Source organism: Hippopotamus amphibius, chromosome X, assembly GCF_030028045.1.
Source record: "Hippopotamus amphibius kiboko isolate mHipAmp2 chromosome X, mHipAmp2.hap2, whole genome shotgun sequence".
NCBI classification, from domain to species: domain Eukaryota; kingdom Metazoa; phylum Chordata; class Mammalia; order Artiodactyla; family Hippopotamidae; genus Hippopotamus; species Hippopotamus amphibius.
Window position 1 is genome coordinate 65,524,248 of NC_080203.1, and position 288,358 is coordinate 65,812,605.

General features: G+C 35.8%; 2 protein-coding genes across 4 annotated transcripts; one reads left to right on the forward strand and one right to left on the reverse strand.

Moving 5' to 3' along the window:
• Positions 1 to 48,616: 48,616 nt before the first annotated feature.
• RPS6KA6 (ribosomal protein S6 kinase A6) lies at positions 48,617 to 210,915 on the forward strand. 3 transcript variants are annotated; one of them, XM_057718746.1, is made up of 26 exons: positions 48,617 to 48,827; positions 49,016 to 49,286; positions 76,346 to 76,405; positions 93,291 to 93,407; positions 102,360 to 102,441; positions 103,089 to 103,169; positions 106,798 to 106,877; positions 116,975 to 117,081; positions 117,375 to 117,412; positions 118,677 to 118,703; positions 125,606 to 125,748; positions 128,298 to 128,368; positions 128,606 to 128,694; positions 129,489 to 129,547; positions 132,524 to 132,626; positions 133,248 to 133,378; positions 133,824 to 133,946; positions 134,477 to 134,566; positions 140,390 to 140,548; positions 142,371 to 142,496; positions 143,123 to 143,284; positions 148,840 to 148,916; positions 151,036 to 151,153; positions 169,511 to 169,651; positions 170,898 to 171,019; positions 210,659 to 210,915. In XM_057718746.1, exons 2-26 carry the CDS (start codon positions 49,209 to 49,211, stop codon positions 210,708 to 210,710), a joined length of 2,436 nt encoding a protein of 811 aa, XP_057574729.1. In that variant the 5' UTR covers positions 48,617 to 48,827; positions 49,016 to 49,208; the 3' UTR covers positions 210,711 to 210,915. The 3 variants fall into 3 exon arrangements, with proteins under 3 accessions (XP_057574729.1, XP_057574730.1, XP_057574731.1); XM_057718747.1 differs by lacking the exon at positions 118,677 to 118,703 and having other exon boundaries at positions 48,617 to 49,286; XM_057718748.1 differs by lacking the exons at positions 118,677 to 118,703; positions 142,371 to 142,496 and having other exon boundaries at positions 48,617 to 49,286.
• LOC130842188 (actin-associated protein FAM107A-like) lies at positions 100,009 to 100,566 on the reverse strand. The gene has a single exon (XM_057718843.1). It carries the CDS (start codon positions 100,564 to 100,566, stop codon positions 100,009 to 100,011), a length of 558 nt encoding a protein of 185 aa, XP_057574826.1.
• Positions 210,916 to 288,358: the final 77,443 nt, after the last annotated feature.

Consider the following 288,358-nt stretch of genomic DNA (forward strand, 5'->3'; position numbering starts at 1 on the left):
TTGCAGCACTATTTACAATAGCCAGGACATGGAAGCAACTGAAATGCCCATCAACAAATGAATGGATAAAGAAGATGCGCCGTATATATACAATGGAATATTCCTCAGCTATAAAAAGGGATGAGATGGAGCTACATGTCATGAGGTGGATAGACCTAGAGTCTGTCATACAGAGTGAAGTAAGTCAGAAAGAGAAAGACAAATGTTGTATGCTAACTCACATATACGGAATCTAAAAATGGTACTGATGAACTCAGTGACAAGAACAAGGACGCAGGTGCAGAGAATGGACTGGAGATCGCGAGGTTTGGGAGGGGGCGGGGGGTGAAGGGGAAACTGAGAAGAAGCGAGAGAGTAGCACAGACATATATATACTACCAACTGTAAAATAGTCAGTGGGAAGTTGTTGTATAACAAAGAGAGTCCAACTCGAGGATGGACGATGCCTTAGAGGACTGGGGCAGGGAGGGTGGGGGGGACTCGAGGGGGGGCGTCAAGGAAGGGAAGGAATACGGGGATATGTGTATAAAAACGTTGATTGAACCTGGTGTACCCCCCCAAAAAAATTAGAAAATAAATAAATAAATAAATATATGCAGTTTAAAGAAGAAAAAAAAAACAGATGATTGAACTTGGTGTACCCCCCAAAAAATAATAAATAAATAAATAAATAAATAAAATTTAAAAAAAGTGCATCATTCCCTTTCTATAATTCAGATGAAACAAATGGGTAACATTAATTCAGGCCTGAGTAGATGGATAGCCATATCAGAGTAAGACAATTAGGACTGAAAAGTATCATTATTTGAAGAGTTAACATAGATGCAAGGACTGAATAAATTCTAAAGACTGCACTCTTCTGTCTAGTCATTTATTTAGAGTTTACCAAAGTAGCAACTGCCTGAAATCTCTGTAGTAGGAGAGAGATTCAGTATGCTAGGAAGAAAAGCATACTATGGGTGGGTTAATGGACTGAGAATGCCTTTTGCCAGTAGCAGATGGTAGCTATGGGTGGGCCATTATGAAGGCCTAATAGTCTGATGTCCCCTGCTTATTTGCTGATGTCAGGCTGAAGATTCTTCTGACTACCTGTACTATACTGACTCTTTCAGGTAACTGGAGCTCAGTATTGCAAGACAAGTAATTTAATAGAGATGATTTTATGATAGTCACTACACTTTTAGGAATTTGAAGAGAGTATGGCCCCAAGTTGGATTTTCTTTAATTAAGACAATTTTTAAAGAGCAGTTTTAGGTTAAGAACAATATTGAAAGGGAGGTACGAATTCCCACATATCCCCTGCTCCTACACATGTGTAGGCTTCTCCATTATCAACATCACTCACCAGAATGCTGCTTTCTTTTTTTCTTTCTTTTTTTTTTTTTTTTTACCATGGATAAACCTACAGTGACACATCATAATCACCCAAAGCCCATAGTTTACCATAGAGTTCACTTTTAGTGCTGTATATTCTATAGGTCCGTAAAAATGTATAATAACATGTATCCAGCATTATAATACCATACAGAGTATTTTCTCTGCCTGAAAAATTCTCTACACCCAAAGTTCTTTCTCCTTTTACATAAATTATTTGAATATCTCTGTCTTTTTCATAGCTTAGCTACTACCAATTCTCCACCCCAATGACTAAAGGAGAAATGTATTTAGACTTCACAATGCTATCTTATCCAGGCAATATAAATCATTATCATGGAACATGAGTAGAATTGGAAGATTTCCATACGCAACTTGATATTACACGTATCGCTTCTGCATTGAAATTGAGTCTTTTTGGGAGATGTGATACATTTTTTTTTTCAAATTCCTTATATTAAAAGCCTGGCACTCCCCAGCCAGAGAAGCTAATTTGCTCACCCGTGGTGGTGGTGGGGGCTGGGTGCCAAGGCTTGGGCTTCGGAGAACAAACCCCAGGGAGACAGCGGGGGCTGGCTGCATGAGAAAAGCCTGGGGGCAGGTGTGTCAGCAAGATAGGAAGTTTGGGGAAAATCCTGGGTCAGATGGAGAGGCAGGGGACTTTTGTTTCAGAGTGCTCAGGAAGAAATACCCTCTCCGTGAGCTCACAGGCTGCGAAGCGGCTCATGGCTGCTGGATTGAAAAGCCCACCATCCCATACCCCCACCTGCCTCATGCACCGCTGGGTCCCACTGAATGTCTGCCTACCTGCCCACCTACCCCACTCCCCCACCCCTGCCACTGCGCCACTGGCCCAGGGGCTACTGGATTGAAAAGCCAGCTGCCCCATGCCTCCACCCACCCTGCGCACCTCTGGGCCCTGCTGAATGCCCGCTCACCTGCCTGCCACCCTGAGCCCCCACCCCCACAACCACACCACTGGCCCACAGCCCACCCACCCACAGCTACCAAGGGTCCTGTGTGTAAGGCAAGTGTTTGGCCACAGCCTCCTGGTAGCAGGGGAAGCCCACCAACACCAAGGTTCCCACGATCAGGACCAACTTCCCTGGGAGAACTCAGAGCACACCTCAGGCTCACACTGACCTCTGCTGCTGCAGGCAATCCCAAAGATTTCAGTTAGACTGCCATATCCCTCCCTACCCCCAAACTGAAATTTCAAGTGAGCCCCAATCACTCTCTTTCACCCCTTCTTGCCTGGGCAGGGAACCAACTCCTGAGAGCAACCCACATGCAAAGTAGGGACCAAGACCAAAACTGACCCCTAAGGAGTGCAGAACCAAAGAAGAGAAAGAGAAACAGCTGCAGGAGGAACAGACTTAATGCTCACAATAGGCTTAAAAGAACCTGCATCTGTGGACTACCTGAATAGACGAGAGTTTCTACAAGAGACACTGTAGACATAGGGGACAACTGGGGACTGTGGGGACAAACACACACAGGACTAATACCAGATCACAGTCTGAGCTCTCCACAGTCCTCTCCACAGCAGGGACAGAGCCATACTTAGAAATATTGGAGGAGATTTTGGTATGTTTATCTTGTTTCTGGTTTTAGGTATTTTTTAGTTAAATTTTTACTATATATATGTGTATGTGTATTTGCTTGTAACTGGTATGAGTACTCTCTTCTTTCTTTCATTTCCTCTCTCATTTTCTCTTCTCATTGGTTTCTTTTCCTCTCCTCTTTCTGCAAGTGCAAGTGTGCACATCTCCTTGTGTCATTTTGACTGATTAGGGTTGCTTTTACCACCAGTCTTGGGGATCTTTCTGTCCTTTCCCTTTCTTCCCTTTATTCTTCCTTTCTTTGCTCTCCTTCTACCTCTTTGTTTCCATGCCATGCAGCTGCCAGGGTCTTGGTGCCCCAGCTGAGGGTCAAACCTGGGCTTCTGAGACAGCAGAGTGCATTCCAGGACATTGGACTACGAGAGAACTCCTGATCCCATGTAATATTAATCAGCAAGTGCTCCCCCAGAGTTCTCATTCTCAACACCAAGCCCCAAATCCAATTAAAGGCCAGCAAGCTCCAGAGCTTCACACCTCAAGCCAAACAGAATAGAGATAAGAGGAATTTCAACTAGGCAGCATAGGGAAAGGAGAAAGCAAATAAGATAAATTAGACAAAGTGAGAAAACAAAGAAACACCTTGCAGGCAAAGGAGCAAGATAAAAATCCACAAGACCAAATAAATGAAGAAGAAATTGGAACACTGCCTGAAAAAGAATTCAGAGTAATGATAGTAAAGATGATCCAAAATCTTGAAAACAACGTAGAGAAAATACAAGAAGCATTTAATAAGGACTTAGAAGAACTAAAGAGCAAAAGAACAGTAATGAACAACACAGTAACTGAAATTAAAAATATTCTAGATGGTATAAACAGCAGAATAACTGAGGCAGAAGAACAAATAAGTGAATTGGAAGACAGAATGGGGGAAATAACTGCCACAGAGCAGGAAAGAGAATAAAAGAATGAAAAGAATGGAAGACAGCCTCAGAGACCTTGGGGATAATATTAAGCAAGCCAACATTTAAATCATAGGCATCCCAGGAGAAGATTTAAAAAACAAAGGGTCTGAGAAAATATTTGAGGAGATTATGGCAGGAAACTTCCCCCACATGGGAAAGGAAATAATAAACCAAGTCTAAGAAGTGCAGAGAGTCCCATACAGAAGAAACCCAATGAGAAACACAGTGAGGCACATATTAATCAAACTAACAAAAATTAAACACAAAGAATAAATATTAATTGGGGGGAATGAACTGGGAGATTGGGTACCAAATTGTATGCTCTAAATATATGCAGTTTATTGTATGTTAACTGTATCTGAATAAAAGTCTTAAAAAAAATTATTAAAAGCAGCAAGAGAAAAGCAGCAAATAACTTGTAAGGGAAAACCCATAAAGATAATAGCTGATTTCTCTGCAGAAACTCTGCAGGCCAGAAGGGAGTGGCAGCAAAATTAAAGTCTACAAAGAGAAAAACTTACTGCCAAGAATATTCTACCCAGCAAGAATCTCATTCAGGTTTGATGGAGAAATCAAAAGCATACAGAGAAGCAAAAGATAAGAGAATTCAGCAGCACCAAACCAGCATTACAACAACTGCTAAAGGAACTTCTCTAGGCAGGAAATACAAGAGAAGGAAAAGACCTACAAAAACACAGCCAAAACAATTAAGAAAATGGTAATAGGAACACACATGTCAATAATCACCTTAAATGTAAATGGATTAAATGCTCCAAGGAAAAGACACAGACTGCCTGAATGGATACAAAAACAAACCCTTATATATACTGTCTGCAAGAAACCCACTTCAGAACTAGGGACACATACAGACTGAAAGTAAGGGGATGGAAAAAGATAATCCATGCAAGTGGAAGTCAAAAAAAAAGCTGGACTAGCAATACTCATATCAGACAAGTTAGACCTTAAAATAACGACTATTACAAGAGACAAGGAAAGGCACTACATAATGATCAAGGGATCAATCCAAGGAGAAGTTATAACAATTGTAAATATCTATGCACCCAACATAGGAGCACTTCAATACATAAGGCAAATGCTAACAGCCATAAACGGGGAAATCGACAGTAACACAATAATAGTAGGAGACTTTAATACTCAAATTTCACCAATGGACAGACCAACCAAACAGAAAATAAATAGGGAAACACAAGCTCTAAATGAGACATTAGACCATCTTGACTTAATTGATATTTTTTGGACATCCCATCCAAAAATGACAGAATACACTTTCTTCTCAAGTGCACACAGAACATTCTCCAGGATAAATCATTTCTTGGGGCATAAATCAAACCTCAGTAAATTCAAGAAAATTGAAAATGTGTCAAGCATCTTCTCTGACAACAACACCATGACACTAGATAACAATTACAGGAAAATAACAGTAAAAAATACAAACACATGCAGGCTAAACAATACACTATTAAACAACCAAGAAGTCACTGTAGAAATGAAAGAGGAAATAAAAAAAATACCTACAAACAAATGACAAAGAAAACACAACAGCCCAAAACCTATGGGATGCATCAAAAGCAGTTCTAAGAGGGAAGTTTATAGCAATACAAACCTACCTCAGGAAACAAGAAAAATTCCGAATAAACAACCTAACCTTGCACCTAAAACAATTAGAGAAAGAAGAACAAAAAAAACACAAAGTGAGTGCAAAGAACCATAAAGATCAGATCAGAAATAAATGAAAAAGAAATGAGAGAAACAATAGCAAAGGTCAATAAAACTAAAAGCTGGTTCTTTGAGAAGATTAACAAAATTGATAAACCATTAGCCAGACTCATCAGGAGAAAAAGGGAGAAGATGCAAATCAACAGAATTAGAAATGAAAAAGGAGAAATAACAATGGACACCTCAGAAATACAAAAGTTCATGACAGACTACTACAAGCAACTATATGCCAATAAATTGGATAACCTGGAAGAAATGGATACATTCTTAGAAAAATACAATCTTCCAAGACTGAACCAGGAAGAAATAGAAACTATGAACAGACCAATCACAAGCACTCAAACTGAGACTGTGATTAAAAATCTAACAACACACAAAAGCCCAGGGCCAGATGGTTTCACAGGCGAATTCCATGAAACATTTAGAGAAGAGCTAACACCTATCCTTCTCAAACTCTTCCAAAATATTGCAGAAGGTGGAACACTCCCAAACTCATTCTAGGAGGCCAACATCACCCTGAAAACAAACAAGAAAAAGATGTCACAAAAAAAAGAAAATTACAAGCCAATATCACTGATGAATATAGATGCAAAAATCCTCAACAAAATACTAGCTAACAGAATCCAACAGCACATTAAAAAAATCATACACCATGATCAAGTGGGGTTTATCCCTGGGATGCAAGGATTCTTCAATATACGCAAATCAATCAACGTGATACATCATATTAACAAATTGAAGAATGAAAACCATATGATAATCTCAATAGATGCAGAAAAAGCTTTTGACAAAGTTCAACATCCATTTATGATAAAAACTCTCCAGAAAGTGGGTGCAGAAGGAAGTTACCTCAACAAGATAAAATCCATATATGAGAAACCAAAAGCCAACATCATTCTAAATGGGGAAAAACTGAATGCATTCCCTCTAAGAACAGGAATGAGACAAGGGTGTCCACTCTCACCACTATTATTCAACATAGTTTTGGAAGTTTTAGCCACAGCAATCAGAGAAGAAAAAGAAATAAAAGGAATTCGAATTGGAAAAGAAGTAAAATTGTCACTCTTTGCAGATAACATGATACTATATATAGAAAACCTGAAAGACTCTACCAGAAAACAGCTAGCATTAATTGATGAGTTTAGTAAAGTAGCAGGATACAAAATTAATGCACACAAATCTCTTGCATTCCTATACACTAACAATGGAAGAGCAGAAAGAGAAATTAAGGAAACACTCCCATTCACCATTGCAACAAAAAGAATAGAATACCTAGGAATAAACCTGCTTAAGGAGGCAAATGACCTTATACAGAAAACTATAAGACACTGATGAAATAAATCAAAGGCGATACAAACAGATGGAGGGACATACCATGTTCTTCGATTGGAAGAATCAATACTGTGAAAATGACTATCCTACCCAAAGCAATTTACAGATTCAATGCAATCCCGATCAAATTACCAATGGCATTTTTCACAGAACTAGAGCAAGAAATCTTACAATTTGCATGGAAACACAAAAGACCCCAAATAGCCAAAGCAATCTTGAAAAGGAAAGACAGAGCTTGAGGAATCAGGCTTCCTGACTTCAAACTATACTACAAGGCCATAATGATCAAGACAGTATGATACTGGCACAAAAACAGAAATATAGATCAATGGAACACAATAGAGAACCCAGAGATAAATCCACACATATATGGGTACCTTATCTTTGATAAAGGAGGCAAGAATATATAATAGAAAAAAGATGGCCTCTTTAGTAAATGGTGGTGGGGAAATTGGACAGCTACATGACAAAGAATGAAATTAGAACACTTCCTAAAACCACACACAAAAATAAACTCAAAATGGATTAAAGACCTAAATGCAAGGCCAGACAGTATAAAACTTTTAGAGGAAAACACAGGCAGAACACTCTATGACATACATCAAAGCAAGATTGTTTTTGACCCACCTCCTGGAATCATGGAAATAAAATCAAGAATAAACAAATGGGGAGAGAAAAAAATGATGGTGAAGTAGAGGGATGTGGAAAGCATCCCTCTCCACAGATGCATTGGGAATGCACTGAAGGATGCAATAATTCCCACAGAGAACCAGCTGAACACCAGGAGGTGGCCTCGGACACCAGAAAGGACCGCAAGGATCCCGACATAACAGGTAGGGAGGCATCTACCACGGCTCAAAGAGGGTGAAGCGGCAGAGCTGTGGCAGACAGGAGGGAGTGAGAAACATACGGAGGGTCCACACCAAAGCTCAGCATTCCCGGACCAAGACGTCGATCCACAGCTGAACAGAGGGTCCGGGAGTGGGAGCGTGGGAACTGGAGAGCTGGTTCAGGGTGAGAAAAATTGTTGCCAGTAAGGTGACGGACCGAGAGGACAGGAGGGAAGAGGTCCACGGCGAGGAGTGCCTGTCCCTGAGAGCTGCCCAGCCATGATGGCAGCTGGATGCTGCAGGCTCACGGGTGGGGGGGAGGAGCCGCGTGCATAGCCTCTCTCTCTCTTTTGGCATCTCTTCAACAGGCAGTGTAGAGAGGCCCTGTGGGCCACCTAAGGCACTCAGGGATAACAAGCACCCTCAGGCACTCGGGCAGAGCTAGATTAAAACCCCTTGGAATGCCGGCAGCAGGGAGGCTGCTGAGAAAAAAAAAAAAAAACCAAGAGAGGCCCAACTCTGAGACTTTCTGTTTACACCTGAGCCACCAGCGTCCCTCTGCAACAGGCACCTCCAAGCCCGACTGAAACAACAGTGTGCCACTGCTCACTCACTCCCAGGAAAAGGAGACACTATTGTACCCTCTCCCTCCCCAAACACTGTCGCTTACAGACAAACAATAAAGGAACCTCTGCTGGTCACAGAATAATGCAAAAAAACCCAAGGCGAGTAAAAGGACACTTATAGCTGAGACTCTAAGGAAACAGAAATATTACTATCAATCCTATTGAACTCATCCATTCTGGGATCAGTTCTGGATTTCTTTTTCCTTTATTAATTACGATCTTAGTCCTAAGGGATCTACAAGTTTTATAACATAATTTTTTTAATGATATTTTTTATTCTATTTTTTTTTTTTGCCTTTTTATATACTTCTATATCTAGCTAAGTTTTTGGTAGTACAGACAATATATCTCTCATACGTTCCTTTCATCCCTATCTTTTATACATTTCTATTCCTTTCTTTTTATTTGCATATTTCCAATCACACTATGCTCTTCTGTTCCCCTTTCTTCCAGCCATTTTTAATTTATTTTATCTTAACATACTTATAAGCAACACTATCGATCTGCTCAGACTCCTTGCTCTATTCTTCAGATGATGCACCAACTTGGTATTTAATATTAGGTTTTTGTCTTTATCTTAGTTCTTACTACAATTGTCTAACTTCATTCTGAGAATCTCCATTCTGTCTGGTGGTACTCCAGCTCTTTTCTATATTTGATCCTAGCTTACAGCATCTCCCTGGATTAGTGTTTGTATGTGTAAGTTGTTATTTGTTTGTTTGTTTGCTTTTGCTTTTGTCTCTGATTTGTTCTGTTTCAGTTGTCAATTTCTGTTGGGTTTCTCTTTGAATATCTGATAGCACACTGGGGTTCTGTCAGGTCTTTCTAGAGCCTTATGTCCTAACGGATTCAGTAATTGTGTGTCTTATACATGTATGTGTTTCCTAGACTTAGTATTTGTTTAATACAATACTTGGACATTAGTCTGAGGCTTGGACAGTCTTCTATAAACACCTCTGTCGCCAGGACAAGCAACCCCAAAAGTTTGGACAACCATGAGGAAACAAAGAAATACCATTCAGGCAAAGGAGCAGGAAAAAACCCCACAAGACCAAATAAATGAGGAGGAAATAGGAAAAATGCCTGAAAAAGAATTCAGAGTAATGATAGTAAAAAAGATACAAAATCTCGATAACAAAAGAGAGAAAGTACAAGAAACAGTTCATAAGGACTCAGAAAAACAAACAGCAATCGATAACAAAATAACTGAAATTACTCTAGATGCTATAACCAGCAGAATGACTGAGGCAGAAGAATGAATAAGTGAGTTGGAAGATAGAATGGGGGAAATAAATGCCACAGAGCAGGAAAAAGAATAAAAAGAATAGAAGACAGTCTCAGAGACCTCAGTGATAACATTAAGCATACCAACATTCAAATTATAGGCATCCCAGAAGAAGAAGAAAACAAGAAAGGGTCTGAGAAAATATTTGAAGAGGTTATAGTGGAAAAGTTCCCCAACATGGGAAAGGAAATAATTAACCAAGTCCAAGAAGCACAGAGAGTCTCATGCAGAATAAACCCAAGGAGAAATACACCAAGACACATATTAATCAAACTAATGACAATTAAACACAAAGAAAAAATATTAAAACAGCAAGAGAAAAGCAACAAACAACATATAAGGGAAAACCCATAAGGATAACAGCTGACCTTTCTACAGAAACTCTGCAGGCCAGAAGGGAATGGCAGGATATACTGAAAGTCCTGAAAGAGAGAAACCTACAGCCAAGAATCCTCTACCCAGCAAGAATCTCATTCAGATTTGAGAGAGAAATCAAAAGCTTTCCAGGCAAGCAAAAGTTAAGAGAATTCAGCACCACCAAACCAGCCTTACAACAAGTGCTAAAGGAACTTCTCTAAGTAGGAAACACAAGAAAAGGAAAACACCTACAAACAGAAACCCCAAACAATTAAGAAAATGGTAATCAGAACACACATGTCAATAATCACCTTAAATGTAAATGGATTAAATGCTCCAACCAAAAGACACAGACTGGCTGAACGGATAAAAAACAAGACCCTTCTATATGCTGCTACAAGAAACCCACTTCAGACCAAGGGATACATATAGACTGAAAGGAAAGGGATGGAAAAAGATATTCCATGCAAATGGAAGCCAAAAGAAAGCTGGAGTAGCAATATTCATATCAGACAAATTAGACTTGAAAGTAAAGACTATTAAAAGAGACAAGGAAGGACCCTCCATAATGATCAAGGGATCCATCCAAGAACAACATATCACAATGGTAAATATCTATGCCCCCAACATAGGAGCACCTCAATACATAAGGCAAATGCTAACAGCTATAAAAGGGGACATCGACAGGAACACAATAATAGTGGGAGACTTGAACATCCCACTTACATCAATGGACAGATCATCCAAACAGAAAATAAATAAAGACACACAAGCTTTAAATGACACATTAGACCATCTCAACCTAACTGATTTCTATAGGACATTCCATCCAAAAACGACAGAATACACTTTCTTCTCAAGTGCACACGGAACATTTTCCAGGATAGATCACATCTTGGGTCAAAAATCAAACCTCGGCAAATTCAAGAAAATTGAAATCATATCAAGCATCTTCTCAGACCACAACGCCATGAGACTAGATATCAATTACAGGAAAAAAACTGCAAAAAATACAAACACATGGAGGCTAAACAATTCACTCTTAAACAACCAAGAAATCACTAAAGAAATCAAAGAGGAAATCAAAAAAATATCTAGAAATAAACAACAATGAAAACACAACAACCCAAAACTTATGGGATGCAGCAAAAGCAGTTCTAAGAGGGAAGTTTATAGCAATATAGTCCTACCTTAGGAAACAAGAAAATTATTGAATAAACAACCTAATCTTACACCTAAAACAATTACAGAAAGAAGAACAAAGAAACCCCAAAGTGAGCAGAAGGAAAGAAATCATAAAGATCAGAGCAGAAATAAATGAAAAAGAAAGGAAGGAAGCAATAGTAAAAATTAATGAAACTAAAAGCTGGTCCTTTGAGAAGATTAACAAAATTGATAAACCATTAGCCAGACTCATCAGGAGAAAAAGGGAGAAGATGCAAATCAACAGAATTAGAAATGAAAAAGGAGAAGTAACAATGGACACCTCAGAAATACAAAAGTTCATGACAGACTACTACAAGCAACTATATGCCAATAAATTGGATAACCTGGAAGAAATGGTTAAATTCTTAGAAAAACACAGTCTTCCAAGACTGAACCAGGAGGAAATAGAAACTATGAACAGACCAATCACAAGTACAGAAGTTGAGTCAGTGATTAAAAATCTCCCAACACACAAAAGCCCAGGACCAGATGGATTCACAGGTGAATTCTATCAAACATTTAGAGAAGAGCTAACACCTATCCTTCTCAAACTCTTCCAAAATATTGCAGAAGGTGGAACACTCCCAAACTCATTCTAGGAGGCCAACATCACCCTGAAAACAAACAAGAAAAAGATGTCACAAAAAAAAGAAAATTACAAGCCAATATCACTGATGAATATAGATGCAAAAATCCTCAACAAAATACTAGCTAACAGAATCCAACAGCACATTAAAAAAATCATACACCATGATCAAGTGGGGTTTATCCCTGGGATGCAAGGATTCTTCAATATATGCAAATCAATCAACGTGATACATCATATTAACAAATTGAAGAATGAAAACCATATGATAATCTCAATAGATGCAGAAAAAGCTTTTGACAAAGTTCAACATCCATTTATGATAAAAACTCTCCAGAAAGTGGGTGCAGAAGGAAGTTACCTCAACAAGATAAAATCCATATATGAGAAACCAAAAGCCAACATCATTCTAAATGGGGAAAAACTGAATGCATTCCCTCTAAGAAAAGCAACAAGACAATGGTGTCCATTCTCACCACTATTATTCAACATAGTTTTGGAAGTGTTAGCCACAGCAATCAGAGAAGAAAAAGAAATAAAAGGAATTCGAATTGGAAAAGAAGTAAAATTGTCACTCTTTGCAGATGACATGATAGTATATATAGAAAACCCTAAAGACTCTACCAGAAAACTGCTAGCACTAATTGATGAGTTTAGTAAAGTAGCAGGATACAAAATTAATGCACACAAATCTCTTGCATTCCTATACACTAACAACGGAAGAGCAGAAAGAGAAATTAAGGAAACACTCCCATTCACCATTGCAACAAAAAGAATAGAATACCTAGGAATAAACCTGCCTAAGGAGGCAAAGGGTCTGTATGCAGAAAACTTTAAGACACTGATGAAAGAAATCAAAGATGACACAAACAGGTGGAGAGACATACCATGTTCCTGGACTGGACGAATCAACATTGTGAACATGACTGTACTACCCAAAGCAATTTACAGATTCAATGCAATCCCGATCAAATTACCAATGGCATTTTTCACAGAACTAGAGCAAGAAATCTTACAATTTGTATGGAAACGCAAAAGACCCCGAATAGCCACAGCAATCTTGAGAAGGAAAAATGGAGTTGGTGGAATCAGGCTTCCTGACTTCAAACTATACTACAAGGCCATAGTGATCAAGACATTATGGTACTGGCACAAAACTAGAAAGGAAGATCAATGGAATAGAATAGAGAACTCAGAGGTAAGCGCAAGCACATATGGGCACCTTATCTTTGACAAAGGAAGCACGAATATACAATGGAAAAAAGACAGCCTCTTCAATAAGTGGTGCTGGGAAAATTGGACAGCCACATGGAAAAGAATGAAATTAGAACACTTCCTAACACCACACACAAAAATAAAACTCAAAATGGATTAAAGACCTAAATGCAAGGCCAGACACTATAAAACTCCTAGAGGAAAACACAGACAGAAAACTCTATGACATACATCAAAGCAACATCCTTTTGACCCACCTCCTAGAATCATGAAAATAAAATCCAGAATAAACAAATGGGACCTCGTGAAACTTAAAAGCTTTTGCACAGCAAAAGGAATCATAAACAAGACAAGACAGCAACCCTCAGACTGGGAAAAAATAGTTGCCTATGTAACAATGGACAAAGGATTAACCTCAAAAATATACAAGCAGCTCCTGCAGCTTAATACCAAAAAAGCAAATAACCCAATCCACAAATGGGGGGGAAACATAAATAGACATTTCTCTAAAGAAGACATACAGATGGCCAACAAACACATGAAAAGATACTCAACATCACTAATCATCAGAGAAATGCAAGTCAAAGCCACAATGAGGTATCACCTCACACCGATCAGAATGGCCATCATCACACAATCTGGAAACAACAAATGTTGGAGCGGTTGCGGAGAAAAGGGTATTCTCCTGCATTGTTGGTGGGAATGTAAGTTGGTACAGCCACTATGGAAAACAGTTTGGAGGTTCCTTAAAAAACTAAAACTAGAACTACCATATGATCCTGTAATCCCACTTCTGGGCATATACCCAAAGAAAACCATAATCCCAAAAGAAACATGTACCATAATGTTTATTGCAGCACTATTTACAATAGGCAGGACATGGAAGCAACTGAAATGCCCATCAACAAATGAATGGATAAAGAAGATGTGCCGTATATATACAATGGAATATTCCTCAGCTATAAAAAGGGATGAGATGGAGCTATATGTCATGAGGTGGATAGACCTAGTGTCTGTCATACAGAGTGAAGTAAGTCAGAAGGTGAAAGACAAATATTGTATGCTAATTCACATATACGGAATCTAAAAATGGTACTGATGAACTCAGTGACAAGAACAAGGACGCAGATGCAGAGAATGGACTGGAGAACTCGAGGTTTGGGGCAGCGGGGGGTGAAGGGGAAGCTGAGATGAAGCGAGAGAGTAGCGCAGACATATATATAGTACCAACTGTTAAATAGATAGCCAGTGGGAAGTTGTTGTATAACAAAGGGAGTCCAACTCGAGGATGGAAGATGCCTTAGGGGAATGGGACGGGGAGGGTGGGGGGGACTCGAGGGAGGGTGGGGGGAGTTGAGGGAGGGAGGGGATATGGGGATATGTGTATAAAAACAGATGATTGAACTTGGTGTACCCCCGAAAAATAATAAATAAATAAATAAATTTTTTAAAAAAAAGATTAAACAAATGGGACCTAATGAAACTTAAAAGCTTTTGCACAGTGAAAGAAACCATAAACAAGGCAAGAAGGCAACCCTCAGAATGGGAGAAAATATTTGCCAATGAAGCAACTAACAAAGGAATAGTCTTTAAAATATATAAGCAGCTAATGCAGCTTAATACCAAAAAAGCAAATAACCCAATCCACAAATGGGGGGAAGACCTAAATAGACATTTCTCCAAAGAAGACATGCAGATGGCTAACAAACACACGAAAACATGCTCAACATCACTAATCATTTGAGAAATGCAAGTCAAAGCCACAATGAGGTATCACCTCACACCGGTCAGAATGGCCATCATCAAAAAATCTAGAAACAATAAATGTTGGAGAGGGTGTGGAGAAAAGGGAACTCTCCTGCAATGTTGGTGGCGATATAAGCTGGTACAGCCACTATGGAAAACAGTTTGGAGGTTCCCTAAAAAACTAAAAATGGAACTACCATGTGACCTAGTAATCCCACTTCTGGGAATATACCCTGAGAAAACCGTAATCCAAAAAAGAAACATGTACCATAATGTTCATTGCAGCACTATTTGCAATAGCCAGGACATGGAAGCAACCTAAATGCCCATCAACAGATGAATGGATAAAGAAAATGTGGCACATATATACAATGGAATATTACTCAGCCATAGAAAATAATGTAATTGAGTTATTTGTAATGAGGTGGGTAGACCTAGAGTCTGTCATACAGAGTGAGGTAAGCCAGAAAGAGAAAGACAAATATTGTATGCTAACTCATCTATATGGAATCTAAAAGAAAAATGGTATTGATGAACCCAGTGACAGGTCAAGAATAAAGATGCAGTTGTAGAGAATGGACTTGAGGACTCAGGGTGGGAGGGGGGCCAAAGGGGAAGCTGGAACAAAGTGAGAGAGTTGCACTGACATATATACACTACCAAATGTAAAATAGATAGCTCGTGGGAAGTTCCTGCATAACATAGGGAGATAAACTCAATGATGGGTGATGACTTAGAGGGGCAGGATAGGGAGGATGCGAGGGAGTTGTGGGAGGGAGGGGGTATGGGGATATATATATAAATACAGCTGACTCACTTTGGTATACCTCAAAAACTGGCACAACAGTATATAGCAATTATATTCCAATAAAGAGCTTTAAAAAAAATTTATGAATAGAACGAAAAAGCCTGCTTTTTGGTCAGCAAGGGAATATTTTTTATATCACCTTAAAAGAATTAGAAATTGGATTATTTAACATACAATATCTTCTAAATAATTCTTTACCCATTTTACTAAACATACTCAGATGTTGTAGCTTCCATGTTTATATTATACTCTGTTGTAAGGAGAATAGCAATCAAAACATATGATTATCTCTGTTTATGTCAGAATGGGAACTCAGATGAAAGCATTATAGATCATATGCCATGAGAGGTGAGTAAGTGGAGTCTAACATGCCCAGTGGGATGGCCACTTTGGAATAAGTTTAGTTGCAAATAATAAAAAGACACACTGAAAGGCAGGTGGGAGTGTTTAGAAGGCATAGTGGCAGCTAAGAGTTGGTAATCAAAGTAGTAATAGGGAGGTGGTGAATGAGTGTTCCCCAAATCAGATGAGGGCCTAAGAGGAGAAGGGCTGGAGGGTGGAAGATAAGGGAAGACATAAGGAATGAGTGAGAAGGTGGCAAAAGGCTAGGGGACTGGGCCTGGTGAGAAGGGAATGAGGTAGTAAGGAGAAAATGCAAAGAAAGTGTGGGTTCTTGAGGGCAGAAAAATGGAATAAGGGCATGGAGAGAGTACAAAGGGCCTCAGGAAGCCAGAACATCGAATAGGGAGAGAAGAAAGTGAGAAGGCAGAAGCGGGAGGGTGTTGGTAAAAGATGTTGAAAGAGATGGGGTATTGTGAAGGCAACCAGCTGGTTATTACAGATTTTACATTTTCCAAGCAAAGGGGATAGATGGCATCTGTGGATAATTTAGTTTCTATTAATTTGAGTCATTTATTTAATTCCTATTTCTTTGCTCCAGTGAGTATAAACAATGTGGCTCCTCAAATTGTTTTGGGGCACAGACAGGGTAAAAAATTATGTATGTAAACAAAGTATTAATAAATAATTACAACTCTTTCACTACTAATCTACCTTCCAAAAAAGAGGTATAATTAAGATTAATCAATGGGAAAATTAGCAATGGCATGTAGCAACCTGGTTGGGAGGGATGTTAGTTACCAAGCAGACTGGTATTATGGCTATCTTTTCTCTTCAAAGAAGTTTAAAGTGTTACTTCTTTTGTGAAATACTTCCACCTTGAATTTGTGATAATGTGAAAATGTGCACAGGCTTAAATGGTCATAAGAAACTATGAAAGGCAGTATGTAAGAAATAGCATTAGCTTTCACTTTAAGAAAATATTTCCAATATCAATATTTATTAAATCTGTAGATACAGCATATTTATTTCTGTGATATTGAATATGAACATTGCATTTGAAAGACATTATCTTCCCCAAACACATTCTTAACTATATATATTTCAAACATTTTCCAAAGGCAATTAATCTAAGAGCATTCAAATAATGATTTTTATTCTTCCTGTAAAATATGTTAACTGAATGTGAGTAAAACACATTTTTAAAATGTTATCCATTTCTATGCCATTTAATAATGCAATTTAAGCTCTACTGTAGCATCATGTAATAAACACATATAAAATTTAGAATATATAAATTTGCATGTGCTCCTTTCTGAGGATATCCGTCAAAATTTATTTAGGTGGAACAGTTGATGCTAGGGTGTAGCATCTCAGAGCTATCCCTCTGGGCCTCCCATTTTAGGATGCTGTGCAGTATTGTAGGGAATGTGGTGCTTGCACTGCACAAATACTCTGAAAGGACAGTGACTCAGTATGTTAGTGGGAGGGAAAAATAAGATGAAAGAACAGGCTATTGCTAAAAAGGATTTGAGGTATTCTTATATAATTAGCACATAAACACCCACACCCATAACCAAGGTAACAAGGCTAGTTTGGTCATAAGGTTTCCTGCCCTTTAAAGACTTTCCTTGGGCCTCAAAATGGCCTTTTGCAAAATCCACTCTTTGTACTTCCTTACACACTCCGTAACTCTCTTTACATTACCCTCTACTATTGTTCATATTTTGTGTGTGTATGTGTATGTATTTCCTTTTTTTTAGCCTGTTTGATGCTCTTTTTTTTTTAAGATTGTTAATGAATTTTATTTTATTTTATTTTTTTTACTGGAATATAATTGCTTTACACTCTTGTACCAGTTTTTGAGGTACAGCAAGGTCAATCAGCTGCATTTATACACATATCCCCGTATTCCCTCCCACCCTCGACTCCCGCCCACCCTCCCTGTCCCGGCCCTCTAAGGCACATTCCATTATCAAGTTGATCTCCCTTTGTTATACAGCAACTTCCCACTAGCTCTCTATTTTGCGGTTCATAGTATATACATGTATTTGCTACTCTCTCACTTAGTCCCAGCTTCCCCTTCACCCCCCACCCCTCCAAACCTCACGTCCTCCAGTCCATTCTCTGCATCTGCATCCTTATTCTTGTCTTCTCACTGAGTTCATCAGTACCATTTTTTTTTAAGATTCCATATATATGAGTTAGCATACAATATTTGTCTTTCTCTTTCTGGCTTACCTCACTCTGTATGACAGACTCTAGGTCTACCCACCTCATTACAAATAACTCAATTTCATTCCTTTTTATAGCTGAGGAATATTCCATTGTATATATATGCCACATCTTCTTTGTCCATTCATTTGTTGATGGACATTTAGGTTGCTTCCATGTCCTGCCTATTGTAAATAGTGCTGCAATAAACACAATGGTACATGTTTCTTTTGGGATTATGGTTTTCTCTGGGTATATGCCCAGAAGTGGGATTACTGGATCATATGATACTTCTATTTTTAGTTTTTTAAGGAACCTCCAAACTGTTTTCCATAGTGGCTGTACCAGCTTACATCGCCACCAACAGAGCAGGTGAGTTCCCTTTTCTCCACACCCTCTCCAACATTTGTTGTTTCTAGATTTTTTGATGATGGCCATTCTGACCGGTGTGAGATGATACCTCATTGTGGCTTTGACTTGCATTTCTCTGATAATTAGTGATGTTGAGCATCTTTTCATGTGTTTGCTCGCCATTTTTAGTCTTCTTTGGAGAAATGTCTATTTAGGTCTTCCCCCCATTTGTGGATTGGGTTATTTGCTTTTTTGGTATTAAGCTGCAGGAGCTGCTTGTATATTTTGGAAGTTAATCCTTTGTCCATTGTTTCGTTGGCAACTATTTTCTCCCATTCTGAGGGTTGCCTTCTTGCCTTGTTTATGGTTTCTTTCACTGTGCAAAAGCTTTTAAGTTTCATGAGGTCGCATTTGTTTATTCTGGATTTTATTTCCATTTTTCCAAGAGGGGGGTCAAAAAGGATGTTGCTTTGATGTATGTCATAGAGTTTTCTGTCTGTGTTTTCCTCTAGGAGTTTTATAGTGTCTGGCCTTGCATTTAGGTCTTTAATCCATTTTGAGTTTTATTTTTGTGTGTGGTGTTAGGAAGTGTTCTAATTTCATTCTTTTCCATGTGGCTGTCCAATTTTCCCAGCACCACTTATTGAAGAGGCTGTCTTTTTTCCATTGTATATTCGTGCTTCCTTTGTCAAAGATAAGGTGCCCATATGTGCTTGCGCTTACCTCTGAGTTCTCTATTCTATTCCATTGATCTTCCTTTCTAGTTTTGTGCCAGTACCATAATGTCTTGATCACTATGGCCTTGTAGTATAGTTTGAAGTCAGGAAGCCTGATTCCACCAACTCCATTTTTCCTTCTCAAGATTGCTGTGGCTATTCGGGGTCTTTTGCGTTTCCATACAAATTGTAAGATTTCTTGCTCTAGTTCTGTGAAAAATGCCATTGGTAATTTGATCGGGATTGCATTGAATCTGTAAATTGCTTTGGGTAGTACAGTCATGTTCACAATGTTGATTCGTCCAGTCCAGGAACATGGTATGTCTCTCCACCTGTTTGTGTCATCTTTGATTTCTTTCATCAGTGTCTTAAAGTTTTCTGCATACAGACCCTTTGCCTCCTTAGGCAGGTTTATTCCTAGGTATTCTATTCTTTTTGTTGCAATGGTGAATGGGAGTGTTTCCTTAATTTCTCTTTCTGCTCTTCCGTTGTTAGTGTATAGGAATGCAAGAGATTTGTGTGCATTAATTTTGTATCCTGCTACTTTACTAAACTCATCAATTAGTGCTAGCAGTTTTCTGGTAGAGTCTTTAGGGTTTTCTATATATACTATCATGTCATCTGCAAAGAGTGACAATTTTACTTCTTTTCCAATTCGAATTCCTTTTATTTCTTTTTCTTCTCTGATTGCTGTGGCTAACACTTCCAAAACTATGTTGAATAATAGTGGTGAGAATGGACACCATTGTCTTGTTGCTTTTCTTAGAGGGAATGCATTCAGTTTTTCCCCATTTAGAATGATGTTGGCTTTTGGTTTCTCATATATGGATTTTATCTTGTTGAGGTAACTTCCTTCTGCACCCACTTTCTGGAGAGTTTTTATCATAAATGGATGTTGAACTTTGTCAAAAGCTTTTTCTGCATCTATTGAGATTATCATATGGTTTTCATTCTTCAATTTGTTAATATGATGTATCACGTTGATTGATTTGCGTATATTGAAGAATCCTTGCATCCCAGGGATAAACCCCACTTGATCATGGTGTATGATTTTTTTAATGTGCTGTTGGATTCTGTTAGCTAGTATTTTGTTGAGGATTTTTGCATCTATATTCATCAGTGATATTGGCTTGTAATTTTCTTTTTTTTGTGACATCTTTTTCTTGTTTGTTTTCAGGGTGATGTTGGCCTCCTAGAATGAGTTTGGGAGTGTTCCACCTTCTGCAATATTTTGGAAGAGTTTGAGAAGGATAGGTGTTAGCTCTTCTCTAAATGTTTCATGGAATTCGCCTGTGAAACCATCTGGCCCTGGGCTTTTGTGTGTTGTTAGATTTTTAATCACAGTCTCAGTTTGAGTGCTTGTGATTGGTCTGTTCATAGTTTCTATTTCTTCCTGGTTCAGTCTTGGAAGATTGTATTTTTCTAAGAATGTATCCATTTCTTCCAGGTTATCCAATTTATTGGCATATAGTTGCTTGTAGTAGTCTGTCATGAACTTTTGTATTTCTGAGGTGTCCATTGTTATTTCTCCTTTTTCATTTCTAATTCTGTTGATTTGCATCTTCTCCCTTTTTCTCCTGATGAGTCTGGCTAATGGTTTATCAATTTTGTTAATCTTCTCAAAGGACCAGCTTTTAGTTTCATTAATTTTTGCTATTGTTTCCTTCCTTTCTTTTTCATTTATTTCTGCTCTGATCTTTATGATTTCTTTCCTTCTGCTCACTTTGGGGTTTCTTTGTTCTTCTTTCTGTAATTGTTTTAGGTGTAAGGTTAGGTTGTTTATTTGATCATTTTCTTGCTTCTTAAGGTAGGACTGTATTGCTATAAACTTCCTTCTTAGAACTTCTTTTGCTGTTTCCCATAGGTTTTCGGTTGTTGTGTTTTCATTGTTGTTTGTTTCTAGATATTTTTTGATTTCCTCTTTGATTTCTTTAATGATTTCTTGGTTGTTTAATAGTGTATTGTTTATCCTCCATGTGCTTGTATTTTTTACAAGTGAGGTTTATTGTAGAATACTTTTTATACAATAAAACACTATTTTCACTATTCTATGTTTTGATAAACACATGTAGGCATATAATAAAAAATACAGAACTTTCCCATCACCCACCGAAACATTTGCCTCTTTGAACAAAACCTTCCCTTTCACCTCCAGTGCCTGGCAATCACTAATCTGCTTTCTGCCCCTACATCGTGCCTTTTGCAAGTTGTCACAGAAATGGTATAATAGAGTATGAAGCTTATTGAGGCTGTTTTTTTTTCACTTGAAATAATGTATTTGCATTTCATTTGTGTGTTGCAGGTACCAGTGCTTCCTTCATTTTTATTGCTGAGCAATATTCCTTTCAATACACCACAGTCTGTTTATCCATTTTCTGTTTGAAGGGCATTTGGGTGGTTTACAGTTTTTTGGAGATTATGATTAAAGCTGCTCTAAATATTCACATGCAAGTTATTATGTGAAAATATATTTTAATTTTCTTGGATAAATCTAGGAGTAAACTGCTGGGTTATTTGATTATTATATGTTTAACTTTATAGGAAACAACCAAACTGTTTTCTTAAGTGGCTGTAAAATTTTGCATTCCAAATAGCAATCAAAGAGTGTTCCAGTAGCTTCATGTTCTCTTTAGCATTTGGTATTGTCAGGTTTTTCTTGTTTGTTTTTTCAAGTCATTCTAATAGGTATTGTCTTAGCCCATTTGGACTGCTACAATAAAATACCATAGATTGAGAAGCTTAAACAGCAAGTATTTATTTTTCACAGTACTTGAGGCTAGGAAGTCCAAAACTAAGGTGCTGGTCAATCTGGTGTCTGGTGAGGGCCCACTTCCTGGTTCTTACATGGCTGTCTTCTCATTATATCCTCACATGGCAGGAAAAAGATACAAGAGCTCTCTGGAGTCCATTTTATAAGGGCACTAATCCCATTCATGAGGGCTCCACCCTCATGACCCAATTACTTTCCAAAAGCCCCATCACATTGATGTTATGGTTTCAAAATATAAATTTTGGGAGAAAACATTCAGTCCCTAATAGGTGTTCAGTGGCATCACATCATGATTTTTATGTGGATTTCCCTAATGACTAATGATGTTTAGCATTTTCTCATATGCTTTTTCTTCATCAGTATGTCTATTTGGTGAGATAGCTGTTGAAACAATTTGCACTTCTCAAAATTATTTTTCTTTTTATTATTGGGTTTTGAGAGTTCCTTATATTTTCTGGATACAAATCCTTTGTCAGATATATGATTTGCAAATATTTTCTCCCACCCTGTGGCCTGTCTCTTCATTCTCTTAATCCTGTCTTAGAAGAGCAGAAATTTTAAATTTTGATGAAGTCCAGTTTTTTCTCTTATGGATCATTTAGTGTCAAATCTAAGAAACATTTGCCTTGAAAAAGTCACAAAATTTTTCTTCCTTTTTGCATTCTTTCTTCTAGAAATTATATAGTTTTAGTTTTTACATTCATGTTTATGATCCATATACTCTTTGTATATGCTACAAGGAGTGGATCAAAGTTCATTTTCTTCCCCATGGATACCCAGTTTTTACACTACCAGTTGTTGGAAAGTCTATTCTTTCTCCACTGAATTGCTTTTCCAACTTTGTAAAAAGTCAGTTGACTGTGTATGTATGGTTCTGTTTCTAAGTCTATATTGTGTTCCATTGATCTGTCTCTAATAATACACTCTCTTGATTACGGTATTTTTATAATGTCTTTAAGTCTGATACTGCACATCTTTTAACTCTTGTTTTTAAGAGTTGTTTTGGCTATTCCAGGCCCTTTTCCTTTCTGTATCAGTTGTAGAATCAGGTTACAAATTTCTATAAAAATTGTGCTGGGATTTTCCCTGGAATTACATTGAATTGATAGATCATATTGGAGAAAATTAACATGTTAATAATATTGTCTTTGAATCTGAGTCCGAATGTAGCCCATCTCTCCCTTTACATAGATTCTCTTTGATTTCTTTCATCAGTGCTTTGTAGTTTCATCACACAAAGTGTGAACATATTTTGTTAGGTTTGTATCTACGTGTTTCACATTCTTTTATGCTATTATAAATGGTACAGTTTAATATTAATTTCCAATTGTTTGTTGCTAGTATTTAGATATAAAAATGATTTTTCATATTGATCTTGTAGCCTGTGACCTTGCTAAACTTGCTTACTGGCTGTAGTAGATTTCTAATATATATTTTTGTTTTTTCTATGTAGATACTCATGTTTTCTATGAATAGTTTTATTTTTTCCTTTCCAATCTATATGTCTTTTAATTATTTTTCATCTCACACTGCATCGGCTGGAATTGCCAGTGAAATGTCAAATTGTAGTGGTGAGAATGGACATTCTTACCTTTCTTGTCCCTGATCTTTTTTTTTTTTTTAGTTTAAAGTAACATTGGTTGATAACATTGTATGTTTCATGCGTACAACATTATATTTCTATTTCTGTATACACTGCAGTGTGCTGACACACACAAAATTTTAGTTTCCATCCATGACCAAATGGTTGACCACCTTTACACATTTCACCCTCCTCCCCATCACTTCCTCTCTAGTAACCACTATTCTATTCTCAGTATCTATATGTTTGCTTTTGCTTGGTTTCATTTGTTCATTTTTGTTGTTGTTCTTTTTATTTTTTTATTTTTATTTTTTAATAAATTTGTTTGTTTATTTAGTTAGTTATTTATTGGCTGTGTTGGGTCTTCGTTGCTGTGCATGAGCTTTCTCTAGTTGTGGCCAGCAGGGGCTACTCTTCATTGCAGTGTGCAGGCTTCTCATTTCTGTGGCTTCTCTTGTTGCGGAGCATGGGCTCTAGGTGTGCAGGCTTCAGTAGTTGTGGCACGTGGGCTCAATAGTTGTGGCTCATGGACTCTAGAGCGCAGGCTCAGTAGTTGTGGCACATGGGCCTAGTTGCTCTGCAGCATGTGGGATCTTCCTGGACCAGGGATTGAACCCATGTCTCCTGCATTGGTAGGTGGAGTCTTAACCACTGCACTACCAAGGAAGCCCAAGTTTGTTTTTTTATATTCCACATACAAGTGAAATCATATGATATCTGTCTTTTCCCGTCTTCTTTCACTTAGCATAATATGCTCAATTTCATCCATGTTGTCACAAATGACAAGATTTCATCTTTATGGCGGAGTAGTATTCCATGTTGTTTGTGTGTGTGTGTGTGTATCTTACATCTTTTTTATCCATTCATCTGTTAATGGACACTTAGGTTGTTGATGTTAGCTGTATGTTTTTCATAGATGTCATTATTCAGGTTGAGGAAGTTTCTTTCTGTTCTTAATTTCCTAAGAGATTTTGTTAAATACTTTTTCTGCATCATTGAAACAATGATATGATTTTTTTATTCTTTAGTCTCTTAATTTGTTGAATTACACTGATTGTTTTTCCAATGTTGGACTAATCTTTCATTCTCATGGGCAATATCCTTTGGCCATAATGCCTTTTATTTTTTAATTTATTTGTGGACTCTGCTCATATTTTGGAGAAGAGATTTCTGTTATGTTCTCGAAGTATACTGTATTTTTATTTTCTTGTAATTTCTCTTTTTTTTCATTATCAGGTTAATATTGGAATTAAAAATAACTTAGAAAATGTTTCCTCCTTTTATTTTCTGGAAGAGCTTGTGTAGAATTTGAATTATTTATTAATTAAGTATGTATTAGAATTCACCAATTGGGCTATCTGGGTCATATTTTCTTTGTTGGAATGTTTTTAACTATGAATTCAATTACTATAATAAATACAGGAATATATTTATGCTGTCTATATATTTTTATTTTTTTAATTTTTTAAATAAATTTATTTATTTATTTTATTTTCTGTGTTGGGTCTTTTTTGCTGTGCACAGGCTTTCTTTTTAGTTGTGGTGAGTGGGGGCTACTCTTCATTGTGGTGCGCAGGTTCCTCATCGCCGTGGCTTCTCTTGTCATGGAGCACGGGCTCTAGGCATGTGGGCTTCAGTAGTTGCAGCACATGGGCTCAATAGTTGTGGCTAACAGGCTCTAAAGCACAGGCTCAATAGTTGTGGCACACAGGCTAGGTTGCTCCGTGGCATGTGGGATCTTCCTGGAGCAGGGATCGAACCCATGTCCCCTGCATTGGCAGGTGGATGCTCAACCACTGCGCCACCTAGGAAGCCCTATATATTTTTATTGATATATAATTCACATACTATAAAATTCACCCTTTTGAAGTGTAGAAATTAGTATACATGCAAGATTGTATTACCAACACCACTATGTAATTCCAGCACATTTTCATCTCCCCAAAAGAAACCAAGTACCCATTAGTAGTCACTTCTCATTTTCCTCTCCCCACAGGCCCTGGAAACTACTAATCTACTTTCTATCTTTATGAATTTTCCTATGTTGGACATTTGTATAAATGGAATGCTATAATATGTGTTCCTTTGTGTCTGGCTTCTTTCATCTAGCATAATGCTTTCAAGGTTCATCCATGTTGTAGTATGTTTCAATGTTTCATTCCTTTTATGGCTGAATAGTATTCCATTGAATCTTGAATGAGCTTTTGTTGTTTGTTTCTTTCAAGTAACTGTCACAACTAACAGAACATTATAAATCAACTATACTCTAATATGATTTTTTTTAATTTAAAAATTAAAAAAAAGAAAGAAACGGGTCACTTTTATCTATTGGATTTATTGGCATAAAGTTGTTTTCAGTATCCTTTATTATATTATTCATACATGTAGGATTTGTAGTGATATCTCTAATTTCATTTTTGATATCTGTAGTTTGTGCCTTCTACCTTTTTTCTTGATTGCTGAAGACAGTGACATAAATTCATCTTTTCAACAAGCATCAGATTTTGGTTCTATTGATTTTCTTTATTGTTTTTTGTCTTCAGTTTCATTGATTTTCAGTTCCACTTTTATTATTTCCTTCCTTCTGTTTGATTTGAGTCCAATTTGTTCTTTTACTACTTTATTAAGGTAGAACTTTAGATTATTGATTTGAGAAGTTTCTTCTTTTCTCATATACACATTTAATGCTCTCAATTCTAAGTACTAAATCTAATATTGGGAGGACACAAACATTTGTACTATAGCAATGTTGAATATCTTATTTTTTTAAAAATGGACACTTTAAAGAGCAGTTTTAGGTTCACAGCAAAATTGGGAGGAAAACACAGAGATTTCTCATATACCTTCTGCCTGTATATGTGAACAGCCTCTCCCACTATCAACATCTTGCACCAGATGCATTTATTACAACTGATGGACCTACATTGAAACACCATTATCACTAAAGTCCATAGTTTACATTAGGGTTCACTCTTGGTGTTGTACATTTTGTGGGTTTCAACAATATGTAATGGCCTGAATCCACTGTTACAATATCACACAGAAGAGTTTCACTGCCCTAAAAATCCTCTGTGCTCCACCTATTTAGTAGTCCCTCCTCACTAACTCCTAATAACCATTGTTCTTTTTATGGTCTCCATAGTTTTGCCTTTTCCAGAATGTCATATATCTGAAATCATATACTATATAACCTTCTCAGATTGATTTCTTTCACTTACTAATGTGAATTTAAGGTTCTTCCAAATATTTTAATGGCTTCACTGAATATTATATTATCTTTAGATACCACAGTTTATGTATCCACTCACCTACTTAAGGACATCTTGATCGCTTCCAAGTTTTGGCAACTATTATTTTTTAAAATTAATTTAATTTAATTTTTTATTGGGATATAGTTGTTTACAATATTGTATTAGTTTCCACTGTATACCAAAGTGAAGTAGAGTTCCCTGTGCTATGCAGCAGGTTCTTATTAGTTATCTATTTTATATATAGTAGTGTATATATGTCAAACACAATCTCCTTATTCATCCCATCACCCCCCCTACTTTCCCCCTCTGATGTCCATATGTTTGTCATCTACGTCTGTGTCTCTACCTTTGCTTTGCAAATAACAACATCTATACCATTTTTCTAATTCCACATATATGTGTTAATATACGATATTTGTTTTCTCTTTCTGACTTACTTCACTCTGTATGACAGTCTCTAGGTCCATCCACGTCTCTACAAATGATCCAATTTAGTTCCTTTTTATGGCCGAGTATTATTCCATTGTATATATGTACCACATTTTCTTTATCCATTAATCTCTTGATGGGCATTAGGTTGCTTCCATGTCCTGGCTATTGTAAACAGTGCTGCAGTGAACATTGGGGTGCATGTGTTTTTTTAATTATGGTTTTCTCTGGGTATATGCCCAGGAGTGAGATTGCTGGGTCATATGGTAGTTCTATTTTTAGTTTTTTAAGGAACCTCCATACTGTTCTCCATAGTGGCTGTATCAATTCACATTCCTATCAACAGTGCAAGAGAGTAGCCTTTTCTCCACACCCTCTCCAGCATTTATTGTTTCTAGATTTTCTGATGATACCCATTCTAACCAGTGTGAGGTGATACCTCATTGTAGTTTTGATTTGCATTTCTCTAATGATTAGTGATGTTGAGCATCTTTTCATGTGTTTGTTGGCCATCTGTATGGCTTCTTTGGAGAAATGTTTATTTAGGTCTTCTGCCCATTTTTGGATTGGGTTGTTTGTTTTTTGATATTGAGGTGCATAAGCTGGTTCTATATTTTGGAGATTAATCCTTTGTCTGTTGATTCATTTGCAAATAATTTCTTCCATTCTGAGTGTTGTCTTTTTATCTTGTTTATGGTTTCTTTTGCTATGCAAGAGCATTTAAGTTTCATTAGGTCTCACTTTTTTATTTTTGTTTTTATTTCCATGATTCTAGGAGGTGGGTCAAAAAAGATCTTGCTGTGATTTATATCAAAGAGTGTCCTTCCTATGTTTTCCTCTAGGAGTTTTATAGTGTCTGGTCTTTCATTTAGGTCTTTAATCCATTTCAAGTTTATTTTTGTGTATGGTGTTGGGTAGCATTATAATTTCATTCTTTTACATATGCCTGTCCAGTTTTCCCAGCACCACTTATTGAAGAGACTGTTTTTCTCCATTATATATCCTTGCCTCCTTTGTCATACATTACTTGACCATAGGTGTGGAGGTTTATCTCTGGGCTTTCTATCCTGTTCCATTGATCTATATTTCTATTTTTGTGCCAGTATCATATTGTCTTCATTACTGTAGTTTGTAGTATAGTTTGAGATCAGGGAGTTTGATTGCTCTGGCTTCATATTAATTTTTTCCTCTTTTCTCAAGATTGCTTTAACTATTTGGAGTCTTTTGTGACTCCATACAAATTTTAAGATTTTTTGTTCTAGCTTTATAAAAAATGTCATTGATAATTTGATAGGGATTGCATTGAACCTGTAGATTGCTTTGTGTAATATAGTCATTTTCACAATATTGATACTTCCAACCTAAGAACATGGTATATATCTCCATCTGTTTGTGTCATCTTTGATTTATTTCATCAGTATCTTATAGTTTTCCAAATACAGGTCTTTTGCCTCTTTAGGTAGATTTATTCCTAGATATTTTATTCTTTTTGTTGCAATGCTGGATGGGATTGTTTCCTTAATTTCTCTTTCTGATGATCCATTGTTAGTGTATTGAAATGCAAGAGATTTCTGTGCGTTAATTTTGTATCCTGCAACTTTACTAAATTCATTGATGAGCTCTAGTAGTTTTCTGGTTTCATCTTTAGGATTTTCTGTGTATAGTATTATGCCATCTTCAAAGAGTGACAGTTTTACTTCTTCTTTTCCAATTTGTATTCTTTTTTTTTTTCCTTTTTCTTTTCTAAATGCCATGGCTAGAACTTCCAAAACTATGTTGTATAATAGTGGTGACAGTGGACATCCTTGCTTTATCCCTGGTCTTAGAGGAAATGCTTCCAGTTTTTCACCATTGAGAATGATGTTTGCTGTGCATTTTTTTTGTATATGTCCTTTATTATGTTGAGGTAGGTTCACTCTATGCCCTCTTTCTGGAGAGTTTTTTTTTTTTTTCATCATAAATTGGTGTTGAATTTTGTCAAAAGCTTTTTCTGCATCTATTGAGATGATCATATGGTTTTTATTCTTCAATTTGTTAATATGGTGTAGCACATTGATTGATTTGCATATATTGAAAAATACTTGCATCCCTGGGATAAACCCCACTTGATCATGGTGTATGATCATTTTAATGTGTTGTTGGATTCTGTTTGCTAGTATTTGGTTGAGGATTTTTGCATCTAAATTCATCAGTGATATTGGTCTATAATTTTCTTTTTTTTGTAGCATCTTTGTCTGGTTTTGGTATCAGGGTGATGGTGGCCTCATAGCATGAATTTGGGAGTGTTCCTTCCTCTGCAGTTTTTTTTGAAGAGTTTGAGATGGATGGGTGTTAGCTCTTCTCTAAGTGTTTGATAGAATTCACCAGTGAATCCATCTGGTCCTGGATTTTTGTTTGTTGGAAGATTTTTAATCACAGTTTCAATTACATTTCTTGTGATTAGTCTGTTCATATTTTCTATTTCCTCCTGGTTCAGTCTTATAAGGTTATACCTCTCTAAGAATTTATCCATTTCTTCCAGGTTGTCCATTTTATGGGCATATAGTTGCTTGTAGTAGTCTCTTATGATGCTTTGTATTCCTGCAATGTCCATTGTAAGTTCTCCTTTTTTGTTTCTAATTTAACTGATTTGAGTCCTCTCCCTCTTTTTCTTGATGAGTCTGGCTAAAGGTTTATCAATTTTGCTTATCTTCTCAAAGAACCAGCTTTTAGTTTTATTGCTCTTTGCTGTTGTTTTCTTTGATTCTATTTCATTTATTTCTTCTCTGATCTTTATGATTTCTTTCTTTTTAGTAACTTTGGGTTTTCTTTGTTTTTCTTTCTCTAGTTCCTTTAGGTGTAAGGTTAGATTATTTATTTGAGATGTTTCTTGTTTCTTCAAGTAGGACTGTAGTGCTATAAACTTCCCTCTTAGAGCTGCTTTTGCTGCATCCCATAGGTTTTGCATCATCTTGTTTTCATTGTCATTTGTTTTTAGGTATTTTTTGATTTCCTCTTTGATTTCTTCAGTGATCTCGGTTGTTTAGTAGCATATTGCTTAGCATCCATGTGTTTGTGTTTTTTGTTTTTTTTTTTCCTGTAATTTATTTCTAATCTCATATCATTGTGGTTGGAAAAAGATGCTTGATATGATTCAATTTTCTTAAATTTACCAAGGCTTGATTTGTGACCCATTATTTTATCTATCCTGGAGAATGTTCCATGTGTACTTGGGAAGAAAGTATAATCTGCTGTTTTTGGATGGAATGCCCTAAATATATGAATTAAATCTGTCTGTTCTATTGTGTCATTTAAAGCTATGTTTCCTTATTAATTTTCCATCTGGATGATCTGTCCATGGGTGTAAGTGAGGTGTTAAAGTTCCCCACCATTATCATGTTTCTGTCAATTTCCTTATTTATAGCTGTTAGCACTTGCCTTATATAGTGAGGTGCTCCTGTGTTGGGTGCCTAGATATTGACAATTGTTATATCTTCTTCTTGGTTTGATCCCTTGATCATTATGTAGTGCCCATTCTTGTCTCTTGCTACAGACTGTATTTTAAAGTCTAGTTTATCTGATATGAGTATTGCTACTCCAGCTTTCTTTTGATTTCCATTTACATGGAATATCTTTTTCCATCCCCTCACTTTCAGTCTGTATGTATCCCTAGATCTGAAGTGGATCTCTTATAGACAGCATATATATGGGTCTTATTTTTTTATCCATTCAGCCAGTCTGGGTCTTTTGGTTGGAGCATTTAATCCATTCACATTTAAGGTAATTATCAATGTGTATGTTCCTATTACTATTTTCTTAATATTTTTGCATTTTTGTAGGTCCTTTTCTTCTCTACCATTTCCCTCTTAGAGAAGTTCCTTTAGCATTTTTGTAGGGCTGGTTTGGTGGTGCTGAATTCTCTTAGCTTTTGATTGTCTGTAAAGCTTTTGATTTCTCCATCGAATCTGAATGAGATCCTTGCTGGTAGAATATTCTTGGTTGTAGTTTCTTCCCTTTCATCACTTTAAATATATTGTGCCTCTCCCTTCTGGCTTGCATTGTTTCTGCTGAGAAATCAGCTGCTAACCTTATGGGAGTTCCCTTGTATGTTATTTGTAGTTTTTCCCTTGTTGCTTTCAGTAATTTTTTTTTGTCTTTAATTTTTATCTATTTGAATACTATGTATCTTGGCATGTTTTTTCCTTAGGTTTATCCTCCCTGGGCCTCTCTGTGCTTCCTGGACTTGGGTGGCTATTTCTTTTCCCATGTTAAAGAAGGTGTTGACTATAATCTTTTCAAATATTTTCTCGAGTCCTTTCTCTCTCTTCTCCTTCTCAGACCTCTATAATGTGGATGTTGGTGCATTTAACATTTCCCAGAGGTCTCTTAGCCTATTTTCATTTCTCTTCATTCTTTTTTCTTTATTCTGTTCTGCAGCAGTGATTTGAAGCACTCTGTCTTCCAGGTCACTTATACATTCTTCTGCCTCAGTTATTCTGCTCTTGATTCCTTCTAGTGTATTTTTCATTTCAGTTATTGTATTGTTCATCTCTGTTTGTTCTTTAATTCTTCAAGGTCTTTGTTAAACATTTCTTGCTCCTTGTTTATTTTTGCCTCTCTTCTTTTTCCGAGGTCCTTCATCATCTTCACTCTCTTTTTTTGAATTCTTTTTCTAGGAGGTTGCCTATCTCCACTTCATTTAATTGTTTTTCTGGGGTTTTATCTTGTTCCTTCATCTGGGACATAGTCGTCATTGTTGTTTTCATTCCGCAGGCTGCATCATTGGTAATTATTAATAAAGCTGCTATAAACAGCCATGAGCAAGTTTTTATATAATCATAAGTTCCCAGTTCCTTTGGGTAGATACCAAGGAGCACAGTATCTGGATCATATGTTAAGAGTATGTTAAGTTCTTTTAAGAACTTGGCAAACTGTCTTCCAAAGTAGGTGTACCATTTTGCATTTCCACTAGCAATGAATAAGAGTTCCTGCTGTTCTACATCCTTGCTAGAATTTGATATTGTCAGTGTTAAATATCTTTTCATGTGCTTATTTGCAGATATGTCCTGTTAGGTAGAGTGTTTGTTCTAGTGTTTCTCCTATTTTTAAATTGGGTTTTTTGGAATTTTTTTCCTGTTGAGTTTTTGGAATTCTTTATATATTTTGGATCAAGGCTTCTGTCATATATGCCATTTACAAACTTTTCCCCCAGTTTGTGCCTTATGTTTTCATACTCTTAATAGAATCTTTTGCAGAAAAAATTAATTTAGATGAAGTCTAATTTATTGATTTGTTCTTCTATGGATCATAGCTCTGATGTCATATTTTTTTTTCCCATATAGTACTTTATTTATTTTTTTATTTTTTTGCGGGTACACCAGGTTTAATCATCTGTTTTTATACACATATCCCCGTATTCCCTCCCTTCCTTGACTCCCCCCTCTCGAGTCCCCCCCACCCTCCCTGCCCCAGTCCTCTAATGCATCTTCCATCCTCGAGTTGGACTCCCTTTGTTATACAACAACTTCCCACTGACTATTTTACAGTTGGTAGTATATATATGTCTGTGCTACCCTCTCGCTTCATCTCAGTTTCCCCTTCACCCCCCGCCCCCTCCCATACCTCGAGTTCTCCAGTCCATTCTCTGTATCTGCATCCTTGTTCTTGTCACTGAGTTCATCAGTACCATTTTTAGATTCCACATATGTGAGTTAGCATACAATATTTGTCCTCTTTCTGACTTACTTCACTCTGTATGACAGATTGTAGTTCTATCCACCTCATTACATATAGCTCCATCTCATCCCTTTTTATAGCTGAGGAATATTCCATTGTATATATATGCCACATCTTCTGAATCCATTCATTTGTTGATGGGCATTTCGGTTGCTTCCATGTCCTGGCTATTGTAAATAGTGCTGCAATAAACATGATGGTACAAGTTTCTTTTGGGATTATGGTTTTCGTTGGGTATATGCCCAGGAGTGGGATTACTGGATCATATGGTAGTTCTATTTGTAGTTTTTTAAGGAACCTCCAAACTGTTTTCCATAGTGGCTGTACCAACTTACATTCCCACCAACAGTGCAGGAGAGTTCCCTTTTCTTCACACCCTCTCCAACATTTGTGGTTTCCAGACTTTGTGATGATGGCCATCCTGATTGGTGTGAGGTGATACCTCATTGTGGCTTTGACTTGCATTTCTCTGATGATTAGTGATGTTGAGCATCATTTCATGTGTTTGTTGGCCATCTGCATGTCTTCTCTGGAGAAATGTCTATTGAGGTCTTCTGCCCATTTGTGGATTGGGTTATTTGCTTTTTTGGTATTAAGCTGCATGAGATGCTTGTATATTTTTGAGGTTAATCCTTAGTCTGTTGTTTCATAGGCAATTATTTTTTCCCATTCTGAGGGTTGCCTTTTAGTTTTGTTTATGGTTTCTTTTGTTGTGCAAAAGCTTTTAAGTTTCATGAGGTCCCATTCGTTTATTCTTGATTTTATTTCCATGATTCTAGGAGGTGGGTCAAAAAGGATGTTGCTTTGATGTATGTCAAAGAGTGTTCTGCCTATGTTTTCCTCTAGGAGTTTGATAGTGTCTGGCCTTACATGTAGGTCTTTAATCCATTTGGAGTTTATTTTTGTGTATGGTGTTAGGAAGTGTTCTAATTTCATTCTTTTCCATGTGGCTGTCCAATTTTCCCAGCACCACTTATTGAAGAGGCTGTCTTTTGTCCATTGTATATTCGTGCTTCCTTTGTCAAAGATAAGGTGCCATAAGTGTTTGGGCTTACTTCTGAGTTCTCTATTCTATTCCATTGATCTTCCTTTCTAGTTTTGTGCCAGTACCATACTGTCTTGATCACTATGGCCTTGTAGCATAGTTTGAAGTCAGGAAGCCTGATTCCACCAACTCCATTTTTCCTTCTCAAGATTGTTGTGGCTATTCGGGGTCTTTTGAGTTTCCATACAAGTCGTAAGATTTCTTGCTCTAGTTCTGTGAAAAATGCCATTGGTAATTTGATGGGGATTGCATTGAATCTGTAAATTGCTTTGGGTAGTACAGACATTTTCACAATGTTAATTCTTCCAATCCAGGAACATTGTATGTCCCTCCATCTGTTTGTGTCGTCTTAGATTTCTTTCATCAATGTCTGAAAGTTTTCTGCATACAGATCTTTTGCCTCCTTAGGCAGGTTTATTCCTAGGTATTTTATTCTTTTTGTTGCAATGGTGAATGGGAGAGTTTCCTTAATTTCTCTTTCTGCTCTTCTGTTGTTAGTGTATAGGAATGCAAGAGATTTGTGTGCATTAATTTTGTATCCTGCTACTTTACTAAACTCATCAATTAGTGCTAGCAGTTTTCTGGTAGAGTCTTTAGGGTTTTCTATATATAATATCATGTCATCTGCAAAGAGTGACAATTTTACTTCTTTTCCAATTTGGATTCCTTTTATTTCTTTTTCTTCTCTGATTGCTGTGGCTAACACTTCCAAAACTATGTTGAATAATAGTGGTGAGAGGGGACACCCTTGTCTTGTTCCTGTTCTTACAGGGAATTCTTTCAATTTTTCCCCATTGAGAATGATGTTGGCTTTTGGCTTTTCATATATGGCTTTTATTATGTTGAGGTAATTTCCTTCTATGCCCATTTTCTGGAGAGCTTTTATCATAAATGGATGTTGAACTTTGTCAAAAGCTTTTTCTGCATCTATTGAAATGATCATATGGTTTTTATCCTTCAATTTGTTGATATGATGTATCACATTGATTGATTTGCGTATATTGAAGAATCCTTGCATCCCAGGGATAAACCCCACTTGATCATGGTGTATGATTTTTTTAATGTGCTGTTGCAGTCTGTTAGCTAGTATTTTGTTGAGGATTTTTGCATATATATTCATCAGTGATATTGGTCTGTAGTTTTCATTTTTTGTGACATCTTTGCCTGGTTTTGGTATCAGGGTGATGGTAGCCACGTAGAATGAGTTTGGGAGTGTTCCGCCTTCCGCAATATTTTGGAAGAGTTTGAGAAAGATAGGTGTTAACTCTTCTCGAAATGTTTGATAGAATTTGCCCGAGAACTCATCTGGTCCTGGGCTTTTGTGTGTTGGGAGATTGTTAATCACTGCCTCAATTTCCGTACTTGTGATTGGTCTGTTCATGGTTTCTATTTCTTCCTGGTTCAGTCTTGGAAGATTGTATTTTTCTAAGAATGTATCCATTTCTTCCAGGTTATCCAATTGATTGGCATATAGTTGCTTGTAGTAGTCTCTCATGATGTTTTGTATTTCTAAGGTGTCTGTTGTTTCTTCTCCTTTTTCATTTCTAATTCTGTTGATTTGCATCTTCTCCCTTTTTTTCTTGATGAGTCTGGCTAATGGTTTATCAATTTTGTTAATCTTCTCAAAGAACCAGCATTTAGTTTTATTTCTTTTTCTTATGGTTTCTTTCCTTTCTTTTTCATTTATTTCTGCTCTGATCTTTATGATTTCTTTCCTTCTGCTCACTTTGGGGTTTCTTTGTTCTTCTTTCTGTAATTGTTTTAGGTGTAAGGTTAGGTTGTTTATTTGATCATTTTCTTGCTTCTTAAGGTAGGACTGTATTGCTATAATCTTCCCTCTTAGAACTGCTTTTGCTGCATCCCATAGGAATTGAGTTGTTGTGTTTTCGTTGTCATTTGTTTCTAGATATTTTTTGATTTCCTCTTTGATTTCTTTAGTGATTTCTTGGTTGTTTAAGAGTGAATTGTTTAGCCTCCATGTGTTTGTATTTTTTGCAGTTTTTTTCCTGTAATTGATATCTAGTCTCATGGCATTGTGGTCTGAGAAGATGCTTGATATGATTTCAATTTTCTTGAATTTGCTGAGGTTTGATTTGTGACCCAAGATGTGATCTATCCTGGAAAATGTTCCGTGTGCACTTGAGAAGAAAGTGTAGTCTGTCGTTTTTGGATGGAATGTCCTATACATATCAATTAAGTTGAGATGGTCTAATGTGTCATTTAAAGCTTGTGTGTCTTTATTTATTTTCTGTTTGGATGATCTGTCCATTGATGTAAATGGGGTGTTCAAGTCTCCCACTATTATTGTGTTCCTGTCGATGTCCCCTTTTATAGCTGTTAGCATTTGCCTTATGTATTGAGGTGCTCCTATATTGGGGGCATAGATATTTACCATTGTGATATGTTCTTCTTGGATGGATCCCTTGATCATTATGGAGGGTCCTTCCTTGTCTCTTTTAATAGTCTTTACTTTCAAGTCTAATTTGTCTGATATGAATATTGCTACTCCAGCTTTCTTTTGACTTCCATTTGCATGGAATATCTTTTTCCATCCCTTTACTTTCAGTCTATATGTATTCCTTGATCTGAAGTGGGTTTCTTGTAGGCAGCATATAGAAGGGTCTTGTTTTTGTATCCATTCAGCCAGTCTGTGTCTTTTGGTTGGAGCATTTAATCCATTTACATTTAAGGTGAGTATTGACATGTGTGTTCCAATGACCATTTTCTTCATTGTTTGGGGTTTGTATTTGTAGGTGTTTTCCTTTTCTTGTGTTTCCTACTTAGAGAAGTTCCTTTAGCACTTGTTGTAAGGCTGGTTTGGTGGTGCTGAATTCTCTTAACTTTTGCTTGTCTGGAAAGCTTTTGATTTCTCCCTCAAATCTGAATGAGATTCTTGCTGGGTAGAGGATTCTTGGCTGTAGGTTTCTCTCTTTCAGGACTTTCAGTATATCCTGCCATTCCCTTCTGGCCTGCAGAGTTTCTGTAGAAAGGTCAGCTGTTATCCTGATGGGTTTTCCCTTATATGTTGTTTGTTGCTTTTCTCTTGCTGCTTTTAATATTTTTTCTTTGTGTTTAATTGTCGTTAGTTTGATTAATATGTGTCTTGGTGTATTTCTCCTTGGGTTTATTCTGTATGGGACTCTCTGTGCTTCTTGGACTTGGTTAATTATTTCTTTTCCCATGTTGGGGAACTTTTCCACTATAACCTCTTCAAATATTTTCTCAGACCCTTTCTTGTTTTCTTCTTCTTCTGGGATGCCTATAATTCGAATGTTGGTACGTTTAAGGTTATCACTGAGGTCTCTGAGACTGTCTTCTAATCTTTTTATTCTTTTTTTCTTTTTCCTCCCCTGTGTCATTTATTTCCCCCATTCTATCTTCCAACTCACTTATTCGTTCTTCTGCCTCAGTCATTCTGCTGGTTATAGCATCTAGAGTATTTTTAATTTCAGTTATTTTGTTATCTATTGCTGTTTGTTTTTCTGAGTTCTTATGAACTGTTTCTTGTACTTTCTCTATTTTGTTATTGAGATTTTGTATCATTTTTACTATCATTACTCTGAATTCTTTTTCAGGCATTTTTCCTATTTCCTCCTCATGTATTTGGTCTTGTGGGTTTTTTTCCTGCTCCTTTGCCTGCATGGTGTTTCTTTGTTTCCTCATGGTTGTCCAAACTTTTGGGGTTGCTTGTCCTGGCGATAGAGGTGTTTATAGAAGACTGTCCAAGCCTCAGACTAATGTCCAAGTATTGGATTAAACAAATATTAAGTCTAGGAAACACATACATGTATAAGACACACAATTACTGAATCCGTTAGGACATAAGGCTCTAGAAAGACCTGACAGAACCCCAGTGTGCTATCAGATATTCAAAGAGAAACCCAGCAGAAATTGACAACTGAAACAGAACAAATCAGAGACAAAAGCAAAAGCAAACAAACAACAAATAACACCCTACACATACAAACATCAATCCAGGGGGATTTTGTAAGCTAGGATCAAATATAGAAAAGAGCTGGAGTACCACCAGAGAGAATGGAGATTCTCAGAATGTAATTATACAACTGTACTAAGAACTAAGATAAAGACAAAAGCCTAATATTAAATACCAAGGCAGTGCGTCATCTGGAGAATAGAGCAAGGAGTCTGAGCAGATCAATAGTGTTGCTTATAAGTATGTTAAGATAAAATAAACTTAAAATGGCTGGAAGAAAGGGGAACAGAAGAGCGTAATGTGGTTGGAAATATGCAAATAAAAAGAAAGGAATAGAAATGTATAAAAGATAGGGATGAAAGGAAAGTATGAGAGATATTTTGTCCGTACTACCAAAAACTTTGCTAGATGTAGAAGTATATAAAAAGGCAAAAAAAGAAAAAAAGAAAGAATAAAAAATATCATTAAAAATTATGTTATAAAACTTGTAGATCCCTTAGGGCTGAGATCGTATTTAATAAATCAAAAAAAAAAAAAAAAAAAGAGAGAGAGAGAGAGAGAAAGAAAAAAAAAAGTCCAGAACTGATCCCAGAATGGACCAATTCAATAGGTATTGATACTACTATTTCTGTTTCCTTAGCGTCTCAGCTGTAAGTGTCCTTCTCCTTGCCTTGGGTTTTTTTTTGCGTTATTCTGTGACAAGCAGAGGTTCCTTTATTTTTCGTCTGTAATTGTGGGTGTGTGGGGAGGATGAGCGTACAATAGTGGCTCCTTCTCCTGGGAGTGAGTGAGCAGTGGCGCACTGTTGTTTCAGTCGGGCTTGGAGGTGCCTGTTGCAGAGGGCGCTGGTGGCTCAGGCGTAAACAGAAAGTCTTAGAGTTGGGCCTCTCTCGGGGTTTTTTTCTATTTGATGCTTTTTTTTTTTTCCTCTGGGCAGCCTCCCTGCTGCTGGCGTTGCAAGGGGTTTTAATCTAGCCCCGCCCGAGTGCCTGAGAGTGCTTGTTATCCCTGAGCGCCTTAGGTGGCCCGTAGGGCGTCTCTCCACTGCCTGTTGCAGAGGCGCCGAAAGAGAGGGAGAGGTTACGCACGCGGCTCCTCCCCCCCGCCCCTGAGCCTGCAGCCTCCAGCCGCCATCATGGCAGGGCAGCTCTCAGGGACGGGCACTCCTCTCCGCGGACCTCCTCCCTCCTGTCCTCTTGGTCCGTCACCCTACCGGCAACAATGTTTCTCACCCTGAACCAGCTCTCCAGTTCCCACGCTCCCGCTCCTGGACCCTCCGTTCAGCCGCGGATCGATGTTTCGGTCCGCGAACGCTGAGCTGCACTGCAGACCCTCCGTATGTTTCTCACTCCCTCCCGTCTGCCACAGCTCCGCCGCTTCACCCTCTTTGAGCCCTCATAGATGCCTCCCTACCGGCTATGTCGGGCTCCCCGCACCCCTTTCTGGTGTCTGAGGCCGTCTGCTGGTGTTCAGCTGGTTCTCTGTGGGAATGACTGCGTCCTTCCGTGCATTCCCAATGCATCTGTGGAGAGGGATGCACTCCACGTCTCTCTACTTCGTGGCCATCTTTTCTCTCCTGATGTCATATTTAAGAACACTTCACCTACATCCTGTCAGCCTAAGTCACAAAGATTTTTCTTATGTTTTCTTCAAAAGTTTTATAATTTTAAATTTTACTATATGGTCCATATTCAATTAATTTGCTGTTGCTTTTTATTTGGTACATGCTAGCATGGTGGTGGGACAAGGGGATTTCTCTGTTGTCCCAGTGTAACCTCAGCCTTAGACAGAGCTTGTGTCCCTTGGTTTACCAGAGTGGAGTTTTCTCAGCAATGCTGCCTCTCCTCTGCATGGCAGATAACTTTTGCCTTATATCTTTGGTGGGCCTTTGAAGGAGTTTTCTGCCCCTTCTCATTGCCAAGAAGCCTCTAATTGTCTGGGTCTAGGACAGCTTTCTGCACCTCTCCTAATGAATAGAGGGATTTTTTTTTTTTCCTTTTACCCTTTCTTGGAAGCAGTGGCTGTTCACACATTTCCTGAGGGGCAACAGAGTATGCTGCCACACCTCCCCCTACCAGCCAGTAGCATTTGTGCAGAATTTTTGTCTTTCCTGTAGCAATGGCTTCCCGCCTCTTCTAGGCCTGCAATGTTCAGGGCAGCTTTATCTGATGTTCTGCCCTGCCACCCATCTTTCTCATGATCACCAGATGTAAGTCTGTAGAGAACAGCCTGAGAGTAGATGCCAACTTCCCTGGTCTTTGCAGTTCTAAGTTTTATAATATCATGCTACTCCACATTTGGACTTTAGAAAAATCATTTAAAAATTTAACTCAATTCTCCTTACTGCTTATGGTACTGTGTATCTTTTACCCCTATGTTGTACTATAGGTGAACCAGTGCTAGCATTCCATTTCTCCTTGGAAGGCTTGTCTTTGGATTTTAGGCTACTCTGTCGCCCTGTGATCTCAGCTTTCTGATGGGTTCAAGAAAATTTATGACTTTGTTGTTTGCTTAATTATTTTGTTGTTGTTAGGATAGAAATGATGCACTTTCCATCTTTTCTACATCCTAGGCTGAAGTGGAATTCTGGGCGCTATCTTCTTAAAAATCAATTTGTTTAAATAATGTTTAGGGAGAGGTCATATAGGAGTTTCCTTTGGTGTTGTATCTCCTTGTATATATGCCTAGTCATCCATTTTAGTTTTAAGATGTATTGCAATGTTAATATTTTATCATTTTTAATAGGAGGCCAAATCTTCCCTGACTTAAGGTATAGTATTTATGTTTTTAAACGGGTTTTTTTTCTCATTTTGATGTCATTTGATAAACAACAAAGGATTTCTAGGGTATGAAATTAGATTCGTTTTGAATAGCTATTAATTTAAGTAAGGCTTTAACTTCAATTCTTTTATTGAAATGGATTAAAATCCAAAAGATAAGAAATGCCATTCCAGGACCTCTGATTAAGGGTCGATTTTACTAAGAATTGAACTACCATGTGAACCAGTAATCCCTCTTCAGGGTATATACCCAAAAGAAATGAAATTAGTACTTCAAAGAGATATCTGCACTGCCATGTTCATTGCAGCATTAGTCATAATAGTAGTCAAGATATGGAAATGACCTAAGCATCTATCGATTAATGAGTAGATTAAGAAAATGTGATATTTGGAATATTATTCAGTAATAAAAAGTAAGGATATCCCACCATTTGTAACAATATGGATGAATCTGAAGGACATTTTGCCACGTGAAATAAGCCAGACACAGAAAGAAAAGTACTGCATGATCTTGCTTATATGTAAAATCTAAAAAAGTCAAATACATAGAAGCTGAGAGGAGAATGGTAGTTACCAAGGGCAAAGAGGTGAAAGAAATGGGGAAATGTTGGTCAAAGGGTACAAAGTTGTGGTTATTTTGGATGAATAGGTCTAGAGATTATCTACAACACGAGGACTCTAGTTAATAACACTGTATTGAATACTGGAAACTTGCTAAGAGAATAGATTTCAGGTTTTCTCGTCACACATCAAAAATGGTAACTGTGAGGAGATGTGTTAATTAGCTTGACTGTAGTAAACCTTTCACTATATATTTGAAATCATCATATTGTACACCTTAAGCATATACAATTTTTGTTTTAAAATAGATTTTAATCTTGCTTTAATTAAATGTCTAATAAAATATACTGAATCATACTTAAAGACGTAGAAAGCACAGAAGTTAGGTAGAAGCTGTGTCACCTTTAAGAACTTTTCATGATTATACAGGATGTATTTTCTAAGAGTATGCTAAAGAGTTACCAGATTATTTTCTGTAACATTCATTTTGAAAATCTCTGAAACTACACTTCCGGTAAATTCAATAAATAATTTAGGTGCTAAATGAACTATGAATAACTAAAGGCAGAAAAAAATAATGAAAATAATTCTCAGTGTTAGGATGGAAAACCAATTCTTGGTTTTAAAAGTCTTATTTTGTCTAAATACGTCAGGATCCTGACATAGGCCTACTTGGGATTATAGATGTCACTGCTAGGGGTTCTGAGTGTTACTTGGGAAATTACAATAATCCTCTGCCCCTAGTATCCAGGGGCTCAACTTTATATAAATGTGTGGGCTCCTTGAACATTCATAATTCTAACAAGGAGTGGGGCTCTAAATAGAAAATAAAAAGGTGAGGCCAGAGAAACTCAAAGCAACTTCTCCTCCAGGGAGCTATCTAGGGTATTACACTACATTTACCTGAAGTTGTCCTGATCCACTGGACAAGAACCCTCTGCCCATATCAATGTCTAAATATCTTCCTAATTTCAACTTGCTTATCTCTGACTTGTTGACAACAAGTAACCTAGAAGTTTTGTCACCTGCCCCGTCTGTGCTCAGTCTGAATCTGAATATATATACCTATATATATGTATATATATGTATTCTGTAGCCATCTCCAAATTTGCCCATTTTCCCCGTTGAACTCCTAATACAGGGCATTGAGCAAAAGGCACTTTTATTACCTTCAACTATGTATTCTACTAATAAGTTGTTATTAGCATGCCAACTGTTTTTACATAACGAAGCCTTAAAGTGCGTCAGTGGGGTTTGTACCTTTTGTAAGATTTCCTTTGTAGATTTTTTTGCAGTTTAAATTTGCATTTACTTTCCAATCTCTTAATTTTTGATATGAGTTTTTAAAATGTGAAGTTTAAAATGTGAAGTTTGAATGAATCATCTAGGCTTTTTGAACAAAATTACTCTCTAAAATATCTGTCTTTTACTTTGGCTAATTATAACTTAAAACAGTGGTTCTCAAAGTTTGGTTCCAAGACCAGCAGCATCGGTATCACCTGGGAACTTGGTAGGAATGCAAACACTCAGTTCCCAGCCCAGATTTAATGAATCAGAAACACTGGGGCTCAGCAATCTCTGTTTTGACAAAGCCCTGCAGGTGAATCTGATGCACACTTACCAACGACTTAAAGTACAATGTTATTAAGACCATGACCATAAGTCTGAAATTATCTGGTTCAGTTTAACATAATTCCTACTTAGAAACTTTAAATATCAGGGGAACCTAGTGAACATGTATGGATGGGCCCAGGGAAATCTTTTATCATTACTTCAGTCATGGGAACTCTAATCACATATTTTATTGTAGGTGACGAGAGTTTTGCAAATTATATGCAAAAGAAAGTCTGAAACTAGGTAAATTGCTAGTTTTGCACAAATTTACATTTTGCTTTACAGATTTATGAGTTATGTTTGAAGTCTGAGTAGGATAACATGGTTACTTTCATATCCTTTATCTCAGAAGCAACTCTCCTTGACAAAGTTCTAAGATTTGCAAGGGACCCAAATGAAAAATTGTGTTAGGGAAGAGACATCAAATAACCAAATTAATTGGCTCTACCTTGGTGAATAATGCTGTGAAGAATGTGGGCAGCCAGATTACCTTCACATTTGGTGTTCTTGCTTGGGCTTATAAAAATGTATCTGTTTTGTCAACTATGGCTAGTTATTACACTTATGTATGTCATCCTAGGAATTCATTTCTTGTTTAGCAGATCCATCATTCTAAGATTTTGGCAAACCCACTATTACAATCAACTGTTTTTTTGTTTTTTGTTTTTTATTTTCAGAAAATAGCATTATAACCAAATATGTTGGCTGGATTTAAAGATATTTAGAAATAAAATAAAATTTTACTTTTTGATATTTTGCTTATATAACACAGAATAACTCCTTTGTAACATGTGCCGTTGTTAAAATGAAGTGAGTTGGTGTTCTAGCTAAATCATAAAATGTATGTATCTTTCATAAAAATCTTAGGAGTTAGACTACATACAATGGTTGCTACTCTTCCTCCTCTCTAGGGACTTCACTCTCTGTGTATTATAAATTTTAGTTACTGCCCAAAGAGGAATAACTACTAAACTGTGGTCATATTTATCATTTATTTACTGTTTAATCTCATTCATTTCAACAAAAAGGCAATAATGAAACAGTTCACAAGTATGTGTGACTTGCTCCCCCTTTTGAAATTGATTTGTAGGGGGACCAAAGTTACTTAGTATTTTTAGAGAACATAAGTTATCTGACACTCCTAAGGAATGATTTAAATATAATACGTATTTGCTAAAAAAAAAACTTTTTCTGTTTCTGTAAACAGATCCCATTTTTATATTTTTAAATCAGAATATCTCCAAGATAAAAGATTTGAATATTTTTCTAATAGTGCTTTTATGCTCTGTGTTGGCTCATCACTCCCAGTTATTTGGATTCTAAACTTTGGGGAACTAGGCAGAGAATACTGAGGGACCGTGTTGCTCTTTCTATAATTATACCCCAATGTGCATTACTTTGTATATGTCACAGTTTAGGAATCAGAACCACAATATAGGATCTGTGGGTGGTCTGTGATCTGCTGATCAAAGGCCCCCGGTTCATATTTCACACTCCCTTAGTGGGGCCAAGATGAATTGGTTTTTATCTCCATATGGGTCAGTTAACTTTTTTTAGCTAAATTGCATGACTACCCACTTTCACACCTGACCCTGGTCATCCAATGTGTGCCATTTGTCACGGGGCAAAGAAGTCAGTGTGGAGGTTTGTGTACCCTTTTCCTAGTCCTGTAAATATTCAGAAAGCATCCTCTAATGGTGGTAGAGTCCATCTCGTCTTTTTTTTTTTTTTCTTAGTTTTTGTGGCTGAGCATTATTTTCTTAACTTTTTAAAAACTTTTTATTTTATATTGGAGCGTAGTTATTATGAACAATATATTATTTAGAAACTAGTTATAGTACATCCCAGTTCCAGAACCACCAAAATGTTGCTTAATATTTTGTAAACTTTTAATGCTATGCTACAATAACAGGAAATCCAGAGATACATAGGCATACAGAAATTTTGAGGCAAAAGTATCCTGAAGACTGAAGGGAAAGCAACAAACTCTGCTGTGTATACTTTGTAGAAGATTTAGAAGTTTCAGTCTTCCTTAGTACATGCCTTTGTGCTTAAGTAAAGTCACCATGTTTTTTACCAACGATTCAAAGGTCTTCTTGGCTAGTAGAAATTAGATCTAAGAGTCCCTGGTTACTAATAAGTTCAAATTGGATAATATGTCTTTGATACAGGGAGTCAACACAGAACAAATAGGCATTAAACTTCACAGAGTTAAGCACTGTCATACATTTTTTATATCAGACCACAGCTTTAACACAGTGTCTGGCTAAAGTAGAGAAGTGTTGTTTGTCCATCCAGCATATTTATTGAGCATCAGCCATATAGTGTGAATGCAGAGTTTAATAAGTTAATTCACTAACATCAAAAAGCTCAAAGTTGGCTGGTAAAGAAAGATAAAGAAGTGCTGAAATTAGTATATGGAAAATATATTATGGAAGTACAGAGGAATGAGTGACTAATTTATCCCAGGGATGAGTGGAAGGAAAGAATGAAGAGGGCAAGTTAAGCTCAGAGAGGTTTCACAGAGCAACAGAGTGGGGTAGAAGGTTTGACACCAGACAGACCTGCTTTTAATTCTAGATTTTTTAATTTAATATCTGAGGTCTTGGGGAAATCACTGAACTTTAGGCTCAGGTTCCTTGTCTGTAAAATATAGATAATATAAATTTTCACAAGTTGTTATGAGGGCTAAATTCATGAAGAGCATATGCCTGGAGCATAGTCAGCTCTCAGTTATTAGTAGTTAATATTGACTGCTATTAAGAGAACGTTGTCTAAGAAAACTAGGATAGGGAAGAGACAATAACGTATGCACAAATTTGACTGGAATATGAAATGGTAGATGAAGCTAGGAGGATAGTCAGAGGCCAGATAGTGAAAACATTTAAACATTTGCATTTAGAGCTAAGGAGTTTGGATAGTCTACTGGAGATGATAGAATAATCATTGGAGAATTTTGATCAATGGGCTGCTAGTGAGGATGATGGATTGGGGATACAGTATAAATTTAGAGTTGGAGAGATCAGTTAAGAGGAATCATTGTTATCATGGGTTCCAGTAAGTATTTTACAAGGTGAACTGAGTCAATGGCAGTGGGGATAGAGCAGACATTGAAGAAATATTTGAGACAGAAGAAAAAAGCCTGGTTAACTGATGGAAAGATTTGAATAATGGGAGTCTATTAAAACCATTGAGTTGAGGAAGAGATTTTAATTATTTTTTTAATGAGAGAGACATGAGTGTGTTTATATACTAAAGGGAATGTTGAATGAATGAACATACATGAAGGTTAAATTTTATATAGAAGCAGAGTAATACACTCATAGTGAGGAAACTTTTAATACAGTTGATGTGGTGTATTTATCAAATGCATAAAACAAGAGCAAAGGACAAACTCATTCATTCAGAAAATATTTACTGAGCCTTATTATGGCATTATGCTAGGTGCTAGAGGAAATAAATAAATAAATAAATAAATAAATAAATAAATAAATAAAATACTACATGTAGATTGGTGTTATGAAGAAAAAGCAGAGTGAGGCTAGATAGTTATGGGGATGGTATTTTAGAATGGATGGTCATAGAAAGACTCTGAAGTGACGTTTGAGCAACAAACTAGTGGGTGGTAGACGTCATTAATTATTCCGAAGAAGACTAGGTGAGGAGTAGGTTGGTTAGGGTCAAATCAAGAATTCAGTTTGAATAGGTTAAGTTTGAGATCCCTACCAGGTATCGAAATAGAATAGGCAGTTGCATGTACAAGTCTTGATTTCAAGAAAGAGTTTGGAGATAAAATTTGAGAGTCCTCAGCACACAGATGGGATTTAAAGCCACGGAATGGGGTGGGATATGGGAATGCCTAGAATGTTGGGTAAGGTAGAGGTCAAGGATTGAGCCCTGAAGTTCCAACTTTTAGAGATTAGGAAGATGAAGGATGATCCAGCAAAGGACACTGAGAAGAAATGGCCAATGATGTAGGAGAAAAATGAACAATGTTTTGTTCTGGGGGTCAAGTGAAGAAAATGTTTAAAGAGTCATGAACTGCATCAAATGCTAATGAGCGGTCCAGCAAGTTGAAGTCAGTACCAGCACGTTTTTTTTTTTTTTTTTCTGATGGGAAAGGCCCAATAGAGGGAGGAAAATAGATGATGTGAAAGGGGCGGGCAGGGGTCCGGGGAATTGCAGAACAAAGCCTTTGAGTAGGCAAGAAAAGATGATATCCAAAGCTGAAAAGCTTTGGCCTAAGAACACTGTCAGTTCAGCCAAAGGGGAGTTTATGTGCTTGTGCGCACACAGTCAGGTATTTTCACTGTTTATAGCCCCATGCCCCAACTACTTTCAAAGCTTTCATTTTTACATAATCATATTCATGAAGCTAACTTTCTCCCTGGGATTTTAAGCAGAGTAGGAGACAATCTCTGTGGTCCGCTTTACTTTGCTTGCGCTGGATGCTAGATGGTGAAATAAATGGAGGGCACAGTTCAACGTTTTCCACGAGCACAGCACCATAGCCCTGGGTGTAGTGTAGTGGGAGGGGGTGCTGTTTTATGTCTACCATTAGAAACCTCTCCAAGGTACTGAGCTGGCTTAGTTGCTGTTACAGTTGCTCCTTTAGGTGTCAAACGTGGAATAACTTTTTTACTTTAGGTTCTGAAGTATTTCCATGAGAAGGATCTTGATCATCTCTCGTGTATGAGGCTGTACTTTATTTATCTAAGTTAAATCGCTAGCGCCTGGTACAGTGTGTGGTTTAAAGTAGCAAAGCAGTAAATTTGACTTGGAGAAGAGAGAAAAATGATAATTTCTGTCACAACAGGTCCAATATCCTCAAAGCGGGGTGAAGGTGAAGTTAACTTCATACCTTCTGCCTTTACTGCCACAAGTAGAGTCCAATAAGTGGTGTATGTGTGTGTATGTGAATACTGGAAACACTGTGTGTCATCAATAGTATTAAGAAAACCAGCTTAAACACCAACACCGTGAGTGGAATTGGGGGCAGGCGGGGAGTTAGGGAGCGCAGCTGTACTAATTTATTTTAAACGTATTTGTTTTCCCTTTACTTAGCTGATTTTTTTTCCCTCAGATCTTTATTGGAGTATAATTGTTTTACAATGTTGTGCAGTTTCCGCTGTACAACAAAGTGAATCGGCGGTACTTACACATATATCCCCATATCCCCTCCCTCCCTTCCTCCCTATGCCACCGCTTTAGGTCAACACCAAGCATCAGAGTTAATCTCCCTATGTTATGCAGCTGCTTCCCACTAGCTATCTTACATTTAGTAGTGTATAGGTCTATGCTACTCTCTCACTTCGTCCCAGCTTCCCTTTCCTCCTCCCCATGTCCTCAAGACCATTCTCCACGTCCACGTCTTTATTTTATTACTGCCTCCAGCTTCTAGGAGGCTAATGTATAATGGACTAAAACCCCCGCCCTAGTATTTGTCACTAAGTACCAAAATGGGCGTGGTTCGGCGGATAGGGCACCTGTTTTTGCAAGCCCGGCAAGCAGATATTCCTGGAGTCCTCCCCTGACACTGACTCCTCCAACGCTCAGGAGGGTCCCCAGTTCCCGCATCCTTTTTGGGAATCCTCCAGACCGCTAGGCTGCTCGGTAGACTTGAGAGGGCCTGCTGAGCATGTGTGAACAGTGCCGCGCATGCTCCGTGGAGCCGGCAGGTTAACCAAGGAGCTAGCAGAGGATTTTACTACTCCTCTCCCGGCTCCCCCGCCCAGCACGTCCCCCTCCCCTCTTCCCCCCTCCCCCACCACGCGGTTCCCCGCACCCATCCCCGCCCCTCTTTCCCACCCCCCCCCCCTTCACCCCAGGCTGGGGAATCTCCATTGACGTTCATGTGACGCTGTTGTGCCGCCGCGGTGGGGGTTCCAGGCGCCGCACAGGTAAAGCCGGCGCAGCCGCCATATTGACAAAGCAGGGAGCTGGGAGGGTGCCCGTGGAAGCGGGGTGGGGGGGGGGGAGTCACCGCTGAGCGACTGTCGCGGCGGCGGCAGCGGCGGCAGTGGTGAGCACGAGCCGAGCGGCAGCTCTTAGAGAGGCAGCACAGAGTTGTCTTCTCTATGGGGAGCAGCAGCCTGCGGTGGCGGCGACCCCTCGCTCCGAGTCTCTGAGGGACCCCCACGGCGAGGGCAGCTGTCGCTGAAGGCAAGGCTGGGGATCCCGGCGGCGGCGGCGGCAGCGGCAGCGGCAGGCAAGCTCCAAAGACGGGATGCGCGGCCGCGCGGGCGGTTGGCAGCTCCTGTTTGAGTGCTCCTGAAAGAGCGATGTTACCGTTCGCTCCTCAAGACGAACCCTGGGACCAAGAAATGGAGGTGTTCGGCCGCAGCGCAAGCAGCAGCGAGGTTAGTGTGGTGGCCAAGAGGGGCTGGAGCCACCCCCGTCCACATCTCAGGACCGTTGCTGGGGGCCCGAGGGAGAAGGGGCGTGGGGCTGGGAAGCGAGGTGCCGAGGCCAGCCCCCTTGAGGCTGCGGGGCGGCGGAGCACTCTGCCCAAACCTCGCTTTCGCTTGGGAGCCGGTGGGGACTGGGCGGCGGGCTCGCGAGTCAGGAGTGAATGCAGCCCGGGCCCGGGCTCGGCCTCGGGCGGAGTGACTGCCTCGCGGGCCACGCGGGAGTTGCGACTAAGTTTCTTCACTTTGCGACCTGAAGTGGAACTGGGGGATGCGCCAGGTGCCGCGCCTGGCTTCGCGTGTCCCTCTTTCTCCGCTGTGCCAAGTTTGCTAGCTGGGAACGTTTTGGGGGACAGCTGCTGACTCCAGCTCTCTGTTGAACCCTGGGTGCTTTAGGAACCCAGCGCAACAGAAACAGCAAGGTGACGAACTCTGGGGACATTTGCACATAGGGATGAGTGCTCCTTAGTTACTTTCCTAAATTCTTTGTGGCTTGTTGTGGTTCTTTGAAACAACCTAAGTGGAGATTAACTGGAGGCGAGGTTTCTTTATCTACGCTCAGGTGATGCTCTGTAGCCTTCTTTGCGGTCCCCTGAATTCTACCGCCCTCTTCCTCCCGCCCATTCTCCCTTGCCCAACTGCTGTCCCCGCCCCGTTGTTCAGTAAAAGAAAACGCAAAGCAAACCTCAGCCCTTATAAGAAGAATCTTTGGTAAGACAGCGAGGTTGTTCAACCAAAATATTTTGGTTCGCCTCTCTTCCCGCTCTTCTTACTTCTGAAACTGTTCTGGTTGGGCTTTGGTCAGCTGTGCAGTGAGAACTTAGATGTGCACAGGTACTTTGTTTTTATTATTGTTGCTTTATTGTTTTTGTTGTTGTTATTAAAGCAGGCGGCATTTAAACACACAAACAAGACTTTGGGGATAGAAAGTCGGATCTTTTTCTTATAACCTAATCGATTGACAGCCTAGTAGTACAGTAGAGGCCATCACAATCACAGACCTGCTAAAAATATTGAATGCCAAATTGATTCACAGTAGGATATTTTGAGGTAGGACTCGCAAGCCTCCACATTTCTAGGTGGAAATTTGTCTTTAAGTTCTTGCTTCATCCTTAAAAATACATGTTGGACTGCTGTCTGTTTAACTTGTTCTTTTTTCAAATTTCCAACTCAACTGGGGTTAAAATTACATGCCAGAATAACATTTAATAAGAGATGTAGTGGAAATATGGAAGGAGTCTAAAGTTGAACCCTATCTACTTATAGGAAATATTTTACTAGTACAGTAAGGAGTTCCTAAATACATTGTAATATTCTACATCTTTTAAGAACAGGATAAATGAAGAGGGGTTTATTTCTTCTTGGAATGTTTCATACTTGCAAGAATTTTCTAGAAGACTATTCAAGGGGAGAGGAATTTTGTTTTATTTATGTATGTAATCTGTTGACTTATAGTACCAGGCATCTGGTTTATAAAAACAGTTAAATGCTTGGATATAAGGTTGGGAAGTGGGGGGGGAGGGGAGGTTTCGCATGCCTACTATTTATTATTTTTGTTAACTTTGAATGTAGAAATGTTTTAAATTGTAATTACTGCTATGGTTTTTTTTTTATTGTTTGCAGTATGTTTTAGGTATTATAGAGATTTAACAATGGGTCTCTCTACCTCAGCAATTTGGAAAAATACTGGAGTGGAAATTGTTAATCCCTATGAAGTAAAACGAAAGGTGAAGGTAATGTGGTAAAGATAGTATTTCTGCCTTCTTTGTCTAAAACAGTTATGATTGGTTAGATTTAACCCTGCAAGTGACTTAATTAAAAATATTCTAGGTGAAAACTAAATGCTCATCTGAATCTGCTTAGACCTGCTTTGTACTTAGAAGAGTTTTGTTGTTATTGTTGTTATTGATGTTTGTTTATAATGGTATTCTTTTGATAAGAAGGAAACAATTTTACTTCCCAGAATTTATATTTATTTTAATTACATGTTTGTTGATGTTGGCTTTTGAAATGTTAACTGTTGAGCATGAGCTTTGCAGCCCTCAATCGTGAGAGTTTTTAGGACTAAGGGTGCTTTCATTGTAGAATATACTTTTTGAAAATGTGTTGGAATCCTTAAAGAAAATGTAAGTAAGAATCTGTTAACTTTAATGTCAAAGGAAATTTCAATGTCTATTTCTGTGTGTGTTAAATCCTGGTAAAATTAAAGGTTATATACACTATCATATATTGTGGAGTCTTTTTCAACATCTTTTACCTGTCTTGTTTCATGGGCAGTTGTTAACCTTTGAATTGTCATTCAGAAGTGTGAGAGTTGGTTATTTAGACTCTTAACATGTTTTTGCACAGGAAAAAATTATTAAGGATGGTTACATTTTTAGACCAGGGTACAATAGTGAGGTATAATGATGAAGAGTCTAATCACTGTTTGTAAAATTGTCCTATGGGAAAATGTGTCAGAAGTTTCAAACAAGAATTAGGTTGGCTCCAATGAGAGGTGGAGAATGGGCCTGAAAAAGGGAAATATGGGCTCTGTTGGCTCCTGAGAAGCGGGTTCTTGGGAGAGGGAAAATAGGATAAGCAAGAAGTTTTGGTTGTGAGAGCTCTTGCAGGGACTGTCTCAGTTAGGTCTACTGGGAATAGGGACTTCAAAGGGTATCACCCCTCAGGCAGCCATAATTTTAGCTGTTGCCTGGATTCTGTCAGGATCAGGGAAGAGGTATAATGACGAAGAGCCTAATCACTGTTTGTAAAATTGTCCTATGGGAAAATGTGTCAGAGGTTTCAAACAAGAATTAGGAGGCGTGATGGATATTGGTTATTCCTGGACAAGGGTCATTAAGAATAGTCTGTGTTAGTAAAGTGGACTTTTCATGAGGTAGTGCCATGTACACGGTTTGTGCATTTTGTGTTTTGGTGAGAGAGTGCTTGGCTCCTGATGGAGTTTACTATAGAGTTTTCAAATTGTATATTATATCATATTATATTAAATTTTAATTGGTACTTTTATATTATGTCTTTAGAAATACTGCTTTTGTTTAAGGAAGTTTTGAAAGTAATACAATTCACTGCTAAAAACAGTTTGGGGCTAAAGCCACAGACTCTAAAAACTTGACTAGGATGGCAAATGTATGGCAGATTGGGAAAAACTGCTAGTTTTCATTAATTTCATGAGACCCTGTAATAATAGGGGAAAGAACATGGACTTTGGAGGCCAGTTTAATCTGTGTTCCAACCTCACCTCCAATTTATACTAACTGTGTGACCCAGTGCAAGTTACTTAACCTCTGTGAGCCTCAATTTCTTCATCTGTAAATGGGAGAAGAACTGTCTTTAAGAGTTGTTATGTAAAAACTAAATACTGTACTGTGTTTAATTCACTTGGCAAGGTACTTTGCACACAATAGGTCTCCAGTTCCTTGTTTTTCCCCACAGTTATCATCATGCCCTTTTCTCTGCCCCTAAACTCTGAGTTATTGTCAAATATACTAAAACCTTGGGATTTAGATAGCTATGGTCATAGCTCCAGCTTTCCCTATTATGAGCAGTTTTTTTAAGACCTCCTTCCTAGATCTGATTATTTCATCTAAGTATAGTGATCATATTTGTAATCACAAGATGATTAAGGATGAAATATGAGGTCATATTTAGGAATACTTTGGTGGATAAAGAGAGACAAATAATTTAATTTGTTGTAACTGGCTAATGAGGTGTTTCGTTCATATTTATTTTTCCCTATTCTGAACTTTTGTTATGGTAGGAATTGGTTCAGTTCATGAAGTGTTTATTGGGTACAAGGCAGTGCAGTACATAGCATTGTAATGTGAAGTGTTTAAAGATATACCATCCTTAATCCCATCCCAGCCCCATGGGTTTGCATTCAGGTGGGCAAGATAGACATACACAGAAACTGCTATTATACAAATCACAAGACCATCAACAATGAGGTGGTTGTGGTGGTAGTTTAGGGATGGATCTAGTAAGGCCTTGTCAGAGAAGTGGAATTTGAGCAGGGCATTGGAGAGTGGATAATATTTTCACAGACAGATTAAAGGAGCATATTTCTGGTGGATGAAGACAGTATAAACAAAGGCGTGGAGGTGTTCTTGGAGGAAGGAGGAATCTGATATTGCTAGGATATGTCTGTGATGTGAGAGTAGGGATATAGTGTGAAATGAGGTATTCATCTAAAGATGGGCAAGGTCCAGACTGTATAGGGCTTTTAAAGCTAGTTGAAGGGTTTTCAATGTTGTTCTGTAAAGCTACTGAAGATTTTTGAGTTCATGAATGACATGACCAGATATGTGCTGGCAAAAACTGATGGCAGTGTATAGGATGGATTGGAGTTGGGGAGAGACTGAGGGTGGGGAATATTAATCAGTGGAAGTAGTAGTGAGATTTTTTAACTAGGGCAGAAGGGGTAAAAGGAGAATACTGATTGGAGAGACCTTACAGAGTTAAAATAGTATGGCAACTGATTAGATGTTGGGGAATAAGAGAAATTAGAAGTGTTGTGGTAGGACTTAATTCAATATAATAGATATTTAATGCATGCCTGCTGATGAAAGTGTCTGTGCTAGCCACTGGACTAATGTAAAGATAAATAAATATTTGCAGCATAGGGAGATAGCTAAAATGAACCTCCCCACCCCACCCCCGCCATAGTGTCTTAAACAAGAGCAAGCCACTCTAAAGATTTCTGGTTATGCTTGGCATGCTTAAAATCTTTACTACTAAAGGTGAATGCACTTATTACTAGCTAAAAAGTTATTCAGTGCTTTTAAAATGGTACTCAGGCCTGTAATTTTTGCTTTATCAATCTTCATCTTAAATAGCAGCCCCAGGGTGCAGAGGGCTGTGCTGAAAATAGTGACTGGTGCTTCATTCTAGAATGTGGAAAAGAGAACAGGGACATCTGTATTTCTTATATACTTTCACCAGGTTTATTTGGACTAAAAAGAGGGGAGTGGCTAACAGGGCCCTGACCCCTCCCCACCACTGGTGCCTTCCCAGTTTCTCCAAGACTGTTTTCCTTTAGACCAGTCTGGTCTGGAAATATTCAGGTCAGTTCCTTAAGGTCAGGGCCTCTATATTTCCCTAGCTTGATTATTTCATTGAGAGGTAATCATTACCTCACCATATCAAAATAAGGCCCGACTTGGTGCTATTGCTTTTTCAGCCCATATTGTTGTTTCAGTACCACCCCTCTCAGTGACTCTCATCTATAATTTTGAGAGGGAAATATAAGATTTTTTTCCCTTCTTGTAATTTCTCTTGGTGGTTGCTGTCATTATCTTTAGCAACAGTTCTCAAGATCTGGTAAGTACTTTGAATCTTGAGGTCTTACATTTTAGTACTTTGTCAGAATTTACTGTATAATGTTTACACATTTATGTTATTTCCAAAGATTATTTAATGTTCTTGATGATAGTATTTTTTTCTTTGTCTATATTGTTTTCTTTTGGTTTGTTTTTAGGTGGAAAGGGAGTTGAATGGGAGAGAGATTTAGAGCTAAGCTTAAACTGGCTTTTGTAGATAATAGAGCTATTTTCTGAATTGCCCTGGAGGCATTCTGTGTAACTGATTTTGCTGCTAGATTTTAACTTGTATCTGTACATTTGAAGTAGGTCCTGCGCTCTGTGTGTGTGTGTGAGAGAGAGAGAGAGAGAGAGAGATTGAGAGGGAGTGTGTTTTGCTTATTCCTTTTTTCATTTCATAAAGTATTTGAGATGGTTTATAGGAAATAAAATCCAATAAAATTATTTTGATACTCAGGATATGGGAAAACATAAAGTAGAAGGTATATGGAAAGGATGGAGGATGGAGTTGGAGGGTGAACAAGAACACAGGTAAGCAGGCTCTAAAGGTTTGCTACACATTTAAAATATAGTTGAATTGCAAATTTGGCCTTGGATTTCCTTGGGTTGGTAGTTCTCAGTTCTGACTATAGATCAGATATACCTGGGAATTAAAAAAGTTTTTTTTATGATAGTGCCTAACACAGAGATTCATATTTAACTAATCTGGTGGGTGCCTGTGCATTATTTCCCAGATGATTGTGATGTACAGCCAGGGATAAAGAAACATAGCTCTAGGCCAAAGTAAAAAGAGAAATAGTCATATAGTTCTCATTATTCAACAGGAAAAAAGCATATCAGTTCCTAATCTAGCAATTAGCTCTAAAATAAATTTTCTGTGAATTGTAATTTTTTTGTATGTTTTATTCTGTTGTTGTTCTAAGATATGGTGGGGGCAAAGGAAGTGTTTGAACTGTCTCATATGCTCTTGCTGTGTAGTTTTGAGGAATTTGCTTTTCCATAAGAGAAAAAAAAGTGTCCCAGCTGATTTTTGATATAGTTTAGCCTTATAATTTGGAAGCTAAATAATCTGCATACCTTATTACTAGCTAAGTAAGGGGATAGTGACTCCATTGTGAATAAAACATCCCATCACATCTCCAACAAAAATTTCAAAGGATACAAATAATTATTCTTACTATAGGACCTATCTGTCTCTCCTGTAAAGTGGTTGGGGACAGACTTTAAGAGGAAATAGTAATTTTAACACCAAATGTAAATTTTTTTACCCATAAAAAGACATTGGACTCCATTCCATCTTAAATGTATCTCTTAATTTAAGGGAGAAAGAAATGACATTTATTGAGCATGTGTAATCTCTTCAGTTTTATTCCCTCTTCAAAACATTTTGGTAAGAAAAGGTGTATTTTTTGACATAAGAAAAACATATAAAGCAGTGGAAGGCACAGCTGGAATTTGAACCTAGATCATTTTAAATTCATGTTTTTTCCTCTATACAATGTTGTCTCCCTTATAAGGATGATATTGAAGATAAGGAGAATATACAGACAAGTTGTTGACAACCATATCAGATCAGTAAATCAGAGCTTCTGATTCAATAGCTATGTTTACTCTAAATGAAGGTCAATAAAATCCAACAAGGTTTTATGTAGACATAGACATGTTTATTCTGAATTTCATATGTAAAAGTACAGGACCTAGAATATCTGAAACAATTTTGAAAAAAAATTACTAAAGTGCAAGAAATCATTCTATATGGGATGGTAAGGCAGTAACAAGTAATTAAGGCAGTGTGGGATTGGAAGAATAGACACACAGATCAGTGGAACAGAATAGGGAAACCAGAAGTAGATCCACACAAATAGGCTCAACTGATTTCTGAGAAAAGTGCAGAAGCAGAATAAAGGTCTTCAGTTTCCTCAAATATAAAATGGAAATTAATGTGTTTATCTCTGGTTATTTTGAGAAGTAAATAAAATAATTTTTCTTTGCATACAATATTTGACAAGAATAATAAACTTCTTGTAGTTTTCAACAAAATAACTCTAAGATTTAGGTGTCCTAGACAAAGTACTTCTTTTACCCTAATAAATAACTCCTTGGACAATTTAAACTCATTTCACGTTCCCCAAGGTTGTATTTTAATGAGATTACATGAAGCTCATATCTCTAAGAAGTTACTGCTAAAGAATGCTATGTATGTACACGTCATGTTTATATGTGCATTCAGCTGTACCACATACAATACATGTATCCTTTGAAAATAAAATTTCCAAAGCATATGTTGTAGTTCATATGAGACTGGCCAGATGGCCAGTGCCTTGGCATGGGGAACATTTTGGAGCCATTTAGAACCATTAAAGTCATTAGCTCTGATTTCAGCCAAGCAGAGTAAACATATTTCTGCCTGAACAGTAACCAGGGAAGCTGCTTTACTGTCATTGGACCAAAGTTTTAAAATGTTCCACAGATACCTTCTAATGTATATATAATATTGATATTCTTAGTTCAACTCACAGTAACCTATCATTTGCACAACTACCAGTCCTTTTAAAAGCATAATGATACTTAGATGGGTTTTAATTGGTTCTAAATATTATTTTGCATGCATTCATTCAGCAAATGATCATTAAATGCCTACATGTGTAAGTTGTGTTAGTTACTAGATAGGATTCATTTGATTATTGGTCTGGGTTTCTACTGTGATAACTGAAAACCAATTAACTGTATATCCATCCCTTCTTCATAGTCACAAGGAAGTGTCTGAAAGGACAGTATATTATGTCACAAAGACCAACAAATTTAGGCTGACAGAAAGCTTTTGAAAATTTTAATTTTTCTGGGGTATTAATGTTTTAATTCTGTACTCCTGTGAAGTTACAAGTTCACTGATAACTCTGTCCCACTCCTTTGATTTTTAAAAATATTGATAGTTTAAAAAATATTAATAATTTCCTCCTATTCAAATCACCTGTCAAGAGTGGAGCCTCAGTATGTATAGGAATTCTGTTTGTGTCCTATTTTTGCTTTATGTACCTCCCCTTACTCCTGGCAGTGGATTATAGCTGTTGAAGAGGATTATTGTCTGAGGGCTTGTGTCGCTTTTGCTTTTATTTAGTGTTCTTCTACAGTCATTTTTGCTACATGGGAAAGGAAATGTATTTGTCTTAATGAATTGCCTTTGAATTTCAGTCTCTTAGTTCTTGACATTGAAATAATGAAGAGTCTACAGGTTGGTTTTCTGGGTTAGCAAGTTACCCTTCAAGTTGCTAGGATGGTTGTGTTTGATTTTGTGTATTTCACCTCCAACTTTCTGAGGTGTATGCTAAAATATGGCAGAGAACATAAATGGTTATTGTAGCAATAGTAGTAAAATTTTGAAATTAGGTTTATCCTCATTATTTTCATAATGAAATTATTCAGAAGCTGGATAGCAAGATAAATAATAGCTTATGTAACCAATTTTAACATATACACATAAGCAGTCCCTGGGAAACATAAGCTTGGCTAGATAACATAGGGCTGACTTAAGCCCTTTTATTTAAACTTTTGAGCTCTGTGTTGCAGAGAGATTATTAAGAGGACCATGGCATGACTCTTTTTCTAGAAATAACAATGTCTATGAACATATAGTATGATCTTGAGTTAGGGTATAATTTTTTTTTGAAGACTCATCCCAATTGAATAAATTTAGTAACTTTAGAGTCATTGTCTCTTTTTAATTTGATAGAAACAGAAATGTCATCATCATTATTTGTTTTTACATTTTTAGATTCTGTGTTTTGAAAAAGCAGTGTCCTTGACTTTATTCATTTTAAATCCTTGTAACACTTAGTATGGCACAAGTGAAATATTGAAAATGATGAGTGAATTATGCCAGTTCCAAAAAGTGAGCTAAATATTCATTAGTCTCTTATTTGTGTTAATAGCTTCTAAAAATCTAGCATACTCTTCTTGCCTTCAGGGAGGTGATTATCACAAGTTTCTGCCAATCAAGTTATTGGTTTCAAAAAGCCTGGAAAATAAGAATCCATTCTGCTGACCTTTCTTTTTTTTTAATTTACAAGGGTACAAGAGACATTGGAGTAAAAGTAAATTGAAAATACAGGTTTATTGTTAGGAAATTATGAATATAATCTGAGTGAAGCAATATTTGTGTGTTCTGCAGCAATTATAATCCCATAGAGTAGATAATTTTAATTTGTTATTTCTTTGCTAGGCCAACTTGGTACTCTTTTGTGCATTTTTAAAAGTTATGCTTCTAATTACTAAAAAATTATATAGTTTAGACCAAGGAGTGGTAAACTTTTTCTGTTAAGAGCCAGATAAATATTTTAGAGTTTGTTTGCCTTTTATAACAACCTCTATTGCATATTTTTTAAACAATCCTTTAAAAATGTAAAAAAAATTTAGCTTATGGGGCCCAGTTTAGACAAATGGCTTTAGAATGTGGTTTGCAAAGTTAATTTTGTACTAATCTGCTGACAAAATTTAGGGTTAGGAATCTAACTGAAAAAAAATATGAACCTTTGAAATAACAAGAATTTATAAATACTTTTTTTGAAAAATATCTTATGAATGACCCAAGTTATGTGTTTTTAAAATGATTTTGAAAGAGTTGAATTTCTGTTGGCTGTTAGAATTTAAAATTGAGTCAGAAATGATAAGCAAAATGACTACTGGAAATACTTTATGAAATTAATTTTCAAAGTTGCTTTTAAATGTTTCAAGTAAGAAAGTTAATAAAAACTAAGGGAAAGCTATGGCAGTTACTTATTAGTGATGTTACCTTTACATTTAATTCACTCAGATTATAAATTCAGTCATTCCATTCCACAAATATTTTTCCAGGATCAATTATGTTCTAGATAATATGCTAGATGCTGGGGTTACAAAGAATCATAAGACGTGATCCTTTTCCTCAGGGAGCTTATAGTATGATAGAGGAATGGAACAGGTAAGACATTGTTTATGGATAGACGTCTGTGTGTGGTGAGGTGTGAGGAAAAAAGGGAAGATGTGACATTGAGTCTTGATAAAGATGAGTTAATGTTCAAAAGCACAGGTATTATGGAAATTAATCCTTTGTTAGTTGCTTTGTTTGCACGTATTTTCTCCCATTCCGAGGGTTGTCTTTTGTCTTGTTTATGGTTTCCTTTGCTGTGTAAAAGCTTTTAAGTTTAATTAGGTCCCATTTGTTTATATTTGTTTTTATTTTCATTACTCTAGGAGGTGGGTCAAAAAAGATATTGCTGCTATTTATGTCAAAGAGTGTTCTGCCTATGTTTTCTAAGAGTTGTATAGTTTCTGGCCTTACATTTAGGTCTTTCATCCATTTTGAGTTTATTTTTGTGTATGGTATTAAGGAGTGTTCTAATTTCATTCTTTTACATGTAGCTGTCCAGTTTTCCCAGCACCACTTATTGAAGACGCTGTCTTTTTTCCAGTGTATATACTTGCCTCCTTTGTCATAGCTTAGTTGACCATAGGTGCGTGGGTTTATCTCTGGGCTTTCTGTCCTCTTCCATTGATCTATATTTCTGTTTTTGTGCCAGTACATACTGTCTGGATTACTGTAGCTTTGTAGTATGGTCTGAAGTTAGGGAGCCTGATTCCTCCAGTTTTGTTTTCCTTTCTCAAGATTCCTTTGGCTAGTCGAGGTCTTTTGTGTTTCCATACAAATTGTAAAATTTTTTGTTCTATTTCTGTGAAAAATGCCATTGGTAATTTGATAAGGATTGCATTGAATCTCCAAAATATACAAGCAGCTCATGCAGCTCAGTATCAAAAAAAAAAAAAACACACACAACCCAATCCAAAAATGGGTGGAAGACCTAAATAGACATTTCTTCAAAGAAGACATACAGATGGGCAACAAACACATGAAAAGATGCTCAACATCACTAATCATTAGAGAAATGCAAATAAAAACCACAATGAGGTATTACCTCACACCTGTCAGAATGGCCATCATCAAAAAAATCTACAAACAATAAATGCCGGAGAGGATGTGGAGAAAAGGGAACCCTCTTGAACTGTTGGTGGGAATGTAAATTGATACAGCCACTATGGAGAACAGTATGGAGGTTCCTTAAAAAACTAAAAATAGAACTACCATATGAACCAGCAATCCCACTCCTGGGCATGTACCCGGAGAAAACCATAGTTCAAAAAGATACATATACCCCAGTGTTCATTGCGGTGGTGTTTACAATAGCCAGGATATGGAAGTAACCTAAATGTCCATCAGCAGAGGAATGGATAAAGAGGTGGTACATATATACAATGGGATACTACTCAGCTATAAAAAGGAACAAAATGGGGTCATTTGTAGAGATGTGAATGGACTTAGAGGGGGTCATACAGAGTGCAGTAAGTCAGAAAGAGAAAAATAAATGTCATATCTTAACGCATATATGTGGAATCTAGAAAAATGGTATAGATGACCTTATTTGCCAAGCAGAAATAGAGACAGACATAGAGAACAAATGTATGGATACCAAGGTGGAAAGGGGTGGGGTGGGATGAATTGGGAGATAGGAATTGACACATATACACTATTGATACCATGTTTAAAATAGACAGCTGATGGGAACATACTGTATAGCAGGGATCCCCAACCCCAGGATACAGCTCTGAGGTCTGTTCGGAATTGGGCCACACAGCAGGAGGTGAGTGTTAGGAATTGGGTCACACAGCAGGAGGTGAGTGGCAGGCAAGAGAGTGAAGCTTCATCTGCTGCTCCCTGTGTCTCCCCATCGCTCGTATTACCGCCTGAACCATCCATCTATGGAAAAATTATCTTCCACGAAACCAGCCCCTGGTGCCAAAAATGTTGGAGACCACTACTGTATAGCACAGGGAACTTACTGCACTGTGGTGTCCTAAATTGGAAGGAAATCTGAAAGGGAGGGGATATATGTATATGTATGGCTGATTCATTTTGCTGTGCAGTAGAAGCTAACACAACATTGTAAAGCAACTATACTCTAATAAAAGTTAATTAAAAAGTTAAGTTATTGTCAATAATGTGAAAAACAAACAAAAAAACAAAAGCACAGTTAACCTGAAATGGTTAAAACATCAATGATCATTCATATTTAAATTTGGACTCTGTTTTTATGCTTTGATTTGAACATGGATGTGTTTTATCAGCTAATTTACTTTATAGGAGTCTCATAATGGTTTTTAAATGCCTGACTAAGGGAGTAGCTTAGAGGTGGTACACTCTTGCCCATCCTGAGACTTTCTTTAAAAGATAACTCTTTCAGGGGAATTTCTGGGTGGTCCAGTGGTTAAGATTCTGTGCTTTTGATCCCTGGTTGGGGAACTAAGATGCCACAAGCCCTGAGGTGAAGCCAAAAAAAAACAAAACAAAACAAAACAAAAAAAAAATCTCTTTCAGATAAATTTGAAACACAATTCCCCTTTCTTAAATCTTCCCTGAAGCAGTGACAGTGGTTAGGTGGGTATGTTTCAAAGGACTAAGGTAAAAGCAACAGGAATATTGAACAATTAGAAAGCCAGAAAGATCAAAGCAAATCATTTTAAATGAATATTGAAGGTGCTATCAAATTATCTATAAGTAGTGTGTTGACTATAGAATTCAATCTAAAAGATTAAAAAGATAAGCCTACTGGGGAAATGGTCACACCTTTTGAACCTTTGAAAATATTTAGTAGTTTAAAACTCAGGATGCAAATTAAACCTCTGTGGAAAGCAAAACAAAAAGACTTATTTTTGGAAATGCCCAACTAAGACTATTTGTGAAATTGATAAAGTGTGTTATAGTAAAAATATACAAAGATACTTTTCACTTCTCTCCCATTTGTGATTCTTAAATTAAGGCATCTATGCATGAATATGTATGTACCTTTTTGGGTTGATTTGGAAGACTGTTTTCAAGTTGAGCAAAAATGATTTGATTCTATCGTTATTTAAGAGTAATGTTCCCACAATAGTATGTCAAAACTAAATCTATTAAATCAGTAGCATATGATGATGTAGCAGTAAGTTTAGAATCGCAATAGTATTATATTGTACACAGGTAGCATTATTCACCTTTGGTGAATTATTAAGTAAAATGTTTCATATACTTTTTTTCCTGTATTTTCTTTTTGGCAGGAAAACATTCACACATCAGGTATTTATTGAGCACATGTCAGACACTGTGCCAACTGCTTTAAGAACATTATATTAATCCTGAAAACAAAATGAAGGTTATCATGATAATATGTTTTGTCGTTGCGCAGTGAGGTAAATGTGGGTGTTTGGAAGCTGGATCTGATGTTTCCAGGTAACCGCAGGATTCCCTTGGAACAAATTTTCCTAAGGAACTTTTGGGCGTTTGGTGTAGTTCTGTTAACCAAACAGGAAAAGGGAGCTGTGGATTTGAGTAGATGGACATGATATGCTGGGAGAGTAGATGAATTCTGAACAAGACATGGTGGAGGGATATCAGTAATACTGGAGATAGCTAAGGAAAGGGGATTTCAGTATTCAGTGAGTAGTCTGGGACACTGATGAGATATAGATATATATATATATCTATATCTCAACAGTCTGTTAGATTTCCTACAGTGACTAGACTTTGGGAAATGTGGACTAAGGGATTATTTTTCCAGGCATAAGGGGTCTGTGTGGATATTAAGAGAGATAATAACAACATAACTTTAGTGAAAGAACTATCCCAAGAAAAATCAGCCATTTTAATATAAAGGGGAGTAAGGGTGTCTCATTGGCCTTGGTTAGTGAAAGAACCCCAAGCTGAATACATTAATCAGATGGCCAAGAATTGGGGCCAGAGGCTTATTCCCAGCAGAGTTAAAGCAAGATCTATGGTTTTCATAGAATTATCACCAACAGAGGATGCCTACTGTATGTAGTAGGGCACAGAGCATTAATAAACCTGTAGTCACGAGGAAGAGTCCCAAAAGTTCAATTCTTCAGTCCTTCATTGTCAAAATTAAGGGACCAAAGTGCCAGGGTCACTTTTTCTGAACCGTCATTCCAGGTGTAAACCCATTTATGAAAATTTTCACTCCTTGAAAATGTGTCTGTAACATAAGAAGGAGTATAAGGAGAGTGGTAAGTTGATGTATTGTCAGATATTATGTAATGAAGAAGATATCACAACTCTATGGTGATCACAGTTAGAACAAGGGTAATGAGAAATGTCATTGATGAGGATCATGGAGAGTACTGGCCTGGTCCAGAGTCTTGGAAGAGCCATCTGTATCAGAGGTCATCTGTTTCACTTCTGGGTCAATTTCAGCTTTAGGTTTCCAACTGTTTCAGGGGCCCACTCAGGTGGAGACACCTTTTTAAAATGTGAAACATGAATCCAAGAATCAGTGCTTTTAAGTTTAGCAGCACAGGGATTGATTAAAAGTATTATGATAGGGCCCCTTCCATCTGGGCTGTAAGGAGTCCTTTATTTTTTTATATATATATATATATTTTTAATAAATTTATTTTATTGGCCGTGTTGGGTCTTTTTTTGCTGTGCGCAGGCTTTCTTTAGTTGCAGTGAGCGGGGGCTCCTCTTCATTGTGGTATGCGGGCTTCTCATTGCCGTGGCTTCTCTTGTTGTGGAGCACGGGCTCTAGGTGCATGGGCTTCAGTAGTTGCAGCACATGGGCTCAATAGTTGTGGCGCACGGGCTTAGTTGCTCCGCAGCATGTGGGATCTTCCTGGAGCAGGGATCGAACCCGTGTCCCCTGCATTGGCAGACAGATTCTTAACCACTGCGCCACCCAGGAAGCCCTAAGGAGTCCTTTAGAAGGTATCTTTTCCAATAAACACATTCCCCTGGTTGTAAATTGTGGTGTTCTATACTTTTGTCCCTTGGAAGTGCAGTGTGGAAAGACTTCAACCAGGTGCTCATTTTTCTTTAGCACCTTAATGAGACTTTGACAATAATGTGAAAGATCTCCCTTGACTAGAAGTGGCTCATATAGTCCTGAGTCACGAATCGTGGGTCTTCCAGTAATTATTTCAAATGGTGACAGTTTGTGTTTTCCAAACGGTATAGATCTTCAGTTTAATAGAACTATGGATAGCAATTTAAGCCAAGGAAGGCTGAAGGCCTTAGAGAGTTTTGCCGATTGACTTGATTATGCCATTGGTCTTTCCACTAGACCAGAAGATTGAAGATGATAGACACAGTGGAAATGTAGTATAGGCCAGATCACAAACAGCATTTATAATTTGTCTGGTGAAATGAGTACCTTTATAACTGTGTAATTCCAAGGGGTTTCCCCAAGTATGAATAGTCCTTTCCAACAGTATTTTGTCCACTGTGAGGGCAGTTGCTCGTTTGTAAGGAAATGCTTCTAACCAATGGGAATATATGCAAACCATCACCAGAACATATTTGTATCCTTGAGAGTGAGGCAGCTGGATAGAATCCAGTTGCCAGATCGCAAAGGAACCAGGAGGCAAAGGAAAGTGACCTTGAGAAGTATGAGTAGGTTTTTCTGTGTTGGACTTAGGACAGATCTGACACTTCTGACATATTTCGGTTGCTACTGTGGGTAGAGATTTCCAAAAGTATTGCTTTCCCCAGGCTTTCATTTTATTAGTTCCCCAATGAGTCATTTCATATGTTAATTTTAATATGTTTCTTGAGTGACTTCAGAAAGAGCAGAGCAGCCATTTGGCCCATACCAAAGCCCAGTATGTTGATCAAATATGCATCCTTCAGAAACACACCTGTGTTCCTTAGTTGTAGCATGCAGTTGCCCATCTCTGATAATATCCTTTAAGTCGTGGTGTCCTTCCAAGTAGTAGCTAACATGGTGTGAATAGAATGACCTACAGGAGGAGGTTCTTTTATGGAGCCTGAATCTTGTAATGCTGCCACCTTAGTGGCTCTATCTGCTAATTGGTCCCCTTTCCTTCCTCAGTGTTGTCTCCGGAATGTGCCAGGACCTTTGTTATTGCCAGTTGTTGTGACAGCAAGATTGCATCCAGTAAGGCCTTAACAAAGGGGCCACTTTAAATTTCATTTCCCCCTGAGGTCAGGAGACCTTTCTGTTTCCAAAGCATTCCAAAGTCATGAGCTACTCCAAAAGCTTACCTGCTATCTGTGTAAATGATAACATGTTTGCCGGAGACCAGAGTGCAGGCATGAGTGAGTGCTTATAGTTCAGCTTGTTGGGCTGAAGAAGTAAACGGCTAAGCATTGTATTCTGTTAAAGTGAAGGGAATAGTGATAGCATATCCAGTTTTCAGATGCTCATCATCGTTTTGTAGGTAGAAGTCATCAGAAAGCTAAGAAAACTAAGAAGCATTGGAGTTGTCTAAAGGTGTTTCTTGTAAATCTGGATGTGCACTAGTCAAAAGATCAATTGTGGATATGCAGTCATGTGGGGTGTCATCTGTTGGTGATGGTAAGAGAATACCAGGATGTAGGGAGTTACAATGAGGCAAAGTAACATTTGGAGAGGAAAGCAATAAGATTTTGTAAGATGTCAGTCAGCTAGCAGATTAAGTGTTGTGTGTAGTGTAAGTTCGTGAGTGCCTCAACAGAGTGAGGGACAAACACTTGTAAAGAAGATCCTATAACTGTCTCTTCTGTAGTCTGCAGAAGGGCAGCAGTGGCTGCTATTGCTTAAAGGCAAGGTGGAAGTCCTCGAGTTACAGGTTCCAACTGTTGGCTATAATAGCTGATAGGCGTGCATTTGTCCCTGTGGGGCTGACCAGGCACTCCAAGGGTATTTCCGTTAACTTCATGTAACTTCATAGTAGAAAGGAAAGAAAATAATTAGGGTTTCCTAAAGCAGGGGCTATGGCCAACTGAGTTTTTAAAGTTTTAAAAGCTAACTCAGCCTCATGATTCTAAACAAGAGGATTAGGTGTCTTGTCCTTTAAAAGGAAACAAAAGGGTTTTGCCTACAAGGAGAGATTGGGAACACAACTCCTACAATAGCCTGCTAGAAAGCCTCTCAACTGGCACTTGGTGACAGGAAGGGGAAACTGTGGTATGCCTTGGATGCATGTAGGATCCAGCACTAGCCCTTGGAGGGTAAACAGATGACTCAATTATCCTACCTGGGTTTTGTTGACTTAAAGAAAAACACACAACCTAAGAGTTGTGAGCTGAAGTTTTATTCAGGGACCTTAATGAACACTGCTATACGCCCAGGAGACAGCCTCTCCATATCTCTGAGGGAACTGCTCCACAGAGGTAGGGGAGAAGCCAGTATGTATATGAATATGTACAGGCAAGCGTACGTCTTCCTAAAAGGTTACTGCTAGTCATGAAGAACAGATACCTCAAGTTATGATTTTAGTGCTTCTCTATGTATGGGAAGATGCAAGAATCTGGATTCATTAAAATTCTTCCTGAGATATATATCTATCTAAGGGGCCTGATTGTCCAAAGCACAGAACATCCTATTATCAATTTCTTCTCAGACTGTGCTGTTGGTCAGCAACTGCAGTGGATTGTGACTTAATCCTTGTAGAACTGGGTGGTGATCAGAAACACTCTTTGCTCCTCTATGTTTATATTTCAAACAAATTGGAACTTATCCCTTGAGACCTTATGTTCTTTATGTGCTAGCTGAGTGAGGAGGTGTAGGCTATCCTTGAGGCTTGCTTTCTCAGTGGGGGAGCATAACAAAAGGTTATCACTATATGGAGTAAAGTAGAGTCTTGGGCAAAATATAAATCGGCTAGGTCTTCTCAATATCTGTGGAAAATAAGTAGGGCTTTCTGTGTAGCTCTGAGGCATAATGGTCCAAGTAAATTGATGTCCTTCCCATAAAGGCAAATAGGTACTGACTATTTGGATGGACAGGAATGCTGAAGAAAGCACTATGTAAATCTCTGACTGTAAGGAACTGTGTGTTTAAAGGGATTAACTTGAGAATGGTATGAGGGTTGGGGATCACAGGGTGACATGGTATTGACTATATTGTTTATGGCTTGAAGATCTTGAAAAAAAAATGCCAACCTTGACCATGAGGCTTGCATACAGGAAGAATTGGTATGTTGCAAGGACTGGTGAATGGGATTATGAGACCCTTCTGGAGGTGTGCCTCAACAGTGAGATGAATTCCTTCCAGGGCCTCAAGCCTGAGAGGGTATCATCTGAGGTGAGGCAAGATTTTTTAGGGTCTACCTTGATCTTAATTGGTGCTGAATGAATGCATCCTATGTTATTTAAAGAGATGGCCATGGATAGGAGGAACAGAATTCAGCAAATTCTTGTGATTGGGAGTTAACAAGGCAGGAGCAAGGAGGGGATCTAAATATTAGGACTAGAGTTAGAAGTTGACCTTGAGGGGTCAAGGATTTGTAAGTGTATTTCCCCTTTTGGGGAAGAGTAAATATTAGGTTGTAATTTTTCCCGGAGGTCTCGGCCCAAAAGGTGTGTATGAACAGAAGGAGCAAGAAGGAACTGGTGAGTTCCCTGAAAGGGCTTATCTTGAAAGACAGGGGGCCAATTTGCTTACCTTCATAACTGTGTTCAAAACTCCCACCAGTTGTACCTTTTCTGTACTCTGAGGAAGGGGGCCCCTGAGGCTGGTGGGGTTCAAGACAAGGTTGCGCCTATGTCCATAAGAGTAGTAATAGCCTTGGCTCCTATAAAAAGGTACAGTTCTTCCAACAGGAGTACTGGGAAGACCCTGACACTTTCCTCGGAGCATCCCCATTCATGAGTGTACAAAAAGGAGGCACTTCTCAAATTTCTCAGAAAGTTCATGAAAAAAGTCAGAGCAAGAGGCCTTGGGCTGCTAATAAGACCTCCTTTTTATCTTTGGGCAGTTCTTTCAGTGGCCAGTCTACTTACAGTAGTGGGAAGCATTTGGCTTCTGGAAGGGACCCTTATGGGAACTCTGGTGTTTCCGTTGAGGTAGGCACTGAACAGCAGCAGCCAGTTGATGCAGTTACAAATTCATGATTTTAGTGGCCTTACATTTTTCTGTACATTTGATTGTTTTAGATAGCTGAGTAGCCAAATTGACTAGATCAAGAGTGGCCACTGTTTCTCAATTTGACTGTGCCCATTTCATTAGCAGTCTGAGTTCCTCATCTAGTCCTCATCAAAGATTGAGTTAAAGAGGGTTGAGTATTGTTTACCCCAGCAGGTAGTCCGGAGTTTTCCCAGAATACTATCTTTAGGTGTGAGTGATAATCATGGACAGTTTTATCAGGTCTTTGTGTAGTAGACTGAATTTTTCTCCAGTCAGTGGGGTAGGGAAAAGCCTAAGGAATTGCTTCTTGAAGGGCTTGAGCCACCTGAGAAGCTGGTGCTGTCACACTGATGTCCTTTCTGTGTATATCATCTAAAGGGTGAAGCCAGCTGGCAGTAGTTTACAGTGTCTGGCTTCATTTTCTCCAACTAAGATTTCATTTAGTTGATACAAGTCAAAGAACCCTGGATCATAGGTTTATATCACAAGGTTAAATTCTTCTGCAAAGTGGAGCGGGTCCTCAGTGACGCTGGGAAATTCCTTGGCTATGACCTGTAATTCTGCAGGGGATGAAGGCCTGTAGTCTACCAGATAGCAAATGCCATCAGTGTTCAAAGTAGTGACAAAGGGAAATGTTTTTAATGGGAGGGCTAGGAGGTGGGAGTAAAGATTTTAGAGGAGGAGTAGGGGAATCAGAAAGATAGAATGACAGCTCAGCAAGTTTAGGGTATGTAGGAGCCAAAGAGAAAGAGCAGAGAAACAGGGCTCTTGTGCCTTTTCTGAAGTGTTTAGATGAGAGCATAGATCTTTATTTGCAGCAGGGAGCTTGGAAACAGTATCCTGAAGTGAAGCACATTTAGATTTGCAAACCTTTTGGGTTTCATGAGCTCACGGGGAGGCTTCAGTGTACTAATTGAAATAGGCTTCCCATTCTATTTGTTTAGTTTTAAACCCTTGAGCTTCTAATTGTGCACATAAAAAGACCAATTTTGAAATTTCAGAAGTTCTCCATTGTGGCCAGATAAATTTTATGTCATCTCTGGTATACCATTGCCATTTACCTAGGTAAGCACAAGAGGCAGCATCATACTTTTTGTACAAGTACCCAGCAGGAGTCCCAGATGGGCAAGAATCCTCCCCCAAAGCAATCTTTGTGAACATCCCATTAAGTGACTGACTGAACAAAAGACACCCAGAATAAGGGTTTGACCCTCAACCTAGGGGGGAGGTTTGGGACCAACAGGACTTACCATCCAGACCCAATACCGCTGGGGAGGTGACAGAGCACAAGGGGCTCATGCAGGTATCTTGCTTGAATCCACAGCAGATTTGGAGATGGGAGGAAGACTGCTTTGGATCCCACTTCTGACACCAAAAAGGACAATCAAAAGGACCATGAACTGTAAAGAGGCAAAAAGACAGTTTATTTGGGGTCTTAGAATTGCATTTCAGGGATCACAGGTTCTGGAGGAACCCGGAATAGTGTCCCGCTGGAAGAAAATAACGGGTTTTTATAGGATAAAGGGAAGTTAACATAGGCTTGCATAAGTTGTTTACCAAGAATTTGGATTGGAGGGTAAACTTGTTCTTTACATACAGTTGGGTTATGGAATACATCTCATTTATTACTAGGGAAGGATATGTTTTCTTTAGTCCAGAACAAATCCAGTTCTCAGCATTATTCTTTCCTTTTAGCAACACAGGGACTATTCAGCAGTTTTAATTTAGAGCATTCAGCAAAACTTCGGCATGAACAGCAAACATGGAGGTCCTCACACCACATCTCATTCCTGACATAAGTTCTTTTCACAACTCATACCAACTTTCTCAAAGTAACCTGGATGATATTTCTAAAAGTTGATCCTTTTTTGATGCATGCCACCAGCATTATCCTGGCCTCCTGGGTGCTTCTGGTGTTTGCCAGTGCAGTCATGGCCATGGCTCACATGGCCCATAAATTTTTGGGTCTTCCTTAGTGTGGGTGTCATGTCAGCAGTGAAGACCTGTGATCAGTGATCTTTGATGTTACTTACTACTACAATTCACTGAAGGCTCAGATGATGGTTAGAAGTTTTTAGCAATAAAGTATTTTAAATTTAAGGTTTTTTAAGATATAATGCTATTGCACACTTAATAGACTACAGTATAGTGTAAACATAACTTTTATATACATTGGGAAACCAAAACATTTGTGTGACTTGCTTTTTTGCAATAATAATTCTTTATTGTGGTGGTATGGAACTGAACCTGCAATATATCTGAGGTATGCCTGTATACAGACATAGATCTTTATTGTAGGCAGATGTGGACCCAGCTCTAAATTTAGATATAATTTGCTGTAGTTATTTAAATGAAGTGAAAAAAATTGAAGGACTCTTCTTTCTAAATGTCAGCAGCTAACCTGTAAACATGACGCTTATTTGAGAGAGAAAATTTTCTTTATATGTGAACTTCTTAAACATTTTTAACATTAGGTACTACATAAATATAGTGCTTTTGTTTACTAGGTGGAATTTGGGGATCCTGAAGATTACTTGAAAGTTTATATACTATCAAATTTGTTGTGAGTACTGGTGTCCTATGTATGTTTTGTTTATGATTTATATCACTCATACTTCTCACTTACCTTGTTCTTTCTTGCTTGTTTATCTCTACTTCTTTCTTCAGTATATCTGTCAACACCAAGTCATGAGCTTCTTGAGTTTAACACTGAGAAACAGATATATGCTTAATAGTGTTAGCCAGATTACAGTCTTTTTACAAAACTGTGCAGTTATGTGTTAATTTTCCTACACCACCTCCAATTCTAAGGATCTGAAGGGAAAATATTTTTTCTCGGTTTAATTTTCCATGCTGAGCTGCTTTTGTCATTAGTAGTAGGAAAATGATAGTTTTGGGGTGACCTCTGTGATTTGCTGAGATCAGCTGAGTACTGTGACTTTAGTATTTCTATTTGTCCAAAATCTTTTTAAGTAATCTATTTTCTGAGATGAAAATAATTTAAAGGAATTCTTCACTAGGCTGTGATATGAGAGGGTGTTCAGTTGGGTTTGAGTATTTGAGTAAATTATTACTGTCTTTATAATTATTGATAAGCTTTTCAGAATCTTCTGTAGGAATTTTTTTCTTCCCTATTTGGCACTTAATTGGGGGAAACAACATGTCTGGTTGTTTTTTCAAATTATAAATTTTATTTTTGAAATAAAGGTTTATTGTCCCAGAGAATTCTGAAAATGTTTTTGGTTTCATGCAGGTAAAAATGGCTTAAATTATAGTAAATATCACTGAATATTGAGGTCTTCTACAGGAATGAATACTCTTATATTGTGGTACCTTATAGATGAGGTGGGAGTAATGGAGTGTTCTCTTCTTAAAGTACAGTTATGTAGACTGCGTTGATTTTTAGGATATAGTCATCTCTTCAACTCATTCAGATTCATTTTATTTCTCGTTACTTCAGACACACAGCTTCATGCTAAATTAATCATAAGATGGTATGAATTGGAAGTAACCAGTAACTGAAGTAACAGAGAAAAGCAGTATTACCTTTTTCTGTGGATGATCCTGAGAGTATTTTTGTAGTAAAATTTCAGTTATTGGGATTCTGTCTTAATATTGGTTTGTGGACTCTTTTGCTGAACATGCCTTTTCCTATATACTAGTGATGAATTTATTACTGTTTTTTTTTTCCAATCCCCATAGTCTGTATGTGCTTTTGAGTTAGGATGACAAATAGTGGTGCTATTTATTGAAATCTGAAACCCTGGAGGAAAGTAGATTTGTGTGTGTGTGTGTTGGGGGGGGCATGTCATTAATTCGTTTTTGTATTGGTTATTTTTGAGAGATGTGTGAGATGAGCAAGTGCAAATGTCAAGTGGGTGATTAGTTACATGGATCAGGCGCTCAGAAGAGTAGTGTCTGAGTAAATGTGAGTTATGTCAGTCAATTAGCTATCTGGGGAAAGAATGAGGAGCGAGAAGAGAAGGTGACTGAAGTCCATTTCCTGAGGATCTACAATGTTTCAAGGATACTGAAAAAAGCAAAGAAGTTGGAGTAAAAGAAAATGAAAGTATGGTATCACAAAAACTCAAATAGGAGGGAGTGGTTGGTCAACTGTGACATGCTACAGCAAGATCAAGTAAGATAAGGACATCATTGGTAACTTTATTTGGTTCTTGTTGAGTTTTTTAGAAGAAAGATGCTAGTCAAGTAAATAATGCTGGGTAAATTACTCTTTAATAAGTTACTTTTAAAATTTACATACGGTAACATTCACTCTTTTTCATGTAAGGTTCTGAGGTTAGACAAATACATAGAGTTGTATAACCACCACCACAACCAAGGTATAGATTAGTCCCATCACCCCCCCCTGCAGTTCCCATTGCTGCCTACGCCTAGGCTTAACCTCTGACAGCTGCTAATCTCTTCTTCATGCCTTATAGTTTTACCTTTTCCAGAATGTTGTATAAATGGAATTATATAGTATGTAGCCTTTTGATGCTGTTTTTTTTCCCATTTACTGTATAATGTATTTGAGATTCATTCATGTTGTTGAATATATCAATAGATCATTCCTTCTCATTGCTGGCTAGTATTCCCCTTCCTGTCTCCCCTTCCTCTGGAAACCAGTGAATTCTTTCGCTATAGGTTTGCATTTTTCAATGTCGTATACATGTAGTCATACAATATTTAGCCTTTTGGGTTTGGATTCTTTGGCAGCAAAATGCGTTTAAAATTAATCCATGTTGTTACAAGTATCAATAGTCTTTTCCTTTTTATTGATGAATAGTGTTCTATTCTTTCTCCATGTTGAAGGACATCTGGAATGTTTCCAAAAAACAGTTACAAACAAAGCTGCTATACACATTCATGTATAGATTTTTGTGTTTAACAGAAGTTTCCATTTGTCTCAGGTGAATATTCTTCTGCTGTTTTCTGACCTCCATGATTTCTCATAAGAAATCTGCAATTATTCAACTTGATGTCTGTGTAATGTGTTTTTCTCTCATTGCTTTCAAAACTTCTTCCTTTTTTCTTTTGATTTAGGGTAGTTTAACTAAGATATGTCTTGAGGTGGCTTTTTTCAATTTTATACTTTCTGGGTTTCACTGAGCTTCTTGAAACTGTAAATTTATATCTTTCACCAAATTTGGGAAATTCTCAGCCATTTAAAAAAAAATACCTTTACTGAAACATAGTTCACGTACCACATAATTCACCCATTTAAAATGGAAAACCTTGTGGTTTTTAGTATACAGTGTTCACAGATGTGTATAGCCATCACCACAGTCAATTTTAGAACTTTTTTGTCACATCAAAAAGAAAGTTTTTACCTTTTAGTTATCACCCCCATCTCCCCATCCCCCAGCCCTAAGGAACAACTGATTTACTTTCTGTCTCTACAGACTTTCCTATTAACATTTTATATAAATTGAAATTGCCATTATTTAAGTGATTTTTTCTGTATTACTGTTTTCTTTTTCTGTGATGTTAATGATGTAGATTTTAGATCTGATATTATTCCACATGTGTCTGAGGCTCTGTTCATTTGCTTTTAATCATTTTCAGTCTTTTCTTCATATTGGTTAGTTTCTATTGATCTGTCTTCATTTACTGTTTCATCTGCCATCTCCATTCTTTTATTGAGCACATCCAGTATTTTTTAAAAATTTCATACATTATAATTTTTGTTTTATTAAAGTTGTTTACATTTGATTCTTTTTATAGTTTCTTTTTCTCTGCATATAACTTTAAATCTTCCCATTCACGTGTGTTTACTTTCACCCAAAAGAACATAGCTATAATAGCTGCTTAAAGTCCTTGTCAGATATTTCAACCCTGAGTTATCCTGGAATTGATACCTGTTGATTTTGATTGTTTCAGCAGACAGTCTGTGTGGTTAGGTTCAGACTCCCAAGTTTTACCTCGCCCTCTCCGGATGATGGTTCCAATGTTAATTATGTTTTCAGAGTGTTTAGGTCAGGACCCTGCATGTGCCATTCAGTGCCTGTGCTAACTCAGTAGTTTAGTCTGAGACTTGAGCCGTGATTGATATTGCAGTTCAGTTTTCAAAGCCTTCGGTAGACTTCGTTGGTTCTATTCCACACACGTGCAGTTTGTTGTTGAGACCAGGACTTGTGTCTGTTCATACACAGAATTAGGGAATCTCCTTTTCCCATTCGATCTTCTCCATGATTTCCTCTATGGATTCTCCAGTGGACACAGGCCTTTTATTCTTGTTCCTCTGACCAGAAATTAGAATTTCTCTCAGAGTCTTAGCCTTTCATGCTGTTATATAGCTTTGCACTGTTGGGGCTGCCTGTTGGGGTGAAGTGAAGGAGAGAGTGAAAAAAACAACAGCAGGGATTACCCCCTATACTATCCTTATGTGAGCCTCTTTTTCTGGTTCCTCTGACCAGAGAGAGAGGTTTTCTCATGAATGAGGCTTGCCTTGGAGCAGGAATGGCAGTCAAAAAAGGAAAAAAGGATAAGTGGGAAAAGAAAAATCAGAGTTCTCCTTGTGCTCACCAGCTCAAAAGTGTGTCTTTTTCTGGTACTCTGTTTAGAAAGTAGGATTTCTCTTGGAAATTTTGTTCATGCAGGAGTTCTATGACTCAGTCTCTCCTTGGGTCAAAATCAAGAGATAAAGGTAAAAAATAAACCCAAGAAATTCGCCAGAGTACTAGTTATTATTCAGACTTTGATCTCCCTCCCTAATCTGCTTGCTATTATTTAGTTTTCAGAGTCCTCAGGTAGTTGCTTTTTGTGTTTTGTCCAAAGTCTTTTGTTAATAATCGGAGGAGAGATAGTCTTATTCCATCTTGGCTGTCACCAGAAGCTCTATTTCATTTACTTTCTTCTTCTCTATTTTTTAAATATTTTTAAAATTTTTTGTGGACTCATTAATAGACAGTGGTAAAATTTATTTTTTAGACCATCTTGCTGTTGCTTAATTTTCAAACATCTTAGATCAGTGATTGACAGACTTTTTCTGTAAAGTGCCAAATAGTAAATATTTTAAGCTTTGCATGCATAGGTTCTCACCTCTGCTGTTGAAGTGAGAAAGCAGCCATAGATAACATGGAAACAAATGGATGTGTCCATGTTCCAGTAACATTTTATTTACAAAGACAGTGGGCCAGATTTGGCCCATGGGCCACAGCTTGCAGACCCTTGATCTAAGTTCTCTATGCTTACTCCTTTCTAAAGTATTGCTTGAAGAGTATTATTACCCACTGCTTTGTATTTTGAAATAATTTTGTTTCCATGGTCATTTATATTTTTCTCCTATAGTTTATTATTTCTTTTGTAGAGTAACTGAAAACTTAATTGAACTGATTGAAAGGAAAGGAATTCACAACAGTGCAATTATGTGAAACTCTTCCCATCCTAATTTGCTTTGAGTATATCCTCACAATAAATTTCCTTTGTGGTATTTTTCCTGTCTTATAAATATTTGGTTCGGGACAGTCCTAATGAAAGTATACAGGTCATATGTTTAGTATGTGTTCATTCATCATAGCAAAGCTCCAAACAATATGAAATGAAATATACAGCTCTAAAATTCAAGGATTCTCAAAGACAATCTGGAAATCACATTAATAATGTTCCTTTTCTAAGTACCTTCTATGTGTCCTTTGTCCTTTTGTGTTTCAGTAAATGTGGATCTTGTTAAATTGTGAAGGGAAATGCCTAGGGTTATATTTTTGTTAGTTATTACTCTTGTGCTAGTACTTTTGAACTTCATTTCTTGAACAATATTTTTCAGGTGAATGGTCTTAAAATGGTCGATGAGCCAATGGAAGAGGGAGAAGCAGATTCTTGCCAAGTAAGTACTCATGTTAACTTATTAAGCTACATTTTTAGAATATAAGGAAAGAGAATAATATGAAAGTAGAAAATCTTCTGTTAATTAAAGAAATGTATTTTGGTAAGTTAATAAGCAAATCCAATTATTAATAAAACAGCATCAGTTCAAAATATAGGACAGATTTTCTTGCCATAAATTCTTATCCATAAAATTTTTTAACTTTATTGGGGCATAATTTGCATGCCATGAAATTTACCCATTTTAAGTATAATGAATGAAATTTTTATTGCCAGTATATGAGTCACTGGATTATTTAAATATAGAATCCTCTGAATTAAATAAGACTATCTTCTACTTTAGGGTAGAAAGGAGATCTAATGTGAAAATATTTAACTAAAAGAATAACCTGAGGTCATTTAAAATCTATTTCCTGGCTTTCAAAAAGGATTGCATGTAAATTATTTCAGAACTTTCTAACTGGTTTAAAAGACTGCTTAGCTATTAGGCCATTCTATGCAAGGCCTGTAATCCTAGTCTCTCATTTTACAATATCTAATTATACGGAAGAATATTCTAAAGATTTTAAGGAGGGTCTAACTAAAGTAGACATCTCCATTGATGATGTTATTTTGATTTGTCATTTCTATAGATATTTTCATAGAATTGTAGATTATTTTTAAACTTGGAAGGAGCCTCGAAGATAGTATTCTATAATACCTTCATTGTATAGATAAGTCTACTGAGACCTGTAGAGGTTATTATGATTTATACTAGGCCATAAAACTAATAAGTAGCAGAATCAAGGCTTAATGACCCAGTGTGTCTCATGTTAGGTCAGTTGTGTATTGTGTAGATGCAAAGAAGTGGAAAATAAGGGAAGCACTGTTCTTTTCTTATTTAGTTGTGGAGAAAATCAACCTTCATGTCTTTTTTTCCCCCTGAAACTGGTTAAAGTGATTTTTTTCTCAGATAGGAACCAGCAGAGAGATTTAAATTAGATTTGTCCAAGACTCTCCTTTGAAATCTTCTATGTAAAAATCAACTTTCTCTGCAGATACTGATGTTGTAACAATAATCTCAGTTCTGATTAACAAGATGTGAGGTAAAATGTCATTTTAGCTTTTGTAATTTACTTAATAACTTTTATGTTAATTTTGAGTATAATTAAATGTAAACTTCTATCAAAATCATCTAGAGCTTTATCTACAGATCATACGGTCTAAGGTATAGTAATATTTATATTGCTAGTTTATAAAAGATAAAGAATGTAAGGAAATACAAAGGCATTGGGGAGGGTGTATTTCAATATTAATAAATTAGCAGGGAAATACCATGCCCCACACCACAGGAAGAAGAAAAAAAATGCATGCATATATGTATGTATGTGTAATGTGTAGCTAATGTAAACACGTAGACATATACATAGGGTTATTGTCAAATATTTACCTTTCTAATTTTAATAAAAAATGATAGTGCAGATGAACTTATTTACAAAACAGTAATAGCATCACAGATGTAGAAAACAAATTTATGGTTACCAGGGGGAAAGGATGGGGAGGGATAAATTGGGAGATTGGGATTTACATATACACACTACCATATATAAAAATAAGTAACTAATAAGAACCTACTCAATAGCATAGGGAACTGTACTCCCATACTCTGTATGGGAAAAGAATCTAAAAAATAGTGGATGTATGTATATATATAACTTTTGCTCCACACCTGAAACTGACACAGCATTGTAAATCAACTATACTCCAATAAAAATTAATTTAAAAAAATTAGTCAAGAAGTACAGTTTTAATGGAAAGACACTAAAAATATAGTGCTAGATGCTAATGTGATTTACATTAGGCAGTCACCTTCAGTGGCTAGAGAGGGAAATCTAAAATTTTGGAGAATAAGGAACCTAGAATCACTTCTAAGGATTTGATTTAATTTGTGGCCTGAGTTATCAGGACTTAAAACATCTATTTTTGCTGTGTGATAGTTCAGATATTTATTTTGTGTCAGTCAAATGATATGGGTGATAAGAAACACTAACCATGTAAATTTATCATCTCATTTTTTGTTTTCATAGTAAGATGCTTTTTGTTTTTTTGGTTGTGGTTGCCTATTCAGTGTGATGCTGGCAGCTGTGTATTTTTTTGTGATGGGCTTTTTTTTTGTTTAATAATTGTGGATTGTAGAGACTGCTATATGATGCATAGATTCTTTAAAACAGTATTCTTTAAATTTGAACTTTATGTAATGCCTGTCCTGGCCTGATGCTGTTTTGTGATTGACTGATTTAGATAACCAGTCTGCTCCATCTCAATTATTGTAGCTTTAGACTTTCATGGTCATTTGATTTCTTTAAGTAAAACAAGCAAAATTAAATAAAATACTTCCCACACTCCATATATGTCTGGCATATGATTAGCAAAGCTGAATTATAGTTAACATAATTTTAATATGTCTAGATTTGTTATGAGGAATTGTTCCATTTCTCAAGACAGCCTTCACATTTGGTAAGAATTAGGTCACTGATAAGATACCTGATATCATATTTCACCACCTAGTCCCATACTTCTCCCAGTACTGTCCAGGTTAGGAAAAAATATGTTAAGATTCTTCTTTAGTAGATGACTGACATGAGTTAATTTTTTACATTGCCAAAATAAACATAGATATCTTATTTTTGGTAGCTTATGACATGTTTATATTTACTTTTAAAGTTTGTGTGGAATGGTTATTATTCCCTGAAATAAAATACCTATTTTTTAAGCTCTTTATTGGAATATAACTTCACACTCTTGTACCAGCTTTTGAGGTACACCAAAGTGAATCAGCTGTATTTATACATATATCCCCATATCCCCTCCCTCCCGCGACTCCCTCCTGCTCTCCCTGCCCTGGCCCTCTAAGGCATCACCCATCATCGAGTTGATCTCCCTTTGTTATACAGCCACTTCCCACTAGCTATCTATTTTCCAGTTGGTAGTGTATATATGTCTGTGCTACTCTCTCACTTCGTCCCAGCTTCCCCTTTGCCCCCCAACCCCGTGTCCTCCAGTCCATTCTCTGCATCCTTATTCTTGCCCTGTCACTGGGTTCATCAGTACCATTTTTTTTTTTTTTAGATTCTGAAAATACCTATTTTTAATGCTACCAGTGTTTTAGGAATTTTAAAAGAAGATGATTAGACTTTTGTTGATTTCATTAGCGCAAGGTCAGCAATATTTTTAGTCTCTAAATTGATTTATATTTTTATTACCCAGAAATTTAAATGTTATATTTAACTGAAAATGTATATTCAAAAAAAAAAAAAAACCAAAAGTGATTTCCTGACATTTTTAAGCCCTAAGTTTCTAATTTTAGAAACCATTCTTGACGTGTATCTCTCATAAGAATCCTTTAAAAAATACTCTCTCACAAGTGTGTTTTACTTCAACTTATGTGTAGCCGTAAGTAGGAGTATTTTAAGTTGGAGGGCCTGCTTCCTATATGGTGTGCTTTTTTTTCCTCTATTTCTCTTTCCATTTTGAAGGACATTTAGCCTTGTTGTGCTTCAGTATTTTTCTTCACTTTCAAAGTTGATACTTGCTTCAGCTTTTTATTCACTTACCCTTTTAAAAAAATAATTGGAACCGTTATACTACAGATTCACAAAACTTTTAAGATAAACAATTATTGTTCAACTAAATGTTGGTGGACAGCCACTATAAGGGGGAATTGTATGCTGCACCATGAGGGGTGCAAAGGTTAGTAGTACAAATAAGTTTAATAACTTCAGCTTTTTATAGATGTTTTGTGGTTTTTAAAGTTCTCAGTCAACTCTTATAACCAAGATCTGAAATAGATTGAGCAGGTTTTATTCCCATTTTATATATGAGGGAAATAAAGACCTAACTCTATAAGTATTGAATAGAATAAACCAACCCAGGTGGGAACTGGTTTGTCACCCTTCTTTGTTTTTCAGTCATCAATACAAATTGATACAGTTTTGCAAACCTAAGTATTCTGCAATTACTTTCCAATGTATACATCATTTGATGTGTTTAGTTCACTCTAGTGGCGTTTTGACTTTTACATTATTATTACTGTTAGCCTTCTTTCAAAGTATGCTGATACTTGGCTTGGTTTTCAATGATCCTGGATTATTCACTGCATGAGAACGGTACAGCAAGATACTTTTCCAGATCTCTGCATGTATGTTTTAACAAATCTGTAGTTTAAATGCTTCTTGGAATTTCAGAGTGATCACAAATAAAGCAAATGTTTGAACAGGTGGATGTTGCATTATTATGTAAAAACCAAAAATTTAGGCTTTAAAAATTCCTCTTGTTTTGATGTGTTTTCTGGAGGTATCTATCCTCAGTTCCACAGTTCTATAAAACTGTTATTATGGAGTTATATAGTATGGCTTCCTAATAGATTGTCATCAGCTCTTTCTCTTTCTGATTAACAGGTGATTTCTTCCTCCTAATCAAATCAATTGTCAAAAAATGGAGCAGTGGTGTATTTGATAGTTTGTTTCGTACTTTATCAGTATATTTTTCCAGTGTTATAGCATTGTTGACTCCCTGAATTAAAAGATGATCACAGATTTTAGAGGTCAGAGCATATTATTTTGGTTGTGGTTGAGCCTTCATAGTTTTTCTGTTAATCAACAATAACTATGAAGTTTCAAAAAAAAAGAATCTAACTCGTAATAATCCTAGCCTGAAATTTGTCATCTGATGTTGGAAAGAATAGTAGTCCCTATTTCAAAGTTATTAAATCTTAATTTTAAGTACCAACTTTTTTATACATAGATTAGGTACTGTGTATAAATTTTCTAGGGCTGTGCTAAGTACCACATACTAGATGATGTAAACAACAAATTTGTCTTCTTACAATTCTAGAGGCTAAAAGTTCAAGATCAAGGTGTTCGCAGGGTTTGTTTCTTCTGAGGCTTCTCTGCTTGGCTTATAGATGATTGTCTTCTCCCTTTGCCTTCGCATGCTTTTTCCTGTGTGTGTGTCAGTGCCCTAATCTCTTCTTCTTAAAAGAACACCAGTCATATTGGATTAGGGCCCACCCTATTGACCTAATTTTACGTTAATTACCAGTTTAAAGGCCGCATCTCCAAATACAGTCACATTCTGAGGTACTATGAGTTAGGATTTAAGCATATGCATTTGAGGGGACATGTTTCAGCCCATAATATATTGTATACCTTTTTGTTTTATTAAGGGACATGATATTTCTGACAGCATTTGCTCTCCTCAAGTCCACATTTTATCTCTGTATCCCCAGTTTGTAGCAAAGTGCCTAACACATAGCATGTGCTTCATGAATGTTGTTGATAATTTGAGTGAGTGAATAAAAAGAGTGTATTATGAGAAGATGAAGTGATATATCACACCTTTATTATACCAAGATAGGAAAATTTTTTGGAAGATGATTCACTCTTAGGAAAAACAAATGGATCACTGATCAGTACATTACTACCTTATTTTGAGCTAGGTTGCTGGCACTCTCAAGCTTTCAGAATGGTGCAGAACCAGAAGAAAGTGATGAGGAAGAAGGAAGGAGGATTGCAGATGAGAAAAAAAGAATATATTAATAGTAAGCATCAATAACTACAATCTTGGGGAAGCTGAGAAGTGTTAGGCAGTAGACAAGAATGGGTCAGGGAGCAGATGAAATAAGGGAAGCCAATGTTGGAAATGATGACACAGGAGGGTATCAGATAATTTGACACGATAAAAGAACTAGTGGCATACAAATACTAAAATACTTCTGTAATAAGTAGCCATTTGTATGTGGGTATATGTGTGTATATATTTGTGTGCACATTTATCTAACTATGTATCTTAGAAGCACCTAAATAGTGTTTCCCAATCTGGCCATTTATTAGAATTATCTGGGAACGTTTTAAAAAATACATTTGCCTGAGCCCCATACTAGTTCCCTTTTGTTGGGGAGAAGGAGTATAGTTGCTTTACACTGCCATGTCAGTTTCTGCTGTACAGCAGAGTGAATCAGCCATACGTATACATAAATATATCCCCTCTTTTTTGGATTTCCTTCATATTTAGGTCACTACAGAGCACCGAGTAGAGTTCCCTGTGCTATACAGAGGGTTCTCATTAGTTATGTATTTTATGCATAATAGTGTACCTGTCAATCCCAATCTCCCAATGCATCCTACCCCCACCCTTTCCGCCTTGGCATACGTGCGTTTGTTCTCTACATCTGTGTCTCTATTTCTGCTTTGCAAATAAGATCATCTATACCATTTTTCTAGATTCCACATATATGTGTTAATATACGATATTGTTTTTCTCTTTCTGACTTACTTCACTCTGTATGACACTCTCTAGGTCCATCCACATCTCTACAAATGACCCAATTTCATTCCTTTTTATGGCTAATACTCCATTGTATATATGTACCACATCTTCTTTATCCATTTACCTGTTGATGGGCATTTAGGTTGCTTCCATGTCCTGGCTATTGTAAATAGTGCTGCAGTGAATATTAGGGTGCATGTGTCTTTTTGAATTATGGTTTTCTTTGAGCATATGCCCAGTGATGGGACTGCTGGGTGATATGGTGGTTCTATTTTTAGTTTTTTAAGGAACCTCCATACTGTTCTCCATAGTGGCTGTACCAATTTACATTCCCACCAACAGTGTAAGAGGGTTCCCTTTTCTCCACGCCCTCTCCAGCATTTATTATTTGTTGATATTTTGTTGATAGCCATTCTGACTGGTGTGAAGTGATACCTCATTGTAGTTTTGATTTGTATTTCTCTAATAATTAGTGATGTTGAGCATCTTTTCATGTGTTTGTTGGCCATCTGTATGTCTTCTTTGGAGAAATGTCTATTTAGGTATTCTGCCTATTTTTGGATTGGATTTTTTTTTTATATTAGGCTGAATGAGCTGGATGTATATTTTGGAGATAGATCCCTTGTTGGTTGCTTCATTTGCAAATCTTTTCTCCCATTCTGAAGGTTGTCTTTTCATCTTGTTAATAATTTCCTTTGGTGTGCAAAAGCTAAGTTTAATAAGGTCCCATTTGTTTATTTTTGCTTTCCTTCTCATCATTCTAGGAGGTGGGTTAAAAAAGATCTTGCTGCAATTTATATCCAAGAGTGTTCTGCCTTTGTTTTCCTCTGAGAGTTTCATAGTGCTTGGCCTTACATTTAGGTCTTGAATCCATTTTGAGTTTATTTTTGTGTATGGTGTTAAGGAGTATTCTAATTTCGTTCTTTTACATGTAGCTGTCCAGTTTTCCTGACACCACTTATTGAAGAGGCTGTATTTTCTCCATTGTATATTTTTTGCCACCTTTGTCATAGATTGGGTGTGTGGGTTTATCTCTGGGCTTTCTATCCTGTTTCATTGATCTATATTTATGTTTTTGTGCTAGTACCATGATGTCTTGATTACTGTAGCTTTGTAGTATAGTCTGAAGTTAGGGAGTCTGATCTTCCAAAAAAAGTTTGTTTTCCTTTCTCAAGATTGCTTTGGCTATTCGGGGTCTTTTGTGTTTCCATACAAATTGTAAAATTTTTTGTTCCAGTCGTGTGAAAAATACCATTGGTAATTTGATAGGGATTGCATTGAACCTGTAGATTGCTTTGGGTAATATAGTCATTTTCACAATGTTGATTCTTCCAATCCAAGAACGTGGTATATCTCTCCATCTGTGTCGTTGGTTTCTTTCATTGGTACCATATACTTTTCTGCCTACAGGTCTTTTGTCTCTTTACATAGGTTTATTCCTAGGTATTTTATTCTTTTTGTTGCAATGGTGAATGGCATTGTATCCTTAATTTCTCTTTCTGATCTTTTGTTGATAGTGTATATGAATACAAGAGATATCTGTGTATTAATTATGTATCCTGTGACTTTACTAAATTCATTGATTAGCTCTACTAGTTTTCCGGTGGCATCTTTAGGATATTCTATGTATAGTATCATGTTGTCTGCAAACAATGACAGTTTTAATTCTTCTTTTCCAATTTGGATTCCTTTTATTTCTTTTTCTTCTATGATTGCTGTAGCTAGGACCACTAAAACTATGTTGAATAATAGTGGCGAGAGTGGACATCCTTATCTTCTTCCTGAGCTTAGAGGAAATGCTTTCAGTTTTTCACCATTGAGAATGATGTTTGCTGGGGATTTGTCATATATGGCCTTTATTATGTTGAGGTAGGTTCCCTCTATGCCCACTTTCTGGAGAGTTTTTATCATAAATGGATGTTGAAATTTGTCGAAAGATTTTTCTGCATCTCTTGAGATGATCATATGTCTTTTTAATTTGTTTACATGGTGTATCACATTGATTGATTTGCATATATTGAAGAATCCTTGCATCCCTGGGATAAATCCCACTTGATCATGGTGTATGATCTTTTTAATGTGCTGTTGGAGTCTGTTAGCTAGTATTTTGTTGAGGATTTTTGCATCTATATTCATCAGTGATATTGGTCTGTAATTTTCTTTTTTTGTAGTATCTTTGTCTGGTTTTGGTATCAGGGTGATGATGGCCTCATAGAATGAGTTTGGGAGTGTTCTTTTCTCTGCAACTTTTTGGAAGAGTTTGAGAAGGATGGGTGTTAGCTCTTCTCTAAATGTTTGATAGAATTCACCAGTGAAACCATCTGGTCCTGGGCTTTTGTTTGTTGGAAGATTTTTAATTACAGTTTCAATTTCATTACTTGTGATTGGTCTGTTCATATTTTCTATTTCTTCCTGGTCAGTCTTGGAAGGTTATATCTTTCTAAGAACTTGTCCATTTCTTCCAGGTTGTCCTGTTTTTTTTTTTGTTTTTGTTTTTGTTTTTTTGGCATATTGTTGTTTCTAGTCGTCTCTTACGATGCTTTGTATTTCTGTGGTGTCTGTTGTAACTTCTTTTTCATTTCTAATTTTATTGATTTGATTCTTCTCTCTCTTTTTCTTCATGAGTGTGGCTAAAGTTTTATCAATTTTGTTTATCTTCTCAAAGAACCAGCTTTTCGTTTTATTGATCTTTGCTATTGTTTTCTTTGTTTCTGTTTCATTTATTTCTGCTCTGATCTTTATGATTTCTTCTGTTAACTTTGGGTTTTGTTTGTTCTCCTTTCTCTGGTTCCTTTAGGTATAAGATTAGATTGTTTATTTGAGAGTTTTCTTGTTTCTTTAGATAGGATTGAATTGCTATAAACTTCCCTCTTAGAACTGCTTTTGCTGTGTCCCATAGGTTTTGGATTGTTGTGTTTTCATTGTCATTTGTCTCTAGGTATATTTTGATTTCCTCTTTGATTTCTTCAGTGTTCTCTTCATTATTTAGTAGTGTATTGTTTAGCCTCCATGTGTATGTGGTTTTTATTATTTCTTTCCTATAATTTATTTCTAATCTCATAGTGTTGTGGTCGGAAAAGATGCTTGATATGATTTCAATTTTGTTACATTTATTGAGGCTTCATTTTTGACCCAAGATGTGATCTGTCCTGGACAGTGTTTCATGTGCACTTGAGAAGAAAGTGTATTCTGTTGTTTTTGGATGGAATATCCTATAAGTACCAACTAACTCCATCTCATCTCATGTGTCATTTAAAACTTGTGTTTCCTTATTTATTTTCTGTTTGGATGATCTGTCCATTGGTGTAAGTGGGGTGTTAAAGTCCCCTACTATTATTGTGTTACTATTGATTTCTCCTTTTATGGCTGTTAGCATTTGCCTTATGTATTGGGGTGCTCATATGTTGGGTGCATAAATATTTACAATGGTTATATCTTATTGGATTGATCCCTTGATCATTATGTAGTGTCCTTCCTTGTCTCTTACTACATTCTTCTGTTTGTTTTTTAAATTTATTTATTTATTTATTTATTGGATTTATTTGTCTTTTTATTGGCTGTGTTGGGTCTTTGTTGCTGCACATGGGCTTTCTCTAGTTGCAGTGAGCGGGGCTACTCCTCATTGTGGTGGCTGCTCTTGTTGCGGAGCATGGGTTCTAGGCACATGGGCTTCAGTAGTTGTGGCTCATGGGCTGTAGAGCACAGGCTCAGTAGTTGTGGCTCACAGGCTTAGTTGCTCCGTGGCATGTGGTATCTTCCTGGGGCAGGGCTTGAACCCGTGTCGCCTGCATCGACATGCAGATTCTTAACCACTGAGCCAACTTGAAAGACCCTCTTGCTACATTCTTTAGTTTGAAGTCTATTTTATCTGATTTGAGTATTGTTACTCCACCTTTCTTTTGATTTCCATTTGCATAGAATATCTTTTTCCATCCCCTCACTTTCAGTCTGTATGTGTCCGTAGGTCTGATGTGGGTCTCTTGTAGACAACATATATATGGCTCTTGTTTTTGTATCCAGTCAGTCAGTCTGTGTCTTTTGGTTGGAGCATTTAATACATTCATATTTAAGATAATTATTGACATGTACGTTCCTATTACCATTTTTTTAATTGTTTTGGTTCTTTTTTGTAGGTCTTGTCCTTCTCTTGTGTTTTACTCTGAGATATCCCATTAGCATTTGTTGTGAAGTTGCTTTGGTGCTGCCGAATTCTCTTAGTTTTCGTTTGTTTGTAAAGCTTTTGATTTTTCCATCAAATCTGAATGAGATCCTTGCTTTGTAGAGTAATCTTGGTTGTAGGTTTTTCCCTTTTTTCACTTTAAATATATCCTGCCGCTCCCTTTTGGCCTGCAGAGTTTCTGCTGAAAAATCAGCTGATAACTGTATGGGGATTCCCTTGTATGTTATGTGTTGCTTTTCCCTTGCTGCTTTTAATATTTTTTCTTTGTATTTAAATTTTGTTATTTTGATTAATATGTGTCTCAGTGTGTTTCTCCTTTGGTTTATCCTGTATGGTACTCTGTGCTTCCTGGCCTTTGGTGACTATTTCCTTTTTTCATGTTAGGGAAGTTTTCAAATGTAATCTCTTCAAATATTTTCTCAGACCCTTTCTCTTTCTCTTCTTCTTCTTGGTCCCCTTTAATTCGAATGTTTGTGCATTTAGTGTATTTCCAGAGGTCTCCGAGGCTGTCCTCATTTCTTTTCATTCTTTTTTCTTTATTGTGCTCTGCGGCAATTATTTCCAACATTCTGTCTTCCCGCTTACTTATTTGTTCTTCTGCCTCAGTTATTCTGCTCTTTATTCCTTCTAGTGTATTTTTTCATTTCATTTATTGTGTTGTTCATCACTGATTGTTTTTTCTTCAGTTCTTCTAGGTCTTGGTTCAACATGTTTTGTATCTTTCTGATCTGTGTCTCTATTCTATTTCTGAGATCTCAGATCAACTTTACTATCATTAGTCTGAATTCTTTGTCAGGTAGATTGCATATATCCTCTTCATTTATTTGGTCTTGTGGGTTTTATCTTAACTCTTTCATCTGCAACATATGTCTCTGTTGTCTCATTTTGTCTAATTTACTGTATTTATGGTCTCCTTTTTGCAGGCTGCAGGGTTGTAGTTGCTCTTGCTTCTGTTATTTGCCCCCTGGTATGTGAGATTGGTCCAGGGTCTTGTGTAGGCTTCCTGGTGGGAGGGACTGGTGCCTGAGCTCTGGTTGGTAGAGCTGAGTGTTTTTCCTCTGTTGGTCAGGGCCACATCAGGTAGTTTATTTTGCAGTGTCTGTGAGCTTAGTATGAGCTTAGGCAGCCTGTCTGCTGATGTGTTGGGCTGTTGGTTGGAGTTGGGTCTTGGTGTCAAGATGGATACCTCCAGGAGAGTGCAGACTCATTAATATTTCCTGGGCCCGGGAATCCTCTGGCTCTCCAGAGTCCTGGATTCATCACTCCCAGCCTAGAGGCCCAGGCCTGACCCCTGGCTGGAGAGCAAAGAGCCCGCAAGCTGCACAGTGTGGCCAGAGAAAAAATGGAAAATAAAAGGAAAAGAAAACCAACAGACAAACAAAAGACAAATGGGAGAATTAAAAACAAGCTAAACAACAACAACACAAAAAAGAAGAAAGAAAACAAACATACAAACCAAAACCAAGACAACTTATGAAAATAAATTCAAACAGAAACAAAGAAACAGACAAAAAACAAAAACAAAGAAAACTGAAAACAAGAGAAGAGACAAAAGAACTGAAAAATGAAAGCTGTCAATAAAGTCTGAACTAACAAAGCAAACAATGAAGAACAGGGCAAAAACAGAAAGCAAACAACCAAAAGAAAGGAAACATAAAACCAACACATAAAAATGATCAAGACAAAAAAAACCAAGAAAAAAAGCAAAACAAAAAAGCAAAGTAAAAATAGAAAAAAATGTTAAAAAATTCAAAAAATTAAAAATAAAAAATAAACAGTAATAAGAACAAAAACAGCAAGAACTTTTGCTTCCTGCCAGGGTTGCTGGTCCCTTTTTTGATTCCTTTTTTCTTTTTTTCTTTCTTTCGTCCTATCCAGTTGTGATGGGATTTTTCTTGTCATTTTAGGTGTGCAAAGTCTTCTGCTAATGTTCATCAGGTGCTCTGTGAGAACTGCTACATTTGTAGGTGCCTCCTTCCTTCCTTCCTTTTTTTCTTTCTTCCCTTCTTTTGGCTGCTGTGGGTCTTAGTTATAGAACATGGGATCTTTGCTGCAGCATGCAGACTCGTAGTTGTGACGTGCATGTGGAATCTAGTTCCCAGACCAGGGATCAAACCCAGTCCCCCTACATTGGGAGCATGAAATCCTACTCACTGGGCCACTAAGGAAGTCCCTGTAAATGTATTTTTGATGTACTTGTGAGGAGAGACAAATTCCGCATCCTCTATTCTGCCATCTTGACTCCCCCAACCCCATCCAGTTCTGATGAACCATAATCTTTGAGGGTGGGACCCAAATATGTATATTGAATAAATATTCTGTAAGTGATTTTTTTTTTGGAACTAGAGCATTGTAAACTACTGTCTACTTAAAGGCAAACTAAACATGATTTAGTAATTTAATATATATAGTTTTTTGTCTAGGAACATGTCTGTAAAAGGCAGATGGCCAATCAGGAAGTTAATATCAGCATTTTTTAAAAAGTTCAGATTCTTGGGTCATTATGCCCTTAGTTTGTGCTGAGTACAACACAGTGTAATAAGAATACTGATCATGAGGAATTCCCTGGTGGTCCAGTGGTTAGGATTCCTCACTTCCACTGGGGAACTAAGATCCCACATGCTACATGGCACAGCCAAAAAAAAAAAAAAGGCACTGATCATGAGTAATCTAGAAAATTGTTTATTTATATTCCTCATATCTAAGGAAAAACTGCTTATATTATTAAATTTAGATATATTGTCATCACAAAGTCAGTTCTATTCAAAGTTGACGTAATTCCATTATTCGAAAAGAATCTCCTATTTCTCTATTTCCTTTATATGTTTAAAAACATAAGTTCTTCATACGTATTTTTCTGTTTTTTAAAAAGGTATTTAAAAATAATTTTGAAGTTTCTTATTGATTAAATTTATCTTTACAGATCTTTCTTTTTAAAAATAAATTCTTCTTCATTCTCTTTTTTTATGAAATACGTTAGATTTTTTTTTGGCTGTCTGCTGCCATAAAGTCAAACAAATATTGTGCTAAGCATTAGGAATGCAGAGATGAATGTGATATTACCTGGATACAGGAAGCTCACTGTCTAGTGGGAGACAAACAGAAGGTAATAAGTTGTTAGGACACAGTATAACAACATTCTATGGCAGCTGTCTACTGGGAAAGTTGTCTTTTCTAATCTAGTAGCATTTTTATGTTGGAAATTTTATAGGGTAATTGCTGCTGAAAATCTAAAGAGATACAGCATTTTTAAAGGATGCGTATATGTGGATTTTAAATAGGAGAAACATTTCCATTTGAAGACTTGCTTAGATTCGGTGAAACTAAGTAGGATAGAGTACAGTTGTACTCTGAACATTAAAAAAAATGATGTCATGACCCATGTTTATAATGATGATCTTAAATGTGGTAGAAACGGAAGTGCCTTATTAAACATAAAAATACTGTATTGTATTCAATATAATATCACAGATTTGGAGGGTACTTTAAAGAACATTCTAACATAGTGTTTGTCATGTGAGAACACTGAAGTAGAGTGGTTTGTGATTTGTCCCAGCCTGTTTAGCTTATACATGGCAGAGCTAGGAGCAAAACTTAGTCTATGACTCTTCCACCAGTGTTCTGCCCACTGGAGAATACTTCCAGTAAGTATTTTTTTGTTATATTCCATGCTTTGAAAACTATTACTGCATTCATAATATGTGGTATAAAACCAGTTAACCATAATATTAATAAGAGTATACAATTTGATGTTGTTTTTGGCATACATATATTGCAAAAGTACATAAAGATATGCCATACTTTAATGTAATTCCAAAATGTCAGGTACGAAATATATGTATTTGCATTAAAAAAAGGTCCTTGACTTTTTACCAAAAAGACCCTTGAAAAGGGGAAACTCACTCTCATAGCTACTTAAAAGAGTCCAGTTGAAATACTATTTTGATGTATTGGGTTGGCAAAAAGGTTTGTTCATTTTTTTCTGTAAGATGGTTCTAGTAGCACTTAGTTGTCTTTAACTTCATTCAAAACAATTTTGTTAGATTGTATGTGACGGCAGTCATATCAGCGTGCACTTAAAAAAAGACCTATAAATATTGGTAAGTTTTTGCATAGCCATTTTAATATTGAAGATAGAAGGACAAAAGCAACATTTTTGGCATATTATGCTTTATTATTTCAAGAATGGTAAAATGCAACCGAAATGCAAAAAAGATTTGTGCAGTGTATGGAGAAGGTACTATGACTGATTGAACGTGTCAAAAATGGTTTGTGAAGTTTCGTGCTGGAGATGTTTCGCTGGATAATTTTCCAAGGTTGAGTAGACCAGTTGAAGTTGATAGAGATCAAATTGAGACATTAATTGAGAAAAGTCAACATTATACCATGGAGATAGCCAACGTACTCAAAATATCCAAATCAAACGTTGAAAATCATTTGTACCAGCTTGTTTATGTAAATAACTTTGATGTTTGGGTTCCACATAAGTTAAGCAAAAAAAACCTTCTTTACCATATTTCTGCACACGATTCTCTACTGAAACGTAATGAAAACTTCTGTTTTTAAAACGAATTGTGACGGGAGATGAGAAATGGATGCTGTAGAATAATGTGAAATGGAAGAAATCGTGGGGCAAGAGAATTGAACCACGATCAACCACATCGAAGGCTGGTCTTCATCCAAAGAAGGTGATTTTGTGTATATGGTGGGATTAGAAAGGGAGTCCTCTATTATGAGCTCCTTCCAGAAAACCGAATGATGAATTCCAACAAGTACTGCCCCCATTTAGACTAACTGAAAGCAGCACTCAATGAAAAGCGTCCAGAATTAGTCAACAGAAAACACATAATCTTCCATCAGGATAATGCAAGATTGCATATTTCTTTGATGACTAGGCAAAAATTGTTACAGCTTGGCTGGGAAGTGCTGATTCATCCGCCATATTCACCAGTCATTGCACCTTTGGATTTCCATTTATTTTTGTCTGAACATAATTCTCTTAATGGAAAAAATTTCAATTCCCTGGAAGACTGTAAAATGCACCTGGAACAGTTCTGTGCTCAAAAAAGTTTAAAAGTTCTGGGAAGATGGAATTATGAAGTTGCCTGAAAAATGGCAGAAGGTAGTGGAACAAAAGGGTGAATACATTGTTCAGTAAAGTTCTTAGTGAAAATAAAAAAAAAATGTGTCTTTTATTTTTACTTAACAACTGAAGGCACTTTTTGGCCAACCCAATGTAAGAAACATCCATGGACATATTTTCAGAACTGATACTTCATTTCTGACTTATTAGTGGTTCCTAATACCTAAAGCTAAAATTTCTCTGCTGGATAGAGTAAATGTCTGACTACTTATGTAACATGGCAGTCATTTTAGCTGCCATGAAGCCTAGCTTACTTGGGACCATGCTCTTGCCCAGTTTGACCACAGTCATCATTGATTAATCAGTTAATTAAAGGGTGAATTGATTGAGAACATTCTTGCCATCCAAACCAGAATTGATATGACATAATGGAAAGCTACCAAGACTTCTAGACATCATGATTAACTAGTCATGTGAACTTAAACTCTGTGGGTCTCAGTTTTCTTTCCTATACAGTCAGAAGATTGGATAATATATCCCAGCACTTGTTATTTTGTGACATGTAATACATCTGAGGGTTTTTTTTTTTTTTTCATCTTAGCTACTGTGCTAGGGATTAGAATTACAGTTCATCTGAGTGTAGTCATGATATAGAGTCCTATATCAAGGAACAGAAACACTCCCAGGGTGACTTCCTTTCTGCCTGACCCAGGTGGTAGGAAATCTGGCATATAATTTATATATAGAGTTTCAATGAAAGTAGGCTCATGGCCTGGAAACATATGTTTGGACTTTTCAGATTTTGTTCGTCTATGCTAGTTTCTTTTTCAATGATATGGCTAGCTGGACATTTAAATATTTATATATCACTCACTACTTAAAGTGATATAGTGAAATCCTATTTAAAAAAGCTCTTGAGGTTCACATTTTTTGTCACGTCCCGCAATGTATAAGGTTTTATCTATCTCTTGACTTTCTCTGCATCTACCTCGTAAGTCATATTTCAGTGAGGGTCTTAAGACTCTTTTAGTTGTTGATGTTTTTCTTCTGTCTCTACCTAGTTGGAACAGAAGCTGAATCATAGGTTTTATATGCTTTTGTTTACATGAAATTGTATAATAGGGGTGGTGGTGATGATGCTGTTTCTCTGTGTGTTAGAAAACCCAGGAAATGGGGATGCTAGTAGCCCATAAAACTCTGTGCTAGATTGAAGGAGTTAGGTATTAAATTATTTCTGTTGTGATTTCTGGTTCTAAATGGAGCTAGTCATAAGATGTTGTAACTATATTTGAGTATTGCTTGGATTTCTTTTTACAGGATGAAGGAGTTGTTAAAGAAATCCCTATTACTCATCATGTTAAAGAAGGATATGAGAAGGCAGATCCTGCACAATTTGAGTTGCTCAAAGTTCTTGGTCAGGGATCCTTTGGAAAGGTAATGAATGCTGTTTTCCGCATTTGTTTTTCTTCTAAACATTTAGCAAAAAAAAAGTGTACACCTAGGTAGAAATCTGATAAACGTGCCATTTCTAAGTTGTCAAAGGCAGCTCTAATTTTACTCCTTTTTATTTCCGCTGTATTTTTGGTCCCATTTTTTTATACTTCTCTATAATGATCAAGGTTTTCTAATCCCCTGGGATCACTGATTTCTCTAGGACAAAATATAGCATGCTATTTATTAGCTGCCTAAATCAAGAAAGTTTGAGTTTTGTAAAAGAGGTCTTGTGTCTCTGTTCACATGCTGGCGTGATCTCAGCTTGGTTTCTTGGTGATTTCATCTATATTCCTTAGCTCTATCACAGAAGTCAGAATGTATGTATCAATTCATGTATGAACGCATGAATTAATCTATTGTCTTTTAAAGCAAATATGTGTTTAAAGTACAGCTATGGTAAGTACTGGGTGATATATAGAGTATGTGAAACTCCTGCCTTCATTAGGGCTTAAATTTCAAGGGAAAAAGCAAAATTGAGGAAGGTAAACTCTGACACTCATTATTAAAATTGGTTATTAAGTGCTTAATGGTATATGATTCTTGGAAAAGAAGTATTTAGGTCTGGTTCCTGACTTTTACCTAACATCTAAGACATGGAAAATATCACATATACATATTAAGTAACAGCCTTTAGGAAACAGCAACAACAGCAATTTAAGGGGAGGAAGTTAATGAGAAACTACTAATTTCAGGGTGGCTGAGGTTTGATTTCAAAGGGAAAAGTAAGGACATTGAGCATTGCTTATTTATTATGCTCTGAAACATTTTAAAAGAAAGACATTTATTGAACACCTGGTTTGTGTATAACACTTTAAAAGCAGCATTGGTGAATATAAAGTAGACATTAATTGTTTTAAAGTAATCTGATATCTGTGTGGTATAGAATACATGTAAAATATAGAGAAACATTTTCAGGACACAATAAGGACAAACTAAGGTGGATTATGGTTTGGCAGTGAATTGGTACAGGAGATATATGATGAAAAGAAGATAGGACTTGAATAGTTGTGCTAGGGAGAGTAAAACTAGAAGGAGCTTTTAGTAGATTGTGTGTATGTGTGTGTGTTGGGGGTGTATTTATAGAACTGACCTGTAGAGTAGGCATGTGCATTCTAAAAACCTTTATTTTTTAACATTACTAAAAGTACAGTATTTTTTAAAATATTTTACATTATATTTTTATGATGCTAATTTTAGAACAGAGATGAAGTTCTTTTATATCCCCAATATATAAATGCTTACATAGAGACTTAAATAAAATCTTACCAGGCAAACATTTCAAGCCATTAAAAGTATTTGTTTTGTCATTTGATATATATAAATTTATTCATATGTGTATTTATTTATATCCAGCTTTGTTCCAGAAAGGATTTAAGTCTTCCATAGATGAATACTAAGTAAAATAAAATTAAAAATAAGTGAGGAAGATGATGGAAGCAGAAAAATTAGAGCAGGAAAGATGAGATGAAGCCAGGAATAAACTCTGTTGTTCACAAATGCATGGTATAAGGGCCTAGAAATGGGGCAAAAGTGAAGACAAAATTTTTTTGACAGCCATTATAAAGAGGCTGATACATTAATTGTATGCTTATTAACAGTATCTTTAAGAAACAGATCAAACAGACCAGAGAAAATTTTCTTATGGGGCTTCATAAAGAAAATACAGTATAACATAATGAAATGTCTTCAGTAACATCTTCACATTAAATATAGCAACATGCTGACAAGTTGTCAATGCAGTCCTTAAAAAATTCAGGGAACACTCAGCTTTGTACAGGAACTTTGGTTTAACAAGGATATCATAGAAGCCTTTTAAAAATTCCTAATACTAAAATACAAAATAGAGATCCTTGTGCAGTTCATCAACCAAAGAAGTATTAAGGAGGTGGCTTTTTTTCTTCCGAGGATGTGAACATTCTTGCTTGTCAGTATTACATCATTTGTGTAGGCATTGTGTAGGTGGGACTTGTTATATGCTGAACCTATTCAGGAATTTGGCCAAGGCTGTGAATCAGATAAGTGTAGGAGCAATTCCAAGAAACTTTGGGCTGCAGTCTTATTTATAAGTTTTCCTGTGAAAGTTCCATTGTTAAAATGCAGTAGTGGAATTTTAGCCTATATAAAGGTTTGTGACATTGAACATCAACTTAATCGGGAAAAAAATCCTCTGAAAATCAGTTGTAAAATTGTACTTTAAAGAAGCATGTGTTATCGTCATAAAAGATGCATATAAAATTCTATACTAAACACATCAAGTAATGTGTGGATTGAAATGAAGTATACCAAACATCTTATGTTACTTATTTTAAAACACAATAAAATAAAACACATGGAAACATGTTTGATATTATCACAGTAGCCTTTCTTATATTTCATGTTAGATCATATTTACACAAAGCATACATACGTTTTAACATTCATGGTTCGTTTTTTTTTTTTTTAACTTTTGTGATAGTAAAGCCTTTAACTACAGGACTTAAAAAAGAATTTTTGAAAATATCAAACCCTTGCCCTCTTACGTAATTGATTAACTATCAAGAGATAGTTTTAAAAATGTATGTTTACAACTTAAAATTTCTTGCAATTGGTCCTTTCTATTCAGTCATTGTTAAAGCTGTGCAGTTTTTCAGTTCACTTCAGCAAACACTTCTTAAAATATAAAAGTCCATATGAAAAGTATATTGGAGTAATTCACTCATTCATTTCTCTTCTGAACAATTTCTGATAATTGGATTGGGGTGACTGAAAAGAAACCTCTCTGATCAGGAAAGATATGTTTTTATCAAACAGTAGTTTGAAGTCATGCAGCTTCTTCTGTAGTTGATCATGGAAAGAGAGCAGAGCGAGATGATGTTTTCTTATGCTAGGAAAGTTCACCCATTAGACCTGAAAAGAACAACTCAAGTAATGAACAAATAAACAATTACATCTCTAGACTGTGAATGATGGCTTCTATTAGATGCCATATTGAGATACTAGTGAGTATTTTAAAAGATAGGGGAAAAGTGGCTGCTTTGCATGTCTTTCTGAAAGCCTGGACTTTTCCTTTCGTACTTAATTGCTTCTTTTTACCCTCTGTACTGCATTCTTTTCAACTCCACTAAAGGCTGTATTCTAGAACAGTAGTTCTCAAAGTGTGGTCTTACTACACCTGGACATCCACAAGACACTTTCAGGGGGTCCTCAAGGTCAAGACTGTTTTATAATAATACTAAGATACTATTTGTAAAACTTTTGGCACTTGGGCACAATCAAGGAAGTGATTTTAAACTATATCAGTAATCATATTCTTCAGTGCTACACACTTACAGTTAAAAAAAATGTAAGTTTTACTTAAGAATGTCCTTGATGAGGTATTAACAATGATTAAATTTATCAAATATCAACCCTTGAGTACACTTCTTTTGAATATTGTATGATGAAATTGAGAAGTACACAAAGTACTTTAGCTGCATACCAAAAGAGTATGATTGTCTCAAGACAGCATTTGTGCATTTTTTTGAGTTGTGAGGTAAAGGAGACATTTTTTTCATGGAAAAGCATTTTTACTTGAAAGAATGATTCACAAACTATGGTTGCTTAAACTTGGGTATTTGGTAGATGTTTTCTCAAAAATGAATGGAGTGAACTTATTTCATGGAAAACAGCTGATAATATTTTTGTCAATGATAAAATTTGAGCTTTGAAGCAAAAAATTAGAATTTTGGAAAATTTTTATTTGCCACTGTGGTCTCAACATCTTCTTGATATTCAAAAGACTGTCCTGATGAGATTGCTACTGTCAACATTTGGAAGATCTGCATAACTCAGTGAACCAATGTTTTTGAGTTGACCAACACATGATATTATCAAATCAGACATCAGTACAAAATCCATTCAGAGTGTCAGGTAGACCATGGATTATTATATAAAAGAATATGGACAGTTAAGTGATGTGGTTTCAGATTTTTCATTGCAACTAATCTTTAGGAAACTGCCACTTGCCAAATTCTTGTGTCATATCAAAGAAGAATAACCACAATTATATGAAAAGTCTATTAAAATACTCCTCCCTTTTCCAAATACATATCTATGTGAGGCCTGATTTTCTTCTTATAATTTAAGCAAAATAATGTAGTTGCAATAAATTGAATGTAGAAGCAGATATGAGAATCCAACTGTCTTCTGTTAAGCCAGATACCACAGACTTGCAAAAATGTAAATCAGTGTCCATGTTTTCATTGATTTTTTTGTTTTGGAAAAAAATATAGTTATCTTTATAAAAATATTTATATTCATATGTAATAGGTATTTATTGTTTTTAATGAAGCAATACATAGTTAATTTTTTCTGTTTTAATTTCTAATATAGTAAATATCAATAGAAATAACCCACCAAAACAAAAGTACTTTGTAGTCATCAGTAATTTTTAAGATTGTAAAAGAATTCTTTTTATTATGTTTATCATCTTTAAGGTTTTTAGTTTTTTATTTTTTTTATATTTATTGGAGTATAGTTGCTTTAAAATGTTGTGTTAGTTTCTACTGTATGGCAAAGTAAAATAATTTTTGAGACCAAAAATATTGAGAATTGCTTTCTTGGAAGAGACTGAGAAAGATAGTTCTACTTGTGGTATAGTCATCACTTATGAAATGACTCCTTTGTTGTCAACATCTTGGTCACATGATTTTTTTTTGGCGGGGGGGAAGGGATGGTCTTTATTTAGGGACTGTGCATTTTTAGCATTACCCTCACCTGGCAGACATTTAAAGCAGCGTTACCACCTTCTCACTAAGACTGTGTCACATTTGAGAGCCGCCTCCCCTCTCTCCACTCGCACACCAGCATGTCCATATTCATGCCCCTCGGCTCACACCACACACAGGTCACTCTCCAGCCACCCAGTTAAGAGTAAGACCAGGATGATCCCTTTCCTCCCACCTTTGGTCCAAGTTATCAGACAGTGTCCCAGCAGCTGCTCTTTCTGGCAGTCTTGAGAGGGTGGTGGGAGGTGAAAGGAAATGCTTTTCTAGCACTGCCCTGTTACCGTGAATGATGGGTTTACAAAGCCAGGGGCAGGGGTTCTATTCTTCAGGGGAAAAAGAAACAGGCCTGGTTTACTCTAAATCTTTAAGTATGGGATAGGAGCAAAAGGTTAAAACATTTGGTCTTGCGTTGGGAAGGGAGTTTTGAGGAAGAATGGGTGATTTCACTGGAGCTGGCCCAGGCGATGGAAACCAAGTAGGGGGTGGGTCTCAGGTGCAGAGGCTGGAAATGGGGACTCAGTGGGACCAGTTTGTAAGGGGGGCTGTGGGGTCTTTAAACCATTTTATATTTTCAGAAGCCTACTGGAAATCACTGTATATGTGTATTTGCTCTTCATATGCTTTAGGAAAAGGTTTAAAAAAAAAAGTTTTGTGGGGTTTTTTTTGGCTAGAATTCCATCAATATAGTAAGAAATGCAGATTGGCAATTATATACATCTCTGGTCACATAACCAACACAGTTTGCTAGGCAAGAGTCTTCCCAGGCCTGAGGTCCCTGGGGTGGGTGGAAAATAAGGAGCCCTTTGGGGCTGTGGAGGAGGGTGGGAACCTCCAGGGCAGAGGTCCCTGGGTGCTGTGGGGCAGAGATGGCTTCAGGGATGATGTTTCCAGTATCTGCCACCCCTGGATGCTCCAGCCTTGCTGTGTACAGTGTGGGCCTCAGACCAGCAGTCTAGGAGCTTGTTAGAAATGAGAATCTCAGCCCTCACCCCAAAGCTACTGAATCAAAAGCCATCTTTCAGTAAGATGCCCAGTAATTTGTAGGCACAGTAAAGTTTGAGAAGCACTGTTCTAGACTTCTGGGAGTGGAAAGGCTGCAGCCCTGGCTAGGTGTGGTTACAAGGCCCGGATGGGGATGGGGGCAGGGGCTGTGGAGGGGAGAAAATAAAGGCATGGGGGTGGGGGAAAGGCCAGCAAACTCAAAGAAGCTGTTTTCGTTAGTACGCTTCTAACCTGGCATGGCATGAGCCACGGGGTGGCCGTGAGCTGCCCTGTCCTTCCTCACTGAGGACAGACCCGTTCTCCCCTCAGGCGGCTTTCAAGGTAGGTAGGTATCCCGCAGAGAACACCACGGGCAGGGAAGTTCTCTAAGACCTGGGAGCCGGGCTGCCCACAGAAGCAGGGCTCCATGGGGCCTGGGCAGAATGGATGGCTTGTGCAGCCGGAGAGGCACCTGTCCCTTCTCAACTCTGCCAGAAAAATCTTGGCAGGGCTCAGAAGCCCTTTCAGGGAGAGGTGCCCGGAGAAAGTTTTCTCAGGAGTGGCTTCTTCTTGGAGCAGGAGGGAGGAGTGCTCAGGAGGAAAAGCCTGGGAGTTCAGGAGCCCCCATCTTCTGGGAGTTGGGGGGGCGGCCCTCTGGGGCGATGCATTTTTACAGGTGGGAGCTTGAACACCACAGATGTGCCAAGACCAGGGGCCAGGGCTGTCAGATGCAGGAGGGCTGCGGGAGGGTGTGGGGGCCGGGGGTGGGCTGCAGGGGGCGCTGGAGCTCCAGCAGCAGCTCTATATAGCGCTCTCTATTCGCTGGTCAAAGTGGTGATTCTCCGCAGGTTTTCCCTGACTTTAATAAATTCGGGGGCATGGTCCGCTTCCTTTTCTGGTGGTTCTTCCAGTTGGTTCAGCCTCTGCTGCCACCTCAGCAGCTCCTGCTCAAAGGGGCACTGCAGCCGCTTGGCCTCCAGCTCCTCCTTCTTCTTGAGGAGCTGGTTCCGCCTTCGGTGCTCCAGCACACGCTGCAGCTCCGGCTTGCTGTCCACGCCCAGATCCCTTCTGTGGTTCATGAGCAGCTCTCGGTGCAGCTCCTGGTGGCTCCGGGAGGCCTTCATGGGGTTCAGCAACTTCTTGGGCTTGATGAGGTCTGGGTTCCACTGTCTGTATTCTGGCCGGGCCATCGGGCTTCCGATGTCTGCCCGCTCCCTCTGGATCTCCGAGTACGTGGAGGCTGAGCCATTTAATCTCTGCTTCTCATTTTCATTATGAAATATGGCTTGAGGAGAGTATTCTTTACGTCTGAAGCAAAGGTCCTGGAGCAACACACCAGCGTGCAATGCGCGCAGGCCGGCCGTGGTAGCCATCTTTTACTCGGTCACATGATATTGATTAGGAAAAAGGAAACTGTCAGGAAAATTGAATGAAAACTTTGGTGCTTAGGGTTAATGCCGTTTGCTTAGCTTTGAAGCTTTTGTGTGTGCGTGTGTGTGTGTGCGCTATGGCAATTAATTTAATCTGCTGTTTAAAAACCTGATATAGACTGAAATCAGCTATACAAATGCATACAAGTTCACTTGTTTGCCAACAACTGAAAACTTGAAAAATGCAGATAAGAAAATGTGCATCTGAGATCATATCTTCTTTAGTTTACTCAATAAGATTTATATGACATTTAGAACCCCATGGTAATCTAGTTTGTGTGTATTCTGTCTAACCAGGTTGAATGATATTCTTCTGTGATTAAAAAGCCTGATTTAACATTTTTCATTTATAAGATATTAGTTTTATGAGGGTAGTCTATAGGTGTGTTAAATTTGACACTGTTCCATTGCTTACTATTTTCATCAGTGAAAAATCGTGGATTTTTTAGGAATATCCTCTCCAAGTTTAAATGCACTAAAAATAACTCCATGAAATGAAGCTACTGAAATCATCTGTGGCGAGATGCATACTTCCTTGGGGCTCTGCATTGTTTGGGGAGATCTTGTTGGAGGTCAGAGCAGATCTTAGACAAGAAAGTAACGCAGAGTAGTAGTTCTGTTAGCTCCTCAGTACAGAAATGTTTATGGTGATAGGCAAAATTTATGATTTGGTTCGAGCTCTGAACTTTTCTTTTCTCCAAAGATAGTTTTATATTGCAGAACCCAACCATTTGTTAATATATGAATTTTCTCGATTAGTCTACTCCAAGTGTGGTATGAACTATTACTGGTTCACTATAAGATATGTTCAGAAACTGAGAGTAAGCATTTAGCAACTTTTACAGAAATTTGACAAAGTAATTTTATGTGTAGAATCTATTAGTAAAAAAAGGGATTGTATTTTATGACATGTAAATTTCATTTTTTCTAAATAATGCATTTGATTATGTTTTGTAAAGTATGGTCTGCAATGGATTTGGTGGAAAGGGGAAAAAAAGACTGGGTTGGTCTACACAGAAAGAGTGAGAAGCACTATACTAGGTGAATGTGAAAACTGTAAACCTGAAATGGTCCTTGAGTTTAGTTCTGATATAAAGAATAGGAGAACAGGGATTAAATGAAGTAAACATTCCACCCCCTCACCTGCCCAGTTGGCTGATACATAATTATCACATAAAATATTTGGAATAAAGGGTTTTAAGCTCTACCTTAGGAAATTGGCAAGACAAAAATTAATCAAAAACTCTCCCATCTGCAGTTTTGTGCGAACAAGTTAGTTGCTTGATCACATTTTAAAATTAAGCAACACTTGAATAGAACTTGTTACAGTTGAGGATGGCAGGTTGAGGCAGTGAACACATTTTGCTAAATAATTAAAAAAATTGAAACAATGGTCATCACATTTGTTTGCTCCTTATTACGGTTACAGAAAGGAGCTTGGGTCTTATAAGGAGCTCCCTTAGCTCAAATTGTTTTTTGTTATATTATTTATCTCTTACATCACAAACTTCTCAAATGTGCTTTAAAATTTTCTTTTACACAATAGGATGTATGGGAGTGTGTTTCACTAAGTGAATGAAAGTGACAAAATATTAACTAAGTATAATTTATAGAGAAAGATATATCTTTATAAAATTAGAGAAAATGCAAGGCCATATGTATGTGCTAATGTAGAAGTATAGCAGGAATGGCTTGGGATGTGAATTTCACTTTTTTAATTTTAATTCTCCTATTAGGTTTTTCTTGTTAGAAAGAAGACTGGTCCTGATGCTGGACAGCTCTATGCAATGAAGGTGTTAAAAAAAGCTTCTTTAAAAGGTAGAAAATTAGAAAGCTTATTAAAATAGAATTTGGTAAAGCTTGTTTTAAGAAATATGCTGTGTATTGCTTAGATGACTAGATTTAATTTCCTTTTAACATTAGTAATTATCACATATTTCTAGTGGTAAGTGATATTTCTACGTCTGATATTGGCATATACCCTAATTTAGTGAGAGTATGTACACTGGTAAAAATTTAATGGGATAAAAAGTGACGTATTTTATTTAACTTAAAGTGAACTTATTAAACTATATTCTTTTATTTCAAGATTCTTATTTTTTCTCTCTGTGTTGGTATTGCATGTTGAGAAAGCACAACCACCTGCATACACTGTCTTCCAGGATGTAGTGACAATAACACTGCTCAGTTTTAATCAGTAAACTCATCTGAACAGTTGGAGACTAATATAAAATAAATGCTTATTTGCGAAATAACTTTGTGTCACTTTACCCCATCTCTAGATCTAAACTGAATTTGTTAGCTTTCTGAGAATATGGTAATTACTGTCTAGGAACACAGACTGCAAATTTGGGCACTTATAAAGTTATATTTTATGTTTCCTTATTTTTTTGGTGAATTATTGATGGGATCTCTACTGAAATTATATACAAAAGCAATATATTCTACCCTTCTGTAATTTTTAGTTCGAGACAGAGTTCGGACAAAGATGGAGAGGGATATACTGGTGGAAGTAAATCATCCATTTATTGTCAAATTGCACTATGGTATGTAATCTTTTTTAAAAAAATTGTATGGAATTAGAGAACTAAGATTTCCTTTCAAAAAATAACAGGGGATAAATACTTCAACCAGGAAATGAGTATGGAATGATTTAATACATTCAACTATGTAAAATGTATCGGAAATAAAAATTAATATCCAGCTTTTAGTTGTATTTCCTGTATTTGTTGGTTAACTTGTCTAAGGTAACAAGATAGTGTCTTCTGATTTCTTGTCTAGTAGTATTTCTGTACTCTTCTAGGCTATACCTCCAGGGATCTTAGGCTATAAACTACTGTGATAATTTATTCAAAACATTCTTATGTTTGGATGGGCTCCTCTTACATATTCATAATGAGCATATTAATCTTATTTCCCCATTCTGTTGAAGAGGACCATATGGTATATTAGTCTGAGATGTTTTTTTCTTATATTTGGAGTGAGAAGCAATAAGTACAATGGAAAGAACATGAATTTGGAGTCAGACAGTTCTGAGGTTTTTTTTTTTTTTTCATTGTGATATAGTTGATTTACAGTATTATATAAATCAGGTGAACAATATAGTGATTCACAATTTTTAAGGTTATATACCATTTATACTTACAAAATATTGGCTTTATACCCTGTGTTGTACTATATATCCTTATAGCTTATTTATTTTATACATAATAGTTTGTACCTCTTAATCCCCTACTCCTGTCTTGCCCTATACCTCTCCCTCTCCCCACTGGTAATCACTAGTTTGTTCTCTATATCTATGAGTCTGTTTCTTTTTTGTTATATTCACTGGTTTGTTTTATTTTTTAGATTCCACATATAAGTGATATAATATTTGTCTTTGACTTATTTCACTAAGCATAATACCCTCTAAGTCCAACCATGTTGTTGCAGATGGCAGTATTTCATATTTTTTATGGCTGAGTAATATTCCATTGTGTGTGTGTGTGTGTGTGTACACCACATCTTTTTTATCCATTCACCTGTTTTTTTGTTTTGTTATTTATTTATTTTTTATTTTATTGGCTATGTTGGGTCTTCATTGCTGCACATGTTTCTCTAGTTGCGGTGAGCGGGGGCTACTCATCATTGTGGTGCACAGGCTCCTCATTGTGGTGGCCTCTCTTGCTGTGGAGTATGGGCTCTAAGCACGTGGGCATCATTAGTTGCAGCCCACAGGCTCAGTAGTTGCGGCTCATGGGCTCTAAAGCACAGGCTCAGCAGTTGTGGCGCATGGGCTTGTTTGCTCCACGACATGTGGTATCTTCCTGGGGCAGGGATCGAACCTGTGTCCCCTGCATTGGCAGGCGGATTCTTACCCACTGTGCCACCTAGGAATCCTTTACCCATTCACCTGTTGATGGACACTTAGGTTGCTGCCATATCTTGGGTATTGTGGAAAATGCTGCTGGGAACATTGGGGTGCATACATTTTTTGTGATAATATTTTCGTTTTCTTCAAATACATACCCAGGAGTAGTTGCCAGTGTGGAGAGGGAGAGGTATAGGGCAAGATAGGGGTAGGGGATTAAGAGGTACAAACTACTTTGTATAAAATAAATAAGCTACAAGGATATTGCTGGGTCATATAATAGTTATAGTTTTATTTTTTTGAGGAACCTCCATACTGTTTTCCACAGTGGCTGCACCAATTTACATTCCTTCTGACAGTGTATGAGAGTTCCCTTTTCTCTATATCTTCTCCAGCATTTATTATTTGTAGACTTTTTGATGATAGCCATTCTGACAGGTGTGAGATATGGGGTTTTGATACTCTAATGATTAGCAATGTTGAGCATCTTTTCATGTGCCAGTTGGCTACCTGTATATCTTCTTTGGAAACATGTCTATTCAGGTCTCCTGCCCACTTTTTAATTGGGTTCTTTGTTTTTCTGATGTTGAGATATGTGAGCTATTTATATATTTTGGATATTAACCCCTTATTGGTCATATCATTTGCAAATATTTTCTCCCATTCAGTGGGTTGACTTTTCATTTTGTTGATGGTTTCCTTTGCTGTGCAAAAGCTTTTAATTTTAATTAGTTCCCATTTGTTTATTTTTGCTTTTGTTTCCTTTGCCTTAGGAGACAGATCCCCCCAAAAAACATTGCTACGATTCATGTCAAGGAGTGTTCTGCCTATGTTTTGTTCTAGGAGTTTTATGGTTTATGGTCTTATATTTAGGTCTTTAATCCATTTTGAGTTTTTTTTTTTTGTGTATGGTGTTAGGGAACGTTCTAATATCATTCTTTTACATGCAGCTGTCCAGTTTTCCCAGCACCAGTTATTGAAGAGACTGTCTTCTCTCCACTGTATATTATTCCCTCTTTTGTCATAGATTAATTAACCATAAGTATGTGGGTTTATTTCTGGTCTATTTTATTCCATTGATTTATATGTCTCTTTTTTGTGTCAGTACCATACTGGTTTGATTTCTGTAGCTTTTAGCATGGTTAGAAGTCAGGGAGTGTGACACCTCTAGCTTTGTTCTTCTTTTTCATTGTTGTTTTGGCTATCTGGGGTCTTTTGTGTTTCCATACAGATTTTAAAATTATTTTTTCTGGTTCTGTGAAAAATGTCATTGGTATTTTGATAGGGATTGCATTGAATCTGTAGATTGCTTTGGGTCACCAATATTTATTCTTCCAGTCCATGCAGTTCTGAATTTTAATCATGGCTCCATTGCTAGTTTAATGTATGCGTGAGATTGTGGCAATTGGCTTCCCTGGGGAATTCAAAGGCATATACATTATTAAATCACTGATCCAATCTACTATGTCATTCTCAGTTTTTGAAGTTTAAAAAGATAGCAGCTATTGATTTTATTCTTATGTTATTTTGACAAATAATGCACTATAGTATGTACCCAACTCTCTCTATAAAGAACCCTCTAGAATTTTCCACCCATTATTCTTTTATTCCCCATTATCCTAATGGAATGAAAGTAGTAGTAGTATATAAAGTTCTCCTTTCCTTGAATATCTAGAGTATCATTAGATTAATCACTAAACACCAGTTGTGTTCAAAACATTCTAGTAAACTCAGTGGGCTCTAGAGTTGAAATAATCTCTGATCTCAAGAAATTTATAATCTATAGGGAACACAGACATGTAAGACCAACTAATTGTATAAATCAAAATGGATTAAGTACCATAAGAGAGACATAAATAAAGTACAGTGAGATCTGAAAAGTAGTAGCAAGTAATTCTGATGGGGTGGAGGGTAAGGATGCTGTAGGGAAACGTGAAAAGGGGGAAATACTTAATAAAAGAAAGCTTAATAGAGGGGGTAGCATTTTTGTTGAGCTTGACAGAATTAGTAGATTTTCAGTAGGTAGGGAGGTAGAGTTCAGGCAATTGCAGTAGAACATGGTGTTCCATAAATCTGGAAAATGATGGTGGTACAAGTTTCTGGGCAAAGCTCATGCAAGGTTGATTATGTTCTGGGAAAGGATTTATAGCTTTTTTAACATTAATTTGAAATTTGAGATAGTTATCCAGTAATAGACCATGTGAGTAAATGCTTAATTGCTGTATAGTGTTCAGTGATAAAATTATAAACATATATATTAGTTAAAAAGTATACTAAGCTTTGTAAGCCTTAAAAATTGTTATTACATTCTAATTTCTAATTAGCCTTTCAGACTGAAGGGAAGCTGTATTTAATACTGGATTTTCTCAGGGGAGGAGATGTCTTCACAAGATTATCTAAAGAGGTGAGTATTTGTAAATTTTTGCACTATTTTATTGAAACAAAACTAAGAATAATTGTTTTTATTCTTTTGTTAATTACTTTTTTTCCTATGGAAATTTTAAATAATTATTTTTTTTGTTACGTAGTATTTAGTGAATGTGCAAGTTAATGGCATTTTCTGTCTGCTTGTCATTTAGATCATCTAAATGTGCTACTCATTTTTCTCTTAGGCACAAGATCTGTATAAATAACTGGATGAAGTAGATAGGGGCAAGCCTAGGACTTTGGCTACTCAAGCTACCAAAATGCCTCTGGGAATAGTGTTTAATTTATTCATGTTTAAAACAGCTTTATGGAGGTACAGTTGACATACAATAAACTGCACATATTAAAGTACATGCTTTGATAAATTTTGACATTTGTACAAACTTGTGAAACCATCAACACAATCAAATTAATTAGTTTATTCATCATCCCCAAAAGTTTTTTAATGCCCTTTTGTAATGCTTCTTTCCTGCCCCACCCCTACTGAATCTGCTTCCTGTCACTGTTTGGTTTGCATGTTCTAGGACTTTATATAAATGGAATCATATAGTATGTATTCTTTTTTGTCTGGCTTATTTAACTCAGCATAATTATTTTGAGATTCATCCAAGTTTTTGAATGTATCAGTAGTTCATTTTTATTGCTGAGTGTTATTCACAGTGATTTGTTTATTCATTCACTTGGATATATATTTTTTGCAATTTTTGGACATTACTAATAAAGCTGCTACAAACATTCATGTACAAGTGATTGTATGGACATATGTTTCCATTTTTCATAGATAAATACCTAAGAATATAATGACTGGGTTATATAGTTGGTCTGTATTTTAACATTTTAAAGACACTGTCAAACTGTTTCACAAAGAGGTTATATAATTTTTACATTCCCACCAGCAGTATATGAGAGTTTTGGTTGCTCTGCATCCTTACCAACACTTGGTATGGTCAGTCTTTTTAAATTTTGAATATCTGATAAGTGTGTATGGTACCTTATCGTGAGTTTGAATTGCATTACCCTAATGACTAGTGATGTTAGGCATCTCTTCATGTGCTTGTTTGACATATATCTATCTCTTTTGATAAAATGTCTGTTTAAATCTTTGGCCCATTTTTTTGGCCCATTTTTTATTGGGTAGTTTTCTTACTGAATTTTGAGAGTCTGTACACTTTGGATGGTAAGTCCTTTATCATGTATGTTTGAAAATATTTTCTTCTGGTCTATAGTTTGTCTTTTCATTCTCTTTAACAGTGTCTTCCACAAAGCAGAATTTCTTAAGTTTGATGAAGTCGGATTTATAATTTTTTTGGCTTTTATGAATTGTGTTTTTTGGTGTCCTTTTTAAGGTATATTTGCCTAATCCCAGGTCACAAAAATTTTCTTTTTTGTTTTCTAGAAGTTTTGTAGTTTTTGGTTTTGCATTTATGTTTATAATCAGTTTTGAGTTCATTTTCATATATCGTGATAAGTATGTGTTGAAGTCCTTTTTTTGCATATGGATATCTCATTGTTTTAGCATCATCTTTGGAGAAGACTGCTTTCTCCACTGAATTACCTTGCATTTTTTGTTGAAGATCGATTGACCATATATGTGAAGATCTATTTGTAGACACTATTTTTTTTCCATTGATCTGTTTGTCTATCTTATGCCAATATAACACTTTCTTGATTACTGTACTTTTATAATATGTCTTAAAGTCAGATAGTGCAAATCCTTGAGCTTTGCTCTTCATTTTCAAAGTTGTTTTGCCTCTTCTAGGTCCTTTGCATTTCCATCTCAATTTAAAAATCAGCTTTTCACTTTCTACAAAAAAGCCTGCTGGGATTTTGATTGGGATTGCATTGAATCAGTAGTTCAATTTGCAGATAATTGACATTTTCGCAATATTGAGTCTTCCAGTCTGTGAACATGGTATCTCTTTCCATTTATTTGTCTTCTTTACTTTCTCTCAGCAATGTCTTGTCATTTTCAGTGTACACGTCTTGCACATCCTTTGTCAGATTTATCTCTAAGTATTTTCACTTTAAAAAATGCCATTGTAAGTGGAATTAGTTTCTTAACTTTATTTTCAAATTGGGTGGAAATATAATTACTGTTTTTGTATATTGAACTTTGTATCCCACAATGTAACTAAACTTATTTTATCTTGCAGCTTTTTGGTAAACTACAAATAGAACTTTCTATTTTTAACCTGCATATAAGGAGTTTTACTTCTTTTCCATTATGGACATCATTTATTTGTCTTTGTTACACTGGTTTGAGCATCCAGATCAGTGTTGAAATGTATTGGTAAGAGCAGACATTCTTGCCTTATTTCTCATTTTAGGGGGAAAGCATATTTTCACCATAAGTTACAAAGTTAAGTATAGGTCTTTTTACATGTTCTTTATTAGGTTGAGACAGTTTCCTTCTATTACTAGTTTGTTGAGTGTTTTTATCAGGAATATATGTTAGATTTTATCAAATGCTTTTTTTTTTGCAATTATTGAGATGATCATGTTTTTTTCTTCTTTAATCTTTTAATATGGTAAATTACATTGATTAATTGTCAGATGTTGAAGCAGCCTTGTATCTGGATGAACCCCATGTAGTCATGATGTATTATCCTTTTTGCATATTATTGGATGATATTTGCTAAAAGTTTATTAAGAATTTTTGCATCTATTTTCACGAGAGATATTTGACTATAGCTTTCTTTATTGTTTATATCTAATTTTGGTATCAGAGCAATTCTGGTTTCATAGAATGAGTTGAGTAGAATTTTCTCCTCTTTAATTTTCTGGAAAAGTTTAATGGTGTAAATTGTCATTAAATGATTGGTAGAATTCACTAATGAAACTATCTGGGCCTGAAGTGTTTTTTTAATGGTACGGTGTTTAACTATAAATTCAATTTATTTAATATACTTGGAGCTATACAGTTCATCTTTCTTTTAGAAAGAGCTTTAGTATCTTGTGTCTTTTAAGGAATTTGTCCATTTCATGAATGTTATCAAATTCATTGGCATAAAGTTGTTCATAATATCCACTTGTTATGACTTTTATAGGTGTAGAGTCATTAGTAATGTTGATATCATCATTCCTGATGTTGGTATTTTGTGTCTTCTTTTTTCATTTCACTTAGCCTTGCTAGAGGTTTATCAATTTTATTGTTTTTCTCAAAGAACCAACCAGCTTTCGGTTTCATTGATTTTCTCTATTGTATTTCTGTTTTCTTTTTCATCATTTTCCTCTTTAATCTTTATTACTTCATTTTTTTCTGCTTAATTTGTGTTTCACTAGCTTTTCTGGTTTTTAAGATGGAAGCAGAAGTTATTGATTTGAGACCTTTTCTTTTATAATATAAGTGTGTAGTGTTATGTTTCCCTTTAAATACTGCTCTAGCATTATCTCACAGATTTTGATATGTGATGTTTTAATTTTCTTTCAGTTCAGCATGTTTTCTAATTTCATTTCTTCTTTGACTCATGGGTTATTTAGAAGTATGCTAATTAATTTAAAAATATTTAAGCAGTTTCCAGATAAATTTCTATTATTGATTTCTAATTTAATTTTATTGTAATCATAAAGCACACTTTGTATGACTTGAATTCTCTTAAATTCACTTAAATTATTTTATGCTTCAGAATATGGTATATCTTGGTAAATGTTCCATGTGTACTTGAGAAGAATGTATATTCTGTTTTTGGGTAGTGGAAGGGTCTGTAAATGTCGATTAGATTAATTTGGTTAATAGTGATATTAAGTCTATTATAGTCTTCCTAATTTTTTGTCTACGTGTTCTGAAATTTTTTGAGACAGGGATTGGAACCTTTTACTGTAATTATGGATTAATCTATATCTTCTTGAATTTTTGTCAAATTTTGCTTCGTGTATTTCAAGTTCTGTTATTAAGTGCATAAACCTTTAGGGTTATCCTTCCCTCTTGGTGAATTGACCGTTTGTCATTATGAGATGACTTATTTTATCCCTGCTAATGTTCTTTGCTTTGAAGTCTGTGTTGATATTAATACAGTCACTTAAGGTTTTTAAAAAATTAGTGTTAGTTTGGTATATTGTTTTTCATATTTTTATTTAATTTCTTTATGTTTAATGTGCAGTACTTAAGGCAGCATATAATTGTCCTTGTTTTTATGCAATCTGAAAATCTGTGCTTTTTAATAGTGTGTTAGACTTGTTACATTTAATATGATTATTGATATGGTTGGGTTTGAATCTCCCATCTTTCTATTTGTGGGGTGTTTTTGTCCCATCTGTTCTTTGTTCTTTTATCCCTCTGTTTCTGCCTTATTTTTAAAAAATATTTATTTATTTATTTATTGGCTGCATTGGGTCTTCATTGCTGCACATGGGCTTTCTGTAGTTGCGGTGAGCGAGGGCTACTCTTTGTTGTGGTGCATGGGCTTCTCATTACAGTGGCTTCTCTTGTTGCAGAGCATGGGCTCTAGGCATGTGGTCTTCAGTAGTTGTAGCTCGTAGGCTCAATAGTTGTGGCTTGCAGGCTCTAGAGCACAGGCTCAATAGTTGTGGCACATGGGCTTAGTTGCTCCACAGCATGTGGGACCTTCCTGGCCCAGGGATTGAACCCATGTCCCCTGCTTTGGCAGGCAGATTCTTAACCACTGCACCACCAGGGAAGCCCTTTCTGCCTTATTTTTAGTTAATTATTTTTCATGATTTTATTTTTATATCTTTGGTTGGCATTTTATCAAAATAACATTTTGTTGTATTATCTTAGTAGTTGCTTTAGGGTTTGTAGTATACATTTTTAACTCAGGAGTCAGAAATCTGTAGTCTCAGGCCATATTTTGTAAATAAAGTGGTTTTTTTGTAAAATAAAGAAACTATTTTGTAAATAAAGTTTTGGAACACAACCACATCCATTTGTTTATGTGTTGTCTACAGTTACTTTTGTGCTTCAATGGCAGCAGAATTGTATGGTCATTTTTTATTGGATGGCAGGCATTATGAATTTAATTTTCTTGTACTCTAGATACTTGTGTTTTCTTATAAGTAGTATTTAGCTTTGTTCTGGGGTGCAGTTAACCTGTTGAGTCTTTCTTTTAACCTTTGTTATGTGGGACCAGAACAGAATTTAGGATTAATTTTTCCCAATACTGAACATGACCCTTCTTAGTACTCTAACAACACCCTATCAGTTATGAGATTTTTCACTCTCGCTGTTGGGTACAGGACTTATCCTGGTCCTTCGTGAGCTCTGTGGATTCTTTTTTTATAAAATCTTTTCAGGTTGTTCTTTTCCTGGGCTCAGGTAGTTTCCTTAGATCCATGATTGGCAATTCTTCATTGGATGGCAGACATCCTGGAATTTACCTTGTTAGGTGATGGATATTTTTGTATTCCTATATTATTATTGAACTTTGTTCTGAAATTTGTGTGGAATTAATTTATTTCCAGTTGTTAAACTGTACTAGAGCAGCATTTAATCAGGGTTTGATTTTATTTCACTCAGAAGCATCTGATTACTCTATCAGATGCCCTATGAATTATGAGGTTTTCTGCTCTGTTTGAAAGTAACAGAAACTATTCCTGGCCCTGTGTGAGTTCCATGGATTGGTCCCTATAATCATTCCATTGGTTATTTTCCTGGCTAAGGATAGTTTCCTCACTCACATGTGCTGAGCATTTCTCTGCTGAATACTTGAGGGACACCATCACATAAGTCTACAGTTCTCTCTCTCTATGTGTAATTCTCCCTTCTGTACTCTGTCGTGTGAATTCTGTCCTTCTTGTCTCCCCAGTCTCTCAGTTCCATCTCATCAACTCAGGAGTCTTCCAGGCTCTGCTTGACTTCGCCCTCCCAGCATTGCTGCTTAAGAACTCTTTCCAGGTAGTAAGCTAAGACAGTTGTAGGGTTATTTCTATCTCTCAGTATTCACTGTCCTTTGTTGCCTGATGTCCAGTGTCTTGAAAAGTGTCATTTCATATATTTTGTCCTGTGTTTTAGTTGTTTCAGGTGGGAAATTAAGTCCTGTCCTTGTCTACCTCATTTTGTCTTGAAGTGGTAGTCTGGGAGTAGAATTTTAATTGGGTGATAGTGGTTCAACATCTCACTTCCAGAATTAAAATATGAGAAAGCTACTGTTGATTCTCAGAGCTCTAGAACTTGCTGTGAGAAAGGAACAGTGTGCTTCTGGGATGCTAGCCAGTGCTTAAGTGGCTAAGCTCTCTGGTTTATATCTATCTACCTCCAGTGTAGAACATTCCATGCATGAACATAGACTGTGCCCTTGATATACTGTTTGCTATAGAATTCAGTATGTGATAAGGTCTGTCTAGGATCCCCTTCCCAGAGGGTCTTTAAAGAACCTTATTAAAAGCTGGTTCCAAGACATAGAAGGATAGTAGTATAACAAGTATTCATGATTTCTGTGTTAGATTGTAGAAGTGTCAAGAATATGTTTGAGAAATTCTTACTTGTAGTCATTTCTAATTTTCTTTTAAACTCTTCAGACCTCCATTCTCGATGTGGGACTATCTAAACCCATACTAGCACAGAGATGCAGTCAGTAAGTTTTGATTCCTAAGTCTGGAATATTAGGTAAGAACAAGCATTTTAAATGCATTTCCCAAAAGACAATAAATTAGTATATTCATTGAACAGGCTCCTAAAAAATGATTTAATGGTTACTTGTAAAGATAGCTTATTAATAAGTTTTTTATTGGTTATACTTTATGTGTATGTACAAAACACCTGTCGTCATCAGAGTGAGAACTTACTCTTTATGCCTTAGAAAAAGACTTTTAAAAATGCATTTTTGTATCTGTTAAAGAATTTTATAATGTACATCATATATATTTTAAAGGGAATGGCACCTCCCCAAGTTTCTCTCCTCACAAACACACCCCCCTCCTTAGGCCATATCATATTTTGCTAATGTCAAGACAATATAATGGGATGCACGGCTGGGAATTTCAAAGCTGCCAGTTCTTCCAGAATTAATATGTAGACTTAACAAAATTTCAAACAAAGTCCCAATAGGAATTCTTGTTTGAAATTGACATGATTTTATCAGCATGCTTGGAAAAATAAACAAATGAAAAGAACTAAGATATTTCAAAATTAAAGAACACCCTTTCCTTGCCCTACCTCTTGTTTAAAACTTTATAAAGCTGCTGCTGTAAGCAAGCCATCATAGTATCAACACAAGATTAGAAACATACTGTATAGTCCAAGAATATTCTGGTATGTATGACTTACCGTGTATTAGTATAATTGAGGAAGAATCACAGGTTAATGGCAAAGAACTTGATTGTTCAGTAAACAGTATATGAGAAATTGGTTAGATGTTTCAGAAAGAAAAAACATTTTAAATTGTTATTACTACCTCACACAAAGATAAATCTTACTTATGTTAGAGCTAAATCTGGAAAAAATTTCCTCCTTAAAGAAAATGCACCTGAGTATGTAATTGATTATTGAATGGAGGTCTCCTTAATCATTAAAGTAATGATGTAAAATCATGCAGAAATTATATATGTAAATTTGACTACATAAAATTAAGAAGTACTGGACATCAAAAACCAGTACAAAGTGCGGAAAATATTTACAAGTAATATGATGGAGAACTGACATTTTTAATATTTAAAGGGCTTGTACCAATTGAAAAAACAGTAAGTAAGTAATGGAAAATAGGCAAAAACATTACTGATAATTCACTAAATAAATAGAAAGCCCGCTAGACATGGAAAAATACATAGCCTAAGAATCAAAATTTAAGAAAATTGATTCCATTTTTATATTTCAAATTAGAAAAGATTTTTTTAAAAAGGTAATATTCATTACTATCATGGATGTGGTAAGATAAGTGCTTTCATAAGCTGCTGATGGGAGTGTAAATTATTATAACCCTTTGACAAATAATTTTGTTGTGTATGTCAAGAATTTTGGACTGTTTATTCTCCTTGACTGCCTAGTATTTGCTTTTTTATTTCTCAGATATCCATTTTGGGGGAATAACCATAAATATCAAAAATATATATGCATATTACAGTTATTTATAATAGTGAAAAACTGGAAATAACCTAAATGAATATTAGATAAAATATAGCAAATTAGTATGCTGATATTGTACAGCTATTGAAAACTCTTTATAAATAAGTTTTAAAAATATACAAGAATGCCTGTAATATAATATTAAGTGGGAAAAAAGGAGGCCACTAAATAGTATATGTAGTGTGACCTCAAATATGTTGAAATACACACACTCATACATACATACACGAACGACTTGAAGAGCAGACAAAAAGACTAGCAGTCCTTACCTCAGGGTGCTGGGGTTTTAAATGATTTTTATTTTCAGGGAGACTCAGGATAATTAGTGAATAGGAAAACATTAATGGTAGTGAACCTGAAACTTAAAAAGTTGTAACATAGCATATGGCAGAAGTGGCTTCTAGGGAAGAGGTAGTTCTTAGGGAAAACTAGTTCTGAGTTCAAATCCTGGGCCTGCTTCTTATTGTGTTTTCCTGGGCCAGTTATATCACTTTGAGTCTCCATATGTAAGGTGGTGATAATACCTACCTCATAGGGTTGTTTGGAAGATTGCAGTAACATAATGAATGAAAAGTGGCTGGCACATAATGGTTACTTAATAAGTTTCTTATTTGTGTCCATCATGAAGCTTTTCTCAGAGACAATTTCATGACAAGATAATATGCTTGCCATAAACTGTAAACTAGACAGTTTCTTATTTTAGAGTTTGAAAATTTTTTGTTCAGGGTTTTCTTATGTGTTAAATTTCCATGAACATTCTGATTAGCCTTCCTTAGAAATGAAATAGGTAACATCTATTTTTCTTCTTAATATCAAGTGAAAATGATGTTCTTATACTTTCACTATTATAATATTCAAATGAATTCTCCTGAAACTTAGATAATGAACAATCTTGGTTTTTCTATAGATCATTTTAAAAAGTGGGAATATCAAAATTTATCTTTAATTGCTCATTCTCAGCAATTTTACTGGTAACCTGAGTCTGCATAATGTAATTCAGTGGCCATAATTCTAAGTGGGAAAGCCAGTTATAAGATTTTATGATGTTTCATTCAAATTTTGAGCTTTCCCAATAATCTAGATGTTTCTTTAATGAAATTAACCAGTTTCTAGACAAGTTGTTTTGCCAATTGGAAACCCTTGATAAATGTTAACAATTACATCTAATGGTTGAGTAGTGCCCAATTTTTGTGTAAATTAACACTTTTGAATGAATATAGACATAAACCTATAACAATAATACCTCATGGTTGCACACATAGAATTTTACAATTTGCAAAGCTTTTTTTCTAACATAAACTAAGCTGACTTTTAAAACAACCTTGTTAAGTAGATGTAGCAGCTACTATTATCCTTATTTTACAGATTTAGAAACTGAAGCCCCGAGGGCTAAGTGACATGTCAAACGTTACACTGCTAATTCTGATTCCAAGTCCAGTGCACTTTTCACCTCATCATAGCAGCTCTATTCCCAGCCACAAAAAGGCTGAGGAATTCAGTGCCTTTAAACTCATGTATTCTACTAGCAGAAGAGGCTTGGAGCTACCCCTTAGGTCAGAGATTGGGTTTAGAACTGTGTTTAATGTAAGAGTTATTAATTTGATAACTTATGTTGCTATAAATGAAGCTTTAGGTTAGTAGAGCAGATAAAAGCAAAATTCCTGAGCAGTGATAGTAGACGATGAAAGAGAAAAAAGTAGAAGTAGTGGAATTACCCATGCTAAAACAAAATACCCAATATACTTCAAAGATCCTGAGAGCATCCCTATGTAGTAGTGTACTAAAATTAGTAGTTGAATTATGGCACTAAGTAATTTTTAAAAAGGTAAATCCTGTGTAGTACATTTAGTGTAGAAAAATATGCAAGTTTTAGGAAGATCTATATTAAAATGGCTAATATTGAAGAGAAGGTTTCTTAAATAGGTTAGTTTCATCTATATACTTCTTTTATTTTCCCGTTTGCCTAGATTGTCTATTAACTGGTTTTTAAAGAAGAAAAGTTAAATAAATTCAACATTGAAAAAAAGATAAAATAGTAAATTATTATTTTATTCTAGGTTCTGTTTACAGAGGAAGATGTGAAATTCTACCTCGCAGAACTGGCCCTTGCTTTGGATCATCTGCACCGATTAGGAATTGTATATAGAGACCTGAAGCCAGAAAAGTAAAGCTATATTCTCTTTATGTAGCCCTGTTACCAGTATTTCTATAACTACTTTTTGTCTCCATTAAGTCTTTTATTTTAAAGATTATATGAAAATATACATGAATTATACAATTATATGAAACTTACTTTAGAAAGTAATCTTCATGAGATACCCATTGATTTTAAATTAGTCATTTCAAAATTTTCCAGTATATCAAATAGATATTGACCTCTTTTATGATGATTTTTATGTAAATGTTTATGTAAAAATATTTTATCCCATGTTGTTGAATGTGAATTTTGATTTACAGCATTTTGCTTGATGAAATAGGACATATCAAGTTAACAGGTATGCAAATTTTCTCATTCTACCGTTTTATATTTTTTGTTATTTTAATATATATATTTGTCTAAGCCTGTTTTTTCCCTCTTTCTTGATTTAATTTGCACTTTATTCATTTCTTTGGTGAACTAAAATTCATTTAAAGGGTGGATAAGGTAACTCTCAATATGCTCTAATTGTAATACCAAAAATTATGCAATAGAGTTGCTGTCCTCATTAAGAAATGACATTTGGTTTTCTAGGTAAAATATATCATTTTCATTTCAGTCTAGGCTGAAAGATTATCATAAGTAGTTTTCACATTTGAAATATAGTGGATTATAAACTTTTAAACCAAGCATTTCTTAATCAGAGGTTCATTTTATTTTTTTTTTGTAAAAGCACGTTTTATTTTATTTTAAATGTTGAATGCTTACTGTAGGTAACACACTCTGCTAATTCTCACAGGACTCTTAGACATAAAGTATCCTTATTATACCATTAAAAAACCCTTTTATTTTCAAATAATTATAGATTCACAATAAGTTGTAAAAATAGTACCAAGAGGTTCTGTGTATGTAACCCAGCTTCCCCCAATGGTGACATTTTACAAAATTACAGTGCACTATCAAACCCAGGAAATTGATAGCTACAGTACAACTAACTAAACTATGTACTTTACTTGGATATCACCAGTTTTTGCACATATTCATTTTTTTTGTGCTTGTGTATAATTCCATGACATTTTATCCACATATATAGATTTGAATACCATCACCACAATCAATAAGCAAAATGGATCTACAACCACAAAAGAACTTTCCTGTGCTGCCCATTTATAGTCACACCCTTCCCACCTTCCCTAACTCCTGGCCACCTCTTATCTGTTCTACATCTCTTAAGTTTGTTATTTTAAGAATATGATATAAGTAGAACTGTAGAGTAGTCACACACCTGGACATTTATCCTAGAGAAAACTTACATACACACAAAAAACCTAAACATGAATTTTCATAGCAGCCCTGTTTGTAATAGCCCAAGGCTGGAAATGTCCCAGATGTCCTTCAAAGAGTGAATGGATAAACAAATTGTGATACATCTGTGCAATGGAATACTACCCAGCAATAAAAAGGAAATAACTCTTGATATATATAGCAACTTGAATGGACTCATGGGCATTATGCTGAATGAGTCATCTCTAAGGTTACTTATGTTTTAAATAGGTAGTAAATTCTGTATTTAATTATCAAAATGTTAAAACAGAGATAAAATGAAGATGTGGTTTTTACAGAGAATTTTGGACCAGTACACTTTAAAGGTAAGTTGCTTTAAATTCCTAAGTATACTGCTTCAATCTAAAAGTAAAGTATGAAAGCTCAAGTAAATGTGACAAAGTTCAAGTAAAGTTTAGTAAATCTTATTGATTCATAGTCTGATGTTGTTACTAATATATGAAAGAAGCAAAGCAGAGTTTGGATGGACCTAGAGTCTGTCATACAGAGCGAAATAAGCCAGAAAGAGAAAAACAAATACCGTATGTTAACTCATATATATGGAATCTAAAAAAATGTTACTGATGAACCCAGTGACAGGGCAAGAATAAAGATGCAGATGTAGAGAACGGACTTGAGGACACGGGATAGGGGTTGAAGGGGAAGCTGGGACGAAGTGAGAGAGTAGCATTGACATATATACACTACCAAATGTAAAATAGATAGCTAGTGGGAAACTGCTGCATAACACAGGGAGTTCAACTCAATGATGGGTGATGACTTAGAGGGCTGAGATACAGAGGGTTGGAAGTTGTTGTGGTAGGGAGGGGATATGGGGATACATGTATAAATACAGCTGATTCACTTTGTTGTAGAGCAAAAACTGGCACAACAGTGTAAAGCAATTATATTTCAATAAAGAGCTTAAAAAATAGAGTCAAAGAGGACAAGGAAGAAAAATATGAAGAGAGAACAGGAGAACAGTAGAGTTTTGAAATTTTATATAATACATAATTTTTATTTTATAGCAATCAATCTTTAGTTGCAAAGCTAATTAGAATTTAATTCTTTAAATTTTTCTTAATAAATTATTCCTGTTTTGTCATGGGTGAGGAAGGAAGGTGGGGAAAGAGTAGAATAAATTCTACCTATAACTCTCTTCTAACTTAAGGTTAATTGGGTGAATAATGATATGAACTTGTTTTATATTTAGTCTTATAATGTGAATTCTGCTTTTACACATTTTGGTCTTAAACTGGTTTAGGAGTAAAGAGTAGTTCGAATCAATGTTAATTTATAAGCAAGGGACACAAGGCTTGTGACAGGAAGAAACTGATTTACATATATTTTTTTTAAAATAATTTAATCTATTTTCCTTTAAAGTGATACCAATGTTTCTTTAAAGAAAATACACAGTGATAAATATTAAATAGTTTACAGTTTCATAATTATAACCTAATTCAGAGTCTTGTAATGAATAATAAATTTATGGATTTAACCTCACAACATTCCAATAAGGTTGGTTAAAGTGTGACCATTCATAGCAAGTATTTTAAGACATTTCATTTTTTTCATTCTTTCCTTTAATTTCTTTTTCTTTTTATTCTTCTTTACTCTTTCTTTCTTTCTCTTTCTTTCTTTCTTTCTTTCTTGCTTGCTTTCTTGCTTTCTTGCTTTCTTGCTTTCTTTCTTTCTTTCTCACCTGGTGTGCCTCTTTCCTCCTTCCTTCCCTTCATTTTTTCCTCCTTCTCTTCCTATTTCCTTTCTTCCATTTTGAATACTATTGTCAAAAGTACTATTTACTATTTGTCATTGATACCAGTGAGCTATAGTGATTTAGGAATGTCTTATCTAGGCAGGGTCTTCCCCAGGATTCTAAGTTTCCCCAGAATAATGCTTGCAGAGGGACAATACCTTTCTTTTTCCCCGTTCACTTTAAAAATCCTCCAGATAAAAGGAATGGACTTCATGTTTAACAGGTTACTCTGGAATAGCAATGGATTATAGAAAGGTTCTTTGATATGACTGTGCTTTGATCCTGAGTAACCTCAAACTGGGCTTATGTTTGTGTCAGTAGAACGAGAGTGGAAATCCCTGAAATATATGTGTACTTGCTAATACATTATTTATATTGTTTTTATGTCGTAGTTTTTTTTTTTCTGTAACACCCCCACTAGTCTATATAAAAACGAACTATATTATATGACTTGTCTGGTTTAGAAAAAGTTTACTCATAACATCCCATTAAAAATTATAAATTGAACACAGTTGATTTGAACTGTCTGTGGTTCCAATAATGTTTTCTTTTTTTTAAGTTTTAAATACATAAATATTTTTTCAAACACTCAGTTTTTAAATATAGTTACTTATAATACAGTTTAAAATCTGAATCTGAAAGAATAAAACATCCCTTATCTCTGCTTTTCAGTCTTCTGGTCTGTTTATTTGGTGAACTGTGTTATTCATTTCTATCAGCAGCCTGTAGAATTTGTAGAGGAAGCACATGTTACCTTGGCATCTTCTTAGAAGCAGACAAGAAACGTTCCACAGTTGTCTCTTCATGAGTTCAGTTTTCCTTGTTCAGGTTTGCATGCTTTGGCCGGTCTAGTGAATGTGCTGGATCACATGTAGTACTTTCAGTGAGCCCTTTGAGTTCTCATTTTAGGCAAAGGAACTAATTTCTCTGAGACATTAACTCCATTAACAACACTTGTCCTGTAAATAAAAAGGCTGGAGGGGCCAGAACTGGGAATCTAGTGTAAGGAGAGGGTGCCATGGATGTTGGGGGTCAGGACATTTGGACAAGGATGGGTGTAAAAGTATCACAAACCTGGGTGGGAAAGGGAATCTGGAGTCGCCAGAATTACTTCTGAAACATAATTCAGAAGTAATTTCTTTAAAGAGAGGGAATAAAAAATATAGTGTCAGAAATTAAATCACACATTACTTGAGCTAAATATTTAAGAAAAAAATGTATACATAAGAAAATAGTTTTTAGTAATTTTTATGGCTATCTGAAAATGTCACTGAAATTACTGTTACAAATGGTAGATACTCATAAAAGTATTGTGTTTGGGGCATGATTTTAACATTTAAAGCGTTTAAAAGTGTCATTTAAAGAAACGAAGATATACTTCTCCCCCCCCCCCGCCCCCCACTGGAAACCCTTTATATAGCTGATTTCTACATTTTCTTTTCAAATTAGTGGTTTGGAAAAACCACTGATTAACATATGTCTTATTTAATCTTGTAGCTAACTCTTGTTATTGTAAAAATTTTTGTCAGTTGATTGCTGAGCAAATTCTAGTGTTAAATGTCAGTTTTGTCAGAAGTAGTACAGCAAATGACCTTTATGGAGTGGTGTAAATCTCTGAAAGGTAACAGAGGGTAAGAAAATTCTCCTCCCTTCTTCCTTTTCTCTGGAATGCCAAAGAAGCCAGTGTTCTCTACAAGTTACATTGTTATATTCAGCTGAACTGACCTCAGAGACTAGGTTTGATTACATTTAATTTTGAAATGGAATTGCAGAGTTTGAAAGCCTTAAAATGTAGAGAAAGAACATAGTAGTACATAAAAGATTTAAAAAAAGTTATGCTGAAATCATAATGCATTCAGTTATTATACAAGAATAAGTAATTTTTCAATGAAAATATTGAGTAGGGTTAGAAAATCAGTTTCAAGGGGCCCTAAAATTAAGTATTAATGTTATAGTTTATTTTAAAAGAGAAATATAGGGCTTATAATTTTTCATTTATAGAATTAAGGTATAATTTACATAGAGTAAAACTCATTCCGATTCTTGTGATAATGGAACTAATTCATATCTTGACTGCATCATTGTCATTATTGTGGTTGTGATGTTGTAATATATTTTTGTAACATATTACCATGGGGGAAACTAGCTAAAGGGTAAACAGGGTCTCTGTAGTATTTCATTATAATTGCATGTGAATCTACAGTTGTCTCAAAATACAAAAGTTTATTTTTTAAATTACTTTTTTGTGTATAGTTCTGCAAACTTTGACAAATGCATAGTCTTAAAACCACCACCAGCATCAAGATATAAAACAGTTCCCTCACCTCCCAGAATTTCCCCATTGTAAGTCAATTCTCCCTTTACCCCTTGGCAGCCACCAGTCTGCTTTCTAGCCCTATGGTTTTGCCTTTTCCACAAAATAATATAAATAGAGGAAGATAGTATGTAGTCTTTTGAATCTGGCTTTATTTACTTTGTATAGTGCATTTGAGATTCATCTATATTGTGTGTATCAATAATTTTTTATTGATGAGTAGTATTCCATTTTATGATGGCACCATGGTTTGTTTATCTAGTCCCCAATTAAGGGGCATTTGGGTTGTTTCCTGTTTTTGGCAGTGAGAAAGCCACTATAAATATTTTTATACAGGTTTTATGTGAACATAAAGTTTTATTTCACATTAGTAAATACCAAATTAGTGGAATTGGTTGGTCATATGGGAAATGTATGTTTAACTTAATGAGAAACCCCCAAACTGTTTTCCAAAGTGCGTACCATTTTGCATACCCATCAGCGATGTATGAGTTGCTCTGCATCCTTGCCATTACTTGGTATTGTCAGTATTTTTTATTTTAGCTCTACCAAAAGGCATATAGTAGTATTTCTTGTGATTTTAATTTGCATTTCCCTAATAAATGATGACATTGAGCATCTTTTCGTGTATTTCTTTGGAGAAGTGTCCAGAATTTTTGTCCATTAAAAAATAGGGTTATTTGTTTTATTATTGAACTTTGAGTTTTTAAAAATATACTCTGAATACAAGTCCTTTATCTGATGTGTGATTTTCAAATATTTTCTCCCAGTCTGTAGTGTCTTTTTTTTTAATATCAAATCTTTTGCTTTATTCCAGTTCAATGTGTTCTTTTTTAAAAAATTTATTTATTTATTTATTGTATTTATTTATTGGTCTGTGTTGGGTCTTCATTGCTGCACACGGGCCTTCTCTAGTTGCTGAGAACGGGGCTACTGTTCATTGTGGTGCACAGGCTCCTCATTGTAGTGGCTTCTCTTGTTGTGGAGCACTGGCCCTAGGCGCGTGGGCTTCGATAGTTGCGGCACATGGGCTCAGTAGTTGTGGCTCACGGGCTCTAGAGCACAGGCTCAATAGCTGTGGCGCACGGGCTTAGTTGCCCTGTGGCATGTGAAATCTTCCCAGAGCAGGGCTCGAACCCGTGTTCCCTGCATTGGCAGGTGGATTCTTTACCACTGCGCCACCTAGGAAGTTCCTGTAGTGTCTTTTTAATTTTCTGACCAGTATATTTTGAAGAGCACTTTTTGACTTTGATAAAATCCAGTTATCAACTTTTTTTCTTTCATAGATTATATTTCTTTTAGGAATTTTACAGCTTTAGATTTTACACTTAGTTCTATTATTCATTTTGAGTTGTTTGTTTATGGTATGCGGATGGATTTTTTTTATATATTGATGTTCTATTGTTCTGGCACCATTTGTTGAAAAGACTGACCTTTTCTCCATGGAATTGCTTTTACACCTTTGTCAGAAGTCAGTTGGCAATATATAGCCAGTTCTGTTATAATGCAACACATATGATCTTAAAAATCACTGTACTATGCATAATTGCATAGTAAAAAATATAAGACTTATGGAGAAAATTGGATTAGGGGTTTAACACTAAAATACATAACCAGTGACACATTAAAGAAAGATAGGAAGCTGATAAAAAGGATGGCATTGTTTTAAATGTTCTAAATGATTAAGAATATATAAGTACTACAATAAATGCGGTACTTTACCTTGAAAAAAATCCCGAAATTTGCTAGTATAATCGGCATCAGAAAGGTTGCAGTTTGTAAGTTATTGTTAAGTAGTGGGAGGTAAATTATCTGTAATGGGGAGTTGTAATACTACAGGTGAATAGAAGTGGCTCAGAACACACATGGTGTGCTGCAATAGCTGGTAGATGTTTGAGGTGTGTTGCATATATGTATTTCTACTTGACTTGAGTTCAACTAGGTGCAGTTTTCTAGTGTTTTATCCAGTATTTCTTGTGGACAAAATTTCACATTAACCAACCTGAAATTTGAAATTATACTCGCCAAGCAAATTCTAGTGTTAAATGTCAGCTTTGTCAGAAATAATACAGCAAAGGAACTTTGTGGAGTGGTGTAAATCTCTGAAAGATAACAGTAAGTTATCAATCGCATTGGAACAAATTTGCAGTTTTAAAATAAGCATCATGGCGGAACTGACTGTATATGTCACTCTATTCTTGGATGCTGTTTTGTTGCTTTCATATATATATATATTTGTGTGTATGTGTCTAGCCTTTCTCCAGTACAATAGTCTTGATTACTATAGTTTTATAGTAAGTATTGAAGTCAGGTAGTGTGAGTCCTTAAATTTTACTTTTTTTTCAGAATTGTTTTGGCTATTCTGTTTCCTTTGTCTTTTTATATAAATTTTAAATTCAGCTTGTTGATTTTTACAAAAGAAATCTTGCTGGGATTTTTAGTAGTGTTTCATTGACTCTGTAGATCAGTTTTGGGAGAACTGACATCTTTAACAACATTGAATCTTCCAAACCATGAACAGTATCTCTCTCTATTTACTTAGATCTACTCTGATTCCTTTCATTGGTGTTTATAGTTTTCAGTATGCAGATCTTGTATATACATACTTTGTATATTTATACCTATGGATTTCATGAGGGCTTTTTGGTGATGTTATAAATAGTACTTTTACAGTTTTACCTTTCAATTTTTAATTGCTAGTATATGGAAATAAGATTGATTTTTATATATCAATACCTTTAGCTCTTTGAAGACCATAAACAATAATGGAGGTTCACCAAAGCCAAATTAAAATTTACTTTTCTAGTATTTAAAAAAATGCAAATTACTATCTCCTTTTTTGTCTTAGTCTATTTTAAAAATTAGATCACTATAACAGTGTTGATTTAATTGTTGTCCTTTGAAAATTGTTGAATCATATTCCAGTTTAGACATGAAATCATGTGTTTTGAGGATGAGATATAACTGAGCAATTTTAAATGCTCTGAAAGAGTACTATTATAAAATACAGGCTTCTTTCCAATGCTGGTGTCACAGGAGCTTTCTTAATGGTAATCATAGGCCATTATGAATAGGTTTAATTCATAATTTTGTTTCCTTTGGTATTTTCTATTTTCTGAAGATCTTCAGATGTGTTTTGTGCAATATTGTTATTATAGATTTTGGACTCAGTAAGGAATCAGTAGATCAAGAGAAGAAGGCCTACTCATTTTGTGGTACTGTGGAGTATATGGCTCCTGAAGTAGTAAATAGAAGAGGTCATTCCCAGAGTGCTGATTGGTGGTCATATGGTGTACTTATGGTAAGTAGTATTTTTTTTAATTATGCCATTATAAAATTAGTATTGTTTAGATTTTAAATCTGAGTGATAGGATGTGTTAAGTGAGAATAGGGTTCTCAAGTGCATGATTGTTGTTAAAAATCGTGTGATTGGCTAGCTGTTCTACAATAAGAATTAGGGTTTTGGTGTTCTCATTTCTTTTAGTTGCTAGATTGAAAGGTAAATAGCAGCATTCTTTTATAAATTATTCAAATTTAAAACTAAGAAAAAGGCTTACCAGATTTTAGATTTCAGAATACTGTTTAGTAGTTACATGGTATTTTAATTAGGTATCAGAGAATTTAACACCTTGAGGTATACTATCTTTCTGTCACATTGTTTGAGGCATTTCCCTAGAAATATTGTAAACCTCTTAAGGAGAACAATCCTGTCTTCTAGTACTTTTAATCTCTCATAGTATCTAGCATAATGAGCATATGGACTGATTGATTTTGTATAAGATTAAGCATAGAATTTGTAGTATTAAGTAGGGTGATAAATGAATAGCTGTTGAATCAAATACAATTTGCTTTAGGAGCCTGATAATCCATTTTTGCCTATTTATCACAGAATTACTGCATGATCTACCGACATATTAAGTGGCTATTATAAGCCTGGCATTTGGTAAGGGCATTGGGGTGGGAACAGACTAGAAGTACAATATTTGGCATTTTCCATGACCTAAGAAGGCATGGTATCTGGTTGGGGAAACAAATGGAATAGCTAAATAAACTGTCTGGAAATACCTTAGGAGTTCAAGTAAGAATTCATAGAAGTTGATGTAGGAAAAGCAGAGGAAGTAGAACTTAAATTAAGCCCTGAAGGATGGATACAATTCAAATAGCTGTGTGTCAAGAAGGATAATATTGTGATAGTATTAGGAAAGACCTGGAGAACCAGTTTGACTAGAGTAGTAGTGGAGAATGAGGATGAAAATTGAGGAAATGAGGCTATAAGTATTTGTATGCAATTCTCTGAGTGGTAGGAAACTTTTGTAAATTCTTAAACAGGATGGTAATTAGAGAAAAAATGTATTTTAGGAAGATTAGCCTTGGTAGCATTATATGAATGGATTGCAAATAGAGGAAACTAAAAGTAGGGAGACCAAGAAGTTCTCCTTACAAGACAGTTGTAAAATTATAGAATGAAAAAGAGGAAATCTTAAAGATATTTCAGAGGAAGAAGTGGCTGACCTTAGTAACAGATGAAGCAGAGGGGATTCAAAGAAAGGTGGTTCAATAGAAAAGAGAGAGCTGGGAAGGACAGCTAATTTTGAAAGTGGGGAAAAAATTTATTTTTAACATGTTTTGTTGCATAGGTTACTGTAGGTTAGTGTTTAACCCCTTGATAGTGATAAATTAGGAGTGGGCAGTGAAGAGAGCATCAGAATCATTTGAAAACCTTAAAAAAACAAGAAACAAACAAACAAAAAAACAACAAAAAACTACTCTGCCAGCCAGCATATAGTTTATTTGAGGGGAAGATGTGATTCCAGTATACTATCCTTCTCTTTTTCTTTTTGTTCTTGGCATTTCCACTTCTTAATCCTCCAGTCCCCAGGAGAGAACCATTACTTTAGGTTTGGAGTCGGGAAACTGGAGGTTGAGAGAGATGATCCCCATACACAATACTTCCCTTCTTCCCTTATTCTTCATTCCGTTTCTATGACTCCTACCCTTATCTCTTCAGTCTCCAGTTGAGAACCATTACTTTAGATTTGGAAGGGAACACTGGGGATTGAGAGAGATCGAAACTGGAATTGATTTGAGAGTCATCAGCCATCAGGAGAGAGTTGAATGAATAAGCTAACTAAGGTTGTAAGTTCAAATAAATGAACAGAGGACTGAGGCCAAAGCCATTATTGAATCTAAGCTTAAGATTTAAATATTAGGGATATAAAAACTTTTCTCTTTAATGATCTATAATGGTCTTCATTTTCAGATCTACTTTTTTAAAATACCATTATTTAATGTCCTAGTTATCTGCATTGCAATTAAGTCTGTTAGGGAGAATGTTTTCGTTATGCTGTGTACAACTGTCTCAAATTAAAATACATATTTTAGTGTGTGGTGTGTGTGTGTGTGTATAGCTTCTTGTTTGGTACTTTTTTTTAAAGAGAGCAAAGGGAATGAGAATGATTATCTTTCTTGACCATGTATAAATTTGAAATGTCTCAGTACTTATTTTTACTTTTCTTTCATTGTTAAGTGTTTGCTTTAAAAGCTTATCTTTGTTTTAAAAGAAAATGCCTTGTGTCTATTTCTACATTGCTTTGGTTTGGGGAACTTAAGCCAAATTAGGACTGAAAAAATGGTAGGTTTCATTTGCTACAAATCACCTCTCATTTGGGCTATCTATTGTGGGGTACCAGGGGTGTATTTCCTTAAGTGACCTAGTTTTCTGACCTACTGTCATGTAGATCCTGCATGATTTGATGATCATGTATTACAAGTCTCACTTTTTTCCTATAGAATTTCATTGTATTTTCTAAGTTGTACTGAGTTGACTTGTGTTACTTTTGTTTGTTTTAGTTTGAAATGCTTACTGGTACTCTGCCATTTCAAGGTAAAGACAGAAATGAGACCATGAATATGATATTAAAGTAAGTGTAAACATTATTTTTTTCTTTCGGGAAAAATTCCCTGCTTTCAGTTTTGAGAAACTTGTTATGGTTTTCATTTGACACAAAAGAACATTTTTCACACTGTCTCACTCTATTCTACCATGTGGGGGACATTATTTGCCATCGTGAAAGCATTCTTGAAAATTCTTTTTGGGATTTGTCAATTTAGAAGTATGGCTAGATTTAAATGAAATTTTCTGAAATCCTCTTTTCCAGAGCAAAACTTGGAATGCCTCAGTTTCTTAGTGCTGAAGCACAAAATCTTCTAAGGATGTTATTCAAAAGGAATCCAGCAAATAGATTGGGTATTGTTTATTTTCTTAGCTTTTATAACAATATACTACATGCTTTGGGAGGATAATTATTATAACTTTGTTTTCTGGCTTAAGTTCATTTACTGCTGCTATATATTTATACCTAGAATTTTGCATTTTATTTATGCAGAGATTCCAGTAAACTCTGTTATATCCATGATTTAAAAAATGGAGTGGTCTAGTTATTCAAAACTTATGTTTAATATAATTATATCATATGAATGTCTCTTTTGACATAATTCACAGAATTCTCCCTTGTATAGGTAGTCCTTTTAGATATTTGAAAATAATTATTTTGTTCCTTCTAGTATTCATCAAGATAAATGTTATGTTTCCATAACTGCTCATTATTTGGCTACTTTCTAGTAGCCTTTCCCTGGATGCAAATGTGATCCTATTATCCTGTTTATGCCCATATGTTACAATTTTGATGTCACTTTATTCATTGTGTTTTTAATTGACATATAGATATGAGGTCATAAATTGAATTATGAAGAAAATAAAAAGTACTTAAATTTTAGTGTTATGCTAAACATGATTTTTATTTGATTCAGAAGACATTTCAGTATTTCATTATACCCTATATGCTTCAGCATGAACATCGGCTATTTTTTAATCATATTAAATTCAAAGGACCAATTAATAAAACATCAGATAAGAAATCATAAACTTTTCACTGCAAGAAATCTATGAAATGTGTGTACTCCTGTTTACAGATAACAGTCAGGAAGCCAGATAGATTAAAAAAATCAGACTGGTAAAAAAAATTCTTTCCATTTTTATAGGTTCAGAAGGAGTTGACGAAATCAAAAGACATCTTTTTTTTGCAAATATTGACTGGAATGTAAGTTCAGTAGAAAGTTTGTTACTGAATACCTTTAATAATAGCAAAAACTCAAGAGTAAATGGTAATATATGGGCTTTGCTGATAAACTTAATCCATTTGTTTTATATTTAGTATGAGATTTTTATTTACAGGTGTAGCATATCATGCAATTACCTTGAACCAGTAGATGTGTGGATATGTAGTAAATTTTTGTTTCTCATCTGTCTTACTGTTAAGTATGGTTAATATTATCCCCTATTCTAGCTTGGGGAATCTGGAGGGAGGAAGAGAAAGGAGAAAGGGGATGAATGATAGGGCAGATTCTTATAGAAAAAATGAATTTTAAAGAATCTAAGATGTTATTTAATTTCAAATAATTCTGTCATGTATTAGAATAAATTAAATGTGTTAAGAAGTGGAAATCTTTGTATATAGTATTTCACTAAATTTTGAGAGGACATGAAAACAGAAACATTGTGAAATTCTGCAAAGTCATGTTTTGAAATTTTTAAGTCGCAACTCCCAGACTAATGAGCTTTTCTTAGGAAACCTCACTTTTCGTCGTTGTTGTTGTTTACAACACAGCTTTATGTATTTTATGTACTATTAATCATCATAGGTAAGTGTTTTTGATTATTTAGTTCTGGCATTGGTATTGAAAATTTTCCAAAAAGAAACAGTGTCTCTTGATTTCTGAGGCAGAGGTAGAGAGCCACTATTCACTGACCAAATTATTATTTCATCTGGCTTGTATAACAAGTTTCAGAAGGTAATATATATATATATTTTATTTTATTGAAGTATAGTTGATGTACAATGTGTTAATTTCTGCTATACAACAAAGTGATTCAGTTATACAAATACATATATTCTTTTTCATATTCTTTTCCGTTATGGTTTATAACAGGATACTGAATATAGTTCCCTTTACTATACAGTAGGATCTTGTTGTTTATCCATTCTATATGTAATAGTTTGCATCTGCTAATTCCAAATTCCCAATCCATACCTCCCCACCCCCTCCCCCTTGGCAACCATAAGACTGTTCGAGTCTGTTTCTGTTTCGTAGATAAGTTCATTTGTGTCATATTTTAGATTCGACTGTGACTTTTTTTTTTAAAAGCTCTTTATTGGAATATAATTGCTTTACACTGTTGTGCCAATTTCTGAGGTACACCAAAGTGAATCCGCTGTATTTATACATATATCCCCATATCCCCTTCCTCCCACAACTCCCTCGCATCCTCCCTATCCTGTCCCTCTAAGTCATCACACATCATGAAGTTTATCTCCCTATATTATGCAGGAACTTCCCACGAGCTATCTGTTTTACATTTGGTAGTGTATATATGTCAGTGCTACTCTCTCACTTCATCCCAGCTTCCCCTTGGCCCCCCGACCCTGTGTCCTCAAGTCCATTCTCTACATCTGCATCTTTATTTTTGCTCTGTCACTGGGTTCGTCAGCACCATTTTTTTTTTTTTAGATTCCACATATATGAGTTAGTATATGGTATTTGTTTTTCTCTTTCTGGCTTACTTCATTCTGTATTACAGACTCTAGGTCTATCCACCTCACTACAAATAACTCAATTTCATTCCTTTTTATGGCTGAATAATATTCCATTGTATATATGTGCCACATCTTCTTTATCCATTCATCTGTTGATGGGCATTTAGGGTGCTTCCACGTCCTGGCTAATGTAAATGCTGCTGCAATGAACATTATGGTACATGTTTCTTTTGGGATTATGATTTTCTCAGGGTATATGCCCAGTAGTGGGATTGCTGGGTCCTATGGTAGTTCCATTTTTGGTTTTTTAAGGAACCTCCAAACTGTTTTCCATAGTGGCTGTACCAACTTACATTCCCACCAACAGTGCAGGAGTGTTACCTTTTGTCTGCATCCTCTCCAGCATTTGTTGTTTCTAGATTTTTTGCTGATGGCCATTCTGACTGGTGTGAGGTGATACCTCATTGTGGCTTTGACTTGCATGTCTCTTTTCATGTGTTTGTTAGCCATTTGCATGTCCAGAAGGTAATATTTTGATTTATTTTTTATTGTTGTAAAACTGCAACATAACATAAGCTGTTGGTATTAATAACCTGAAAGGCCACGCAGTGAACATACTGCATGGGAATCTGCCCTTTGTCATATCTGTGTGCATCCCTCTTTTGGTATCCTTGCATTCCCTTGTCATTTTTTCCTAATGCTTCTCTGTTCTTCCTTTTTCCTTAACTAGAAAAACTAGAAGTTATTTTTCCATTATTTTATATCTAAATGGTTTGTTTATTGCTCTTAAATAACAAGAGTGGAATGTGTACATATTTAAATAAGTGAAAATTACTTTAAAGTAATTATTAATTTTCCCTCACTGTGGGACAGTGAGCTTTTAAAAAAGTAGATTTCAAAAAAAAAAAAAAACAGTAGATTTCCATATGTTGTAAGATATTTTATGTCTTTCAAAAACATAAATTTTAGAAAGTAAGATTGTTAGACAAGCTTAAATTTTTGAATTCTATAAAAAGAGCTCTAAACCGTGCATCTGATGCATATTTTATGTGAAAACAAAATCTTTAGGTATAATGCATACTTCTTGGAGATAGACTGATTATTAATTTTGAAATCCTAGAATGTTATTAGAATCCTGCATGGTAGCATTGTGATATATTCTGTATGGTTATTTTACTAGTGAGAATTCAAGTCAGTTTTTGAAATCCAAAACTGAACAGAATTATTCCTTGTGAATGCGACCTGTGGCATTGTTGCTGTGTTTCTTGGTCTCATTTAATTCTGTACATTATCTTTCAAATTTAGATGATATACAGAATTTTGTTGAGATTAGAATTTAGAATTTGGTTAACAGGTATCTGAAGCCTGTTGAAATTTCATTTATGAAATTGTGAGTCTTCTGCTAAGGATTGAATATCATGTTTTGCTTTAATAATTTTTCAAGTATTAATAATTTTTGTGTTATTCTTTTATTTTTTCTAGAAATTATATAAAAGAGAAGTCCAACCTCCTTTCAAACCTGCTTCTGGAAAACCAGATGATACTTTTTGTTTTGATCCTGAATTTACTGCAAAAACACCTAAAGGTAATGCATGTTTATGTGTAATATCAGGGCTTTTATTCAGTTAGATGGTTAAAAATAAACTAACTTCTTAGGTATAAGCTAAAAGAATTGTATGTTTGCAGAGGGTGGTTTGCCCTGTATGGAAGTGTGGATCCTATATACAGCATTACTTGGACACCTTTCAAGTAGGGGCTTTACATGGGAAATATTTATTAGGGGAGAGGGACTAGAGCAAAGAGTGAACATTTTCTTTTTTTCTTATTTTAAAAGTTTTTTTGACATGCTTATGCATTAGGGGATGGGGGTAAGAGGTAAGATATGAGCTATATCACTCTGACTCTTATGGTTTATAATTTAGTGAGGTTTACTTTTATTGGCATCTTTTTCGTAAATTCAACGAGTATTGAATACCTACCATTTACTAAGCAGTGACGATGCAGAAGTGAACAGAACAAAAATTATAATCTATGTGGAGCTTGCATAATAGTGTGGGGAATCAGAAAATATACAATAAATCAAATACATAATATAGTATGTCTGATGGTAACATTTAATAGTTTCCTTTATATTCAAAGAAGTGTTGACATTTCATATCATAAAATTCTGTGTAGTTCTAATTAAATATAATTATTTGGACATTAGATTCTCCTGGTTTGCCACCTAGTGCTAATGCTCATCAACTCTTCAAAGGATTCAGCTTTGTTGCAACTTCTATTGCAGAAGAATATAAAATCACTCCGATCACAAGTGCAAATGTATTACCAATTGTTCAGGTAAATTCCACTTAGATTATTCCGATTAGGGATGATTACTTCTTTCAGTTATTACTAATGGATTTACAGTGATTTTAAGTGATTTTTAACTTCTTCATTTATCTGTTTATAATGAATTAAAGATGTCTCCATATGTTTTGGAAAAAAAACGGATAATAGTAACCTTTAATTATATTTACATATTTATGTGATCTCTTTTGGCAAGAAAATGCAATGGGTGATGTATTAGCTAGTTGATTTATTATATTGGCTTTGGGGATCTAGAAAGCCTACAATTTAGGATCAGTTCAGAATCTGTGAAAGCCATTTATAAATACTGATAAAACTTCTCTAGAATTATTCTTGATTTTTTAAAGATTTAAGAAGAATGTATACTTAGGAGAAAAGATAAAAAATGTGAAACTATATCATTCTCTTTTGTATTTTTACTTTTTAACAAAAACAGATAAATGGAAATGCTGCACAGTTTGGTGAAGTGTACGAATTGAAAGAGGATATTGGTGTTGGCTCCTATTCTGTTTGCAAACGATGCATACATGCTGCTACCAACATGGAATTTGCAGTGAAGGTATTGTCTCTGATGCTAACTTTTTTCTGTTTGTTTTATATATGTAAGCTAAATTGCAGATTAACTGACAGACAGTTTTTCAGTGGAGCAAGTGGAGAAAGCAAAGATAAAATAACGAGGAAAATCTCTTAAGACTTAATATTTTCACTTTGGATTTATTTCCAAGACTTTATTTTGTTCAATAAAAAAAGACTTTATTTTGGAGGAACAGTGTGTTTCATGAATGTCTTGCTTTTGAATAATTTTATTTTAATATATGTTGAGATTGAGCAATTGTGACAATTACTATCATATTTGGATCAAATTATCAATTTAGTATAGTTTTAGTTAGATGGAATATAATGTTGAAGAAAGTGCTCTATTGTTTTTTATTGTTTCAGTTATAGGAAATTTTTAAATATTAAAATAATGTGAGGCAAGTATCACTCTTGAGTTTTATTATTTGCTTAAAAATATAAGCAAATTGAAATTGTCATTCATTTTTAGACAAAATAATTTTCCTCTGAGATTTTTCTTTTCTTATTTCTTAGATCATTGACAAAAGTAAGAGAGATCCCTCAGAAGAAATTGAAATTTTGATGCGCTATGGACAACACCCCAACATTATCACTTTAAAGGATGTAGGTATTTAAAACCTATGTATCAGCTAAGCTAATGAAGTTATGACTTGGCACTTTCTTTTCATTTTTTTAATGAACTTTTAATGAGATATAATTGACATACAATAAACTGCATATATTAAAAGTGTACAATTTGATATTTTTTTCTTATTAGTAATGTATGTATGGCAATCCCAATCTCCCAATTCATCCCACCTCAACTGGCCCTGCTTTCCCCCCTTGGTGTCCATATGTTTGTTCTCTACATCTGTGCCTTGCAAACTGGTTGATCTGTAACATTTTTCTATATTCCGCATATATACGTTAATATACTATAATTTTTTTCTCTTTTGGACTTACTTCACTCCGTATGACAGTCTCTAGGTCCATCCATGTCTCTACAAATGTCCCAATTTCATTCTTTTTATGGCTGAGTAATATTCCATTGTATGTATGTACCATATCTTCTTTATCCATTCATCTGTTGATGGACGTTTAGATTGCTTCTGTGTCCTGACTATTGTAAATAGTGCTGCAGTGAACATTGGAGTACACGTGTCTTTTTGAATTATGGTTTTCTATGGGTATATACCCAGTAGTGGGACTGCTGGGTCATATGGTAGTTCTGTTTTTATTTTTTAAGGAATCTATATACTGTTCTCCATAGTGGCTGTATCAGTTTACATTCCCACCAACAGTGCAAGAGAGTTCCCTTTTCTCCACACCCTCTCCAGCATTTATTGTTTGTAGATTTTCTGATGATGCCCATTCTAACCGGTGTGAGGTGATACCTCATTGTGGTTTCAATTTGGATTTCTCTAGTAGTTAGTGATGTTGAGCAGCTTTTCATGTGCCTCTTGGCCATCTGTATGTCTTCTTTGGAGAAATGTCTAGGTCTTCTGCCCATTTTTTGATTGGGTTGTTTATTTTTTTGATATTGAGCAGCATGAACTGTTTATATATTTTGGAGATTAATCCTTTGTCTGTTGATTCGTTTGCAAATATTTTCTCCCATTCTGGGGGTTGTCTTTTTGTCTTGTTTATAGTTTCCTTTGCTGTGCAAAAGCTTTTAAGTTTCATTAGGTCCCGCTTATTTATTTTTGTTTTCATTTCCATTACTCTAGGAGGTGAGTCAAAAAAGATCTTGCTGTGATTTATGTCAAAGATTGTTCTTTCTATGTTTTGCTCTAAAAGTTTTATAGTATCGGGCCTTACATTTAGGTCTTTAATCCATTTTGCATTTATTTTTGTGTATGGTGTTAGGGAGTGTTCTAATTTAATTCTTTTACATGTAGCTGTCCAGTTTGCCCAGCACCACTTATTGAAGAGAATGTCTTTCTCCATTGTATATCCTTGCTTCCTTTGTCATAGATTAATTGACCATAATTTATCTCGTGCTTTCTATCCTGTTCCATTGATCTATATTTCTGTTTTTGTGCTAGTACCATATTGTCTTGATTACTGTAGCTTTGTAGCATAGTCTGAAGTCAGGGAGTCTGATTCCTCCAGCTCAGTTTTTCCCCCTTTAAGATTGCATTGGCCTAGATAGCTTCCTCCACAAGAGGGCAGACAGCAGTATCAAGCAGTATCAGCAGTATTTTGTCTTGTGGAACTGAAAACCACAGCCACAGAAAGATAGAGAAAATGAAAAAGCAGAGGACTTTGTACCAGATGAAGGGACAGGATAAAACCCCAGAAAAACAACTAAATGAAGAGGAGATAGGCACCCTTACAGAAAAAGAATTCAGAATAATGATGGTGAAGATGATCCAGGACTTTGAAAAAAGACTGGATGCAAAGATTGAAAAGTTTACCAAAGAACTAGAAGAATTAATGAGCAAACAAACAGAGATATGCAACACAATAACTGAAATGAAAAATACACTAGAAGGAACCAACAGCAGATTAACTGAGGCAGAAGGGCGAATAAGTGACCTGGAAGACAAAATGGTGATAATCACTGATGCGGAAAAGAATAAGGCGAAAAGAACTGAAGACAGCCTAAGAGACCTCTGGGACAATGTTAAACACACCAACATTCGCATTATAGGGGTCCCAGAAGGAGAAGAGAGAGAGAAAGGACCTGAGAAAATATTGGAAGAGATTCTAGTTGAAAACTTCCCTAACATGGGAAAGGAAATAGCTACCCAAGTCCAGGAAGTGCAGAGAGTCCCAGGCAGGATAAACCCAAGGAGAAACACGCTAAGACATACAGTAGTCAAACTGACAAAAATTAAAGACAGGGAAATGTTATTAAAAGCAACAAGGGAAAAATGACAAATAACACACAAGGGAACCCCCATAAGGGTAACAGCTGATTTCTCGGCAGAAACCCTGCAAGCCAGAAGGGAGTGGCATGATATATTTCAAGTGATGAAAGGGAAGAACCTACAACCAAGAATACTCTACCCAGCAAGGATCTCATTCAGATTCGATGGAGAAATCAAAAGCTTTACAGACAAACAACAGCTAGGAGAATTCAGCACCACCAAACCAGCCCTACAACAAATGCTAAAGGAACTTTTCTAAGCGGGAAACATAAGAGAAGAAAAGTACCTACAAAAACAAAAACAAAACAATTAAGAAAATGGTACTAGGAACATACATATCAATAATTACCTTGAATGTAAATGGACTAAATGCACCAACCGAAAGACAGAGGCTGGCTGAATGAATACAAAAACAAGACCCATATACACGCTGTCTCCCAGAGACCCACTTCAGCCCTAGGGACACATACAGGTGGAAAGTGAGGGGATGGAAAAAGATATTCCATGCAAATGGAAATCAAAAGAAAGCTGGAGTAGCAGTAGTCACATCAGATAAAGTAGACTTTAAAATAAAAAAATGTTACAAGAGACAAGAAAGGACATTACATAAAGATCAAGGGATCCATCCAAGAAGAGGAGATAACCATTATAAATATATATGCACCCAATATAGGAGCACCTCAATACATAAGGCAAATGCTAACAACTATGAAAGAGGAAATGCAAGGCAAAAATAGAGACACAGATTTAGATAACAAACACATGAACACCAAGTGGGGAAAGCGGGGAGGGTTGGGGGGGAATGAATTGGGAGATTGGGATACCAAATGTACACTCTAAATATATGCTGTTTATTGTCTGTTAACTGTATCTCAATAAAAGTTCTTAAAAAAAAAAGATTGCATTGGCTATTTGGGGTCTTTTGTGTCCCCACACAAATTTTAGAATTTTTTGTTCTAGTTCTGTGAAAAATGCCATTGGTAATTTGATAGGGATTGCATTGAATCTGTAAATTGCTTTGGGTAGTATAGTCATTTTCACAATGTTGATTCTTCCAATCGAAGATCATGGTATATCTCTCCATATGTTTGTGTCATCTTTGATTTCTTTCATCAGTGTCTTATAGTTTTCTGAGTATAGGTCTTTTACCTCCTTAGTTAGGTTTATTCCTAGGTATTTTATTCTTTTTGTTGCAATGGTGAATTGGATTGTTTCCTTAATTTCTCTTTCTGATCTTTTGTTATTAGTGTATAGGATTGCAAGAGATTTCTGTGTGTTTTTGTATCCTGAAACTTTACCAAATTTATTGATGAGTTTAAATAGTTTTCTGGTGGCATCTTCAGGATTTTCTATGTATAGTATCATGTCATCTGCAAACAGTGACACTTTTACTTCTTCTTTTCCAATTTGAATTCCTTTTATTTCTCTTTCTTCTGTGATTGCTGTGGCAAGGACTTCCAAAACTATGTTGAATAGTAGTCACAAGAGTGGACACACTTGTCTTGTTCCTGATCTTACTGGGAATACTTTGTTTTTCACCATTGAGAATGATGTTTGCTGTGGGTTTGTTCTATATGGCCTTTATTTTGTTGAGGTAGGTTCCCTCTGTGCCCACTTGCTGGAGAGTTTTGATAATAAATGGGTGTTGAATTTTGTCAAAAGCTTTTTCTGCATCTGTTGAGGTTATCATGTGGTTTTTATCCTTCAATTTGTTAATATGGTGTATCACATTGATTGATTTGTGTATATTGAAGAATCCTTGCATCCCTGGGATAAATCCCACTTGATTATGGTGTATGATCCTTTTAATATGTTGTTGGATTCTGTTTGCTAGTATTTTGTTGAGGATTTTTGCCTCTAGATTCATCAGTGATATTCGTCTGTAATTTTCTCTTTTTGTAGTATCTTTGTCTGGTTTTGGTATCAGGGTGATGGTGACCTTGTTGAATGAGTTAGGGAGTCTTCTTTCCTCTTCAGTTTTTTGGAAGAGTTTGAGAAGGATGGGTGTTAGCTCTTCTCTAAATGTTTGGTAGAATTCACCTGTGAATCCATCTGGTCCTGGCCTTTTTTTGTTGGAAGGTTTTTAATCACAGTTTCAATTACATTTCTTGTGATTGGTCTGTTCATAGTTTCTATTTCTTCCTGGTTCAGTCTTGGAAGGTTATACCTTTCTAAGAATTTGTCCATTTATTGGCATATAGTTGCTTGCAGTAGTCTCTTATAATTCTTTTCATTTCTGCAGTGTCCATTGTAACTCCTGTTTCATTTCTAATTTTATAAATATGAATCCTCTCCCTCTTTTTCTTGATGAGTCTGGCTAAAGGTTAATCAATTTTGTTTATGTTCTCAAAGAACCAGCTTTTAGTTTTCTTGATCTTTGCTATTGTTTTCTTTGTTTCTATTTCATTTATTTCTGCTCTGATCTTTATGATTTCTTTCCTTGTACGGGACTTTATTTTCTTATTGAAACTCTTCATGTCCATGGTATGTTTACTTTTATGCCACAAAATCTTAATATTTAAATTTGCCATTTCAGTTCTTTTTCGCCCCATGATTCTATACTCCTACCCCTCTTATAGAATGTCAGAAAGGAACTGTGACTGTTGGTAAATGTGAGTGTCCTGTTTACTGGAATATATTGTAGCTGGTTAACTAGTTAACATTATCACCAGCCACATTTATTATTCTCTAGTATTACAAATATAGAAGATATAGGGTATGGGAAATCTGCCAAATTCTAAGAGATTTTATTTTCTTCATGGTACAGCAATTGGCTGTAGCACTATGTATTGTTGTTTGGGTGAAATAGTATTAGTCTATAGATTTTTTAAAGTGAACATATAGCTCATATTAATAGATGTTAATGAATGCTGACTTTTTGCATAAAGAAAATAATACTCTTTTCTCTGTAGAAAAGGCAGACAAATAAACCATCACCTTGATCAGTTTGTTTCAGATAACATGATATGCATTTTGATTTGTAATCCTTAAATAGTATTTTATATATATGTAAATATATGTATGTGTGTGGATAGATAGGTATCTACACATATATATAGTATGTGTAAATGTAGATGTCACATGCCCTGAATAAAAGGGTGTACATAGTTTTTATTTTATTCTTCTTGATATAGTATTTGAATTCAATAGATATTTAAGACACCATGTCAGATAATAGACTGTGTGGAGGATATTAAAAAACAAATAATATATTTACTGCCAGAAGAAAGCTTACTGTTATTAAGGAAGGAAAGTGGCTATAATGCAGTCAAAAATGAGTTAGATGCCATTTGAGAGGCACAGAGTTCTATTTTTCCATTTATATTCTTTGATGAAGTATAACAGAAAATTTCAAAAGTTAATAAAATTATATGTTTAACATGGTCTCAAAGAATGGTGTAGGAGTCTGTTTAGCCAGTTTAACCTTCATTAGAGCCTGTACTATATTAATACTAAAGGAATAATGTATTCTTTAACACTAGCGATTCATTAGAAAAGCAAAGTAAATATAATTTAAAACATTACAGAATTGTAATTACAAATAATAACATTTTAAAAATATGTTCCTTTTTAGGTTTATGATGATGGTAGATATGTTTACCTTGTTACGGATTTGATGAAAGGAGGAGAGCTACTTGACCGTATTCTCAAACAAAAATGTTTTTCTGAACGGGAAGCTAGTGATGTACTGTTTATAATAACTAAGACAGTTGACTATCTTCATTGTCAAGGCGTAAGTTGTAGTTATATTCTTCCTTTTAATTATGGGACTTATATCTTCATAAAATAATATATAGGAGATGACACCTAAAATGCATTACTTTTTCTATCACTTATATGGAATAGCCTAATAAAATTCATAATGTAGTAAAGGTTATAGGTTTAGGAAATTGGGTAATACCTTATTAATTTTCTTTACCTGTTAGCCCTCATTTAATAGCATATTAGTTTTAAAAGTGGTTTGAATTACATAAATGTATCTAAGCTTGACTTTTAAATTATTAAACTTAATTAAACTTAGAAGTGAAACATAAAATAATTGTCCAAGAACATGCTGTGAATATTATTCAAATTATACTGTTTATCTTTTTTTTTTTTATTTTTTTGGGGGTACACCAGGTTCAATCATCTGTTTTTATACACATATCCCCGTATTCCCTCCCTTCCTTGACTCCCCCCCCCTCGAGTCCCCCCCACCCTCCCTGCCCCAGTCCTCCAAGGCATCTTCCATCCTCGAGTTGGACTCCCTTTGTTATACAACAACTTCCCACTGACTATTTTACAGTTGGTAGTATATACTGTTTATCTTTATTGTTGCCAGGCTCTCCCCCAATACAGTAAGAAATTTGGATTCTAAACATTTGAAGTGTTAATGTATTAAAATCTCTAGTGGGGGGGGCAGGCTTGTTATTTTTCTTCCTATCTCTTCATAAAGAAAGCAAATGAATTGAGTTATCAAAAAAGGTCACTTATTATATATATAGCTAAACAAGGAAACAAAGTCACAAATAATTTAAAAATGTAAGTTTGAATCGGTTGTAGTAGTGGGTATGTACCTACTTAAGTATAAACAATAAAAAAATTGAACGACTTAGAATTGGCATAGTGAAAATTCTGCATGGGCCAGTACTCATTTTTGAGTGTGGTTGTATAGAGTACATTTTCAACATTTTCAAGTATAAACTGTATAATGCTAAAGGAGCAGTTCTATAATAATTTAATTCCTTGATTGTCTTTATCAACAGTCCCTAAAATAAAGGGTGACTAGAATTTTTGAGAAGAAAATGATGGGCATCTTTTCTTTTGTTTATTATTTTAGAAATTAAATAATATATCAATTAAGTAAATTAATGACAGACATGTATTGAGCATTTCTACATGCCAGACATTGTAGAAGGTATTGAAGATTCAACCATGAGTTTAAATCTTGATCCTTGCCTTGAAAGTGCTTTTAATGTAGTAAATTGCTGATTAAAGATATGACTAGATTAAATGAAGTGGATAGTGTCAGTAGGAAAATCATCACAGAGAGAATTTCAGAATATTTTCCATTTCTTGCATTTCATTTCGTTCTTACGTTTCTGTCTTTCTGCTGAGTTTTCATGCATTGAAAGCATGTTTTGTTTTACTTCATTGAAGATAGTTATAATAGCTACTTTATTTTAAAATTTCTTTTATATTTATTTAGTCTTGTGAATTTTGAACAAATACATTTTGTTGAGCTATATTTGACATATAACATTATGTAAGTAAGGTATATATGTTGATTTGGGACATTTGTATACTACAATATGATTACCACCATAGTATTAGCTACCACATCTATCCTGTCACAATAATAGCCACTTTAAAATACTTGCTGTTAGGTCCAACATGGTTTATCTTGGAGTTGGAATTGATTTTCTTTTTTCTTGAAACTGTGTTCCATTTTTTGAGGGGGGAGTTCTTTGTATATCAGATAATTTTAGATTGTGTACTGCACATTTGTATATTAACTTATGTAGATTTGTTGTATTGTTATTTTTCTCCAATGATTATTTCTATTTTGTTTTCAGTGGATAATTTTCTTAGCAGGGTTTGCGCTGAAAACCCTGCTTTTTGAGCAGCAGGTGTGGTCTCTGTCTATATATTTTGTCTTTATGAACTACGTTGAACCTCCTCTGCACATTTTTGATTCACGGGTCAGTTTTGGCTCTTTCCCTTACTGTATTCCTTTACTCAGCATTCACGGTTTCCCAGCATTTCTTTTCTGGTCCTCCAGGCCAGAAGGACAGTGGGCTTCTGCATGTCTTCGCTACCACTGTGTGCCCTAGGGGCTGTACTTGGCTCTAGGCTAAAAGCCACAGATATAGGAACCTACTCATACAGCTCCCTCTTTCAGCCAAGTATGTACTTCCCACCAGAGTCTTGTCTCCTTTTGCTCATTCCCCGGTACCTTCAAGGTAGCTGATTTTTCTACTCAGGTTTTATAGTTGTTTACCATGGGGAGAGGGTGTTGAGTAGGGTCTTAGTCCATTATATCTGCAAGTGGAACAGATAATTGAGTTTTGAGATTGGAAGTGGTTAACAAAACTGGTGGCTTGATAAAAACTGGCACATCTGTCCAAAGGAATTTCATCTGTCCGATAGAGAGGATTTCGTCTGTATACTTCAGGTTGTCAAGACTATCAAGGTTTGAGAAAGTGTCATTTTCAAAATGTTTATGATTGAGACAATTTTTTTTCCTGGAAATATATTAACTTATAATGTTTTATTCCACAGATATTTAATTAGCTGTAGAACTGTAATTTTTTTTTTTATGTTCAAGGTTGTTCATCGTGATCTTAAACCTAGTAATATTTTATACGTGGATGAATCAGCCAGTGCAGACTCCATTAGGATCTGTGATTTTGGGTTTGCAAAACAACTTCGAGGAGAAAATGGACTCCTCTTAACTCCATGCTACACTGCAAACTTTGTAGCACCTGAGGTATTCTTTAAAACTTCAGTATTTACCTTTCATTCTTTTCCTTTAGGTGAATGTATTTGATGTCATGTATATGTTATGGTAGTAGGTAAAAGCTGAGTTATCTTGTCCTTTCCCAAGTATAAAGCTCTTTAAATCATTGAATTTTGATAATTCCCAATATAAATATTCAGACTAATAACTAGCATCTGAAACCAACCTGAATTTAATAATCAGATTATTCTATTCTGTTGGGTTACATAGTGGATTCAGATCATACCCTTTTAGAGCGGGGAAGAGAGTAAAGATAACACCAGCTTCAACATATTAAATATTCCAAATGAGGAAACTGAGGCTCAAAGTACTTAAATATCTGCATTTCACTGAGTAACAAAACCAGGATAGATTTTCAGATATCTTGGTTTGTGCTACACGTGAGGTGATTTATATTGTTTAGCATTATACGTAACATGGGCAGTACCATCCCTGATTGTCTAAGATTTTCTAATTCATGGAGAAAACAGCTTCACAGGGGATTTTATAAGCAGTGGGGTTTTTCCTGGCAAATAAATTAATATGCAGATCTTAGAGAGAAGAGGTGGGAAAGGTGATACTGCAGAAGTCAAGGGATGCACGTTTCACATTTGGCAGTCTGTCAGTTCTGATAATAGGGATGGGAGCTTTCACAGTAGCAACTCCCACAGCAGTGAAAGTATAGTTGATAAAAAAGTAAATCAGGGTTGGCATTCTTTATAAGTTTTGTTTGTAAAAGTCAAGAACTGTTCTTATATGTTATGAATAATGCTAACTCATGAATTATCAGATATTTAACATAAACCAAAATATACAAATATCCTCCGGTTTGAGAAATTGAATTTTCCAAGTCAGAATAAGAGTAAAATAACTTGAGGGTGAATTCCTATCTCATGTGCATGTTTTCTAATTTTTTTTATACATTAAATACTAGTTCTTTCTGGATAATATCACACATCAGATATAATATAAAATACAACATATTTCTTGTATTCAAATATCAAAAAATCTGTATTTTAATGTATCTATTGGAAAAATAATATTTCTAGTGATGAAAATAGAGACATAGAAAATAGGAAAATAACTTTCTATGAGGGCGAGTCAAAAATTATCTGCACGCTGGCTGTAGAATTTATCTTAACTTTTAGCAAAGGCAAATACATAATTTTGACATAATCTCCTTGCTTTTAAATACGCTTTGTCCATCTGTCAACAAGCTTTCATATTCCCTCATTAAAAAATGTTTTAGGCTGGGCTGTGAGCCATGAATGCACCACTGTCTTCACTTCTTCATCAGAAGTGAATCTTTGTCTTTGTAGGGCTACTTTCAGGGTACCAAACTGGTGAAAGTCCAATGGAGCAAGATCAGGACTATGGGGAGGATGCTTTAACACCTCAAAATGAAGTTTTTGCAGAGTGTTGACAGTGTGGGCAGAAGCGTGTGGACATGCATTGTCATTCAAGATCACAGTGCCCTTGGATAGCAGTCCTCTGCATTTAATCTGAAGTTTAGGCTTCTGCTCTTCAATAAACATCTCACTGTAACAAGCACTGTTGATTGTTGAACCTTTGAGCCATGGCTGATTTGCAAATGATTTGCCACAAAATCCACTGTCACTCGTCTATTCAACAGAATCTTTTCACATGTGTGCTCAATGTTGTCATTGGCTGTGAGTGTGGATGGGCATCCAGCTCCTTCTTGAGATGGCTCATACTTGTGTGACCTTCCTTGAACTTCTCTGTCCATTCATACACACTTCTTTGCAACCAAACATTTTCTCCATACTGCGCACAAAGTCTTCGATAAATAATGGCACCAGGTACACCCTCAGACCACAAGAAATGAATCACTGCATGCTGTTCTTCTTTCCCGCAAATCACAAATGGAGCATCTATTTTTGCTCGCACTGCAGTTACAAATGAACTGATGTAACACATTCACACCTGCATAGCAGTGGCTAGGGAGACAGTAGCCTTGAACAGAAAGAGCTGATAAGACAGTGTGGCCAACAAAAGTTTTAATATAACCAGAGTGCAGATAATTTTTGACTCACCCTTGTAATAATGAAAAATTCCCATGTTAAAATGTATTAAATCTTCCTTTAAGATGCTAATGTTGAGGAAGAAGTATAACACCTGCTTTACAGAGTTTTTATGATAAGATTTGCCCTTTAAGAAATTATGTATGTATCCAGAGAATGTGCTTTAATCTATATTTTAATTATATTCATAGAAAAACAAATGTACAAATTTTTATCATGTTAAAATATATAGAAAGTGTATTTCCCAAAACAAAAATTGGGATCCATGCGTGATCCAAGAAGGGGTTATTGAACTGCCCACAGGTGTAAGAGATATCTTAGGCATAAAAAAAAATAGCTTTTCTAGGACATTTCAATGGTTTTATAGAATAGGAAGATAGAATATTTGAGATTAAGACTTTTCTGTTAAATATAGGGTATGTAGTCATAAATGTAACAGTCGTAATGTACATAATAGTCATAAATATACATATTTATGTAATAGACACTATATTCTAACATACTTATACAGTAGACACAACAGAAGAGTATAGAATAAACTTTTTAATGGCTGATTTCTTAATATTGACTTAATCTTGTGGACCTGGGTCCCTTGATATGATGGAAACTTCTCCCTGGAAAGAGTTAAGAGTGAATGTGTCCCAAATGAACATCTTAAAAACAGACATTAAAATGAAAAATATACGGCATGTCTGTGTTTAGATTAATGGTTAGGTAAACATTTTTAGATTAATGGCTAGGTAAACATTTTCAAATGAGTGCAAATCTGCAGAGTAGAATACAACCCATTGATGCTTTTTATCCTAACAGACTTCCATTGTAGTAAGACACTCTTACCATTGTAATAGTGAAGGTTTTCAGGTGGGCACGTGGAGACCACTTGTCTGTACCTAATGCCTCTAGTGTAAAACTACCTTTGGCTAGATTAGCATTTGTATTTTCAAAATGCTTTGAAAAGTTTTATTATCAAGTGCTGAAGCCTCTACTAGCAATCAATGCATATTTGTAAATTGTTATAAATGAAAAACAGAGGTTTTGGGTAAGATTTGTTTCTAAAATTTCAGACCCTTTCAAAAATTATTAGTGAAGTGTATGGAATGCATTATCTTTTATTTTTATTTATTTATTTTTAAAGACTCTTTGAGATATAATTGACATTGACATACAGTAAACTGCATATATTTAAAGTGTACAATTTGAAAATTTTAATTTATTTTTTATTTTTTGGCCATGCCACGTGGCATGTGGGATCTTAGTTCCCCAACCAGGGATTGAACCCATGCACCCTTAATTGCATTATCTTTTAAACTATAATCAGAAAGAGTCAAGTATCCATGCAGATATTTGAATAAATAATAGCATTTATGAGAGTATAAATTCATTATTTCATCACTGTGCATAAAGAGCCCTTATTTGCTAAGAAACTAGTGCAATTTCAGCTTAACAGTAAGGAATATTCATTCACTTTTTTGATATGCATCAGTTTGGTCAGCTTCTTAAGGCTTATTTACTTAATAGATGTGTTTTTCTACTATACCTATGTCACAAAAATTAATATATCTCAGAGAATATTTTTTCTTTTATAAAAGCAAATCTATCATATTATTCACCTGATTAATGCCTACTGAGGTCTAAGAATGATCCTGAACTAAAGGAATTTACACTATATTGGGTGGATGCTCTACGTGCAACTTTTTTAAAAAAGTAAATGCAGAATTACCCTGCTTTGATCTGGCTTTGGGCTGTCATATATTTTGCTCCAAATATGAATTAATTTGAATTTTAAAGCAAAGGGAATGAGAATCTCTGTCTGTGTTACATTTTGCTGATTTGGGAAGCCAAATGAAAGAGAAGGTAACGTCATTAACTACTTTAATTCTGACTTCTTTGTATATAACTCGGTGCAAGTAAGAAGGTATGAAATACGTTACTTTCTACACTGTACTCTTTCATTCATCCTGCCACCTTGCCTTGTTTCTTTTATAGCTGTATGTTCTTACTATTATAGGGCATTGAGACCAGCTCTAGAACAAAAGTAGACTGCCTTTTCTTTACTCTTGCAAAATGGATTTAAATGTGTGGTAAAACTAAAACAAGTTTTTCATGGTTGACCCTAATTAAATTAAGCAATATGATGCCTCCAGTCCCTTTCTTCTCATTAACTCTGAAGGTTATGGGAGTATGAAATACTTATAGCTGACTCACTGATTAACCCTTGCCTGTCTAACTAGTTCCTAAGCAGTCCCTCAACCTTGGCTGTGCATTGGATCATCTGGGAACCTTTAAAAATATTGTCCTAAGGGAACCAGGGAAAACATGGTAATGTCCAGAACTGCAAGAAGTGATGAGAAAAGGAAGGGGATGGGGGAAAAAAGCAGGAGAGGTTTATGTTTCACTAGACAATGTCAGGTTAGGCTTACCGTGATGTGAAATGTTTAGCTCTACCTCATTATTTATTAGGGCCTTTGTAGTTTCCACTTGTGTTATTTACATATGCCAGTTATATGTAGATATGTGTGTTCTTATAAATACACTTTGACTATGGAAAAACAATTATATCTTGAATTTTAAGTTAGTTATATACTTATTCATGTCTGAGGAAATGTCCAGTCTGTTTGTTATACAGTCCCCAGTGTTAATGCATTAATACTGTTTCTCTTTTGTTCCTATGTCTAAAGGCTTTAGCAGTGGGCTTCTCCTTCTAAATTAAAAAAAAAGGCCTCATTTCACCTCAGATTAGCTATTAACTTCACAGAGAAAATTCACATGAATATATAATAAATATATTATTTGATTTTTATTAATACTAGCACCAAGGAAAAAAAATCTACCTAAATTATTATATGAAAAATTAATGAAACCATTCAGAACTTATCAAATGTGTGTTTGTGATCCAGAAATATACTAATTTTTTAAAGACATGAGCCTTGTGTATAAAATGTAAATTCATCTTGCTTTCATAAGGTTATATATTATCTTACCATCTCTTGTGTAGTAAGGAGGCAATTATCATATTAAAATCACAGACTCTAGAGTAAGAATGCCTGCTCCAGATATTGGGCAGATTACTTAACATTTGCCTCAGTTTTCTTATCTTCAAAATGGAAAAAAATATCTATCTCATAGAGTCAGTGTCAGGGTTAAATGACAATATTCTGTATAGAATATATTAAGCTCTCTGTACATATTATTTTAAATTTTTATGTGTCTGGTTTTCCTAAAAGAAGGAGTAAAAGCTCATTGAGGTCAGGAATCATATCTTAAAAGGTTGCTTTTTATATCACCTATGTTGCTTAATCACCTTATTAATAGCCACTTACTGAGTGCTTGTTAATTGCAGAAGACTGTGTTTAACATTAAGTGAATCTATTTTTGAAAACATTAAAATGAGCTAAGTTCTTAAATTGTGAACATTTGTGAGATTATTAGAAGCACAACTTTCTTTTAGATGAGAAAACTGAGTTTATACTGAGTAGTACCAGATAATGAGTATTTTTTTCTTAGGTTCTTATGCAACAAGGCTATGATGCTGCTTGTGATATTTGGAGTCTGGGAGTCCTTTTTTATACAATGTTGGCTGGGTAAGAAATTTATATACTAAAATTAATTTGCATCATTATTTGAATTTCACCTGTATGTTTTCATCTAGAAAGAGGACAGATAAAAATAACCTTAAGGAAAATGCTATCAACATTTCAAAATATTATATATCGTGTATTTATAAAATTAAAAAACATAAGGTAAGGTGTTTAATGAGGCATTATTTAGGTATATAATTAAAAGATTGTTCAACTGAAACTAAAACGTCTAAAAATAAAACATTTTTATTTTGATATTTTACATTTGAGTGCATTACTTTTTGAAAATGTTTACTTGAGCATAAAATAATTTCATGGCTTAACAGGTGCTTACCCACTGAACTTGCTGATGTTGATTTTTTTCAAGTACTTGAATTTTGGTTCTCTTGGCAGTAGAGATTTAGTAAGATTGAGCTTTATACCAAATCTAAATAAAATAGTTACAGAATACTAAACTACAGAAACATGTATAGCTGCCTTCTCTTAAAAGGATAAAGAAATACTAAAAAATGTAACCCTTGGGTTAATATTGTTAATTTATAAATAATACAAGTGCTGTTTTACTCTTAATACTGAGTTAGGTGAGCTGACAACTCACTTTCCAAGGGAGGAAAGGGGCCAGACTCATAAAGTGGCATCTGCACCGAAGGGTGGGGGTTTGAGTCTTTTATTGGGCTTCAGAGGGCAAGGTGCAGGAAAAGGAGGTGGGTTTATGTCTGTTCTAGTCCACAGCAGTAGCCGGGCTGGCTGTGTCTCTATAGGATGTGGTTTTTCGAAGAATAGACTTGCAGTCTTCAGTAATTTTCCAGTTCTTGGGTGTCTGAAAGAGACTTAACAGTGGCCCTTGACAGACACTACTCTGTTGTGAACAATGTGAGATGCGTTTACAATGAGTAGCACTTTTATTTAGGAGTAAAATTTTATAGCTGTAGATAAAGGCTAGGTTTAGCAAAGTCTAATGCATAGAATGGAATTTGAAGAATTATAATGTAATTATAATGTACTTAGATGTGACTTTTTTAAAAAAGTCATTTTAGTATAATTAAATATGCTTGACATAGCAGGAGCTTTATCAAGATAAGTTATGAAAATGGTGGCTCTAAATTATTTATTGGCTTGGTAATAATCGCATATGTCAGTATATTCCATGTACTTTTAGATATATACAAAATATTGTTATAAACCACAACAAGTGCTAAAGTTAAGAGTGGCTAAAGTTTGCATATGAACAGCAATCAGCAGTTTCAAACCATGGGATACCATTTCTAGATAGCTGCTTTCAAATATTTACTTTATGACTAAACAAAACATTTTGTGTGTGTGCATGTATATTGTGTTTAGTGTTATCTCATTTGTTACATGAGGGAATTAATATATTAACATTTTAAGACATCTTCCTCATACTTTTTAACCATGAGTCTTTCTAGTCCCAAATTTGAATACCACTTTTACTTCCATTTGTTAAAATGGTACAAAACTGATCACTTTTTGTCATTCTATAATTATTTTGTAAACTACTTTAACGTCATACAATATATTTGTCTTCCTGTCTGTAAATACTGATCCACATAATAATTTTAATGACTATAGAGGATTTTTCTGTTATATTGATATAAATAAGCAGTTTTTCATAAACATTAATTAAAATGATTAACTTGTTTTCACTGATAATATTGATAAAATGCTAATGAATAAATTTGAGCCAGTTCAATAAACATATTATGAATATATAAAATTAACAATTTCTTCATAGTAGGTATATTTGGTTTGCTAACTTAAGCCTGTGCGAATACAAAATTTGCATGTTTTATTCTGCTCTGATTTTCAGAACGTAGCATTCATAAAAAGCTACCTTTATTTTATTTTACATTGATTGACTGATCAAAGGCAGAAAAATAAAAAATATTGATGTAGGCAAGACTTCATTTTATTCAATAGTTCATTAGGATTAAGTTTATTGTTTGAAATCTAAAACTTGATATGAACAGTAAAGGGAAATTTTAGGTGATATTCTTAATTTGGTATAGTAAATATATGCTTGCAGTTCTATACTCATCACTTTCAATTAGATTTAATATATATATTAGGCCCTTATGTGTATTTAAATCTTTTTTATTAATAGCTACACTCCATTTGCTAATGGGCCCAATGATACTCCTGAAGAGATACTGCTGCGTATCGGCAATGGAAAGTTCTCTCTGAGTGGTGGAAACTGGGACAGTATTTCAGATGGAGCAAAGGTATAAATTATAAATATGTTTTGTTTTGTTGAATTCCTGTTAATTCCTGAAATCTTTAAGTTATAGTTTAGTCTGCATTTGTAGAGTATCTGATGATGTTTTATGTCAGTATTTGTTTTTAAATCACAGTATTTTTTTTAAAGCTATTTTTTTTAAATTTATTTTTATTTATTTTATTGGCTGTGTTGGGTATTTTTTTGCTGTGTGCAGGCTTTCTTTTTTTTTAGTTGCAGTGAATGGGGGCTACTCTTCATTGTGGTGCGCAGGCTCCTCATTGTCGTGGCTTCTCTTGTTCCAGAGCATGGGCTCCAGGCGTGTGGGCTTCAGTAGTTGCAGCACATGGGCTCAATAGTTGTGGCTCATGGGCTCTAAAGCGCAGGCTCAATAGTTGCGGCACACGGGCCCAGTTGCTCTGCGGCATGTGGGATCCTTCTGGAGCAGGGATCGAACCTGTGTCCCCTGCATTGGCAGGCAGATTCTCGACCACTGCGCCACCCAGGAAGCCCCACAGTATTTGTTTTTAAGTCAACTCATGCATTATGTATGGATTGAAGAAAACAAAGGCTGATTTTGTTTTTTTTTTTGCCATGCTTCTGGGACACATTCCTCTCATCAGTTCATATGTGATCAGGAAATATAAACCAGTTTCAGTATTAACCAAAACCAAAAATGTAAATCTACTGAGGAAAAATACATGAAGCCAACTAAAGTTGATTTCTGCATTTAGTGTGTTTTTACACATCATATCTTCTTTAGCACAGACTTTGACTAGTGATTATGTAGGTAATTTTTATAATGTTAACTTATTCTTAGAGAATATACAAACTTTTTATCAGTTGCACCTAGATATTTGTGATTTATGGCTAAGAGCTGTTCAATAGAAATGTAACACAAGCCACATATGTAATTTTAAAATTTCTAATAGTCACATTAAAAACAAAAAGAAACAGATGAAATTAATGTTAATAATATATTTTCTTTAACCTGGTATATCCAAAATATTTCATTTCAACATCTAATCAATATTTTAAAAATTAGTGAGATTTTACATTGTTTTTGGATACTAAGTTTTCAAACTCTGGTGTGTGTTTTATACTTATAGCCCATATGAATTTGGACTTACCTACATTTTAAAAGTGCTTAATAGCTACATGTGACTAGTGGCTGTCATTATTAGTGAAGTTTCAGAGTAACTGGCCTTATTTAATTAAGGGAAAAAATAATAGATCAAGGCTTGATTACTAATTCTTACATTTATAGTCTAAAAATTTTAAGTTTTAAAACAAAACCCCAAAGTTGTCAGCATGTGGTTTATATATAGGGCCCTGAAGCTTTTAAGCTGCATTTTGAAGTAGAAAACATTTTAACACAAAAGGATTTGCTCATATTTAATATCTGCTAATTATAAAACCTAATTGTCTCAAGGACATTAGCTAATCTGTAGGATATATTATGGAGTAAATCTTGTATCCTGATCACTGTAGAATAAATAAATAAGGGATTTGATTATCATTACCTTTTAAACATTAGAAAAACAGGGAGGGGATTGTGTTTGGATCTTAGCCATAACACAAGTGTACTGTGTAGTGTGGTAAAAGGAACACCTGATTGGAAGCCAAGAGAACTGAGTGCTAGTTTTTGATCTACTAACTAGCTGCCTCAGTTTTCTCATTTGTAAAATTTCCAATTCCAAAATTCCATTTCTAAGCAATTTGGTTTATAATTTGTCAGATTTCCCTTTATAAAGTGATTGAAACTGCTCATAATATTCATTAAATATATGTATTTTCCAGTCAGCCAGTTTGTGCATTAGAAAGTACATTTTCTCAAGGAACAATTCCAATTTTTAAAGCTATACATATGATACTCTTGTGTTCCTTTAAAAAAATAACTAGCAACAGTGAATCTAATGCCGAAATACAGATTTATATGCCAATTGTGCTTAGACTTCTGGTTTTTCATGTTCTGTTTGTTTTATGTTTGCGTCTTTGTAGTGCTTAAGGAATAATACACATTAAAATTCAGTTTTATTCTCACCTTTTTTTAGTCTGATATTCTGGAGAAATTAATATAGAAAAAGATATTGGTGGATATTGAAATATTTCAAAAGGTCTTTCATGTATTCCCTTTTTATGGTTTAAATTACTTTAGTTCTGTCTTTGGAATTTTTCTGAAAATGGTGGCAGATTACTGAGCAAATGAGAGCTGTATGAACTTTAAAAAAACTGTACATTTTAACAATTTGATAATTTCTTGTCTGTTTTAAATTAGTGATGAAGGTAAACTATTGTTCACTTAACCATCACCCCTTATACTAGTGCCCTTTAGTTGGGAGAACTGTGACATTTACTGTCACCTCATGACAATTGTTTTAGTTAATTATAGTTCCTTATAAGTTGTTTTTCCCTTTTCAGTGCTTTTCTTGACATTGGTGAGTAGCACTACCAGAAGCATATAGAAGACAATTCTGTTTGCCTCCTGTCCACACGTAGATCCTAGAATTTGTTCATTCCGTTAAATGGGAGTGAGGGTGAGAATGATAGTGGAAGCCATGTTAGCTTTGTGTGTTTTATTGTTACAATAGTTTCAGCTTTGAGAACATTGAAATTGCTGTTTCCCTTTTGTTAAGGAGTGGGGACAAGGAGAAGAATCTGGTAAACAAAACAAAATTAGAAGAGGCAAGAGAGTAATGAAAGTTTCATGGTGTCACAATATAGTAAAAATAAACACAACACCTGGTTAATTAGAAGGCCTTTCTATCTAAATTTTACAATATTTTAAATAAATAAAATGTTACTTATTTCAAGCAAATATACCCCTGACCAAAAAAAAATTGCCCAGTAGAAGTTCTTATAGGATAGTTATTTATGGCTTCCTTCCTTCCCTCCTTTGAAAAGAGCAACTTATTCTTTTCCTCAGCTGTGTTCCTATTAACTGCATTGTATGCACTTTATTAGAGTATTAGTACTTAATCACTTTCTCCCTGGTTATATATTCATTTGTATACATTTTTATTTTTCCCACTCAGGGAACTTTAAATGTAATATTCATTTTTGCATTTCCTATCATGCCTAGCATAATAAATACTTAATTGAATACTCTTTTCACACACTAACCTTTTCTTCAGATATGCCCTGCATTGTTAATTTATACTGTAAGCTTTTTTTTTGTCCAATATATACATATAAATATTTTCTTATTGTGAGTGGCTATAAATTTGAAATAAGTGGTCAGGTTTTATGTAAATATTTCTTTTCCATTTTGGTTTGACGTTGCTTTTAAGTGAAATCTTTTGTTCATGTATTTATAAGTCATAGATTTCTAGAGCTAGATGGGATCTGGTCCATCATTTTGCATATAGATAAACCAAGGTGTGTAGGATTTACCTTGTCCATGGTCATACACTAAGTGGCATAGCTGGAATTAATTTTCAGTCCAGTACTCTTTTCAGTCTATAGGGAAGACTTTCTGGAGGAAGAAAGGCTTGATTAGCTTGGCTTATGTGGACGGAATGGGGAAGAAAGGTCTATAACCCTGTAATAATAGAAGAATCAGAGGAAAGGTGTTATTGTTCACCCACTCCTTGTCTATAATATGGAAATTAAGTATACCAAAGCTTGTTACCTGTTACTTAATCTGTATTGCAGAGCAGCTTTACAGTTAAAACACTATATATATATATATTGAAATGTAAGGCCAGACACTATAAAACTCTTAGAGGAAAACATAGGCAGAACATTCTTTGACATAAATTGCAGTGAGATCTTTTGATCCACCTCCTAGAGTAATGAAAATTAAAACAAAAATAAGTGGGATCTAATTAAACTTAAAAGCTTTTGCACAGCAAAGGAAACCATAAACAAAACAAAAAGACAACCCTCAGAAAGGGAGAAAATATTTGCAAATGAAGCAACCAACAAGGAATGAATCTCCAAAATAAAACAAACAGCTCATGCAGCTGAATATCAAAAAAATAAACAATTCAATCAAAAAATGGGCAGAAGATCTAAATAGACATTTTTCCACGGAAGGCATGCAGATGGCGAAAAAGCACATAAAAAGATGCTCAATATCACTATTAGAGAAATGCACATCAAAACTACAATGAGGTATCACCTCATACCAGTCCAAATAGCCAGCATCAAAAACTCTAGAAATAATAAATGCTGGAGAGGGTGTGGAGAAAAGGGAACCCTCCTACACTGCTCGTGGAAATGTAAATTGGTACAGCCACTATGGAGAACAGTATGGAGGTTCCTTAAAAAACTAAAAATAGAATTACTGTATGTCCCACCAATCCCTCTCCTGAGCATAGACCTGGAGAAAACCATAATTCATAAGGATGCATGCACCCCAATGTTCATTGCAGCACTATTTACAGTAGCCAAGACATGGAAGCAAGCTAAACATTCATCAACAGAGGAATGGATAAAGAAGATGTGGTACATATATACAATGGAATATTAGGCAGCCATAAAAAAGAATAAAATAATGCCAATTGCAGCAACATGGATGGAACTAGAGATTGTCATAGTGAAGTAAGTCAGAGAAAGACAAATATATGATATCACTTATATGTGGAATCTAAAAAAAAGGGTACAAAGGAACTTATTTATGAAACAAAAGTAGAGTCACAGATGTAGAAAACAAACTTTTGGTTACCAGGGGATAAAGGGGTGATAAATTGGGAGATTGGGATTGACATATTCACACTACTATATATAAAATTAATTAACTAATAAGAACCTGCTGTGTAGCACAGGGAACTACTCAGTACTCTCTAATAGCCTATATGGGAAAAGAATCTTAAAAAAAAGAGTGGATATATTTATGTGTATAACTGATTCAGTTTGATGTACACCTGAAAGTAATACAACATTGTATATCAACTATACTCCAATAAAAATTTAAAACAACAGCAAAAACACTATATTGAAATCCATCTAGAACTTCTAGTACTATAGCTTTCAAACATCTTGTGTCAAATTATACTAGAGAAAGACTACAATGTCTAAACAAAGCTAGGGAAATGCACTAGCAAAGTCAGTAATTAGAACTATATTCTTTGTTTTATTATGAAGGATAATTATTTGTAATCAAGGCAGAAAGTGTTATTTGGTTGGCCAAAAAGTGCCTTCAGTTTTTAAATAAAAATTGAATAAATGAAATAAATAAATAAATGAAAACATTTTTCGTTTTCACCAAGAACTTTATTGAACAATGTGTTCACCCTTTTATTCCACTGCCTTCTGCCATTTTTCAGGCAACTTCATACTTCCATCTTCCCAAAACTTTTTTTTATCTTTTAGAGCACAGAACTGTTCCAGGTGTCTTTTACAGTCTTCCAGGGAATTGAATTTTTTTCCATTAAGAGAATTATATGAAGACAGAAATAAATGGAAATCTGAAGGTGCAGTGTCTGGTGAATGGCGGATGAATCAGAACTTCCCAGCCAAGCTATAACAGTTTTTGCCTGGTCATCAAAGAAGCATGCAATCTTGCATTATCCTGATGGAAGATTATGCGTTTTCTGTTGACTAATTCTGGACGCTTTTTGTTGAGTGCTGCTTTCAGTTAGTCTAATTGGGAGCAATACTTGTTGGAATTAATCATTCGGTTTTCCGGAAGGAGCGCATAATAGAGGACTCCCTTCCAATCCCACCACATACACAATATCACCTCTTTGGCCTCTGTTGTGGTTGGTGGTGGTTCATTTTGCTTGCCCCACGATGTCTTCCAGTCCACATTATTATACAGTATCCACTTTTCATTGCCTATCATAATTTGTTTTAAAAACAGAATGTTTTAAAATCACATACACAAATATGGTCAAGAAGGGTTTTATTTGCTTAACTTATGTGGAAGCCAAACATCACAGTGACTCACGTAACCAAGCTGGTGCAAATAATTTTAAATGCTTGATTTGGATATTTTGAGTATGTCAGCTATCTCCCACATGGTATAATGTTGACCATTCTCAATTAATGTCTTGATTTGATCACTACCAACTTGAACTGAACATTGGGGTATGTGTGTCATTTTGAATTATGGTTTTCTCAGGGTATATGCCCAGTAGTGAGATTGCTGGGTCATATGGTAGTTCTTTTTTTAGTTTTATAAGGAACCTCCATACTGTTCTCCACAGTGGCTGTATCAATTTGCATTCCCACCAACAGTGCAAGAGGGTTCCCTTTTCTCCACACCCTCTCCACCATTTAATGTTTCTAGATTTTTTGATGATGGCCATTCAGACCAGTGTGAAGTGATACCTCATTGTAGTTTTGATTTGTGTTTCTCTAATAATTAGCAATGTTAAACATCTTTTCATGTGCTTGTTGGCCATCTGTAGGTCTTCTTTGGAGAAATGTCTATTTAGGTCTTGTGCGCATTTATTGATTAGGTTGCTTGGTTTTTTGATATTGACCTGTATGAGCTGTTTGTATATTTTGGAGATTATTCCCTTGTCAGTCACATCATTTGTAAGTATTTTTTCCCAGTCCTTAAGTTGTTTTTTTTTGTTTTGTTTGTGGTTTCCTTTGTTGTACAAAGGTTTTAAGTTTAATTAGGTGTTATTTGTTTGTTTTTGTTTTTCTATCACTCTAAGGGATGGATGCAAAAAGATCTTGCTGCGATTTATGTCAAAGAGTGTTCTGCCTATGTTTTCCACATGGACTTTTATGGTATCCAGTCTTATATTTAGGTCTTTAATCCATTTTGAGTTTATTTTTTATGTGGTATTTGAGAATGTTCTAATTTCATTCTTTCACATGTAATTAATCCAGTTTTCCCAGCACCACTTATTAAAGGGACTGTCTTTTCTTCATTCTATACTCTTGCCTCCCTTGTTGTAGATTAATTGACCATAGACGTGTGTGTGTTTATTTCTAGGCTTTCTGTCTTATTCCATTGATGTATATGTCTGTTTTTGTACCAGTACCATACGGTTTTGATTACTGTAGTTTTGTAGTATAGTCTTAAGTCATGGAGTGTGATTCCTCCAGCTCCTTTCTTCTTTCTCAAAATCGTTTGGATCATTCAGGGTCTTTTGTGTTGCCATACATATTTTAAATTTTTAGTTCTATTTCTGTGAAAAATGTCATTGGTAATTTGATAGGATTTGCATTGAATCTGTGGATTGCCTTGGTAGTATATTCATTTTCACAATATTGATTCTTCTAATCCAAGAACATGGTATATCTTTCCATCTGTTTGTATCATCTTCCATTTCTTTCATCAACTTCTTAAAGTTTTTGGAGTACAGGTTTTTGCCTCCTTAAGTAGGTTTACTCCTGGGTATTTTATCCTTTTTGATGCAGTGGTAAATAGGATTTTTTCCTTAATTTCTCTTTCTTATCTTTTTTTGTAAATGTATAGAAATGCAACACATTTCTGTGTATTAATTTCATATCCTGCAACTTTATTCATTGATGAGCTCTAGTAGTTTTCTGGTAGCCTCTTTAGGATTTTCTATGTATAGTATCATGTTATCTGCAAACAATGACAATTTTACTTCTTCTTTTCCAATTTGGATTCCTTTAATTTCTTTTTCTTCTCTGATTGCTGTGGATAGGACTTCCAGAACTATGTTGAATAAAATTAAAGAGAATGGATGTCCTTATCTTGTTCCTGATTTTAGAGGAAATGCTTTCAGCTTTTCAATGTTGAAAATGATGTTAGCTGTAGGTTTTTTGCTTATTATGGTGAGATAGGTTCCCTCTTTGCCCACTTTCTGGAGATTTATTTTTTTTATCATAAGTGGGTGTTGAATTTTGTCAAAAGCTTTTTCTGCATCTGTTGACATGATTATATCTTTTTTATTCTTCAACTTGTCAGCATGGAGTATCACATTGATTGGTTTGAGGATAGTGAACAATCCTTGCATCCCTGGGATGAATTCCTTTGATCATGGTATATGATCCTTTTAATGAATTTTTGGATTTGGTGTGCTAGTATTTTATTGAAAAATTTTGCTCTATGTTCATAGGTGATTTTGGCCAGTAATTTTCTTTTTTTTGGTCACATCTTTATCTAGTTTTGGTATCAGGGTGATGGTGGCCTCATACAGTAACTTTGAAGGTGTTCCTTCCTCTGCAGTTTTTTGGAATAGTTTCAGAAGGATAAATGCTAACTGTTCTCTCAATGTTTGGTAGAATTCACCTGTATAGCCATCTGGTCCAGGACTGTTATTTGCTGGGAGTGTTTTTTTGTAATTTTATTCAAGTATAGTTGATTTACAATGTTGTGTTTAATTTCTGCTGTACAGCAAAGTGACTCAGTTATGCACACACACACACACACATACACATATTCCTTTTTTTTAAAGAACTTTTATTGAGATACAGTTAAGAGACAATAAACAGCATATATTTAGAGTGTACAACTTGGTATATCAATCTCTCAGTTCATTCCCCCCCAGCCCTCCCTGCTTTCCCCACTTGGTGTTGTTTGTTCTCTACATCTGTGTCTCTATTTCTGCCTTGCATTTCCTCTTTCATAGTTGTTAGCATTTGCCTTATGTATTGAGGTGCTCCTATATTGGGTGCATATATATTTATAATGGTTATCTCCTCTTCTTGGATGGATCCCTTGATCTTTATGTAATGTCCTTTCTTGTCTCTTGTAACATTTTTTATTTCAAAGTCTACTTTATCTGATATGAGTATTACTATTCCAGCTTTCTTTTGATTTCCATTTGCATGGAATATCTTTTTCCATCCCCTCACTTTCCACCTGTATGTGTCCCTAGGGCTGAAGTGGGTCTCTGGGAGACAGCGTGTATATGGGTCTTGTTTTTGTATCCATTCAGCCAGTCTGTGTCTTTTGGTTGGTGCATTTAGTCCATTTACATTCAAGGTAATTATTGATATGTATGTTCCTAGTACCATTTTCTTAATTGTTTTGTTTTTGTTTTTGTAGGTACTTTTCTTCTCTTATGTTTCCTGCTTAGAAAAGTTCCTTTAGCATTTGTTGTAGGGCTGGTTTGGTGGTGCTGAATTCTCCTAGCTGTTGTTTGTCTGTAAAGCTTTTGATTTCTCCATCGAATCTGAATGAGATCCTTACTGTGTAGAGTATTCTTGGTTGTAGGTTCTTCTCTTTCATCACTTGAAATATATCATGCCACTCCCTTCTGGCTTGCAGAGTTTCTGCTGAGAAATCAGCTGTTACCCTTATGGGGGTTCCCTTGTGTGTTATTTGTCATTTTTCCCTTGTTGCTTTTAATAACATTTCCCTGTCTTTAATTTTTGTCAGTTTGACTACTGTATGTCTTAGCGTGTTTCTCCTTGGGTTTATCCTGCCTGGGACTCTCTGCACTTCCTGGACTTGGGTAGCTATTTCCTTTCCCATGTTAGGGAAGTTTTCAACTAGAATCTCTTCCAATATTTTCTCAGGTCCTTTCTCTCTCTCTTCTCCTTCTGGGACCCCTATAATGCGAATGTTGGTGTGTTTAACATTGTCCCAGAGGTCTCTTAGGCTGTCTTCAGTTCTTTTCGCCTTATTCTTTTCCGCATCAGTGATTATCACCATTTTGTCTTCCAGGTCACTTATTTGCCCTTCTGCCTCAGTTAATCTGCTGTTGGTTCCTTCTAGTGTATTTTTCATTTCAGTTATTGTGTTGCATATCTCTGTTTGTTTGCTCATTAATTCTTCTAGTTCTTTGGTAAACTTTTCGATCTTTGCATCCAGTCTTTTTTCAAAGTCCTGAATCATCTTCACCATCATTATTCTGAATTCTTTTTCTGTAAGGGTGCCTATCTCCTCTTCATTTAGTTGTTTTTTCTGGGGTTTTATCCTGTCCCTTCATCTGGTACAAAGTCCTCTGCTTTTTCATTTTCTCTATCTTTCTGTGGCTGTGGTTTTCAGTTCCACAAGACGAATTACTGCTGATACTGCTTGATACTCACACACACATATTCTTTTTAATATTTTTTTCCATTATGGTTTATCATAGGATATTGAATATAGTTCCCTGTGCTATACAGTGGGACCTTGTTGTTTATCCATCCTATACATAATAGTTTGCATCTTCTAATCCCAAATTCCCAATCCATCCCTCCCCCATCCCCCCACCTTGGCAACCACAAGTCTGCTCTATATTTGTGAGTCAGTTTTTGCTTCATAGTTATGTTCATTTGTGTCATATTTTAGATTCAACATATGTGTGATATCATATGGTATTTGTATTTCTCTTTATGATTTACTTCACTTAGCATGTTAATCTCCAGGTCCTTCCATGTTGCTGCAAATGGCATTATTTCATTCTTTTTTAAGGCTGAGTAATATTCCACTGTATGTATGTTCCACAATTTCTTTATCCATTCATCTGTTGATTGACACTTATTGTTGGTTGCTTCCATGCCTTGACTGTTGTAAACAGTGCTGCTGTGAACATACAGGTGAATATATCTTTTTGAATTATAGTATTGCCTGGGTATATGCTCAGGAGTAGGATTGCTGGATCATATGGCACCTCTATTATTAGTTTTTTGAGAACTCACATACTGTTTTCCATAATGGCTGCACCAATTTACATTCTCACCAACAGCATAAGAGGGTTCAATTTTCTCCACACCCTCTGTAGTGCTTATTATTTGTAGAATTTTTAATGATGGCCATTGTGACTGTAGGTGATATGTCATTATAGTATTGATTTACATGTGACTGTCCAGCTTTCCCAGCATCACTTGCTGTAGAGACTGTCTTTTCCCCATTGTGTATTCTTGCCTCCTTTGTAAACGATTAATTGTCCATAGATGTGTGTGTTTATTTCTGGCCTCTTTACTCTGTTCCATTCATCTGTATGTCTGTTTTTTGTCCAGTACCATGCTGTTTTGATTACTGTAGCTTTGTAGTATTGTCTGACATCTGGGAGGGTTGATTATGCCTCTTTCTTTGTTCTTTTTCCTCAGCATTGCTTTGCCAATTCTGGGTGTTTTATGGTTCCATATAAATTTTAGGATTATTTGTGCTAGTTCTTTAAAAAATGTCAAGTATTTTGTTCAGAGTTTTTAAATCACAGATTCAATTTCAGTACATGTAATTGGTCTGTTCATATTTTCTGTTTCTTCCTGGATCAGTCTTGGGAGATTATAGCTTTATAAGAATTTGACCATTTTTTCTAGGTTGTCTATTTTATTGGCATATAGTTGCTTGTAGTAATCTCTCATGATCCTTTGTATTTCTGTAGTGTCTGTTGTAACTTCTTTTTCGTTTTTAATTTTCTTAATTTGGACCCTTTCCCTTATTTTCTTGATGAGTCTAACTAAAGTTTTTCAATTTTGTTGATCTTTTCTAAGAATCAGCTTTTAGTTTCATTGACCTTTTTTAAAAAAGTATTTTATTTATTTATTTATTTTTATTTGGTTGCACCGGGTCTTAGTTGCAGCAGGCATGCTCCTTAGTTGTTGCTCATGGGCTCCTTAGCTGTGGCTTGCCAGCTCCTTAGTTGCAGCACATGTGCTCCTTAGTTGTGGGCAGCAGGCTTCTGAGTTGCAGCTTATGGCTCCTTAGTTGTGGCATGCAAACTCTTAGTTGTATCATACATGTGGGATCTAGTTCCCTGAACAGGGATCGAAGCTGGGCCCCCTGCACTGGAAACGTGGGGTCTTAATCACTGTGCCACCAGGGAAGTCCCTCATTGATCTTTTCTATTGTTTTCTTAGTGTCAATTTATTTATGCTCTGATCTTTATCATAGCTTTCCTTCTACTTACTTTGGATTTTGCTTGTTCTTCTCTCTCTAGTTGCTTTAGGTGCAAGGTTGGCTTGATTGTTTGAGATTTGTCTTCTTTCCTGGGGTAAGCTTGTATTGCTGTAGACTTCCCTCTTAGAACTGCTTTTGCTGCATCCCATATCTTTTGGATGTTCATGTTTTCATTTTCATTTTTCTCTAGGTATTTTTTTAATTTATTCTTTGATTTCTTCAGTGATCCATTGGTTGATTACGAGCATACTGTTTAGCCTACATGTGCTTGTGGTTTTTTTTGTAGTTTCTTTCTTATAGTTGATTTCTAATCTCAAAGTGTCATGGTCAGAAAAGATGGTTGATACAATTTCAGTTTTCTTAAATTTGCAGAGGCTTGCTTTGTGGCCCAGCATGTGATCTATCCTAGAGTATGTTCCATGTTCACTTGAAAAGAATGTGTATTCTGCTCCTTTTGAATGGAACACTCTATAGATATCAGTTAAGTCCACCTGGTCTAGTGTGTCATTTAAGGACTGTGTTCCTCATTGATTTTGTTTCTTTTCCTTGTCTGATTGCTTTGATGAGGACTTCTACTATGTTAAATATAAATGGTGAGAGTGGACATCTTTGATTTGTTCCTGATTTTAGAGGAAGAGCTTTTAGATTCACCATTGATTATAATGTTAGCTGTGGGTTTGTCATAAATGGCCTTTATTATGTTGAGGTATATTACCTCTATACCAACTTTGTTTAGAGTTTTTATCATAAATGGATGTTTAATTTTGTCAGATGCATTTGTAGCATCTATTGAGATAACCATGATTTTTCTTCTTCCATTTGTTAATGTTGTGTATCACATTGATTGATTTGCAGATACTGAACTATTCTTTACATCTCTGGGATAAATCCCACTTTATGATGTTGTGTGTTTCTCTTAATATGTTGTTAAATTTAGTTTGCTAATATTTCATTGAGGATTTTTGTATCTGTGTTCATCAGTGATATTAGCTTGTAATTTTTTTTCGGTGTTATCTTTGTCTGGTTTTGTTTGTATCTTTGTTTGGTATCAGTGTTATGCTTTCCTTGCAAAATGGGTTCAGAAGTATTCTTTTCTGTTTAATTTTCTAGGAATTCTTTGAGAAGAATGGGTGTTAACTCTTATTTAAATGTTTCTAGAATTCATCAGTAAAGCCATTTGTCCTGGACTTTTGTTTGTTGGAAATATTTTTTTTTATTACTGATTCAGTTTTATTACTGAATCAGTAATTGGTCCTGGTCTGTTCACATTTTCTACTTATTCCTGGTTCAGTCTTGGAAGATTGTATGTTTCTAGGAATTATTCATTTTTTTCTAGATTGTCCATTTATTGGAATATAATTGTTTGTAGTAATCTCTTATGATCCTTTTTATTTCTATGCTGTTAGTTATTTCTGCTCTTTCCCTTCTGATTTTATTGATTTGGGCCCTTTCTCTTTTTTTCATGATGAGTCTAGCTAAATGTTTTTAATCTCCATTTAATTTATTTCTACTCTGATCTTTATTATTTCTTTCCATCTACTAGCTTTGGGTTTTGTTTTGTCTTCTTTTTCTAGTTCTTTTAAGTGTAAGGTTAGATTGTTTGCCATTTTTCTTGCTTCCTTATATAGGCATGGATCACTATCCACTTCCCCTAATAACTGCTTTTGCCATGGCCCATAGATTGTAGATCATTGTGTTTTTGTTTTCATTTGTCTCTATTTTTTATTTCCTCTGATTTCTTTAGTGATCCATTGGTTGCTTAGTGCATGTTGTTTAGACTCCACATTGTGCGGCCTATTTTCACAGTTTTTTTTTTCTTGTACTTGATTTCTAGTCTCACACCATTGTTGGAAAATATGCTTGATATGATTTCACTCTTAAATTTATTGAGGCTTTTTTTGAGGCCCAGCATGTGAACTGTCTTTGGAGTATGTTCCATGTGCCCTTGAAAAGAATGTGTATTTTGTTGTTTCTGGATCTAAAGTTCTGTATGTTTGTATTATTTCCAACTAGTCTAATGTGTTATTTAAGACCAGTGTTTCCTTATTAATTTTCTGTCTGGATTACCTGTCCATTGATATAAGTGTGGTATTGAAGTCCCTTACTATTGTGTTACTGTCAATGTATTTAGACATTCCAACTTTAGTTGCATATGTATTTACAATTGATATACTTCTTGTTGAAATGACCCCTGGGTCATTATGTAATGTCCTTCTTTGTCTCTTATTACAGTCTTTGTTTTAAAGTCTTTTCATCTAGTATAAGTATTTCTACCCTAGCTTTCTTTTCATTTCCATTTGGGTGGAATACCTATTTTATCCCCTCACATTCTGTGTTTATATCTGAAATGAGTCTCTTATAGGCAGCATATAGATGGTCTTGTTTTTTTAGTCATTCAGCCACTTTCTATGTCTTTTGATTGGAGCATTTCGTTTATTTACATTTTAAATAATTATCAATAGGTATGTATCAATACTTACTGCCATTTTGTTAATTTTTTTCTGGTTGTTTCTGTCATTTTTAAAAATTTTTCTTCATCTTTTGCTCTCTTCCCTTATGATTTGATGACTATCATTAGTGTTATGTTTGGATTCCCCCCCCATCGTGTGTGTGTGTGTGTGTGTGTGTTTTATACGTTTTTGCTTTGTGGTTACCATGATGTTCATATTTCACAATATATATGATTATTTTCAGTTGATGATCCCTTTAAGTTTGAACTCATCTAAAAATGCTGCATTTTTTACCCCTCTTATGTTTAATGTTTTTAACATCATATTTTGCATGTTTTTTGTGTGTATTTTTTAACTACTTTATGTATATTTTAGATGATTTTACCACTTTTGTCTTTTAACCTTTCTAGAAGTTTTGTAAGTGGTTGGTTTTTACTGTACCTTTGTCTTTACCAGTGAGATTTTGACTTTTGTATTTTTTATATTTCTGATTTTGGTCTTGTCTTTTCTACTTAGAGAAGTCCCTGTAGCATTTCTTGGAGAGCTATTGTTTAGTGGTACTAAACTCTTTTAGTGCTTGTTTCTCTCTAAAACATTCTGTCCTTTAAATCTGAAGACAGCTGTGCTGGGTAGAGTTGTCTTGGTTGTATGTTTTATCCTTTCATCACTTTGAATATATTGTGTCCCTCCCTTCTGGCTTGCAGGTTTTGCTAAAAAGTCAACTGAAAGTCTTATGGGAATTCCCTTGTATGTAACTAGTTTCTTTTCTCTTGCTGCTTTTAAAAGATTATCTATAATTTTTGCCATTTTAATTATAGTATACCTTGGTGTGGATCTCTTTTCATTCAGCTTGTTTTGGACTCTGTTGCTTCCTGGACCTGGGTGTCCATTTCCTTTCCCAGGTAGGGGAAGTTTTCAGCTATTACTTCTTCAAATAAATTCTCTGTCCCTTTCTCTCTTCTCCTTCTAAGACCCCTATAATGCGAATATTAGTGCTCTCAGTATTGTTCCAAAAGTCTTTTAAAAGCTATCCTCATTTTTTAAATTCTTTTTTTCTCTTTTTCTGTTCAGCGTGGGTGATTTCCAGTATTCTATTTTTTAGTTCACTGATCTGTTTCTCTGAATCACGTCATGTACTCTTGATTCCTTTTAGTGTTTTTTGTTTTTAATTTCAACTATTGTATTCTTCAGCTCTGTTTGGTGGTTCTTTGTAGTTTGTAACTCTTTGTTAGACTTCTCACTGTGTTCATCTATTATTCTCCCAAGTTTATTGAGCATTTTTATGATCATTACCTTGAAGTCTTTATTTGGTAGGTTGCTCTCCTCCACTTTGTTTAGTTCTTCTGAGATTTTGTCTTGCTCCTTTGTTTGGAACATATTCCTCTGTCTTCTCATTTTGCCCGGTTCTCTGTGTTTATTTCTATTAAGTAGGTCAGTTATGTTTCCTGATCTTGGAGAAGTGGCATTATGTAGGAAATATACTATAGGGCCAATCAGCATACTCCACTCTGGTCACCAGAGCTGTATGTCCTAGGGGTGCCCCATGCATATGGTGTGTGGGTTCTTCTTTTGTGGTGGGGCCACCTACTCTGGGTGCACTGGTGGGCAGGGCTGGCCCCCAGCCCAGTTGGTTACCAGGCCCTGTGTCATGAGGTGGCTGCCAGCCCACTTTTGGGCAGGGCGAGGTCCTGGCATGACTGGCTGTTCAGCCCCAGTGTTCCCAGGGCTGCTGTTGGCTTGCTAGTGGGTAGGACCAGGGGCCAGGGTGGCTGTCTGTCTTGCCTAGGAGGACCTAGGGCTGGTACCCCACCACTGGTAGGTGGGGTTGTATCCCAGGGCAGCTTGATGTATGTGCCTATGGGGCTGTTATTTTTATCTTTGTTTCATTATATGTAACATGCCTTTTTTCTTTTCTCAGTTGTTTTTAAAGTTTTCTGTCTTGGGTTTTGAGCAGTTTAGTTTGATGTCCCTTGATGTAATTTTCTTTACTTCCTATACTTGGTGTTCAGTGAGCTTAGTAGATCTGTGGGTTCATAGTTTCCATAAAATTTGGAAATTTTAGAGGGATTCTTTCTTCAAATATTTTTTTCTTCCCTCTTACTTTTTGGGACTTCAGTTGCAGTTGTGTGCTTTGTCAGTTGAAGTTGTCCCACAGCTCACTGATGCTCTGCTCTTTTGCTTGTTTTATACTCTGTTTTTTTTTTATATAGTGTCTATTGCTGTGTCTTCACCAGTCTTTTTACCTGCCATATTAAATTTGCCATTAATCCTATTTGGTTCTTTGTTTTTTTTTTTGGTCTCACACTTATATTTTCATCTCTGTTTTGTTTCTTTTTTTATCTTCTTTCTCTCTCTACTTAACTTTTACATCAGTTGTGGGTCAATTTTGATTGATTCATTTTTTTTCTTTTCATTATGCATTGTATTTTCCTTCTCTTTTGTATGCCTTATAGTTTTGGGTAAGAGGCACGACATAGTGAATTTTACCTTGGTGAGTACTGAGTGCTTTTTTTATTCCTATTCTTAAGCTATTTTCTGGGCCACAGTTAAGTTAGGGGAAACAGTTGGATACTTTTGGGTCTTCCTTTTAAGGTATTTTTAGGCATGACCAGAGCAGAGTTTAATCTAGGGGTACTCATTGCTCAGGCAAGTTTCTTTCAAATTCTCTACCGAATACTCCATGAATGTGAGATTTTCCAGTCTGACTGGTGGGAACAGGCAATATTCTTCACCCTGCATGAACTCCGATTTCCCTCTAATCCTTTCATATGGTTCTTACCATGACCTTTCTTATTTTTTTTTTTTACCACATATGAGTTTGTGGTGAAAACACTTGAAAGAGACCCCCTGCATGGTTCTCTCTCTGCTCCTCTTACCTGTTTATTAATCTTTCTTGCTCTCTCTGCCTTGGGCTCCCCTGACTCTCAGTTCTGTCTCCTCAACACAGAGAATCTGCCAGGCCCTGCCTGAGTTTACCTTACCTACTCAGAATCCTAAAAACTCTCAAGGTTCTAAGCTAGAGCAATCATAGAGCTTACTTGATTTGCTTCCCATCTTTTAGGGATTACTTTCCTTCATTGGCAAATATCTGCTCTCTTGAAAACTGTTGCTACGTATATTTTATGGATTTTTTTTTTGGAGGGACTGGATTTCAAGCAGGTGGGTGAATCCAGTTGCTAGTTTTACATCTTTGCCAGAGGCAGAAGTCCTTGGAACTTTAATCATTTTTGATTATCATTTATGTCTGTTTTATTGATGTAATTCACTGTTATGTTCTTTTTAATACTATTATTTTCATTTATTTCTGCACATATGTTCTTTTTCCAGTAGATTTGTTTTGATTGGTTATTCTACTCCTCTACATCATTTCAACCAATTACATTATTCTTCAGATTCTGATGTTACAATGTAGTCTTTAGTTTCTCACCACTTCTGCTATTGGTAAAAAGTTCACAAATGCTTTTGTTTCTATTTTAGAAGATTGCTTATTAAAGAGAGTTTAATTCTCCTTTCTATAAAAGATGCTTGGTAGAGATGGTTTATTTTAAATTGTTACATCATTTAATAGATTTATAATTGTGTTTTACTATGAGGTTATATTACATTTATATGTTCTTATTACAACATAGAGAAAATAAACATTCACATTTACTCTGTTGAAAAACGTATGATATACTGACCACTACTATGCTAGCGGTCAGCTGCTAATCTTGGATTTATGTTTTGCTACTGTTTTATACAGCAGACCACCAGTTACTGAGTATATTAACAACATGGGACCCTCCTTTCTATGATGTTGTATCTGTATACAGATACCCTTATACTTTGGGGCCCAGATTACCAGCAAAGATAAATAGTACCTTTCTCCTCTTGACCATTTAGCACATTCCACCATAGCTCCTGCTACTTTACTTTCCTCCTCCCTCACTAACCACATTCCAGATCCAGAGAATTGTTATCCCCTGATTTTATAATGATAAATAAGGATATACTGTATTTTGAAAAATCTGTTTCAAGCTTCTGTTTTGACAGTTAACTATGAAGTATGTGGGTTTTCTTTTCCCTAATGATAGATCTAATAAAACAGATTTCAAAGCTATTAATGCTTTCATATTTTGAGAAAATGTGAAATGATATATTTTACTAAAACCTTTAATGATATGTAGTTTCGTGTATGTATATATATATATTTTTCATTTTAATTTAGGATTTGCTTTCCCATATGCTACATATGGACCCACAGCAGCGGTACACTACAGAACAAGTATTAAAACACTCGTGGATAACCCACAGAGATCAGTTGCCAAATGATCAGCCAAATAGAAATGGTACATCACATGTTGTTAAGGTAAAACAAACATACTTTTAATCACCTTCTAAATGCTTGATACCTAATAATGCCATTACATGCCATTCACTGATGACACATACAGTTACTGTAAAGTATCTTTATTTTTTAAAGGCATGTTTATAGATTTTTTGTTTTGGTTTGCTTTTTTAAATAACAGCCTTCTTTACCTACTGCCTTACTGATGATAAATAAAAATTTCTTGATTATATTTGACTTGCTCTTAAGAGACATGGGGCTAGGAGCACACTAAATTCAAGTTTCATATGGAAACAAAAGATGGCTATTGGTTCCTAAATTAATAACTATTAGTTTCCATATTTATAGACATTGAACCTACATTTTAAAGTTTAATGTATTATCCATTTATCTGTTGATGGACACTAAGGTGTTTCCATATCTTAGCCATTGTGGATATTGCTGGAATGAACATGGGAGGGCAGATATCTCTGAAGGTAAAGAAATTGGGGTGTGTGTGTGTGTGTGCATGTGCACGTGTGTGTGTATGGAATATATAAAATGAAATATTATTCAGCTTTCTGAAAGATCTTGCCATTTGCAATGATATAGACTAACCCATAAGACATTATGCCAAGTGAAATACTGCAGATACAGAAAGAAAAAAACTATATGATCTCTTATATGTGGAATCTAAAAATGTCAAGTATGTAGAAGCAGAGAGTAGGACAGTGGTTACCAGGGGCAAGGAGGAGGTGGAAATGGGGAGATATTGGTCAAGGCATGCAAAGTGATGCCGGATGACTAAAGTTAATAATACTATATTGAATACTGGAAATTTGCTAAGAGTAGATTTCAGGTGCCCTCTCATCACACCAAAAAAATGACAACTATGTGAAGAGAAAATATGTTGATTAGCTTGACTGTAGTAATCATTTTACTGTGTATATCAAAATAGTATGTTATATGCCTTAAATATATACAATTCCTATTCAAAATAAAATTTAAAGGATATTTGAAAGCAAATTCGATGGGTCTTGAAAGACTGATAAAAATAATACATTTTAGTGTTTTAAAAGTTTGTAAAAAGCATAGTTATTGAAATAAAAATTATACAAGTAATCAAGTGTTAATTAATCAAAGGAGCATCAATGCATAGATTAAGGATTCTCAGTTATTTTCCTGGAGGGGAGAGTTATATTCTAGTTAAATCTCTCATGATACAATGTGGAAATTTTCTTACCTCCAGCGATTGTTATTCATTATGTGATATATCTCATTATTTTAGGGAGCAGTGGTTGCCACTTATTCTGCCCTGACTCACAAGACCTTTCAACCAGTCCTAGAGCCTGTTGCTGCCTCAAGCTTAGCTCAGCGACGGAGCATGAAAAAGCGAACATCAACTGGCCTGTAAGATTTATAGTGTTCCTCAGCCAAACTGGATGAAGAAAAAATTAAATGTGTGGCTTTTTGTCTAGTCTTATATCAAAGGCATTGTTTTCTACTACATTACTTGAATATTCTGTTTAAGCTTCCTTTTTTTTAAGGGAGAGTGAGATAAAAAAAACATATACAGGTCCACAGTATTCATACTGCGTTGTTTTTCAGTGTGTCCAAGTGTGTTTATTTAAGTATATAATTGGTGTCTACAAGGTTCTACCAACTTCTCTGCACACTAACTTCTAAAGTTCCTTTCAAATAAAGTTACTTTAATGGTTTTTCTGGTTGTTTAAAATAATGATTTGGAGAATCATTACTAACAATCAAGATGAAAGTATGATAGTATAATGCCAAGCAATGTCAGTATTTTTTAACATTAGATCCTAGAAGGATAGGCTTCTTTTTTTTTTAAGAAAAACAAACAAAAAAATGTATTGTAGAAGCTTGTTATTGTGTGTAACCAAAGGACTCCATTCATTTGACTCTAGTTGCTAAAATGTAAACTTAGTTTGGTGCCAGAGCAAAAATCATTTGTGCTAATATGTGAACTCCTAATATGGTTGGTGACAAATTTTACAGAAGAATTAAATCACAGAGAGTGTGTGCCAGCAGACCTGTGTGTTATCCATAAGTGGCCTCATCTAGAAATAAAGGTTTTCATAAGGCTTCTATAAATTTTGCATCTAATGGAATTGTAGTACTAGTGAAGAAATTTTTAGCCAAAGGCTTTATATTGGTGTTGTAATCTACTAAATAGGTCATAGTTAAGCCTTTGAAATAAAAATACATGGTGTTGGCACTACCTTGGTGTTATGTAAGCTGACTTTCAACTTAACCAATTGGATTTAATTATCATCTGTCCCTTTATAATGAACTACACTGTTGTTTTTTGGACTTCCATGTGCTTTGAATTACAGTGTAGCATATTAATCTATCTTTAATCCTATGGTCATATAGTTGAAACTTTAGTGGACTTGTGAGCTTAGCACACATGATATAGTTATAATGCATTTCAGTAAACTTTAGATAATGCTACATAATAGTTTACTTCAAGAAGATAAAGTCTTTTTAAATAGGAAGTAATATTAATGATTTGCATAAAATTTGAACACATTTTTAAAATCATATTTACAATATAAAGGTCTGGCCAAATTTGTCCTATTATTAAATTTTATGATTCAGAACCACTGCGGAGTATGTATTGTTTTCTCTAAATGATGGAATTTGAAGGAATTTTTTTGTGTTGTTGAAGAAAATACCATTACTACTACTTTAAATACCATTACTACTGCTGCTGCTGCTGTTGCTGCTACTGCTACTGACAGAAAGAACTCATGAATGTAAACTGGAGGATATTACACTTTTTTTAGTGAATATAAGTAATCTCCTTGTGCGTGCTTGGTATACTCTTTGCTGTGTATTTTTTGCTTAGTTCAGAGAGAGATGATTACTGAGAGCTGAAGTATACAATTTAGGCTAGGAGACTTGTCACTTCAGTATTTAATAAAAGGAACTATACATAATTCTCTTTATAATGTAAGTGATGTATATTCCATGCACAAAGGTCTGTTTCTTGTGTGATATATAAAAGTATGTATCCCTATTTTGAGGTGTCTTTTTGCAATAATTGAAAGACATTAAAGAACGTCTAATGTTACATGGAAAAGATTACTTAGAAATATACTGGGATCATATTTGTAGATTTTTATGTCCCAGTTTGGCTTTTTCTTTCCTCATTTTGCTTTATTACTAGAAGTACCTGCATGTGACAGTTTGTGTCCTTATATTCTGACTTATTTTCCTCTTGTCATTATCTTATTTGTGCTGTTACATCTTCTTATCAGAATTGACATGACAAACTCAGGTATGATTTTGGTGTTCAACTTTTCAGGACAGAGATACTATTTCTGTGTATGCTTTTGTAGTAGTAGAATTAGGGTAAGTAAAGTTGGAAAATGAAAAATGATCACAAAATAACTTTGTCTTTCCATAATCAATAGTTTTTAAAAGTAGATGATCTTAATTTTTCAGTGCATTTGCTCAGAAAGATTATGTCATATAGTCCTTTCTGAAAGGAACATGATCAGAAATAAGCAGTGAATAGCATGATTCCCTATCACTTAGTGAGGATTGACAGTGTATAAAAGACACAGATATGCTAGTGGTAATTGTGAGAGTTTTCTTCTGGAAAATTCAAACATGGTAGCTTAACAACAGTGGTAGAGGGCAACTTTATTATAATGGAAAGCTTCAAATTATACCCTCATTCTGTAGAAGGAACCCAGGTAGGGATGCCTAATCATGTCCATTTTGGCTAGAACTCTAGAGCAACAAAAGCAGATGTGAATGGGACATTCTTTGATGGGGTTTCCAGAAATACTTAACCTGTAAAAACAAATCCTTTGAGACTTTAGAATACTTTGGTTTCTAATGGATTCATGAACAAGGATTTTGCATTGCTTTTCTTTCTAGTTGATGGTTCTTGGTAGTATTTAATGATGGCACAGTTTGGGGGTTTTATTGTTATTCTGGAAAGGAGAGGATATTGTATCTTTTTTTCTCAAAGGGAAAAACCAGATTTGCCCAGATAGACTGAACAATCTATTGTTCTAAAGCACACATCATGATGAATAAACTCAGGAAACCATTTGTATGAAAATTAAAATGTAGTGCTGGTATTGGTGATTTTGTGGAAAAAAACAATGGTTTTAGTTCTTTCATGAAAATCAAAACTTTAGCCTATTTTCTTAGATCCGTGAATGCCTAAACATTGACTTTTGTCATTTATTGTCATTGGTAATTAAGCATAGTAAAGCATTTTGATAGCACTTCTGGTTAGCCCAAAGGAATTTTATGTGTATAGGCAACTTGAAACCTTAAGAATAGATGCTTGGTGTTTATAATCTCTCCTCTTTGAAACATGATGTTAAAATAGTACTTCCCACAGAAACTTACTCCTACTGATTGAGTAGTATTTTCCTGACAGTAAGAGGCCCTTCATATATGAAGAAGGAAAAGAACCACTCACCTTGGCTTTAAGAGAAACTAGGAAACCTAGGCTTTAAACTAAGCAAAGTATGTCTTTGGCATTCTCTACATTCTCTTTCTCCTGGCTTTCCAGCTCCCAAATGCTATCTTACTTGAGTACCTCACAGAGGACTCCAATGATTAAAGCTTTCTCCAGAAGGATTCTGTGCTCCAAAAGGACCTCTACCCTTCCCTTTCCCTGAATCAGGACTTCCATTCTTACAGAGCAGCTATTTTCAGCTAAAGAGGTGAAAGGAAAACTATCTTATTAAATTAATTCACATTTTTCTGTTAGCGACTAATATATAATTGGTATTTTTCAAGGAAGATGTCCATTAATCAGATGAGTTTCTAGTTGCTGGATTTGCAGACAGTCTAACCAGATGAGGATAATTTTAAAATCAGTTATTACCAGGAAAGATATTTTGGGGCAAGGAACTTACAGAATGTGCCCCTAGTATCAGATTATCCAAAAAAAGTGCTGTTTTTTGTGTGTGGGGGGTTTTTTGTTTGTTTTTTGAGTTTTTTTGCACAGCTCCTTCCTTACTACTTCTCAATTCTACATTTTCTCTTAAATACTTCCAAACTTTTTCATCACAATGAACTTCACAACGAACTTCTATGACAGAATGGTTTCTTTGAAATATGAAGAAAAACACAAAGGAAAATAATTTTTAGAATATAGAAATTCAAGATTGCTTAGTTACATAATATTCCACAAATTATGTACCTTTTAGTTTATTGACTAGCAAGAAATCTTAGCTAAATGCTTAGGAATATAGACATATATGTGTCTATATATATATGATATATATATCATATATATGTGATTGACACATTAGAATTTGTTTTATATTCACATTTCTAGACTTTGTACAATAGAGCTTCTTTGGATGACTGTTTCGCTTTCATTCTATTTGTCTAAATAACGTGAACTAATTTACTCTTCAGAAAATGTCTATTAAGCATCTAATTTTATGTGGGACAGTTCTAGAGAATGTATGAAGTGCATTAATTTCTTAATAAATTGTCAGAATGTTACCAATTAGATTTATTTGCTTTTTCCTTTCCTATCAGCTAATATTTCTCAGGTCACATTTGAGTTCTCTTTTCAAATTCACTCCCTCTGAAATTGATACCACTTATAGCAAAAATATTGTTTGTTTTTTAGTGTGATAAAATTATTTTTCACATCATGGAAGCAGTCTAGCAAGAAACAACCATTTTAAAAGATATACAAGAAACTTTAATTAAATATCCAAAGCAAGCATCGTTTGGAAATGAGAGGTTACTTTGCATTAAATTCCATATTACAAAAAAAGGAGAATGTGGTTTTTCTGTGTTTGATTTTTTTTTTAAACAGTAAGTAGTTCTGGTAGTTATGAGTTACATAGGATTTATACAGAAAGGGCATAGTTTGCTATAGCCACATTAAAATAATGTCCTGCCAACACTTCCCAAGCACTTTGGGATTCCTCAGCTTATTTTCTGATATAGAAAACATGATATTCACTAACTTTTTTTGCACTTCTCAATACAGAAATGGTATTAAGTAAACATTGTGTGTATATTTGATTCACATTCACATGTACTTAAAAACTTAAAAGCTGCAATTGAAATAAAAGGTCACCAAATAGTCAGATTTTTAATATTTTTTTTCTGCATGCCTTATGGAGTTTATACCATAATTTATTTTATAAATGTTTTCTTTAAAACATAGTTCCTTTTGACATTAAAGTTTTCATTGTACTATATTTTTTATGTTAGACCAAACCCTGTACTGCAATTTACAGTGTTTTTCCCTCTCATAGTGCTGCTAAAGAAATGGCTATCATTTTGTATTTACAACATGCCAAACATGACATAGAAATTTTATTTATTTTTGTTCTTGTTAAAATTCTGTGAGCAACATTTATCAAGATATCATGTTAAATTACTGGCATTCTCTGGGTACTAAATAAAAAAGGTTGCAACTTTCTAATATTTTACATTAGACCTTGCTTGATCATTTATGAATATAAAACTGTGTCAGCTTTTATACACACATATATCTACTTGCATATTTTATTGAAAGTTGCTATACATTGTTCAGGAGCCAGTTGTAAAAAAGGCAATTCAAGATATTATATGTTTATACATATACCTTGACATTTGAACTGTAATATTTCCCCACTTTAGGATCACTCTTCTAATGTTATTAAAAGGCATGGGAATTCAAGAAAATGAAGATGAAAATTTACAGTATTTTTAGGACTTATCAGGAGAATGCATTTGTCTGTAAGTTAAGGTGACAGCTTAATCTTTTCTGCAGTAAGGACAAATGAAAATCTTAGTCTCTAAGTATTGGAAATTTTATTTTAAGCTTGAAATCAAGTAGAATAACAGAAATTCTACGCCCCTAACATTTATAGGCCATGTTAGGTTATTACAGCTATGCATACACATATAGAAACTTAATTTTATATAAGGTTCAGAAATGCATCTGGAGCCTGGCAATCAGAATCTCCATGTATCTCTTCTGTTTTTGTCAACTTCCTAAAAGTAAACAGATAGACCCTAGCACAACTTTGGGAAGTCTTCAAAAATTGCTTTCCCATTGACCACCTCTTTTTCATCACTCTTATGTTTTTGTTTCTTTCATGCCTCCTGTCTCCCCGACCCCTTAGTAAAATATCTGATCACTACTTATACATCATAATACTTTAAGCAACTTCTTCCCACTAAAGTATACTTCATTCTGCATTTGTCTTTTAAACATTACCTACCAAGATAAGGAATACATTTTTGTTGACTGGTGCCCTGAGATAATTTAGTCCTACCAGGCTCAACCTGATTTAATCTTCTTAGGTTGATTTGGAGCTTAGGGTGAGGTGTAGAAGAAGCAGACCACAATTTGTTTCTCCCAAGATTCCCCCCAGTGCCCTTCTATTTACTTGGAGAGATAGATTGAAAATGTTGGGGACCTATATTTGAAGGTAGAGTTTATGTTCTTTTACTACTGGCTTTTTCTAGAATTAGAACCTGCTCTATTCAAGCCTACAATAGCCTCTCTTTCTTTATCTCTTTCCCTCATACCTGTGCCTCATCTCCCTGCCTAAGCACAAGGAGCCAGGCCTTGCCTTTCTCTCTCTTTGTGCTTCAAGACTCTCAGATACATTTCTTATATTCACTGAACATAAGTGTTTTAGATTTTCTTTTAGTATTTTAAAGTAAGCCACTGTATTTTACTTCCACTGATTATTCAGATTCTGACAAAAATACATTCTCTGTTAATAGATGCATTTTTTACTTAACAGACATATATTGTATTTTTGTGCCAGACACTATTACTGATTTTATTCTCCGGTCTTCCAAAAGAGATTCAAGGTTATTTATAGTAACAGACATGTATGCAATAAGGCTGTTAAAATTGAAACACAAAAACAAAACTGTGAAAAATGAGAAGAAAAGTATGCTGAGAGCCAGGACTAACAGGTAACTTAATTGAACATTAAATTGAGCTCTGAGCTTCCTGAAAGGAAAGGCAAGAAGAAAAACTCAGTAGATTATATAATAATTATGTGACAAGAAGCATGCCAGTTGTGCAAGAGATACTTTTTGCTGATGCTAAAGTTTTAAAAGTATTTAACATAGGATAACCTCATATAAGGGGCATTGACCTAAATAATGTCTTTAACCATGGTTTTGTAGCAAATCCATTAGGAGCATTTTAGTTGCAAATGCTAACACCTAACTCACACTGGCTTAAACAAGCAAAGGGGATTTTTGACTGGATTCATGTCTTAGGCTGTATCATGAGGACATTTTTTCTCCATCCTTCAGATCCGTTTTCAATGCTGGCTCACTCTCAGGCTCTACATAATGGCAAGATGGCAGTAGCAGGTCCAAACCTTACCTCCTCTCTCATGTTTAGCTCCTGGGGCTAGAGTCAACTCCTTAAGAAATACTTGAATAGAAAATGGGAAGAGGAGTGATCCTTAAGATGGAAATTGAGGTAACCATAATAAGGGCAAATTGATGCAGCATAACAAATCATGTTCGCTATTCCCCTTTTGGCTACTCAATATCCTTCCCATATATACACTTTTTTAAATGCCTTTGTCTACGTAAAAGTCACATACCACTCTTTCCCAAACAGAATACCTAAAGCCTCATCCACTTAGACTATGTACTTTCAGGACAATGAACTCTAGGTGACGTGCAGTTTCCTCAATCAGGTAGGGATGCTGGATGACTTATGACTAAGTTTTGTTGTTCTTTCTCTTTAGTGTCGTTATGGTTTTAATTTGATGTTCATTTGAATTTATTTAATTTCATTTGAATTTTAACACCCTCTTTCCACCCTTATTGATTTAATTTAATTTGAGATATAATTGACATATAACCTTGTGTTAATTTTAGGTATACAATATAATGGTTTGATATATGTATATATTGCAAAATGATTACCAGAATAAGTTTAGTTTAATATCCATCACCACATAAGTTACAATTTTTTATTGTGATGAGAACTTTTAAGATCTACTTTCTTAACTTTCAAATATGCAATACAGTATTAACTATGGTCACCATGCTATATATTACCTCCTCATGACATTTCATCTTATAGCTAGATGTTGGTACCTTTTGACGATCTTTACCCATTGTATTAATTTTATTTTTTAGAATATGTAGAATTTCAAAGTTTTCAAAAGTCAAAACTATACAAAAGGTATAATCAGAGAACTATCACTCCCATCAGTATCCTCTCTACCCGATTTTCCCACACCCCTTATAGGTAGCCAACTTCATTGTTTTCTGGTTCATCCTTTCAGTGTTTCTTTATGTAAAGATAAACAGATACATATGCTTTATTATTTTCCTTTTTTCCTTGCATAAGATTGAATACTCTTTGTGTTCTTTTGCACTTTGCTTTTACACCTAATATATTTTGGAAATTCATATAGGTTTATAGATATGCCCCATATTCCTTTTTATGGTTATTTATGGCAGCCTGGTTTGTTATTGTAAAATATTGGAAACTACATAAATGTGAAAGCATAGGAGTATATAAATTTTCTTATTTTTGAAGTTGTATTGTCAGGGTAAATTTCCGAAAGTGAGATTGCTTGATTGAAGGGTAAGTAAACATGTAGTTTTATTACATACTGCCAAAATTCCCTCCAAAGACACTAAGCTATTTTGCATTCTCTACAGCATGTATAAGAGAACCTGTTGTTCCATAGCCTCATCAGCTGAATGTATTGAAGGGCTTTGGTGTTTTTTTTTTTTAATTTTTATTTTATATTGGAGTATAGTTGATTAACAATGTTGTGTTAGTTTCAGGTGTACAGCAAAGTGATTCGGTTATATATATATACATGTATCTTTTCTTTTTCAAGTTCTTTTCCCATTTAGGTTATTACAGAATATTGAGCAGAGTTCTCACTCTATTCCTCCTCCCACCCTTTCCCCCTCCAGGTAACCATAAGTTTGTTCTCTAAGTCTGTGAGTCTGTTTCTGTTTTGTAAATAAGTTCATTTGTAAGCAATATCATATGATATTTGTCTTTCTTTGTCTGAGTTACTACACTTAGTATGAGAATCTTCAGGTCCATCCATGTTGCTGCAAATGGCATTATTTCATTCTTTTTAATGGCAGAGTAATATTCCATTGTATACATATGTGCCACATCTTCTTTATCTATTCATTGAGTGATGGACATTTAGGTTGCTTCCATATTGGCTATTGTAAACAGACCTGTGATGATCATTGAGGTGCATGTATCCTTTCGAACCATGGTTTTCTCCAGATATATGACCAGGTTATCTTTTTCTTTTGTTTATGGTTTCCTTTGCTGTGCAAAAGCTTTTTAGTTTGATTGGGTCCCATTTGTTTACTTTTATTTCCATTACTCTGGGAAATGGATCCAAAAAGATATTGCTGTGATTTATGTCAAAGAGTGTTCTGCCTATGTTTTCCTCAAAGACTTTTATAGTATCAGGCCTTACATTTAGGTCTGTAATTCATTTTGAGTTTATTTTGTGTATGGTGTTAAAGAATGTTCTAATTTAATTTTTTACATGTAGCTGTCCAGTTTTCCCAGCATCACTGTTCCATCCTTCCTAAGTAGTGAATCATCCCTTTGTCTAGTGTATCCATATTGTATAAACTACCTGTCATGAGTTACTTAGTAACCACCTTGGTTATCAGATTGACTATCATGGTATCACAGTGCTTGTGTGCAAGTAACCCTTATTTTACCTAATAATGGCCGCAAAGGGCAAGAGTAGTGATGTCGGCAATTTGGATATTCTCTTACCTAATTTATAAATTAAACTTTATTGTAAGCATGTATGTATAGGAAACAACAAAGTATATATAGGGTTTGGTACTATTTGTCATTTCATGCATCTACTGGAGGGGTCTTGGAACATATCCCCTGCAGATAGAGGGGGACTACTCTATCAATCAGTAAAGAACAAAATGAAAAAACATAACCCATAACAATGAACTTCAGTGAAGTAATTCTGGGGGGACTAACCTAATATATAGTCCAGATTTAAAATGTTCTAGTGCCAAAAAGGATGTATAGCATTTCCTTTATCATATCATCACTAAATATTATTTCTCTTAAGCATGCTTTAGACAGGAACTAGACATCAGATAATTCAAGGATATACGCTCAGAAGAAATTGGGGAGTTCTGATATTCTTTGTTGCTAATTGTGGGGAGTTAATACTCAGCCTGTTGTGTCTCAGTTGTGTTGCAAAATGGAAAAATATGCCAGCTATTTGAAACTTTTCCAAATATAGATTAAGCAACTCTAAGGCTAAAATGTACAGAAAAGTCACGTTTATCTTTTTTCCTAGCCTTCCTTGGGTTGTTTGTTTGTTCTTTTCAATGATTAGCACTAGCAGGAAGTACCTTAATCTCTCATTCAAATTCTTGTTTTGTCCTTCCGCTAGTCACTAAGCTCTGCTCTCTTAGCCCGTAATGCTGTCATCAACTAACTGTACCTTAGCTAAGGTGTGAGCCTTTCTGTGCACACTTTGTATCCCATACCTTATGTAAGTGATGATAGGTGGCAGTGACTCGAAACTTATCTGCCTCAAATGATGGTATATTTCATTTTCAGACAGCTGTAGTCATTAGAAAGTTTTCTTTATATTGAGTCAAATAATGCTTCCTTATAACTATTCTACATGTTATTCTTCAGGGTAAAATTAGGATCAACGACAATAAATATGCTTTTTCTTCCAAAGTACAATCCTTTCAAGTATTTAAAAGCAATGTTTTCATTGTTATCCTCCCCTGCCTTAGGTCTTTACTACTTCTCTGGCTAAATATTACAATTTTTTAGACTGTTCCTCGTATGACAGGTTTTTTTTTTTCTTTCTGATTCTTCACCAGCCCAATCACTATTCCTTGACTTTCTTAAAGCATCCGTTTCAGGAGTAACTACCCCAGGTGTAGTCCTCTACTAACTTTGTCTAGACTCTGTACTTTTAATGCAGACTAGGATCACATTAGACTTTTTACTGGCCAGGTCAGATATTTAGCTTATGGTTTGCAGTGGTAGGGTTGCCTTTCCTCTCACAAACTACTTTCTAGCCAGATTTCCTCTTCCTCATTCTTAGTCTGTACTTATAGAAATGAGACATCCAAAACTTTTCTTTGCAGTATAATTCTGGACTCCCTCCAGTTTCAAATTAACTCTTCAATGTTTTTGACTAGTTGTAGAACTACATAATATAGCTATGATTCATCCATAGCTCTGCATTTTTCCACTAAGGGGTAGAGACTTTGTCAGATGCTATGCTGAAATCAAGATCCACTATTTTTACAACTCTGACTTTCAACTCTAATAACCCTATTAAAAGTAAATTAGCAGTACTTGTTCTTAGTGAAGTAGGACCCATACTTTCTTTTTATAAAATTTTTTTTTTTGCTGTATAGTTGATTTGTAATGTTGTGTTAGTTTCTACTATACATCAAAATGAATCAGTTATACATATATCCACTCTCTATCAGATTCTTTTCCCATATAGGTCATTACAGAGTATTGAGTTCTCTGCTATACAGTAGGTCCTTATTAGGTATTTATTTTATATATAGTACTGAGCATATGTCAATCCCAATCTCTAAATTTATCCTTCCCCTCCCCTTTCCCTGCTGGTAACCATAAGTTTGTTTTCTACATCTGTGACTATATTTCTGTTTTGTAAGTTCATTCATATCATTTTTTTTTAATTCCACATATAAGTGATAGCATATGGTATTTGTATTTCTCTGCTTGACTTACTTCACTTAGTATGGTAATCTCTGGGTCCATCCATTTTGCTGCAGATAGCATTATTTCATTCTTTTTATGGTTGAGTAATATTCCACTGTGTATATGTACCACATCTTTATTCATTCATCTGTCAATGGATGTTTACACCCTCTCTAACATATATTGTTTGTAGACTTTGATGACGGCCATTCTGACTGGCATGAGGTGAAACATTGTAGTTTTGATTTGCACTTCTCTGATAATTAATGGTGTTGAGCATATTTTCATGTCCTTTTTGGCCATCTGTCTTTATTTGGAGAAATGTCTATGTAAGATCTTCTGCTCATTTTTTTATTTGGTTGTTTGCTTTTTTTGATATAGAGCTGCATGAGCTGTTTGTATATTTTGGAGATTAATCCCTTGTCAGTCACTTCATTTACAAATATTTTCTCCCACTTTGTGGATTGTCTTTTTGTTTTGTTTATGGTTCTTTCCTGTGCAGAAGCTCTTAAGTTTAGTTAGGTCCCATTTGTTTATTTTTGTTTTTATTTCCATTACTCTAGTAGGTGGATCAAAAATATTGCTGTCATTTATGTCAAAGAGTGTTCTGCCTATATTTTCCTCTAAGAATTTTATAGTGTCCAGCCTTACAGTTAGGTCTTTGATCCATTTCAAGTTTACTTTTGTATACACAGAGTATACAAAAGTATATACAGAGTATTCTAAATTCACTTTTCTACATGTAGCTTCCACTCTTCCCAGCACCACTTGTTGAAGAGACTGTCTTTTCTCCATTGTATAGTCTTTCCTCTTTTGTCATAAATTAGTTGGCCATAGGTGTGTGAGATTATTTCTGGGCTTTCTTTCCTGTTCCATTGATCTGTATTTCTGTATTTGTGTCAATACCATACTGTTTTGATGACTGTAGCTTTGTGGTATAGTCTGAAGTCAGGGAGCCTGATTCCTGCAGCTCCGTTTTCCTTTCTCAGGATTTCTTTGGCTATTCAGGGTCTTTTGTGTTTCCATATAAATTTTAGAATTTTTTTTCTAGTTCTGTGAATAATGCCATTGTTAATTTGATAGCATTGCATTGAATCTGTAGATTGCCATGGGTAGTATATTCATTTGGACAATATTGAGTCTTCCAGTCCAAGAACATGGTATATCCTTCCATCTGTTTGTGTCATCTCTGATTTCTTTCATCTGTGTGTTATAGTTTTCAGAGTAGAAGTGTTTTGTCTCGTTAGGTAGGTTTATTCCTAGGTATTTTATTCTTTTTAATAAAGTGGAAAATGAGATTGTTTCCTTAATTTCCCTTTCTGTTCTTTTGTTGTTAGTGTATCGGAATGCAAGAAATGTCTCTGTTTTGACTTTGTACCCTGGAATTTCACCAAATTTATTGATAAACTGCAGTAGTTTTCTGGTAGTCTCTAGGAATTTCCATGTCTAGTATGTCATCTGCAAACAGTGAGAGTTTTACTTCTTTTCCAGTTTGGATTCCTTTTATTTCATTTTCTTCTCTGCTTGCCATGGCTAGGACTTCCAAAACTATGTTGAAAAAAGTGGTGATGATGGACATCTTTGCCTTGTTCCTGATCTTAGAGAGAGTGCTTTCAGCCTTTTACTGTTGAGAATGATGTTAGCTGTAGATTTGTCATGTATGACCTTTATTATGTTGAGGTAAATTCACTCTATGCCCAACACAAGAGGGCAGACAGCAGAATCAAGCAGTATCAGCAGTATTTCATCTTGTGGAACTGAAAATCACAGCCACAGAAAGACAGAGAAAATGAAAAGGCAAAAGACTTTGTACCAGATGAAGGGACAAGATAAAACACCAGAAAAACAACTCAATGAAGAGGAGATAGGCACTCTTTTGGAAAAAGAATTCAGAATAATGATGGTGAAGATGATCCAGGATTTTGAAAAAAGATTGGATGCAGAGATCAAAAAGTTGCAAGAAAAGCTTACCAAAGACCTAGAAGAATTAAAGAACAAACAAACAGAGATATGCAACACAATCACTGAAATGAAAAATACACTGGAAGGAACCAATAGCAGATTAACTGAGGCAGAAGGGCGAATAAGTGACCTGGAAGACAGAATGGTGATCATCACTGATGCAGAAAAGAATAAAGAAAAAAGAATGAAAAGAACTGAAGACAGCCTAAGAGACCTCTGGGACAATGTTAAACACACCAACATTCGCATTATAGGGGTCCCAGAAGGAGAAGAGAGAGAGAAAGGACCTGAGAAAATACTGAAAGAGATTCTAGTTGAAAACTTCCCTAACATGGGAAAGGAAATAGCTACCCAAGTTCAGGAAGTGCAGAGAGTCCCAGGCAGGATAAATCCAAGGAGAAACACCAAGACATATAGTAGTCAAATTGACAAAAATTAAAGAGAGAGAAAAGTTATTAAAAACAACAAGGGAAAAGCGACAAATAACACATAAGGGAACCCCCATAAGGGTAACAGCTGATTTCTCAGCAGAAACTCTGCAAGCCAGAAGGGAGTGGCATGATATATTTCAAGTGATGACAGGGAAGAACCTACAACCTAGAATACTCTACCCAGCAAGAATCTCATTCAGATTCGACAGAGAAATCAAAAGCTTTACAGACAAGTAACAGCTAAGAGAATTCAGCACCACCAAGCCAGCCTTACAACAAATGCTGAAGGAATTTCTCTAAGTGGGAAGCAGAAGAAAAGAACCTACAGAAACAAAAACAAAACAATTAAGAAAATGGTACTAGGAAGATACATATCAATAATTACCTTGAATGTAAATGGACTAAATGCACCAACCAAAAGACACAGACTGGCTGAATGGATACAAAAACAAGACCCATATACACGCTGTCTCCCAGAGACCCACTTCAGACCTAGGGACACGTACAGACAGAATGTGAGGGGATGGAAAAAGATATTCCATGCAAATGGAAATCAAAAGAAAGCTGGAGTAGTGATTCTCATATCAGATAAAATAGACTTTGAAATAAAAAATGTTACAAGAGACAAGAAAGCACACTACATAAAGATCGAGGGATCAATCCAAGAAGAAGAGATAACAATTATAAATATATATGCACCCAATATAGGAGCACCTCAATACATAAGGCAAATGCTCACAATGTATGGTGTACTGCTTTCATAATTAAAAAATGCTAAACAAGAAAAATGGGACACATTTTAATTTTTGTGTAACCATATCTTTTCCTGTATGGTTTTTACCTTATGCATCAGGCCTAGAAAGATATCTCTTGTGCCAGGATTATAAAATTATTTTACTTTTTATTTTTGCATTTTTATGGCTTTACTTTTTGACATTTACACCTTTAGCCAATTACAGTTTATTTTGCTGTTTCATAAGTCACAAAGCAACACTAATAAAAATTCATTGTTTTGCAAAAAAAAAAAAAAATTCACTCTATGCCCAATTTCTAGAGAGCTTTTATCATAAATTCATGTTGAATTTTGTGAAAAGTTTTTTTTTTGCATCTATTGAGATGATCATATGGTTTTCATTCTTCAGTTTGTTAATGTGGTATATCACAATGATTGAGTTATGAATATTGGAGAATCCTAGCATCCCTTGGATAAATCCCACTTGATTATGGTGGATGATGCTTTTAATGTATTGCTGGATTGGGTTTGCTAGTATTTTTTGGCAGATTCTTGCATCTCTTTTCATCAGTGATATTGGCCTGTGATTTTCCTTTTATGTGATATCTTTGGTTTTAATATCAGGGTGATGGTGGCCTCATAGAATGAGCTTGGGAGTGTTCCTTCTTCTGCAGTTTTTTTGGAAAATTTTCAGAAGGATAGGTGTTAACTCTTTTAAATAATGATAGAATTCGCCTGTGAAGCCATCTGGTCCTGGACTTTGGTTTGTTGGAAGTTTTTAAATCAGAGTTTCAATTTTACTACTTGTGAATAGTCTGTTCATATTTTCTACTTCTTGCTGCTTCAGTCTTGAAAAGTTGTACCTTTCTAAGACTTTGTCTGTTTCTTTTAGGTTGTCCATTTTATTGGCATATAGTTGTTTGTAGTAGTCTCTTATGATCCTTTGTATTTCTGTGGTGTCCACTGTAACTTCTTTTTCATTTATAATTTTATTGATTTGAGCCCTCTCCCTTTTTTATATTTATCTTTTCAAAGAACTAGCTTTTGGTTTCACTGATCTTTTTTATCATTTTCTTCATCTATTTCATTTATTTCTGCTGTGATCTTTATTATTTCTTTCCTTCTACTAACTGAATTTTGTTTGTTTCTCTTTCTCTAGCTGGTTTAGGTGTGAGGTTCAGTTGTTTATTTGGGACTTTTCTTGTATCCTGAGGTAAACTTGTATTGGTATAAATTTTCCTTAGAACTGCTTTTCTTGAGTCCCATTGGTTTTGGATTATCTTTTTTTCATTTTCGTTTGTCTCTAGACATCTTTTTGATTTCCTCTTTGATTTCTTCAGTGATCCATTTGTTGTTTAGTAGCATATTGTATAGCCTCCACATGTTTGTGTTTTTTACTTTTTTGTATGTGTGTAGTTGATTTCTAATTTCATTTCATTGTGGTTAGAAAGGATGCTTAATATGATTTCAGTTTGCTTAAATTTACTAAGGCTTGATTTCTGGCCCAGGATGTGTGCTCTCCTGGAGGATGTTCCGTGTGCACTTGAAAAGAGTGTATTCAGCTGCCTTCAAATGGAATGTTCTGTAAATAACAATCCATCTGGTCTAGTGTGTCATTTAAGGCCTGTATTTCCTTATTGATTTTCTGTCTGGATGATCTGTTCATTGATGAAAATGGGGTATTAAAGTCTCCCACTATCACTGTGTTACTGTTGATTTCTCCTTTTATGGCTGTTAGCACTTGCCATATGTATTGAGGTGCTCCTATGCAGGTGCATAAATATTTCCAATTGTTATATCTTCTTCTTGGATTGATCCCTTGATCACTATGTAGTGTCCTTCTTTGTCTCTTGTAACATTCTTTATTTTGAAGTCTATTTTGTCTGTTATGAATATTGCTATTCCAGCTTTCTTTAGATTTCCTTTTGCATGGAATACCTTTCTCCTTCCCCTCACTTTTAGTCTGTGAAGTGTCTTGTAGATGGCATATATGCTGGGTTTTTTTTTTTTTTTTTTTTTTTTTTTTTTTTTTTTTGGTATCCATTCAGCCAGGCTATCTTTTGTTTGGAGCATTTAATCCTTTTACATTTAAGGTAGTTATTGATATGTAAGTTCCTATTGCCATTTTCTTAATTGTTTGGGGTTTGTATTTGTAGGTCTTTCTTCTTTCCTTCCTCTTTTGTTCTCTTTTGAGTTGATGTTTATCTTTAGTTATGTGTTTGGATTCCTTTTTCTTTTGTGTGTGTGTGTGTGTGTATCTATTGTAGAGTTTTGGTTTGTGGTTCCCATGAGGTTTTGATATAGCAGTCTATATATGTACAAGGTTGTTTTAAGTTGCTGATCTCTTAGTTTCAAATGCATTTCAAATATCCTGCATTTGTACTCTCCTCTTCTCATGATTGCTGGCTTTGATGTCACATTTGTGTGTGGATGATTTCCTAATCTTTATGTTTGCCTTTACTCATGAGTTCCTCCATTTGTAATTTTCTTGATTCTAGTTGTGGCCTCTTCTTTTCTGCCTAGAGAAGTTCCTTTAGGATTTGTTGTAATGCTGGTTTGGTGGTGCTGAATTCTCTTAGCTTTTGCTTGTTTGTAAAACTTTTGATTTATTTTAATTTCTCGAATTTGAACAAGAGCCTTACTGGGTAGAATATTCTTGGTTGTAGGTTCTTCTCTTTCATCACTTTAAATATGTCATGCCACTCCCTTTTGGCCTACAGAGTTTCTGCTGAAAAATCAGGTGGTAACTTTATGAGGGTTCCCTTGTGTTATTTGTTGCTTTTCCCTTGTTGCTGTTAATGTATTTTCTTTGTCTTTAATTTTTGTCACTTTGATTTACATGTGTCTCGGCATGCTCCTCCTTGGGTTTATGTTGCATGGGCCTCTCTGCACTTCCTGAACTTGAATGAGTGTTTCCTTTCTTATGTTATTTAAGCTTTCAGCTATAATCTCTTCAAATTTTTTCTTAGATCTTTTCTCTCTCTCTTCTCTGCTACCCCTATAATGTGAATGTTGGTGCATTTAATGTCCCAGGGGTCTCTGAGACTGCCCTCATTTCTCTTCATTCTTTTTTCGTTGTTCTGTTCTGTGGCAGTGATTTCCACTGTTCTGTCTTCCAGATCACTCATTCATTCATTCTGCCTCATTTATTCTGCTATTAATTCATTCTAGTGTATTTTTCATTCCAGTTATTGTATCATTCATCTCTGTTTGTTCTTTAAATCTTCTATCTCTTTGTTAAATATCTCTTGTAACTTCTAGGTCTATGCCTCCATTTTTTCCCCGTGATCTTGGATCATCTTTACTATTATTACTCTAAATTCTTTTTCAGATAGATTGCCTATCTCCTCTTTAGTCAGTTGTTCTTGTGGGTTTTTATCTTTTTTCTTCATCTGAAACATATTTCTCTGCTGTCTTGTTTTGTCTAACTTTCTATGTTTGTGGATTCCTTTCCACTGGATGGAGGATTGTAGTTCCTGCTTCTGGTGTCTGCCCTCTGGTGGGTGAGGTTGGTCCTGAGACTTGTGGAGACTTCCTGGTGGGAGGGACTGGTGCCTGCTTTTTAGTGGGTGGAGCTGGATCTTGTCCCTCCCTCTGGTGGGCAGGCCTGTGTCTAGGGGTGTGTTTATAAGAGGCTATGAGCTTAGTATGGATTTAGGCACCCTGTCTGCTGATGGGTGTGTCTGTGTTCCTGTCCTGCTGATTGTTTGGCCTAAGGCATTCCATCACTGGAGCCTGTAGGCTGTTGGGTATAGCCAGGTCTTAATGCCAAAATGGCAACCTCTGGGAGAGCTCACACTGATCAGTATTCTCTGGAACCTCTGCCACCAGTGTCCTTGCCACCCCAGTGAGCCACAGCTGGTGCCTGCCTCCCCAGAATACTCTCCAAGACTCATAAATAAGTCCAGCCCTGCCTCCTATGGAGTTACTGCTTTGTGCTGGATCCCAGTATATGTGAAAGCTTGTGTGTGCCCTCCAGGAATGGAGTTTCTGTTTCTCCAAGTCTTGTGGAATTCCTGCAATCAAACCCCACTGGCCTTCAAAGCCAGATTCTCTGGGGGCTCCTCCTCCCATTGCCAGACCCCCAAGCTGGGGAGCCTGATGTGGGGCTCAGGACTCTGTTGTGTGAGAACCTCTGCAATATAATTATTTTCCAGCTTTTGAGTCAGCCACCTGGTGGATATAGGATTTGATTATGCCATAAAAGTGCCCCCCCTGCCATTTAGTTGTTGCTTCTTCTTTTCTTTGAATGTAAAATACTTTCTTGGTAGGTTCCAGTCTTTTTTATTGATGATTGTTCAGGAATTAGTTTTGATTTTGTTGTTTTCTTGAGAGGGGTTGAGCTCAAGTCCTTCTACTCTGCCCTTTCTTCCAGAATTGAGTGGCTGCTTGTAGCTTGGATGCTTGCTGCCTATTTCCTCAGTGTGTGCTGGCTGTTATCCCCTTGTTATGGGATATGCAGCTACAGTGGCCCTTGCATGCTCCCAGGAGAGCAGGGGCAGGGCCCACTGCCTGCTCACAGATTTCCTAGGGGCTGGTGCTCTCCACTTCTCTGTGGGACAGTTAGTGCAGGACCCAGCCTCTGCTCACAGATTTTCTAGGGGCTGGCACTCTCCTTGCCCTCTCAGGAAAGCAGGGACAGGGCCCTCCATCTGCTCATGGATTTCCTAGGGGCTGGTACTCTCCTCACCATTTCAGGACAGCAAGGACAGGGACTGCTGCCTGCCTGCAGGTCTCCTAGTGGTAGCCAGTGCCCACCTATAGGGCCCACAATGGCAACAGCCACTCATGCCCACCCCCAGAGCTCCTGTAGGTGGTGTCCTATGGCCTGGAAATGCTCACAGAGCATTTTTCCAAAAGCTTTTATGGTGATCCCACCCCTTTCCTCATGCACTCCCGAATAATGGCAACTTGCCTACATGGTGGGCCCAGGCTTCTGAGTACACCCCACCTGCCACAGCCCAGCCTCTTCAGGCTGTTTCCACACAGCCACCCCAGCCCCCTACCTGGGTCTGACCTCTGAAGCCTGAGCTTCAGTACTCAGCCCCTACCCATGCCAATTAATGAGTGTCAGGCTGGGGAGCACAGAGCATCAGTGCCGACCTGTGCAGGTTGCTCTCCACTTGTCTTCCACAAACCAGTTGCTGCACTCTCTTCCTAGGCTTCAAAGCTCCCCCTCCATCCAATCTAATCTCCTCACCAGTGACAGGACTTCCCCAGGTGTGGGAACCTTTCCTCCTTCACAGCTCCCTCCCTGGGGCACAAGGCCTGTCCCAATTCCTTCTTTTTCTTTTTGTCCTACCCAGTTACATGGAGGTTTCCTTTTTTTTTTTTTATTTTTTATTTTTCAGAAGTCTGAGTTCTCCTGTCAGTGTTCAGGACTTGTTCTGTGTGAATCGTTCCACTTACAAATGTATTTTTAATGTTTTTGTGGGAGAAGGTGAGCTCCACATCCTACTTCTTCGCCATCTTGATCCCTCTCCCATACTTTCTTATTAAATGTGTTATATCTTTTGTTAAATTATTTTTGAATGTTTATAGGGATTTACAGTGTACTACTGGCTTATAGGTTCTGGAATCCACTTCTTCCCACCTTTTTTTAATACTTTGACACTGTATTGACAACTCTTAGCTTCTGTTAATTTCTCATTTTCCATAATTTCTCACGGATTACTGATGATGATTTTTGTCCTCACACCTGGAAGTTATTTTAGTGCCAAGGAATGTAGATCACTGGGGGCTTGAGGCTTACATTCATTTAGGTATTTTTTCTTATCTTTTATTTTTGTTTTCATATCTCCATAACTATGTTTAACTTCACCTTTCCAATGTGAAGCTTATTCTCTTTGGTGGAGAAAATGGAAGGAAGCAATTTTATTTTCTCACCATCATTTCTTAAAATCACATAATCTTCCTTTAACAGTGTGTCTATTTTTTCTACTTTTTTTCTTTTAATTTTAAAACAAACCAAAATGAAAGACCCCCATTTTTGTCATTAGCATTTTCATAAACTTTGGTTCATCATCATATTTAGCCTAGCTAAACTGTAACCCTACACATTTGTACCATTCAAAGTGTTAATCATTGATTATTTTCTTTAATCTTTGGATGTGTCATTTTGTTTATATTTAAGCTCATCAAAAAGCTTTCAGCAGTTAAATCCTTTTTAATTTTGGATTATTTAAATAGCTCTCTTCTATGTTATTTATTGCATTGTCATAATATTCATTTCCTTTTATACTCTTTGGATTATACCTATATAACTTATGAGTTTTTTCATATTGACAGTTCTTAAGTCTGGGATATGTATATGACTATCCCCATCATTCTCTTCATACATTATCACAAATTTCAACATAATATGATTTTTTTCCCTCAAGGTTCCTATCACTTTCATATCACCAAGCTGTTTTTAACTATTGATCAAGATTTAACTTAGAATGGCAGTTTTCTTGTGTGTTTCTTTCTTCTTGAAAGATGAAATTTTCAGCAGGGCAAGAAAAGAAGTTTTAGGAGCACTGCCCTTTATCAAAATGAGATTTAATATTTGGAGTCTTCATGAGAGGTGACATTCTCTGTCAGGATTACTTCTTTCCTTTGTGTCTATTGTTTAAGGATATTAAGAAATCAGCACCAATGCCTTTGATAAGTATGGCTGTTCTCTAGTATATTACTAAAACTTCTTTTAGGATTCCCTCTCCTATGATCATCACCCATATATGTTGTCTCACAACTGCCCTTGTTTTTTGTTATTTTTACCTTAGAGGTATAAAAAAATATATACAACAGATAAGTCTCCTGAGATTACTTGTCTGTTACTAGAGGTATTCAAATGAAAGTAGATGACTACTTGTCTTCCAAATCTTAAAGATGGTCAAGCATTGGATAGGGATTTAGAATGATGCTTAAAGTCGTTTCCAAAACTAAGTATAGGGTGCTGAACTTAAATATGGTACTAGTATCACTACTTCTTCCAACTAAACCTATTCTTGATAGGATATAATCTTATAGTTTTGTGTGGGGTCCTAACTCCTTTGTTACATACATTCTTAAGTTTACATGATTCATTTCCTATATTATATAGAATGATAAACATATCTATATTTAATTCCAGATTCTATAACCTTACCCTAAAAATTACTTGGAATTCATTCACAGTATCTTCTATGTTATTCAGTTTTAATTTGGACATCTCTATTCTTCCTCAAATATCAGTTTAAAGGAATTATGACCAGGTTTGTAAGTATCCTACTAAATTTATTCTTCCTAAGATGCATTTGGTCCCTGGTCCATCTATTTGTCATTGTAGATTATGATCCAATATCTGAAATTCTGTTTATTGACACCCTTGATGTAAGCAGTTGATGCTGTCCCAAATCTGCTTTCTGTTCCAATGTTACAGTCTTTAGCTGGAAGAATATATAAAATATAAAGCCCTACTCCCCCCTCTAAGCCATTCATTTTATTTACTCAGACCTTAAAGGTAAAATAAAAGAGTTGGAAAATATCAGAATATATTTTATACCAGCTATTGGAAATACAAATTTCAGAATCTGCACTGGTAGTTGATTTTTTCATAAACATCAGTGTTGATAGAGGATTAAAATCTTCCATGGTACCATAGAAGAGTTAAAGCACTTTCTAAAAATAATGTTATACAATAGAAATCTGAAAATTAGTCAACAATTTCCCTCATCCAGGTTTCTAAAGAAACCATGATGATACCACACACACCCCTTTAAAAGAATGGCACCACAGTCTTCAGTCAAAGTAAATGTGAAAGATATATTCAAGAGACATTTCCACTTCTTGGAAGATGGAGTATATGTACTTTTCCCTATTCTTCCCACTAAGTACAACTGAAAATACTGGACATTATATGTAATACAAACATAAGATGGCTCTGAAAGGTGGAGAAAAGACAAATCATCTAGGGTCCTTGAGGCCTGAAGAAAAACACTGTGGTGAGGTCCCTGGATTTTCTTTTTGCCCATGTATCGCAGACTGAGGGCCAAAGTAGCTAGCAACTCACAGATGTCCAGGGTTGCAGGGGGGAAGCCCCAACAAAAAGCCTGCTCTCTATAGTCAAAGTATCACAAAAGGGGCAGCTTATCAAGAGAGAAAAATTTTAGACAATAAGTGCTCTACACCAGCCAAATACCACAGAAATAACTTCAGACTCATTCTTACCCCTGCCAGCAAAAGCCATGTAGAGAACCTAGACTTATGTCCTCTCCAGGCTGTAATGAGATACCCCAAAGTCCCCACCAAGATGGTTTCAAAGAATGTAGGGTAGAGATAAGACTTTCATCTTTGCTGAGTAATAATATTTCCCTTCTCCAATGTCAGTGGAGAACACAACGGGCGATGTCAGTGGAGAATACAACAGGTGATGGGGAGGCTGGACTACCACTCACATCTGGCTGTAAAGAGGCATCCTTCACCCTACACACTAGCATAATGTCAGATGAGACATAGTGGAAAGTCAGCACTTTCACCATCACCTGGCATTAATGAGGCAACCTCACTTCCCTTTTGGTGTCAGTGAAGGCCATGTGGGGAACAGTAATGAGACACTCCTACCCCAGCCAGCAAAGGAGGTATGAGAAGGCCTAGTGGAGGAGCTGTAATATCCCCAACCAGCAGTAATAAGGATTTCTCTCATTTGGATGCCAACAGACAGACTTTTTGTATCTGTAGATTCAAAAAGCTAAGCAAATCCCATACAGAATAAGCTCAAATTCACATCAGGACACATCATTAACTTGTGAAAACTAAAGACAAAAAAATCTTGAAAGCAGCCAGAGGAAAATGCCATCTTTGCCTATAGGGGGGAAACAATTCAAATGATAAGAATATCTCATCAGAAACCATGAATTCTAGAAGAAAGTAACAAATTATTCAAGTTCTAAAAAGAAAGAACTGTCAATTCAGAATCCTACCCAGTGAAATATCCTTCAGAAATAAAGGGAAAATCAAGATATTCTCAGATGAAAGATAACTAAAAGAGTTTGTTGCCAGCAGATGTACCCTAAAAGTCTTTAGATAAGGCTATCTTTCCTTAGTAAAAAAGAAAAGATGTAAGAAGGAAACTTGGAACACCAGGAAGAAAAAGAACACACCAAAAATATAGATAAATACAATAGACATTCCTTTTCCTTTTGAGTTTTCTAAGTTATGTTTGATGACTGAAGCAAAAAATATAACACTGCTGGATGTGGTTGTAGATAGGTAGAGGAAATACTTAAGACAATTATACATGGGGGAGGATAAAGGGATATAAGAGGTTAGTTTTCTATACTTAATGAGAACTGCTAAAATGATAGCACCAGTAGAATGTCATAAATTTTGTGTATATATAATGTAACACCTAAAGCATTCACTAAAACCATACAAAGAGTTACACTCAACCATGCTATAAATTAAAATGGATTTATAAAAAATATACAGATAATCCCAGTAATGCAGGGAAAACGTAAGACTGTGTTTGAAGATGACATGATTGCCTATGTAGTAAATCACAAGAAATATACCAAAAAAAGTCCTAGAACTAACAAGCGTGTTCAGCACTATGACATGATTCAAGATCAACATACAAAAATCCATCATAATTTAAATATACTACAAATGAACATGTGAGCACCAAAATATCACTACAATTTACAATGTCTCAAAAAATGAAATATTTTGGTGAAAATCTAAAAACATGTATAGGACTTGTATGTTGAAAACTACAAAAAGCTAATGAAGGAAATAAAAAAGCATTTAATAAATAGAAATACAGTGCTTATGAATTGGAAAACTGAACATAGTAAAGTTTCAGTTCTCTGCAATTGATATACAGATTTGATGAAGCTCCTGTCAAAATCGCAGTAAGATCTTTATAAGTACATACAAAATTATTCTGAAATTTATATGAAAAAGCAAAGCAACTAGAACAGCTAAAACAACTTTGAAAAAGAAAAATAAAGTGAGACGGACCCATCAACCTGATTTCAAGAATTACAATATAGCTACAGTAAAGACTGTGTGGTATTGGTGGAGAAATAGACACACAGATGAATGGAATAGAATAGAAAATTTAGAAATAGAAGCACACAAATATGTCCATCAACACAATAAAAAGGAAATCATCAACAAAATAAAGAGACAATCTACTGCATGGGAAAAAATATTTCCAAATGATATAACTGTTAAGGGGTTAATATCCAAAATATATAAACAGTTCTCATATCTGTTGGGAATTTTATTATTATTATTATTATTATTAATGATTCAATTTTATTACACATAATTAGTCTGTTCATACTTTCTATTTCTTCCTGGCTCAGTTTTGGGAAATTGTACATTTCTAGGAATTTTTCCATTTCTTCTAGGTTGTCCATTTTATTGGCATATAGTTGTTTGTAGTAGTCTCTTATGATCCTTTTTATTTCTGTGGTGTTGGTTGTAACTTCTTTTTCATTTCTGCTTTTATTGATTTGGGCTCTCTACCTTTTTTTCTTGATGAGTCTGGATAAAGTCATCAATTTTGTTTACCTTTCGAAGAACTAGCTCTTAGTTTCATTGATCTTTCCTATTGTTTTTTTTTCCTCTATTTCATTTACTTGTACTCTGATCCTTATAATTTATTTCCTTCTACTAACTTTGGATTTTATTTATTCTTTTTCTAATTTCTTTATGTGTAAGAAAAGGATAATCCTTAAAAGGAAATATCTATAAATTGGACTTGCTCAGAATTAAAAACTTTTGCTCTGCAAAAGACTCTGTTAAGAAGAAGAAAATACAAGCTACAGAGTGGGAACAAATGTTTGTAAACCACAAATCCCACAAAGGTTGAGTATAAAGAATATGTAAAGAATTCTCAAAACTCAACCAAAATAACCCAGAGACTGGGCAAATGACATGGATAAACAGTTCAATGAAGAGGATATACAGATGGCAGATACATATCTGAACGGTTAGTCAACATCATTAACGATCAGGGAAATTTAAATTAAAACTATGACATATCACTATGCACACCCATAAGAACAGCTAAAATAGTGCCATGTGCAGAAACTGGATCTCATATATACATTGTTGGTGGGTATATAGAAAGGTACAGACACTTTTAAAATAGTTTGGCAGTCTCTTTAAAAATGTGCAAATACTATGTAACCGAGCAATTTCACTCCTAGGGATTTATCTCGGAAAAATGAAAACTTACATTCACACAAAAATCTGTACACAAATGTTTATAGCAACTTTATTCATAATAGCCAAAATTTGGAAACAACCCAGATGTACTTCTGTGGGTGAATGTTTAAACAAACTAATGCATCCATAATGTGGACTACTACTCAGCAATAAAAAAGAATGAATGAATAGATACAACAACCTGGATGAATTTCCAGAGAATTATGCTGAGTAAATTATGCCAATTTCAAAAAGTAACTATCTGATTCCATTTATATAACATTCTTAAAATGAAAAAATTATAGAGATGGGGAATGGATTAGAAGTTGCCATCCTTTAGAGATGGGGGCCAGGAGGGAAGTGGGTATAGATATAAAAGAGCAACATGAGGGATATTGTGGTAATGAAAGTGTTCTGTGACTTGACTTTATCAATCTCAGTATCCTGGTTCTGATATTGTACTATAATTTTGCAACATGTTACCATTCAGGGAAAGTGGTAAGGGGTACATGGAATCCCTCTGCACTATTTCTTACAAATGCATTTGAAGCTACATTTTTATTTATTTGTTTATTTATTTATTTACTTTTATATTGGTGTAGAGTTGACTAACAATGTTGTGTTACTCTCAGATGTACAGAAAAGTAATTCAGTTATAAATATACATGTATCTACTCTTTTTCAAATTCTTTTCCCATGTAGGTTATTACAGAGTATTGACCAGAGTTCCCTGTGCAATACAGTAGGTCCTTGTTGGTTATTTTAAATACAGAACTGTGGGGACTTCCCTGGTGGCACAGTGGTTAAGAATCCTCCTGCCAATGCAGGGGCCACAGGTTCAATCCCTGGTCCAGGAAGATCCCACATGTCTTGGAGCAACTATGCTGGTGCACCACAACTACTGAGCCTGTGCTCTAGAGCCTGGGAGCCAGAACTACTGAGCCTGTGCATGACAACAGCTGAAGCCTATGCACCCTAGAGTCCACATGCCACAGCTACTGAGCCTGTGTTCTGCAACTGCTGAAGCCCATGCACCCAGAGCCCATGCTCAGCAACAAGAGAAGCCACCACAATGAGAAGCCCATGCACAGCAACAAAGAGTAGCCCCCCACACACCACAAGTAGAGAAAGCCCACATGCAGCAACAAAGACCCAAAGCAGCCAAAAAAATAATAAGTAAAATAAATATTATTAAAAAAATAAATATAGCATTGTGTACATGTCAACCCCCAACTCCCAATCTATCCCTTCCCCAACGCTTCCTGCCTGGTAACCATAAATTTGTTCTCTAAGTCTGTGAGTCTGTTTCTGTTTTGTAAATAAATTCATTTGTATCATTTTTTTTTGATTCTACATATAAGTGATACTTGTGATATTTATCTCTGTCTGACTTACTTCATTTACTATGATAATCTCTAGGTCCATCCATGTTGCTGTGAATGGCATTATTTCATTCTTTTTAATGGTAGAAAAATATTCCATTGTATATATGTACCACATTTTTTAAAATCCATTCCTCTATCAATGGACATTTAGGTTGCTTCCATGTCTTGGCTATTGTAAACAGTGCTGCAATTAACATTGGGGTGCATGTATTCTTTTGAACCATGTTTTCCTCCAGATATATGCCCAGGAGTGGGATTGCTAGATCATATGGTAGCTCCATTTTTAGTTTCTTAAGGAATCTCTTTATTGTTCTCCATAGTGGCTGCACCAATTTCCATTCCCACCAACAGTGTAGGAGGGTCCCCCTTTTCCACACCCTCTCCAGCATTTATTCTTTATGGACATTTTGATGTTGACCATTTTGACTGGTGTGAGTGATATCTCATTGTACTTTTGATTTGCATTTCTACAATAATTAACGATGTTGAGCATCTTTTCATTTGCCTTTTCTCCATCTGTATATCTTCTTTGGAGAAATGTCTCTTTAGGTCTTCTGACCATTCTTTGATTGGGTTGTTTGTTTTTTGATATTGAGCTGCATGAGCTGTTTGTGAATTTTGGAGACTAATGGCTGGTCAGTTGAATCATTTGCAAATACTTTCTCCCATTCTTTGGGTTGTCTTTTCTTTTTGCTCGTGGTTTCCTTTGCTGTGCAAAAGCTTTTGAGTTTAGCTAGGTCCCATTTGTTTATTTTTGTCTTAATTTCCATTGCTCTAGAAGATGGCTGAGAAAAGATATTCCTGCAATTTATGTCAAAAGGTGTTCTACCTATATTTTCTTCTAAGAGTTTTATGGTATCCCATCTTACATTTAGGGCTTTAATCCATTTTGAGTTTATTTTTGTGTATGGTGTTAAAGAGCTCTCTAATTTCATTTTTTACATGTAGCTGTCCAGTTTCCCCAGCACCACTTATTGAAGAGACTGTCTTTTTTCCATTATATATTCTAGCATCCTTTGTCATGGATTAGTTGACCACAGTTGTGTTGCATTATCTCTGGACTTTTTATCCGGTTCCATTGATCTATATTTCTGTTTTTCTGCCAATACCAAACTGTTTTATTGACTATAGCGTTGAAGTATAGTCTGAAGTCAGGGATACTGATCCTTCCAGCTCTGTTTTTCTTTCTCAAAATCACTTTGGTTATTCAGGGGTTTTTGTGTCACCATACAAATTTTAAGATTTTTTTGTTCTAGTTTTGTGAAAAATGCCCTTGGTAATTTGATAGGGATTGTATTGAATCTGTAGATTGCTTTGGGTAGTATAGTCATTTTGACAATGTTGATTCTTCTGATCCAAGAACATGGTATATCTTTCCTTCTTGTGTCACCTTCAATTTCTTTCATCAGTGTCATATAGTTTTTGGAGTACTGGTCTTTTGCCTAACTTTGGTAGGTTTATTTCTAGGTATTTTATTCTTTTTGAAGCTATGTTAAATGTGGTTGTTTCTTTGACTTCCCTTTCTGATCTTTCATTGTTAGTGTATGGAAATGCAACCAATTTTTGTGCATTATTTTTGTGTCCTGCAACTTTACTGAATTCATAGATGAGTCCTAGTAGTTTTCTGGTAGCATTGTTGGGATTTTTTGTGGACAGTATCATGTCATCTACAAACAGTGACAGTTTTACTTCTTTTCCAATTTGGATTCCCTTTATTTCTGTTTCTTCTCTGACTGCTGTGGCTAAGACTTCCAAAACTGTGTTGAACAAAAGTAGCGAGAGTGGACATCCTTTGGCCTGTTGCTGATCTTAGAGGAAATCCTTTAACATTTTCACCACTGAGAATGATTTTAGCTGTAGGTTTGTCATATATGGCTTTTATTATGTTGAGGTATGTGCCCTCTATGGCTGACTTGCTGGAGAATTTTTATCATAAATAGGTGTTGAATTTTGCCAAAAGCTTTTTCTGCATCTATTGAGATGATTTTTATTCTTCAGTTTGTTGATCTGGTGTATCACACTGATTGATTTGCAGATATTGAAAAATCCTTGCATCCCTTGGATAAATCCCACTTCATCATGGTGTATGATTCTTTTCATGTATTGTTGGATTTGGTTTGCTAGTATTTTGTTGAGGATTTTTGGGTCTATGTTTATCAGTGATACTGGCCTGTAATTTTTTTGTGTGTGGTATCTTTGTCTAGTTTTGGTATCAGAGTGATTGTGGCCTCATAGAATGAGTTTGCGAGTGTACCTTCCTCTGAGATCTTTTTGGAATAATTTTGGAAGGATAGGTGTTAATTCTTCTCTAAATGTTTGATAGAATTCTCCTGTGAAGCCCTCTAGTCCTGGACTTTGGTTTGTTGGAAGTGATTCAGTTACAGGTTCAGTTTCAGTACTTGTGATTGATCTGTCCATATTTTCTATTTCTTTCTATTTCAGTCTTTGGAGATTGTACCTTTCTAAGAATTTGTCCATTTCTTCTAGGTGGTCCATTTTATTGGAATACTGTTGCTTAAGTAGTCTCTTGTGATCTTTTGTATTTCTGTGGTGTCTATTGTTACTTCTCCTTTTTCATTTCTAATTTTATTGATTTGAGCCCTCTCCTTCATTTTCTTGGTAAGTCTAGCAAAAGTTTTATCAGTTCTATCTTTTTGAAGAACTGGCTTTTATTTTCATTGATCTTTTCCATTGTTTTCTTCATGTCATTTACTTCTGGTCTAACGTTTAGGATATCTTTTTGTCTACTACCTTTGGGTTTTCTTTATTCTTTCTCTAGTTGATTTAGGTGTAAGGTTAGGTTGTTTATTTAAGATTTTTCTCGTTTCCAGAAGTAAGATTTTACTGCTATAATCTTCCCTGTTAGCACTGCTTTTGGTTCCTCCCATAGGTCTTGGATCATCATGTTTTTGTTATTATTGGTCTCTAACTATTTTTTGATTTCCTTTTTGATTTCTTCAGTGATCCAGTGGTTGTTTATTAACATATTGTTTAGCCACCCTGTGTTTGTGGTTTTACAGTTTTTTTTTCCAGTAAGTGATGTCTAATCTCATAGTGTTATGGTTAGAAAAGATGATGATATCACTTCAGTTTTCTTAAATTTACTGAGGATTGATTTGTGGCCCAAGATGTGATCTATCCTGGATAATGTTCCATGTGAAATTGAGAAGAAAGTGTATTCTGCTGCTTTTGGATAGAATGTTCTGTAGATATCATTTAACTCTGTCTGGTCTAATGTGTCATTTAAGGCTTGTGTTACCATATTAAATTTCTGTCCGGAAGATCTGTCCATTCGTGTAAGTGGGGTGTTAGAGACATGCAATATTATTTTATTGCTGTTGGTTTCCCCTTTCATGGCTGTTAGCAGTTGCCTTATATATTGAAGTGCTCCTATGGTGGGTGCATATATGCTGACAACTCTTGTATCTTCTTTTTTGGATTTTTTTGTTTTTGTTTTATTTATTTATTTATTTATTTATTTATTTATTTATTTATGAGAATAATTGCTTTACAATGTTGTGTTAGTTTCTGCTGTACAACAAAGTGAATCAGCTATATGTATATATATATCCCCCCCCCTTCTTGGACTGCCCTCCCACCCCCCCATCCCACCCATCTAGGTCATCACAGAGCAGTGAGCTGAGCTCCCTGTGCTATATAGCAGCTTCTCACTAGCAATCTAATTTACACATGGTAGTGTATATATGTCAATCCTAATCTCCCAATTCGTCCCACCATCCCTTTCCCCTGCTGTGTCCACATATCCTTTTTCTATGTCTGTGTCTCTATTCCTGCCATCAAAATAGGTTCATCTGTACCATTTTTCAAAGTCCACATATATATGTTAATATATGATATCTGTTTTTCTCTTTTGGACTTACTTCACTCTGTATGACAGAATATAGGTCCATCCACATCTCTACAAATAATCCAATTTCATTCCTTTTTGTAGCTGAGTAATATTCTATTGTATATATGTACCACATCTTCTTTATCCATTCATCTGTCATTGGACATTTGGATTGTTTCCATGTCCTGGGTATTGTAAATAGTGCTGCAATGAACATTGAGGTACAAGTGTCATTTTGAATTATGGTTTTCTCAGGGTATATGCTCAGTACTGGATCATATGGTAATTCTATTTTTAGTTTTTTAAGGAAGCTCTATACTGTTCTCCAAAGTGGCTGTATCAATTTACATTCCCACCAACAGCACAAGAGGGTTACACACCCTCTCCAGCACTTATTGTTTGTAGATTTTTTGACGATGGCCATTCTGACCAGTGTGAGTTGATACCTCATTGTACTTTTGATTTGTATTGCTCTAATAATTAGTGATGTTGAGCATCTTTTCATGTGCCTCGGCCATCTGTATGTCTTCTTTAGAGAATTGTTTGTTTAGGTCTTCCACCCATTTCTTGATTGGATTGTTTGTTTTATTGATATTGAGCTCCATGATCTCTTTGTATATTTTAGAGATTAATCCCTTCTCAGGGCTTCCATTGCAAACATTTTCTCCCATTCTGAGGGTTGGTTTTTCGTCTTGTTTATGGTTTCCTTTGCTGTGCAAAAGTTTTTAAGTTTCATTAGGTCACATTTGTTTATTTCTGTTTTTATTTTCATTACTCTAGGAGGTGGGTCAAAAAAGATCTTGCTGTGGTTTATGTCTAAATGTGTTTTTCCTATGTTTTCCTCTAAGAGTTTTATACTGTCTGGTCTTACATTTAGGCCTTTAATCTGTTTTGAGTTTATTTTTGTGTGTGGTTATGGGAGTGTGCTAATTTGATTCTTTTACATATAGCTGTCCAGTTTTCTCAGCACCACTTATTGAAGAGGCTGTCTTTTCTCCATTGTATATCCTTGCCTCCTTTGTCATAGATTAGGTGACCATAGTTGTGTGGTTTTAGCTCTGGGCTTTCTATCCTGTTCCATGGATCTATATTTCTGTTTTTCTGCCAGTATCATAATGTTTTGATGACTACAACTTTGTAGTATATTCTGAATTTAGGGAGCCTGATTCCTGCATCTCCACTTTCCTTTCTGAAGATTGCTTTGGGTACTTGTGGCCTTCTCTGCTTCCATACAAATTGTAAAATTTTTTGCTCTAGTTCTGTGAAAAATTCCATTGATAATTTCATAGGGATTGCATTGATTCTGTAGAATGCTTTGGGTAGTATAGTCATTTTCAGAATATTGATTCTTCCAATCTAAGAACATGGTATATCTTTCTATCTGTTAGTGTCATCTTTTTTGTTGTTGTTTCATCATTATCTTATAGTTTTCCGAGTACAGTTCTTTTGGCTCCTTAGGTAGGTTTGTTCCTAAGTAATTTATTCTTTCTGTTGCAATGGTAAATAGGATTGTTTCCTTATTTTCTCTTCCTGATCTTTCATTGTTAGTGTATAAGAATGCAAGAGATTCTTGTGCGCTAATTTTGTATCCTGCAAATTTACCAAATTCATTGAATAGCTCCAGTAGTTTTCTGATAACATCTTTAGGATTTTCTATGTATGGTATCATGTCATCTGCAAACAATGACATTTTTATTTCTTCTTTTCCAATTTGGATTCCTTTTACTTCTTTTTCTTCTTTGATTGCCATGGCTAGGCTTCTGAAACTATGTTGAATAAGAGTAGAGAAAGTGGACGTCTTTGTTCTGTTGCTGATCTTAGAGGGAATGCTTTCAGTTTTTCACCACTGAGAATATTTACAGTGGGTTTTTCATGTATGGCCTTCACTATGTTGAGATAGGTTCCCTGTATGCCCACTTTCTGGAGAGTTTTTATTATAAATGAGTGTTGAATTTTTTTCAAAAGCTTTTTCTGTGTCTATTGAGATGATCATATGGTTTTTATTCTTCAATTTGTTAATATGGTGTATCACATTGATTGATTTGCATATATTGAAGAATCCTTGCATCTCTAGGATTAATCCCACTTGATCATGGTGTATGATCCTTTTAATATGTTGTTGGATTCTGTTTGCTAGTACTTTGTTGAGGATTATTGCTTCTATGTTCATTAATGATATTAGTATGTAAATTTCCTTTTTTTGTGATATCTGTGTCTTGTTTTGGTATCAGGGTGATGATGGCCTCATACAGTGCATTTGGGAATGTTCCTCCTCATGCAGTATTTTGGAAGATTTTAACAAGGGTAGGTGTTAGCTCTTGTCTAAATATTTGATAGAATTTACTGTGAAGCCATCTGGTCCTGGACTTTTGTTTGTTGGAATATTCTTAATTACAGTTTCAATTTCAGTACTCATGATTGCTCTGTTTATATTTTGTAATTCTTCCTGGTTCAGTCTTGGAAAATTGTATCTTTCCAAGAATTTGTGCATTTCTTCCATATTGTCCATTTTATTGGCATATAGCTGCTTGTAGTAGTCTCTTATGATCCTTTGTATTTCTGCAGTGTCTGTTGTAACTTCTCATTTTTTGTTTCTAATTTTATTGATTTGAGTCCTCTCCCTTATTTTCTTGATGAGTATGGCTAAAAATTTATGAATTTTGTTTTTCTTCTCAATGAAAACCTTTTAGTTTTATTGATCTTTGCTCTTGTTTTCTTTGTTTCTATTTCATTTATTTCTGCTGTGATCTTTATGATTTCTTTCCTTCAACTAACTTTGAGTTTTCTTTGTTCTTCTTTCTCTACTTGCTTTAGGTGTAACTTTATTTTTTTTTAAGAACGTTTATTGAGACACAATCAACATGCAATAAACTGCATATATTTAAAGTGTGCAATTTGATATTTTTTTCTTATTAGTAATGTATACATGGCAATCTCAATCTCCCAATTCATCCCACCTCAACCCCCACTACCTGCTCCACTTTCCCCACTTGGTGTCCATATGTTTGTTCTGTACATCTGTGTCTCTATTTCTTCCTTGCAAACTGGTTGATCTATACCATTTTTCTAGATTCTGCATATATGCTTTAATATATGATATTTGTTTTTCTCTTTCTGACATACTTCACTCTGTATGATAGTCTATGGGTTCATCCATGTCTCTACAAATGTCCCAATTTCGTTCCTTTTTATGGCTGAGTAATATTCCATTGTATATATGTACCACATCTTCTTTATCCATTCATCTGTTGATGGACATTTAGTTTGCTTTCATGCCTTGGCTATTGTAAATAGTGCTGCAATGAACATTGGGATGCATGTGTAATTATGAATTATGGTTTTCTCTGGGTTTATGCCCAATAGTGGGATTGCTGAGTCATATGGTAATTCCATTTTTAGTTTTTTAAGGAACTTTCATAGTATTTTCCATAGTGGCTGTATCAATTTACATTCCACCAACAGTGTAAGAGGGTTCCCTTTTCTCCACATCTTCTCCAGCATATATTGTTTTTAGATTTTCTGATGATGCCCACTCTAACCAGTGTGAGGTGATACCTCATTGTAGTTTTGATTTGCATTTCTCTAATAATTAGTGATGTTGAGCAGCTTTTCATGTGCCTCTTGGCCATCTGTATGTGTTCTTTGGAGAAATGTCTATTTAGGTCTTCTGCCCATTTTTTGATTGGCTTGTTTGTTTGTTTGTTTGTTTTTAATATTGAGCTCCATGAACTGTTTATATATTTTGGAGATTAATCCTTTGTCTGTTGATTCATTTGCAAATATTTTATCCCATTCTGAAGGTTGTCTTTTCATCTTGTTTATAGTTTCCTTTGCTATGCAAAACCTTTGAAATTTCATTAGGTCCCACTTGTTTATTTTTGTTTTTATTTCCTTTGTTCTAGGAGGTGAGTCAAAAAAGATCCTGTTGTGACTTATGTCAAAGAGTGTTCTGCCTATGTTTTCCTCTAAGAGTTGTATAATCTCTGGCCTTACATTTAGGTCTTTAATCCATTTTGAGTTTATTTTTGTGTATGGTGTTGGGAAGTGTTCTAATTTCACTATTTTACATGTAGCTGTACAGTTTTCCTAGCACCATTTATTGAAGAGACTGTCTTTTCTCCATTGTATATTCTTGCCTCCTTTGTCACAGATTAGTTGACCACTATGAGGTTTTGATATACCAGTCTCTATATTAAAAAGACTGTTTTAAGTTGCTGGTCTTTTAATTTCAAATGCATTTCCAATATACTGCATTTGTACTCTCCACAGTATTGTTGGTTTTGATATCATATTTGTGTACAGATGAGTTCTTACCTTTAGTGTATGTTTGACTTTACTGGTGAGCTTTTCCATTAAGAACTTTCTTGTTTTGAATTTTGACCTTTTCATTTCTGCCTAGAGAAGTTCCTTTAGCATTCGTTGCAAAGCTGGTCTGGTGGTACAGAATTCTCTTATCTTTTGCTTTTCTGTAAATCTTTTGATTTCTTCATCAGATCTTAATAGGAGCCTTGCTTGGTAGAATATTCTTTCTTGTAGTTTATTTCCTTTCATCACTTTAAATATATCATGCCACTCCCTTCTGGCCTGAAGAATTTCTGCTGAAAAATCAGCTGATAACATGTAAATTCTCTTGTATGTTTTCTGTTGCTTTTCCCTTATTGCCCTTAATATTTTTTTGTCTTTACTTTTTGTCTGTTTGATTAACATTGGTCTTGGCATGTTCCTCCTTTGGTTTATCCTGCCTGTGAATCTGTGAGGTTCCTGGATTTGGATGACCCCTTTCTTTCCCATGTTAGGAAAGTTTTCAGCTATTATCTCTTCAAATATTTTCTCATGTCCTTTCTCCTCTCTCTTTCTCTTGTCCTCTGGGAACTCCTATAACACAAATTTTGGTGACTTTAATGTTGTCCCAGATATCTCTTAGACCATCCCCATTTCTTTTCATTCTTCTTTCTTTATTTTGTTCTGTGGTAGTGATTTCCACCATTCTGTCTTCCAGATCACTTATCCGTTCTTCTGTCTCAGTTATTCTGCTATTGGTTCTTCCTAGTGTATTTTTCATTTCATTTATTGTATTGTTCATCTCTGTTTCTTCCTTAGTTCTTCTAGGTCTTTGTTAAACATTTCTTGAATCTTCTTGTTCTGTGCCTCCATTTTCCCCCCAAGGTCTGGAATCATCTTTAGTATCATTACTCTCAATTCTTTTGTAGGTAGATTTCCTATCTCCACTTCACCTAGTTGTTCTTCTGGGGTTTTATCTTTTTCCTTCATCTGGAACATATTCCTCTGCTGTCTCATTTTTGTCTAACTTTCTGTGATTGCAGTTCCTTTCTGCATCCTGAAGGGTTGTAGTTCTAGATTATTCTGTCTGTCCCCTAGTGGATGAGGCTTCTAAGAGGCTCGTGCAGGCTTCCTGGTGTGAGGGGCTTTTTCCCACCCACTTGCAGGTTGAGCTGGGTCTTATCCCTTTGGTGGGCAGGGCTATGTGTGGGGTTTGTTTATTATTGGGCAGCTGTTTATTCAGGAATACTTTAAGCAGCCTGTCTGCTTTTTGTCAGGGCTGTGTTCCAGCCCTGTTGGTTGTTTGCCCTGAGGTGTCCCAGCACTGGAGCCTACATGGTGTTGGGTGGGGCCAGGACTTGGTGATAAAATGAAGACTTTCTAGAGGGCCCATTTTAATGAAAACTCACCAGAGCTGCCACTGTCAGTGTCCCTTTCCCCACATTGAGCCACAGCCACCCCCCACCTCTGCATGAGACCCTCCACTACTAGCAGGTAAGTCTGGCCTGGTCTTTTATGGGGTTACCACTTTTTTCCCTGGGTCCTGGTGTACATGAGACCTTGTGTGTGCCCTCTAAGAGTAGAGTTTCTGTTTCCCACAGTCCTGTGGAATTTCTGTAGTTAAACCCTGCTGACCTTCAATCTCAGGCTCTCTTAGGGCTCCTCCTCCCATTGCCAGACCCCCAGGCTGGGGAGCCTGACGTGGGGCTCAGTCAGAACTTCCACTACTGTGGGAGAACTTCTATAGTATAATTATTTTCCAGTATGTGTCTTGCCCAGCCTTATGTATGGGATTTGATTTTATTGTGATTGTCCCCGCCTACCATCTTGTTGTTGCATCTTCTTTGTCTTTGTGTGTAGGGTGAATACAATTTTTTTTTAAAAAAAATTGGTATCACAGTGTTGTGGAATTATACATCTTATAAAAACAAAATTGGAAATTACTTTTAGACATGTCATGATCCTTGGAGAGTTATTATTGGATACGCTTTCCATTGAGAACTTTCTTATAAAATTCTAACTAAGTAGTTTTTAGCAAATAACAAAGCAAGAAAAAAATGCCAGTAAGCCTCTAAAATTATGTGTCAAAATACCTCCTACATGCCTAGGGTGCTGTGGCCACCAAGGGATTAGCTTAACATAATTAATAATGAAAAATGGCCCTGATATTTCCACATAATAAACAATACTCTTACAGTTCACTAAGAATACCCAAAAGTCAGTGCAGAGGAAATATTTATGGATATAATCATGTTTTTTTGACTGTATTTCTCTTTTTCCTCATCACAGGAAAATCAAATCAATAAGAAAATAAAAATTCAAGAAATAAAGAAAAGAGAAGAAATGGATGTGACAAAAAATTGAGCCTCTTCTTGAGCTTTAAATTTGTAGGGTTGGAGTACATTCAACCCTGATTAAGAAGCAAAATTCATTCTTATGCACCAGTGAAATGGGAGGCCTTGCAAAGTGGAGATTGGCTGAGGACACAGAGTTTTTGAGGGCTGAAAATGTCTCATTAGCCTCATTAGGAAGATAGTAGCTTGTGTGGGAGAAGAAAGAATTTTTTCCCTTACTTCTTTCTCTGAAGAACTAAACTACTAGGCAGAGCTTCCTTTTAGGTAGTTGGTACCCTTTAGTGCTTTTTGAGAAAACACTGTTTCAGAAACATCCCCTGTAGCTTGTTTTAATACTTGTGAAATAAATGATAATGTCAATGGTAATTCAAGTAGAATGAAACCCTTCTTATCTCATCCTACTTGTTTTAAATTTGGCACTGAAACATAAGCTGGGTGAGGTTTGGAGGAGAAAACACAGCAGTGTGTGTGAAAGCTCTGTATACACCAGGAAACTGAGTTCTTCCAGTTTTTTCTGAGGTGTACTCTTTAGCTCTCCAATCCCAATCAGCAGAATGTTTGACATCCCTGGAGTTTCTTCCTTTTATTTTTCACCATCCTATGCTTTCCATATTTCCTTCCCCCTCCTTCAGGACCTTGTCCCCAAAACCTTGCCTTGGGCTACTCTTTCATACAGATGAGGTGGTTGCACTGTTACTTTTTTTTTTCTAAAGTAGATTAGTTTAACTCTGTTGTAGGAGATTTTTTGGAATGTTTCTAGTAAGAGGCTTAATATCAGATCAAAGTAAGAACGCTTCAATGTGAAGCATAGGTACTGAAATGAGATAAACTTTGTAAGAGAAATTCACTTTGTACCATCAGAAAAGGGTATTTTATGGCTTTGAAAGTAGACTTCAGTAACCCCCAACTTTGTTTCCCATACCTTTTATAGACAATAAGGGATATAGAGTCCCTATCCCTTTCAGTGTACAGATCAATATTTAGTTCTTGACTTAAAATGTGAAAATCTTGTATTATTTATTTTTACAAAAGAATGCATGCTTACTGTAACAAATTCTAATACTACTGAATGTTTTAGTAAGAAGTCAAATCCCATCCTACCCACGTGTTTTTTCTTCATCCCACTCCTCAAAGGTAACCTGCATTAATAGTTTAGTGTATCTTTCCAAGTACTTCCTTATGTATATGAAAATAATTTTGTGCACATTTTCTTTATTATACCTGATTTATATTTTATATCTGACTTTTTTCAAACATAACAAGATTTTATTTAATTAACAATATTTCTTTCCATGACAGTACATACCTCATTCTGTTCAATGTCTACCAAATATTCCATTTTGTGTATGTGCAATAATGCATTTAGTCTGTTATTAATAGTCTTTTGAAACACATCCAATTTTCCCATGTTAAAAACAATACTAGAAAGAATAACCATGTGAATTTATATCAGTATTCACACGATAGATTCTTAGAAGTGGGATTTTTAGGTCATAGGGTCATCAAGGGTATACATTTAAAATTCGAAAGATATTGCCAATTTGTCCTCCAGGAAGTTATCAGTTTTCACTCCCACTAAGTATGTATGTGTGAGTGCCAAGTCTTCAATGTTGAAAAACTTGAAAAGTATATTTTGAATACCAATAGTTATCATATTGAATTCCTAAGAACGTGGGACCTAATGTCCATTTTCACTCTAGCTTAGGACTTCTAAGATGCTCTCCAGCCTAGGGACCAGAGTGACAAATGTGGTTTCTTGGATTTACCCAGGATCAAAAAATAATAAATTTAGGGTGCTGTTGAGTACACTACTATAGTGGTATTCTTTGACATCTAGGCTGGATAGGAGGAAAAGCAAGACCAGAAGCGGTAATAATATAGTGGGAAAATAAGGAGTGTACAAGGTACTGAATGTAAATATGAGAGTGTAGTGGAAATAGGGGTGGTTGAGGAAAAAAGATTGGAGGTGGTAGACAGAGTGGGGAAATAATAAGTTGGATATCTAGGAGGTGTGATAGTACTGCTTCAAAGGTGCTTCACAGGTGGAGGGAGGATGGTTTAATGTAACTGTGACTTGAGATTCTTATGATACCCAATTATGTTACATTTACTAGGCAAGTGAGCTGTGGGGTTTTGTTTTTTTTTTTTTTTCAGAGTGACATGTTCTGGACGAGATCATAATGACCAACTCTTGGTAAAATTGTGAGAGTTTGTCTTCAATGGCCTTCCTAGACTGTGCATCTCACCTTGCAAGTTCTCCACCCCTTCAAACCCAGTGCCCTCAACTACTAGAACTGTCTTTCTAGGGACTCCATCTGACTACCTAACTGCTCAAGCCAGACATAGACCTTTATCTCCTAGTCCTCCAACAAAACCATCAGTTTGATGTTATAGTCTCATTAAACAACTGATTATCCTGATAAATGCATCTGCTGTAATTTGTTTCTTTCCAGCACTCACTTCTACTTGAACCTTAATAACATTTGAATTTCAAACACCTGGTCCAGCCAATACTTTATCAAGGAACGATCTTTCTTCACCCTATGTAATTCCATTATACCATTTACACATCCATTGCTTATGAATAAGGCTGTCTGATCATTATTTGAGGTTTCTAGGAACCATAAAATGTAGCAGAACTGTTTATCTGACCTTGAGGACCCACATGCCTTCAGCAAACTTCAATAATCAATAATTGTATTAACTCTTCTCCAAGTCTTTTTGTCCTGCTGCTCCCTTCTCCAGGATGTTTACAAAGTGTGAGCTGTTGAAAACTTAATGAGGTAAAAGTACCTGGCACGTAAATGCATTCTTTTAATTTCAAGACCAGGTATACACATAAAAACAGCACTGACCTTGCCTATATCTATTACACTGGCAGGATTGTGTCATCTTTTTTTCAGACAGTTTATAAAGGTTTATCCCCAGTTATTCTTTGGTGAAGCCCTCAAAGTCATTGGAGTGTTGCTAGTCCAGAAAACACGCATTAAATCACTAATTTTTAGGTTTTCCCAAGAAAATTTCACATTGGAGAAAGAATAACACAAAAACAGAAAAACTTGTCCAAATGTTTGGTCATTGGATTTGGGCTTACAATGCAAATTTGTGCTTTCTTGCCTGAGTCAAAACTAAAAGACCTATCACAACTTCATGTAGAGAGAATTTTTTGTTTGCTTTACATTTATTATAGAAACAAGATTATGCAAGACAGAAGACATAAAAAATGTTTGGCACTGAAAAAATTGTAAATAGGTCTGGACTAGCACAAATCTTGAAACAAAAACACACCTATAACTTTAAAGGTGTAACAACAGTAGTAACCATTTATTAAGGGCTTTCTATAAGCCAGATATTGATTAAAGTTCTTCTTATGCTCATTACTTCATTTAAACATGACATCCCTATAAATTAGCTACTGTTATTATCCCTATTTTTTTTCTGACATGGAGATTCAATCTCAGGTGAGGTAAATTACCTAGGATCACACAGCTATTGAGGGACTGAGCTGAGATTTGAACTCAGTTTTCTTTCATACCAATGCCACTGTGCCCAACCACTGTCCCATATGACCTCCCTCATGTGCACCTTTGACAATATACAAAGGAAAAGGAAGGGTTTTACAAACAGAACATGAACAATTCCTTGAAGGCATAAAAGACTATGAGTGTGTGTGTTTGTGTGTGTGTGTATGTGTGTAGTGAGTGGGGAGTGAAGAGACCCAGCCTGAGTGTCATAGTTGTGAGTACTGGTCCCTGCCAGTGAGAACTGGCAGGACAGTTCTCAGGGACTGCATAGGAGGCTCTACAAAGGCTGCCTTTTCTCTATTTTCCTTCCACAAGAAGTGAGTAAAGCTAATATTTAAGTTTATACTAGTGAAGAAATAAAGCTGATAAGTGGTAGAGCTTGGTTTTTAGGTTGAGATTTAAGGGCTAAAAGAAACTCTAGTTTTTCCCTATATCTGGAGTCTGTTAAATTAAAAGCAAAATTAAAATATATAGTCAAAATCTCAATTAGACAATTCCCTTTCAACTGGTTTTCAAATGCTATTATAGAGCAAAATAAAAAAAATATATATAAGTATACACTTTAGAATTCCAGTCTAATACAGGAGTGTAAATGCACTAATTTACATGATAACCACAAAACTGGAAAGACTCCTTACTTTCCTAGTTTTCTAAACAGCTAGCTCCCTTCACTGAAATGCTCTGAAGGAATCTTTTTTTTTTTTTTTTTTTTTTTTTTTAACTTTTCTCCTTTTATTTTCTGATGAAACCATACACATGACATTTCAGCTGTAAAAGATATGGCTGTCAGTTTTGCATTAAGAAGATGTTTTTAATATCATTATCAAGAAAAATGAATGACTCCCGACCGTAAAAATGCTGATTTTTTGACTTGGATGGTTTGGAAGATGCTCCGGTATACTTTCTTTTTTTTTTTATTTATTTATTTATTTATTTATTTTTTATTTTTTTTTGGGGGGGTACACCAGGTTCAATCAACTGTTTTTATACACATATCCCCATATTCCCTCCCTTCCTTGACGCCCCCCCCTCGAGTCCCCCCCACCCTCCCTGCCCCAGTCCTCCATAGCACAGACATATATATACTACCAACTGTAAAATAGTCAGTGGGAAATTGTTGTATAACAAAGGGAGTCCAACTCGAGGATGAAGGAATCTTTACAAAGCTTAAACTGCCTCTTCTGAGTTTTGATCTCAACCAGACTGTCAGCTAGCTTTCTCGCTCAGCTTTGTTTTTCCAGTTTAGTTTGATTCATAGGTATGGCCAACTTTGCCCTTTTCATAATAAAGGTATGTAACAACACCAATGCCTCACTCAGTTCCACTTATGCTGGTACACTAAATGATCTGTAACGTCTCTTCGATCTTGAGATGCTCTTAGATTATTATAATTCTGTTAAAGGGTCACACTAATTCTAACAGCAGTTTTAACCATGCAATGCTGTGCCAGAACATAGTATAAAATTCATAAGTGTTAGCTATTGTTTGGAAAACTATGCATATCAAATAGATTTATTTCCAATGGTGATCTTTATCTATGTGTGATTGAGGATTCTGGTTTACAATGAAAACACTTCTGTCTTAGTATAGGATGAAATCCTATTGCCAAATCTAATGAAATTAAGCAGATCTTCTGTGTTGTCAGTTAAGGGCAGCACCATCTTCTCAATCAATAAACTAGGCTGAAGGTAGGGTTGAAGCTCACTTATTAAGCTTTAGAACACATATGCAAATTTAAAAAAGTAACTTGCAGTCATGTTTCTTGTTGTAGTAATATTAAAAGGCAATGTGAATAATTAAAAAAGGTTTAGTAAAACATTTAATGAGAAATTCAGTTTAGAAAATATCTTGGAGAAGACTTGAACAAAATTATATCCAAATGAACCTAAAAGACATTGATAGAACGCTCTACCCAACAACAGCATAATGTACATTCTTTTCAAGTGCACATGGAACACTCTCACTATACAACATATAATGGGCTATATAATAAGTCTTAACACTTTTAAAAGATTGAAATCATACAAAGTATATTTTGGACCATGGTACAATGAAATTTGAAATCAACAAAAGAAGGAAGTTTGGGAAATTCACAAATATTGTAATTAATTAACACCTAATCAATTAATCAAAAAATGGAAATTTGAAAATACTTTAAGATGAATGAAAATAAAAACAACACATCAAAACTTATGGATGCAGTGAAAGCAGTGCTTAGGAAGAAATGTATAACTTTAAAAAACCTATATTAAAAAGAAGAAAGATCCCAAATTAGTAACCTGATTTTCCATTTTAAGACATTAGAAGAAGCAGAGGAAACTACTAACCCCAAAGCAATCAGAAAGAAGGAAACAATAAAGATGAGAGCAGAAATAAGGGAAATAGAGAATCTTTTTAAAGTAAGAGGGAAATATCAAAGAAACTAAAAAATTGTACTTGGAAAATTTTAATAAAATAGGCAAAGCTTTGTTATAATGACTAAGAAAAAGGAAAATTCAAGTTACTAATATCAGGAATGAAAAAGAAGATATTTTTTTCTTTTGTTCTTTATTAGAGTATAATAACTTTGCACTGTTGTGTCAGTTTCTACTGTACAACAGTGAATCAGTTGTATTTATACATATATCCCCATATTCTCTCCTTCTTGAGGCTCCCTCCCACCTTCCATGTCCCACCCCTCTAGGTCATCACCAATCATTGAGTTGATCTCCCTGTACTATGCAGCAGTTTCCCACTAGCTATATATTTTACATTTGATAGTGTGTATATGTCAATGCTACTCTCTCACTTTGTCCTGAGGAGGAGATGTGCCCCTCTGGGAGGGAGCTGTGAAGGAGGAAAAGCTTCCACACACTAGGAAGCCCCCTCACTAGTGGGGACAGATGGGGGTAACTTCAGAGACCCTGGAGTAGAGAGCAACAACAGGTGCAGAGAGGGCAGAGTGGAAAGATTCCTGCATGGAGGATCAGTGCCAAGCAGCACTTCCCAGCCTGAGAAGCTTGTCTGCTAACCCGCAGCAGCAGGTGGGGGCTGGACACCAAGGCTTGGGCTTTGGAGGACAGACACAAAGGAGGGACTGGGGTTGGTTGCATGAAAATAGCCTGGGGGGTTAGTGCACCACAGCTAGCTGGGAGGTAGTCTGGGGAAAAGCCTAGGCCTGACAGAGGGGCAAGAAACCTTTGTTTCAGGGTCCTGAAGGGGAGCCATAGGAGCTTCCTGCTCCATATACTCACAGGCTGCAGGGCAGCGCCTGTGCAAGTGCCACCACAAGCCTCAGCTGCTATATCAGAACTCAGATACTGCCACCACAGCCACCAAGTGTCCTGTGTGCAAGGCAGGTCATTGGCCACACCCTTCCAGCAGTGGGTACAGCCCTCCACAGCCAAGTGTCCTGTGTGCAAGGCAGGTCATTGGCCACACCCTTCCAGCAGTAGCTACAGCCCTCCACAGCCAAGTGTCCTGAGTTCAGGGCCAACTTCCCTGGGAGAATTCACATCACACCTCAGGCTCATGCTAACCTCTGCTGCTGCAAGCACTCCTGCAAATTTCTATTAGACTGCCATAAACCTCCTGCTCCCTGGCCTGAATTTGCAAGTGAGCCCCAATCACCCTCATTCTCCCCCTCTTGTCTAGGCAGAGAACTGACACCTGAGAGCAGCCCACATGCAGAGATGGGACCAAAACCAAAACGAATCCCTGGGATCTGTGGGACTAAAGAAGAGAAAGGGAAACAGCCTCAGGAGGAGCAGACTTAATACTCACAATTGGCTTGATAAGCCATGCATCTGTGGATTACCTGAATAGATGAGTGTTTCTACAATTGAGGCTGTAGACTTAGGGGGAAACTGTGGACTTTGGGGGCAAATACACGCTAGAGTAAGGCAAGATCAGTGTCTAAGATGACTCTACAGTGTCCACAGCAGGTGCAGAGACCTGCCTAGAAGTATTGGAGGACTTCCAGATTTGTTTGACTTGTTCCCGGTTTTATGTATTTGTTAGTTTAATTTTTACTGTATATATTAGTATGTGGGTTTGTTTATTGGTTTGCTCTCTTCTTTGTTTTCTCTTTTTTTCTTTTTTTTTCTATTTTTCTTCTGTTTTCTTCTCTTTTAGTGAGTGCAAGTGTGTACATCTCTTTGTGTGACTTTGTCTGTTTAGTTTTGCTTTTACCACTTGTCTTGGGGTTTTGTCTACTCTTTTTCATTCTTCCTTTTCTTCCCTCTTCTTATTCCTCCTTTTCCTCCCTGATGTACAACTTTCAGGGTCTTGGTGCCCCAGTCAGAAGTCAGACCTGGACATTTGAAGCAGGAGAGCTGAGTCCAGGACATTGGACCAACAGAAAACTCCCAACCCCATGGAATATTAATCAGCAAGAGGTCTCCCAGTCTCATTCTCAACACTAAGATCCAGCTCCACCCAAAGGCCAACAAGCTCCAGTGCTGGATGCCTGATGCCAAACAACTAGCAAGACAGGAACACAACCCCACCCATTAGCAAACAGACTGCCTATAGTCATACTAAGCTCACAGACAGACCAAAACATACCACAAGATGTTGCCCTGCACATCAGAAGGATGAGATCCAGCTCCACACACAAGAACACAGGCCCAGTCTCCCCCTCAAGGAAGGCTACACAAGCCAATGGACCAATCTCCCAACTGGGGACAGACAACAGAATTAAGAACTGTGACCCTGCAGCCTGAGGAAAGGATACCCCAAACATACTAAGCTAAACAAAATAAGAAAACAAAGAAAGGTGCAGCAAATGAAGGAACAAGGTAAAAACCCATTAGACCAAACACATGAAGAAGAGATTGTCAGTCTACCTGAAAAAGAATGCAGAATGATACAAAGAAAAAATATTAAAAGCAGCAAGGGAAAAGAAACAAGTAACTTACAAGGGAATCCCTATAAGATTCACAGCTGATCTTTCCACAGAAACTCTGCAGGTCAGAAGGGAGTGGCAGGATATATTTAAAGTGATGAAAGACAAAACTCTACAACCAATATTAGCAAGCAAAGATCTCATTCAGATTTGAAGGAGGAATTAAAAGCTTTGCAGACAAGCAAAAACTAAGAGAATTCAGCACCATCAGACCAGCTTTACAACAAATGCATAAGGAACTTCTCCAGGCAAGAAACACAGGTGAAGGAAAAGACTTACAAGATCACAACCAAAACAATTAAGAAAATGGTAATAGGAACATACATGTCAATAATTACCTTAAATGTAAATGGATTAAATGCTCCAACCAAGAGACATAGGCTGGCTGAAGGGATACAAAAACAAGACCATTATATATGCGTTCTACAAGAGACACAATTCAGAACTAGGGACACATACAGACTGAGAGTGAGGGGATGGAAAGAGATATTCCATACAATGGAAATTAAAAGAAAGCTGGGGTAGCAATACTCATATGATAAAATAGACTTTAAAATAAAGACTATTACAAGAGACAAGGAAGGACACGATATAATGATCAAGGGATCAATTCAAGAAGAAGATATAACAATTGTAAATATTTATGGACCCAACATAGGAGCACCACAATACGTAAGGCAAATGCTAACAGCCATAAAAGGGAAAATCAATAGTAACACAATAATAGTAGAGGACTTTAACACCCCACTTATACGAATGGACAGATCATCCAAACAGAAAAATAAGCACAAGCTCTAAATGAGACATTAGAACAGATGGATTTAATTGATATTTATGGGACATTCCACTCAAAAAGAGAAGATTACACTTTCTCCTCAAGTGCACATGGAACATTCCCCAGGATAGATCACATATTGGTCACAAAACAAGCGTCAATAAGTTTAAGAAAACTGAAATCTTATCAAGCATATTTTCTGACCATGATGCTATGAGACTAGATATCAATTACAGGAAAATAACTAAAAAATACAAACACGTCGAGGCTAAACAACACACTACTAAATAACCAAAACATCACTGAAGAAATCAAAGACAAATTCAAAAATACCTAGAAACAAGTGACAATGAAAACACAAAGACCCAAAACTTATGGGGTGCATAAAGGCAGTTTTAAGAGGGAATTTCATTGCAATATAACCCTACCTCAACAAACGAAAAATCTCAAATACACAACCTAACCCTACATGTAAAGCAATTAGAGAAAGAAGAACAAAAATATCCCAAAGTTAACAGAGGGAAAGAAATTATAAAGATCAGATCAGAAATAAATGAAAAAGAAATGAAGGAAATCAATTGTAAAGATCAATAAAACTAAAATCTGGTTCTTTAGGAAGATAAACTAAATTGATAAACCATTAGCCAGACTCAACATGAATAAAAGGGAGAGGACTCAAATCAACAGAATCAGAAATGAAAAAGAAGTAACAACTGACACTGAAGAAATACAAAAGATCATGAGAGAAATAGGATTAAGATGGTGGAGTAGGAGGACGTGTGCTTACTCCCTCTTTCAAGAGCACCAGAATTACAACAAAATGCTGAACAATCATCAACAGTAAGACATTGGAACTCACCACAAAAGACACCCCACATCCAGAGACAAAAGAGAAGCCACAATGAGATGGTAGGAGGGGCACAATCATGTTAAAATCAAATCCCATAAATGCTGGTTGGGTGACTCACAAACTGGAGAACAGTTATACTGCAGAAGTCCACCCACTAAATTGAGGGTTCTGAGCCCCATATCAGGCTCCCCAACCTGGGAGTCCAGCAATGGGATGAGGAATCCCCAGAGAATCAGACTCTGAAAGCCAGTGGGATTTGATTGCAGGACCCCCACAGGACTAGGGGAAACAGAGACTCCACTCTTGGAGGGCACACAAAAAATGTGTTCACCAGGACCCAGGGGGAAGGAGCAGTGACCCCATAGGAGACTGAACCAGACCTACCTGCTGGTGTTGGAGGGTTGCCTGCAGAGGTGGGGTGCAGCTGTGGCTCAGTGAAGAGACAGGGGCACTGGCAGTAGAGGTTCTGGAAAGTGATCATTGGTGTGAGCCCTCCCAGAGTCCGCTATTAACCCCACGAAAGAGCCTATAAGCTCCAGTGCTGGGTAGCCTCAGGCCAAACATCCAGCAAGGTATGAAAACAGCCCCACCCATAGGCAGACAAGCAGATTAAAGTTTTAGTGAGCTCTGCCCACCAAATTGGATTAAAGTTTCACTGAGCTCTGCCCACCCATACCTATCCACCATCAGTCTCTCCCATCAGGAAGCATGCACGAGCCTCCCAGATAGCTTCCTTCACAAGAGGGCAGACAGCCGTATCAAGCAGTATCTGCAGTATTTCATCTTGTGGAACTGAAAACCACAGCCACAGAAAGATAGAGAAAATGAAAAAGCAGAGGACTTTGTACCAGAAAAACAACTAAATGAAGAGGAGATAGGCACCATTCCACAAAAAGAATTCAGAATAATCATGGTGAAGATGATCCAGGACTTTGAAAAAAGACTGGAGGTAAAGATCGAGAAGTTTACCAAAGACCTAGAAGAACTAAAGAGCAAACAAACAGAGATATGCAACACAATAACTGAAATGAAAAATATGCTAGAAGGAACCAACAGCAGATTAACTGAGGCAGAAGGGCAAATAAGTGACCTGGAAGACAAAATGGTGAAAATCACTGATGCGGAAAAGAATAAGGAAAAAAGAATGAAAATAACTGAAGACAGCCTAAGACACCTCTGGGACAATGTTAAACACACCAACATTCGCATTATAGGGGTCCCAGAAGGAGAAGAGAGAGAGAAAGGACCTGAGAAAATATTGGAAGAGATTCTAGTTGAAAACTTCCCTAACATGGGAAAGGAAATAGCTACCCAAGTTCAGGAAGCACAGAGAGTCCCAGGAAGGATAAACCCAAAGAGAAACATGCCAAGACATATAGTAGTCAAATCGACAAAAATTAAAGACAGAGAAATGTTATTAAAAGCAACAAGGGAAAAACAACAAATAACATAAAAGGGAACCCCCATAAGGGTAACAGCTGATTTCTCGGCAGAAACCCTGCAAGCCAGAAGGGAGTGGCATGATATATTTCAAGTGATGAAAGGGAAGAACCTACAACCAAGAATACTCTACCCAGCAAGGATTTCGTTCAGATTTGACAGAGAAATCAAAAGCTTTACAGACAAGTAACAGCTAAGAGAATTCAGCACTACCAAACCAGCCCTACAACAAATGCTAAAGGAACTTTTCTAAGCAGGAAACATAAGAGAAGAAAAGAACCTACAGAAACAAAAACAAAACAATTAAGAAACTGGTAATAGGAACATATATATCAATAACTACCTCAAATGTAAATGGACTAAATGCACCAACCAAAAGACACAGACTGGCTGAATGGATACAAAAACAAGACCCATATATATGTTGTCTCCAAGAGACCCACTTCAGCCCTAGGGGCACATACAAACTGAAAGGGAGTGGATGGAAAAAGATATTCCATGCAAATGAAAATCAAAAGAAAGCTGGAATAGCAACCATCATATCAGATAAAATAGACTTTAAAATAAAAAAAATGTTACAAGAGACAAGAAAGGACATTACATAAAGATCAAGGGATCCATCCAAGAAGAGGAGATAACCATTATAAATATATATGCACCCAATATAGGAGCACCTCAATACATAAGGCAAATGCTAACAACTATGAAAGAGGAAATGCAAGGCAGAAATAGAGACATAGATGTAGAGAACAAATACATGGACACCAAGTGGGGAAAGTGGGGTGGATTGGGGAGGGATGAATTGGCAAATTGGGATACCAAATTGTACACTCTAAATATATGCTGTTTATTGTTTGTTAACTGTATCTCAATAAAAGTTCTTAAAAAAAAAGATCGTGAGAGACTACTACAAACAACTATATGCCAATAAACTGGACAAGCTGGAAGAAACGGACAAAATCTTGCAAAATTAAAAACTTCCAAGACTGAACCAGGAAGAAATAGAAAATATGAACAGACCAATCACAAGCACTGCAATTGAAAGTGTGAATAAAAACTTCCAACAAATAAAAGCTCAGGGCCAGATGGCTTCACAGGTGAATTCTACCAAACATTTAAAGAGCTAACACCTACCCTTCTCAAACTCTTTCAAAATATAGCAGAGGGAGGAACACTCCCAAACTCATTCTATGAAGCCATCAACACCCTGATACCAAAACCAGACAAAGATGTCACGCACAGACAGAAATTACAGGCCAATATCACTGATGAACATAGATACAAAAACTCTCAACAAAATACTAGCAAACAGAATCCAACAGCACATTAAAAGAATTATACACCATGATCAAGTGTGTTTTATCCCAGGAATGTAGGGTTTCTTCAATATACACAAATCAATCAATGTGATACACCATATTAACAAATTGAAAGATTAAATACCATATGATAATCTCAATAGATACAGAATAGGGTTTCCACAGTATTCAACACCAATTTATCATAAAAACTCTCCAGAAAGTTGGCATGGGGGAACCTACCTCAACATAATAAAGGCCATATATGGCAAACCCACAGCAAACATCATTCTCAATGGTGAGAAACTGAAAGCATTCCTTCTAAGATCTGGAACAAGACAAGGGTGCCCACTCTCACCATTATTATTCAACATAGTTTTGGCAGTTTTAGCCACAGCAATCAAAGAAGAAAAAGAAATAAAAGCAATCCAAATTGGAAAAGAAGTAAAACTGTCAGTGTTTTCAGAGGACGTGATACTATATATAGAAAACCCTAAAGATGCTACCAGAAAACTACTGGAGTTAATCAAATAATTTGCTAATGAAGCAGGATACAAAATTAATGCACAGAAATCTCTTGCATTCCTATACACTTGCAATGAAAAGTCAGAAAGAAAAATTAATGAAACAATCCCATTTACCATTGCAACAAAAAGAATAAAATACCTAGAAATAAACCTACTTAAGGAGGCAAAAGATCTGTATGCAGAAAATTATATGACACTGATGAAAGAAATCAAAGACAGTACAAACAGATGGAGAGACATACCATGTTCTTGGATTGTAAGAATCAACATTGTGAAAATGACTATCCTACCCAAAGCAATTTAGAGATTCAATACAATCCCAATCAAATTACCAATGGCATTTTTCACAGTATTAGAAGAAAAAAATTACACAATTTTTATTGAAACACAAAAGACCCCAAATAGCCAAAGCAATCTTGAGAAGGAAAGACAGAGCTGGAGGAATCAGGCTCCCTGATTTCAGACTATACTACAAAGCTACAGTTACCAAGACATTATGGTAAAGGCACAAAAACAGAAATATAGATCAATGGAACAGGATAGAAAGCCCAGAGATAAACTCATGCACATATGGTCACCTTATCTTCAACATAGGAGGCAAGAATATACAATGGAGAAAAGACAGGCTCTTCAATAAATGGTGCTGGGAAAACTGGACTGATACCTGTAAAAGAATGAAATTAGAACATTCCCTAACATCATACACAAAAATAAACTCAATATGGATCAAAAAGCTAAATGTAAGGCTTGACACTATAAAATTCTTCAAGGACAACATAGGCAGAATAGTCTATGACATAAATGACAGCAAGATCCTTTGGACCCATTTCCTAGAGAAAAGGAAATAAAAACAAAAAGAAACAAATGGGACCTAATGAAACAAAAAATATTGCACAGCAAAGGAAACCATAAATATGACTAAAAGAAAACCCCCAGAATGGGATAAAATATTTTCAAATGAAGCAACTGACAAAGAATTAATCTCCAAAATATACAAGCAGCTCATGCAGCAGTTCAATATTGAAAAACAAGCAACCCCATTCAAAAATGCACGGAAGACCTAAACAGACATTTCTCCAAAAAAGACATACAGATAGGCAACAAACACATGAAATGACGCTCAACGTCACTAATAATTAAAGAAATGAAAATCAAAACCACAATGAGGTATCACCACACACTGGTCAGAATGGCTATTATCAAAAAATCTAGGAACAGTAAATGTTGGAGAGGCTGTGGAGAAAAGAAAACCCTCTTGCATTGTTGATGGGAATGTAAAGTGATATAGCCACTATGGAAAACAGTATGAGGTTTCCTTAAAAAGCTGTAAATAGAACTACCATATGACCCATCAATCCCACTACTGGGCATATACCCTGAGAAAACCATAATTCATAAAAGTACATGCACCCCTATGTTCATTGCAACACTATTTACAATAGCCAGGACAGGGAAGCAACCTAAATGTCCATGAACAGATGAATAGTTAAAGAAGATGTGGCACATATATACAATGGAATGTTACTCAGCCATAAAAAAGAATGAAATTGAGTTATTTGTGGTGAGGTGGATGATCCTAGAGTCTGTCATACATTGTGAAGAAAGAAAGAGCAAAACAAATACCGTATGCTAACACACATTTATGGAATCTAAAAAAATGGTACTGATGAACTCAATGGCAGGGGAAGAATAAAAATACAGATGTAGAGAACAGACTTGAGGACATGGGGAGAGGGGAAGGAGAATCTAGGACAGAGTTAGAGAGTAGCATTGACATTTACACACTATCAAATGTAAAATAGCTAGTGGAAAGCAACTACATAACACAGGGAGATCAATTCAATGATTGGTGATGAACTAGAAGTTTGGGATAGGGAGGGCGAGAGGGAGGCTCAAGAGGGAAGGAATATGGGGATATATGTATAAATACAGCTGATTCACTTTGTTGTACAGTGGAAACTAGTGCAACAGTGTAAAGCAATCATACTCCAATAAAGATCTGGAAAAAAAATAAAAGGTAACTTGTAATATACATATACATCAATAACCTAAAATGTCAGGGAGAGGAGAAATGAAAGTGTAAAACTTATAAATATTATTAATACTTTTATTTGTTTAATACAGGGTATTATCATTTTAAGATATTTTTGTAAGCCTCATAGTAACCACAAAGGAAAAACCTGAAGCAATTGCACAAAAGAACGTGATAAAGAAGTCAAAGCATACTGATAACAAAAGACATCAAAACACAGAAAAATACGGCTAGTTAAGAAGCAAGGCACAAGGGATCTACAAAAAAACCAGAAAACAGTTAACAAAATGGCAATAGCAACCTATGAATAGTTACTCAAAATATAAATGGATTAAATTCTCCAATCAAATGACAAATAATTGTTGAATGGATAAAAAAAAAATCCAGCAAAATGCCGCCTACAAGAGACTCACTTTACTTTAAAGAGACACATAGACTAAGAGTGAAGGTATGGAAAAAGATATTTCAAGCAAATGATAACCAAAAAAAGCAGGCATAGCTATTCTTACATCAGATAAAGTAGACTTTAAGCTAAAAACTGGTAAAAGTCACAGAAGTTCATATAATGATAAAGTGACAATACATCAAGAACATATAACAATTGTAAATGTTTATGCACCAAATTGGGCACCTAAATATATAATGCAAAAGCTAAGAGAGCTAAAAGGAGAAATAAACAGTAATATAGTGATAGTTGGGAACTTTAGTACTCCAGTCTCAACAATGGATAGATCATCCAGACAGAGAATGAATAAGGAAATAGCAAATTTGAAAAACACTATAGACCAAATAACACTAACTGACCTGCACAGAATGATTCATCAGACAACAGCAGAATACACATTCTTCTCAAGTGCCTATGGAACAGTTTCCAGCATAGACCACATGTTAAGTCACAAAACAGTTCTTAGAAAATTCATGGCAATTGGAATCATACCAAATATCTTCCCTGACCATAATGGTATCAATAGCAGGAGAATTAATACCAAATTTTCACACATTTTTCCAAAATTAGAAGAGAAGGGAATGCTACTCACCTCATTCTCTGAGGCCAGTATTATTCTGATATCAAAACCTGACAAAAAATAAAACTACATACCAATTTTCCTTATGAGTATAGACACAGAAATCACTAATAAAACACTAACAAACCAAATCCAACAACATACAAAAATGATTATATATCATGACCAAGTGCGACTTACTCCTGGATTGCATGGTTGGTTCAACCAATGAAAATCAATTAATATACTATACCATATTATTATACAAATGGATAAAAGCAGTATATTCATTTCAATAGACACAGAAAAAAGCATTTGTTAAAATCCAACAGCCTTTAATGGTAAAAGCCCTCAACATGCTAGGAATGTAAGGGAACTTCCTCAACCTGATAGAGTGCATGTACACAAAACCCACAGCTAACATAATATGAAATGGTAAAGACTATATGTTTTCCCCATAAGATCAGAAATAAGACAAGGTTGAGCACTCTCACTTTTATTCAGCATTGTACTAGAGAATCTAACTAGGGCAATTAGGAAGAAGAATGAAATAAAAGTAATCCATGATTGGAAAGGAAGAAGTAAAACTATCTTTGCAGATGACACTATCTTGTACAGAGAAAAGACCACAAGGATTAACTAAAAAACTATTACAGCTAATAAATGAGTTCATCAAGGCTGCAAGATACAAGATCAGTATACAAAAATCAATTATATTTTTATACTTTAGGAGTAAAGAATTTAAAAATAAAATTAAGAAAATAATGACATTTACTGTAACTTAAAAATAATAAAATATGTAAGGATAAGGATAAATTAGACAAAGAACTTCAAAACATGTACACAGAAAATTGAAAATGGCAGCAATATTAATTTAGATACATCTCCTAGAGTAATGATAACAAAAGCAAAAATATATAAATGGGACTTAACGAAACTTAAAACTTTTTGCACAGCAAAGGAAACCATAAACAAAATGAAAAGACTACCCACAGAATGTGAGAAAGTATTTGCAAATGATGCAACTAACAAGGGATTAATTTCCAAAATATACAAACAACTTATATAGCTCAATATCAAAGAAACAAACAACCGAATCAGAAAATGGGCAGAGGACCTAAATAGACATTTTTCCAAAGAAGACATACAGATGGCTAATAGTCACATGAAAGATGCTCAACATCACTAATTATTAGAGAAATGAAATCAAAACTACAATGAGGTACCAACTCACACCAGTCAGAATGGCAATCGTCAAAAATTCTACAGACAATAAATGCTGGAGAAAGTGTGGAGAAAAGGGAACCCTCTTGTATTGTTGGTGGCAATGTAAATTGATAAGCTACTATGGAGAGCAGTATGGAGCATCCTTAAAAAACTAAAAATAGAACTACCATATCATCTAGCAATCCTTCTCCTGGGATATGCCCAGAGAAAATCATAATTCAAAAAGATACATGCACCTCAATGTTCATTTCAGCACTATTTACAATAGCCAGAACATGGAAGCAACCTAAATGTCCATCAATAGAGAAATGGATAAAGAAGACATGATACATATATACAATAAAATATTAGCCATAAAAAGGAACGAAATTGTGTCATTTGTAGAGACGTCGATGGACGTACAGACTGTCATACTGAATGAAGTAAGTCAGAAAGATAAAAACAAATATCATATATTAATGCATATATGTCAAATCTAGAAAAATGGTAAAGATGATCTTATTTGCAAAGCAGAAATAGAGACAGAGATGTGGAGAACAAACATATAGATACCAAGTGGGAAAGGGTGGGAGGGTGGGAAGAATTGGGAGATTGAGATTGACATATATACACTACTATGTATAAAATAGATAACTAATGAGAACCTACTGTATAGACCAGGAAACTTTACTTCATGCTCTGTGGTGACCTAAATGGGAAGGAAATCAAAAAAAGAAGGGATATATGTATACATATGGCTGATTCACTTTGCTGTACAGCAGAAACTAACACAGCAGGGAAAAGAAACTATACTCCAATAAAAAAAAGTCTACAAATAATGTTTCAGAGGGTATGGAGGAAAAGGCACCCTTGTACATTGTTGTTGTGAGTGTAAATTGGTGCAGCCAATTGGAGGTTCCTTAAGAAACTAAAAATATGGCTACCATATGATCCAGCAATCCCTGTCCTGGGCATATATGTGGAAAAGATGAAAACTCTAATTTGAAAAGATACATGCATCCCAATGTTCACAGGAGCACTGTTTATAACATCCAAGAATGGAAGAAACCTAAATGTCCATTGACAAATGAATGGAAAAAAGATGTATGTGTATATATATATACATACATATATATATGTGTGTGTATATATATATATATAATATTAGCCGTAAAGAAGAATGAAATAATGTCATGTGAAGCAATGTGGGTGGACCTAGAGATTATCATGCTAAGTGAAGTAAGTCAGACAAAGACAAATATCATATGATATCACTTATATGTGAAATCTAAGAAAAAATATTCAAATGAACTTATTTACAAAACAGAAATAGACTCATAGACATAGAAAACAAACTTATGGTTACCAAAAGGGAAAGGGGCAGGGATAAATCAGGAATTTGAGATTAACATATACACACTACTATATATAAAATAGATAAACAAGGACTTACAGTACAGCACAGGGAAGTATATTAGATATCTTGTAATAACCTATAATGGAAAAGAATCTGAAAAAGGATATTATATATGTATACATATACATATATATACACATATATGAGTTACTTTGCTGTGCACCTGAAACATTGCAAATCAACTATACTTCAATAAAAAAAGAAAAAACTGCAAATATTGTTGAAGTAAATTAAAGAAGACCTACATAAATGGAAAAAAATCGATGTATATGGAAATGCAAGAGACCCAGAATAGCCAAAACAATCTTGAAAATTAAGAATAAATTTGGAGAACTCATAATTCCTGGTTTTGAAACTTGTTACAAAGCTACACTAATAAATACGTTGTGGTACTGACATAAGAATAGATATATAGATTAATGGAATAGAATTGAGAGTCCAGAAATAATATGATGTATTTGTGGTCAATTGATTTTCAATCAGGATGCTGAAATAATTCAATGTAGAAAGAATAATCTTTAAACAAATGATGCTGAGGCACATGGGTATAAAGTACTAGTACATGGTACACTGAGGATGAACCTTGAAAATATGCTAAGTGTACATAGTCAGACACAAGAAGTCACTTATCGTATGTTTCCATTTATATGAAATGTCAAGAATAAACAATTCCATAAAGACAGAAAGTAGAATGGTGATTGCCAGGGGCTGGGTAAAAAGAAGAATGGGGAATGACTGCTAATGGACATGGGATTTCTTTTGGGGGATGATAAAAATGTTCTCAAATTAGATAGTGGTGATGGTTGCACAACATTGTAAATATACAAAAATCCACTGAATTTTACACTTTAAATAAGTGAAATATATGACATTAGAATTACATTTCAATTTCAAATGTATTTTGGGCAGCTATTCCATGCCAGGCACTATACTAAGCAGTATCTATAATGATTGTCTAACTGGAGTGTATATCAAAATTGCCTAGGGAGTTTATTGGTATGCAGATTATCAAGCATATTAATATATATGTAAACATAAATATATATACACATTCATATACATATTTATATAGTCGTAATGCTTATATATACCCTAAAAATACTTCTAGGAGGGTACTCAATAAATGGGGAACGTTGGTTGTGTCTGGGTAGGAGAGGAGGGTAGAACCAGAAATATATGAAGGTTTATCTTTCATTGTATACTCTTTTGAATTTTTTACCATGTTTGCATATTTTTAAAGTTTTTCTATTAAATTTATTTGACACATTCATTATTGTTATAGAATCACCTGTTAAAAATGTAGTTTGGCAGCACCACTGCTAGAGTTTCTAATATGATGAGTCTTGAGTGGGGCCTGTGGCACTGCATTTTTAACATGCTCTTAGATGATTTTGATGCAGGTGGTTCTAATACCACACTTTGAGAAGGGCTTTTGTAAGGAATATCCAGAGTATAAGAGAATCTTTGCCTGTGTGCATAGGACAGAAGGACAAGGCATAAAAATATTCCTGAATGGCTGTTAATTTTAGGGAAATCTGTTTTTTATTGAGCTGTGTATTGTTCATTCCTTTTGATTTTATTTCTACTTTCACAATGGAGAGAAACACTTGCCCAAAGCATCTAAAATGCTAAAAAGTTAACAGTAGATGTGCTAAGGCAATGGGTTGTTTTATTCTTTTCTTTAGTTTCTATAATGTAGTACTACTGCTTCTGCAATAAAAATACATTTATAAGAAAAAGAAACACACATAGTGGATAAAACAAATTTAATTAGTTTAATCTGATCCTTAGAGGAAAAAAATGGCCTGAAATTCAAACTTCCAAGAAATGAAGTGTTTAAAACAATAGATTGATGTACCAGCCCCTCACAGCCCTCAATCACCCATTCACACACAACATACACCCCCCCACACACACACACAGAGCAGCTGATATATTCATTCAGCTATAAGAACATTTTAATTAGCAACAGCAGCAGGTTTGTCTCATTCTATTAGAAAATAAATTTGGGAGTGAGGAAGGTTGAATGAGGGCAGTTTTTAGAGTGTCAATAACCAGATATCTTTCTCATGATTCTAGAAGTGCTGCTGAGCATACTAATAAGAACACCTTACATTTCCATTGCATTATGATTTTGCAAAGTAATTTTATATTCTCGTCCATTTTGCTCTGGAGCACTTCCAACAACTTTGTAAGTAAAATGAGAAAACTGAGGCCTGGAAAGTTTGGATGACTTGACCAGGGTTACATAACTAGTTGATATCTTCTGACTCCTAAATGCTGTATTCTTTGCATCTCATGAAAAGGGCAGAAAGAAAAGAGCTTGTATTTGTTCGGTACATAAACTCTCTTCCATGCACTTTGTATTTATAATTTCATTGAATTTTCAAAATAATTCTATGAGGCAGATGTGATTACCATCTCCATTCTGCATGTTGGGAGAAGGGAAATCAGTTAGTTACTCACAGCCACAGAGCTAGTATGTGGCAGAGCCAGGATTCAAATCTTCATCAATCAGATTCCAATGCCAGAGCTGTTTTCTTCATGCTGTGTCCTAGAAGCAAAGGGCTTAAGGAATGGAGACCATTTGTCCCAATGATTTGAGAAGGAGCAAACAGATGTAACTTAAATGTTTAGTTGCCTCTGTGATGAGACACTGGTGTCCAGCAAATGGTGGTCAGCGTGGTAGTTCCATTAGCTTGACCTGGCTTGCTTTATCCCTTTATCCTGAATCTTTTGCCATCTATGGCTGGTTATAGCTGTGAGTGTTTTGCTGTTTGTGCACATGGGCTGCATATGCTGTTTCAAAAATTCCTCAAAGCACTTGATACATTGTCACCTAGAAGCTATGCCACAAATGCTGTTGACTGGCTCATAAGATATAAAATTCCCAGAAATGAAACACCTTCTTTGGATAGAAATTATTTGCATAGGTATTTATTTGGCAACTGATTATGATGAATCAAACTCTCAGATGTACAGAAAACTGGTCAGTTAGGCTTTTATAATAAGAAGCCATCTGTGACTGTGTCAGAAACACAGGCAATAAAGCAAAAGCTGTGTTGTATATGGTACTGTATTTTTCCTACCAACTCCCATTTTAAAATTGGGGAAACCATATTCAGAGAAAGAATGGACAACACATAAAATGAATTCAAATTTAAGAATGGAAACAACAACAAAGAGAAATAAAATGCCCAAATACCACCCCCCAATGCTTTTTGCACCAGTTTGGAGAAAAACTGACAAAAAAATATACAGTCACAGGGTCACAAATGCCATAAATTCCACAAATGCCAATCTGAGATGCTCCTCCCAGATTCTGGAGCTTCCAGTGAACTGCAGAGCAGTGGAAAAAACTTTATGATTAGCTTCACTCTGTGAGTTAACTCCAGCCCAATGACCCCTGCTTTTCTTGATCTCCCAGAACACACACTCTTTATGCTGCCTGGATAGGATAACTGTTATTTATGTAGCTACCACTGCTCCCAGACTATGAGCTCTCTTGTCTCCCCTACAGGCCAAGCACAGTTCTCCACATAATAGTCACTCAGTAAAGGTTTGTTGAATAGAACAAATGAATGAATAAAAGATGAATGAATGATTCAGGCTAGGCTACCAGGGTAGGAAGAAGGGGGGAATTCTGTGGTTTTCTCTGTATTTTGGCATCTCAATCAAGTTTTTGTTTTGTATTTGTTTTATTCCCTCTAACTATATTGCATCTTCATAAAACTTTTGACAAATTTTTTTTAAGCCCATTCTTGCCTACACACTTGCTCTGCCTCCCTTTCTCTCTTGCCTGGCAAATGAGTTGAAACATATTAGTCTGAGAAGTTTTAAGCTTTTAGGACCAAAGATTATGCTTATAACAGAATCACCTTACATATACACATATGTTCTTCATAAACATTTTTTGATAAATTCATTTCTAAAAATATTCTCAGTAATCTTTTTATCTTCCTCCTAGAATGTACTCAACACCCCCCACCCCCCCACTTTCCACCAAAGCAACTTAATATTGGAATTCTGAGAAACAAGCCCAGGAATTAGTCTTCTTTTTAGCATTTCAGTTATAATTACCAAGATTTCAATTTAACAGGTTGATATTGAGCACCTATTGGGTGCTTAGCACTGGAGGTTAAAGAAGACATGGTCCTTGCCTTAAGCAGCTTATTGTCCCATGGAGGATAACACAAGTATGGCAATTCGACTTCAGCACAGTCACTAAGCACATGTTTTCATCAGGAGGACAAGAAACCTTACTTGGAACAGATGGCATTTGAGTCAGACTTGCATGAATTTTGCTAGTTAGAGATGGGAAAAAAAAGCATTTCAAGCAAAAAGATTAGCATGAGTAAGTGCCTTAGTCAGCTTGGATTGCCATAACAAAATACCATAGACTTGGGTGGCTTAAACAACAGACATTTATTTCTACAGTTCTGAAGTTTAGGAAGTCCAAGATTAAGGAGCCATTCAGTTTTAGTTCCTGGTTAGAGCCTTTTTTCACATCTATATCTTCACCTGGTATAGAGATAGGAAGCTCTGCTGTCTCTTCCTCTTCTCATAAGGGCACTGATACCATCATGGGGGTTCTACCCTCATTACCTCAGTAAACTTTACCCCCCAAAAGCCCCATCTCCTAGTGCCATTGCACTGGGGGTTGGGTCTTCAACATATGAATTTTGGGGGCACACAAGTGCTTAGTCCATAACAGTAAGTGTGTGGAGAAGTGAAAGTGATGATTCACAGAACAGCAAGGGGTCCAAGTTGGGGAAGAGGCATTGCTGTAGACAAGGCCATAAAGGTAATTCAAAATAAGGGAGTGGAAAGATTTAAAATGCTAGGCTAAGTTTGGACTTAATTTAGTAAGTGATGGGGAGACAGTGAAGGTTTTTGAGCAGAGATAGATAAATATTGTGAGCAAAGCTGCCCTTTGTGAGAGTAGTCTAGAAATAGTAATGAAAAAGGAATAGGGATAGAAAGTGATTTTGAAACAAGAGGAGGGTAATAGTCTTGGTGAGAGGTGGAAATACCTAACATTGATTGAACCATTACTGTACTATAATATCTGGAAGTTTAAAAAGTGCTTTGTAAGTATGTCATTTAATCATTAGCAAAACCTTTTGAGGTAGACATTCTTACTATCTTCATGATATAGATGACATAATGGAGGCACAGAGAAGTTAATTACCTCACTCAAGTTCACAAAGTTATGATAGAATCAGAATTCAAGCAAGATATATTTGACTCAAGAATCTAAGGTTTGTTTGCTTGTTTTATCTTTTTTTAAACACAGAATGCATGCAAATCAGTAAGAGAAACTCTAAGACAGAGTGTGTATATATAATCATGATCAAGTGAATTCAACTTATAACAGTGAGATACTGTAGTGATAAATTTAGTCTTTTAATATAGAATTTTTAAAATTATAATAATAGCTAGAGTTAACATTTATTGAGTGCTTACTATATGTCAGGCAATATTTAAAGATCAATGTATTAATCTTTACAACAACCTTAAGAGGTCATATTGTTATTAGCTCCACTGTACAGATGAGAAAACTGAGACTCACAGAGGTCAAGTCATTTGCCCAAGCTCGCAAAACTACTAAGAGGCAAAGGAGAAATGCATAACCAGGTAGCCTGGCTCAAAAGCACACTATTAGCTTTTAAACAACATTATGGCAAAGAGATGTGAGGTAGCCACTATCTAATAGATTGTTGATGAGATTTTGTCCACTCATGTATTTTTTCAAAACATGTGTAAACCATCTAATATGTGCCAGGTATTGTCTTAGGTGATGAGAATGTAGTGGTATGATAAGCAAGACAGACATGATTCCTGGCTCATAACTTTTACAAGCTCATAAAATGATGCAACCTTTCTAATGAGATATTTGGCAATTTATATTAACAGCCTTGTAATGTTCATATCCTCTAACTTAGTAATTCCACCCTTAAGAATCTATGCAAAAGAGATATTGAGAAAAGGCAGATATAGATTTACTCTTAGAGTTTTTTGCTGCAGCATTATTTATAATAGCTTGAAATGAAGCATTATAAAGACTACACACACACACATCTGCTATAATCCTAGTGACATACACAGTGCCTGACATAGGGTAAACACTCATTAAATATTTGTCTAATGAATCAAAAGCAAATATTAAGAACAAAACTGCTAAAAATGAAGGCTTAAGGGTATTGCAGTATATTTACATAATGAAGATGACTATTAAAATAACTATTGAGAGAGGGAACAAGATAGCAGAATAGGAGGATGTGGAGCTCACCTTCCCCTACAAATACATCAAAAATACATCTACACATGGAACAATTCTCATGAAAAACTAGCTGGAAACTGGCAGAAGAATTCCTATAATACCAAAGCTGCAAGAAAGATCTCCATGTAACTGGGTAGGACAGGAAAATAAAGGTACCATGTCAGGACCTCTGCCCCTGAGAGTGGTCTGTAAGGAGGAGAAGTTCCATACAGGTGGACCCTAGCCCTGGGGAGTGAGTAGGTCAACTCACAATCTGGTAAACCCAGTCCTGAGGTCCTGCACAGAGGAGACAAGCCCCCTTGCTTGCTGGGAAATCTACTGAGATAGATAGAAGGGCTGGAGAAGCCTAGACTCTATTCATGAAGAATGTGAGCATGTTGGCTTGCTAACAATCAGGGAAGAGACAGCCTTGCACTGGCTACTGCCACCTCACTACACTTCCCAATCTGAAGGTGTGAACACCCCAGCCTTGCTCACTCCACATTACAGCCTGGCACAAGATCAAGGCAAATATTCAGTCTAGCTACAAAGAGACAGACCCAGGTGCATGGGCTGTCATCTAGGCAGAGCCGTGGACACCATTCAGTGCACTCATTGGAGTGGCAAGTCTAACTGGGTATACATTGTCAGCTTGTGCACAGGAAGGTGAAACTAGCTGGGCAGACACTCAGTGCACACAGTGGTTGGCACCACAAGAATGTGCTAAGCACTGAATCTTGGGCAAACAGGCCCTGGGCAGGAATATGCAGTATTTCCTTTCCCAGCAAGAACACCTTGGCTCCATCCACTCCACACCACAGCTTAGCCCTATATCTGAGGCAGACAGATCCTGGGAGAAGTCTGCCACAGAGGCAGCCCAGATCTCAGGAAGCACCAGAGCCACCTCAATTCCTGCAGCTACAACACCAGATCCCAAATCCCAGGGTAGTCCACACCATAACCTTGCATTAGATCTGGACAAACACAACAGAGAAAGGACTCGACCTTGGGCTGCTTCTGAGCAGAACCATGGACACATGCATGGGCAGTGCATAGGTTTGCTGTGACCTCACTGGCCTCACTTGCTTAAACAATGACTTCCTTTAGGGTAGGGCATGCACTCAAGGGCAATGGAGCCTAATGGAGCCCAACCCTCAGGGCTTCTACTCTAACAACTGTGGAGCAGACACCATGCCTAACATGTTATAGGTACAGTGACAGCCACAAAGCAAAGAGGAAACCCCACCTCACATCCAGCACAGGCTCTGGATACTACCACACTAAACACACCTCCTATCAAGGGGATAACAGCCAGCACATTTTGAGGAAAGACATGGCTGGCAACCATACCAAAATCAGTCCTTGCACCAAAAATATTGGACATGCTATCTACAAAGGGATGCTCCCACATTAAAACACTCCTTCAAGACCACAGTGGATAACTGTTTCTCCTAAATTTATAGAGACAGAGGAAGTTAAGTAAAATGAAAAGGCAGAGGAACAACTCCCAATTTAAACAATAAGAGAAATCCCCTGAAAGAACAAATAAGGAAACAGGCCTCACCAATCTACTAGACTGCAAGTTCAAAAAGGGGGTAATTACAATGCTAAAGGAATTAAGAAAGGTTATCAACAGAAATGCAGATCACTGTAATGAGGAACTAGAGACTTTAAAGATGGACTAATCATCAAAAATAGACAAATCAATTGTTGAGATAAAAAACAATCTAGAAGCAATGTTATAGTACACTAAATGATGCAGAACAAATAAGTGATCTGGGAGAGAGAATAATGGAAATCATCCAATCAGAACAGCAGACAGAAAGACAAATTTAAAAAAGTAAAAGCAACATATGAAACCGATGGAGTAATATAAAGCATGCCAACCTATGCACAATAGGGGTTTGAGAAGGAGAAGGGGAGACATTGAAAATGTATTTGAAGAAATTATGGCTGAAAAGTGTCCGAACCTAGAGAAAGAAATAGATATCCAATTATAGGAATCACAGAGGACCCCAAACTCAAACAGTTTCACACAAAGATATAATGTAATTAAAAAGGTGAAAGTTAAAGAGAGGAATCTAAAGGCAGCAAGAGAAGAACAAAGATTCAGTTACAAAGTAACCCCCAAAAGGCTTTCAGCTGTTTTTTCTGCAGAAATTTGCAAGCCAGAATGGCATGATATATTCAAAGTCCTGAAACAGAAAATCCTGCAATGTAGGATACACTACCCAACAAGATTATCATTTAGAATAGGAAGAGAGATGAACAATTTCTCAAACAAGAAAAAACTAAAAGAACTCAGAAATACTAAACCTAAACTAAAATAAATATTGAAGGGTCTTATTTAATTGGAAAAGAAGTAAAAATCCATAGGAAGGGCTTCCTAGGTGGCACAGTGGATAAGAATCTGCCTGCTAATGCAGGGGACACGGGTTCGATCCCTGCTCCAGGAAGATCCCACATGCTGTGGAGCAAATTAGCCCATGTGCCACAACTACTGAGCCTGCGCTTTAGAGCCTGTGAGCCACAACTATTGAGCCCATGTGCTGCAACTACTGAAGCCCATGTGCCTAGAGCCCATGCTCCGCCACAAGAGAAGCCACGGCAATGAGGAGTCTGCGCACTGGAATGAAGAGTAGCCCTCACTCACCGCAACTAAAAGAAAGCCCATGCACAGCAAAAAATACCCAACACAGCCAATTAAATAAATAAATAAATTAATTAATTAATTAATTAATTAATATAAAAAAACTATAGGAAAGGGAAAATAATAATACAAAAGGTAAATATATAGAAGGGTTGAAGATCAGTTAAATAAGCCAGTATATAGATAAAAACAACTTAAAAATTATAAAAGAAATTATAACTACAATTAACAATAAAAGGGTAAGTATGAAGATGTAAAATAGGTTATCAAAATCACAAAATGTGGGGGAAGGGAATGTAAAATGTAGATCTTTTAGAATGAGTTTGAACTTGAATAACTATCAGTTTGAAGCATATAGATACAGTTATGGGTCAACATACTTGTACTCCATGATAACCACAAATCAAAAATATATAAGACTCACAGAGAACAAAAAGAAAGGAATTCAAGCATACTACAAAAGAAAATCATCAAACCACAATAGGAAAAACAAAAAGAAGAAGAAATGAACAAAGAAGAACTACAAAAACAATTGGAAAACAAGGATTAAAATGTCTATAATTACATACCTATCAATAATTACTTTAGGTGTCAATGGACTAAATGTACTGATCAAAAGACATAGAGTTAGAGACTGGATAAAAAAAAAAAAAACAGAGCCTACAATAGGCTGCCTATGAAAGACACTTCAGAGTGAAAGACACACAAAGATTGAAAGTGAAGGGATGGAAAAAGATATTTCATGCAAATGGAAATGACAAGAGTACAGGGATGGTGATACTAATATCAGATAAAATAGATTTTAAAATGAAAGTCATAAAGAAAGACAAAGACAGGCATTATATAATGATAAAGGGGTCAATAAAAGAAGAGGATATTATACTCATTAACATATATGCATCCAATATAGGAATGCCTAAATAAAGAAAATACTAACAGATATAAAGGGAGAAATGGGCAATAATATAATAATAGTAGGAGACTTTAACACCCCACTGACATCAATGGATAGATCATCGAGACAGAAAATCAATAAGGCAACAAATTAAAGAATAAAAATTATATGATCCAACAAATGAATGGATAAAGAAGATGTGGCATGTATATACAATGGAATATTACTCAGCTATAAAAAGGGATGAGATGGAGCTATATGTAATGAGGTGGATAGAACTACAGTCTGTCATACAGAGTGAAGTAAGTCAGAAAGAGAAAGACAAATATTGTATGCTAACTCACATATACGGAATCTAAAAATGGTAATGATGAACTCAGCGACAAGAACAAGGACGCAGATGTAGAGAATGGACTGGAGAACTCGAGGTTTTGGAGGGGGCGGGGGGTGAAGGGGAAGCTGAGATGAAGCGAGAGAGTAGCGCAGACATATATATAGTACCAACTGTTAAATAGATAGCCAGTGGGAAGCTGTTGTATAACAAAGGGAGTCCAACTCGAGGATGGAAGATGCCTTAGAGGACTGGGACATGGAGGGTGGGAGGGACTCGAGGGAGGGGAGTCAAGGAAGGGAGGGAATATGGGGATATGTGTATAAAAACAGATGATTGAACTTGGTGTATCCCCCCCAAAAAAATCCTATGATCATCTCAATAGATGCAGAAAAATCTTCTGACAAAATTCAACAACCATTTATGATAAAAACTATCCAGAAAGTGAGCATAGAAGGAACATACCTAAACATAATAAAGGCCATTTATGACAAATCCACAGCCAAGGTCATACTCAATGGTGAAATCTAAAAGCAGTTCCTCTAAAATTAGAAATAAGACAAGGACGCCCACTCTCACCACATCTATTTAACATAGTATTGGAAGTCCTAGACACAGCAATCAAACAAGGAAAAGAAATAAAAGGCTTCCAAGGAAAGAAAGAAATAAAACTGTCACTATTCACAAATGACATGACACTATATGTAGAAAACTCAAAACTCTCCACCAAAAAGCACCAAAATGCTATTAGAACTAAAAAAAATGAATTCAGTACAATTGCAGGATACAAGATTAATATACAGAAATTTGTTGCTTTTCTATACACTAATAATGACCAATTAGAAAGAGAAAGTATGACAATCCCATTGAAATTCACATGAAAAATAATAAAATACTTAGGAATAAACTTAACCAAAGAGGTGAAAGATCTATACCCTGAAAACTATAAAACACTGAGGAAGAAATGTGAAGATGATACAAAGAAATGGAAAGGTACCCCATGTTCTTGGATTGGAAGAATTAACATTTTTAAAATGTCCATAGTACTCAAAGCAATCTACTAATTTAATGCAATACCAATCAAATACCCATGATATTTTTCACTGAACTATAACAAATAATCTGAAAATTTTTATGGGGCCACAAAAGACCCCAAATTGCCAAAGCAATCTTGAGAAAAAAGAACAGAGCTGGAGGTATCATGCTCCCTGATTTCAGGCTATATTAGAATGCTACAGTAATCAAAATAAAATTGTACTGTCACAAAAATATACACATAGGTCAATGAAACAAAATAGGGAGCCCAGTAATAAACCCACCCACTTATGGGCAATTAATCTACAACAAAGAAGGCAGGAATATACAATGGAAAAAGACATTCTCTTGAATAAGTGGTGCTGGAAAACTGAACAGCAACATGGAAAAAATGAGATTACAACAATTCCTCATACCATATACAAAAATAAACTAAAATATGTTAAAGATCTAAATGTAAGACCAGGAAACATAAAAGTCCTAGAAATGAACATAGGCAGAACACTCTTTGGCATAAATCATAGCAATAGTTTTTGGATCTGTCTCCTAAGACAAAAGAAATAAAAGCAAAAATAAGTAAATGCAAAATAATGGAATGTAAAAACTTTTGCACAGCAAAGGAAACCATCGACAAAACAAAAGACAACTGACTGAATTGGAGAAAATATTTGCAAATGTTATGACGAATAAGGGGTTAACATCCAAAATATATATACAACTCAGACAACTCAATAGCAACAATCCACAAACAACTCTATTAAAAATGGGCAGAAACATGATACATCATATCAACAAATTGAAGGATAAAAACCATATGATCATCTCAATAGATGCAGAAAAAGCTTTTGACAAAGTTCAACATCCATTTATGAAAAAAGCTCTCCAGAAAATGGGCATAGAAGGAAATTACTTCAACATAATAAAAGACATATATGAAAAACCAAAAGCCAACATCATTCTCAAAGGGGAAAAACTGGAAGAATTCCCTCTAAGAACAGGAACGAGACAAGGGTGTCCACTCTCACCATTATTATTCAACATAGTTTTGGAAGCTTTAGCCACAGCAATTAGAGAAGAAAAAGGAATAAAAGGAATCCAAATTGGAAAAGAAGAAGTAAAATTGTCACTCTTTGCAGATGACATGATATTACATATAGAAAACCCTAAAGACTCTACCAGAAAACTTCTAGCACTCATTGATGAGTTTAGTAAAGTAGCAGGATCCAAAATTAATGCCCAGAAATCTCTTGCATTCCTATACACTAACAATGGAAGAGCAGAAAGAGAAATTAAGGAAACTCTCCCATTCACCATTGCAACAAAAAGAATAAAATACCTAGGAATAAACCTGCCTAAGGAGGAAAAAGATCTGTATGCAGAAAACTTTAAGACATTGCTGAAAGAAATCACAGACGACACAAACAGATGGAGGGACATACCATGTTCCTGGATTGGAAGAATCAACATCGTGAAAATGACTGTACTACCCAAAGCAATTTACAGATTCAATGCAATCCCCATCAAATTACCAATGGCATTTTTCACAGAACTAGAGCAAGAAATCTTATGATTTGTATGGAAACACAAAAGACCCCAAATAGCCAAAGCCATCTTGAGAAGGAAAAATGGAGTTGGTGGAATCAGGCTTCCTGACTGCAAACTATGCTACAAGGCCATAGTGATCTAGACAGTATGGTACTGGCACAAAAATAGAAAGGAAGATCAATGGAATAGAATAGAGAACTCAGAAGTAAGCCCAAACACATATGGGCACCTTATCTTTGACAAAGGAGGCACAAATATACAATGGAAAAAAGACAGCCTCTTCAATAAGTGGTGCTGGGAACATTGGACAGCTACATGTAAAAGAATGAAATTAGAACACTTCCTAACACCATACACAAAAATAAACTCCAAATGGATTAAAGACCTACGTGTAAGGCCAGACACTATAAAACTCCTAGAGGAAAACATAGGCAGAACACTCTATGACATCCATCAAAGCAAGATCCTTTTTGACCCACCTCCTAGAATCATGGAAATAAAATCAAGAATAAACAAATGGGACCTCATGAAACTTAAAAGCTTTTGCACAATGAAAGAAACCATAAACAGGACTAAAAGGCAACCCTCAGAATGGGAAAAAATAATTGCCTATGAAACAACAGACAGAGGATTAACCTCCAAAATATACAAGCAGCTCATGAAGCTTAATACCAAAAAAGCAAATAACCCAATCCACAAATGGGCAGAAGACGTAAACAGACATTTCTCCAAAGAAAACATACACATGGCCAACAAACACATGAAAAGATGCTCAACATCACTCATCATCAGAGAAATGCAAGTCAAAGTCACAATGAGGTATCCCCTCACACCGATCAGAATGGCCATCATCACAAAATCTGGAAACAACAAATGTTGGAGAGGGTGTGGAGAAAAGGGAACTCTCCTGCCCTGTTGGTGGGAATGTATGTTGGTACAGCCATTATGGAAAACAATTTGGAGGTTCCTTAAAAACCTACAAATAGAACTACCATATGATCCAGTAATCCCACTCCTGAGCATATACCCAACGAAAACCATAATCCCAAAAGAAACTTGTACCATAATGTTTATTGCAGCACTATTTACAATAGCCAGGACATGGAAGCAACCGAAATGCCCATCAACAAATGAATGGATAAAGAAGATGTGGCATATATACACAATGGAATATTACTCAGCTATAAAAAGGGATGAGATGGAGCTATATGTAATGAGGTGGATAGAACTACAGTCTGTCATACAGAGTGAAGTAAGTCAGAAAGAGAAGGACAAATATTGTATGCTAACTCACATATACGGAATCTAAAAATGGTAATGATGAACTCAGTAACAAGAACAAGGACACAGATACAGAGAATGGACTGGAGAACTCGAGGTTTGGGAGGGGGCGGGGGGTTAAGGGGAAGCTGAGATGAAGCGAGAGAGTAGCACAGACATATATATATATATATATATACTACCAACTGTAAAATAGATAGTCAGTGGGAAGTTGTTGTATAACAAAGGGAGTCCAACTCGAGGATGGAAGATGCCTTAGAGGACTGGGGCGTGGAGGGTGGGGGGGACTTGAGAGGGGGGAGTCAAGGAAGGGAGGAAATATGGGGATATGTGTATAAAAACAGATGATTGAACTTGGTGTACCCCCCAAAAAATAATAAATAAATAAATAAAATTTAAAAAAAAATGGGTAGAAAAACTGAATAGACATTTTTCCAAAGAAGACATACAGATGGTCAAAAGGCACATGAAAAGATGCTCATCACTAATCATCAGGGAAATGCAAATCAAAACCATAGTGAGATATCACCAAACACCTGTCAGAATGGCTATTATCAAAAAGATGAAAAATAAATGTTAGTGAGGATTTTGAGAAAAGGGAGCCCTTGCACACAGTTGGTGGGAATGTAAGTTGGTGCAGTCACTGTGAAAAATAGTTTGGAGGTTTATCAAAAACTAAAAGTAGATCTACCATATGACCCAGCAATTCTACTCCTGGGTATATATCTGAAGAAAATGAAAACACTAGTTAGAAAAGATACATGCATCTCAATGTTCATAGCAACATTTTTATAATAGCCAACATATGGAAGCTGCCTAAATGTCCTTCACCAGATGAATGGATAAAGAAGATGTGGTATATATATATATATATACACACACAATGGAATATTAGCCATAAAAATGTATGAAATTTGAAACAATGTGAATGAACCTAGAGTATTATGCTTAGTGAAATGATTCAGACAATGACAAATACTCTATGTAATCAGTTACACATGGTATCTAAATAGAGAAAACAAATGAGTTTATATAGCAAAGCAGAAAAAGATTCATAGATATAGAAAATGACTAGTGGTTACCAGTAGGGAGAGGAATGGGGGAGGGGTGAGATAGGGGTATGGGATTAAGAGATACAAACTCCTATGTATAAAATTTATAAGCAGCTAGGATATATTGTACAGCACAGAGAAATATAGCCATTATTTGCTAATAACTTTAAATGGAGTATAATCTATAAAAAATGAATCAATATCATTCTGTAAATCAACTATACTTCAATTAAAAAACATGCACCAGATATTAAGCTTCATGAGCTGCTTGTGTATTTTGGAGGTTAATCCTCTGTCTGTTGTTTCATAGGCAGTTATTTTTTCCCATTCTGAGGGTTGCCTCTTAGTCTTGTTTATGGTTTCTTTCGTTGTGCAAAAGCTTTTGTTTCATGAGGTCCCATTTGTTTATTCTTGATTTTATTTCCATGATTCTAGGAGGTGGGTCAAAAAGGATCTTGCTTTGATGGATGTCATAGAGTGTTCTGCCTATGTTTTCCTCTAGGAGTTTTATAGTGTCTGGCCTTACACGTAGGTCTTTAATCCATTTGGAGTTTATTTTTGTGTATGGTGTTAGGAAGTGTTCTAATTTCATTCTTTTACATGTAGCTGTCCAATGTTCCCAGCACCACTTATTGAAGAGGCTGTCTTTTTTCCATTGTATATTCGTACCTCCTTTGTCAAAGATAAGGTGCCCATATGTGTTTGGGCTTACTTCTGAGTTCTCTATTCTATTCCATTGATCTTCCTTTCTATTTTTGTGCCAGTACCATACTGTCTAGATCACTATGGCCTTGTAGCATAGTTTGCAGTCAGGAAGCCTGATTCCACCAACTCCATTTTTCCTTCTCAAGATGGCTTTGGCTATTTGGGGTCTTTTGTGTTTCCATACAAATCATAAGATTTCTTGCTCTAGTTCTGTGAAAAATGCCACTGGTAATTTGATGGGGATTGCATTGAATCTGTAAATTGCTTTGGGTAGTACAGTCATTTTCACGATGTTGATTCTTCCAATCCAGGAACATGGTATGTCCCTCCATCTGTTTGTGTCGTCTTTGAATAGAACTACCGTATGATCCAGTAATCCCACTTCTGGGAATATACCCAAAGAAAACTGTGGGGAGCTGCCCTGAACAGGGATCCTGGTTTCCGTAGTTGCCCCCAACAAGGGCCTTGGTCTCCAGGACATAGCCCTGGGAGCTGCCTTACTGTAAGGGCTTGCCTAGGCAAGCATAGCTCTCTGTCCTGCCACCCCTGACCTTTGAGTAAGTGCTTAAACAAAGAGCATGTGATCCCCTGGGCTGCACTATGTGCGCCCATAGGTCTGTGATGTCGCTAGTACATCTAGAAACAATCAACAGGAGGTCTTATGCTCGCTACGGTAGATGGTTATGGGAAAAACACATTGTTCTCTAAAGAAAGAATCATTTTTCTTTTAGCCTTGCTGTCAATGACTCCTCTGCTTTAATCTGTATAAAAAGCCACTGTAAAGTAAAGAAGTTTGTCAGTTGCCTATGAGCTTCTGACCCTCTCGACCCCATCTTTTGTGTGTCTGTCTGTCTTTATTTCCTAGCCGCGTCGTGTTTGCCTAAGGACCTGATTGATTTTGCTGGCAGGCTCTGGCAGAAAACCATAATCCCAAAAGAAACTGGTACCATAATGTTTATTGCAGCACTATTTACAATAGCCAGGACATGGAAGCAACCAAAATGCCCATCAACAAATGAATGGATAAAGAAGTTGTGACATATATACACAATGGAATATTATTCAGCTATAAAAAGGGATGAGATGGAGCTATATGTAATGAGGTGGATAGAACTGCAGTCTCATACAGAGTGAAGTAAGTCAGAAAGAGAAGGACAAATATTGTATGCTAACTCACATATACGGAATCTAAAAATGGTACTGATGAACTCAGTAACAAGAACAAGGACACAGATACAGAGAATGGACTGGAGAACTCGAGGTTTGGGAGGGGGCGGGGGGTTAAGGGGAAGCTGAGACGAAGCGAGAGAGTAGCACAGACATATATATATACTACCAACTGTAAAATAGATAGTCAGTGGGAAGTTGTTGTATAACAAAGGGAGTCCAACTCGAGGATGGAAGATGCCTTAGAGGACTGGGGCGGGGAGGGTGGGGGGGACTCGAGGGGGGGGAGTCAAGGAAGGGAGGGAATATGGGGATATGTGTATAAAAACAGATGATTGAACTTGGTGTACCCCCAAAAAAATAAAAAAAAAAGTTTACACACACACACACACAAAAACAAAAAACATGCACCAGAGAACTTGACACCAGATATTTTGGATGTCACTTTTAAGAAAGTTACTGGCAGCAGATACCATTCTCATCTCTCTTATTAATGAAACACAGATTGTTAAGTAATAAAGATGCCAGAATATATTACTTTATTTGACAGAGACACCATTCATAAAATCCTCTCTCTGTCTAAATCAGGCTCAAAACAAAATATTATCTGCCTTTACTATGATTGGAAGCATGTTGTAAAAGGAACTTATCATTCTGCCTCCCTTATTTAGTCTGGATTCATGAGGACCTTAGGCTATGGTGCAATGGGTGCATTTCAATGGTAAATTAGACTACATGAGAAAAATTATATCCTGATTCTTACCCCTATTATTATTACATGGAGATTTCTTATAATATCTCAAAAATTTCCCAAACATAATACTATTCACCAATTAATATCAAGCATTTGTGTTTATCAGAATTTATATAATTTATTCCTCCTACTTTTGTATGTTGTTATAGACTGAAAGCTTTTGTCCAGATTTGTAAGTTAAATCATTTATAATATGGTTGTATTTGGAAATTATTAGTTCATGAAGGTCGAGACCTCATGAATGGGATTAAGGCACTTATAAGAGACCCCAGAACTCACCTGACTCTTCTGCCATGGGAGGACACAGCAAAAAGATGGCTATCTATGAACAAGAAAGTTGACACTCACCAGATAGGAAATCTGCTGGCACCTTGATTCTGGACTTCCAAAACTCTGGAAGTGAAAAATAAATGTTTGTTTTTCCACTCAGTCCATGGTATTCTGTAATAGCAGCCAAAATGGACCAATGCCTTAGAGGCCCGGGATGGAGAGGGTGGGGGGGAGTCATGGGAGGGAGGGGATATGGGGATATGTGTATAAATACAGCTGATTCACTTTGGTGTACCTCAGAAGCTGGTACAAGAGTGTAAAGCAATTATATTCCAATAAAGAGCTAAAATATATATAAATATATATGTAGAGAGAATATTAACTGACACACAAAAAAAGACTAATGATAATTTTTAAAAAGATTAGAAAATATCACAGCAAAGAGGAGTCTAAAAAGACATGATGACTAAATATAACATGGTATCTTGGACAGGATCTTAGAAGTGAAAGAACTTTAGGTCAAAAACTGAGTTAATTTGAATAAAGTGCAGACTTTAGTTAATAATAATGTATCAACCTTCATTCATTAATTGTGACAATGTACCAAACTAAAGTAAAATGTTAATTGGGAAAACTGGCTGTGAAATATAGGGAACTCTCTGTACCATCTTTGCAACTTTTCTGTAACTCTAAAACTATTCTAAAATAAAAAGTTTATCAATGAAAAAAATAAATTTGGTAAATATTCAAATTTGCATAATTATTTTGTGATGAGATAAAAATGTGTTAATTGTCTATGTTCTTTGGTTTATAAGCCCTCTGAAGTCAGGAAAGTCACTTAATTATCTTTGTGTTCTCTATTCCTTGCACAATACATGGGATGTAGAATTCACTCCATAAACCTTGCCAATTGTTTGAATTCTTGACCTATTGGAATTAGAGTTTTTATTGATAACTTTTGATCAACTCTTTCTACATTAAATATACATATTTGTTACAATATTTACTTGTCTTTGGCATTTGCTATAAACATATTATTTATAATTATGGGTATTTTTATATAAAGATTTTACATATTAATATAATTTTAATTTTTGATATCTTCTACCACATTGCTTTTGGAAAATTCCATTTCCTTCCACTGATTTTATAAATTTTAGCCTTGTGTTTTTTTTAAATAAAATCTCAAAACACTATTTCTTAACCCATTTAGAATTTATTTCTGTTTGCGATGAGGAAATATCTAAGCTTACTTTCTCCAAAATGGGAAAATAACCTGGCAACATTAATATTAAGTAATATTTTGAAAATTTTCTATTTAATATATCTGGTTTTATGCCATTAATAAGGTTCAATTTTGGGGCCATTTCTTTTCCTTTTGCTCATCTTCTTTCCCCTCTGCCCCCTCCTCCTTCTACTTTGATATATTCTCCTACCACTAACATATTTCAGTGGTCAAGGATTTCTAACTTGTACTTATACCTGGTAGGGATAATCTCCACTAATTATTGACCTTTTTCAATTGCTTCCTGCAGTTCCTAAATGTTTATTTTTCCTGATAAACTTTAGGGTCTTTTTGTAAAGTTTGAAAACTTCCCATAAAATTATACTGATTCATTTTTAATTATCTAAAAAATTGAAGTATAATTTACAACATTGTGTTAGCTTTAGGCATACAGCAGAGTAATTAACTTATACATATATATATATACACATATATAAAAGAATATATATACATATATATATTCTTTTTCAGATTCCTTTCCATTATAGATTATTACAAGATATTGAATATTGTTCTATGTGCTATACACTAGGTCCTCGTTGGTTATCTATTTTATATGTAGTAGTGTGTATATGTTAATGCCAAACTCCTAATTTATCACTGTCTCCACACCCTGCTATACCCTTTGGTAACCATAAGTTTGCACTGTATGTCTGCGAGTCTATTTTTGTTTTGTAAATAAGTTCATTTATATCATATTTTTAGACTCCACATATTAGTGATATCATACAATATGTCTTTCTCTTCCTGACAATTCACTTAATGTGATAATCTCTAGGTCCATCCGTGTTGCTGCAAATGTAATAATTTCATTCTTTTTGTGGCTGAGTAATATTCTATTGTATATATGAGGGTGTGTCAAAAATTATCCACACTCCTGTTATATTAAAACTCCTGTTGGCCGCACTGTCTTATCAGTGCTTTCTGTTCAAGGCTACTGTCTCCCCAGTCATTGCTGTGCAGGTGTGAATGTGTTACATGAGTTCATTTGTAACTGCAGTGCGAACAAAAATGGATGGCACACTTGTGATTTGCATGAAAGAAGAGCAGCGTGCAGTGATTCGTTTTTTGCGGTCTAAGGGTATACTTGGTGCTGATATTTATCGAAGACTTTGTGAGCAATATGGAGAAAGTGTTTTGTCGCGAAGAAGTGTGTATGAATGGATAGAGAAGTTCAAGGAAGGTCACACAAGTGTTAGCCATCAAGAAGGAGCCAGACGCCCGTCCATGTCCACGGCTGATGACAACACTGAGAGTACATGTGAAAAGATTCTGTCAAATAGACAAGTAACAGTGGATTATGTGGCAAATCATTTGCAAATCAGCCATGGCTCTGCCTATGAAATAATCCACGACAGACTTAGGTTTCAAAAAGTTTGTGCTGAAGCCTAAACTTTGGATTAAATGCAGAGGACTGCTATCCAAGGGTGTTGTGATCAATGCACATCCACACACTTCTGCCCACACTGTCGACATTCTGGAAAAACTTCATTTTGAGGTGTTAAAGCATCCTCCCTATAGTCTTGATCTTGCTCCATCGAAATTTCACCTGTTTGGCCCCCTGAAAGCAGCCCTACAAAGATGAAGGTTCACTTCTGATGAAGAAGTGAAGACAGTAGTGCATTCATGGCTCACAGCTCAGCCTAAAACATTTTTTAAAGAGGGAATACGAAAGCTTGTTGACAGATAGACAAAGTGCATTGAAAAACAAGGAAATTATGTTAAAAAATGATGTATTGCCTTTTCTAAAAGTTAATTAAAATAAATTCTACAGCCAGAGTGTGGATAATTTTTGACTCACTCTCATATATACCACATCTTCTTTACCCACTCATCTGTTGATGGACACTTAGTTTGCTTCCATATCTTGGCTATTGTAAATAGTGCTGCTATGAATATTGGGATGCATGTCTCTTTTGGAATTAGAGTTTTCTCTGGATATTTGCTCAGGAGTGGGATTGCAGGATCATATGATAACTCTAGCTTTAGTTTTTAAAGGAACATCCATACTGTTCCCCATAGTGTCCGCACCAATTTACATTCCCACCAACAGTGTAGGAGACTTTGTTTTTTTCCACACCCTCTCCAGCACTTATTGTTCGTAGACATTTTAATGATGGTCATTCTGACTGGTGTAAGGTGATACCTTATTTTAGTTTTGACGTGCATGTTTCCAACAATTAGTGATACTGAGCATCTTTTTATGTGCTTGTTGGCCATCTCTATGTCTTCTTTGGAGAAATGTTTATTTAGGTCTTCTGCCCATTGTTTGATTGTATTGTTTGTTTCTTTGATATTAAGGTGTATGTCCTGTTTGTATATTTTTGAAATTAATCCCTTGTTTGTAGCTTCATTTGCAAATATTTTCTCCAAGTCTGTATGTTGTCTTTGTTTTGTTTATGGCTGCCTTTGCTGTGCAAATGCTTTTAAGTTTAATTAGGTCCCATTTGTTTATTTTTGTTTTAATTTCCATTACCGTAGGAGACAGATATGAAAAAATATTGCTGCTATTTACATCAAAGAGTGTTCTGCCTATGTTTTCCTCTAGGAGTTTTATAGTATCCAGTCTTACATTTAGGTCTTTATTTTGAGCTTATTTTTGTAAATGGTGTTAGAGAATGTTCTAATTTTATTCTTTTACATGTAGCTGTCCAGTTTTCCCATCACCACTTATTAAAGAGACTGTATTTTCTCCATTGTATATTCTTGCCTCCTTCATTGTAGATTAGTTGAGCATAGGTGAGTGGGTTTATTTCTGGGCTCTCTGTTCTGTTCCATTGATCTATACATCTGTTTTTGTGCCAGTACCATACTGTTTTGATTATTGTATCACTGTAGTATTGACTGAAGTCAGGGAGCATGATTCATCCAGCTCCTTTCTTTCTCAAGATTGTTTTGGCTATTCAGGGTTTTTTGTATTTCCATACAAATTTTACAATTTTTTGTTATATTTCTGTGAAAAATGCCATTGGTAATTTGATAGGGATTGCACTGAATCTGTAGATTGCCTTAGGTAATATGGTAATCTTAACAATATTGATTCTTCCAATCCAAGAACATGCTTTATCTTTCCATGTCTGTGTGTCATCTTTGATTTCTTTCATCAGCAAAAAAAAAAAAAAAAAAAAAAGTATATTTAGAATGTCATGACTCTGCATATTTATTTTGAGGAAAATTACAAGTTTTAATATTTTGTTTTCCCAAACAGAATGACACATTTTGTGAAGAATTGATTGATGTCTCAACAAAAATTTGTAATCACCTCCATAGATTGTACGTGAGTCTTGCCTTTTGGTTTTCTTATTTAAAACGATGATTCTCTTATTTACATTTGATTCACATTTTCAATGAGCTGGTCAGAAAGGGCTTAGTGTCTTTAGCTTGCATGAATTACAGCACAATCTTCAAAGCCATGTGCATATGTCTGTATCCAAACATTCATAAGCCTGTATTCAACAATACACGAGTGTGTATCCCTCCACACACTCAGATCTGTATGCAATCTCATGTGGATAGCTATGACCTCATGTGTGTACATATTCAATGGTGTTAGTCTGTATCCAACTGCACATATGTGTCTATATGTGAACACAGGTCTGTGTCTGACAACACATGGATCAATCAGTGTCTGACTACCTATACGAATGCATTTGTATATGTACATGTGTATGTATTTCACATGATCACACACAGACCTGTATCTGTCTACACACAGGGCTGTATCTTGCTATACACAGGTCTATGTTTGATGACACACAATCCTGTATCTGTCCACATACAGAACTATTTCTCACCATTCATTTTTCTGTATCTGATTGCCTATTAATTTACACAGAACTTGACTAAACAATTATTCATGGACTGAGGTCACTTTCTGGTATTCAGATGACTGTTGGCCTTTTAAGGTGGGGTTAAGATGACTTCACTCATATGAGTGGTGTCTTGTCAGGAATGGCTAAAAGACCTGGCTCTTCTGAGTCTCTCTCCTTCTCCATGTAGATACAGGACCATGTAGACAATGTCTGTCCAATGAGGTTGTCAGACTTATAAAATGGTAGCTCAGGGCTCCCAGAGGGAGGAAGCAAAAGCTATCAGGCGAATTAAGTCTCATCCCATCATGACATCAGCTTGAACTCCAAGACCTCAAGGCCTAAATCCAGATTGCTTCTGCATATCAAATGAAACAATCAACAAAATGTAAAGGTAAACTATGGAATGGGAGAAAATATTTGCAAATCATATATCTCATAAGGAGCTAATATCTAAAACAAGGAACTTCTACAACTCAATAACAAAAAAGCAAATAACCCAGTATAAAAATGGGCAGGTTCTTCGGAATATCATTCAGCCATATAGAAGAAGGGAAGCCTGCCATTTGTGAAAATATGGAAGGACTTTGAAGGCATTATGCTAAGTGAAACAAACAGAAAAAGACAAATGCTGTGTGATCTCACTTATAAGTGGAATTAAACAAACCCTCAGAAGCAGAGAGTAGAATTTTGATTGCCAGGGTCTGGAGGGTGGGGGAAATGGGGAGATGTTGGACAAAGTGTACAAACTTCCAATTATAAGATGAACATGTTCTAGGGAGTTAATGTACAGCATGGTGACAATAGTTAACAATCTTGTATTATATACTGAAAGTTGCTAAGAGAGTACATCTCACATGTTTTCACCACACACACAAAAATTATAATTATGTGAGGTTATGGATATGTTAAATAATCATTTCAAATTTTATATGTATATCAAATCATCATTGTTGTACACCTTAAACTTACACAATGTTATCTATTAATTGTACCTCAATAAAGCTGGAAAAATATTCAAAACTAAATAAAATTATATTTTATGAGTTAAAAAATATAAACCAACACAATGAAATACCAGCTCACATCTGTTAGAATGGCTATCATCAAAAAGATGAGAGATAATAAGTGTTTGCTAGGATGTGGAGAAAAGAGAACCCTCATGCACTGTTGGTGACAAAGTTAGTTGGTGCAGTCACTATGGAAAACTGTATGGAGATTCCTCAAAAATTAAAAAAAAAAACTACCACGTGATCCAGCAATTCCACTTCTGTGTATATATCTGAAGGAAATGAAATCACAACTAAGAAGGAGACATCTGCAACTCCATGTTCATTGTAGCAATATTCACAATAGCCAGGGCATGGAAACAACCTAAATGTTTATTAATGAATGTGTGGATAACAAAACCTGATATATATATATATACCAAATCATGTTGTACACCTTAAACTAATACAATGTTATGTGTCAATTATATATCAATAGAACTGGAGAAAACAAAATTCACCCTTTAAAAAGGTTTGATACAGTGATTTTTAGTATATTCACAAAGTTGTGCTACCATCACAACTAATTTCATAACTTTTTCATCACCCCCCCAAAAGAAATTCCATACTCATTAGCATTTGCTCCCCATTCCCCTCTCTCCCCTACCCCTGGCAACCACTAATCTGCATTCTGTCTCTATAGATTTACTTGTTTTGGACATTTTATATAAATGGAATCATACAATATGTAGCTGTTTCTGTTTTTTTCACTTAGCGTGTTTTGAGGTTCATCCATGTTATAATATGTATCAGCATTTCATTTTTATTGCTAAATATTTTTGTATAGCTATACCACCATTAATTTACCCACTCATCAATTGTTTGACAATTGGGTTCCTTAAAATTTTTAGCCATTGTAAATAATGCTGCAATGAACATTGTTGTACATATGTTCCTGTGTGAACATATGCTTTTATTGTTCTTGGGTCATACCTAGGAGTGAAATTACTGGTTCTTATGGTAACTTTATGTCTAATATTATGAAGAACTGTCAAAATGTTCTCCAAAGTGATTGAACCATTTTACATTCCCATCAGCAATATACAAGGATTCCAGTTTTTCCACATTTCTGCAGTTGGAATTTAGATAGGGATTGCTTTGAATATATAGATTGATTGGGGGGAGTATGGCCATTATAATAATATTGTCTTCAAATCAATAAACACAGAGTGTCTTTTTATTTATGCAGTTCTTTTAAAATTTCAACAATGTTTTATAGTTTCGAGTGTACAAGTGTACTTTTGTTAAATTTATTCCTCAGGATTTTATTCTTCTTTGAATCTATAGTCAACAGAATTGTTTTCTTAATTTCATCTTTGAATTGTCCATTCCTACTGTATAGAAGTAGAGCTGATTTTTGTAAACTGATCTTGTATTCTGCAACTTTGCTGATACATGTAAATAATTCATGTAATGTTTTTTCTGTGGATTCCTTAGAATTGTCTCTATATAAGATCGTCATCTTCAAATAGAGATAATTTTACTTCTTCCTCACCTAACTGGGTGCCTTTTGTGCCAGTTTCTTGTTTAATTACCTTGAGTTGAACTTGCAATACAATTTCAAATAGAAGTGTTGAGACAAAAATCTTTGTCTTGTTACAAAATTCAGAGGGTCTTTTACCAGCAAGTACATTGTTGGCTGTAGGTTTTTCATAGATACCCTTTATCAGGTTGAGAAATTTGTCGTGTGTTTTGAATTTGTTCAGTGTTTTTTCCTTTTTTTATTACGGAAAGGTATTATATTTTGTCATTTTTCTGGTTTTTGTCCTTTATCCTATTAATATGGTATATTATATTGATTGATTTTTTTGTGTGTTGAGCCAATTTCCAATATAGCGATAAATCTCGCTTGGTGATGGTGTATAATCATAGTGGTATATACCACGTATTTACTATCCATTCGTCTACTGATGGGCACTTAAGTTGCTTCTATATCTTGGCTATTGTAAATAATACTTCAGTGAACATAGGGGTGCATATATCTATTCAAATTAGTTTTTTCGTTTTCTTAAAATAAATGTACAGGAGTGAAATTTCTGGATTATGTGGTACTTCTATGTTAATTTTTAGAGAAATATTCATACTGTTTTCTATATGGGCTGCCAGCACCAATTTACATTCCCACCTACAGTGTACGTTGGCTCCCTTTTCTCTACATCCTCTGCAACACTTGTTATTTGTTGCTTTTTTGATGATAAACATTCTGACAGGTGTGTGGTGATATTGCAGTTTTGATTTGCATTTCCCTGATTAGTGATATTGAGCCTCTTTTCATGTGCCTGTTGGCCATCTGTATGAATTCTTTGGGAAAATGTCTATTAAAGTCTGCTGCCCATTTCTAAATTAGGTGGTTTGTTTTTTGATGTTGAGGTGTATGAATTCTTTGTATATTTTGAATCTTAATCCTTTACTAAGTACATCCTTTGCAAATATCTTCTCCTGTTCAATAGGCGGCTTTTTCATTTTGTTGATAGTCTGCTTTGCAAAACCTTTTTGGTTTAACGTAGTCCAATTTGTTTATCTTTGCCTTTGTTTCCCTTGCCTGAGGAGACATATCCAAAACAATTATTGCTAAGACTGATGTCAAAGAATGTACTGTCTATGTTTCCTTGTAGAAGTTTTATGATTTCAGGTCTTACATTTGTCTTTAATCATTTTGAGTTCATTTTTGTATATTGTTTGAGAAAGTAGTCCATTTTATTTTTTTGCATGTAGTTGTCCAGTTTTCCCAGCATCGTTAATTGAAGAGATTGTCTTATCCTCATTGTATATTCTTGCCTCCTTTATCATACACTAATTGCTCATATAAGTATTGGTTTATCTCTGGGTCATCTATTCTTTCCCATTGATCTATGAGTCTGCTTTTGTACTTGTACCATACTGGTTTCATCAATGTAGCTTTGTAATATTATTTGAAATCAGTAGCATGATACCTCTAGTTTTGTTCTTCTATATCATCATTGTTTTGGCTATTTGGGTCTGTTGTGTCCTGCATAAATATTTTAGAACTACTTGTTCTAGTTCTATGAAAAATGCCATGGATATTTTGCTAAGGATTGCTTTGAATCTAGATTGCCTTGGGTAGTATGATCATTTTTAACAATATTAATTCTTCCAATCCATGAACACAGTATATCTTTCTATTTCTTAGTACTCTCTTTAATTTCTTTCATCAGTGTCTTATTTTCAGAGTACAGGTGCTTTACCTCCATTAGATTTATTTCTAGGTATTTTATTCTTTTGGTGTAACTGTAAATGAAACTACTTTCTCAGTTTCTCTTTCTGATCTTTTGTTGTTAGCATAAAGAAACACAACAGATTTCTTTATATTAATTTTGAATCCTGCAACTTTACCAAATCCATTAATGGGTTTTTTGGTGGCCTCTTTAGGATTTTCTATGTATAGTATCATGGCATCTACAAACAGTGACTGTTTTGCTTCTTCCTTTCTAATTTGGATTCCTTTTATTTCTTTTTCTTAACTGATTGCTGTGGGTAGGACTTCCAATACTAAATTGAATAAAACTGGCAACAGTGGGAATCCTTGTCTTGTTTCTGATCTTAGAGGAAATGCTTTCAGCTTTTTGCCATCGAGTATATGTTAGCTGTGGGCTTGTCATATATGGTCCTCATTATGTTGATGTATATTCCCTATATACACACTTTCTCAAGAGTTTTTATCATAAATGAAAATTGAACTTTGTCAAAAGCTCTCTCTGCATCTATTGAGGTGATTATATGGTTTTTATCCTTCAATTTGTTAATGTGGTATATCACATTGTTTGATTTGCAGATATTGAACCATCCTTTACATCTCTGGGATAAATCCCACTTGATCATGGAGTTTGATCCTTTTAAAGTGTTACTGATTAGCACAAATTAGTGCTAATAATTTGTTGAGGATTTTGCATTTATGTTTATTAGTGACACTGGCCTGTAATTTTCTTTTTTGTGTGATGTCTTTTTCTGGTTTTTGTCTGTATGATGCAGGCCTCACAGAATGAATTTGGAAGAATTCTTTCCTCTGCAATTTCATGGAGTACTTTGAGAAGAATGGGTGTTAACTCATCTTTAAATGTTTGATAGAATTCACCTGGGAAGCCATCTGTCCTGGACTTTTGTTTATTGTTAGATATTTTTTATTTGTGATTCAATCTTATTACTGATAATTGATCTGTTCATATTTTCTATTTCTTTCTCATTCTGTCTTGGGAGATTGTGCATTTCTAGAAAATTTTCCATTTCTTCTAGTGTGTCCATTTTGTTGGCATATGATTTTTCATAGTAATCTTTTTTGATCTTTTGTATTTATGTGGTGCTTGTTGTAACTTCTCCTTTTTCATTTCTGGTTTTTATTTATTTGGGCCCCCTCTTTTTTCTTGATGATTCTGGCTAAATGTTTATCAATTTTACTTATCTTTTCAAAGAACCAGCTCTAAGTTTCATTGATCTTTTCCATTTTTTGTCTCTATTTCATTTATTTCGGCTCTGATCTTTATTATTTGTTCCCATATAATAACTTTCAGTTTTGTTTACTCTTTTTCTTCTAGTTCTTTTACATGAGGTTAGGTTATTTGAGATTTTTCTTGTTTCCTTATGTAGGCTTTTATCATTATAAACTTCCCTCTTAAGATTGCTTTTGATGTGTCCTACATATTTTGTATTGCTGTGTTTCCATTTTCATTTGTCTCCAGGTATTTTTAAATTTTCTCTGATTTCTTCAGTGATTCATTGGTCATTTAATAGAATATTGTTTAACCTTCTCATGTTTGCATTTTTTTACGGTTTTTTTCTTATAGTAGGTTTCTAGTATCATAGCCTTCTGGTCAGAAAGGATGTTTGATATGGTTTCTATCTTCTTTAATTTACTAATACTTGTTTTGTTGCCTAGCATATAATCTATCCTGGAGAATGTTATATGTGCACTTGAAAAGAATGTGTATTCTGCTACTTTTGGATGGAGTGTTTTATATATATATATATATATATATACACATATAATTCCATCTGGCCTAGCATGCCATTTAAGGCCAGTGTTTCCTTATTGAATTTACATCTTGACAACATGTCCATTGATGTAAGTTTAATGTTTAAGTTCCCTATTATTAATGTGTTACTGTCAACTTATCCCTTTATGTCTGTTAATATTTCCTTTACATATTCAGGTGCTCCTATGCTGGGTGCATATAAATTTACAATTGATATATCTTTTTATTGGATTGATTCCTTTATCATTAAGTAATGTCCTTTTATGATTTTGTTACAGTCTTTGTTTTAAAGTCTACTCATCTTATATAAGTATCACTGCCCCAATTTTTTTTCATTTCCATTTCCATGAAATACACTTTTTATCCCGTCACTTTTAGTTGGTGTGTAAGTTTAGGTCTAAAGTGAGTCTCTTGTAGGCAGCATAGAGATGTCTTGTATTTTTTCATTAATCCACACCATGTCTTTTGATTAGAGCATTTAGTCCATTTACATTTAAAGTAATTAATGATAGGTATTTACCTATTGCCATATTGTTAATTGTTTTTGTGTTGTTTTGTCCTACTTTTTTGTTCTTTTTCTTCCTTTGCTATTTTCACTTATGATTGGATGACTATCTTTAGTGTTGTTTTGGATACCTTTCTCTTTTTTGTGTGTATCTGTTATAGATTTTAGTTTGTGGTTACTGTAGGTTTATATGTAGCCTTCTACATGTGTATATATACATATATGTATATATACATATATATATACACATGATTAAGTCTATGATCTCTTAAGTTCAAACATATTTTAACAATGCTGCATTTTTATGCCCCATTCCCACATTTACTGTTTTTGACATCTTTTGGTTTTGTGTATCCCTTAACTACTTATTGTGGATATAGATGATTTTACTTCATTTGTATTTTAACCTTCCTACTAGCTTTATAAGTGTTTGATCTACTACCTTTACTGTATACTTGACTTTATCAATGAGATTTTTCTTTTTGTAATTTTCAAATTTTAGTTGTGACCTTTTTTCCACTTAGATGGGTCCATTTAACATTTCTCATAGAGCTGGTTTAGTGGTACTGAACTCTTTCAGCTTCTGCTTGTCTGTAAAACTCTGTATTTTCTTCAAACCTAAATGATAGCCCTTTCTTGGTTGTTGTTTTTCTTCTCTCATAACTTTAAGTACATCATGCAACTTCCTTCTGGTCTGCAGTTTCTGCTGAAAAGTACATTGATAGCCTAATGGGAGTTCCCTTGTACATAGCTTATTGCTTTTATCTATTATATCTTCTAATATGTTCTTCTCCTTCCTCTCTCTTCTTTTTCTGAGACTCCTATAATGTGAATGTTAGTAGTCTTGGTGTTGTTTCAAAGGTCTCTTAAACTGTCCTAGATTTTATTTTGCCTTTTCTCTGTTCAGCTTGATTGATTTCCACTATTCTGTTTTCCAAATTGCTGATCCATTTCTCTATATTATCTAATCTACTGTATATTCCATCCAGTGTCTTTTTAATTTGTTATTTTATTCTTCAACTCTGTTTAGTTCTTCTTTATATATTCTAACTCTTTGCTAAACTTCTCACAGTGTTCATCCATTCTTCTCCCAAGTTCATTGACCATCTTTATGATCATTATTTTGAACTCTTTATTGGGTATATTGCTTATCTCCTCTTCACTTAGATGTTCTTCTAGGGTTTTATCTTGTTTCTTAATTTCAAAAACATTCCTCTTTTGTCATGCTTTGTCTGATTCTCTGTTTTTATTTTTATGTATTGTCAGTTACATTTCTGCATCTTTGAGAAGTAGTCTTATGTAGGAGATGTCCTATTGTATCCAGCAGCACACACCTCTCTGTTCACAGGAACTATATGTTCTAGGGGTACCCTTTATATGGGCTGTGTGGACTCTTCTGTTGTGGTGGGGCTGATTACCTTGGGTACACTGGTAAGCATGACTGGCCCCTGGCCCATTTGGTTGCCAGGCCTTAGCTAGAACAGAGGCTGCCACCTACTGATGGGCAGTGCTGCATCACATGTGGCTGGCTTCAGGGGCAGGCGCCTCCAGGGCTGATGCCAGCTTGTTGGTAAACAGAGCCGGCTCCTGAGGTTACTGGCTTTGGAAACCCAGGGTTTACTGGTACTAGTGCTGGCTCACTGGTGTGCACAAACACTTCCTTGGGTGGCTGGCATTGGGCTAGGGGTCCATCTGTTAGTAGATGGGGCCAGGTCATGGGGCTAGTGCCAGTTTACTGATGGTTGGGGCTACTGGCTGAGGTATGCAACGTGTCTGGGAGCTGGTTTCTGCCCTTGGTGTGCTGGTGCCTGCCCACAGGTGGGTAAGGCTATGTCCTAGGCCTAGTGCCAGCCCAGTGATGGATGGAATTGTGTCCCAGGAACACAGGGTGAGGGGCCTGGAGCTGGTATTGGCTCTCTGGTAGGCTGTACCAGATCCTTGGTTCTCTGGTGAGCAGGGCCAGGTCTTGGGATGGTTGGGGTCTCAGAGAGGCCTACAGCAGCCATCAGCCTGCTGGTGGAAATATGTGCCCCTGCAAGGCTAGTTGTTTTGCCTGGGGACTCCAGGACTGGTGCTGACTGGCTGGTGGGCAGGTGTGGATTCCTGTATTTATAAGCTAGAGGAAGGAATCCAAAATGGCATTTGCCAGCACCAGTATCCTCCTGGTAGAATGAGCTTCCAAAACTGGATGCTACCAGCTCTATTTCCCCAGGTTGAATCCCAGTTGCCTCTTGCTTCTCTGGGAGATTCCCCAAGATTAGCAAGTAGGTCTGACCCAGGTTCCTTTCAAGTTACTGCTTTTGCCCTAGGATTTGGAGTGTGTAATAATTTGTGTGTATCTTTTAAAAGCAGAGTCTCTATTTTTTACAGCCCTCTGGCTCTCTCCAGAGAAAACCCCACTAGCCTTCAAAGCCAAATATTCTGGGAGTTCTTCCTCATGCAGGACATGTGAGCTGGTGAGACTAATGCATGGTTCAGACTCCTCATTCCTTAGGGAGAATCTTTGCAATTGTGATTATCTTCCCCTTTATGGGTCACCTATCCTGGGTGTCAGTCTTGACACTACCATGTTTCTGTCCCTCCTACCCATCTTTGTGTGGCTCCTTTTTTATATCTTTAGCTGTAGAAGAGCTTTTATACAAGTCATTAGGTTGTTCTCATCAATAGTCTGTAAATAGTTGTGATTTTGGGGTGTCACTGGGATGAGGTGAGCTCAGAGTCTTTCTACTCTGCCATCTTGGCCACATCTCCTTATTGGTAGATTTTAAATTACTAATTAAATATCTTTATTTTTGTAGGCTTATTCAGATTTCCCATTTCTTTGATTCAGTTTTGATATTTTCTTTCTAGGAATTTTTCTTTTTTTTCTAAGTTATGTAATTTGTTCACATAAAATTTTTCATGGTATTACCCTTATAATCCTTTTTATTTTTGTAAGATAAATAGTAATGTTTCTTGTTTCATTATTGATTTTTATTAATGTAGACTTCTTTTATTCTGCTCTTTTTAGTTTTCCTTTTTAATTTCTTTTTAATATTTTCAAAGGATGAACTTTTGGTTTGTTGGTTTTCTCTGCTTTTTTTCTGTCTTTCATTTCATTTTTTCCACTATAATCTTTATTTTTTTCTTTCTTTCTGCTTGTTTATGGTTTAGTTTGCTCTTCTTTTACTAGTTCTTTAAGGCAGAAAATTGAGTTACTGATTAGAACATTTCTTTTATTAGATATAGAATTTTTGGTGACAGTATTTTTCTTTTATCACTTTGTAAATGTCATTCCACTGCATTTTGGCCTCCACGGTTTCTGATAAGAAACCCACTCTACTGAGAGTCATCTGCATGTAATGAGTCAACTTCTCTCTGGCTACCATCAAGATCTTCTTTATGTCTTTGACTGATTGGTAATAACTTGTCTAGGTATGATCTGTTTCAGTTTATCTTAGAATTTGTTGAAATTTTTGGATTCATATATTAATGTTTTCATCAATTTTTGAAATTTCATTGGATTATTTCCTCATATAGTCTTTCCTTCTCTCTCTCTCTCTCCTCCTCTTCTGGACTACTATTATGTGTATTTTAATAATTTGATGGTATCAATAGTTCCCTGAGGCTCTGTTCATTTTTCTTCATTCTTTTCTCTTTCTGTTCCTCAGACTTGGTAATATCAATTGACGCATCTTCAAGTTCATGGATTCTTTTGTCTGCTTAATCTGCTGTTGATCTCTTGCAGTGGGGAGCTTATTTAAATTATCATACTTTTAAACTCCAGAATTTCTACTTAGTTAATGTTTTCTAAAAAAATAATCTCTACCTCTTTATTGATATTCCCTTTGCTGAAAAGTCATTCTCACATTTTTTCTTTAGTTCTATAGATATATTTTCTTACTTCTTCAAAAATATTTTAAGTAACTTATTTAAAGCCATTACAAAAAATAAACACTCCAAGATTGCTACAAGCCTCTGGTTAATTTCCAGAATTCTGAAAAATTGGTTTCTAACTTTTTTTTAAACCCGCTTTCTCACTGCTTTCATGGAGGAGAAAAATTTTGGAGATTCTTACTCCATTAATTTCTATGACACCTCTACTATAGTGACATTACAAACTATACTATAATGAATAATTTTATAGATTTATCATTTATAACACGTGTCAATATATCTATAGGATAAAGTTTTAGAAGTTGAATTGGTCAAAGGGTATGTTAGTTTGTAATTTTTTTTAAATTGTCAATTTTATATTAAACATTGTTTTCCCTTGAGGTTTGATACATAAAGTTTTCATAAATCTTTCAGATGGTTTCTGCTTCTTGGATTGGGTTATTTCCTAAGTTCTTATACATATAATTGAGGACTGACAGGTGGTCGACCTTGTATATCTATTGTCGAGCACAGTTCATGACACTATGTGTGTTCATATGAATACGAGTGAATAAATGAATAAATGAAGTACCTATGTCCTCTTCCATGACATAGTTTATCAATGTATCTAACTATTCATTTAAGATTTATGTGCAGTGGAGAAGTGGACTTACACCTTCAATCCCATAAGCAAGGTCCTTCAAAATTAAGATATATGTTGAGCTCTAGGTGCAAGTCACTATACTTGGCCAGTTTATGAAGCTGAAAGACAGCATATGTAAAACATACTGTGTTTTCCAGGGCTGAACATGGCCAAACGCAAATTGGGCTATCTTTTGCAGTGTTTATCAGAGTCAAGAGAGTTTCAAGGCAGTGATAGAGTTAAGATCAATAATCAAGCATATTCATCAAGCATATCCTCTGCCATTTGCTAGGTTTGTGACTTTAGTCAAATTACTAAACATAATTGAATCTTAGTTGCTTCATTTATGAGATAAAGATAATAACAGCACCTTTCAGAGGAGACACCTTCAAGATGGCAGAGGAGTAAGATGTGGCAATTACCCTCCTCCCCACAAATACATCAATAATACATCTACATGTGGAACAGCTTCTACAGAAAACCTACTGAATGCTGGCAGGGGACCTCAGACTTCCAAAAGGGCAAGATAATCCCCACATAAGTGGGTAGGGCAAAAGAAAAAAAGAAGAGACAAAGGAATGTGGATAGGACATGCCCACCTGGGAGGGAGCTGTGAAGGAGGAAAAATTTCCACACACTAGGAAGCCCCTTCACTTGTGGGGATGGGGTGAGAAGAGTTTTGGAGCCTGGGAGGAAACGGCAGCAACAGAGGTGCAGAGGGCTGAGCGGAGAGATTCCTACACAGAGAATTAGTGACAAGCAGCACTTCAAGCCTGAGATGCTTGTCTGCTCACCCACTGTGTGTGTGGGGTGTGGCTGGGCTCTGAGACTTCGGCTTCAGAGGTCAGACACTAGGGAGAGGACTGGGGTTGGCTGTGTGAGGAGAGCCTGAGGGGGATTGGCTAGTGAGCCACAGCTAATTTTGAGGAGTCCAGGGAAAACACCCCGGCCTGCTACAGAGGCAGGAGACCTTTGTTACTTCCTTCTCCCTGTGGGCACAGATGACAGGGCAATGCTTATGGGAGCACAAGCCATAGCTCTTATCTCGGACCCCAGAGGCTTCTACCATGGCCACCAAGAGTCCTGGGTGCAGGGCTCTGGGAGAATGCACAGTACACCTCTGACACTTTCAACTTCAAAACTACTTATAACTATCAAAACTTAAATACAAAGAAAAAATGTTAAAAGCAGCAAGGGAAGAGCAACAATTAACATACAAGGGAATCCACATAAGGTTAACAGCTGATCTTTCAGCAGAAACTCTGCAGGCAAGAAGAGAGTGGCAGGATATATTTAAAGTGATGAAAGGGAAAAACCTACAATGAAGTTTATCCTACCCAGCAAGGATCTCATTCAGATTTGATGGAGAAATCAAAAGCTTCACAGACAAGCAAAAGTCAGGAGAATTCAGCACCACCAAACCAGCTCTACAACAAATGCTAAAGGAACTTCTCTAGGCAGGAAACACAAGAGAAGGTAAAGACCTACAAAAAAAAAAAAAAAAAAAAAAAAAAAAACCAAAACAAGACAATAGTGATAGGAACATACATATCAATAATTACCTTAAATGTGAATGTATTAAATGCTCCAACCAAAAGACACAGACTGGATGAATGGATACAAAAACAAGACTCATGTATATGCTGTCTACAAGAGACCCACTAAAGGACTAGGGTCACACACAGACTGAAAGTGAGGGGATGGAAAAAGATATTCCATACAAACGGAAATCAAAAGAAAGCTGGAGTAACAATACTCATAAAAGACAGAATAAAGTTTAGAATACAGACTATTACAAGAGACAGGAAGGACATGACATAGTGATGAAGGGATTATCCAAGAAGAAGATATAACAATTGTAAATGTTTATGCACCCAACATAGGAGCACCTCAATACAGAAGGCAAATGCTAACAGCCATAAAAGGGGAAATTGACAGTCACACAATAATAGTAGGGGACTTAAACACCACACTTACAACAATGGACAGATCATCCAAATAGAAAATAAATAAGGAAACACAAGCTCTAAATGACACATTAGACCAGATTGACTTCACTTAACCAATATTTATAGGACATTCCATTCAGAAACAACAGAATACAATTTCTTCTCAAGTGCACACAGAACATTCTCCAGAATAGATCATATCTTGGGTCATAAATGAAGCCTCAGTAAATTTAAGAAAATTGCAACCTAATCAAACATCTTTTCTGAGCACAACGCTGTTACAGGAAAACATTACAGGGAAAAAATTGCAAAAAATGCAAACACATGGAGCCTAAACAACACACTACTAAATAACCAAGAGGTCACTGAAGAAATCTAAGGGGAAATAAAAAAAAATACCTAGAAACAAGTGACAATGAAAACACAATGATCCAAAACCTGAGGGATACAGCAAAAGCAGTTCCAAAAGGGAAGTTTACAGCAATACAATACTACCTCAAGAAACAGGGAAAACCTCAAATAAACAACCTAACTTTACACCTAAAGCAATTAGAGAAAGAACAAAAAAAACCCCAATGTTAGTAGAAGGAAAGAAATCATAAAAATCAGATCAGAAATATATGAAAAATAAATGAAGGAAACAACAGCAAAGATCAATAAAACTAAAAGCTAGTTCCTTGAGAAGATAAACAAAATTGATAAAACATTAGCCAGACTCACCAGGAAAAAAAGGGAAAAGACTCAAATGAAGAGAATTAGAAATGGAAAAGGAGAAGTAACAACTCACACCGTAGAAATACAAAGGATCAAAAGTGACTACTACAAACAACTATATGCCAATAAAATGGACAACCTGGAAGAAATGGACAAATTCTTAGAAAAGTACAACCTTCCAGTACTGAACCAGGAAGAAATAGAAAATATAAGCAGAACAATCACAAGCAATGAAACTGAAACTCTGATTAAAAATCTCACAGAAAACAAAAGCCCAGGGCCAAATGGCTTCACAGGAGCATTCTATCAGACATTTAGAGAAGAGCTAACACCTATTCTTTCCGAAATCTTCCAAAATATAGCAGAAGGAGGAACACTCCCAAACTCATCCTATGAGGCCACCATCACCCTGATACCAAAAACAAACAATGATGTCACAAAAAAAGAAAATTACAGGCCAATATCTCTGATGAATATAGATGCAAAAATCCTCAAGAAAATACTAGCAAACAGAATCCAACAGCACATAAAAGGATCATATACCATGATCAAGTGGAGTTTATCTCAGGAATGCAAGGATACCTCAATATGTGCAAACCAATCAATGTAATACACCATGTCAACAAGTTGAAGGAAAACACATATGATAATCTCAATATATGCAGAAAAAAGTTTTTGACAAAATTCAATACCCATTTATGATAAAAACTCTCCAGAAAGTGGGCATAGAAAGAATCTACCTCAACATAATGAAGGCCCTATGTGACAAACACACAGCCAACATCATTCTCAATGGTGAAAAACTGAAAGTATTTCCTGTAAGATCAGGACAAAGACAAGAAGACAAGGGTGCACACTGTCACCACTATTATTCAACATAGTGTTGGAAGCTTTAGCCATGGCAATTAGAGAAGAAAGAGAAGTAAAAGGAATCCAAAATGGAAGAGAAATAAAACTCTCATTGTTTGCAGATGACATGATACTATACATAGAAAATCCTAAAGATTCCACCAGGAAACTACCAGTGCTAATTAATGAATTTGGTAAAGTAGCAGGATACAAAATTAATGCATAGGAATCTCTTGCATTCCTATGCTGTAACAATGAAAAAGCAGAAAGGAAAATTAAGGAAACTCTCATTTACCATTGCAACAAAAGAATAGAATACGTAAGAATAAGACTACCTAAGGAGGCAAAACACATTTATGCAGAAAATTATGAGACAGTGATGAAAGAAATCAAAGATAATACAGCAGATGGAGAGATATATCATGTTCTTGGATTGGAAGAATCAACATTGTCAAAATGACTATACAACCCAAAGCAATGTACAGATTCAATGCATTCCCTAAGTTACCAAATGCATTTTCCACAGAACTAGGAAAAAAAATTGCAATTTATGTGGCAACAAAAATGACCCTTAATAGCCAAAGCAATCTTGAGAAAGAAAAATGGAAGTGGAGGAATCAGTCTCCCTGGCTTCAGACTATACTACAAAGCTACAGTAATCAAGACAGTATGGTACTAGCACAAAAACAGAGATACTGTTCAATGGAACAGGAAAGGAAGCCCAGAGATAAACCCACACACATATGGTCACCTTATCTTTGAAGAAGCAGGCAAAAATATACAATGGAGAAAAGACAACCTCTTCAATAAGTGGTGCTGAGAAAACTGGACAACTACATGTAAAGAAATGAAATTAGAACACTTCTTAACACCATACACAGAAATAAACTCAAAATGGATTAAAGACCTAAATGTAAGGTCAGACACTATAAATACTTAGAGGAAAACATAGGAAAAACACTCTATGACATAAATGACAGCAAGATCCTTTTTGATCCACCTCCTAGAATAATGGAAATAAAATAAAAAATAAACAAATGGGACCTAATGAAACTTAAAAGCTTTTGCACAGCAAAAGAAACCATAAACAAGACAATAAGACAACCATAAACATAGATAAACCATAAACAAGACAATTTCTCCATTCTCTCAGAATGGGAGAAAATATTTGCCAATGAAGCAAGTGACAAAGGATTAATCTCCAAAATATACAAGTAGCACATGCAGCTCAATATCAAAAACGCAAAGAACCCAATTCAAAAATTGATGGAAGACCTAAATAGATATTTCTCCAAAGAAGACATGCAGATGGCTAACCAAATCATGAAAAGATGCTCAACATCACTAATCATTAGAGAAATGCAAATCAAACCACAATGAGGTATCATCTCATACCACTCAGAATGACCATCATCAAAACATCTAGAAACGATAAATGCTGGAGAGGGTGTGGAGAAAATTGAACCCACCTGTACTGTTGGTGGGAATGTAAATTGATGCAGTCGCTATGGAAAACAGTATGGAGATTCCTTAAAAAACTAAAAATATAACTACCATATTAACAACAATCCCACTATTGGGCATATACCCTGAGAAAACCATAACTCAAAAAGTTACATGTACCACAATGTTCATTGCAGTACTATTTACAATAACCAGGACATGGAAACAACCTAAATGTCCATCAAAAGATGAATGGATAAAGAAGATGTGGCACATATATACAATGGACTATTACTCAGCCATAGAAAGGAACAAAACTGAGTTTTTTGTAGTGATGTGAATAGACCTAGTGTCTGTCATACAGAGTAAAGTAAGTCATAAAGAGAAAAACAAATACTGTATGCTAACACATATATCTGGAATATAGAAAAATGCTACTGATGGACCTAGTGACAGGGCAAGAATAAAGATGCAGAAGTAGAGAATGGACTTGAGGACACAATGAGGAAGGGGAGGCTGGGACACAGTGAGAGAGTAGCATTAACATATATACACTACCAAATGTAAAATAGATAGCTAGTGGGATGCAACTGCATAACACAGGGAAACCAACTTGATAATGGGTGATGACCTAGAGGGGTGGGATAGAGGGTGGGAGGGATACTCAGGAGGGAGGGGATATGGGCATGTGTGTATAAATAGAGCTTGCATAATTTCACTATGTATAAATTCACTTTGTTGTACTGTGGAAACTGGCACAAATGTAAAGCCATTACAGTCCAATAAAGAAAGATCTGGAAAACAATACAAAACAAAACAGCTTTCCAACAAAGAGAGCATATTCTGTAAAAACCTAAATGGGAAAATAATTTGAAAAAGAATAGATTCATGTATATGCATAACTGAGTCACTTTGCTATACACCTGAAACCAACAACATTATTAATCAACTATGCTCCAATATAAAACAAAAATTAAAAAAATGGAAGCCTAGGATCCAAATTCTACCAAATATTTAAAGAAGAATAACAACACTAGTTAAGATTTCTAAAACTTCTACACAGTTGGAAAGGAGGGATTACTCCTTTTATAAGGCCAGCATTACCCCCATACCAAAATCCAGATAAATACACTGCAAAAGAAGAAAACTACAGGCTAAGAAAACAGATGAGTGTAAATGCAAAAATTCTCAACAAAATTCTAGCAAACTGAATTCAACAGCACATTAAATGGATCATACACCATGAAAAAGTGAGATTTATCCCTGGGATCTAACATGAGTTCAACATATGCAAATCAATGAACATGGTCCTTCACATTAATACAATGAAGGATAAAAATTGTATGATCCTATTACTAGATGTAGAGAAGGCATTTGACAAAATTCAACATTTTTTCTTGATGCATGCTCTCAGCATGGGTATAGAAGGAACATAACAAGGGCCATATATTACAAACCCACAGCTAGCATCATAATGGTGAGAAGCTAAAAGCTTTTCCTGTAAAATTCGGAACAAGAAAAAGGTTCTCACTCTCACCACTCCTATTCCGCATAGTACAGGAATCCTTAGCCAGAACTATTAGGTAAGAAAAAATAAATAAAAGTCACCAAACTCAGAAAGGAAGAAGTAAAATTGTCTCTGTTTGCAGATGGCATGATCCTATGTACAGAAAACCACAAAGATACCACCAAAAAATTGTTAGAATTAACAAATTCAGAAATGTTTAAGGATACAAAATCAAATTGCAAAATGATTTGCTTTTCTGTACACTAACAATAAAATATCTGAAAAAACAAACAATTCCACTTACAATAGCACCAAAAACAATAAAATACTTAAGACTAGATGTTACCAAGGTTGTGACAGGTCTGTACACTGAAAAATACAAGACATTCATGAAATAAATTGAGGAAGCCACAAATAAATGGAAAGATTTCACATACTCATGGATCAGAAGAATTAATATTGTGAAAATGTCCATAATATCTTGGTGAATATATGGAGAAAAGGGAATCCTAGTGCACCTTTGATGAGAATGTAAATTGATACAACTATAAAACAGTATAGAGATTCCTCAAAAAATTAAATATATACCTGTCATATCATTCAACAATCCCACTTCTGAGTATATATCCAAAGGAAATGAAATTACCATTTCAAAGTCTTATATTCACCCCATGTTCATTGCAGATTACTCACAGTAGACAAGACATAGGAAAAACTTAAGTATTCATACATGGATAAATAAACAAAGGTAATGTAGTATACATGAAACATTATTCAGGCATAAAAAGTAGGAAATTCTGACACTTCTGATAACATGGGTGGAAGTTGAGGGCATTATGATAAGTGAAGTAAGTCAGAAGTGAAAAACAAATATAATAAAATATCACTTTTATGTGGAATCTAAAAAAAATAACTCAAACTCATAGAAACAGAATAGAATGATGTTTGCCAGGGACTTGGGGTTGTGGGAAAAGCAGAAATATTGCTCAAATGGTATAAACTTCCAATTAAAAGATGAATAAATTATTGGGATCTAACAGTCAGCATGGAGACTGTAGTTAACAATACTGCATTATACACTTGAAAGTTGCTAAGAGATGTTCTTAAATGCTCTCATTACCAAAAAATGTAAATATTTGAGGTGATGGATATATTAACTAACTTTATTGTGGTAATCCTTTCACAATATGTATGTGTATCTAATTATCATGCAGTACAACTTAAAATTACATAATGTTATATGTCAATTATATCTCAATAAGCCTGGGATGGGGGAAGGAGAGGAAAAGACAGAATCTGTAGCAAACTTTAATAAGACCGTTTAAAAAAGGATGCCAACAAAACACATTTGAAGAGGGTTACAACATTTGAATAATAAAACATCAAATTTCTATCTTTTGGCTGATTTTAGCATTCTTTAGCTAGTCATACGTAGTACTGTTAAATTAGGAAGGGGTTGAGTTCATCCTTAGCATTCTGTCTGGAAGCTTCATAAAAACTATGTTGAAGAGAAAATAATTAGCAAATGGGAAACTATTCAAAAAATAACCTAAGAGAAGAGATGTTAAAATGTTTATAAAATTGATGACAATAAAACAGAGTATTTGGTTTATGGACTATGCTAAATGTTTTCATTATGTAAAATGTGTTTAATATTTCAATATGTGAGTGTATAAAGTAAGTACTGAAATGAACTGAAAAGAGGTACTGAAATGAACTGAAAAGAGGTGGGCATTTTTTTTAAAGTTTTTATTGGAATATAATTGCTTTGCACTGTTGTGGCAGTTTTGATGTACACCAAAGTGAATCAGCTGTATTTATACATATATCCCCATATCCCCTCCCTCCTGCAACTCGCTCCCACACTCCCTAACCTGGCCCTCTAAGTCATCACCCATCATCGAGTTGATCTCCCTTTGTTATACAGCAACTTCCCACTAATTATCTATTTTACATTTGGTAGTGTATATATGTCAATGCAACTCTCTCACTACATCCCAGCTTCCCCTTTACCCTCCCCCACCCCATACCCTCAAATCCATTCTCTACATCTGTATCTTTATTCTTGCCCTGTCACTGGGTTCATCAGTAGCAATTTTTTTGGTTCCATATATATGAGTTAGCATATGATATTTGTTTTTCTCTTTCTGGATTTCTTTGCTCTGAATGACAGACTCTAGGTCTATCCACCTCATTACAAATAACTCAATTTCATTCATTTTTTATGGCTGAGTAATATTCCATTGTGTATATATATGGCACATCTTCTTTATTCATTCATCTGTTGATGGGCATTTAGGTTGCTTCCACATCCTGGCTACTGTAAATAGTGCTGCAGTGAACATTATGGTACATTTTTCTTTTCGGATTATGGATTTTCTGGATATATGCCCATAATGGGATTGCTGGGTCATATGGTAGTTCCATTTTTAGCTTTTTAAGGAACCTCCAAACTCTTTTCCATAGGGCTGTACCAACTTTCATTCCCACCAACAGTGCAGGAGAGTTCCCTTTTCTCCACACCCTCTCCAGCATTCATTGTTTCTAGATTTTTTGACGATGGCCGTTCTGACTGGTGTGAGGTGACACCTCATTGTGGCTTTGACTTGCATTTCTCTAATGCTTTGTAATGTTGAGCATGTTCTTATGTGTTTGTTGGCCATCTGCATGTCTTCTTTGGAAAAGTTTCTATTTAGTCTTCCACCCATTTCTGGATTGGGTTATTTGCTTTTTTGGCATTAAGCTGCATGTGTGGCTTGTATATTTTGGAGATTAATCCTTTGTCACTTGCTTCATTGGCAAATATTTTCTCTGTTTCTGAGGGTTGTTTCTTGTCTTGTTTATGGTTTCTTTTGCTGAGCAAAAGCTTTTAAGTTTCATTAGGTTGCATTTGATTATTTTTATTTTATTTCCATTATTCTAGGTGGAGAGTCAAAAAGGATCTTGCTTTGCTGTATGTCATAGAGTGTTCTGCCTATGTTTTCCTCTAAGAGTTTTATAGTGTCTGGCCTTACATTTAGGTCTTTAATCCACGCTGAGTTTATTTTTGTGTATGGTGCTAGGAAGTGTTCTAATTTCATTCTTTTTCATGTAGCTGTCCAATTTTCCAAGCAGAACTTATTGAAGAGGCTGTCTTTTCTCCATTGTATATTCTTGCCTCCTTTATCAAAGATAAGGTACCTATATGTGCGTGGGTTTATCTCTGGGCTCTGTATTTCGTTCCATTGATCTATATTTCTATTTTTGTGCCAGTACCATACTGTCTTAATCACTATGGCTTTGTAGTATAGTTTGAAGTCATGGAGCCTGATTCCTCCAGCTCAGTCTTTCCTTCTCAAGATTGCTTTGGCTGTTTGGGGTCTTTTGTGTTCCCATACAAATTGTAAAATAACTCGTACTAGTTCTGTGAAAAATGCCATTGGTAATTTGGTAGGGATTGCATTGAATCTGTAAATTGCTTTGGGTAGGATAGTCATTTTCACAATGTTGATTCTTCCAATCCAAGAACATGGTATATCCCTCCATCTGTTTGTATCATCCTTTACTTCTTTCATCAGTGTCTTACACTTTCTGCATACAGGTCTTTTGCCACCCGAGGCAGGTGTATTTATTTTAATCTTTTTGTTGCAATGGTAAATGGGAGTGTTTCGTTAATTTCTATTTCTGCTCTTTTGTCATTAATGTATAGGTATGCAAGAGATTTCTGTGCATTAATTTCGTATCCTGCTACTTTACTAAATTCATCGATTAGTGCTAGCAGTTTTCTGGTATAATCTTTAGGATTTTTTTATGTATAACATCATGTCATCTGCAAAGAGTGACAATTTTACTTCTTCTTTTCCAATTTGGATTCCTTTGATTTCATTTTCTTCTCTGATTGCTGTGGCTAAAACTTCCAAAACTATGTTGAATAATAATGGTGAGAGTAGGCACCCTTGGCTTGTTCCTCTCCTTAGAGGGAATGCTTTCAGTTTTTCACCATTTAAAATGATGCTTGTTGTTGATTGATCATATATGGCTTTTACTATGTTGAGGTAACTTCCTTCTATGCCCACTTGCTGGAGAGTTTTTACCATAAATGGATGTTGAACTTTGTCAAAAGCTTTTTCTGCATCTATTGAGATGATCATATGGTTTTTATCCTTCAATTTGTTTATATGATGTATCACATTGATTTATTTGCATATATTGAAGAATTCTTGCATTCCAGGGATAAACCTCACTTGATCATGGTGTATGATCTTTTTAATGTGCTGTTGGATTCCATTAGCTAGTATTTTGTTGAGGATAATTGTGTCTATATTCATCAGTGATATTGGCCTATAATTTTCTTTTTTTGTGACATCTTTGGTTTTGGTATCAGGGTGATGGTGGCCTCGTAGAATGACTTTGGGAGTGTTCCTCCTTCTGCTATATTTTGGAAGAGTTTGAGAAGGATAGGTGCTAGCTCTTCTCTAAATGTTTGATAGAATTCTCCTATGAAGGCATCAGGCCCTGGGCTTTTGTTTGTTGGGAGATTTTTAATCACAGTCTCAATTTCAGTGCTTGTGATTGGTCTGCTCATATGTTCTATTTCTTCCTGGTTCAGTCTTTTTTATTTTTCATTTTATTTTACTTTTAATTAATTAATTATTTGACTGCATTGGGTCTTTATTGCTGTGCTCAGGCTTTTCTGCAGTTGCGGCGAGTGAGGGCTACTCTTTCCTGTTTCTGGTTCATTCTTGCAAGATTGTACTTTTCTAAAATTTTAACCATTTCTTCCAGTATATTTAATTTATTGGCATATAGTTACTTATAGTAGTCTCTCATGATCTTTCATATTTCTGCAGTGTCAGTTGTTACTTCTCCTTTTTCGTTTCTCATTCTGTTGATTTGGGTCTTCTTCCTTTTTTCCCTGATGGGTCTGGCTAATGGTTTATCAATTTTATTTATCTTCTCAAAGAACCAGCTGTTAATTTTATTGATCTTTGATCTTATTTCCTTCATTTCTTTTTCATTTATTTCTGATCTGATATTTATGATTTCTTTCCTTCTGCTCACTTTGAGGTTTCTTTGTTCTTCTTTCTCTCATTGTTTTAGGTGTAAGTTTAGGTTATTTATTTGATATTTTTCTTGTTTCTTGAGGTAGAACTGTATTGCTATAAACTTCCCTCTTAGAACTGCTTTTGCTGCATCCCATAGGTTTTGGGTTTTTGTGTTTTCATTGTCATTTGTTTCTAGGCATTTTTTGATTTCCTCTTTGATTTCTTCAGTGATTTCTTGGTTGTTTAATAGCATATTGTTTAGTCTCCATGTGTTTGTATTTTTACAATTTTTTTCAGGTAATTGATATCTAGTCTCATGGCATTGTGGTCAGAGAAAATGCTTGATAAGATTTCAATTTTTTTGAATTTACCAAGGCTTGGTTTGTGACCCAAGGTGGGATATATCCTGGAAAATGTTCCATGTGCACTTGAGAAGAAAGTGTATTCTGTAGTTTTTGGTTGGAATGTCCTATCAACATCAATCAAGTCGTGCTGGTCTAATGTGTCATGTGAAGCTTGTGTGTCTTTATTTATTTTCTGTTTGGATGATCTGCCCATTGATGTAAGTGGGCTGTTCAAGTCTCCTACTATTATTGTGTTACTGCCGATGTCCCCTTTCATGGCTGTTAGCATTTGCCTTATGTATTGAGCTGCTTCTATGCTGGGTGCATAGATATTTATAATTATTATATGTTCTTCTTGGATTGATCCCTTAATCATGATGGTGTGCCCTTCCTTGTCTCTTGTAATAGTCTTTACTTTAAAGTCTCACTTGTCTGATATAAGTATTGCTACTCCAGCTTTCTTTTGACTTCCATTTGCATGGGGTATTGTTTTCTATCCCCTTACTTTCAGTCTGTATGTGTCCCTAGCTCTGAAGTGGATTTCTTGTAGATAGCATATGTAAGGGTCTTTTTTCTGTATCCATTCAGCCAGTCTGTGTCTTTTGGTTGGAGCATTTAATCCATTTATATTTAAGGTAATTATTGTCATGTATGTTCCTATTACCATTTTCTTAATTGTTTTGGGTTTGTTTTTGTAGGTCTTTTCCTTGTCTTCTATTTACTGCATAGAGGAGTTCCTTTAGCAGTTGTTGTAAGGCTGGTTTGGTGCTGCTGAATTCTCTTATCTTTTGCTTGTCTGTGAAGCTTTTGATTTCTCCATCAAATCTGAATGAGATTCTTGCTGGTAGAGTATTCTTGGATGTAGATTTTTCTCTTTCAAGAGCTTAATTTCTCTTGCCACTCCCTCATGTCCTGCAGAGTTTCTGCAGAGAGATCAGCTGTTATTCTTATTGGTTTTCCCTTATATGTTATTTGTTGCTTTTCTCTTGCTGCTTTTAACATTTTTTCTTTATGTTTAAATTTCATTAGTTTGATTAATATGTGCCTCGGTGTGCTTCTCCTTGGGTTTATTCAGTACGGGACTCTCTGTACTTCCTGGACTTTGTTTACTATTTGCTCTCCCATGTGGAGGTGTTTTCTATCATAATTTCCTCAAATATTTTCTCAGACCCTTTCTTTTTTAATTCTTCTTCTGGGACGTCTGTGATTCAAATATTGGTATGCTTAATATTATCCCCGACGTCTCTGAGACTGTCTTCTATTCTTTTTATTCTTTTTTCTTTTTCCTGCTTTGTGGCAGTTATTTCCCCCAATCTATCTTCCAACTCACTTATTCATTCTTCTGTCTCAGTTATTCTGCTCTTTTTACCATCTAGAGTATTTTTAATTTTAGTTATTGTGTTGTTCATTACTGTTCGTTTTCTCTTTAATCCAAGTCCTTATTAAATGTTTCTTGTATTTTCCTTATTTTGTTTTCAAGATATTGGATCAACTTTACTATCATTGCTCTGAATTCTTTTTCAGGCAATTTTCCAATCTCTTCTTCATTTATTTGGTCTTGTGGGTTTTTATCTTGCTCCTTTGCCTGCAAGTTGTTTCTTTGTTTTCTTATTTTGTCTAATTTATAGTATTTGCTGTCCCCTTTCCCTGTGCTGCCTAGTTAAAATTCCTTTTATCTCTGTTCTGTTTGGCTTGACATGTCAAGCACTGGAGCTTGCTGGCCTTTGGTTGGATTTGGAACTTGATGTTGGGAGTGAGAACTCTGGGGGAACACTTGCTGATTAATATTCCATGGGGTCAGGTGTTCTCTGGTGTTCCAATGTCCTGGACTCCACTCTGCTGTTTCAGAGGTACAGGTTTCACCCCCAGCCAGGGCACCAAGACCCTGGAAGCTGCATGGCACAGAGAAAAAGAAGGTAGAAGGGGAGCAAAGAAAAAAAAAGAAAGAAAAAAGGGAAGAAGGGAAAGGACAGAAAGATCCCAAAGACTGGTGGTAAAAGCAAACCTAGTCAGTAAAAATCACACAGGGAGATGTGCACACTTGCAGTTGGAAAAAGAGAAGAGGAAAAGAAACCAAAGAGAATAGAAAAAGAGAGAGCAAAGAAAAGAAAAAAAGAGAGTACTCATAACAATTACAAGGAAATCCACATACAAATATATACAGTAAAAATTTAACTAACAAATACCTAAAACCAGAAACAAAACAAACATACCAGGAAGTTCTCCAATACTTCTAGGTATGGCTCTGCACCTGCTGTGGAGAGGACTGTGGAGAGCTCAGACTGTGATCTGGTATTAGTCCTGTATGTATTTGTTCCCACAGTCCCCGGTTGTACCCTATGTCTACAGGCTTTATTTGAGAAACACCCATCTATTCAGGTGATCCACAGATGCAGGGTCTATCAAGACTATTGTGGGCATTAAATGTGCTCCTCCTGCAGCTGTTTCTCTTTCTCTTCTTTGTTTCTGCAGTCCTCCGGGATCAGCTTTGGTTTTTGTCCCTACTTTGCATGTGTGTTGCTCTCAGGAGTTGGTTCCCTGCTCAGGCAAAAGGGGGCAAATAGGATGATTGGGGCTCACTTGAAACTTCATGTCAGGAGGTAGGTAGGAATATGGCAGTCTAACGGAAATCTGTGGTAGTGCTTGCAGCAGCAGTGGTCAGTGTGAGCCTGAGGTTTGCTGTGGTTTCTCCCAGGGAAGTTGGTCCTGATCGCAGGACCCTTGGTGTTGGTGGGCTTCCCCTGCTGCCAGGAGGGTGTGGTCAATAACTTGTCTTACACACAGGACCTTTGGCGACAGCAGGTGGGCAGGCAGCAGGCCTGGTGGCGTGTGGTCGGGGAGGGAAGCAGAGGAGTGTGCAGGCAGGCTTTTTGATCCAGCAACCACAGGTGATGCAGCTTTGCAGCCTGTGAGTTCGCAGAAAGGGAAGTTCCGAGACAAAAGTCCCCTGCCTCTCTGTCTAGCCGAGGATTTTCCCCAAACTCCCTCCTAGCTTGCTGGCATACCTGCCCCCCAGGCTGTTCTCATGCAGCCAGCCCAGATCTTTCCCTGGTCTCCATCCTCTGAAGCCCAAGTCTCACTTCCCAGCCCCCACCACTGCCGCAGGTGAACAGATTAGCTTCTCCGGCTGGGGAGTTCTGCCTGACTCCTCTGTGCAGTGATCTCTCTGCTCTGCCCTCAGCACACCTGCCATTGCTCTCTCTTCTGGGGGCTCTGAGGCTCCCCCTGTCCTTCCCCGCCAGTGAGGGGAATTCCCAGTGTGTGGGCGCCTCCCCCCCCCCCCCCCGCCATTGCTCCCTCCCAGAGTGGCTGGTCTACTCAGGATTCTTTGTCTCTCATTTTCCCTTCTTTCCTTTGTGCTACCTAATCATGTGGAAATTCTCTTGCCTTTTTGATGGTCTGAGGTCTCCTGCTGGCATTTGGAAGGTGTTTTCCAGGAGTCACTCCCCAAGTAGGTGTATTTTTGATATGTCTGTGGGGAGGAAGGTGATCTCCACCTACTCCTTCACCATCTTTTTCGAGGTCTAGTGGTTGGCATTTTAATAACCACTTAGGGCTTTGTTTGAAGGGGAATACAAATAAAATATGTGCTCTAGAGAGACTATTTCAGGGCCAAGAACATTGTGTGCAGTTTTGCAAATAGAGAGCTTCCTCTCTACACATATCTATGCACATATTGCTTAATCAAACATTTGATGACCTTGTCTGTGATTCCCAAGAATCATTGTGCAGCTGAAAACTACACAGGGTAGTCCGTAAATTTGAAAATGTAATCAAGACCACACCAACATAAAAATCTTAGGGCTATTCCGCCCCCTAGTGGAGATAGAGAAGAATGCCACCAAGTCTCCCAAGTAAAGGAGTTTGGGTATGATCCATATATTAAAAAGTACAGAATGCTAAAAAGAGTCCTCACAGATATAATTGTGCTTTGCAGAAGCTAGTGCAAGCATTATTTTAGCGGGTTCAGTTCTGAGGGGAAACTTTTTTAGGCATCCCACAGAAGAGTTTTCTAAGAGGAGGCATTCCAAAGATCAGGGATCCCATGAAGGTCATGATATTTGGGGGTGTCTCAATGAAGGGGCAACAGGGACCTCATTTTTTGCTTAATGTCTGAGAACTCTAGTACAAGCAGACCAAGTTTTGAAAAATAACCTTAGGGCAAAGTGACATCACTAATTGAAATAAGGCAAAAGTTACTCTTCCTCATAGTTTCCTACAGATATGAGTCAGGCATGACAGACATTACCCCATTTCTCATGAGTCTAAGCCAGGTTGCAGAAAAAGGGGCAGGTAGGGATTAACTTAGCCTAATGTGTGCATCTATACATTGGCAACTGGGGAACATGTGGAAAGACACCACTAGAAAAATAGCACTTTTCTTTGAAGAGTTCTTAATGTAAAACAGTTGTGGAGATTTAGACATATAGACTAACAGAAGATAATAGACCAAAAGGAGACATTCATATATGAAAACTTTGTGACAGAGATTTTTTTTGCCTATTAATGATGCTTGATCAATTGGATAGCCATATAGTAAATGAAAATTGTGACTCTTGGCTTCTATTTTGTATATACACAGAAGTCCATCCCAAGGGGATTAACATAAGAGCGTATATTTATGACCTTCTGGGTAAACAGTGAACATGTATGTACATTTACCAATAGTTGTTTTAATATCCTTGTCTACTAACTCTATTACCTGTGTTACTTTGGGGACTGTTTCTATTGATTGATTTTTCTCTTCATTATCAGTTGTATTTTTTTCTGCTTCTTTGCATGCATGGTACTTCTTGATTTGATACCATACATTGCGAATTTTACATTTTTGGGTGCTGAAAATTTTCACTTTTTTCTTTAAAGCTTTGTTCTCTTACACAATTAGGATATTTGGAAACAGTGTGATCATTTCAAGGTTTGCTTTTAGAGTTTTTAGGTGATACCAGGGCTACAAAAATATTTTGGTTTAGAGTTAATTTGTCCTGTCTTCTGAGGTAATATCATTCTGAATACCCTCTCTGATGTCCCAATCATTAAGAGATACCCTGACTTTGGTTTTTGAGAATATGAACTCTTCACAACCCTGTTTGAGCTCCAAGAATTGTTCTGTGGACTCCTTTCTATAGTCTGATGGTAGTTTCCTCATATACATGATCAGAACTCAGCAGAAGACTGGAAGGAGAGGTCTCTGCACATCTCCAGAGCTCTCATTCTGTGAAGACTTTTCCTCTCTAGTGCTCTGCCCTTAATAACGCTTTGGCCTCTTCAAATCCTCCACTCTGCCTCCCTGAGTGAGAATACCAAACTCTTTTTGGGTTCTTGCTTCCTGCATTATATCTTGGAAACTCTCACAATAAGCTAGGGCAATTGTTGGGCTTACATTATTTGTTTTCCTACCCTCAGGGATCCTGTGAGTCCTTGTCCAATGTTTAAAAATAATTATTTCATATATTTTTGTCTGTTTTTACCAGTTTTATTGAGAAATAATTGACATATATCATCATATAAATTTAAGGTGTAGCATGATAGTTTGATTTATATATATTGTTAAATGATCATCACAATAGATTCGGCTAACATTCATTTTCTCATGTAGATACAATGAGAAGAAAGAAAAAAATAAAAAAAGGGAAAAATTTTTCTTGTGATGAGAACACTTAGGATTTACTCATTTAACAGCTTTCCTATATATCACACAGTAGTGTTAACTATAGTCATGTTGCACATTAAATACCTAATATTTATTTATCTTATAACTAGAAGTTTGTACCTTTTGGACACCTTTTTCCAATTCTCCCTTCCCCTAATCTTCACCTCTGGTGATAAGTCTGATCTCTTTTTCTATGAGGTTTTTTTGTTTTTTTCTTTTTTTTTGATTCCACATATAAGAGAGATCATACAATATTTGTCTTTCTATGCCTGCTTAATTTCACATAGCATAATGCTGCAAGGTCTATTCATATTTTTGCAAATGGCAGAAATTCCATGTTTTTATGGCTAAATAATATCCCACTATATATATATATATATATATACACACACACACACACACACACATATATATCACAACTTCTTTATCTATTAATGCATTAATGGACATTTAGATTGTTTCCACATCATGGCTATTGTAAATAGTACTGCTATGAACATTGGGATGCATGTACCTTTTTGAGTTAGTGATTTCTTTTCCTTTGGATATATTCCCACAAGGGAAATTTCTGGATCATATATGGTAGTTGTATTTTTTATTTTTTTAGCATCGTCCATACTGTTTTCCACACTGGCTCTATCATTTTACACACCCGCCAACAGTGCACAGGTGTTTCCTTCTTTCCACATATATGCCAACATTTATTGTCTATGTTTTTCCCTTGCAGTTCTATTCAGATGTAATTGATATATAGCACTGTAAAAGTGTAAGATATACAACATAATTATTTGATTTACATGTATCATCATACGATTACTGCAAGAATATCCATCATCTTGCATTGAAACAAAATTAAAGGAATAGAAAATGGTTTTTTCCTTGTGTGAGAACTCTGAAGATTTCCTGTCTTAACAAGTTTCATATATAATATTAAATAGTATTAATAATATTTAGTATGTTGTACATTATATCCCTATTACTTATTTATCTTATAACTAGAAGTTTGTACCTTTTAACTACCTTAATAGAAGCATTTACACACTGACTTCATTGCCCCTTCACAAGGCCAGAAGAGGACCAAATGGAGAGGTCTCTTCTGGATCTCTGGTGGGAAAAGAGAACCTGAAGGGGACAAGCAGTATTCTGCCATCATTGTGGGTTGCTTTGTGGGAGCACTTACTCTGCTCTCACCCCATGAGGATTGCAGGCTAACAAAGATACCAGAAAGAAAGAAAATTAGAGGCCACTATCACTGATGAACAAAGACACAAAAATCCTTGCAAAACACTAGCAATCTGAATCCAACAATACCTTAAAAGGATAATACACCATGATCAAGTGGGATTTATCCCAGGGATGCAAGGATTTTTCAGTATCCTCAAATCAATCAGTGTGATACACCACATCAAAATATTGAAGAATGAAAACCATATGATCATCTTAATAGATGCAGAAAAAACTTTTGACAAAATTCAACACCCATTTATGATAAAAACTCTCCAGGAATTGGACATAGAGGAAACATACCTCAACAAAATAAAGGCCCTATATGTGAAACCCACATTTGACATCATACTAAATAGTGAAAAGCTGAAAGCATTTCTTCTATGACAAGTAACAAGTATGTCCACTCATGCTACTTTTATTCAACATGACATTGGAAATCCTAAACACAACAATCAGAGAAGAAAAATAAATAAAAGGAACTAAAACTGGACAAGAAGTAAAATTGTCACCGTTTGCAGATGACATGATACTATACATAGAAAATCCCAAAGATATTACCAGAAAACTATTAGAGCTTGATAATGAATTCAATACAGTAGCAGGATACAAAATTAATACACAGAAATCTGTTGCATTTCCATACACTTACCAAAAAAGATCAGAAAGAGATATTAAGGAAACAATCCTGTTTATTACTGTATCAAAAAGAATAAAATACATAGGAATAAACCTGTCAGAGGAAGCAAAAGACTTGTAATCCAAAAACTATAAAGCACTGATGAAAACACTCAAAGATGACACAAACAGATGGAGAGATATACCATAATCTTAGATTGGAAGAATCAATACTGTCAAGATGACTATACTATCCAAAGCAATATACAGATTCAATGCAATCCTTATCAAATGACCAATGGCACTTTTCTCAGAATTAGGACAAAAATTTTTACAATTTGTATGGAAATACAAAAGACCCTGAGTAACCAAAGCATACTTGAGAAAGAAAAACTGAGTTGGAGGAATCACATTCCCTAACTTCAGACTATACTACAAAGCTACAGTAAACAAGATAGTATGGTACTAGCATGAAAACAGAAATATAGAAAAAAGGTACAGAATAGAAAATCCAGAGATAAACCCAAGCATTTAGGGTTGCCTAATCTATGACAAAGAAGGCAAGAATATAAAATGGAGAAAAGACAGTCTCTTCAATAAGTGGTGCTGGCAAAACTGTACAGCTACATGTAAAAGAACAAAATTAGAATTTTCTCTAAGACCACACAAAAAATAAATGTAAAACAGGTTAAAGATGTAAATGTGAGGCTGGATACTATAAAACTTTTAGAGGAAAACTTAGGCAGAACACTCTCTGACATAAATTGCAGCAAGATCTTTTTTGATTCAACTCCTAGATGAATGAAAATAAAAACAAAAATTAAAACACTGGGACAGATATTGCTTCAAGATAGAAGCAAGAGTAGAGTAGAAAGAGTAGAAAGATATGGGCTTACTCCCTCTTGCAAGAGCACTGTAATCACAGCTAACTGCTGAACAGTCATTGACAGGAAGACATTGGAACTCACCAAAAAAAGATACCCCACATCCAATGACAAATTAGAAGCCCCAATGAGACAGTTGGAGGGGCAAAATCATGATAAAACTAAATCTCATAACTGTGGGGTAGGCAATTAACAACCTGGAGAACATTATACCACAGAGTCCACCCATTGGAGGGAAGGATCTGAGCCCCATGATAGGCTACCCTGCCTGGGCATCCAGAAACAGGAGGAGGAATCCCCAGAGAATCAGACTTTGAGGGCAGGTGGGATTTGATTGCAGGACTTCAAAAGGACTGGGGGGAAGAGACTCCACTCTTGGAGGGCACACACAAAGTAGTGCACACGCCAGGACCCAGGGAGGAGAAGTGATCTGATAGGAGACTGAACCAGACCTACCTGCTATTCTTAGAGGGTTTCCTGCAGAGGTGGTTGTGGGGGTGTGTGGCTGTGGATCACCATGGGGACAAAGACACTGGCAGAAGTTCTGGGAAGTATTCATTGTCATGAGCCCTCCAAGAGTACACCATTAGCCCCACCAAAGAGCCTGTAGGCTCCAGCACTGGGTCATTTCAGGCCAAACAACCAACAGGGAGGGAAATCAACCCAACTCATTAACTGTCAAGCACATTCAAGTTTTACTGAGGTCTGCTGACTAGAGCAACACCCAAATCTAACCACCATCAGTCCCCCTCATTAGGAAACTTGCATAAGCCACTTAGATAGCCTCATCCACCACAGGGCAGACAGCAGTATCAAGAAGAACTACAATCCAGCAGCCTGAAGAATGAAAATCACAATCACAGAAAGATAGACAAAATGAAAAAATAGAGGACTATGTCCAAGATGAAAGAACAAGATAAAACCCTAGAAAAACAAACAAATGAAGTGGAGGTAGGCAACCTTCAAGAAAAATAATTCTGAATAATGATAGTGAAGATGATCCAGGACCTCAGGAAAAGAATGGAGGCAAAGATCGAGAAGGTGCAGGAAACGTTTAACAAAGACCTGGAAGAATTAAAAACAAACAAATAGAGATGAACAATATAATAACTGAAATGGAAAATACACTAGAAAGGATTCATAGAAGAGTAACTGAGGGAGAAGAATGGATAAGTGACCTGGAAAACAAAATAATGGAAACCACTACTGTGGAACAGAATAAAGAAGAAAGAATAGAAAGAAATGAAGACAGCCTAAGAGACCTCTGGGACAACATTAAATGTACCAACATTCTCATTATAGGGGTACCAGGAGGAGAAGAGAAAAAGAAAGAACCTGAGAAAATATTTGAAGAGATTATAGCCGAAAACTTCCCTAACACAGGAAGGGAAAGAGCCATCCAAGTCCAGGAAAGGCAGAGAGTCCCAGGCAGGATAAACACAAGGAGAAACACACCGACACTTATAGTAATCAAATAGACAAAAGTTAAAGACAAAGAAAAATTATAAAAGTGAACAAGGGAAAAATGACAAGTAACATGAAAGGGAACTTCCATAATGTAAACAGGTGATTTGTCAGCAGAAACTCTTCAAGCCAGAAGGGAGTGGCATGATATATTTAAAATGATGAAAGGGAAGAACCTACAACCAAGAATATTCTACCCAGCAAGAATCTCATTCAGATTTGATGGAGAAATCAAAAGCTTTAGAGACAAGCAAAAGCTAAGACAATTCAGCAGCATCAAATCAGCTCTACAACAAATGCTAAAGGAATTTATCTAAGTGAGAAACACAAGAGAATAAAAAGACCTACAAAAACAAACCCAAAACAATCAAGAAAATGATAATAGGACCATGCATATTGTTAATTACCTTAAATGTGAGTGGATTAACTTCTCCAACCAAAAGACACAGACTGGCTGAATGGATACAAAAACAAGACCTGTCTATATGTTGTCTACAAGAGACCCACTTAAGATCTAGGGACACATACAGAGTGAAAGTGAAGGGATGGAAAAAGATATTCCATGCAAATGGAAATCAAAAGAAAGATGGAGTAGCAATACTCATATGAGATAAAATGGACTTTAAAATAAAGAATATTACAAGAAACAAGGAAGGACAGTACATAATGATCAAGGGATCAATCCAAGAAGAAGACATAACAATTATAAATATACATGCATCCAACATAAGTTCACTTCAATACATAAGACAAATGCTAACAGCTATAAAAGAGGAAATGAACAGTAACACAGTAATAGTGGGAAACCTTAAAATCTTACTTACACCAATTGACAGATCACTCAGGCAGAAAATTAATAAGGAAACACAAACTTTAAATGACACAATAGACCAGATAGATTTAACTGATATTTACAGGACATTTCATCCAAAAACAGCTGATTGCACTCTCTTCTCAAGTGCACATGGAGCATTCTCCAGGGTAGATCACATCTTGGGTCACAAATCAAGCCTTGGTAAATTTAAGAAAATTGAAATCTTATCCAGCATCTTTTCCGACCACAATGCTATGAGACTGGAAATAAATTACAGGAAAGAAATCATAAAAAACACAAACACATGGAGGCTAAACAATATGCTACTAAATAACCAAGAGATCACTGAAGGAATCAAAGAGGAAATTTAAAAATACCTAGAGACAAATGACAATGGAAACACGATGACCCAAAACCTATGGGATGCAGCAAAATGATTCTAAGAGGGAAGTTTATATGAATACAAGCCTACCTCAAGAAAAAAGAAAAACCTCAAATAAACAATATAACCTTACACCTAAAGAAACTAGAGAAAGAAGAAAAAACAAAACCCAAACTTAGCAGAATGAAAGAAATCATAAAGATCAGAGCAGAAATAAATGAAATAGAAACAAAGAAAACAATAGCAAAGACCAATAAAAATAAAAGCTGTTTCTTTGAGAAGATGAACAAAATTGATAAAACTTTAGCTAGATGCATCAAGAAAAAGAGGGAGAGGACTCAAATCAATAAAATTAGAAATGAAACAGGAGAAGTTACAACGGACACCACAAAAATACAAAACATCATAAGAGACTGCTACAAGCAACTATATGGCAATAAAATGGACAACCTGGAAGAAATGGACAAATTATTGGAAAAGTATAACCTTCCAACACTGAACCAGGAAGAAGCAGAAAATATGAATAGACAAATCACAAGTGATGAAACTGGAACTAATTAAAAATTTTCCAACAAATAAGTCCGGGACCAGATGGTTTCACAGGTGAAATCTATCAAACATTTAGAGAAGAGCTAACACCTATCCTTCTTAAACTCTTCCAAAAAATTGCAGAGAAAGGAAGACTCCCAAACTCATTCAATGAGGTCACCATCACACTGGTACTAAAACCAGACAAAGATACTACACAAAAAGAAAATTACAGACCAATATCACTGATGAATATAAGTGCAAAAATCCTCAACACAATACTAGCAAACAGAATCCAACAGCATATTAAAATGATTGTACACCATGATCAAGTGGGATTTATTCCAGGGACGTAAGAATTCTTCAATATATGCAAATCAATCAATGTGATACACCATATTAACAAATTAAAAAATAAAAACCATATGATCATCTCAATAGATGCAGAAAAATCTTTTGACAAAATTCAACATCAATTTATAATATAAACTCTCCAGAAACTGGGCATAGAGGGAAACTAACTCAATATAATAAAGGCCATATATGACAAATCCACAGCAAACATCATTCTTGATGGTGAAAAACTGAAAGCATTTCCTCTAAGATCAGGAAGAAGGTAAGGATGTCCACTCTCGCCACTATTAGTCAACATAGTTTTAGTTGTCCTAGCCATGGAAATCAGAGAAGAAAAAGAAATAAAAGATTCCAAGTTAGAAAAGAAGTAAAAGTGTCACTGTTCACAGATGACATGATACTATACATAGAAAATCCTAAAGAAGCCACCAGAAAACTGCTACAGGTCATCAATGATTTGGGTAAAGTAGTAGTATACAAAATTAATGCACAGCTATCCCTTGCATTCCTATACAATAACAACAAAAATCAGAAAGAGACATTAAGGAAACACTCCTATTTACCACTGCAACAAAAAGAATAAAATACCTAGGAATAAACCTACCCAAGGAGGCAAAAGATCTGTATGCAGAAAACTAGAAGACACTGATGAAAGAAATCAAAGATGATTCAAACAGATAGAGAGATGTGCCATGTTTTTGTATTGTAAGAAGCAACATTATGAAAATGACTCTACTACCCAAAGTAATCTACAGATTCAATGCAATCCCTACCAAAGTGCCAATTGGATTTTTCACAGAACTAGATCAAAAATTTTTACAATTTGTGTGGAAACACAAAAAAACTGAATAGTCAAAGCAATTTTGAGAAAGTAAAATGGAACTGGAGGAATCAGGCTCCCTGAGTTCAGAATATATTATAAAGCTACAGTAATCAAGACAATATGGTGCTGGCACAAAAACAGAATTATAGATGAATGGAGCAGGATAGAGGGCCCAAGGTAAAACCATGCACATATGGCCACCTTATTTTTGACAGATGAGGCAGGAATATACAAGGGAAAAAAGACAGCTGCTTCAATAAGTGGTGCCTGGAAAACTGACAGCTATATGTAAAAGAATGAAATTAGAACACGTCCTCACACCATATGCAAAAATAAACTCAAAGTGGATTTAAGACCTAAATGTAAGGGCAGACACTATAAAATTCTTAGAGGAAAACATAGGCAAAATACTCAATGACAGAAATCACAGCAAGATCCTTTTTGACTCACTTCTTAGAGCAATGGTATTAAAAACAAAAATAAGTAAATGGGTCCTAATGAAACAAAATCTTCTGCACAACAAAGGAAACCATAAACAACATGATAGGACAACCCTCAGAATGGGAGTAAATAGTCACCAATGAAGCCACTGACAAAGGATTAATCTCACAAATGTACAAGCAGCTCATGCAGCTCAATATCAATAAAAACCAAACAAACCAATTCAAAAATGGGTGGAAGGGAGAAGCAGTTCAAGATGGCAGAGTAGGAGGACTTGCACTCACTCCCTCTTTCAAGAGCACCGGAATTACAACTAACTGCTGAACAATCATTGATAGAAAGACACTGCAACTCACCAAAAAAGACACCCAACATCCAGAGACAAAGGAGAAGCTGCAATGAGATGGTAGGAGGGGCGCAATCACATTAAAAGCATATCCCATAAATGCTGGGTGGGGGGACTCACAAACTGGAGAAGAGTTATACCACAGAAGTCCACCCACTAAAGTGAGGGTTCTGAGCCCCACCTCAGGCTTCCCAACCTGGCAGTCTGGCAATGGGAGGAGGAATCCCCAGAGAATCAAACTTTGAAAGCCATGAGGATTTGATTGCAGGACCTCCACAGGACTGGAGGAAACAGAGACTCTACTCTTGGAGTGCACACAAAAAATAGTGTGCTCACCAGGACCCAGGGGGAAGGAGCAGTGACCCCATAGGAGACTGAACCAGACCTACCTGCTGGTGTTGGAGGATTGCTTGCAGAGGTTGGGGGCAGCTGTGGCTAATCAAGGGGACAGGGACACAAGTGGCAGGGGTTATGGGGGGTGCTCATTGACGTGAGCCCTCCCAGAGTCCACCATTGGCCCCACCAGGGAGCCTGTAAGTTCCAGTGCTGGGTAGCCTCAGGCCAAACAACCAACAAGGTGGGAAAACAGCCCCACCCATTGGCAGACAAGCAGATTAAAGTTTTACTGAGCTCTACCCACCAAATCAGATTATAACTTTACTGAGCTCTGCCCAACCAGCCCTACCCAACATCAGGCCCTCCCAGCAGGAATCATGCACAAGCCTCCTGGATAGCTTCCTCCACAAGAGGGCAGACAGCAGAATCAAGCAGTATCAGCAGTATTTTGTTCTCTGGAAATGAAAACCACAGCCACAGAAAGATAGAGAAAATGAAAAGGCAGAGGACTTTGTACCAGATGAAGGGACAAGATAAAACACCAGAAAAACAACTAAATGAAGAGAAGATAGGCACCCTCCAAAAAAGAATTCAGAATAATGATGGTGAAGATGATCCAGGACTTTGAAAAAATACTGGATGCAAAGAACGAAAAGTTGCAAGAAAAGCCTACCAAAGACCTAGCAGAATTAAAGAACAAACAAACAGAGATATGCAACACAATAACTGAAATGAAAAGTACACTAGAAGGAACCAATAGCAGACTAACTGAGGCAGAAGGACGAATAAGTGACCTGGAAGACAGAATGGTGAAAATCACTGATGTGGAAAAGAATCAAGAAAAAAGAATGAAAAGAACTGAGGACAGCCTAAGAGACATCTGGGACAACATTAAGCACACCAACATTTGTATTATAGGGGTCCCAGAAGGAGAAGAGTGAGAGAAAGGACCCAAGAAAATATTGGAGGAGATTATAGTTGAAAACTTCCCTCACATGGGAAAGGAAATAGCTACCCAAGTCCAGAAAGCACAGAGAGTCCCAGGTAGGATAAACCCAAGGAGAAACATGCCAAAACACATAGCAGTCAATTTGACAAAAATTAAAGAGAGAGAAAAGTTA

Coding starts and splice junctions, on each gene's coding strand:
- RPS6KA6 (XM_057718746.1), top strand. CDS start 49,209: ATGTTACCGTTCGCTCCTCAAGACGAACCCTGGGACCAAGAAATGGAG. Junction 128,369..128,605: donor ACCATGAATATGATATTAAA/GTAAGTGTAAAC, acceptor CCTCTTTTCCAG/AGCAAAACTTGGAATGCCTC. Junction 134,567..140,389: donor ACATTATCACTTTAAAGGAT/GTAGGTATTTAA, acceptor GTTCCTTTTTAG/GTTTATGATGATGGTAGATA.
- LOC130842188 (XM_057718843.1), bottom strand. CDS start 100,566: ATGGCTACCACGGCCGGCCTGCGCGCATTGCACGCTGGTGTGTTGCTC.